Source organism: Mastigoproctus giganteus, chromosome 7 (assembly GCF_048544385.1).
Source record: "Mastigoproctus giganteus isolate SK-2022 chromosome 7, ASM4854438v1, whole genome shotgun sequence".
In the NCBI taxonomy this organism is placed as follows: Eukaryota; Metazoa; Arthropoda; class Arachnida; order Uropygi; family Thelyphonidae; genus Mastigoproctus; species Mastigoproctus giganteus.
This window is the reverse complement of record NC_143581.1, coordinates 106,775,194-107,063,551: the sequence shown is the minus strand read 5'-3', so window position 1 is coordinate 107,063,551 and position 288,358 is coordinate 106,775,194. Positions and strand designations below refer to the sequence as shown.

At 38.2% G+C, this 288,358-nt stretch overlaps 1 protein-coding gene across 2 annotated transcripts; it reads left to right on the top strand.

The window, feature by feature from the left end:
- Positions 1-148,148: 148,148 nt before the first annotated feature.
- On the top strand, positions 148,149-270,892 carry LOC150083135 (uncharacterized). Of its 2 annotated transcripts, XM_090377067.1 has the most exons (7): positions 148,149-148,237; positions 154,442-154,538; positions 166,424-166,632; positions 196,517-197,297; positions 222,898-223,103; positions 243,397-243,646; positions 270,360-270,892. In XM_090377067.1, exons 2-7 carry the CDS (start codon positions 154,530-154,532, stop codon positions 270,840-270,842), a joined length of 1,938 nt encoding a protein of 645 aa, XP_090233193.1. In that variant the 5' UTR covers positions 148,149-148,237; positions 154,442-154,529; the 3' UTR covers positions 270,843-270,892. The 2 variants fall into 2 exon arrangements, with proteins under 2 accessions (XP_090233193.1, XP_090233194.1); XM_090377068.1 differs by lacking the exon at positions 154,442-154,538.
- The last annotated feature ends 17,466 nt before the right edge of the window (positions 270,893-288,358 follow it).

Below are 288,358 nucleotides of genomic sequence, written 5' to 3'. Positions count from 1 at the left end.
ATAAGGCAGGCTGCCGTTTTTGTTGTACGCACGGTTTTTTTAAAAAGTACCGTACATTGTATTTAATTTTTTGTGGCAGGAGGATCTCATGTGTGAATTTATTACCAACCATCAAGGTCACAGCCGAGATAACCGACATCATATATCGGAGATTTGTTATTAATAAAACTTGCACCAGTCACATGACTTTTATGTATAGGTCTCAAGATTGTCGTGCGGGGGCAGTTCCAGGTAGGGTGCTGAAGAGACTATAACCCTCCTTATGATCAAAATAATGTGCATATTTTAACAGCTCCATGATGATTAAAGCTTAATGATTCCACGAAATTCTGCGTTAGCCCACTTCAGAAAATCTGGGATCGCCCCTGGCGTCATGTGATCGATAAGCTTTAATTACGTCATTTTTTGTGTGTTACCATAGCGGCCAGTAAGAGTGCTATGCATGCTTCCTCGAGTCCATAGAAATATGGTGGTTTCAGTTGTTTTCGTAAGGCGCGGTGTTGTTTTATACAAAGCAACCTTGGTGGGCAGCGGGCTAACAATGGCTTACATCGTGAATTAGATATTTCAGAGTTTGCGTAAAGTTCGATGCTTAGAGAACTAAATACGACAGAATGTGAGGGCACAGAAACCACCCGCACAATTCTTCGCTTTCTTCTAACGACAAACTTTTCCGCGTAGGGAAATGCTGGTGTCGTGTAACGTTAAACCAATCAAAAACCGAGACTAACAGTTCTGCTCTACTTGCCATCTCGTGTTTCCGCTTTGCCGTTTCCTCGTGCCTGTTCACCACGTTGCACCCGTTGCGTCTCTCTCTCATGTGTCGTATCGATGACCCTCGCGGAGGATTGTTTTTGTTTCTTTTGGCGTTGGCAGAATGTTGTTAGAAGCGAAGAGTTTTCCTAGATGGAGAAAGGTGTCTTTAGCAGAGGTTTTGTTTGTTTAGATCACGTGTATGTAATTTTTATAAGTAGAATTCCTTGAGCAGTGCTGTTAGATGTCCTGACGCACAGTGGGTGAAATTTTATTAAGTGTCGAGGATACTTGGATTCGATCCCTTTTGCATCCCAATCCCAATAATCTGGAGTACTTTTTTTAGGAAACTATTCTCTTTAGTCTGAGGTGGTTCTTAACGACTTCCAACGTTTGTTGAATTTTAAACTCATTGCTTAGACGGTGCCTAGCAGAGGCCGTCTGGCAGTGTCCAGAAGCAGAGAAGTGTTGGAAGTGAGCAATAGAAAGACCCAGAGATATTATTGCATTACCACAATTGAGACTAACAGTTATAATTAGAGTAACAACATTTATGGAAGCGTATGTCTCACATCCCAAGTGGCTGAATCATTATGGAGGTTATCAGGCTCGGTCCTAAGGGCGAGGGAAGTCTGCAACGGGCATGAACCATCCGGCCACCGGATGCTCCATACCTAAATCCCAACCTGAGGGGGATAAATCCTGGCAAGGAGAACTCCTTCCTTGCTGCTCCCCCCACCATTAAATCTCACATCCTGGCTCTCTGGGCGCCTCCGTAGCCAGGTGGGCAGGAGCAGCAGTGCGTAGCACACGCTTCTTGATTAGACCGTGGTTCGAGCCGGTGACCACCAAATATGGATGATGCGGAAAGGTCAGGGAATGACCACCGCATATCCCCGGAGCAATATGGCCTTAGTTGCTAATGCTCCTAAAAACCAAATAATAAACAACATAAACCTGGCTCTCCCAACAGTAGGACTGGTCCTAAGTCATGCATCCTTAAATCAAATTTTTATTCTTTATTCTTATTCTGGCTTGGATATCGCATTTTATTACAATTAACGTAGTACAAATTACGAATGAGTTTATTCACAGAAACTTGCTCTTTAAGTCGATCGTTCTGTAACGATCAAAATATAACTCGTTTTCCCATATAAACATTCTAAATAGTGGTTAGGATTTTTGTGAGTTACTCTGAGATTCCTCAAACTCACAAAGTCCTGTGCTTATAGCTTATAAGTTGTTTCAGGTAAGCGTGTTTATAGCTATATCCATGATATGATTGGGCAAAATTCTGGGGCCTCCTGGTTGCTAGAATATATTTAGTAAATTGTAATATAAACTTTTAAGTCCCCAATTCCTCCCTCTTAAATGGATCCTGGCTAAACCACTACATATGGGTAATTAAAAAAGTGGAATTCAATATAATTGCAATTAACAAACAAAACTCATATAAATGGGGGAAAAACTGAAAGTTAAGTGAATGATGAAAGAAAGTAATCCTTGAATGTGGTGCCCTCGCACCACATTCAAGGATTTCATTTATTTCATCTCAGAGCCATTCAAGTTCTTAGCGCTTGGCTGCAGTAAATTGCTGCGATTTAATTATTCTACATAGTTCAAGTATTTTTCATCGGAAAAAAAAAGTGTACTAGACAGATCTTTGGGCTCTGAATCCAAATCTATTTCCAGTCTTCTTCATGCAGTTTTTGTGATGTTTTTGAGATCGACTAAAGATGTGAATGATTATACCAATCACATACCAATTCAGCCAACTTACATGAATATAATTATTATTGTTTATACATTCCTATTTATGTAATTTTTTATCTATATCATTGTTATTTCATTATTTTATTATGAGGTAAGACCAGATGAATTACTTAAACACATTCATCGTCATGTCTCGAAAGTATAAAAATCACCACAACAAATTCTGCTGTGTCCTGTGTGCGGCTCTTTCCTAACTAAATCACGATAGATATTCAGAAATTTTACCAGTTAAATTATACTATGGCTGACATTTAGGTGATCAGGATAAGGTGTGATCACGAAATGCTATTTGTACTGCTTATTTGAAAGCGTTATGTCACTGGTTGAACAAAAAAGAAAAAGTCGGGGCTATTTGTGGTACCCATGATGTGGAGGGAGCCGAAAGACCATGATGATGATCTCTACTTTTGTTGTTGTTACTTTGGTTTTTAGGAGCATTAGCAACTAAGGCCATATTGCTCCGGGATATGCGGTGGTCATTCCTTGACCTTTCCGCATCCTCCGTATTTGGTGGTGACGGGCTCGAACCCCGGTCTAATCAAGAAGCGTGTGCTGCGCACTGCTGCTCCTTCCCACCTGGCTACGGAGGCGCCTTTACTTTTGTAATGTGAATGTAACTGGAACAAGATTGTTTATCCTCACCTGGATTCAGCAATGAGGCCAATCTTCGGGATAACAGAATGCAATTTGGTATCTGCAGAGTATGGACTAGATTCTTTAGAAGACAAAATGGAATGCGATGAAGGTGCAATTGGCAGAAGCCTGAAAACTTCAGCGACCCCCTGAGTACATACCCGAAGAAGAGAAATCGGAGCTGGAGCTGTTTACACAAGATGAGTGGAATGACCTCATTAAAAATCTAGCCCTCTTCAAAGATAAATCTGAACATCTCGCCTCGAAACTAAAGCAGAAACGCTTGGGTAATACTGTCAGTGTCTCACTATCGAAAAAGAAACCAATTTTTTTGGCGACATTCTCTACAGTAAACGGTCTTCTCCGCTATTGACAGGATATCAATGGAATTTTAGGGAACCATCGCAAGAACACATTACATATGAATGACGCCTCTTCAATTCCCCACAGCGAAGTCTGAAAGCTATTCTGCTGCATAATGCGAACTTAAATGGCAAATACTATAGCCTAACATGAAGACGCTACTCGAAGCAACTGCTTTCTGGGCTATCCGCCAGGAGCTCGCAGGCTGTTACAACACCAAACAGATCGGACAATACATTAATAGATGTCTCACACCTATACCACTATATGCCTAAGAAATCTGGTCCTCTGCATCTACCTCTCGATGTAACAAATTTCTGTCAATGGAATATTGGATTCTGCGGTGGCTGAACCGTCTGGGAGGGAACCCGTTCACCATCTCAAAATCCATTCTCCTAGTCAACGTTGGCATGACCTCCTGGAAGCTCACTGTCCTCAAAAAAAATCTGTCAACACTCACCAAGTTGCTAACTCGCCAGATTGATGCCCCATCAATAGAAGATATCATCGCACTAAACAAGAGGAAGAAATAGAAGCCATCACCCACTTAGGATAAAGCTATCAAACTTGGACTCCCTAAAAGGGATGTTCCCATGTAACATCATTGAACACTTCAACACCTTCTCCATTGATCCGTAAAGTTTGAAGTCAATAAAACCTACAGAAGCCAAATTATAGACCAAATCTGGACTAAATCACCAGGATTTCTGTGAAAATTGAGCAGTGTTTATCAGAAATTTGTATGATATGAACAATTAAATTCAATAATATAATGAAAATAAATAAATCTGTTATGTTAGCTGCTGATAAAGAAGTCAACCTGTGTATTTAACTCTTCAACGATTAAGATCTATGTTATTTCATAGTGAATACAATTAAGTAAATGTATATATCTATTTTATAATTATTACTATACAATAATTATATTGTAAAGATCTGAAAATTTGTATAAAAGTGTATCAAAATTTCTATATCGAAATTTATATATCAAATTTCTGTACACCCTCCTAGCCCACTAGCTGTATAGGGGATGAACCTTGCGTTAATAAAATGATAATAATAATTATAAATAATACAGCATTCATCAATTAAAGCTTTGCGGTAACGTCAAAGTCTGGGGTAAGGAGGGTAGAACAGCCGTTCTATCGCAGATTATGATTTTTCTCAGATAAGCACATATGAACCAGGAATGAGCAGGGTGCAGTGTTCCATTATTTACCGGAGTGAAGACATTCCTTCCATATTAAACATGGCCTAATGAAGAATTTTGCAAAAAAACAATGGGCAAGATGAATTCGAGAGGATAAGTGAGAATTTCTGAAAGATCGGTAATAGCACGAAAGTGAAAAATGGCTCAATATATTAGAACTAAAAGCATAGCAGGCTTTCAAATGGGTTTGTGGAAACATTTTGGGTAACCGCAGTTCTCCAGAATACAAAGATGGAGTTCATCGATGCATGTAAAGAAATGGGATGTTGCCCGTAGCTGAAACTTCATTTCTTGCATTTGGACTTCTTTCTCGAAAACCTTGGCACGGTATTTGACGAGCAGGTGAATCACCATCCCAAGATATTAAATCGATGGGAAATCTCTACCAAGGTCTTTTGGAACGAACGCCCGTTAGCAGACTACCTCTGAATGCTGTTCCATGATATTTCGTCAAAGGGACCAAAGGAAATCACCCACGCAACATTTTTAAATTTCTTAATTTGTGCATATATATCTTACAATGTCTTGGATACAGTCTCATGCAATATTGGCCAACTATATCCTACAATATGTCACATTATGTTGGAAATGTGTCGTGTACCACTTAGTGGCGTAGCCAGAAGATCACCAAGGCAAATCGAAAAAAAGAAGCCGCAGACATTTAAGCTACGCGCTTCAAATAAAATAAAAATGAAAGAAAAAAAATTTCACTTTTATAAAATACAGTTAATAATTTAATATAGGTTGAAGAACAAATGTTCGCCCTTACAGAACTGATGTCATGAAGAGCTGACGCTCGCCACGAGCTATCTGCGCTTACAGGTCGTGAAAAAAATAATTCACATGTTTTTTTTTTTAAGGGGAAGTATGAGCATTTATCATTTTCAAAGTTCTGAGGTTTTCTAGATGATAGGAATAGATTCAAACAAATATTGCAATTTGGTTACCAAATTTTTAAATACTGCACTCTGAAAGGAGCTCAAATAGCAGTGGAAATTAAAAAAAAAAAACCGCTCTTTATATCCGATTGTCGTTAAAGAATAAAAAGTACACAAATGCTGAAAAAAACACAAGAAATGAGAATTTGTTTCACCTCCATTCATTTCTCATCTCCACCCATCGTATTATTCTTCCGTGCATTCACAAAAACTATTCTGCACATGAGAATTTCATCTGCTCCTCTCAGACTAACCTTTTTACTGTGAAATGCCTTCATCCTGTTGGTCCCGTTTATTTCGCAACAAATGTTACAAAGTATACAATCGCTGGACGTCGATATTAGAAAATTTATCAAGGGTTGGATCTATAGAAATTGTATTCTGCGGCAACATTTTTTGGTGCCACTTCCCGCCCCCAAATGGAAATCTTCTGTTTAATCAGTACTCCTAATCTTCAAGTAACCCCAGTCATTACTATGCAATGTCAGAGGCAACAACTGAGCTACTTCGTCACCATCGTAAAAGTGAGCTAGAAGACGCCGCAGTGCCTCAAGGAGTGACTTTGCAAACTATCTGTCTCAATTGATGAAAAGTGAGCGTTTAGATCACGTGTACCTAACTTTATAAGTAGAATTTCTAAATTTCTTACTTGTCCTAGTTGTGTTCCAATCTCAACAGCAGTGGAACGGTTAATGCGAGATACTTTGCCTTTACTGGTGTATAACTCGTTATATAATGACGGATAAAATAGCGTGCAAATTCACCCTGCGACCGATCACCTTGCAGTCTGATACGCGTTAAGAGCTTTCGTGCTATCAATCACATATAGTCGCGTAAATTTCCGAAAGCTGTCTTCATTTGGATAAAAACGAAAGGTTCTGTGATAAGCCTGACCATGAACTTCGTTAAACTCCGTAATCACAGGCGATTGGCTTCTGCCTTCCTGTGGATGCGCGATCTTCAGATGGTCCTGTTGGACTGGTCAGTAAATGCGCATTTGCAGCCCGCTTTCTCATGGCATGGGCAGGTGCTAGGAACCAGCTTTCCTCGTGATTTCTGCTTCCTGGTAGCAATCACCAGGAAGCATTGCTGCTTCCTGGAAGCCCTATACAAACCTAACACTACACTCATTTCTGGCCATATTACATAGTTCTGTATTCGTCACAGATTATTATGGCGGAGTTGAGCTAGCGTTCAGGAGCCGCTCTACCTAAAACACAACACAACACATGCTCACACACGTCCATGAACTTTGAAACGTGACATGAAATTATGACAGGTTTAACAGCCATTTTTATGGCACTGTTATAAGTTCTGATGTTTTTCTGTAATGTGGAGAGCTTGGATTTCATACTAGTTCACGAAGAAAGTCTGGGAATGCCCTTCTGAATTTAAATTGCTTTCGTGGCAGCAACAGTTGAATTTTTGTCTTTAGGTCTGTCTTTGAGAAAATTTTTCTTAGTTTCACAAATCGCAAATCGTTCTTGAAGCACATCATTGTTCGGTAGTTGGTTCTGCAGAATGTTTTAGCTTCTTGTCTCAATCTCTGTTTGTTTAACTATACTTGATTGGAATATCTGACTACATCCACTTCTGTTCTTACACTGGACTGTTCGGAAATCTCATCCTGAATTGCACTTGCACGTACAGCATTATCGTCTGTTCTTCTGAATTTAGTTTTCTCAATGGTTTCATTTTGCTCTTACAGTAGCGATTCGTTCTGCATTTGAAGTTGATGTTCTTGTTTATACTCCGGCACTGCCACCTGGTCAGTGGAGTTTACAATTAATACAAATGTTAATCGTATTTAGCAGTCACGGGCTTGAGTCCCGGTCCACTCAAAGAGCGTGTGCTGCTGCACTCGCACTCCTGACCACTCCTGGCTACGTCAAGTTCTTATCCGTTTCTGATTTTCTGGATTTAAACGCTGTAACTAATAGTAACTAAAATCTCAGAGAACGCGTCACTCCCTCTATATCATTAATTGATATACGTATTAATTTATGCTTTGAAATAAATTATAGTGAAAGGGAAAAAAATATAAAAAAACTGCTGAAAGGTGCTGAAGAATTCCTGAATATGAACAGTAAAACGCTGATAAAATTCGTATAATCCCCACTACTTTGAAATAATTATAATAAAAAAAATAAATAAAAAAACCACTATTCGCAACAAAATGTATATTTGAACATTGTATAGATTAATGTTGCATGCCTCTCGTATAAATATTTCTCGCACAGCCAGAAACTCTTCGAACATTGCATAAAATGGTGTCACAGACAGCGTTACCTCACTTTTACAATGTGACATCTGAATGTGAGAACGTTCAGCTAAGTTCCTACTGTTGCAAACAGTTGGCAAAATGCCAAGCGAAAATGTATGCTTTTCCAATCATAAATTCACTTTTGTGTTGCTTTATTTATTATTAGTTATCTCATTATTTGGCTTAATTGATAACGCTGATATTATTACTTTTCATTCTACAAGTATTGCATGTTAACTCCATCTTGAAACTTTCCTGTGAGACCACGGACTCGCAACCATGACGCAGGTACATTGCTTCGTGTACGTTTGTCTCATAAGCAATAAAGATTCTCTCTCTCTGAAGATTGCATCGCCATTGATTAATTGTTTGTTGGTACGACCCAGGAAAGTGGTTGAACTACAGATAACGAACAACAATAGAAAGGTCACTGCTGTTGACGATGAGAAAGAGAAGAAAGAAGAGATACCATCCCGCCCTATACAAAATTAATGTAAACTCTTGTAACAATTTTTCTTAGCCATAGAAGCATCAATCGAAGACATGACCGATACGACCAGCAATGATGGAATCCTAAAATATAATTTATCCAAAGATGCCCATAACAATTGTTACGGGTGTGTCCAGTTCACGTTGTTAATGCAAGCTTAATAAAATACACACTAAAATATAAAATGAGGGATAATTAACAGAAAATAGTTTTAATATCAATCCATAGAAGTTCATTGTGTGAAAAACTGGATTCTGTTTAACGAGGTACGACAATACATTATCTCTTTGCACAATGACACACGTATTAACAGTGAAATGGCATGTGTCTCTGATATTGATTGACGATGTATTAGGCAATAACCAATCAATTCAATAAGGAAAGAAGATAAGAACTATCGGAAGATTCCAGAAGTCTTTAGCATTCTACTAGGAAATACCCACATAAAGAGGTGGCGCGTAATCAGCTTCTGTGGTAACTGAAACAGAACTAGAACAGAATATTGACTGTAACGATGTTGGAGAAGTCCCCCCCCCCCCCCCAAGATGAAAAAAAAAATCATCGGAAATAACCGGTTACTAAGGGCACTGACCGGAACCTACCTGCGTGATTTCTGTGGGGCAAAACTGACGGAGTGCTTGACAAGCTTCACTCACGAATAGAAAGTTGAGTTGATGAGGAGAAAGCACTTGGTGGAATTAAATCATTGCATCACCAATAATCATTTATAATGATTATTGGTGATCGTGTCTCTATTAATTTTGATGCTGCAGAAGGAATTCGACTATAAACAGCCCTGCCGGAAGTTTAATTAAGAGAAATTCAAATACAAAGATTGTACTGAAGCTCTTAAAATCTATTTTATTATAATTATTTATTTAGTTTGCTTTTTTAAAAATATATGAGGGTGCCAAGTAACTGTAATAACATCGCTGGTTTTGAGGGATAACCATTACATATAGAAGGCAACAACAGTTCAGCCATACTATTATTATTATTAAAACTTCATTGCGTGTTTCTATCTTTATATACACTGTGCAGTAGTACCGATCACAGCTCCTGGCTGTGATGGGCACTATTGTGGCCACGGCTTAACACAAATAATTAAACAACGCATAACAAAATGTGACATTAAGGGCAAGTTGGATAAAGGGATGGTTGAGTGGGAGAGTGTTTATCAATGGGCACTGGTCTTCGTAGACTTAGGTTATTAGTGGAGTTTTCCCCAGGTTCAGTGCTCGGTCTATTGTTGTTTTCAATATTTATTAATGATATTGATGAATTCATATCAGGCTTAATGTTTGCAGATAATATAAAGGTGGGCAGGGTGGTTAATGACAGTAATCAAGGTAAGCTATTGCAATTATGGTCTAGAAAAATTAGACAGATGGGCTGGAAAATGGCAGTTGAAGTTTAACATTGACAAATGCGAGATATTAAGGGCAAGTTACTGATCTGAATAAAGGAATGATTGAGTTGGTGAAGACAGAAAGCAATCTCAGACTAGCACATCAGCTGTGTTGTACTACATTCAACGTAATGGAAAAAGAAAAAGACCTGGGGGTAATTGTGCAGGGAGATACACCACTTAGAGAACTTCAGTGAACTGAAGTTCTCTGAGCAGTGCAGACAGGCAGCCAGGACAGCTAATAGGGTTTTATCAATAATATACAGGAACTTTGCTAGCAGGGATAAGGAGGTGATTATCCCTTTATACAGGGCCATGGTTAGGTCGCACTAGAGTATTGGTATTGTAATAGGTCTGGAGGCCTCACTTTAGGAAAAATATAGACCTGCTGGAACGGGTGCAGAGAAGGGCAACCAGATTGGTGAAGGGAACAAAAGGCTTCAGTTCTGCAAATTTCAGCTTTTGAGGACTAGGCACCTGTGGAGTGATTGGATTCAGTATGCCGTGATTGGATTCAGTATGCTAAATGTTAATGGCATTGTTCCTCTTGCTGAGACTACACACACATGAGAGGACATAAATTCAAGTTGAGGAAGGATGGTTGCAGGATAGATTTGCGGAAGTTTGCCTTCAGCCAGCGGGTAGTTGATTGTTGGAACAGGCTTCCATCTGTTGTTGTAGAAGTGGATGGTTTGAATAAATTCAATGAAGAACTAGATAAGTTCTTGGAGGATATGGATGGGTGAAGTTTTTTTTTTTTTTAGCTGATGCAACATAAGCTTGCTTTTTTTGCGTCATTTGCCACTACTAAGTAGTGGAAAGCTTTCAAGCCTCGAAAATATGGCCACCGAACCTCATGCGTGGACCAATATCGTTTGTGAATTCTCGGTTTCAGAGATTCATCTTTATTGAATTTCTTACAGAGTGGAAGGCTGTTAATGCGAATTACTATTTCAAGTTATTGAAGGATAAGGTAAAGTCGGAAATATTGTCAAAATGTAGAAATAAACAGTCCAAACGCACCTCTTTCCATCAAGGCAGTGTCAGACTTCGCACAACTACAGTGAGGAATCTAAAATCGAAGGGGCTTCCTCATTTCTCATCCACCATAGTCTTGATTTTGTGCCTACTGATTATCATTTGTTTATACCATTAAAAATGTTTCGAGCAGTAAGTCATTTCTATTTAACAAAGAATTCTAGAAGCCGTGCATTTCTGCTTACGACAAGCCACATAATTTCTTTGCCTCAGAATTTAGTCGAAAGTTGGCAGAAGCTGGCGACCATCTCCAGAAGTAACAATGTTTGTGCTTCTCGAGATAGCCAATAAAATGCTAAAAAAAAAAAAAAAAAAAAAACCCGGATATCGAACCATCCTTGTAGTTTTGATTTGCTAGGCTCGCATAGCATTTAGTAATTAAAGTGAACTAGATTCTATTCATGAAATTCATATCGCCAAATGATATTAAACTTACTATAAATTAAAATAAAATATTTATTAAACGTATAAACCATACACATAAAACTCAAAAAAAAAAAAAAAAAGTAAAAAACATTAGTTAAGAACTGATAACACATGAAGGTTAAAAGCATTCTTAGTCGATCTTTTCTTGGAGAAGACAGGTGATCTTTCCGATTTTCAGAAAGGTATTATTGTTGAAACGTGTAACAGGAGCCACAAAGAAAATTTCCTTCGTTTTCTCAAAAACGAAGGAAATCACTAGTGTGTCAAAAGCAACCATCCCAAAAAGCATATAGAGAGTAGAAGACGAAAAGAGAATGCATCTCCAAAGAGAAATTAAATCCCTTAAACATTTCATTATATGTAAACTTTAAGGGATTTATTCTAGAGGCCACAAACACATTCGTTCCAGTTGAGAAGTACCGCAAAAGAAAGATGTCAAAATGGATGACAGAAGAGCTGAAAGAAATGGGACTATCCAGGCTATCAAAAAATATATTTAATCTCTGTATGGGAGATGCCAAAGAAATGTTGGAAAATTATAGATAGACCAGTGACTTTGACTTTTGTGGTTGGTAAGATTATGTAATCTGTGGTTAAAGAGGAAATAATTGACCATCTCGACAAGGATAGTGCTTGACAAATCTGGTAAATTACTATGAAGAGGTTATAAAAAGTTGAAAGGAACAACTTTGATATTACATATCTGGATTTTAGTAAGGCTTTTGATACGGTTCCTCATGAGATTTTATTGTATAAATTTGAGCAGGTCGGAATAACTGGGAAGATCCATCAGTGGATTAGGGCTTGGCTGGACGACGAGACAGAGGGTTATCGTAAATGGGCATTCTTCAGAGTGGACTGGAGTATCAAGTGAAGTTCCTTAGGATCAGTGCTTGGACCTCTGACGCTTCTAAATAATATTGATGAGGGAATATAGGGGAAGCTGTTAAATACCGTGGTCTAAGTTTACCTTCTGTCGACAGCATGTGGTCGAGCACTGGAATAAGTTTCCTGCAAGGATGGCGGAGGCAGAAAGAATGGCAAAATTCAAGAAAGAATTGAATAGCCACGGAATAAGTTCACTTTCTTGCATCATTTTGCCATGTTAAAGTTATTTTAACGCTTTTAACTTTTATATTTTCTCAACTGATTTGATTTTTATTGTCTTATTTGAGTTCATGCATTATACTTTTATTAAATATTTTATTTTGCTATCGGTCGACAAGAATTTTATGTATAATGGTTTCTGACGCTCAAGGTCTTTTTTCTAAAACCAGGTGCTTTTAGGAACAAAAAGAGATTGACCACTTTGAGCAGTAAAATGTATTTCGTGACAGAGTATGATTACTCCCCCTGCTTCACTTAACACTTTTTTTTTTTTTTGCAAGGAATGAAGCTTTTTGTGATTTAATATTCTCGAATTATGATTATCGTCTATTATCCATTCAGTTTACAACACTTCTCTCTCTCCCACACACACACACACAGCATAGCTGAATCAGTTGCTGAAAACCCTACATTAGCATTCTTTCTAACTTCCAACGGAAGGGGAATCAGCCAGCATTGCCGGTTTTAACACTTCTGTCAGTAAGCAACTGATCACATATCATCTACTGAATATCTGTCCATCTACTCAACCGGAATTAGTAATAAAAAAAACCTATAACTTTGTTTAATCAAAAAAAAAAAAAACTATTCTCTGTAGATGGTAATGTTTAATATCAATCACGAAATATCCCTGCCTCATTTTTTAATAGATATTTATTTAAATCAGTTTTTATTTTGAACGTTAAGCTAAGTTTTCCCGTATTAGGAAATATCACTGGTACTAATAATAATAGTAATGCTATTCCTAAAGAGATTTTTGCCCTCTCTAAGGCCACATTATTACTTTCTTCATAAGATTTTTCCTCTCAGAATTGTTTATCATTCGTTTTCCAAGCCCTCTCTCTCTCTCTCTCTCCCCCCTCCCCTTCTCGCCCCCATCCACCAGCTGCCTGCCACTTTTAACCCGCCAGATTAAACAGTTCTTGCAGGCAGTTGCGACGCAAAACATAATCCCACTTTCCTAACTCCTGCGTGCCGTATTCTTTGTTTCCGGATCAATTTTCCTTCTCCCCACTGGAGAGCATTTGCCTTTCGGGCCCCAATCATGGGTTTCGATTCTCTCCCGGTTGCATCGCTGCTCATTTACTTGCCGAGCCGCCCACGTCGACAGCATTTCCAGAATATCCCGCGATTCTCATTAATGCTTACATCCGGTAATTATCGACATTGCCACGGAAAGCGGAGTTCACCCTAAAAAGCAGGAATCCTCATATTTATTGTTTGTTACGAGTTCTATCGGTGTTGGAAAGATCTATGGGAAATTGAAGTGCAGAAGGATCCCCGAAAAGATCTGAACCATTATTTTTCAAGCAGCATTAAATCATACTGCGCAATTAGAAATTATTACCTTTTGCCAACTGGAATAAAACTGTATTCCATTATTTTCCGCTGCAAGGGGGTTGTGTTCCTGAAGTTTACTTAAACGTCTTAAACATGAGTAAACATTCAAAGGCGTTCAAATTAATTTTGATTAACTTCGGGGTTACTTTTACTTCAAAAACTAGTGACACCTACGTCAAAATATAAAAAAATGGAAATTAAATTTTTTTTTCTTAAGTTTAAGAATGGCTAAATGACGCAAGAAAGTCTTTTCTCTGCATCCACAAAAAAAAGAGAAAAAGAAATTTCTCTAATCACTTATTCTTTCCCCCATCACCAAAAAGTGATTATCCGGTGCCGCCGCTTTGAACTTAACCAAACTCTTCTTCCCACCCACCTTGGCAGGTCATTTATTCCAGAAATTTACAACACACTGCCTACAGGTAAACTTCTTGATGTTCGGCCTCCTTTACATATTTGTATTTACAAATATAAATCTTAGAGTTAGTCCCTAAGATTTATTCGCTCCCTACTTTTTGTTTCTCCTGTCATTGAAGCTATACAAAGAAATTCGTGACTCAAGTTCCTTTGACCACGAATTTATTTGGACGCTCATTTCATGAAATTGTGGTTATTATCCGCTGTTATTTCTGGCTTTGTTAAATTTCATTTGACAATGCAGGAAAATGGTATAGTTTTGGGAAGATCATGCGAGGATATTAGAGGCTCGTGTACTTTCAAAATCTGCCATCTTGGAATAAATAACACTCATTCATATGGTTCCTGAAACAATTTGCATATGGCCAGTCCAATAAAAAGTGGGAATTCTCATATTGTCACTCTGTCAGAGGTAGACTGAAGTCGCGCTCTGGAGAAAGTCTCACTTTTTGCTCATTCCAGTTCCCTAAAGAGATTTTTGTCATACTCCTCGGAACCGGATTTCCTTGTGGCATCCTCCCCCCCCCCATCATCTTTACAGCAGGTCATCTCACATTACAGAGATTCAAAGTCTATTTGAACTTAACTGATTCCGCGAACATTCTCGTGACTTTCAGAGAGTCTTTGACAAATAAACATGATTTACCTCCCACCGACCTTGCCTATCTTTCCTAAACACGCTGTATTCATCATAATGAAATTCTCCATCCTTTATCTCTGTGTGGCCCTATGTCTCCGTTAATCATAATAATAACAGAATTGGTTTGACTTAATTAAAAGCTCAAATTCATTAATTTAATTCATTTACAATACCTATGGCATAACTATATGTAGTACCATTAATATTGTATAATCGGCACGCGGAAATGATTTTTTGGCTAAGCCTTCACGAGTAGGTTATAATCGCCTTCCTCCAACACCGAGTGGAAAATGTCTAAGCTCAATAGAACTTAGACCTTTCCAAAGACCATCTTGACACGTCTTAGGCTTGGGGTTTGCATGGTTTTCCCTTCTGGAACTCCGGTTTTTTGTTAGAAAATAGACAGAAGAATACACGCAACTACAGGCACCATATATCGATGCCTCATAGTCTTAGTTGTTTTTTCGGTTTGATGCTTATTTTAAATATTCGCAAAGACTGATGACATCATCAGAGTAATTGCGTTTATAATGCGACGGGAGTCCATAATAACGAAAAACGAAGACAAGGATGTTCGTGGACACGAGCTCGAGAACAACAAGTGAAAGTAACAGTTTACTTCATTACGTTTCATGGGCGATAGTACAATGGATATTCATCTGCCGAAGAGGAAAGCTTCTCCTACAGAAGCTCGTTAAAACATCCTCCATGAATGTCATAGGAAGCAACAAGATGGAGCAACGTAAACTGCCATGCACACGTTATAACCAAACTATCGGACTTCCACAGCTTATCCATCTGTCAGCGAACGCAATATTGTGACTATGGCCCACAGTAGCTCTAAAATGCGCGAGGTTCCATCGCGATGGAACAACATCGTACAGCCTCTCCCCAAGGACATGTCACCTTTATGTCCCCATAGAACAGTAGATAAAATTGAGACATAATGCTTCTCAGTCAGACGATTGGGGGTAGATAGGAACCAATGATTTTGTCCACCAAGGGTACCACCCACTCGTCCTCTTGGTATAGAGGTTTCATGACTTGTCACTCATTTGGAGAGTGTCTCGGTTTGAGTGCCATCATAAATTGAAGAAATTTCTCAAAGCCTCTCCAATAGAGGCTATAGTTAGCCGATCTCAACTGATGGAATAGGACCTAAGCAACTGATGCACAAAAAAAAAAAAAAAAAAAAGCGCCCATACAGTGATGTCTCACAGAAGCTGAAACTGCTATGAAGTGGCAACATGCGGATTTAATCCGGCCAGTATTGCGACAGTTTCAAGTGCACTTTCTTGTGAAGCGCGCCTCATCAGCCCAGAGGATGCGCTCGCAAACCTGTTCCTCGGTGACCTGTTGTTGCAGAATCCACTCGCATTAGGACACGTGGCGTTCATAATCTGCAGACAAGGCGTCTCAAACGGGGCTAAAAGTGATACGAATGCAAACCATTTCTACTCGTAAAGCGGGATCGTTTTCTCGTAACCATCAAATTAGCTCTCGAGTGCTTTCATCAGACCAGATATCCCTGCTTCGAGAACTGCTTCTTCCACGTCAGGCATTCGCGTTGAATGTGGCCTACCCCAGTCTGCATCAATTTTGGGCACGATGCTGCGACCGCTCTTAGGCGCTCGTCAATCGCGTGATCACGTTAGCATCGTGATGCCGTCGGCGGGTACTGGTGTGCGTGTGCGCGGTGTTCCATCTCGTCGGCGTCTTCCGTGGTTTATACTTCCGTTTTCTTCACGAGTTGGAATGGATTTCTTTTAAATCCTCCACACCTGACGTCTTCTGCGGTCTCATCATCGTTATAGCTGCTGTGAATACGGTTCGCGTATTGTGAAACGTCTGTGCGTGCGTAATTTTCATGGGAACGCTCTTTCGAACTGCATTTTCAGCACACATCGCTCAACCCGGAAGTGACGTAATCAATCTTTATTTGCAAATATCTCGTTAAATAAGCGTCAGATCGAAAAAACCGCTCGGAGCGTTTTCTGTTTATTTTTGGCCCGAGGAATAATTTTCCGTGCCGATAATCGGAATTAACAGTACATAGAGGAATTAAAAGTTCTGTTTTATATCGCTCTTACAAGGGCAATTGGGTTGTTAGAAACGATACACGCCACTTCAAAATTGAGCCAGCAGTGTTTTTTTTTTTCTAATCGAAATAGTTAATAATGTCAACCACAGAAAACTGCAGATTTTTCCAGCCTGAGCTTTAAAAAAAAAAAAAAAAAAAACATCCGTTTGTACTCCAGGAATGCCATATAGGGTCAAAGATAGAAAACGCAAGAAGCCGAAAAGCTCAAATTTGTTTAATTTATTTACAATCGTTTGGGCTCGAATCACGTGATTGTTTACAAGCTTGAGTTGATCTAGTTCCAGCCCTTGTGATCGTTCAATTATCACGAGGGCTGGAACCTTGTAATCTTCTTGTATTCTTTATCGCGTAAATTCGTCTGACCTCAATGTGGCCATCCCGCTTAAAATCGGGAAATTTTATTTTAACCCGAAACAGACCTCAACAGAAACTTTGCAATTACTCTGACCCAAGGCCAACTAGCTTAGAATTGAGGGCCGAAAACGCGATTTTATTCTAGAATTGTAAACCTAATTAACGAAAACTCCAAATATAGGAATTTTAAAATCCAGAATTTATAAAACACTTGTATGTGTTGGGGAAGGGAGGCTAAAACAGAACTGTTTTATTAACTGGAATGATTTTTTGTACGGACTTGATTTAGCGAAAATCTCGCTTTGGGTTTGTCCACTACATGTTCTACAAGCTTCTAGCGAAACAGAGGAAAACAAGTGTTGTTATTCAGTCTGAGTACTTAAAACTACACTTTATCATGCAGGCTGAAAAAAAAAATAATAAAAAATAAAATAAAAATACTTTAGCAGAAAAATCGAAGCTTTTCGAAGAGTTCTCATTTTCTGGGTGGAGAGTAAAATAAATAGATGACGCACTCTGTTCTGAGGCTGCTAGTTAATTGCTGTTTAATTACATTAAACAGTAATTAACTAGCAGCCTGAGAACAGAGCACGTGCATCAACGGGAGAGAGAGAGAGAAGACAGTCGCCTGTGGTTCAGCTGAAGAACTGCAGCCGGTGTTTCTTCATGCAGTTTGTCTACAAACTGCATGAAGTTTTAGAATTCATGCATGCGGGCTGTTACTGTATTGGCTGATGCCAGTGGCAGTGCTCGGAGACCCATTGCGTTGAAATTTCATACACGCGGGGTATGGGCACCCCACGTGCGTGAAAGAAGCCTCCACAAGTGCCGTACCGCAACCTTTTCGATTCGGCTGCACCCTAAATTTGTCACACTTAGGGGCTCGCAATAGGGGGAGGTGGATGTAATAAATTAGGAAGAAGGATCGCGGACACGAATAATTTCGTTAAGATTTGACCGAATTCATTAAAATCTTTTATACGTGATTTGCTACAAATCTCCTGTAATTGCGCAGTAGACTTTGACAATTAATGATGATTGCTTGTATTAACGCCGTTATCCAATTTCTACAATTTAATGCGGTGTTTGATCTTTATTTAAAGCATCACGGCATTCTAGTTTCAGAGCACTCATCTGGATAGAACATTGCTGCATATTGCGGGCCTTTGTTGTACAAAACACACGAGTATTCATCAGTAACGCGAATTTAAATATTTTCATACACTTCGGTACAAATTATACAGCATTTTGGGTGTATTTGTAATGCCCCACTGTTGCCTAGCAGGCAGGGTATAAGTTCTGGATTGCATTCTTCAAAATCTGGCTGATATCACAAAATACGGAACTGTTCTCGCGGTCTTTATCGTGTAATCAACTCTGACAATATGCACGAGCGACCTGTCCCGGAGTAGAAAGAGAAAAAAATTATTCTTTTTTATTTAATTCTCGCAACGTGAAGTTGGAAATATTGGCGCCGACAGTCGCTTTTTAAAATACCGTACTATCCGCTTTTTCAAAGCGCTCCGTTGTTGAACGGCGAAGTGCCATTCCATTTTTACTGTCCGACGCGGTTAAACGAATTAAAATTTACCGTGGAACACATATGCACTATGGAGACGGTTGTTTATCGTCGAAGAACTTGTACGAGTGGCGTGAACTGTTCTGGAATGGGCGCTCAAATGAACGCTGCCTTGACAGACCGGTCGGAGCAGCAACTGCTCGACGTGCTGATCAATTTATTCAAGACCGACCAACATTCGTTTGGATGAAATTTGCGATGAAGGCGACGTCAGCCAGCAGTTAGGTCGAAGAGGTGTGGTTCCCCAACAACATAATTTGACCTGAAACGGAGCGACGATCGCCCATTTTGCAGATCATTGTGATGCATCCAGCACATTGAATTTTAGACGTTACCACATCTGCCAAAGAGTCTGTTATTGCGATTTCTGATTTCACTTATTTTAAAACTGTACTTTTGGGGGGGGGAGGCTTAATAAAGCTTCAAATATTATGCAGACGTTCAACGACCACCGTAGACGAGTAATCGAACGGGTATCGTGGATCCTGCAGTACAGGGGTTCGAGTTAACCGTGGTCTAGCTCACCTGACTGCTAAATAAGGTGATGTACTTGCATGCTCTCTATCTTGTAAACTCCTCCGGCCCTACGTGTATGCTCCGAAGTATAAGCAAAAAACTGAGTGCAGCAGTGCATAATTACGTACACTATTTAACGAACACTTTCATCATGTGGATATGTGTTTTTGTAAGGGGCGACTCCTAGAATGTTGTTCAACTCCATCTCGAATCTCTGTAAAGAACAGTATCACTACAAATGGGCCAGATATGTGTGTGTGTTCTGTTATGTTCTGGCTTCTTGGCTACCCAGAAGCATCAGTCACCTGGACAGATGATTCTGGGTACTCGTCCACACCACGGGAGGGTGGGCCAGTCCCAGTAAAACATGTACCATCTCGAACATTTTCATCAGGGAAGGATTCTTTCACAGCCGCGTAGGCTGCCCCCACCCCCCATAAAGCGGTCTTCTCTTGGAAAATGTCTGTACTTTTGCCTGCCCGCCAACTTTAGAATCCGATGGACTCAACAGCTCCTTGTGGAACAAACCGTTCTGAAACTATCCTTTGAAAAGTTGCAAATGTGATGTAAGAAAGATAAACTAAATATCAAAATTTACTGCTGGAAGAAAACTATGGGCGCTAATAATCAAAAAGAATGCTTTTTCCAGGAAAATCGAGAAAAAGAAATGTGTTATAGAACTGATCCTAAGAAAAATTATCTTTTATAAAAAGTTTCAGAAAAGTACATAGCATAGATAGAAGCATCAGCATGAAAGTTGCGACAGTATTTTTATTTATTTCGATTTATAAGTATGAAGCCCTTGGAGAGGATAACGCAGCATACATAGAGGTATATACAAGAGAAGAGACTACAGTTAAGTCCATTATATTTGCATATACCATAAAACAGCATAAATCTTTGTAACCACATTGTCTTCCTTTTCTGATGAATGAACTTCCCTCTTCTGTTTTATCACAAAGAAAAAAGTACGCCTGGAATGAGAATTAAGTTAAGGTGGAAACAAGCAAAGAGGAAATGCAAAGATAAATTATTTCTGTCGCTTTGAGGATTGATAGAAATTATAGCTTTGTCTCTCCATTATTTAAAGATTACAAAACCAGCTGAAAATGCCTACCAAAGTGCCCGCTTTAGCGTGCTGTTCACCTCCGTCTGAGCCTTAATGTGCAGTGCAGTGGCACGCAAACTGTGGTCCGCGGACTGTTCTCCGTAGCAGCTTTGTCGGCACGTTACATCGTCGTCTTCTACTCGTTTAAAGGGGTCAGGGTTCGATTCCCTGTCGACGGCTGAAGGAATTTCTAAAATCTCGTCTATCGAGGCTGTAATTAGCTGATCTCAGGCGAAGTCGGTAGATTTTTTTTTCCCCCTTGAGTTATTCCGTTTTTCAGCCTGCACAACATACAATATCGATCCTTGAACACAAATTCCTAATATAAAATACAAGCAATTTGAATCTGTGGTTCGCGAGGAGGTGACACTTTCTGTGCGCCACGATTGAGTTGCGTTGCAAAAAAAGATACAATCGCACCCGTCACATTAATTCGGAGAAGTAAGCTGCTGAGCTCCCTCCCCCGCCCCCTCTAGTATTTCTGGAGGCCAAGATATAAACGCTTACGTATAGAACGTGCTTTATATAGACACACAGTTTTAATTTTTTTTTTTTAAATCTTGGTACTTTGAAATGGGAAGGCCAAATTTGTGATTTGTCGATCACAATGTCTTATTATTGAGAATAATTTTTAAAAAATGCTATTTTAATTTGGAAGATCCATCTGCAATGTCAGAAGTCAAAAGGCCGTCAAAGTTTCCGGGTCTAGTGACTGCTGTAGTACCGCTTAGTTAGCACTTTTCAAATCCTCAGATTTTATGTGCAAATTCCAAATATCTCATGGAAACTGATCTTCGTGCTTTGAAACATGCAAATTAGCGAATCCTATGAAAGGAGGAGCTACACCAGCCCACGCTATTTCGGGGCTATTACTAAGAGCGCCATTCCGCGATATCACTTGCAAATGGCAAGCCGTCACCGTCTAGGAGAGCGACTCTCAACGGGTGTGCCGCGAAGAACTAGAGATGCCTTGCCGGAATTTTAGTGGGTAATACTTCAAACAGCTGCATCGCAGACACGTCTTAACACTCACGCTGGAGCCGCGTTTTCACTGACGAGTCAACCAAGGACGGGTGTTTTGAGGGTTCATATATGTGACACAGCTCGATTTATTAAAAATAATATGTATCGATATTAAATTACACTGATTGGACAGATGGCGAGACATCCGTGATGTTCTAATTGAATGTTTTTTGTTGGATCACGGATACCTCCATTTTGTGTTGTATTTGCTTCCATACGTGTTGTAACCTGTTTGATTATTATCTTCAAGCTATATTATAAACTACTTCATTATTTTATTAGTTGACTATCAGATAGGCAGATTGCAGTACATGGTTTTTTGCGCACGAGAGACTGGTTCGTTGCATGTATGGCGGCGGAAAACAGGTTGGGAACTGCTGGTCTACAAGGTCCTCTACGATGGAGGGCTGTAGAAAGACTTAAAACGAAACATACATATATTAACAACTTCATCCCTCGATGAAGTTGATAATTTCATCGAGGGATGAAGGACTTGAATCGAAACAACCACTGAATACATTCAGACATGGCAAGCAGTTGAATATTTCGAGCAATTTGATTCCAACACCTAATACAAATTCACGATACTGCGCCAAGTGCTAAAAGACCAGGATAAGGATGTTCCATAGGCCGTATAAATTCTAAGTTGTTAACGTTTCACGCTGCGGAATAATTCAACTGACTCGTGGAGTTCACCCACAAGCAGCTTCTTGCCGAACATGGAATAAGATTCCTCCCACCGTGGTGGAGGCAGAGAATCTAAGTTTAAACCAGAATTGGACGATTACCTTATGGGAATAGGATATTCTGCTTTATTCCAATTTTAATTTTTGTCTGATGCAGACAAAATTCGCTTCCTTTGCGCCATTCCACCTTACTAATCCAACAATCATACTAGGTTACTTCAATTAGAGCAGCTGCGCGGTAGAAGATGCATATTAACATTTCATTGCTCAGGGAAACTTGAAAACACTCCAGAAAGCTTTCTATCTCGCAAAACTTACTTCCAAGACCACCAGTTACAAACAATTAAGGTTAAGCTCGCTCCTCGACACAGGACTATATACGATTTTCTCTTCAGACACACGCGCACATCGACATCTCACCCGGATGCCCAGCGAGTAAATCCCCGATTTCAGCAGCAGCAGCAGCCGAATTTACCGACTTCACTTACTCGGGAAGGCTCCCTCCCATCAATTACCCTGATAGCGCTGTTTGCTCAGTGGGATAATGAATCGTTCTAAACAGATGGAAAGATTTGCGATCTGCACTTGGCACCACGCGAAATTGGAATGCATCGGTGTCCCGTCATAACAAAAAAAAAAAAAATCACGCGCACACGATGAAATCGGAAATAACCCCGCGTCGAGTTGCATTCTCGGAAGTTCTGAATCCGAGATGACGAACAAAATCAACGTTATCCCACGAGAAATAAAAATGCACGAGTAATGATTTCGATCGAAGTATTAGTCTTTGCAGCAGCAGCAGCACCACCTGTGTTAGTCCGTGCGCTTGTAAATCAATGTTTAATTCAACTACGAACGCTTTGTTTGCAGCTGTGGATATTCGCCGAACCAGATTTCTTTAATCCACTACAATTTCGCTTTACCGCTAGCAGCGCGGATGATCGGGCCACGAGACGCACGCCTAATCGCCCTTTCCATATTCTCGATTAAAAAGAGAATCCAACGTTGGGATTGTTTTTAAAAAAAAGGGGAAAGGAAGGAAGGAATTGCTTTTAGAATTAACTCGTGGAATCATGAGATTACCGAAGCCGACAACACACGCTTGTCTCCAAAAGCATTTTTCATTTTCTTTTGTTCTACCGTATCTTCCGCCTCTAATAGAGCGACTCGGGTGTATCGCTCCGTTATTCGGCGTGTACGAGAGGAGTCGAACGTATATTAAAATAATCGGTCGGCCGAAACACTGTTGATCGCTTTTACTGCGCGAGCAGCGCGCTCTATCGGACCACACCTAACGTATAAAAGAGTGACTCGAGTACGCATTTCGTGGAACCGTGTAGGTGTTTCCGTCTCTAACAGCGCGTTGGCGGCGCTTATAAATCAATGTTTAATTCCGCTACGAACGCTCTATCTGGCACGCGTAGTAGCGGCGCAAAGTTTTCTATTGAACTTGGAATTTATCTCGTGTCGCGTTTAATGCATCGCGCAGTCCGATAGGCAACGGCGGCGGTAACCTTACGCTGGTGTTGACAGACAGACGGTTTCCGTACTCTCTTTTACTTCTCCTTCCCCTTTCTCGCAGCGTTTCGAGTTAAAAGCACAAATCGAGAACTAAGCAGAAAGAATGAACGAGGTAGTGTGACAAGTATCTAGCCGAGCGTCACGGATGTTGGACAAATCACATTCATAGCAACGGAAGCCGGTCTGGAACATCCTCCGCTAATTACTCTTCCTTTTACTCCCGTTCTTGTCGTCGTCGGTAAAAAGGACTAGCAAGCAGCACGTGGCATTACCGGCATTCAATTAACCACCACCGCAGGGTTTGGGAGAACTGGTTGCTTAGCAACACACGTTCACAACTAGTGTTTGCGGCGAAGCTCCAGCGGCTCGTGTTCCGAAGCTCCCGACCTTTGTTCGAGTTGGCTATACGGCCGACCAATAGTGGGAGACGTCACAGTCGCTCCATCTAGTGTCAGTATTTGCAAAGTGCGAGCAGACGAAACAATTAATTGCGCGGATGGCCATCTCACAGATGAATACTCGGCGACTTAATTCCATTTCACGGTGTCTTCGAGGAGGGGAACGGACTTTTTAAGAAGGCTTCGCTGTCCACGATGCACATAAATTAGAGAGCATCGTCGCAGCAACTGGTTCTTTCGCCATTTCGCGGCAGGTTTTGTCGAATTCCATAAACGAACAGAATATTTCTCATTCTGTTAATTTAAACGTAAAATTTTTAAAAAACAGAAAGAAAAGAAAAATTCAGGATTTAAGATTAGGTCCAGTAGATACTAAAAGGGAAAAAATAATAAATAAGCAATAATGGCATAACGTAAATTTTTATGGTAATCTCAAACGTGCGAGTTGTTGAATCAGTAATGCAGTTAAAAGGCTGAAAAATTGTAACAGCAGATTTCACTTTCGCTCTGGACGGAAAAATTCCGCTCACTAATCACTTGGGGGGAGCTTTACAGTATTGGAAGTGGAGGGTACAAATGACTAAGAAAAGCCAAATACTGTACTTGACTTTAGCGTTAAACTTTGAATCGTTGAGACCAGGGGCGTTCCTAGGGTATGTGGCGCCCGGATGCCAATTGAAATTTGACGCCCCTTTAAAATTTTCTTCATATGTATGTAAGTTTCAGGCGCCCCTTGAACGTTGACGCCCTGGTGCAGTGTTTCTCTACCCTACTGGAAAGAGCAGTTGGCTTAATTAATCACCCGTGTCTCACTAATTCACTCCACTCCTTATCGGACTGTCAGAATCTTTTGCGTGGCTTTTCTAGACCGATGTTTCATGGACTCGCTGGTTTTGAATTAACATCAGAGAACCCCACCAATTGTTTTCAGACCTCCCTGTGTGTAGAAGAAAAGCTTTTTAATGATGAAAAAGCTATAGGTGTGTGTGAGAGAGAGAGAGACCTTATTGCAACATATAGATAAATGAAATACAAAGCAAACATGTTGCACTTCAGCTAACATTAAATATCCCTGAACAAAAAGTATACTAAAAATTAAATAAAGCGAATGAGAGATAGAGGAAAATAATATACTGGAGGAAGAGGTTAAATGACAATTGTCACAGCTGAGTGGTTCAGATTAGCTCCGGATTCATATTGGTCATGGGTTATGACTGTGGAAGTCTCGGCCGACGATCAAACTACTCCTCATCTGTATATTTGATCCCGACCAAACTCCTTAGTGACGACATCTAGATTTTGGACTCGCGATAGCATTGGACAGGTGAGGGGACGGGCTTGAAGACGGAAAAATAGATGTGAAGTGAGTTGAACTGTGGTGAGAAGCTCTGGAAGATTAAATTTAAGGTTGTTCCAAGAAGAGAAATCTTATTTCTCAGTATTTCGGATAATAAGATAGCTACGCTACTCAAATATCTACCTTCACCACTGGTTGATGGAGTGGAATGGAGGGCTAGTTAAATAAAAGGAATGATTATCCCTAGCAGAACCAAGACAGGATTTATATTCGGTGGAAGAGCAAGTGAAAGTACAGAAATCTTCAGAAACTCCAGAATCAAATTTTAGCACAAAGAGCAAAACTGGATATAGGTTTCGTGGAATCCTAGAAAGAGATGATATTCGGGCTGGAGGGGGCCCTTTGAAATATTAAAAATTTAGAAACATAATAAACTTTATTACTTTACTGGCCTAACCATTGTTTGTTACAGTGCTGCACAACCTTTTCCGTTGGCCGGGAACCTTTGATACATTTTAAAAAATTTGAAGAGCGCCACAAAAAATAAAATATTTACGAAATATATGCACATGCTACATTGCTTCTTACATTATTTTCCATTTTATATAACCATCAAAGATTAGTCATTAGCAAAATATTTGCAGTTTTCCAATCAAAAATTTAACCTTGAAGAAATGAATTTCATCTGGCTACTTCTTAATAAGTATATTTTAGAGCAAACAAGGAAAGGTTAAAGTTTAATTTATCTGAATGCTTAACTCATTTAATTTTATTTCAGACCAATTAATTTCTCACGGTGACATCCCAGAATTTCCTCCAATTCTCGGAAAAGGTAGTTGTCGGTTTTTGAGCCCCGTTTGACCTTACCGGGCGTTCGTGGCTCCCGTACTGGACACCCCTGGTCCCGTATATCGGCCCAACTCAGACGCGTTTGTTAAAGCTTTTTTTCTTTTATAAACAGAACCTTTGTAGTTTAGTTCAGATCATTTTGTTGAAATCAATTTTTGTTTAAATTTTATTTAAAAACAAGTACTTTTTATTCGGGTATTCAGTTATTTGAGCAAAAATAGTACTAGGACAAACATCATAAAATTTTGAACACAAATATAAAAAGGCAGATTGATATTCCCTCCTAACCACATTTACCACGAATAATTCAACTCGCGTAGCTCCAACTGGTGACAGTGTCATCGCCAACAGTCTAACCCAACTGTCTACAATAAATTAATTAATCCCCCCACCCTCCAAAATAAAATGTATAATACAGAAACAAATCAATCTCGCTATATTAAATGCGGTCCTATTCGTAATCATCGACAGTGGACCGTTGTGATGAATAACACTAGAAAAGTCGGTGACCTTGTAGAGGTTGTCAGTACTTGTCAGAAACGACCCGTATCGAAAGTTATGAATATAGCTCTGTGTATATAAAGTGCTTAGCATCATAATACACAGCCATTTCTGTATAAACAGAAAATTTTTAAGGTGGCATCGTTTTAGGTTATATCTCATATTGTGAATACCTTCACAACGAGTTGCCATGATATTGCACTACTTCGAATAAGTAACGCTTCACCTAAGGAGAAGACTAGTGTTACTTATTCTCAGATAGGTACCACCACCCAGACAGCACTGTTTCAGGGCTATTTGGCCCTTCGTCAGTGAGTGGGTAGGTACCCAAGTGATGCAATGATGGCAAAAACAGTTATGAAGTATAATAGCCCTGAAACAGTGCTGTCTGGGTGGTGGTACCTATCTGAGAATAAGTAACACTAGTCTTCTCCTTAGGTGAAGCGTTACTTATTCGAAATAGTGCAATATCATGGCAACTCGTTGTGAAGGCATTCACAATATGAGATATAACCTAAAACGATGCCACCTTAAAAATTTTCTGTTTATACAGAAATGGCTGTGTATTATGATGCTAAGCACTTTATATACATAGTCTAAATTTGTTCGCAGCTTGAGGCTCTAGCCCTAAATGCGCCTTAGTGAATATAGCTCTGGTATTATCTTGAGTACTTAATACTTTATTAAGAATGCCAGAGTATACTTTATTATTTTGACTTCATAGACTTAAAAAAAAAAAAGAGTTAAAAAATTTCACTCTTCAGATGATTGTATATCGATAATCTCACTAAAGACCGAATGTGAATCTTGAAACGGCGCTGGATCTTTAAACACTGGGCCGACGCGGTTTCGACCCCACTTTTCTCAATGATAAGTCTCTTGAGAATTGAGTCTGTCTCATTATTTCTTATGGAAGCCTAGTTAAACTTTAAGGCGTCCAAAGCAACAGATCGAATTGGCTTATCACTCGTTGAGAGACATTCAGTTGCTAAGTGACACGCAATTATGATTTGTGGGGGGCGGAAGACAGATAATGAAAATTCTGCTGCTAACATTGAATTGGTGAGACGATAGAGAAGTAACCTGTTTTTACTCTCGAGAGAATTAAAATGAAAGTGAGGCAAAGGTGCACCTGTTGCCAAAAACTTCAAATTATAAGAATAATTCAAAACTAGATATTAAAAAGAAATTCATAACTGAAATGCCTACTTTATTTACCATTTGCTATTTATTTATATAAAGTGCGACATTAAGTTGCTTACCAAGGGGAGATTTTTTAAATTTTGGAATCGTTCTCCTATCGTAAACTTATTAAAAGTTCTAGGGCATCTATGTATTAAGTATAAGTTTTAAACTAATGCGATATTATTGAAATCTGTGAGATTAAACGAACTGTTCAGTTGCGTTGCAGACTGATTACTTTTCTATGGTGCTGAGTAACGCTAGGTGTGCTTTACTGCTACTGTTATTTATAACACAGTAGCAGTATATTTGCAATGTTTAATCTAATACTAACAACTAATATTAATACGAGAGGCGTTCGTGACTCGAATATGAAAGGGTTCTTGTTGTTGTTGGGTTTTAGGAGCATCAGTAACTAAGGCCATATTGCTCCGTATATAGTCTTTAAACTGCGTGTATTTCGTAGTCAATTTTCTGTTTACTGGACGAAAAACCCGAGTTTCCGGGAGAAAAACCACGCCACCCTCGTTTGAGATCGACCAACTCAACCACGTTGTGAAAAAGTCCCGTAAAATTCCTCGGGTCTTTCCCACCCGCCAGGACGGCAGTTCTACTAACTGCGCTGTCCATGAGGACGAAAGGGTAGTAGTACAGTGCTAAGAATTTCTGTACTTAATGTATAACACTTCATACAGTAACCCACCAAGTTTCATGCAGTTTCAATAGACCTTTTTTTAATTATTATTATTATTACAGGTCCTGAAATCAGCAAATGAGAAAAGATAGGCAAAAATCCAGTATTTTGGAAAAAAGGGACTAACGCCAAAGGCAACTGAGGATATGGTTACAACAATGGGGGAGAATGCGCATTCCTCTTCCATGGTTAAGAAATGGGCAGCAGAATTTAAACGAGGGAGGGAGAGCCTGGATGATGACCCACGCTGTGGAAGACCAGCAACGACCATCACTCCACAAGTTGTTGACAATGTGCATGATCTGGTGATGAATGATCGAGGAGTGACAGTTCCATATGTTGCCAGCGTCTTGGGCATCTCATCTTAACCTGTGTTATTACGTGTGTACTACAGAATAACACAGGTTCTCATTAAGAAAAATATTCATAGTGAGAAATGTTCTCGCGATCGACCTCAAAGTTGTTGAAGCATTCCGAAAACGACAACGCAACATAAAAGTTAAGTCACGTGTTAAGACAAATAATTGGACTACTTATTTACAGCTCTTCTTCCCTTCCAAAGAAAGCCAAGTCGATTTCTTCTGCTGAGAAGGTGACAGCATCGGTTTTTTTAGAAGCTGATGGAGTATTGCAAGGAATTACCTTCAGAAAGGATAGACGACCACAGGAGCATATTACGCAGACCTTGTTGAGGCGTTTTCACTTGTGGGTACGTTGTCCTTGTTCCACCAGGACAACGTGCATGCACACGAGTCTAGTGTTGTCACAGATTCAGTGAATGAATGGGGCTTTGAAATCATAAACTGTTCCCCATATTCACGAGATCTAGCACCATCGGATTTTCATCTATTTCCTAATTTGAAAAAAAAAAAATTTCCTGGCTGGCTTCCACTTTCCCACTGACAGTGACCTCATTGCGCAGTGGATGTATTCCTGGAGGCCTAAGAAAAACCTTTCTTAGCTGCTGAAATCAACGCAATGCAATATGGGTAGAAAAAGTGTATTGATTCCAAAGGGGACTATGTTGAAAAATAACACGTTAGCTGACTCCTTAAATAAATCCTTCATACCGCTATTCAACCATATGGACTCCTCAGATGGTTTGAGTGGAGAAACAACGAAACGAATGATTCATGCATACCCGTCTGTTGTCCCAATAACAGTTTACCAATTACAATATATTTTAGCGATGTGTTAATAACGTCCTTATTTATTTATTTTTTTATAATCTGAAATTAGCTTCCCAAAGTTAATATAGATTAAATTTATCGTTAAACGAGAAAACAGCAAAATGGGACTGGAAGCCAATGCCCTTCGGGTATGAATCAGATAAAACAATACTTATTCTTTCTAATCTAAGATCGAATGGGTCACATTTAATGACCAATCGTAATTAAAATACCACTAATTAAATACAAAAAGAACACATAAAAATACCACTAATTCAGTTTGAAAAAATAAAGAATTGCTGTGTACAGGAAAAGGACGTATACCCTTTAACAGCTAACGAATGTCCAGCAAGATAATCTATAATGCATATACACATCCTCCCAACCAAATGAAATTTCATTTCAACTTATAATGAACACAGGAAACAACTTATTGTGTTAGATGTAGATATTATCCTCTGTTCATTAAAAGTTAAAATTTCATTTCGGTGGGGGGAGAACAATATATTACAGATTATCTTGGGTGTGCAAGCCCATACTTACCATTTGTCTACCAATCAGTGGAAATGCTTTACCATCGCAAAGAATCATATCAAGTAGACTATACGCTCACTATGCATACAACATTAGTTATTCGGAAGTCTCGACTACCATATGATATTCACACGGCAGTGACATTAGTTAGGGCGATTTAAAATAACTTCCTCTAAGCTCTCCAAGTACTCGTTGAAAAGAGTAGAAATTTCAGAATATCCTTATTTTACTTTTGCTGTATCATGTGTAAATTACTTGTCAATTTACCTGTTAGGTAGATGAAAACCCCGAGTTTCCAGACGGAAGAGAAATCATTTAACCTTCGTCCGAGGTGTACTATTTTGGCCGCAGTATAAAAGAATTCCATCAAACATCAGAAGCAACACACCTCCCAAGCGAAATTGCTTTCATCCATTATTTCATCGATGATCAGCTGTATGGTGTTAGTCTAACAAAGAGTAATCTGACCACACATACGCAATTTACGGATATGGTTACTAAATCTAATGTCAGATATTTCGAAATTTTAACTCTTTCCAACAAGCACTTTGAGAGATATAAGGCCACAAACCCTGGAAGTTATTTTGTAATCAGCCAGTATGATCATATCAGTGGGTCTTGCATGATTAAATTGCGGCAGGATGGAGTATCTATTCTAGTTTTCGGGGAAGGTGTAGTTGGGATAACACTCTGCGGAAGGTGGAGAGCAATAACTCTAAAATGTATGAGCTGAGCAATTTGATAATGAACTGTGGGACCTCGTCTATGCTGTTCGTTGCCGTTGGAAGGAACGCCCACATTGCTTCAGTAAGTGGCTGCCCGATTATTCTGATCATTGGCCAATTTTGGTATGATTCCTACTTCTCAACTCTTTATTCTGTATCTCGGAAAATACCGAATACGGAAAGGTCAGTGGCCATAATAATCTTCATTCTGGTTACCACACAGACGTGCTTTAAAACATTATGAAATGAGCGTTGTACGAAACTTAATTTTGTTCCGCGGAAATGACATCGCTGATAACTGTTACAATGATAGTAATTCGTGGCAATTAAACAACTAGCAATGCATCTCTCTGAATAATCTATGCCATCGTTTTTGGCTTGTCCGCCATGTGACCGATTGGCAATACCACTGATCGATTATTTACAGTTTTCATTAAAGCTGAAAAACTATAAGTCGTGACCTTTGGCGAAATGCCAACTGTCCCACCATCAGTTCCACTAAGGCGTGTGGGGACTAGAATAGTCAGTGTCCAAAGGGCCATTGATTTTTAAGGTTCTTAAAGAGTACGGTAGGAGGGAAGGGGCTATTATACTTTTGTTACTGTGATGACGATCATCAATAATCACGACACCCTCAGCACGAAGCAACACTCGATTTCCGTTTGCTGTCTTTACCTATCGGTTTGCATTTAATGGATCTAAAACCTGAAAAAGTTCTGGGAGAAACTCCACATCCTCCCTCACTCCTGCCCAAACAGATTAACTCAATCCCAAGTGAAAAGCCGTCTTCAGTTATTTTGCACCGTGAGGGAAATCGAACCCAGACCTCAAGTGGAAACCGCATAACGACCATGCTGACCGGAGGACTGCGTTCGCTTAATATCGTGTAATTCCTGACAGCTATTATTTCAGACTCGTATTAATAATGATTATATTAATGATTATTCGAACTGAGATTAATCCTTAGCTGCAATTTCTGTCTATCTGAAGCAAAGTTTAAATTTCAATAATTTTCATGATAGGCCGTAGGCGTATTACAGTTTATTAATTTTATATTTAATTATACGTAGTAACTAAGCAAGAACATTTAAGTAGACAAACTTATAAGGAAGAAACTAGTTTGTCTAAACATAGACTATGAGCACAAAAGGTAGAGCATAAAGGTATACATAATGGTAGAGCCCCAAGGTTCAAGGACCATATAAATTAACAGATCACATTCCCAGATCATGGATACATACACCAATGCAAGGTAGTAGACAGCAAAAGGGCCAGTTATCATAATTGTTAACAGGATTCAGTATCATCCCAGAAGGACATTATAAGATTTGTTGGCCTCAGTGTAGTTTATACATTAAACTCTTAATATACAGCTACATAAATATTGTCCTTGTACCAGTGGAACAAAACATGTCCCACAGGCTTACATCTCATAAAAGTCCTCAGAATTTTGGACGACGTGCTATTAAACCATTATTGAACAAAACAAAACACGTATATCACATATAATACATATACAAGACTAAGTATATACACAGTAGTACGTGTAAATATATACAAAAGAGGGGAACAACATGTGAGTAGCGGCCACAGGATACTTTATACACTGTACTCTAAATAGATCACTGAGTCTATATAGATACATAAATGTTTCTCTGTAGCCGAACTGAGTGTCTCTCTTGACAGCGTATTTTGTGGTAGGAAATAATCCCTCCGCAGAAGACAGGGAAGATGGTACAGAAGAACCATACCGAGTGTAGTTGTTGTTGCAGCCCGAGTTTACACAGTTTAAGGTAATGCGCTGATTTCTGATGATGAAGTAGATGCAGCAGTGGTCGATGAATCCATAGTTGTTGTAGGAACAGTTGAAGCTGTAATTGTTGAAGTGTCCACGGGAACAGAAGTTGCACTATTTATATCAGAATTTAGAGATAGTCTTCTAGCAAAGACATCATGAGCAAAAACAGTTGAAGCGCATGAAAAGCGTTAACCTTTTGAACTAAGAGAGACTTTTGACCCGGAGAAAAAATTTAAATTGATTTACATAAACCATCTCTTATGTCGTTGTACAGTTGGCACTCATAGAGGACGTGTTTCCAATTTTCAACCCTACTGCAAGCACAGAAATCAGTTTGGGATAACCTAAATTTGTATAATTTCTCATTTAGAGATCCATGTCCTGTTAATAAATAAGAAGTGCGCAGATCCACAGAGAACCAGGTTTTAATTTTCTTGCTTGACATGAAGGTAACTAGAGAAAAAAATGCTTTAGTGACAATACCCAGAGATGTGGTGTCCCATCGTCTTTCCCATATATTTAAAAGTTCATTCCAACACTTAGCTCTTTCACGCTTAACTTCTGTTTGAGGATTGATGGTGATATTGAAAAATTCAGTTGGAATCTGTCTCTTAATGCGAAAGCAGATACTTCTGTATATTAGATCCAAGGGCAACGTGCCAGCGATAACTTGTAACGCCGGTGTAGATACAGTTCTGCATACTTTTAGCATACTAAGGAGCATAGTTCTCTGTAAACTGGCTAGTTTTGATTGACATTTAAATATTTTTGCTCTGTGGAACCATGCGCCAGCGGTATAAGTTGCCATAGGGAGGAAGACGGCATTGTAGTAAACTTCCATGGTCCGACGCGAGAGACCCCAATCAGTTCTGGAGATCTTCACAATAGCACTAATAAATTTTCTAATTTTTGCAGTTACATGATTAAGGTGTGAAAAAAAATTTTATCTACAGTCCACAACCACACCCGAATTGGTTTCCGTGACAATTGGGAGTCGAATGTTGTTAACTTTGACTTGGGGTGGGCGCTGAATGTTTAATTTGGAGCCAAAAATCATCATTTTAGTCTTCGAAGCACTGATGGATAGTTTGTTGTCTTGAGTCCAACCATAAAGATTTGCAAGAATAGCGTTAGCAGAGACTTCGATAGCTGCACGAGAGTGACCACTGATCAAAATGATTACATCATCGGCATAGGGCAATTATTTTGATGTTGTCAAAAGATCTGGAAATCTACTCCTGAAGGACAGTGTTCCAGATGAGGGGGCCCCTGGGGACAACTTCGATACACCTGCCTGGAGACCTGACAGAATTTTGATATTACGAGCACATACAGGTTGTTGAAATAACTTCTGGACAGAAAATAAAGTTGTTGAGGACAGTGGCTGGTGCTGAGACGTTCGAGAGCGCTTTTCCACCAGAGGGAATTATTGAATTGTGACTTCGTCACAATTCAATAATTTGGAATACTGTTCTCTGGCTGCATTTATAGCGTATTTCCGTGTGTCGTTTCTGTTTGCTTCCATTTGATGTATTTCTGGGAGATCTGAGCTTGTAGGAATCTACTATTTTGTAGGGATTTACCCATTTTTAATCAATGGAAAATCGGACGCACTGTGACCCTGACCCTAAAGAGTGTGATGTTGATGACCTAGTGCAAAGCTTCCAGAACTCTAGAGATGTAATAAGTCCGTTACGAATTGGTTGCTACTGTTACGCTCATGTTTGCCATAAAAGTCGGGAGCGGTGACATTTCTCTTTGGTGGACCATTGCATTATATGCAATTGTGGTGGAAGCTGATGTTTGTAGCCAGTCCTCTAGAGAAGACTCTTCTCTGTGAAAATGGCTGATGCCTATATTTAATAATATGGTAATAATAATATTGGTAGATGCTGTTTCCCAGATACCACCTTAAGTTTACATCGATCAAATGGAGCAGATTATGCTTTGCGTGCCATCTCATAATCCTCAACCTTTCTACTAAAATTTCAATTATGCTTATCGAAACGAAGCTTGAAATCAAAGGTTACTCCGTGATCCTTGTGGGTATTAACGGCCGAAATCATGATCCAGTTATATGTCAACAAGGTTCTAGCTTGTTCCGGTTTCAATGAGTTTTTCATTGATTCTGATCTATTAGGATTTGTTTCTAAGCCGAAATTATTTAAATACCCTATTGGCTCCCGTATTTTCTTATTTAGACAGATAGATGTAAGGGGGAGGGTGATTCTTGTCAATATCTTTGTCATCCGAAAAAGTAAGTGCATCTTTTCTTCTGTGAATAAATGGGATTAGCGTTGGCGTGTTGCCGTGAACAACAGACCCGATAATACTCCGTCTTGCGGCACGCCTCCATTGGTCTACGTAGTGTGTAATTCCATCTGTTATGTGATAATAGTTCCTGCAAGTATAGCATTGATGTGCCTACTGTGAAATGCAGCTTGCAGGTTTCTGCCAAGCTGCGTTTCAAATTCTGCCCTTTGACTGTACTGAACCAAAGTATAGTTAGTCATAGCGGGTAAATGTGTTACTGTAACAACTTTTTTTTGACTTGGCATAGTGGTACCGTTGCAGCTGCTGAAGGATTGATTGGTTTGAATTAGCAAAAAATTTGATTTCTTCAAGACTATGAAGAGGAATGAGTCTAGTCTAAAATGCGTTTATTGCTTTGAGTTTTAGGCCGAAGCTTAATTGTGTAGTTTGTCCAGTCACCTGGGAACACTCGCTGAGTAGAAATTTCATTAGAATTTGATTGGCGCAAGTAGGTCCACAATGTTAGGACTTTTTCATATGAAACATTTTCATTTGAAATGAGGGATCCGTTCCTAGCAGACAGCTGCTATGCGTTTTAAAAAGTTTATAACAGATTTGAGTCTTCTTTACTTGAATTCTGTAAAGACGAGGAAGGTGTCATAGCTATTTGGGGAAGGCTCAAGTCGCCCATCGCCTGTTGTCTGCTTGAAAATCCATGCAGTCTTTTGTTTTAAACCTCATCATTTGTGTGCGCCGAGCGGGTTCTTGGGGGAGGGGGGTCGTTGTGGATGCAGTACACCTGAGCTCTCCCATTAAACAAGGTCCCGAGTCTATATAAGGGGCTCCTCAATCTCAGCAAAGTGGACCAGTATCCTTGCCTCCGTTCCCCTGAACTGTACCGGAGGCAAGAACCGATCCTGCTTGCGTGTCCATCCTATCAGCACAAGGATTTTTGAAATTATTCCATGATTTCTTATTCGTGATTATTTTCTGTTAATATGCGGTCGCACAGATCTTCGTTGTGAAAATAAGTCCATAAAAATTCTGCATGTCATTTACGGAATTCGAACCCAGGCCTTTTCCAGCGGACCGAACTTCCCCCATAAATGCTTTGAGGAATTTTGAACTTTTTCACAACGTGGCTGAGTCAATCGGAGAGAGAGAGGATTCCACGCCTCCTCCTCCTCCCCCTCCTCTCTCCAGATAACTTAAGTTTTTCTTAAAGTAAACAGGTCGAAGAATGTACATAAAGAACTCGTGCTTGATCATACTTGCTTTGGTCTTAACACACATACCTGAATGACTCTGAAGCTGCCCTTTTTTCAACAGAATTGACATTTTTGTCGTCCACCACACCTTTGAACAGGACATGATTTTACTCTTCTTGTGTGCAGCGTATGTTGTCATTGATTTGCACCATCTTGTCAAGATGTCAACCACAAACTAAAAGTGTCATTTGGCTATAATATTCCATGATATGCATTTCTCAGCATCTAGAAAAGTTAGTGAGATGAGCATCTTTTTTTTTTTGTCTCCTAAGTAACCAGATATAAACACATACAAATATCTTGCATGAAACAAGGATAGTCCAAATAATAGCATGTAGTAAAATACAAATACACGCATAGTTTATGTAGTTCGAGGAGTATTTATATATTAATGGAAAGGTTTTAACTAAGGGTGACAAAAATATAATTTTTTGTCACCCTTAGTTAAAACAATATTTTGTGTGAGAGAAGTAAGGAATTACTTCCAGTGGGGTAGTTTCCCTTGAAAATTCAATACACTCAAAAACGGGTGTATTGAATTTTAACTAAGGGAAGGTGTCTGCAGCCGTGTGTGTTCTTTGGGTGAGGGATTCCCCCTCGTGTCCATGGCTTGAGACCGACTAACTCAGCACGGATGGAGGAGAGCAGGAAAAACTTCCGAAATGCTACTTGTTGGATTCGAAGCCAGATCCTATCATTCCGTGAGCAAGCACGTAACGCCCGAGCTGCCTGGATAACGTATCGCTGTACTCTAGTCGGGTTATATTTTGACGCTTCGTGACAGTTCGCAGCAGCGAAAAATAAAACGATTGAAATGTGATGCAATAAAGGCCACTGCACTGAATATCTAGCAGTGACTGTCTAAAACCCTGTCAATGTTTATAATAAGAATGTTAAGTAATATGTGATGAATTTTCATGTTTAATTAAACTGTAAATATAAACGTTGATAACAAAAATTTATTTCTTTTTCGAAAATGCATAATTAATGATAAGGTACTGTTCTTGCGGATCACGACCTTTAACATTTTATCTGTTTTGGTCCCCTAGCCAAAAAAGATACGGTGCCTCTGCTTTAGCATGTCTGTCCACGTGTAACAACTGTAGTCCCACTGAATAGACTTTCGTCGTGAAATTTTATATTTGGCTCCTTTAGAAACTCCTTTATATGAAACTTCAAGTATTTACAACTTTGTTTCACAAGGCGGACTATTTCTTGAGCCTACGATCCCAAGACTCGGCAAGTGTTCACGACACTCGCTGAAACGGGTTCTTCTCTAGATGAGGTGGGACTGATACAAATTATCGGTCTTCTTGTACACAGACCTCTCTCCTCGCGCAATCTCAGGATATAGTTCGGCATAAGATATTCTCTTTATGTCGATGTGTGCAGAATTTCGGTTCAATGTACAAAAATATGCGGGAAGGGGATTGGACCTAACTTTTGTCCACCAGTGCATTAAGATGTTTGTTACTGTAGCTCAAAATAACCCCCCCCCCCTTTTTTTTTTCTTCTCTCTTTAGCAATGAAATTACGCATGTTCCAATAGTAAATAGTGAATCTTACAGGGACTATGCAATTAAATTTTATTCGATGCGTCACAGTTTTGAGCAGCAATTACACCCTCATGTGAGCAGGGTAGGGAAAACGGACGTCTTATTTCATAACAAGACCGTTTGCTGTTTGTTACGGTTGTGTGTGTATTATTTTTTAATATAACATTCTGAATAGATGGCGCTTCCAAAAACGATCATTTCAAGTGATTCAGTTTCAACTGCTGACGGATTAGAAATTAAAGAAATCCATAATGGAATATTGGCTCTGTATGATGAAGATTGCTACTGAGAAACACCTCAAGAAACAGCTGAAGCATCCTCACTCTCTAAGGGCGAAAAAAATCTCGATCTTTTCTGAAGAAAATATAGTAATCATTTTCTTTGACCACTGCGGTCTTTTGCCGTTAGGCTTCGTTGTGCACACAACCAGATGGAGTGAGCAATAGACGCCCATCACAGCTTACAAAGCTAGGGGTTTCACAAGTTGAATATACAGCAACACACAATTAGAGAATCGCATGTTGCTATAAAGAAAATTAATAGGTTATGTTAACAGTAGCCATAATGGAAAGTTAAGTGTAGTATAAAATAGGTTAAAAATTTTAAAAAAAGTGAGGGTAAATTACAGTTAAAGAGCAAATTATGCGATACTTACATATACAAAAGTACTTATAAAAATATACACAAAAATCAATTCCCGTTGACGCAACTGCCAAAGCGTGCAATTGTAGTGATCACAAACTTGGGTATTCAGTTACACATCGTAGCCGAGATTTTCCATCTAAAATGCAAACTAAATCTCGCGGTCACTGTTAGTTTTTCAGGTTACAGCTTTTACCAGACCCAATTAGATAGTTTACCAATTTAGACTGAAGAAGCACGGACACTCATTACGAGGGCAACAGCTTTAGGCTTTATCATTAGGACCCGAAGGCTCGAGTGTCACCAAATGCACATGAGCCGTTTACAAACTGAGTAAAGCGGGAACTGCTGTGCGATTCGGTGTCTATATACGAATTGGATTGCAAATTTATATCAATATCCACTCCACCTGATTCCAATATTTGAATGACTGATAGCGAGTACGCAGGTGCGAATCTATCGCTCAGTGAGTTAACGTCACTTTGGCAGCAGCGTTGGGGTTGACCCTAAGGATTGTGCGGGGGTGCATCGGGTACAGAGGTCCAAGAAAATTTGTGGATGAAATGACACCATTTAGCAGTTTGGTAGAAGTTTTGAACCTTCTGCTGTTTATTGGGGTTGGTAGCCTTGGCAGCTCTGTATGTCTCGCCATTTTGAGTTGTCCTTACCTGTGGAGGAATGTAATGTTTATGAAGGACCCACTTAAGTAGCCAGTACTTTTCGGCATGTATCGATAGTGACACAGTAGAACGCTTGTCTAAATACTAAAGGTGATGTTAAAAACAAAAATTAACGCCTTAAACGTATTTTAATTGGACAGAACTTATATCCTCTTTCAATATTGCTTCCAGATGGCAGATTGAAATAAAGACATTCCGTCAGGGTTGTCCAGGATTCTTGCCATACGTGTGTACTGTATTTTGTTTGGATCGAACTGTAAACAATATTTTCAAAAGAGTGGTACCATCTAGTTTCAAAGTTGGCTAAATCAGAAATAAAAGCAAACATCCTCAAGAACTTCTTCAAATGTGATGTAAATAGAACAAGAACTGATAGACGATCTAATAAATAGCACACACGTTTAAAGTAGGTAAGCTAATCGTAAAAGCAAATTTGCGAACCACTTTCTGCATTTTCTCTTGAGTTTAATTATTATGAAGTTGTAGTACCATATAATGAATGACATATTAAGCCCCTTAAAGTATCTATTAAGAGTGTTTACTGTAACGGTATTTTTTTCTTACAGAAAGTGCAAATATTCGTTCATCTCTTCTAAGGAAGTCAACAGATTGACCATTGTTTTCCACTACTGCAAAACATCACATAGACTGTTCTCAATGCAACTAGTGGCGTGCAATTTTATAAGCATTTGCCACATTGGACAGATGTTAACATTGGATATTTGAATTTCCTTATACAGTATTAAGAAAACTAAGTATTGAAAATATCTTGGCCATATTTAAGGCTACCCAAAAACTAATTCATCTGCCCATAAATTGCGCGCGTTCTCTAGTCGATTTTCCTGTTTTGCTGTTCGAAGAAGTCTAGTTGGGACGAAACAACCTTGCTGTCCAGCCAGAGACCGACTAAATCAGCCACGGAGTGGGAACAAAAAAAAAAAAAAAAAAAAAAAAAAACCTATAAAAGTTCCCTGTGTCATTGATTAGCTTCGAACAGGACCTTTTCCACCCGGTGTAGGGAGAGCGATGATTATAACCACTGTGCTGGCCGCGCTGATTCATGGCCTTTTATAGATGACACAATGATTCTGCGACTAAAGCTATCCCCTCCCCATTCGGGGCAATGATCGGATTGCTCATATATTCCATGGTAACCGTTTCCCAATGTGTATGCATACCAAGGCAAGGTACTTCGGGTTCGAATCCAGGCGAAAACTATTCCTCTGTATAATTATTTACGCTTTTATTACATTCATTTCATGAGTTAGTCTGTCTCAGGCCGTAGATCCAATATTTTTTGGCGGGCATCCGATTTTCTCTCAAAAACAGGCAATCCGACCACATTTTCGAAATTCAGTTTTTGGGTGTTTGCATTTTTAAGAATTCCTAAGAGAAATATCCCAGTAGCGGAGTGTAGTTCTCTTACTTTCCTTAAATAACTTATCATAATATTAACACACAGGCTATACAGATATCTTAGGTTACTAAAACGCTGATCAAAGACCCTGAGAAATAATTAAAAGGTCATCTGTAAATTAGAGCACTGCAGCAAGCGAGAAAGGTAAATGCGGAAATTAAAAATATAATCTATTATTTATCTTTTTCATTTTAATAGAGCATACAATATGGATCAAAATTTAACTTTAATTTTGCGAGCTATTACGTATATTTAATAACAAAACAAAAATTCGCTGAAGAATACTTTCTTCAGCCGCTACCTTAAATTTATTGCCACAATCGGAGTAGTTGTTGCGCTCAGTGTCCTTGGCATAGGAAAAAATGTTCTTATTTTGTGGTCATGCCTCTTTATCACGATTTTTCTATACGGAAATAATAATTGAAAGCATTTTGTTTTTTCACCGCCTACGTCCTCCGTGACAAGATAGTGGTTTTGTCACTTCTGACTCATTTGGAGTGTTACGGGTACAAATCTATTGAAAATCAGCAAAGAAAAAGTCGTGCATGCTCATCAGCTTTCGAAGTAATTATACATTTCCGTTTAGGCATAATATTGGAAGTTCTTTGAGATACACGCACTGCTTCGAAGAATTTTCTAGAGTATAAGTACTTGAAAATTGAAAGGAATAGACTAAACGTCTCTCAGTTGTACAGCTACAACTAAAATAAATAAATAAATAATAATGTGTTTCTTACCCACTAGATGGCAGGACATTTCTGACATCGTTATTTTTCGAAAAAGCGGTGAAAATTTTACCAGCTTCTGCAAGACATGAAGAGGCTGACACGGATCAAATTGCCAAAACAGTTTCAGACAGAAATAAATGGCATCGTGGTAAAGTCCACTAAATATGAGAAGAAAAGGCTTCAGTTGTATTACAATCTGAGACGAATTTAGCATTTTTGAATATCGGTTACGAAAGCACCAACAGTATTTCATCTTAAGGTTACAAACTTGGCAATAAATGCGTCTGAGGAAGAGAATATATCCCTGGGGTTTATGTGAGTGAATTCAGATTGTTTTGGGTATTGAGAGATAATTGCGAAAAGAAAGAATTGAGAAATAATTTATACAATTTAAATCTTAAAGTCAATTTCAAGTCCATTTATTTTATTTATTAATATATAAATGAGCTGTTCAATTTTTATTCATTTATCTTTTTTTTTTTTGGAAATTTACTTCTCGACAAATATATTCATTCTGTGTTTTGAACAGCAAATTATTAGCCATATGGTGTCAGGAAGCCTGAGGCTTATGCTGCACCAGACAAAAAAAAGAAAAATCATATAATTCATCATGGGAGCGCATATTCTCTCTCTCACTTGATGGACATACTTTTAATTATCAGTCTCATTATATAGATTAGTAGTTTTTACGTATTCCGGATTAGGCATGGCTTTTTGGCATTTGAGTTTAATAATGAAACGTTAGTTAGTATTCGTGAAATGCGCAATGAGCTCGTGGTTAATTTGAACGTAATGGAAAATACCTGTTGTTTCAATACTTGGTGATCCTCATAAAGGGCAAAGGAAATACAGGGATAAATACATTGAATTTGGCTTCATCCTCTGGTGTGACCTTAGAAGATATCATCTAGATCAGTGATGGGCAACCTTTTTTGGCACTAGCGCAATTCGGGAATCAAAAAATGTTTACGGACTGCATTACTAACGATATTTATATTTTTTATTTGTCGTCAACATCAATGCAGTCAAATTAGATAAGTGCCTTTAGGCGGTCACGTTATTACAGTATGAAGTAAGGTTTATGAAAATGTTAAATGTGATTATATTTATACGTCGCCCTTTCGTTGTTGTCCGGAACCTAAACCAAATACCGCGATGTTATTTTTATGAGAGATGACAGTTTTTGTTTGATTTATATTAAATTAAACGAAGTAAGAAATCTTTATTGCAATAATAATGCAATCTCCCATGACATTGTCAAAAACACTGATACTGCATAAGCGTTCACTTGGTAAGCCAGAACAGATCCTGAGGGGTATGCATCGTGTGCAAAGAACCTGGGCTCCAGATTAAAAAGGACCACAAATTCCAAAAAAGGCGGGGATCCGCTCAATCTAAGCAAGGAGGATTCCACCTTTTCCTCCTACATTGGGTACAAGATTAGGTGCCCATGAACTTCAGGGTCGATCCTATGAAGAAGAAATCAAAAAGATTAGGCCATATCGTCTATCTCTTATTTGTTTTAATTGAAGCGTATGTCACTTGCCATTCCTGGTGAGGGAATTTCTACATTAGTGCAAGATTTTAATATATCAGACGATAAATATATCTTCATTCTTTTCATTATTTGGAAGTGGTTCAGGAACCAAAATTTATAAGATTTCTTGCCAACTTAGATTTTGGTTTGACTGCCCAGCTCCCAACTGTGATGATTACTATTATATAAGTTTATACAATAAAATATCATTTATTTAATGCTATCCAGTTAAGATAGAAAGAGATGAAACATGTACGAAATAGCACTCTTCTCTTTCGCAATCCCGAACCGCCTTGTAAGAAACAATTTGTCAAGTGGGTCCGAGAATCGCCGTATTGTAATTTGACCATCAGAGTTGTCGTGTATTGCCATGTGAGTATCAGATTTGTGAAGGAATCGGAATGCATTCCGGTTCACGGTCCAGTTAACAGTTGCACTTGAACTCGTGAATGAAATATTGGCTTATTACCCCTTCACCGGTGCAGGATTCCTCCTGTGTGTGTGTTATTTTTTTTATGACACAAACCGAACAGACAAATAATTTGACCACAGAAGTCCCGAAATTTACAAACACAAGAGTACCTAACTCAATCATATGCAAAAGAAAACGTAATAAATAAACATATTTAAAAAGTACGGTTTGACTATTAGAATAACAACGGAAAACGATGGAAGGAAACGAAATTATTCTACATTAGCCAGAAAAAAATACCCCAATCAGTATTATGCCATATTGCCAAAAGTAAGCGGACATCTGCATATTTCAAAGAACCCTATATTGATACAGTATTTAATAACGTCTCGATACACTTTTTACATAGTGAATCCTCGTCATAGACACGAAACAAAATTTTAATAATATAAACGCAGTGTTTTGGATTATTCTTCTATCACAGCCATCGATTCAGCTATATATTGCTAGCTTGTTGAGCTGGCATAAAGCCAACAGTGCAAGCCGATGACGATTTTGTATGCCCAGGTTATTACACTAAAACAAAGAAGGACCTTCCTTATACTGCTTCCACATGTAGGAAGAGCGGAACTGCCCAAATTGTCAATGTAACGCATGGCATTCATTGTTACAGCAACAATGATCAGTGGTCCAAGCCAAACCACGAGAAAAACAACTGCAGTTAGTGACAGCACCTCCGCCAAACTTCACAGTTTGGAATGACAGACTGTGGCAAATAGGCGCCTCCGTAGCCAGGTGGGAAGGAGCAGCAGTGCGTAGCACACGCTTCTTGATTAGACCGGGGTTCGAGCCCGTAACCACCAAATATGGAGGATGCGGAAAGGTCAGTGAATGACCACCGCATATCCCGGAGCAATATGGCCTTAGTTGCTAATGCTCCTAAAAACCAAACAACAAAACAAACAAACAAACTGTGGCAAATAACGTTCTCTAACATCCACCTGAGCCGAACATGGTCGTAAGATCGTTAAATCGGGTATAATGATTCACCACCCAATAACAGTTTCCAACGTTCCAAGGACCAATTACGATGGGTTTTGCATCAGGAAAGTAAACACAGTGCTTTGGGCGCTGCAGCTCTTCCTTAAAATGCAATGCTTTATGGCTCCCTACGTGTTATAATTGTACAGTGATGGAACCAGGTAGCGGTGACGTCCTAAGACACACACACTACAAGAGGGAATCTGCGATGCGAACCTAAAAATATGGAAGTAATTCCATTGTGCTGGAATTATTATTTTTTATGAAGACTCCCAAATACGAGAGGCATTAGAACCTATAGTACTTAGTACCGTGCATTGAAGGTTGAGAAGATGAAAGAAGACACTTGTTGACATTAGACTTGAATTTCTGTAGGTTGCAACTTTCAGGAAATATATATGAAGGGAGGTTGTTCCAGAAAACATAAATTGAAGGAACAAATGAGGAAAAAGAAAGGTTGGGCAGTAAAAGAATGCTGATTAGTTGCGGCACGTGTTCTGGCTGGTTTGGAAGAGTGAGCAGGAATTAAAGAAGCCAATTCAGAAAAACAGTGCCTATATGGAAGTATTTGTAGAAGAGACAAAGGAAGTATCAATAGAATAGGTGTTTTAGCAGAGTGAGGTTAACTATTATATGAAGAGTAATAACGCATTTGTGGAACAGTATTCCGCAAGTGTTTAAATCTATTAGGAGTGGTACATCCCCAAATCAACTTGTTAATTCACTATTTTGGATGGCTGTTCTTTGTTCCTGTAAAACTTCTATTTATTAGACTGGGCCCGTGTAAGTAGTTTTGGATTTGGGGAAGCAGCTATGGAACTTCTTGTACAGGTTGTTATAGGTAATTGATGGCTTTACTCTCTTGTAAAGATTCAATGAGCCATATATCCAAAGTAGACAAGGGCAATACTGCAATCATTGTACATCAATTACTATTGCCTAGGAGATCAAGATATCTACAAGCCCATTAACAAAAATTCCACAGGCAACTTTAGAGATGAAGATCTCTAAGGACTTTCATCAGAAATTTATATTCTGGAATCTGCGTATTGCTTCTGTTGAGCGAGAGGGTGTTCCTGAGAAGTATGTTGGAGAGCAGTTTGGATAGCTAGACAGATGTTATTTTAATAGGGTTTCAGGAGCATCAGCGACTAAGACCATATTGCTCCGTGTATACTGTCCGTAAATTGCGTGTGTTCTGAGGCGGTTTTCTGGACGAAAAACCCGGAAACTCGGGTTTTTCTTCCAGAAAACATGCTATCCTCGCCTAAGACCAATAACTCAGCCACGTTGGGAAAAAGGCCCATAAAAATTCCTCACATCATCTACGGGACTCGAACTCAGGTCTTTTCCATCCGGTGTGGGGAGGACGGCGATCCGGTACTGAGTCCAGATACAATACACGGCCTTAGTCTCTGTTGAAGATACATAAACATAAATATACAACATATAAAAGTGCATACAGATATAACAGAGCGTGGATACCGCGGCATCTCAGAGAGTCCACCTAGAGCATGACAAGGGCATACATGTCTGCAAGAATGGAAGATCTGTAGGTTCTGTCCTTGCAGAGCTTTTTAACGTCTATGGCTAATCTATTCAATATTTGGAAGGAGTTATGGAAACATGTTGTCCAGGGAAGACATGCTACGCAGCTTTGATCTGTATGGGGATGTGTCGGTCTGGAGATGATATCCCATATATCAGGTGAGCTCAGTTTTCCGGATAGAAGCTGAGAGAGGGTAAGAAGGTTCCTAGAGATGATGTGATACCTCCAAGGAAGCGTATTAAGATTGGTGACCAGAACAGATTTTGAGATTGTAGTTGTTAGCCCGGCAACCCTATTTAGCTAGTTCAAAATCCAGTATTCCAGGGAAAGGAACCTGGCTTGGTATGATGAGGGTGCTGAAGACCATATAGTCGAGGCATACAAAGGAATTGGGATTATGCATCGAAGAAGGTATTTGATGATAAGGTCGGGGTTATGGAAGTTGGAGATCTCTTGTATAACGGCCCATAAAGCCGAATATGTCTTTATTCCAGTGGTATTAAAGTGAGGCAAGAAAGTGAGGTTTTTGTCCCAGGTGACACCCAAATCCTTATGTTGGGTGACTTTTTTAACTGGGGAGTTCGCTATTATGATGTTCACATATTGATCTGCTGTGTGCTCATGGACTTTCTAGCAGCAATCTTCTTGATTTACAATGATTGTGGCATTGTCTGTGTCTGCTTTGGACGTATGTATCATCGAATCTTCCTTGAGGACTTTGATTTCTGCTGTTTTTGGAGATATCATATATATATATATATATATGGATGTCTTTATATTTAAAATTCCTAAGGAGATTGATGGTGGTTAAGTTGTGGTCTCTTGCTTATCATTTGTCTTTCGGAAGGGCATAGTATAGTGCAGTGTTTCCCAAGTGTATACGTACCCAAGGGGTACACGGCAAGATTTATTTTACTTTATCATAGATTTTTCAGCCGCAGAAAACAATTCAATAAAATTTAGTACAGCGGGTTGTTCCGCTTATAGGAATCACTGGTTATTTGAATCAAAACTTGAAAAGCAGACCCATTATACATTGCAGCGTGTTAAGCTTTTAGCCGAGTGGGTAAAGTACCTGCCCGGCAACCCAAAGGTCGCGGGTTCGATTCTCGCCTCGGGCTTGGATCAAAGTACTGCAAAAACCTTGGGAGGTGCAATATGGCCACAGAAGCCGATGCGCCAACAACTACCAAATCAAATAAACCTTTATCTTATTAGAATCACAGTTTCAGTTTATTGAATCAAAAGATGATATAATCTGTGATTTTTCGGTTTTATTTTTTTTTTTACTTTTCATTTCATTTTATTGAACTATACTCAAGTGATCCGGTATTAGCTCATTGTGTTTGTATTGTTTACATGTAGTGTTCCAAGCAACTTTTTACCGGACATCCGTGGGAAGTAATCACGCTGTTTGTTCCCTGCTTGTTGTCTTCTCTTTCTGCGAATAAACGCTACTGTGTTGTATGTATGTAGAGTAACTGGGTTAATTTTAGGATGCCAGTGACATAGTATTTTTAAAAAAAAAGTGCTTTGTTAAATTTTGACTAATCCTTTAATTACTCAGTGAATGTTTTTTATGTCGTGTAAAACAGAAAAAAACACTGCTTGGTATGTAAAAATTTTAACTTTATTTAAATTTATACATTTCATTATCAAAACAGTAAGTATTAAAAATGTACTTTCTTTACTCGCTAACAATGCGTACTTTAATTTCTGACTGCTACGAATCCACCATATATATCTACACTGTCCTGTCAAAATGTTTGTTGATTTTTTCATTTTTCAATTATTATTTTTATATACAGTACACACGTATAACTATATATTAATTCTATGTATTGTACTGAATTTGTGTAGTCCTGATAAAATAGCATTATTAATTTAATGTAGCCCAAATTACCTTCGCCCGAGAAGGGGTGATGATAATTTTAGATACATTTAGACAATTAAGACTAAACTCTCAAAAGGGATACGCGATTACTGTAAGTTTGAGAAACTCTGGTATAGTGGTTTCGCCATTTGTCACTATTTCTCTGTTTTTGAATCCTGTCGATGACTGGAGGGATTTCTAAAATTCCTCTTGAATCAAGGCTGTAAGTTAGCCTATCTCAGGCAGAAATATCTCTTTGAGAAAAGCGGAGTCTACATACAACTCTCTTGAGCTCCTTCTTGTCACTGTCGTTAATCTCAGCGGTCTGCCCAAATGATTCCCGACTGTAGTAACACCATGACGTTTTCATTTGGTGAATATGTTAGCCACTGTTGATCTGGGTGTTGCAGTCTTGCTACAGTGATACGAACAGAATGATTACTAATATGACATCTTATGATGACTTCTAGTTCAAAATCATTAAATTCAACGCCTTGATTCATCTACTGTATTTCGTTGATCTGCTTACTTCCAGCTGAATATAATTGCTTTTATACCTATTCAAGCATACGAGTGGCGAGGATGGTTCATTTTTCTGAAGTCCCACAGTAATCGGGTATATCCCGGTGTCAGAACAAGCAATGCAGTTCCACCTTGAATATTGCCAAACTATTTTCTTCAACGGCATTGAAAAGTAATTTATTCCAGTCATCTGCAGCAAGCTTCACGAGATCCTTTCATTTGCTGATATTAATAATTCTATAGTTATGTCCCCTACCAGTAAGAAGATAATTTTACTGATTCCCTTTAGGGCCTTATTTGCCTCAGTCAAATCTCCCACCCTCAGATAACACTTAGTTACAATTACAGTCTACGCTGTATTCGAATCCCGTTGAAAACCGGTGAACGAATTAGTCTGTATAAGACGACCGTTACACACTCCCGTCCGGAAACTTTGCGTTGACACAAAAACAAAAACAGATCCTCCTCCTTCCCCAAAGACACCAAGCTTTGCAGTCTACTCCTTTTAAACTGTTCTTCCTATGGATGCCGTTAGGTAGGTACGTTTTACCAATGATATCATTATTCTTCTATATAAGACGATGGTGACACCACTCTTGCAGTGTATTCAGTTCGGGAGGCTGCATCTAAAAGCAGATACCGAATTTCTAGAGATGGGTCAATGTACCTGGTCTGATAAATTATCCATAGGAAATTTTCCTGTAAGGAAGATTGTATCTTCCTTACTGGAAAATTTCATGTCTGGTTGTATTGTAACTCTGAAGTTCTTTTCCTCCTTCACTAATTTTAACTCTTCAGAACCAACCGACCAAAGTCCTTAGGCCACTACTGAGTGAAAGACCTTACATTTAGCAGCATCTTAGCAATCTTAGATGGAATTTTCCAAACTATACTTGTAACTAGTCCTGGTCATGACAGCGAAGCAGAACCATAGCGTGTTTTGGACAGCAACCGAAGCACGCTATGCTACATACACTTTTTTTTTTTTTTATGAAAACCCCAAACACGAGATGTATTAGAACCTATAGTACTTAGTACCGTGCTTGGGTTGGACGTTGAGAAAACAAGAGAAGATATTTTTTGACATTGGACTTGAACTTCTGTAGACTGTAATTTTCAGAAAAGATATGAAGGAAGGTTGCTCCAGAAAACGGCAGTTGAATTAATAAACGAAATATGAAGATGAAAAGTTGGTTCTGTGAGTTTGAAGTTGGACAGTAAATGGACGATGCCTGGTAGCGGCACGTGTTCGGACTGTTTTGAAAGAGAGAGCGGGAATTATAGAGGCCAATTCAGAAGAACAGTGCCCATGAAAGTATCTGTAGAAGAGGCATTCAGCAAAAACAGTGCGTCTATGAGACAGCGAGTGGAGAGACTCTGTTAGAGAGGAGTCATTAATTACCATAACTGCCCTCTTCTGAACGGAATCAAGAAGCCTGAGAGAGGTTTTGGGGGCACCACTCCAGATGTGGGAACAATATTCCATGGCAGAGCGGATTTGCGATTTATACAGAGTGAACAGCTGTTTGTGAGAAAAGTAACGCCGAGAGCGAAAGAGAAAACCAAGTTTTTTAGATGCACAGGAAGCAATTTTTGTAATGTGCTTGTGCCAAGAGAGATTACAATTCAGGATAATCCCCAAAATAGATATATCATTTTGCCTAGAAATCGAAGTGTCAACAAAGATAAGCATAGGAGCAGAATAATCCTTATTGCGAGATATAAGAAAAGACTGAGTTTTAGAAGGATTGAAATCAACTAAGTTGTACAGGTAATTCTCCCCATTGGAGAATTACCTGGAGATCGGCATTTAATGAATTAGTAGCGGATATTCGAGAAGTTGAAGCTGATTGAGCAGGACAAGGTTTCTCAAAATGGAAAGTTCAATGAAATGTGCTATCATCGGCAAAACTATGGATATTCAATCAATGGAAGAAGGTGATTAATATACAAGAGGAAAAGAACTGAACCTTGGGGGTCACCAGCATTAGTGGAGAAGTTAGAAGACAGAAAGCCGTCACCCTCAGTGGGCGATCAGAGAGAAAACTGGATAACCAATTATAAAAATCAGTTGGCAAACCGTAAGACGGAAGCTTGTTTAGAAGACCTTTAGGCCAAACACGATTTATGTCTAGAGCAACTACTTTTGTGTTTCACCGAACCTTTCCATTGAATTTGTCTATAAATGGGTAACCTGAGCCAGAATATCACCAGTGAATCGGCACTGACGGCATCCATACTGGAGATCGTTGATCAGACGGAAGGTTTCTAGGTAGTTTAAGAGTTGGCCGTTAATTGATTTCACCATTACTTTAGAAAGAGTAGAAGTAATTGAAATGGGAAGATAATTGGATGGGAGGGAATTTGTTACCCTTTTTAGGAACTGGCTGGATATGAGCAAATTTCCAAGCACAAGGAAAAACAGCTTTGGAATAAGAAAGTGAAAAAAGGCGGCAAAGAACAGGAGTAAGTTCAGGAGCACAGATTTTGAGAACATGTGGAAAAATACCATCAGGACCTGGAGCTTTCTTAGCATTAAGTTTCGTCAAAATTCTTCTGACATCCTTTTGGCGGAAGACCACAGGGGGCATTGAATGGAGCGTGTTGGGATTGGTGGAAGGTGTTTTACCAAGATCACTAATACATGAAAAATTAATACTTAAAACATTAATATTTGAAACATTCGGGTTAGGGTTAGGGTTGGAAAAAATTCGAGTTAGGGTTGAACGTGAAAGTGTCTGAAATTCTGCCCAGACACGATAGGAGGGAATATATGATGATAGCCTTGTCGATCAATTCGGCCCTGGAGAAATTGTGCAAGGCTCAAAGGTAGAATTTTTTTCAGCCTGGTCTCTGCTTGTTGACAGGAGAGAATACTCCTACAGGGATGGGATACACATAAATAGAAAGGGTGCAAGAATATTTGCTGATGCTATCGAGGCAGAGTTAGGTGGGTCGGAAAACTTCTAGCTTGGAGGATACACAGAATAAAAGGTTAACGGTGGCCGCAGGCAGAGGCAAAAGTGATTCTTCCACTGCTTCTATTAGGATGAGCAGCAGCCTGGAAAGCAAGGTAGTGGCGATTTCCGGGACTGCTGGAAATCATAGTGGAACAAGTAAATACATGGGCTGTGTTAGGGTAACTAAAAGCAGGAACAGGTGCATGTACGCCAATGTTAGGAGTATAGTTATTAAATTTGATGAGCTTGAAGTGCTAGTCAAGACATCAAAGGCAGATATTGTTGGGATTTCAGAGACGTCGTGTCATACAGATATAAGTGCTGAATTGGAATTTGGGGAGTACAATGTGTACAGGAAAGATAGACAGGACAGGAAGCGAGGAGGGGTTATGCTGTTAGTTAAGAAACACAAAATCTAAGGAAGTGCACCCAATTGATGTGGTGGACAATGCAATGTTGAGTCTGTTTGGCATGAAATAAGAACTGGCAAAGGAAAAATGAGAGCAGCTGTGTATTATAGGCCTAATGAATCTGATGAGTATAATGAGCAATTGCGCAGAGATACAGTGGGCCAGTAAATCAGAATGTCTTATAATGGAGGATTTTAACTTTTGAGATATTGACTGGAACTTGTTGATTGGTCACTCGCACACTGGCAAGACTTTTGCGGATTTATTGAATGACTGTTTTCTACAGCAACATGCTCGAGTGGCAACCAGAGGGAGTAATACTCTTGATCTGATTATCAGAAGTGATTATGCATGCATTAAGAATTTGCAGATAAAGGAATCACTCGGTGACAGTGATCACAATGTACTGATGTGGGAATTATTTTACGAAAGCAAAAGGGCTTTTGCTTTCGTAAAGGTGACTACAATGGTCTTAGACAATTTTTAAATTCTGTACAGTGGGGATCAACTGATGACGTTACCAATGTTGAATTCTAAATGGGAAGCCTTCAGGGACTTAATTTTGGAGGCTACTTTGCATTCTAACTAAGAAATACTGTTCAAGGTTTAGGTCTAAATGGATGTCAAATGAATTAATGAGGCTTGTGGCAGAGAAGTAGAATGTATGGGATGCATGTAAAGTATCAGGTGACACAGAAGCCTGTGGCAGGTATAACCTAGTCTGTAATCAAGTCACAAAGGAGGTTAGGCAGGCTAAGGCAGATTACGAGAAATCTTTGGCAAAGGATGCAAAGAAAAACAGCAAAGAGTTCTTTACTTATGTAAACTCTAGAAAGAAGGGAATGAATCAGATTGGTCTACTAGATATTGATGGTTCAACTGTTGATGATCCTGCTCAGGTAGCTAACAAACTAAATGAGTATTTTGCATCTACATTCACACATGAGAAGTCATTCAATGAGGGGAATACCAGAAGTTTATCAAACGCTAACAGGGAGCTAAGTGATTTTGTAATAACTGAGAGCAAAGTGTAGGAGAAATTGTTGAAGTTAAACATAAGAAAGGCACCTGGGGTGGACGGGATCTCTCCAGTTATCTTAAAGGAGGCAGCAAAGGAAGTAAGCAAACCCTTAGCCATAATTATGAGAGCTTCCTTGGACTCAGGGGAGATCCCCATGGACTATAGGTGTGCAAATGTATCACCAATTCACAAATGGGGTTCAAAAGGTGACAAGTAACTATAGACCTGTTGGTTTAACTTGTGTTCCCGGAAAAATAATAGAATCTCTGGTTAATGAAGCATTGCAGAATCATTGCAGAATCATCTAGACAAGACTGCAGTAATCGTTAAGACACAGCATGAGTTTGTTAAAGGGAGGTTTTGTCTGGCCAATTTGATTGGGTACTATGATGTGGTCACAAAGGAACTGAATGCCAAAAATAATTTTGATATTATATACTCTGATTTCAGGAAAGCTTTTGATACTGTTTCACATGGAAGTCGCTGTGCAAATTGGAGAGATATGGCATTAAGGGTAAGTTGCTACAATGGATAAAAGGATGGTTGAGTGGGAGACGAAAGAGTGTGGTAATCAATGGACACTGCTCTTCGTGGACAAATGTTATTAGTGGAGTTCCCCAGGTTTCGGTGTTGGGCCCATTGCCGTTTTGTATATTTATCAATGATATTGATGAAGGTATATCATGTTTAATGTCTAATTTTGCAGATGATACAAAAGTTGGCAGGGTTGTTAACGACAGTAATGGGCTGAGAAATGGCAACTGAAGTTTAACATTAACAAATGCAAATGCATACGGGTAGCAATAACCGAAGAGAAACGTACCAACTGTGTGGTACTACACTCAAGGAAGTGGAAAGTGAAAAAGACCTGGGGGATAATTGTGCAGTCGAATATGAAGTTCGCTGAGCAGTGCAGACGGGCTGCCAGGGCAGGTCACGGAGACGGAGTCTTGTCAATGATATATAGGAATTTTGCTAGCAGGGACAGGGATGTGATTATCCCGTTATACAAGGCTGTTGTTATTTGGTTTTCAGGAGAATTAGCAACTAAGACCATATTGCTCCGGGGATATACGGTGGTCATTTCTTGACCTTCCTCATCCTCCGTATTTGGTGGTCACGGGCTCGAACCCCTTTCTAATCAAGAAGCGTGTGCTACGCACTGCTGCTCCTGCCCACCTGGCTACGAAGGCGCCGAATATACAAGACAATGGTCAGGCCACACCTAGAGTACTGTGTACAGGTCTGGAGGCCTCATTTTAGGAAGGATGTAGAGTTGCTAGAACGAGTACAAAGAAGGGCAACAAGATTGGTGAGGGGAACAAAGGGGTGCTCTTACCAAGAAAGGCTTAAGTTCTGCAAATTGCAGTGCTGCAAACCAGGCACCTGCAAGGTGATCTGATTGAGGTCTATAAGGCCTTGAATGGGTTGAGCATGCTGAATGCTGATGGGATTCTTCCTCTTGCTGAGACTAAGAACCTGAGGGAGCACGGTTTCAAATTGAAGAAAGATAGTTGTAGAGTTCATGTGTGGAAATTTGCCTTTAGCCAGTGGGTAGTTGATTGGTGGAACAGGCTTCAATCTTTTATTGTGTGGAAGCTAATAGCCTAAATAAATTTAAGGCTGAGCTGGACAGGCATTTGGAACGAATGGAAGGAATGAAATGGATGCGTTTTTGTGTTTTTGTTTTTTTTTGGCTGATGCTGCATAAGCTTGCTTTCTTGCATCGTATGCATCTACTAATGCTAATGAGTAGGAAGAAAAATGGGATGCTAGCAGGTCAGCTTTATCTTTGGCTGAAGTGACAACAGAACCATCTGGTTTTAACAGCGGTGGGAGCAGAGATGGACAAAAGTTGCGGCCAGTAGTTTTGGCAAGAGACCAGATTGTTTGGCTACCATTAGGACAAGAGGCAAGTTTTCTACTCTTAGCCTGTTCAAAATCTAGTTTTGACCGATCAATAACTGCTTTACAATTGTTGCGAGCTTTGGTGTAGGCAGAAAATGAAACTGAGAATTGGAAACAAGCCAATTACGATATGCAACATTTTTCTCCTGAACGGCCTTAGCTCATTTATTGGAAAACCAAGATTTAGATAAAGGACGAGGTTTTAAAGTGTAGTGTTGAGATAATGGATTCCATTCCTACAAGAATAATAATTTCACTGACAGGATCTGAGCAAAACATCAGAAGTTTTGAAACAGTAGTCGAAGGAAAAGAAGAAAAGAAATCTCGCAGATCATCCCATTTTGCATTCTTGTAATGCCAAACAACACGAGGTTGTGAATAGTCATAAAATAAAGCCGCCATTGTAGAAGAGACAATCACCGCGTTGTGATCTGAAGTGCTTAAAGGACCTGTCACTTCGACCGTGTACTTAGAAAGGTTGTTTGTGAGAAAGAGATCAAGCGTGTTGGCTGTATGGTTAGGATTGTTCGGTATTCTTGTAGGTAAATTAACAATCTGTGCAAGGTCATTAGTAATCGCAAAAGCCTCAGCATCTCGACCAGCTGGGTCGATGTGATTAGAAAACGGAATCCAGCTAGAGTTGTGAACATTAAAATCACCAAGGAAAATGACCTCACTGTTAGGAAAGTTGGATTGGAGAAAGTCAAGTTGCAAAGAGAGGAAGTGAAAGAGCTCCAAGTGATTAGTGGAGTTGGGAGAACGGTAGAGACAACAGATGAATTTGACACAATGAGGTAGAGAGATTTTAAGCCAGTGAAGATCGAAAAGAGGAGATTCCAAATTACCAAGTCTCTGACAAGGAATATTGGGACGGATATATGCACAAGTACCACATTTGAGGCAAAAGGAATCGTACAGCGAATAATTTGGGCAACTGAGATGAACAGTAGTTGAATCAACCGATAACTGAGATTCTGTCAGAAAAAGTACATGGGGTTTGGCAGACTGCAAGTGGAAATGGACATCGTTGAGATTAGAATATTTGTGAAACGAACTAGGAAGTGTTTGGGAGATTTAGTTCTTTTCGCAGATAAGCTTACTTTATTAGTTTGACAATTCATGATGTATTCAATAGTAAGAAAAAGTTTTGGGGGAGGGACATGCTATGTGATTAGTGCAGCAAGATTATACACTAGCTGATCCGGAAGCCTCCTAAAGAGTTACCAATAGGTGCAAAGTGGAAAGTGTGTTACGTGTCTAACGGCACCAGGGGTTTCCCCCATCTCCGCGTTGCTTTCATTGTGAGTGTACCAGTTCACTGGGAAGGCCAGAGATTTAAAGTGTGTGGATCATGTGAGTGTGTTATGTTATGCACCGTTGTTCTTCTGGCCATTTAGCCGCTGGACCCCCAGCTGAAGCCCAACGTTGCCCGCACTTCGCCTCGTGGAGGCAGACCAGGTAACAACTAGTTTAAATTTTCACTCTGGCAGGTCCTGCCACCTAGTTTCCTGAGATTTCAGTGGCTAGGACATAAAAAAAAAAAAAAAAATTTGTACCGGGATATTGCACTAGAATTGGAAAACCCAAAATGGTGGGCGAACAGCGTAATTTAGATACGGTTATTTTTGACGTGTGGGCATTCCCTTGCATACAGATAGAGTTGGGTAGGGAGAATGAAGATTGGGAGGATAAAGACAGAAGAATGAGGTCAATAGGGAAGACGACCCCAGATGGAATCAGTGGGGCATGCCCATTCCCCACCAGAGGGAAGAGTGGGGTCAGCGAGGAGGGGAGGAAACAGAAAAGCCGTCACCTCCACCCCGCCGGGGTGAGGGAGAAGAAAGGGCCGAACAAGAGAGCCGGCTCAGACGCCAGCATGGCGTGTATGCAGCAAAGCTGTGGTTTCGTCAGGTCCGCGACAGTATCCCATCCAATAGTTGGTCAGTGTTGGATAGGATCTCGTCCACTGCTGGTCTAATAATCAGGATGTCAGTGTGGGATGGTGTCACTAATGGGACCTAGATCTCATCCAGTAAAGTCCTAGTCATTGTTGTCAGAGTTCCAGTGTCGAGTCTAGGGAAGTTGTGATAGTGTTCGTAGTCTGCTGAACGGTTCGTGCGCAAATTGCGAGAGGGCTCTGTAGTACTCCTCCTCCCCCAATAGGTTCGGTCCGGTGTACTAACCGACGGCCGGCCTGCGCGAACACCGTTTTAGAGCTGTACCCTCGAAATGTAAGGAAGATTGGATCTCGCCATGATGTCCATCGTAACCTCAAAGTCAGTAGTCATACTGCATGATGGAAGCGATAGGGAGAGGTTGACCGGAACTTAGCTCTGGAGACTAAGCATGGGTTCTGCCACTTCAAGCCTGCTATAAGCACAGTGGTGGTATTTTACCGGTTGATAAAAGTCATCTACCACCTAGTATTGCATTGTAATGCAGAGGGGCGGCATTCCTCCATGTGGTGTGGGCACCACACCTCGACCCCTTCTTATGTTGGTTCACACCTGGGTGGTCACCCACAGTGTGCTTATGCATGGGGATTATACCTAGGATTACGAAACGCCCCACCATCGTGAAGGTGCAAGCAGAGGATTTGGCTGTCACAGACCGTCCAGACTTAGCCGAAATTGGGTCCACTTGACTTGTCACCCGAATATCAGTCCCATCAGCGTTTTAGACTCCCAGGTAGCAAATACAGCTTGTTGGCATATCTGAGAGAATGCTTTGACAACCTCTATGATCTTCTTTAACCTTCAAATCATCAGAAAATCTTGAAACCGAGTGTGTCAAATAGAGAATGTCATTAAGAGAGAAGTAAGAGAGATACATGCTTTCACTGATCCCTAAGGAATCCCACTTGCTTACACTATTCTCTCTGAAGTATGATCATTTATGATTACCCTCTGTCATCTCTCCTTCAACCCCTCACGATCCAATAAAGGATCTTCCTTATAATCCAAGTTTTATAATAACGTATCGTGCACAACGGCACCAAATGCTTCATTAAAATCAGGGTATATTATGTCAACTTGTTTTATTTTATTTTTTTTTTTGCATTCAAAAGCCGGTTAACACATTAAATATCGTATGAATAAAAGGTTCTTTGAAACATGCAAGTGGCCATTTACTTTTGGCAGTAAATGCATTATTGAAGTCTGAACATTAACATCAGAACTGTCAACAGTCTTCTATATGACTACAACATTTCCCACTGAACATGAAAGAAAAACACCGCTGCTCTTCTTTGATACACTACAATATAAAAATGTGAGTTTTCATGTGGCGATCTCCATACACCGCTGGGTCTTCTGTACTGGGCTGAGACACGTCTGTTTCTACTTTCAGTGGTTCTTACTGGCATCCATAGAGAGTAACTGTGGGTGCCGAGTGGTGTTGAACGGAGAGAGTAGATAGTGGGAGAAAGTTTGGGTTGGGAAAGAATAGAGTCAGAGAGGGGATGAAAGTAAGAGGCATCCCCTGGAACAGGAAGAGAAAAATTGTGAAAGCCAGACAAAATAAGATTCGAGAAGGACAGTGTGATGATCTCACCCCGAAAAGGGGTCAGCAGGTACACCTCATGGTGGATACCAGGAGGGAGATGAAATCCTACCCTCAACGGGTTAGCAAGTGGCTTCCTGGCAGGGAGCCTACTAAGCCGAGGCCTGATTCCCACTAAGTTGACTCAGCCCCATCGTTTGGTGAGCAGTCATGATTTGGAGTGTATTCCGAGTTCGGTTGTCATTATCTGTGGATTCATTCTGTTTAGAATTACGCTGAGATATAGGTGGAGCACGCAGGTAGGATGTGTCCGGGTACGCCATCAGGCGTCGTCGTCGCTTAAAAAGACTTCCCACGAAGTCGTTGAAAGCTACAAAGTTTTCTTTTGTTTGTATGAGCAGTGGTGCCTGTTCCAGGGTATGTCTGCCGGGAGCAACTATTAATGATGTCACCAACAGATTGTCAGATTTTAAGGGGGGTAAAGTGAATATTATTATTCATGTGGGAACTAATGATAATGGCATTAAACGTACACGACCTGACGATTTGTTGGAAAAATACAGGACCATGCTGAAGAAATGCCGCGAGCTAGGCCACAATGTCTATGTGTCTGAAATTCTGCCCAGACACGATAGGGGGGGATTATATGTTAAAAGCCATGTGGATTAACTCAAGACTTGAAGGACACTGCAAGGCTTTAGGGGGAAAATTTCTATCAGCATGGCCCACACCTGTAGGTAGAAGGAATTTGTTTTGTAGAGACGGGATACACTTAAACAAAGGTGGTGCAAAAGTTTTTGCCAGTATTATTGAGGATACCTTAAAGGTTCAGGGAAACTGCTAGTTTGGGGGAGGGGATGTGGGTAATACTGACACGTGTTTATCTGATAATATTGGCCAAAGTAACTCTTGCACATACCTCAAGAATTCTTATCTGTTACCCCAACTGCACATATTGTCTAGATGTTCTGGGGGCAGAAACGTTTCAAGTGAGCGGGTAGCTAATGCCAGGGAAGAGAGCCTAAAAAACTTCAAGAGTTGTGTTAGGGTTGTTAAATATACAAGTACAGTAAGTCTTAATTGTTTATACAGTAATGTTAGAAGCGTCGTCAATAAAATGAGCGAATTCGAACTGCTGGTTAAAACAAGTAACGCGGACATAATAGGGCTTACGGAGACGTGGTGCCACCCGGAAATAGGGGATGATGAGTTTCAGTACGGCTTGTATAATGTATTTAGGAAGGATAGGGTAGATACAAGGGATGGTGGAGTAATGCTTCTTATCAGAAGCAGCCTGAGTGCGACGATAGCTTTCGCGGATTCACACGTTTCACGTGCTAGTACAGAATCTGTATGTGAGATAGTTGGAAACAAAGGTATAATGCGAGTAGGAGTAATCTACAGACAAGGTTATTGTGAACATTATGACCAAACCCTCTACATGCAAATGGAATGGGCAAGTAAGCGTCAATGTCTTATTATGGGTGATTTCAATTTGCCTCTAACTGATTGGGGTAAATGGGAAGGAAACTCGACATGGGGAACAACATTTTTAAATCACCGAGATGACTGTTCTTTGTATCAACATGTAAGGGAAAGTAATAGAGAAAAGAATATTCTAGACCTCATCATCACACATGAATCAGATGACATAACAGGGCTGGCAGCAGAGGAACCAGTAGCAGGAAGTGATCACGGAGTTCTACGGTGGATGATGATGAGAGAGGGAGCAGCAGCAAACGGCAAAGGAATGGGTTTTAATTTCAGAAAAGGAAATTACGATGCCTTAAGGTACTACATGGCCTCTATTAACTGAGTATATATCGTGCAGAAAATGAATACATTTGAACTGTGGTATGCTTTTAAAACATTAATCACAGATGCCTTGAATGCGTATTTACCATTAAAAAATACTCCACGAGGAGGGTTCCAAGTTGGATGAATAGTGAAGTTGCCACATTACTTGAGCAGAAAAAGGTGGCATGGAAAGGTTACAGAGCAATAAAAAGGACTGAAGCCTATAACAGCTACAAGATGATCTGTAATAGAGCCACAGAAAAGGTTCCACAGGCAAAGGCAGTTTATGAGAAAGCACTAGCAAACAGAGCAAAGAGGGGGGGGATAAGAAATTCTTCACATATATAAATGCCAAGAAGAGCAGGACAAACCAGATCGGACCCTTTATGTAAGGGAAAGGGGATAGTATTAAATACACCAGCTGTCGTTGCAGATGAACTCAACAGTTATTTTGCACCGATATTTAAAAATGAAAAACCTTTTGTGTCAATGGGAAATTGTGGGAGCGAAGTTGAAAAATGTGTAATTAATGATATTGAAATTTCGCAAGATTATTTAATGAAAAAACTTTCGAGCATACAGGCCAGTAAGGCTCCTGGAGTTGATGGAATATACCCTATAATCTTAAGGGAGGCGGCAAGTGAGTGCATTGAACCATTGAGGCTAATTATGGGAGCATAACTAGACTCTGGAGAGATTCCCTTGGATTGGAAAAGTGGCAATGTATCTCCCATACATAAGGGTGGCTCTAAGAGTGAAGTAGGAAATTATCGACCTGCCAGTCTGACTTCAGTGGTAAGGAAAATCATGGAGGCAATGATCAAGGGTGGAATTCAGGATCATTTGAATCGAATTGAAATTCTGAAGGATACTCAGCATGGTTTTGTAAAGGGAAAATAATGTTTAACAAATCTGGTTCGCTATTTTGACAGGGTCACTCACGAGCTGGATTTAGGGAATAATTTCGACATTGTTTATTTAGATTTCAGCTTTGCTGAAATCTAAATAAAATAAAAGATTTGATTGTGGTGATTAAACTCAGTCCCACATGAGCGGTTGCTTTATAAGCTGAAACGGGTTGGAATCATTGGGAAAATCCTTGATGGATAGCAGGATGGCTTCAGGGCAGGAGGCAGAGGGTTGTCATAAATGGCTATTCCTCAGATTGGTTGATATAAGAAGTGGGGTTCCCCAAGGATCAGTATTAGGACCTCTGTTGTTTTTAATTTTCATAAATGACATCGGTGAAGGGATAGAGGGCGTAATGTCTAAATTTGCAGATGATGTTAAAATTGGTAGAGTAATTAATGATCACTCAAGCTGAGCTTCTTCAGAGAGAGACCTAGATAGACTTCAGGAATGGTCAGAAAAATGGCAGCTATGCTTTAATCCAACAAAGTGTAAGGTATTACACCTGGGAAACAGTAATCCCAAAATAATTTATTCACTTGGTGTAGTTCAACTAAACCCAGTACGGGAGGAAAGGGACTTGGGTCTTACGATACGGTCAGACATTAAATTCTCTGAGCATTGTAAACAGGTTGCAAGGAAGGCCCATGGTGTCCTATCGATGATCTATCGAACTTTTGCAAGTAGAGATAGGGACGTGATTTGTTAGACCACACTTGGAATACTGTGTTCAAGTATGGAGACCGCACCTAAAGAAAGACATCGAGCTTCTTGAAAGGGTGCAAAGACGGGTAACTCGCCTGGTGAGATCGGCAAAAGTGCGCCCTTATGAAGAAAGACTTCGAATATGTGGGTTGCAGAGTTTGGAAACTAGACACCTTAGAGGAGATTTGATTGAGGTGTTTAAGGCTCTGAGAGGCATCAGTAAAATGAATGAGGACGGAATTTTCAAGATTATAAATGATGCTAGAACTAGGGGACATAAATTCAAGTTACGGGGGGGGATGTTTAGATTGGACTGCAGGAAGTTTTATTTTAGCCAGCGAGTTGTAAATTACTGGAATAGGTTGCCTGCATGGGTGTTAGAGGCTGACAGTTTGGGGAAATTCAAAGGTCATTTGGACAGTACCTTCGGGTGAGCGAAGCGCATAGGATGATAGGTTTAATTTCCTTTTCTTTTATTAATTATTATTATTTATTTTATTTTATTTTTTTTTTCATTGTTTTATTCGGGATTTTTTTTTTTTTTTTGGCTGGTGCAGCATAGGCCATAGGCTTTCTTGCACCATGTGTCCATTACTAATACTAATACTAATATACATCGGTGAGAATTTGAATAGGAGTTCGCAGGTCCTGGTAAATTGGACATGTAAAAGTAATGTGGTGGGCTGTCTCCGGCATTCCACAGGTGCAGTCAGGGGTTTGTGCTAGCCCCAACGCGTGGAGTTTGGCGTTCAGGCTTCCGTGTCCGGTTAGTAAGAAAGTCGAAAATAGCCTTGGTATGAACTATTTGTTAAGCTGTTTGTAGTGTTCCTCTACTGTAGGCATATAATTATGGGTGGTTTTCCCCAGGCAGTCTACCAGATGGTGATCAGTTCACCTCTGATTCTTTTCTTCTCTTCTTGGACAGTATTCTTCAAGTCCAGAATTATGTTGTTACTGCTGTATGGGAATTTCCGTCTTTTGTGGTATGCCACCTCTAGGTGAAGTGGTAATTTACCAGATAGGACCTGCAGCGCAGGAGTAGAAAGTGTTCTGGAAGTCATAAGGAGAATTGTGCGTTGTGCTTGGTCTAGTTGTCATTTTATTGCTGTGCAGTTATCTCTATGGCCCCAGACACCAGCCACGTAGGTGGCTATTGGGAGGAATCTACACTCATAGTAGAACTTTAAGGTTCTCCCCTTCAAGCCTCAGTTCTTCCTGGTGACCCCCAGGAGCCTGCCGGCGTACTCCTTGATCTTCTCCTTGATGTAGTTCTCATGTTCTCTGATGGATAGCTTCTCATCCAACAGAACTCCAATATATTTGTAAGCAGAGACGAGTTTTATAGGTTTATTTTATTTTATTTTTTATTTTATTTTATTAATAAAAAGATACACAACAGGTAGCCATTAACAGTGTATCTGAGATCAGATCAATAAACATAATAACAATAATGTGAAATCCTACAGGACGATAAACATTGATATAGATTCAAACAATAAAAGCATATGTACAAAAGAGGATTGTATTAAGTTAAGTTACCGGTAAAACAAGTAATAATTAATCTGTTAGAGAATAGAAAAATAATATAACAAATAATAATAAACTACAATAATTAGATGTGAGCTAGTCACTTTGCAGTTTAAGTGAAGAGGCAAACTTGTGGATGGAGTTCATCAGTGATTGGGAGTTGTCAAAGAAGTCAATGCGAGAGTCATTTGCTGATTTGCTGATTCTGTTCAGTGGACTGAACTTCATTAAGTCCGTGTTGGCAGAGTCAAGGCGAAACGGTGTAAGGTTCCTGACTTGTCTACAGGGAGCATTGAAGTTTATTTTACTCAGGATATCAGATGCTTCATAAATTCCAGTGATTACTTTGGCTACGAGGGCGATGTCAGCAGTAACTCTTCTAGTGCACAGAGGCCTTAGATGAAAGTAATCACACAGCGATTCATAATACACTGAGTGATAGAATAGAGGATTGCGGTACGTAAGGTAACGGATAAAGTTTTTTTGGACTGCTTCAATTTTGTTAGTTAAAGTCTTTGTGTGAGGATTCCAGATGGGTGAACTGAATTCAAGGATTGGCAGAACAATAGTTTTATAAAGGATAACCGCATATCTGTAGTTTTTGAACTTGTATGTGTTCCGTTTGATGAATCCCAGTGTTTTGAATGCTTTGCTGGTGATTTTAAGGACATGGGCATCGAATTTAGCACTGCTGGAAAAGAGAATCCCTAAGTCGTTAACTTGGTCACACCTTTCGATGATCACAGAGTTAATACTATACTCCGTATTCATTAGTTGTGGAGATCTGCAAGATGAGAAAGAGATAACTTTGCACTTCGAGGGGTTAGCAGACAAGCCATTCAGAGACAGCCACAGAGAGAATTTATTGAGAGCACATTGAAGTTGTTGAGAATCGGTAGTCTCCTTCACTGCTGAGTAGATCTTAAGATCATCTGCATAGAGAGCAACTTGAACATTGGAGGTGTAGATGAAAGAAGGAAGATCATTTACGAAAACAATGAAGAGAAGAGGACCTAAGGGAGAGCCTTGTGGTACTCCGCTTAGTGATATAAAACAGTCTGAGTTCACTTGATCGATGATAACGCTCAAGGAACGATGCGTAATATAGCTGCGTAGCCATGAGAGCAAAGGGTCACGGATGCCATATAGCTTAAGTTTTTCCAGAAGTTGTTCGTGCGGGACTTTATCAAATGCCTTAGATATGTCTGTGTAGACTGCATCAACTTGCAGGTGGTTATCAAGAGCTTCAGAGGTGTATTGCCAGAAAGGAAGTAAATTTGTGACTACTGACTTGCCACTGCAGAAACCATGTTGATTCTGATCGATAAAAGGCTTGAAGAATTCGAATTGAAGAATTCGGTTGCCGATATTTAATCTGGGGAGACCTGGTTGGGTTCAGGTGTCTTTCCAGGAGCATCTGTCGAGTTTTTATAGCTGAAACCGTGCGCTTGTAGTTTTCTGAGAGATCTTCTAGAACGTTGTTGGCCGCTTATTTCAGTTGTTGCCTGGAATCCCCTTGCAGGACCATGTCCAAATCATCGGACCTTTGTGCTGTAAGGGTTTATGTTTTTGGTTCACATGAAAATTCCATGAGATCAGTATTAATTAAAATAACGATTACAACGCACTTCGATTCTCATCGCCATTTAACCTCCCGAAGTTTTCTAACAACAGATACAGAAATGCTTGTATCTTGAGGCCACCATTTCAATAGTAAGATGTTTGTGTATCGAGGCATCGCATCGATGACTGGTGATCTTGTAGCTGCCCAAAGAATTTCTGATTCATATGTGTTACCCATAATTTACGTGCGCTATAATTAAGGTCTTCTTGATACTTACTTCATTCACGTGATCACGTCGATGACTTGGAATTTAACTGTATTTCCCTTTGTTCTTATCACTAAAGAATGCTGTTATTTTTACGGACTTTCTGAACTATGCGGACTTTCTGAACTATGCGGACGTGGATACTCATGCCGATACATATACAATATGGAAGTAGTAATGTTGCATAAAACACGTATTATTATTATTATTATTGGCTTTTGTGAGATATAGTAGAATCTCTTTAATACAAATTTCAAGGGACATAAATTTTCACGTTTTGTAATAAGTTCGCCAAATGTGTCAAAATTAAATTATCGTTTTTTGGGGGTGAGGGGGTACGTATATCTAAGAATAATAAGAAATAATAACAGCAAAAGTAAATAAAATAATAATAACACAACCCTTGTCTAACAGCAATAGAACAACAGGCATTTTGATCCAATTTTCTTTTGTAGTAAAATAAAGTAAGAGAAAAGAAGCAATATAATTGAAACGAAAGTATAGTATACATATATGTAATTATTATCACAAATTAGTAAAAGAATAATTATAATCTTAATATAAAAAGAGACATGCAAATCAATTTAAATTAATCGGACTTAATGAAGGAATCCAATATCGTTCGCACAGTTTTGTTTTATGTGCATCGTTAACTACAGCACAGACATAATCAAATGAAACACTGGGTCAACACATAAAATGTTACGAAAACGAAGATACCCAATATTGACTAATTTTATGCTGCTGAACCTGAACATCACATTAAAATTTGTCGATTGGCTCTTGTTTCGAATTGCAGTTGGGATCTCATATTAGCGAGTTACTCAACATTATCAAGGTATGTTCGTGTCAGACGGCACCTGGGATTTCTCCCATCTCCGCTCACTCAACATTATCAACTACGACTCTCGGCAAAACGCGTGGCAACACCGCAGTTGCCATGCGTTTACCACAACACTCTTATCACATGATCGGCAAATATCGCCTCTCTCTGCATCATGTGATAAGTTGTTGTCGCCCTCAAATGCGTCCAACTCTGTTGCAGTAATCCTGGAATACGGCTACATACTGAGTGATTTGTTCTCAGTTAACGGTTGTTCTCTGTGAGATTCCTACTTTTTTGCACAGTATTTGTGTCGTGTAATAGCATTTTGCACAGTATTTATGCCCCGTAATAGCATGAATAGTCCGGATGACTTCTGTTAAGTATGTGGAGAAGTCATGTTATGTGGAGAAGTCGAGTTAAGGGACGCTTTCTGGAAGTCAACTTCCAGAAAGCGTCCCTTAACTCGAGTTATAACAAATGCCTATTTCTTGTACTGTAGGTATAAAGTAGGCGAACAGGATAAGAACTGCGCTTCACACATGTGCTGCACTACCTGTTCATAAAAATTCAATACGTGGGTGAATCGAAAGGGACGTTTTATGCCCTTCCAGTGCTCATGATGTGGAGGAGTCAACAAATCGCGTCACAGACTATTACTTCTTTATGGTGCCTCCTTTTAGAAAAGGGTAAAGTACCTTCCCGGCAACCCAAAGGTCGCGGGTTCGATTCCCGCCTCGGGCTTGGATCAAAGTACTGCAAAAACCTTGGGAGGTGCAATATGGCCACAGAAGCCGATGCGCCAACAACTACCAAATCAAAAAAAAAAATTTAGAAAAGGGATAACAATGAAGAAAAAGTGGACAAAAAAAAAAAAAAAAAAAAGACAGTGAAGTACCCATATCTACCGTCTGCAATTCGTCCCGTGCCTCACAGTGAAGTACTACTCATTATACACTAAGAAGTGCAGTAGCCATCTGCGTCAAGGGATCCACCATTTTGTCCAAACCTTTATCCTTCTGAACCACATAAGATCACGGAAAGTGAGCTTAATGACCTCATCAGGGATCTCGAACTGCCGAAGAGTAAGGCAGAACTGTTGGCCTTGAGGGTACAAGAGTGGAATCTTCTAGATCATGCTGTAAAAGTGACAACATTTTGAAATAAAGACTACAATAAATTCCATCAACAGAAGGTGAACTCACCGTTTGTAAGGATGTTGATAGTCCAGTGGCAATGGACATGAGGCACTTTCCCCAAGAATGGCGACAATTTATATACGCTTCTAAGATTAGCCTTAAGGCTGTGTTATTACACAATGGAAATATGCCGCCTTCAATACCCCTTGCGAATACCGTCCACAAAAAAGAAACATGTAGAACATCCTGTTAGGTGTACACTATCAGAAGTATGAGTGGCAGATATGTGGTGATTTAACGGTAATTACCATTTTATTAGGACTACAAAAGGGTTACACTAAGCATTGTTGCTTTCTCTTGAGTGGGATAGTCGTGCCAAGAATATTCACTACGAGAAGAGGGGTTGGTCTCAACGAAAATCATTAACACCTGGAATGAAGAACGTAGCATTTGAACCTCTGGTAGATCCAAATAAAGTTTTGCTTCCATCACTCCACATCAGCTCCTGAAAAATTTCGTGAAGGCTTTGGAAGTGAACGGTCCTGCATTCACATACTTGCAAAAGAAATTCCCAAGACAGTACGAAGAAGAAGATTAAGGCGGGCGTTTTCATTTGTCCACAAATAAGGCAAACTTTTCAAAGACGAACAGTTCAAATGTCCATAGTGATAGCGAGAAATCAGCGTGGAAAGCCTTTCAAAATGTTAAAGCCGGCAACTACAGGCAGCTTGTGGAAGATCTCTTACTTCCTACGAAAAACTGGGGTGCAACATGTCATTGAAGATGCATTTCTGGCACTCACACCTGGATTTCTTCCGCCAAACTGTGGTGGTGAGCCACAGACCATGGTGAGCGCTTCCATCAAGACATCGCAGATGGAACAAAGATATAAAAGCAAATGGAGTGTCACCATGTAAGCCGATTATCGTTGGATGATGAAAAGGGATGCTCCCGAAGCTGGATACCGGCGAAAAGATCCCGTGTTTGATACAGGCATGTTCGTAACTACATCTTACTGCCATATAAATAAAAAATACCTTGTATAAATATAAAAAAAAAATACTTTTTTCGAAAACAAGAGCCAATCTGCCATTTTAAGCACAATTTCCGTGTTTAGAACCCCAAAATTTATAAAGTAAACTTACTTTCATGCCCTTAACAAGATATGACCCAAAATTTGTTGTTCGGTGTTATCATTGGCGTCTAAGTGTTTTATTCTCCTAATAAACACCGAATTAAAATATAATGTTTTCATGCAACAAATTTCTCGTTCGTTGATGGCGTTTCATAAGTGGTATGCTGCCCCACTGCGATAGAGGCTCTTGCCAGTGTCGCAGTATTATGTATTTAGCCACAATGAGCATAATTTTTGGAAAGCAGCGCTTCATGGCATATGTAGTTTCGTCATGTCATTGGGCGCTCGGTAATGCTGATGGCGTTTTTGAAACACATGGCTCCGAGACACAAGGCAAAGATGAACTTACCCTTGATGAGGTAATGCCATTTAGCAGAACTAAGCATATAACGATTACGTAAATTAGTACAGGAAGGAAAATAAGGAACAGATGCGCATTCTCTTTGGGACTGCATACAGTACAACAGAATATCTTTGTTATAAAGCTGTTCTCCTATATAAACGTGTAAAAAAATAGTTCAATTTTAGTATTGCGAAATTCCAAGTCTTTCATCCAAGCTTGGCAGAATGTTTTTCTTCCCGTAAGACAGCTACAAAAGGCCCAAGAAAGTTCCATTATATTAATACTGTAACCTAGAGTCGTGCGCGGGTCCACTGCATTAGACCATCAACCCACAAAAATTAAAATTAAAAAAATAATGACGTGTAAGAAAATTTGTATTAAATTTTTGACACGTCAGTAATAGCGCGATAGTTAATTTAAATTAGAATATATCAATCAGTGCTATCAATATTTTATTATATTGTATATAATACATAAAAATGACAAAAAATATATAAATTTTAAAAAATAATGAAACATATTCGTAATATAATTTGAAATTTTTAGTAAGTTGCTGTGGAAACAGGCCATCAGCAGGTACAGCTGTGCAGTTCTTCCTTTGATAAGAAATCCAGATGCGGAAAACTCTCTTACTGCACTGGCACCTTTCGCAAGAATTAAATCCGGACAATAAAATATGAACATGCAAACGATTTTGTATGTATGACAAAAAGCTACTTAAATTATACAGTAATTTTGAATTTACCGCAATGAATGCAATCTTAAGTTACTGTTCTTTATGTCTGCAATTTTTTGGGAAACTGTTGACGATGTTCTTTGAGTTTTGTGTTGACAGATTTCATTTTTTCAAATACCTATTCAGTTTGTCAGCAACCTGACAAGGATCATCAACTGCACCAATGTGATTCAACCCTTTCTTTCTACTGCTAATAAGTAAAGAAGCTTTTGATGCTTTTCTTGGTATTCTTTGCCAGAGACATCTCGTAATCTGCCTTAGCTTGCCTAACATTCTTTGTGACTTCATTGCAGACTAATTTATATCTACCGTAGTCCTCTATATCACTTGGTAATTTATATGCATTCACATGCACTTTTCATCTCTACCCCAAATCTCATCAGTTCATCTGACATCCATTTAGGTCCAAGCTTCGAACGATATTTCTTAATTGATAAGAAAAGCGTAGTATCTTTTACGATTACTTCTCTGAATGCTTCCTATTTAGACTTTGCTGTTGTAAAATCATCAGACGGTCCACTGTACAGAATTTAAAAACTATCTGAGGCCTCTGTAGTCACCCTTACAAGCAAAATCCCATCCCTTTACTCTTGACAGTAGTTATGTAGCTATCAGTAGTTATGTCTTCAAGTAAATCCCACATCAACACATTGTCGTCACTGCCACCCAACGAATCTTTTACATGCAGGTTATTAATGCCTGAAGAATCTGTGCTGATATCACATCAAGCGTATTGCTTCCTGTTATTTCCTCTCTAACAGTCTGATGTAGAAAACAATCCTCCAATAAATCCACAAAAGTCTTGCTAGTGTGTGAGTGACCAACCCATAAATCCCAGTCAATATGTGTAAAGTTAAAATCTCCCATTATAGGACATTCTGATATTTTAGCCCACTCTATTTCTCTACAGAGCTGTTTGTTACACTCATCAGAGGCCTTAGACCTATAACGCACTCCTACTCCCAATTTTGTTTTCGAAGTGTTATCACACCAAACTGACCCCACATTGCACTGGTCAGCATGTTGACTCGATGTTCTGCCTTAGATTTAATATGCTTCTTAACTTGAGGACAGATAGCAAAGGAGGGGAGCATAACTTCCCTCCTTTGCTATCTGTCCTTTCTGTACACATTATATTCTCCATATTCAAATTCTGCTTCTCTTATATCTGAGTAACACCACGTCTCTGATATCCTCACAATGTCTGCATTTGATGAATTAATCAGTACTTCAAATAAATCAAATTTACTTACTATGCTCCTAACATTAGAGTACATACAAGTATATATTTGACGTATACAAGCATATATACATCCGTTTTTACTCTTAGTTACCCTAACAAACCCATGATGACCCACAGCAGGACTTGAAATCCACACCTTTCTTTCCGGGATGTTGCATGTTTCAATAGAAACAGTACAAGAATCACTTTCACCTGTCTCTGCGGCTCTAGTTAATCTATCAGTCTGTGTATCCCCCCCTCCCAAGCTAGCAATTTTCTGACCCAACTAGCACTGCCCGACAGCATCAGCGAATATTCTTGCACCACTTCTATTTAGGTGTATCCCATCCTTGTAAAAATATTCTCTTCTCTTAACGAGCATGCTGAGAAAAATTCTACCCCATGAGCCTTGCACAGTTTCTTCAGGGCCGAATTTATTTTTTTTCACCATAATTCCAAGGATAATAATTTCATCCTTCTAAAGCATATACAAATAAATTCATATCCAATACTCACTAATCATAACCTGGATTTTGAACTGTGAGTTTCCTAAATATATCTATTTTTGCTTCATCTTATAGGATCTTTCAAACACTGTAACAGGGAAAAAAAACAGGGGAGGAGTATAGGTGGTAATCTCGGCCAAAATTCCTTCAAGCTCCGACTGTCATCACATCAAAAATAAACTTGTGGGTGGCTCTGTTTTGTAGAAAACGAGAAACCGTCCCATTTATTTTGTCACATTTTATGCATCTTCCTTCCAAATCTCTTCCTCTTTTGCACTTTCCATAATGTATGCCAAGCCTTTACTCCCATTATTTAAATTGAATTATTTATCTTAGCGGCATATTCTAAACCTCTTTGCATAATTACCAGATAAACTGGACACTTACCAGAAGCCACCCGCAAGGAATCATTAGAGATTCCTCGCATCTTTTACCTACCTTTTTCTCAACACGGTGGAACTTGGACCGTACTGTCATTTTCCTATTATAGGAATAGTCTTATAATTTTATATAAATTCTTTGGGCAATTCATTTTCCTCAGTCGTTCCACCGCATTCAATCACAATTTTGGCCACAGTGCGAATGAAGTCCATAAGAAATAGAGGTAACAAACATTCAAGATGAATGCTGTTTTGTTTTGTTTCATCAGTTATCATCCGTCTGTAATGTGATAGTTGTTTTCATTCAAAAAATGGCTAAACGTATAATAGTGCAATTTAGGCTTGATAAGGTTCTCTTAATATCCTTGATTCTTATTAATAATACACATATATACTGCTTACACATATACTCTGAATAAGTACAGAGATAACTCGAAATTTTATGAAAATGAAATTCGCCAAATTTCTGTTATACATCTCTGTCCGATTTTAATGAAATTTGGGATGTCTCAAAATATCTTTTAGACAAAATATAAAATTTCATCAAAATCTGTTCACTGGGTGCTGAGCTGCTACATGTGAACGGACAAGGTCAAGACAAGTAAAAGTTTTTCGTACACTCGATTGCACCTAAAAAAAAAAGTTAGCATTGTGTAACATTTTCAAGCGCGTTAGATTACCAAATAATGTACTTCAGAGCTTAAAATTTTCTGTAATATTATTATTCTACTAAGGAAGTTTTTATCGGAACCTCACAACGTAATGAGTAGTTGTGAGAGATTTGTATAGCAGTTTTTTTTTTTAAGAAGGGAAGGGGGGAAACGATGCACTGGGGATATGGGTTGATATATTTGGTACAAAGATCCTGAGGAATATTCTAAATAGGCTCTGAAAAATTAAGCTGCTGTACAAGATTTCTCGCAACGTTTTGTGGGAGGATATTAAATCAGAACTGGAACTAAAATCTCCACAGGGACCAACAAATCATGCGATGAAAATTTAGTCTGCTGAACTTTACTCTCGAAGAAAATGTCCAAAATACTTTCATTTTATATAGATTTCTTTTTTTTGAGCCGGAATGTTTCAGATGTTTGACTGTTATTCGATAAGACAATGTCAGTCTGACATTTTCTTATTGAGTAACAGTCCAAAATCTGAAACATTCTTCCATTTATGTATAGAGATAAGTTGGAATTTTACGGGAGAAAAAAAAAAGGCAAATTTCAGTTAGCCCGATTTTAACGAAAAATGGGATGGCTCGACAAATCTTTTGAAAAATCAAAATATAAAATTTCATCGAAATCAGTTCTTTGGAGTTGAGTTGTTATACGCGGACGGACAGACATGGTGAAGACAATAGGCCAGTGGTTCTCAACCTTTTTTACTCAAAGAAGTTCGGCAAGGTCCTCAGGTAGCCCCTAAGATTATCGAAGACACAGAACCCTAAGAAAGGGGCGTTGTTCGTTTTTTTTTTTTTTTTTTTTTTTTTTTGTGTCCTGTATTATTGTGGAACCGAAAAATAATCGCTACTCTTAAAATTTTAAACCAAAAAAAAAGTATGATTAAGACTCGAAATTTTTAAAAAATAATAAAAAAATAGGCTTATTCAGTGAATCAAATGAGAAACCTTCTGCGACAGATTTTCAGCGATTTTGATGAAATTAGGTGTCAAAACGGATAATTGACAGGAATGTCTTTTGAAAGAGATAAAAGTGTAGTCTGTTTCTTTTTTTGATTTTGTGTCAAAATTTTTGGCAAACGCACGTTCACAAATGATAAAAGTATTTACGAACTGCTTTGGCTGCTATATTAGGGAGAGTCCAACAAATGTTTTTGTGTTCCTCTGTCTTCCCAGAACGAAGACATTGGAACAGTAAAATACTTTTCTTGAAGTGACGTGTCACAAGAGATATCAGTCAGTTCTTTTTCTTCTTTTATGGATACAATAAAGAAGTTTCTGTTTTTCAAGAAAGGATTGTCTATCCACTTGTAATTTTCAGTTTCAGTATTGACAGGAAAATATTCTTCAAAAGAGATCGACAGCTGTGTGAGGTGGTCAATTATTGCTTTCTGTAAACCTGACTCTGCGGAGATATTTTTTCACAAGACATGTAGTAAAAGTATCGTGTTTTTACCTTGCAGTGGTAGATTCAGTGCATTCAGTTCGTCAAACATATCGCCAAGGTATGAACGCCCTTGTGAATTATAATTACTAGACGATGATTCTCAGCAGTTTATCTCGAGTTGTTTTTCTTGTGGCTTTACGATCAGTAAGAAACATTACAATTTTAGAGCGTAATTCAGAGAATCTCATCAGCACTTTACTTCGATTCAGTGTAAAAAAGTAAGCAGACGTAGTCGCTGCCCATATTCCGTCGCAAATCTGCCCGAAAGCCTTGTATTGAAGCCACTAGATTTCACATAATTGACGATTCCTATTAGTGGCTTAAAAATATCTTTTAGTTTTGCAGGAATGTTTTTCACAACTAAATTTTTCCTTGTTGAAGTACACAGTAACCACTTGAACAGAAAGGCTGTTCTACTCAGGTCTGTAGTGGAGGGTATACGCCGTATATCCTCTGGATTCTTTTAGGTGAATAGCGTATACCTTCTGGTTTTTGAAAGACTTGAAAAAACAAATATTATTAAAATATTTACTGAAAATTAAAAAATAAATTTATTGGAATTTGATTCATAGGCAATACTTATAGTTTTATTGTTTTTAATAGTACTAGAAAAATAGACGCACCAGGCGTAATAAACTACGAATTTGAAATTCACTACACAACTGTCAGTGTATACGTATACATTAACAATGAATATGAATTATAATGATCAAAAATATATACTGCAGAACATCACATTTGGCTCTCGGATGCAGTTACTGGGTTGCAGGCAGGCAGCTGTTTTTATTTCTCGTCATTTGATTGGAAATGAGACTCCTGTAGGCTTCAGAGTTGAGCAACCTCTTGCAATCAACGTTGTGATAATTTATGAGGTGAAGGGATGCATTGGGGAACATCCTGTCCATTTGTTTGAGCCTGGAGAGGGTGGATTTGAATTGTTGTTGGTTTCTTGAATTTTTTCTGTTGGTGGGAGCTATTATATTGGCTAAGTTTGGTGAATCGGTTGCAGAGATAATTAACTTTGCAAGAAGCATGATTCCAGACTCGCTGATCATCTGTTGCAAAGGCTTTGTTTTTAAATTTTTATAAAGCTGTTGCCTGGATACTGTATGGGGAAAACGAAGTTTACTGTTCAGCCATCTAAGAACCCAGTACTCTAGGTCAAGGAATTTCTTGACGGTAACTTGAAGAGCACCAGATCAGATTTCGGAGGTATAAGACAGAATGGGAAATATGCATCTCTGAACATTTTCATGACTTTTTCTGAACATTTGAGCATCTCTGAGCATTTTCATGAAACAGTTCATGACTGTTTTTCTATCTTGAATCGCTGCTGTTTCTTGTTTGATTAGCCATTTTGCTTTTTGAACTTTTTTAGCAACATATACATAGTGAGAATTAAAGGAAAGATTTTTGTCAAAAACAACTCTTAGGTCTTTGTGAGCATATACGTTTGGGATTGAAACATCTGCAATTTTAATTTCTATGTAGTTTGATTGTTTCTGTAAGGAATAAGTCAATATGAGCAGATTTGTTTGCATTTATAGTCAGATTGAGATTCTTTAGATATTTGATGATTCCTCACATCTGTAAATTCGTATCATGGTTAACCTTGGAAATGTCATCACAGGATTTGGAAATAATAAACAACTTTAAATCATCGGCATAAGCCTGCAGATTTGGATTTTCATGTAGAGATGTTGAAAAAATAGTACTGGAGAGAACACCTCCTTGAGGAATGCCTGTTGTGGTAGTGACGAGAATATTACCGGTATTAGTGGAGAAGAGGAGATTTCTGTGATTTAGGCTGTAGGTACGATCTAACCATTGTGTCAATGAGGAAATTACTTTTCAGTGTTTCAATGGCTTTCTTGTGATCAATGTTGTCGAAAGCACCTTTGAAGTCTATGTAAAAGACATCGCATTGTGCTTTATCCTGAAACTCAGTTTGGATGCGCACAATGTCAGCTGGGCTTGTTGTGGAGCGCCCTCTAGGACCAAAATGCATGTTGACAGGTGCATTAGCAAAGATCGCATCCTGAAGATATGGCAACATAATCTTAGCGATTATTGACGATACAGCAACTGGACAATAGCTTATATGGTTATTACTATAGCCTGTTTTGGAATCAGGGTAATTCTAAAAGTTTTCCATAGTCTTGGAAAGAATGGCTGGGAAATGCACCTGGAAATAATATGAACTAAAGAATCAATGATGAATGCACTGGACATTTTAATAAATAAAACTAGGGATACCGTCAGGGCCTTCACTGCTGTCAGTTCGTATAAGGTATATTCGGGTCAAACGGCACCTGGGGTTTCTCCCATCTCCGCGCATGCACATTGTATCGGAAACAGAACACTGTAAAGCCAAAGATTTAAAAGTGTGTGGGTCGTGTAAGATGTTGTGCCCATTGTTCCTCTGGCTTATTGGCTGCTGGGCCCCTATTTGGGAACCGACGTTGCTCATACCCCGCCACGTAATTTCGTAATTGGTTAATAATTTTCTAAACTGCATTCTTGTTTACAAGTTGGTTGATTAGCAAGGCTTGACTAGGAAGCATTTTATGTTGCACGCTATATGTGTGTTTATAAGAATTGAATTCTTTAAATCTGTTTTGCATATCTTAAGTGCCCAATGTCAAAACTGCATGTTTCCACATTGAATTTTATCCATTCCAAAGCCTGATCATGCTGCAAGGTAGCTCTTGTTTCTGAAGAAAGTGCTCTTTTATTATGCTTGAGCCTGAACATTAAATAATTTTTGTACACCTGAATTTTTTTGAGCTGAAACAATGCTCTGCTCTTTTTATACTTTATGTATGATGAAGAAATGCCGTACTTCTTCCACTGCCTGTGGCATTTTTGTTTCCTTTTAAAGTATGGTTTTAGATGGGATTTGAACCACAGTTTGGATTGAAAAGAAAGTCTTACGAGTTTGGATGCCGATTCTGTTTTTAATTGATTCAAACATTTTATTAGTAGAAACGTGGCTTCCTGAATAGGTATATTTTTTGAGAGAATCCCACGGGTAATATTTCAAGAGCTGTAAAAATTTTTCTTTCTGAAGGAATTTAATTTATGATATTCTTCTGGTGATTTCCCGGGGTGGGGGGGGTGAAGTTCCCACAACAAATTGCTGCTTGCAGTTCTATACTTTTGTGGTCAGATCTAAATGTAATGGTACTGCTAAGTTTTTCTTGAACTTGAAGTAAACAAGATCAAGCGCTTGATTACCTCTTGTAACAGGGACGTTGATTTTTTTTAGCTCCTAGAACTAATGAGGAGTCGGACAGCAACTTCATTTGTAAATTATATTTGGGCAGGGGGAGATTAAAGTCGCCCATTATAATTATGTTAGATTGAGACTTATGAACAGTGGTGATCCAGGTTATTACTTCATTAATAATATCATCAGTAGGTCCAGGCGGAATATAAATATTATATATTTGAAGCAGTGAATCTTTAACTTGGATCAGAAGAGAAATTCCTTCAAAGTTGTAGGAACAGGAGTTGTAGGTGTTAATAACTTTAAAGTTGGATTTTAAAATAATTGCTGACCCTCCACCTCCCTCTTCGATTAATCCTAGATGTCATGTAGGTGCGTAGTTGAGATGTTTCGGCAGTTGGAAAACATCCTGAAGAGGTTCCTGCAACCACGTTTCAACTAAACAAATTATGTTATGAGATTCTTCAACCAAAAGTGCTATAAGCGTAGACAGTTTATTTTTTACACTTCTTACATTCTGAAGAAAAATGCTGAGATGAACGTAGGTGTTAGAAGGATGTTTGCAAGTATTAGGAGGAAGGATAAATGATGGACTATGATGCGAACCCGGGCTGGTATTCTCTAGCTACGCAGACAGTTCAACAGATTGAGAACTGGACGTTAACTTCTCACTAGAGTTGTTGACAGAACCTAGAATAGTTCCATAAAATCAGGATTTAGATACTTTTGAAGGTCACAATCCTTTAGTTCAATTCTGAAGGATGCATAGGTCTAATATTTGGTTTTTATCTTGAAAGCACTACCCGGAATTTCTAGCTCTAATAGTAGCTGATCCACCTGCTGGGAGGTAGTATTGGGATCTAGTCTGCTAACAAAAATATTATTACCTCTAAACATTCTTGTTCCTATTATGCTACCATATCTGTTTTTTTCCGCTTGGAACCCTTTAAACTTGAGGAGTTTGAAGGCAAGCTATTATGGGTAGGCACTTCAGGATTAGGATTAGATGGATAATTTTGACAATGCACATACATACTACCAGGTTTTTGCTAATTGTGGTGGGTTTCAGTTGTATGCCTGTGTCAACAATACGTTGCGAGGGTACACAATTCTGCTCTCAGAGAGAATGAGAGATAGAACTAGAATTTATAGATGGCGCTGATGTTCTTTCTGGAACAAATTCTTCAGCATCTGGACTGAGGACTGGGTCGGCAGCAACCTGATGAACATAAGAAGGGCGAGGTATTGGAGGGCTCTCAACCATTGCCTTTAGGTCAAGAAGCATGTGGTAGAATTTACATTGTTGATCTTCTATTCGAAAAAGATGCTGTTTAATATCATCATTTTCTCTAAATTGTTTCCTCAGCATTTGTTCCAGAGTAACGAATGAGATATCGTTGTTCGGGGATTTGTAGGCAGGGGGGATGGGTAGAAAATGTCCTCGGTTTGTGTGGAAGCATCTAAGGTTGACTTCCTTGTATGATGTGAGGGATTATGAGATGGTAATACTGTAAATTGATAGAAGGATATGAAAGATTGTCAGAGTTGCATGGGAGATCAGCATCTGTTGGGGTATTCTGACAGTTTAGCTTATGTTGACTAGAAGGAGACTGTAAATTCGAACTTCCATTGTTAGCTTTCTTACAGGAAGGACATCTGTAATTATTTTTTAATACACTTGATGATTTTGAAAAATTTTTAATCAATGAACGTAAATCACAGTAAATCATACTGCAACTTTTGAAGATAACCCAATTACGAACTGTTTTTAGACATACATTGCATGAAACTGCTTCTTTAGGTACCATGCTGAAGATTTAAAAATACTTTGAATACCAGTAAACAGAATATACAAACAAGCAGGTGGTCCGTTATCGACACAGCAGGGTACCGTTGCGAAGAGTTAGAATGTCCGAGAAGCTAGACGATAGGTCGGATCGGACGTAGGTGTGGCTAACGGAAAAATTGCTGGAGGGCTACAGGACTTGACCAAAAGCAGGACTACCTCGAATAAGTAACGCTTCACCAATGGAGAAGACTGTTATTACTTATTCTCGGAGGATACCACACCCAGACGACACTATTTCAAGGCTTGTTTGTCTATGTGTAGAACAATAACTATTATTCACATGTCCCTATTAGACTTAGAAATGCAAAAGCAGAGGGAAAGTAATACTATGAGCGGAAGAAGAAAAGGAACGGTGTCGAAGAATGAAAGGGACAGTAACTCCTTCGACTCACACCACTCATGAACTCCTCGAATAGGCAACGCTTCCCCAGTAGAGAAGATTGTTGTTACCTATTCTTGGAAACTCCGGGCATCATCAGGTTTTCCCCTGGTGACCGTTTCAAGGCTTGTTGGCCTATCGTCGGTGGTCGGGTAGGTAGCAGGTGTTGCAATCATGCCAAACCAGTTGTGAATTATAATTTCATAATATGAGAGACTCAAAATGGCACACATAGTAATGGTACTAGGAAAAATAAACACACAAAGAGTAATAAACTTCAGAGAGTATATATATATATATATATATACACACACACACACACGAGTATATCCTCTAGAATTCGAATAATAAATAAAAAATTTCCATCTCTGGGGGAGGACTCCATCTCTCAGGATGTTTTGGAAAATGTGCAACAGCACATCAAGAATATAGGCACTGCATATTTTTAAAATAAAGATAGGAAACCCGTCAGGGCCGATCGTAGATTTGGTAGGCAAGGAATTTATGGCATTGATGAGATCTTCTCTAGAAATAGTAACTGTGGATAAAGCATTCTCGCAAACGCCTCCTCTCGGTAAAATATGTTGTGCCATATTCTCCATGCTTTCCTTGGACATTTTTCGCTTTACCTTCAACTGGCAGCCTTTCGAAGCACTTCTTAGCCCAGTGTCCGAATGTGGTGTCTTCCATTTCAAATTTAGCGGCCTTTTTGCTCACAATTCTTTTCCAATGTCGAAGCTTCTTAATAACCTCTTCGTAGCGTGAATGTTGTTTCTTTTTCAAGAAAATGGCTCTTTTTTCCTTGTGGTCCGTGAAGTCTTCATTCAATCCTGATTTTTTTCCATCTCCTATAAGCCTTTTGCTTGGCCACAAACGCCTGTTTTAAATACTCGTTGAACCACTGTTTAGTTTTGTGGGTGACCCTTAACTCTTTTGAGGCACCCAGGTCAGCAACAAATAGGAGCTCTTTCTCTATCAAGTTGGCAGCTTCTTCCACCGGTTTATTGTATAGAGCATTCCAGTTGTAGGTCTTGAGATGTTTTAAAATAACCTCAGGTCTAATGAACTTAAGAGAGTATATCTTCTTGGTTTGACGAGTTTGCTCATCGATGCGTTGCTCACCTGCACTATTGGATAGGGAAATTTCACAACATATTGGGTTGTGATCCGACTAGAATTTAGTTTGAGGGGGTGACAGTTTTTATGTTTATCAGATTATGATATAATAAATGCAAATGCTGCTCTCCCCTAGTCGGAAGCGTATCAAGTAGGGTCAGTCCTAAGGTTTGGAGGGTTGCATCAAGGTATTCTTTAGCTTGTGTCTTGGGCTAGGCATATTAAAGTCGCCAGTTACAATCATGGGAATATCTGTGCCAAGATTCTCTGAAATCCACACAAGAAGCTCAGTCCTGGTGTCAGCACTGTGTTCCGGCGGAAGATAGATAAAGCAGAAGTGGATTTCTTGAGCCTTCTTCCTGAAAGATGCGGATATGGCTTCAAAGATTTCTGACTGACTTGGTTTAATTTTTGTAGAATGCGAACTTTCATGATAAAGGATTGCAACTCCTCCACCTCGCTTATCTATTCTGCTGTTCCCAATAAATGTGTAACTGGAGGATTGTACCAACAGATCCAGTTGCCTGGTATAATTTAGCCAAGTCTCCACTATACACATAAAGTCATATTCTTCAAAGGCAAGTCTGCAATGTGTGCAGTTTGTTAACAACACTTCTAACGTTCTGAATACAAAAGCAAATGATCTCGCATTCTCCAGAAGGGACATTCCGTTGCTTTAGTGGCTATGTAGGTTGATGCGTACTACTGGTTCTCTGCACGTATGCGGTGTTCTTTTCTCGATATCGTTTAACTAGTGCACCCACTGGCCAGTTGTCTTCAAGGATTAGATTTAGGTCATCAGGGGAGCATGTGAGCAAAAATGACGCATAAGAAGGATGCCTTGTTTTCAACTGTCTTACTTCTGTGTGGACTCCGAATCCTCGAGCAAACATGGCCTTTATGTCATTCTGCATGCTCGGGGAAAGCCTAGTAACAAAGTCTTTCTCTCGGGTTCTGACGGCTGTAATATTGAACCACCATGCCAATTGGCCATCTGTTGGGAGGTTTGTACGCGCTGTATCTACATTAAAATCGTAGTTCGGAGATTGTGTAGAGGGATAAGAGTTATTATTCTGGATCTGGCTATTATGTACATTTGTTATGGAAGTTGCTCTTCGGTTGGCAGCCTTCGACATACTCTGATTCTGCTCTCTCCAATAAGTCTTCTAAGATAAGGTTTTCCTTGTATTCCCGTTTGATGTTATTTCCGCATATGTCAGCTTGGGATACTTTTCAGGGCACACTCTATCAGCCTCACATATGGCCAGAGAATAAGAGCTAGATAGGTCCTATGGTAAGGGAGATGGGGGGGGGCCTCGGGTAGGTGCCTTAGATCCTTGTTGCATATATTCTACTTGGGGCTGTTGCTCATGATTATCTGAACCTGAATTAAGGCTCGGACAAAATGCTATTCCAGTAGTGTCAGACACAAAATTCTTGGGACTTGTGTTTGATAATAAGTTGACCTTTTTAGAACATATTCGTCAACTTCGTACAAAGTGCACGAGGGGACTAAATATTCTTCGCTCTCTCTCCTCTACGTGTTGGGGAGCAGACAGGTGCACCCTACTACGTATTTATCGTGCACTTGTACGATTCAAATTAGACTTCGGGGCCCAGGTATACTCCTCAGCCAGAGACTGTCCTTCGATGGCTGGACCCTGTCCACCATCAGGCTATCCATATCGCTACTGGAGCATTTCGAACATCTCCTGTCCAGAGCTTATACGTCGAAGCAAACGAACCACCGTTATCCCTTCGACGCAAGCAGTTGTCTTTAAACTATGCTTTAAAGTTGAAATCCCTGCCAGACCATCCTACGTGGACATCCGTTTTTGAGGCACGTTGGGAAAACTTGTACAATATCCGTCAGACTGCCATCCAACCTTTTGGTATTCGTGTCCAAGAACTACTCAGAGAGTTTAACATCATGATAGACAAGGTTGCACAAACACCAAAAGAAACTCTTCCACCCTGGCATGCTCATACCCCATCGTACGACTTTTCCCTTAAGAAATGGGTAAAGCCTCAGACTCCATCATCTGTCTACCAGCAGCTCTATTCTGCACATCGAGCTGAGCACTCTGACTTTCTGCCAGTTTACACAGACGGCTCGAAGTCTGAATCGTGCGTAGGATCTGCTGTTGCGTTTCCGGACACTATAATATCTCAGCAGATTCTTCCTGAATCCAGCATATACACTGCAGAGCTGCATGCTATAGAGTTAGCCTTGGATCACATTCGAACTTGTCAATGCCAAAGGTCAATAATATATTCTGGTTCTTTGAGTGTATTACAGGCTTTATTATCTTTGAGACACAACTCTCATCGAGTTCTCTGTCGGGTTCAGTAGATGATACATTCTCTTCACGAATACAAGTTTGATATCCGCTTCTGCTGGATTCCTAGCCACATTGGGATAAGGGTAAATGATTTGGCCGACACTGCAGCCAAATCAGCAACACCCACTAATAATCGTTGCCTGTCAGTCCCCTATACAGACTACAGGCAAATAATACGCAACAAGATATATTCCCAATGGCAAGAACTATGGCATAGAGAGGGAACAAATAAATTATACCAGATAAAGCCTGTAATAGAAACAGGGCAGTCCAGTCTGCGCAGGAATCGGAGCGAGGAAGTTGTTCTTGCTCGACTCCGCATAGGACACAGTCATCTGACACATTCGTTTCTGCTGAGGGCAGATGACCCTTTTATGTGCGAGTCTTGCACATAGGAGGGTTATCAATATTTTATCAATAAAGCATATTTTAATAGATTGCGTTAATTTTACCCATGTTTGCATTATATATCTTACCGGTTTTACTCATCCGACTGGGCCTTATACACTCAGTCAGATTTTATCAGACAACGACCACGTGTCCGCAGTTTTCAAGTTTTTACCAGCTATTAATATATATACACCTATATAAACTGCATAATTTACTTTTAAACTTATACTGCCTTATATATAGATATAAATAACAATTTGAGGAGATAACCTTTTTAAAGGTTACCAGAATTTATCTTTGTTGATATTTTAATCTTTTCTTGGCGCAGTATAACCGTAGTCGTTTTTGCGCCAATAAAATCAATCAATCATGATTATCTATCACCAGTGGTTGATCGATAAGTCCTCTAGTTTCTCTGTTTCGCCGATAGGGAGTGACGGGAGGGATATTTAATATGGCATCTTTTGGTCTATGTCCCACTAATGGTTCAGCATTAATAGCCGAGAAGGGGGCATGAGCTTGGGCATCCTGTCCGCTTCTATGGAGTATAGCGCAATGCTCTTCGCGTTCAGGCTCCGAGGTTTGAGGCACTCGCGGTATTGTTTGGTAATCTGGCTTACCCCATAGCATCATACAGCTTTTCAGGTCAGTGATCTGGCCTCTTAGTGAGCAAATTTCCTGTTTTATTTCTTCGTTCTGTGCGCGGCGTTCTTGGTTGATAATGAGAAGGGTGGACAAGCACTCGAAAATTCGGGTAAATTTTTCTTCTAGATTATGCATGTCTTCTTCGGCCTGGATCCCAACAGGTTTAAGAAATTCCCCAAATACGCTTCATCTGTTACGCTTTTGAGCACATGTTTCGTGCCATTGAAAAAGGCAGTGTTCGTCCGATTAGCCATAGGTGGGTTTGCATATGGGCTGATAGGGGGGTTTGCATGAAGACAGTCCTCGGGACATGTATCACAACCAAGGACGTTTAAAATGTCAGAATCGAGTTCTCTGCTGGTGTGTTTCCCATTAACATCCTTCAGACAGTCATTTGTTCGTTCATGGCCATAATTTTCGTGATCTTTTTCGTCTTCTTTATTATTTTCTAAATTATTACTTCTTCCATTGTTTCCCGAGTCACTGTGTTGTGCATCAGCGGTGGAGTGAGAGGTCAGCGTAGTCACTTCCTCCGATGTGTTGCATTCTTCGGTCGGCACATTTCTTTCTCCCTGCCGGGGGGGGGGGGGAATCAGGCTTCTGATTGGAGGTTCTTGCAGCTCCTGTCTGTTTACTATTTAAGCAGCATTTTCCCATGAACCCTTTCCTCTTGTTGAGCGATAAGCGCTAGAGGCTCGAGTATCCTGAGCATAACCGGCATATTCTATGCTTTGACTTATTGCAAAGTAGCGTTTCATCTGCGGAATTATTGCAGAGATCACATATGCCGGGAGTTACTGCGGTTGTCATGTTTAAGAACTGGTCCTGTGGTTAAAGTTGCAGCGAGGTAAGAAAGCAGGGAACCGTTTCTTATTTCCGCTCCAAATTTAAATTTATACACACGATCCAAATTAATGCACACTAAAACTGTCAAAACAGAAGGAACTGGAAAGTTGCTGGAGAGGCCTTCATCCTGCAGTGGATTGAAAATGGCTGACGATGATATATGGAGAGGAATACGGCTGCCACTCGTCAATTGCAATACATTTGTTACAAAGTAAATTTTTTGTGAACAGCACATGACATCCTTTTTTTTTAGATAGACCTAGGAGCACTTCTCCGCATGGTTAAAGGGGCATATGCCCCTCTGCCTCCCCCTGAATGCTTCCGTGCTAAGGACTAAACTAGAGAAATATACACATGAAGTGAAATCACATGACTTCGCTTCGGCACAATGATAGGCCAGACAGTTTGGTTTTTTTGATTAGTTTCCCAAAACACAACAAATTCTAAAGCATCAGAAATAAATACAAGGTGAAATCAGTAAAAATTCGGAATTAGCTGATAAATATTTTAATAAAAACTAAGCACATGAAAATTCGTCATTTTCGATGCAACTCCCGAGGTGCGGGGTTACCTCTGGAGTTCGTAAATCGCCTATTGCCGAGAACCTATGGCAATAGGCGATTCACGAACGCGTCTAATAACAAAAAGAACTAGCGGATGCGCCAAAGAATGTCAGGAAACTGATGTTAACCAGTTTTTCCACGTGTATTTCGCTAAATAAACCGTCTCCTTTAAATTTTGAGGATTTTATGCCTGAATATTTAATCCTCCATTAAAAATATGTTATCTTTTATATCCATTATTTGAAAATGTTTAAAATATTCTAAATATTAAAATGCAGTGCTCTAAACTGTTTTACTATAAGAGTCACTAGGACGCCAATTTATAACCACCATCATAACGCATTTTATGATATAGACGGCTGCTGACAGATGAAGCACTAAATTTTTCCACAGCTTATTCTGTTTATTATCGCGGTTTATATTTGTAGTAAATTAGTGCTTGAATTACAGGATGCAGAATGTGTATATCCTGTATAGTTCAGGGCTGGCGAACCTTTCCGCCGTTGCTGCCAAATTAAGGAATGCTTTTACTTACCAGTGCGAAGTGGTGCCGACCAGTGGCGTGTCTAGAAATTTTATTGTAGGACGCGCGCATATTTTCAAACAAGCGTACTGTACTTCATTGCACAAGTGTTCTTTGAGTCACGCACATAAAGAACAATGTCTTCGACAGGTTATGCCTTCGAATACTGTAGTATTCATTTCATGATTCATTCATTCATTTCATTCATTTCATGAAAACCGCAATATTTCCCAGGGATAGCATGCAAGCCAGAGGGTGCTAAAACTATATTCGCATGGTATTTGTGTACGCAACTTTGCATTAGGATTGTTGCAATAAAACTGGTAATGCTCTTTTACACAGCAGAAATAGATGCTAGGAAATCTAAGAAGAGAACGCCTTCTTTTGAAGTGTCTAGGTCTCAAAATCAGAGAAGGAACCCCTGATTTATATTCTGGCTGGAGGGCTAAATTTTATTGGTGCGGAATCAACCACAGCCACAATGTGCGATTATTATAAGAATTTCAACAGCGTTCTCTGATAATATTCTGTGTAGGAAGTCGAGCTTGTTAAGTTTGAATCCTAGAAGACCAGCGGCCACCTTGACCTATTATTAGAAATATGCACCATGCTAGTATATTTGTTGTATCTATTATCTGGCCTTGGGCTCTTGGTGTGTTTTCCGTATCTGTTTTACAGGTTTTCAAACTGGGTTCTGAGAGATTACATTACCTGACAAAAATTTTTTTTCGTCATACCTCTGGAACGAAAGTTGGGTTATTCTGAACAAAATCAATGTCCTGATTATGAAAATATCAATCTTTTACTTCTGTCACATCTATATCAAAAGATATAGGTATTTTTTAAATTCCTTGTTTTTATACAATATCAGCATACCTGGTTGTAATTATTATAAACAATATATGTTACTTAGACATGTTTCCCACTCAATGATTTCCTTTTATACTCCAGATTGCTTTCCCGTTTAAGGCACCAACAGTAACCTCTCATATGGCAGAATCCCAGAGACTTGGTATCGTTTTTCCATTGCAGATGCGTCCTGGTTGAAGCGCTCTCCTTGTTCATCACTGATATCTGCTAAGTTTTCAGGAAAGAAATCCAGATGGGAATGAAGGAAATGCATTTTCAATGATATTCGGTACCCCATGTTCTTGTAATATTTCAGCAAGTTTGTCACCAGTTGCTCATAGTTCTCTTCTTTTCTCTTTCCGAGGAATCGGTGTACCACAGCTTTGAAAAATCTCCATGCAGCCATTTCAACATCATTCAGATTTATTTGAAATTCTTCATCTTTTAGGAGCTTTCCTATTTGAGGACCTATGAAAATTCGTTCCTTTAGCTTTGAATGGGATAAATTTCGAAACATTTTCAGTAAATATGCGAATCCTCTGCTTTCTTTATCCAGTGCCTTAGTGAAATTCTTAATCAGTCCAAGCTTGATGTGTAAAGGGAGAAGAAAAACCTTTTGTGGATCAACCAATGGAACATACTTTACATTGCTTTTGCCGGAAATATATTCATATCTCTTGTCCCAGTGTTGTACGACGTAGTGTTTGGCTGTTGCACGACTGTCCCACAAACACAGGAAACAACAGTATTTAGTGAAACCACCTTGCAACCCAACAAGCAGTCCAATCACTAAGAGATCACAACAAATATTCCAACCATAGTCATTGTAACGTATAGCAGCAAGAATCTGGGACATACTATTGTAAGTTTCTTTCAGGCCAACAGTATGAACAAGAGGAACTGATGGTAAAGTATTTCCATTATGAAGCAATACTGCTTTCAAATTTAGCTTTGACGCATCAATGAACAAACGCCATTCAAAGCTTAAATTTGTTTAGGCTATCAACTTCAACAACAAGTGATGGAAGTCGGTTCCACCAACCAACCTCCCGCTGGCCAAAGGCAAATTTCCGCACATCTATCCGACATCCGTCCTTCCTCAATTTGAATTTATGCCCTCTGAGGTGATTATTCTGAGCAAGATGAAGAATCCCATTGGCATTGAGCATGCTCAAACCATTCAAAGCCTTATACACCTCTATCAGATCACCTCGCCGGTGCCTAGTCTCCAGACTCTGTAATTTGAAAAACTTAAGCCTTTCTTCGTAAGAGCAACCCTTTGTTCCATTCACTAATCTTGTTGCCCTTCTCTGTACCCATTCCAGCAGCTCTACATCCTTCTTGAAATGAGGCCTCCAGACCTGTATACAGTACTCAAGATGTGGCCTAACCATTGCCTTATACAAGGGAATAATCACCTCCTTATCCCTGCTAGAAAAATTCCTGTATATCATTGACAAGACACCGTGAGCTACTCTTGCAGCTGGTCTGCACTGCTCAGAGAACTTCATATCTGCCTGCACAATTACCCCCAGGTCCTTTTCATTCTCCACCACTGTCAGTGTAGTACCGCAGAGTTGATACGTTGCTCTGGGGTTACTGTTTCCCATATGTAGTACTTTACGTTTGTCAATGTTAAACTTCATTTGCCACCTCTCAGCCCATCTGTTCAACCTTTCCAGATCCTGTTGCAGCAGCATAGCGTCAGTAGTGTCCTTAACAACCCTGCCAACCTTTGTATCATCTGCAAACTTGGACATTAAACTTGATATCCCATCATCAATATCATTCATAAACACCGAAAACAACAACGGACCCAACACTGAACCCTGAGGAACTCCACTAATAACATTAGTCCACGTTGAGCAGTGTCAATTGATTACCACTCTCTGTCTTCTGCCACTCAACCATCCCCTTATCCATAGCAGCAATTTGCCTCCAATGCCACACTGCTCCAATTTGTGCAGCAGTCTTCCATGTGCAACAGTATCAAAAGCCTTTCTAAGATCCAAATATATAATATCAAAGTTATTCCCTGCATCCAATTCTTTTGTGACTGCATCATAGTATCCAATCAAATTGGTCAGGCAAGACCTGCCCTTAACAAAACCATGCTGTGTCTGAGCTATAACTGAATTCTTGTCTAGACGATCCTGCAGTGCTTCTTTAACCAGTGCCTCCATTAATTTACCTGCAACAGAAGTTAAACTAACAGGTCTATAATTACTTGTGTCAGCCTTTGATCCTCCTTTGTGAATTGGGGTCACATTTGCACAACTCCAGTCTATGGGTACCTCCCCTGAGTCCAAGGAAGCTCTCATAATTATGGCTAAGGGTTTACTTACTTCCTTTGCTGCCTCCTTTAATATAACTGGATAGATCCCATCCACCCCAGGTGCCTTTTTTATGTTTATCCTCAACAATCTCTCCTCCACTTTCCTCTCAGTTATTACAAAATCATCCAGCTCACTGCCAATGTTTACTTTACCTACATCATTCTCCTTCCTGAATAACTCCTCATGCGTGAATGTAGATGCAAAATACTCGTTTAGATTGTTAGCCACCTGAGCAGGATCCTCAACTGTTCAACCATCAATATCCAGTGGACCAATCTGATTCATCCCTTTCCTTCTTGGGTTTAAATATGTAAAGAACTCTTTTCTGTTTTTCTTTGCATCCTTTGCTAAGGATTTTTCGTAGTCTGCCTTTGCCTGCCTAATCTCCTTTGTGACTTGGTTACAGACCAACTTATATCTATCATAGGCTTCAATGTCACCCATTAATTTGTATGTATCCCATGCATTTTTCTTCTCTGCCACATGTCTCATTAGTTCATCTGACAACCATTTAGGCCTAAACCTTGAACAATATTTCTTAGTTGGTATGTAAAGCCTGGTAGCCTCCAAGATTAGTTCCTTGAATGCTTCCCATTTTGAGTTTGCTGTTGGTAACATCATCAGTTGGTCCCACTGTATAGAATTTAAATACTGTCTCAGACCATCATAGTGGCCTTTACGAAAACAAAAACCCTTCCCTTTACCTCTGATGGTAGTTACCTCCTTGAGTAAATCCCACTTCAACACACTGTGATCACTGCCACCTAGTGGTTCATTTATCTTATTTCAAACAGAACGTCAGTATAAAACGAAGGTTTTACCTTTATCATCGCTACTGTCACACTCGTCATTTCTGATGGGACGGCTACCGGGACGTATCGGCCATGCTCTCTAGCCCATGCTAAAGATAACATCTCCGCGTGCGCCTAGTCTTTGGTCCATAAGATGCAGAGGAATTTTCGGCAACACTTTCCAGCCCGGTAAAAAACGTCTTATGGTCAGGAAAATTCTGTACTTTTGTTTTTGTTTAAATGAAAGAGGAGCCAATAACATAAATAAAGGTTTTTTGAGATGCCCAGACAATATTTTAATAATTATTAATGGATCAGTGATTTTCAAAGTTTGTTTCGCGGAACTCTAAGGTTTTGCAAGTGTTCCGTTATTTTATTTATTTAATATGTAAACAGGTGTATTACTGTTTTTAAAGGTATGAGTTTTGCATTCAGAAAACATTTTGAAAGGTCCTGAACAATATCTATGAGAAGTTCTGTTAGGATGATTATGCTCTACAGCTTCAAGTAGAGAATGGAGTTTAACACATCCCTATAGAATGTGAGGAGTTTTTCCAAGGAATTTGTTCATCCATCTTATTCCTTAATATTTCGTAAGGGACATGTTTTGGGAATATAAGAGAAGCGTCAGGTGTGAATTTCCGATGCACCTATGAATGTAATTCTTTGCAAGTTTTATGCCGTGCATTCCTGCTTTACAATCCGCAGGGCTTCGAGTTGTGGGGGTTCAAGGGAAGTGTTATTATTATTTGGCTTTTTTTTTTTTTTTGAGTTTTGACTTCCACCCTACTGAAGTCACAAGACGCGAAACGTAAATCTAACTGCAATTCACAGAAAATTCTAGTTTCTAGGGTGTGTAAAGTGGGTGTTAGCAGAACATTAAGGACACACATTTTTTCAATAAAAATCTCAAACCTTTAATGAACATTATATACAGCATTTGCATAAAGAAACAAATAATTACATACATGCATACCAATTTCTATATATATAAACCATACTATAGTACAATACACTGTCTCTCCCTCAGGACTAATGCTCGAGGTCGTTCCTTTCCGTTACAAATTATCCACTTTACTTTGTATCTACATATTATGAATCCTCAATGAATATCCACTCGTTCTCATCTATTACTATTTTTTTAGATCTCTTAGCTTTTCACACACGAAATGTATTAAAACTGTTTATACTCTTCCATCAGTAATATTCACTACAGATCACTCATTCTACCTTAGTTACTCCTTTTATTCAAGAGGTTTCTCAATAAATAAAATTTCTTTCTCTACAAACCGTATCTGTCAAGTTATCATTTGTCGACACCTTGTATAAATTAATGATACATGTTAACATATCCTCGACTTACTACCCCTATGATTATATTTTCTTTATTAATTCCTTTATACTATTCTCTCTTTTTACTACCCCTGTACCACCCTTACGTTATTTCATAATCATTAACATTCACAACAAATTATCTCAACCTTAGTAACTAACTTGCCTAGTTCAAATTGAATTTTCTTTAGAAAGCACTATCAATCAATTTCTTACAGAGTTTAGATTATGAATTCATGAGTTCGGGGTTCACAAAAAAAAAAAAAAAAAAAAAAAAAAACAGCAACAGACTTACGTTCCGAAATAGCCGCTACTTCAAATTCCCTTTCGCTCAGGCTTAAGTTCATTTCTTGGACACTCCAATTTTTTTCTTTCCTTTCTTGGCTCACATATCTGCACAACTGGCCATTTCTCAACAGGCCGGACCCTAGACACACAAGTGTAAGCTCTTATACGACAAAACTTCAGGTACAACTTGCGATTACGTTGCCAGGGATGCCGATACTCTTCCATACCTCCAAAAAACATAATCGCTTTCAGTCCGCACGTACTCGCTTCCTCTACGCCTCACTACCCCTTTCTTTCACCCATTTTTTTTTTATTCGTCTTCTTGCTACCACGAGATGTGAACACCGACCACCAAAAAATCTACTTCCACTTCAACCCGCAAACTCATGACTTTCTCCCCTTTACACCACAGAGAAGTCAGACACAGAGTGGACACTTGCTCAATTACTTTCCCCTCAATTTTGGAACGCCTCCCCCAAGGACTCGCAACCAATCCCCATACTCTGTTGTTTCATTTTTCATTCCTTCCTATTTGCTGAAATATCGTACCACAGCCTTCTCCGTATCTTACCAGCCCTTCTCTAGAAATTTCTTATTTTTTTACATGGCCCTTTAATGTTTGCCGGTCACCTCCAAAACACTCAGTTTCGTGTTCACACCTTCTCTGCTAAATACATGGAACTTCCTCAAATATCAGTCACCCTGACGCCGTTTTCTTTTGACATGAACACTGGACGTCCACTAATTTCCTAACGGTGGCTTAGATCAAAAGAGATGCTTCATAATCCAGTTTCACCGTCCTGTTGTTCTTGGCCTCAGCAACCCTTTCTCGTCTGTTCGCAAAATGGCACCAACTCCTCTAGTGCTAACCGCTGTCCTGTTTGATCTCTTATTTTACTCGAAATTACTTGTTTCCATTTAGCCGCTATTTAACACATAGGTCTATAACTTTCCCATCCTCAAATCCAGTGTTTCTTCAAACTTTAACCTTATTTACATAAAAACTAAATATCCAATCTTAATACTTACTATTTTTAAACTTAATACTCCCTTTCCATCGCCCTTCCTGGATTTATTTTAGCAAGACAAATATTTCTATTATATTTGTAAGATCTAAGCCTTACAGAGTGATGCTCTTTGCAAAGGAGAGCCTTTCATCCCACAACCTCAAAATCTCTCTGTTGATGAGGGATATCCACTATGTTTTCCTTTTCTTTTTAGTGAATTTAATTTTCAAGCATTGAGACTTGGGCGATTGAAGATGTCAGTAATTTGTCATTGTGCAGTTTCTACCCGATGAGACCATCAGTTTATTGTTAAATTAGACGGACATTTTCACATCGTCAGCGTCAAAAAAAATTTATTATACGCACATTACTAAGTATAAGTGCGTCGTCATCTTGTCACACAGCCAAGAAGTGCACAATGAACAATGAATTAACCGAGCATAGACATCATCATAAACAGTTAGCTGCTGTCTATTTCAAAAAAAAAAAAAAAAAAAAAAAAAAAAACAGCCATAAAATCGTAAAAATACAGAAATAAATGTAGCATTTTCAATCAAGTACTAAACAGATAATGAAGAGTATGAATGTGGGAAAAGAAATTTCTCATCCTCCAAATTTGAAAGACTTTGTGTCCCTTTGTATTGCGGAAGAGATGAGAGAGCTGCAACGCTAATGCCCTAAATGTATCTTTCATTTCAGAATAGGCGCCTCCGTAGCCTGGTGGGAAGGAGCAGCAGTGCGTAGCACACGCTTCTTGATTAGACCGGGGTTCGAGCCCGTCACCACCAAATATGGAGGATGTGGAAAGGTCAGGGAATGACCAGCGCATATCCTGGAGCAATGTGGCCTTAGTTGCTAATGCTCGTAAAAACCAAATAACAAACAAACATACATTTCAGAATTGCGTGGTATTCGCGTTTTAATTCGAACATTGTGACGAACACGACCACATAATAAGGGTGTATTCTGTAAGCATTTCACAGACAGCTGAACTGATTTATTTTCCGACTTGGAAACTGGAATTTATGGAGTTTCTGTTCGATATTCAAATAATTGTGATTGTTATTATTATTATTATTATTTTAATAATAATAAACTGCAAATTAGTATGTAGTGTATTTGAATTTCACATGCAAACCTACGAATAGAAGTTCTCTTAAAAGAAATTCTATTCATAGTTTATACCCACGACTTTCTTTCAATAATAAAGACGATCGTTGACATAAAGGAGAGGAGACAAGTGAGAGGGCAGAATAAAGAAAAGTGTTAAAGAAAGTGAAGAGGTTGGCATCTCTCTATTACTTTAGAAAGAATCGAAATAAGGACAGCGGGCAATAATTTGATAGCAAAGATTTGGATTACTTCTTATAAGTCATTGGGTATGGGCACATTTCCATATCGATAGTGGGGGAAAAGGTTTTAAAGTCTGTGAAGGGTTTCATAAAAAGTTAAATAAATATATATACACTGCCCTACTATTAATATCCGTACATGCGCATATCTGCAAAAATCTTTGTTTACAGGAAAACTAAAAGTGTACAGTATTTAGCCTTTATTACAGCTTCTATTCTCAGCTGAACACTCTCCACCAATTGTTTGGGAATATCCTCCTATATTTTCTGCCATACGGCAACCAGTTCAGCTTTTTTTTTGGGGGGGCAGTCTCTCCTTACACACCCGACGATTCAATTCATCCTAGAGGTTATCTATAGAATTGAGGTCAGAGCTCTTAGCTCTTAGTCGGCCAGTCCAACTTTGCGAAGCTCATGTCCTCAAACCAGAAAGCGAGCAGTATGACACAGACTGTTGTCCTGCTGATACAGGTATGGGCCATTCCCTTCGTGCTGCCACAACTTAGGTAAGCATTACTGTTCAAGACGTCCAGACAGACTTCGGCATTAATGGTTTTGTCCAAAACAACAATTGATCACAGGCTAAACTATGAAAAACAGTCCCAGAACCTCACGCTACCTCCGGCAAAGCTCATTGTCGGGACGATACAGCCCGGCAGGCAGCTTGCATTGGGCACCCAGGCTCGATCATCAGACTAGTAGACCATGTACCGTGACTTCTCACTGCTGAGCAGCTTTTCATTGGTCTACGGTCCAATAACGTCGAGCCTTACACCAAGCTAGATGTCGTCTGGAAATAGTCGGGGTAATTAGTGGCTTGCGGATGGCTGCACGACTTGGTAACTCATATCATGCAGCGCACTGTACTGGTGGGAATGTGTACTAATCGTCTCACTGGGGGCCTGTGTAATTCTTCATGATAACGTTGACCTGCGTTCTGAGCGGACGATCCTTTGCAAGGCTCCCCTGACACGTTTCGTCAGGTTCAGAGGTTGTCCGGGTTATTTGGTGACGATTTCAGCACTAGTTCATTTCCATTTGCTGATCACATCACCATCGTTCATCTAGGGATCTTCAGTGCAGTTGAAACGTGACGTATACAGTAGATCGATTGTTTATGTGGCACCGTATTATCATTCTGCCCTGGAATTTTGTTAACTCTGTCGATCGTGGCGTCTTGCATTCTCAATCTTACTACTATCTCTTCGGAGGCCTACGAGCATATTTATAGTTGTGCTGACATGTGGTGCAGAAGTAGGGCTTACCAAACGATCAATGGAGGATGTTCGGATATTAATGCTACGGCAATGATCTGATACTTTGCTAATGTTTGATGGGATATTTCAGTTGATCAGTTTAATAAGCTTTAACTATAAACATTCGATGATTACATAATTTAAGGGTCCAAGATATCTCGGTCCTCTTCGTCCCTATAACTGATCGGCCCTATGAACCGAAGTAGTCTGTTCATGCATGATTATTTTGTATTATAACATTAACATTACTTCAATATTTATAAAAGCTGTAGTTCCTGATTATAAAAATAAATTAAAGAATCAGCATCTTTTTTTGTTTTGTTTTTTCAAACGAAACAGTCGGCTAGCTCCTGTCTTTTGACATATTAAGTTATACAGAAATAGCTGGATGGATTTGTTAAAGAGAGATTCTGTCTGAACAATATGGTTTCCACAAATATGGATTGCGTTCCATTTTCTGAGCGGTGCTATTCTTGATTATGGGTACATCAGCTGCATATATTGTTGTGGTTACAAAGTCCTTGACTTATCCTGATTGTGATTTTATGTAGTGGATTAAACAGTTAAATATTTCCTCATGAGAAAGACTTATCTTCTAATCAAGATCGGCAGACTCATGATCAGCTTTAGTGCGAAATAACTGATTCATTGATATATGAACTAATGAACTGACATACCCCCCAAATTGGGAGTATTATATTGATGGTGTGTATAATGTTATCGGTACGCTGGCAGATGATTCGATATCATCCGTATGCTGGCAGACAATCCCTGGCTGTCTCAGTGTGCCAGGAATGATAACCAACCAGTGGTAGTACAGTATACGTTATGTTAGAAATTACCTGTATAGTATTGCAATAGATGGTTGCCAGGAAAGCTGGCTGGGACAGCCTTCTTTAATAAATAAATAAATAAAAATACTATAAGATGGTAGCAAAGAAACTAGATGTGAAGTATAATTTTGAAATTACATACTTAAATTTCAGCAAAGTTTTTTTTTTTTCTTGATACTGTTCCATGAAAGACTGCTGTATAAATTGGCGCAAGCTACTATTATAATAGTGGTCAATAATAACCAACGTTATCGGAGCCTCTTATTGTTTTCAGTATTTGTTATCGATATAGGGATGTCAAATTTATATCAGCAAAAGTGGGCAAGAAGGTTAATGACAGTAATCAGGATATACTTCGACAAGATCTAGATAAATGGGCTGGAATAAATAGCAATTGAGGTTTAAGATTGATAAATGCAAAGTACTGGATTCGAGTAGTACCTTGAGGTATTTGACAATGAATAAAGGCTTAGGTAATTGTACAGTCCGACATGAAACTAGGAAGACTATAAAATATAAATAAATTTTCTGTTTATACTCCGGGACGACCAAACGGTCAGAGGAGTTCACAAGATAGACAGAATATAAGAAACAGCACCGTATTCAGCAGTCACGGGCTTGAACCCCGGTCAATCAAGGCACGTGTACTTACGCACCCGTGTGCATGACCACTCCGCTATGGCGGCCTTTACGGTATAAATCCACGGTATAAACCAATGGTGGTGTCTCACCTGAGTACTACACACAAAAGTTTGGATGCCTTATTTTAGGAAACATCATTTGAAACGATTTGAGAGAAGAGCGACAAGATTAGTCAGGAGCACAAATGGATACTCTCACCAAAAAAGACGGGTTCTGTAAATTACAGTCCTCAAAACTAGGCATCTGCGTGGAGCCTCGATTAGAGTGTTTAAGACTCAAGATTGAATAAACTGAATGATGATGATGGCGGCGTTCTTAATTTTTCTCGTTCTATACACACCGAGGGTACATAATTTTAATTGTAGACCAGATGGGAAGAAATTTGTTTCGGCAAAAGAATAATTTATTGTCGAAATAAATTTCCACCTGGTATTGTGGAAGTAGGTAGTTTGAATGAATTTAAAGGACTGGACAAGTTATTAGAAAGGATGGACAAACGAAGAAGGTAGTTAAAAAAAAAAAAAAAACTCATGCTTTATAAGCTTGCTTCCTTGCATCATTTTGCTCGATTCAGGGAAGGTGTACGCGAGACGTACCAAACGTTCGTTGAGAGTAACGGATAGAAAGAGCCACTACGCTAAATACCAAAGTGAGGTTAACAATTACCTGTATAATAATCATATTTGCATTTCACACTTCTCAAATGGTTAAACCATTACTATGCGTCGTACATCCCAATACATGGGGAACAGTAACCCCAAAATCACTTATACACATGGTGGAATTGAATTAAAGTGTGCTTGTTGTTGTTCAGTTGATGTAGAGTTAGTGGTGCAGTTATATCTTGCGAGGATGTAGTTTCCTTCATTAGTTTTAATTCCATCTTTCAATATTGACGGTCTTGTACAAATCGTTGCCGATCTATATCAAGTTTGAGTGTACTTTCTCATCCGGAATGGTGAAACTTTCTCTGAGATGGATTCAAAAGCTTTTATAGATGAGGGCAATCTTACCGAAAAGTATAAGGATCCAGCAGTAGAAACTCTCCCAAAATTATTCTGTACAGATGCGTTCACGGACTGATTTGCACGTTGTCCAAGCTGAAAAACCTGGAATTAGAATGTGGGAAACCCGAATCCCTTTGCCTGAGATCCTCTAATCTGAGCTCAGTTAAAGAAGCTTTAAGAATTCCTTCAGTCTGCGAGGCGATTTAACCCGAACGAGTGGCAAGTACACTGGGTGTTCTGCTAATACAAAGAATCTAACACGCATATTGTTTTCAGTTATGCATAAAAGATGTGACGTTCTGTATTCTGCTAACACTGAGTTAGTAGAACACAGAATGTCACATCTTACACATAGTTAAAATCGTTTTATAATTTCTTGACTTGGTCGAACTGCACTCAGAATAAGCACCGTCCACAAAGTAATTCATATACAGGGACAGCGTATCACTCGTTAAGGGTAGTATTTGTTGAACTGCATCTGAAGGAATTTGAAAGTTATCGGATTGATAACAGTCGTATACCGAACGTGTGTGTGTACATAATTACTTCGAAAACAGAATTATTAGTGAATGTTCTGATTTAGCCATTACAGATGTTTTTCTGATAATTTTTCTCCCCTGAAATTAGTCTGCATTGTGGTACAAGGCTTTGAGAGGGGAAAGTAAATTGAGTGAGAGCAAAAGTTTTACGATTATATATGATACTAGAACTTCTTTTTCTGACGTTAAAACCCAGGGTGAGTCATAGCCTTCTCGACGATATTCCACCAATCAGCCTTCCTAGAAGTCAGACTTCTCCAACTTCTTATTCTCGTGGTCTTTAAGTCTTTTTTCCACGTCATCCATCCATATTTTTAGTGGTCTTCCTCTCACCCACATCTCTGTAGGTTTCCATTTCATTATAATCTTAGATGTTCTTTTATCATCCATTCTCATAATTTATATTCGCATGCAAAAAGAAAACTTCCTAAACTAGTCTGTACCTCTTTTCGTCCTAATTTGAATTTATGTCTCCTAGTTCTAGTGTAATTTTACCGACCTAGGTTCGCAGATAAAGCTATTACTAATGATATTAAGTCCCGTATCCTGAGTGGAAACAGATGTTTCTATGCACATGAAAAGCTTTTGAAGTCCAGAGTACTGAACAAAAATTTAAAGTTGAGAATATACAAAAAGCCTCATTAGACCAGTTGTGACAATATGGTCGTGAAGCTTAGATATTAACGAGTAAAGATGAGTAGTTGATGAGAGCGTTCGAAAGTAGAATGCCTCGGCCAGGCAAGTCTCTGGCTCTTCACAAATCTGACAATGTCCGCACTCTGAATAAGATGGTCAAGTTCATGGTTCATTGCCCGTAAAAAATGTTGATGGATCCTGGAGGATCCATCAACATTTTTTACGGGCCCGAAAAGTTTTCGTAAAATTCTACGTTTGAATGCTCTCATCAACTACTCATCTTTACTCGTTAATATCTAAGCTTCACAACCATATTGTCACATCTGGTCTAATGAGGCTTTTGTATATTCTCAACTTTAAATTTTTGTTCAGTACTCTGGACTTCAAAAGCTTTTCATGTGCATAGAAACATCTGTTTCTACTCAGGATACGGGACTCAATATCATTAGTAATAGATTTATCTGCGAACCTAGGTCGGTAAAATTACACTAGAACTAGGAGACATAAATTCAAATTAGGACGAAAAGAGGTACAGACTAGATATAGGAAGTTTTCTTTTAGCATGCGAATATAAATTACCTCCATGAATATGTAGCTGACAGCTTGAGGAAATTGAAAGGTCACCTGGATCAGCACCTGCGTAAGGAGCGGAACAAATAATATAGTTTTTTTTTTTATTTTATTTATTTATTTATTTTTTGTCGGTGCAACAAACGTCATATTGGTAAATACTAATTAGTATTCCATTCCAGAACAAAGAAAGAGTGTAAGTGTATTCAAAACTTCGCGCAATAATCCACTTAAGATGAAAATGAGGTTTCAGTGGTAATTCAACGCAACCCACTGAAGAATATTTCACTATATTCAATGATATTTCTGTGGAGGTTCTTGAAGACTGGAAGATCAGATTTCATTTTAGTATCCACTTCAACTACCACTGTTATTCTCCAATTTTTATCTCGTTGCACCTATTTAACTCGAAATCAACAGTCACTGGGTAAAAATACATTAATTAATTAAAGAAAAACTCATTTGGCGCAATCGTGTCATTCATTAATCCCATACCACAAATGCATCTCTTTCTCTCGCTCTCTCTCTCTCTCTCTCTCTCAATAAGAACGAAAGTTTATCTAGCTAATACATGCCTCATGTGCTCAGATCACGAGCATGCGCAAGTGCACAAAGTTTAAGTATGTGAAACCCTACTTTCTGATCCCAGGTCCAATAAATCATTCAAAGTATCCCAAGTTAACTACCATAAAATTAAACGAGTTCGAAGTCTTTGGAGCAAGTTTATGTTTCCATTGGATACCACTTTGGCGTCTTAGGTTTGCTTTTCAGGCATATAGTGTTTCTCATTAGTATTGTGTCGCACTCCTACATATTCTTAACTTTAAAGGTTAGAATGAATAAGAAAAACAATGATTTACTGCCCTCTTATACTGAATGTAAATAAGAAACTAACTTTAAAAAATAAACCAATAAAATCGTTTTCACTCGCCCAATTTTCTCATTTATAATTATTCCTGTCCTCGCGGCTAGCAAGGTGGCTGCGATCTTTCTTTTTTAATGGAACATAAAATGACATCAGTAGCCCTTAAAATTCAAAACTCATATATGTGCTGGGGAAACAGATGCATTATTTTCTCTACGTCATCAGTCAAGCACATACACGTATTTGCTTCAGGGCACTGGACCAATAATAGCTGCGTTGGTTCAGTCCCCCCCCCAAACCTTATTTATAGGGCTTCTGAATATGTGTGCACTAAGACCCAGACCACAGCGCAAAATCACTGGTATCACCTGGATTGTAGCTCGCCACGTGAGTAAATCTGAACTTGCACTGACGACAACCTTCTACAGCAGTGCTTTCATTTCTCAAAGTTATTTCAGTACAAATCTACAGTAAGAACCAAAAGTCCAACAACATATAAATTATGAACGATGTGAACATATAAAGAACGAAAAAAAAAAAAAAACCACTAAATAAGTAGCGGAAGACTTACGAACAACATTTAGAGAACTAGGAAGCTGTTAAAAGAAACTCTTCGATGAGTCTATGGCCTATTGCTTCACTTGTCCTGGCTTTTGATTCATACAGTATAACGTAGAAATTTGTGCAAGAATCGTGTAAACAGTGTAAATGATGCATGTATTTTTTGATTCATGTTTATGTACTCAATTTCACGTCATAATGAAATCCTAATTCTTACCACAGATACAGTACGTATTAGTGCACCAGAGATGACTTACCGAATAGCTACAAAATGCACGCATGCTATCTACTGGTTAGTAGTTCGTCTGTCCATATTATTATTGCTGCACCAGACAAAAAAAAAAAAATTCTGAGTTACCCTGACAGAGAAAGAGAGAAAACAAGAGTCAGAAGTAAAAGGGAATCACCAAGAAAGAGAAGAATGATGATATCCAACTCGCGACCATGGGTATGCCAAGCCCATACTCACTAGATGTGAGCATCTGGGGTTATAGCAGACAGTTGCCCTCGTGGGTAAGTGCAGTTGGTAGAATCGCCGTCCTCCCCAAACCAGGTGGAAAAGACCTGAGTTCGAGGCCCGTCGATGACGTGGGGAATTTTTATGGGCATTTTTCAAAACGTGGCCAAGTTAGGTCTCAAGCGAAGGTAGCATGGTTCTTTCTCCCGAAAAGTGTTTTTCATCCACCAAACAGAAAATCGATCACAGAACACACGAAATTTACAGAGTTTAAAAATTTAGTTAGTTGCTGATGCTCCTAAATCCATACTATAACAACAACAACAACAATAGCAGACAGTTTATTATTGGTCCCAGTGGGGAGAGATCAGAGTGCTTTTCAATGACATGACACTTCCTTGCCGCCCGTTTACACTGCTTGGAGAACTTCATGTCAGACCGTTCGTAATTCTCAAATACCTTTCTTTCCATACTATTTTTAATTCAACCCAACCAAATGTATAAGTTATTTTGAGGTTGCTATACCCCAAGTTTAAGATCTTACGTTTCGTTGTTTAAAACAGCTGCTGCCTTTCTGATCATCCTTAAAGCCAGTTCAATTCGTCCTGAAGGAGTTGTTATTGTTTTAGTAGGGATTTAGGAGCATCAGCGACTAAGGTATATTGCTCCGTGTATATATTGTCAATAAACGGCGTGTATTCTATGGTCGAAAAACCCGAGTTTACGGAATTAAAAAGTATGCTACCCTCGCCTGAGATGAAGGAGCGTTGCTTGGCACTAATCAAGAAACATTGTCCCAGACTTTACATCATACCTTCAATCCCTTCGTGATATTTAAGGTAATCAAAAACTGATCTTGGGGAAACCTTACTTCTAACTTTAGACCATTTAAAAGAGTAACCATTAATCACAACCCAGTTCCTCCTGCCCTTCGCTCGATCTTAGAATCCTACCTGTAATCCCAACCTGTTCCAGCTTATACAGTAGCATCTCATGACTGAGTGAGTCAAATACTACGTTAAAACCAAAATAAACCATGTCGAAATTATTTCCTACATTCACCTTATTAGTGATTGTATTACGATAGCTAACCAGGTTAGTTAAACGTGATTTTCCCTTAACAAAACTGTTCTCTATCCTGCAGAATTCCATTTCTACTAAACATCACCATATTTCACTGTTTATCATTACCTCCGTGATTTTCCCTTCAACTAAAGTTATATTGATCAGTCTGTAGACCTCCATTTCGCTCTTAGAATTGCTTCAATGTATTGGCGATGCATTGGCCTTTCTACTGTGTTTAATAATGTCTTCATAATTAACCTTAAAGGTTTGTTGTTGGTGACATGAGTACCTGGATCATGTTGAAAAAGTTCTTCAAAATATTAGTATTAGTCATATACAATAGTACAAGGAACCAGGTATCCCATGAATTCTATCTTTTTAAGTGTAGCACAAGGAACCCACAGACTTTTGCTGAACGAGCTCTGTAATCCATGTAATTCTAAATATTTTCTCAATACAGCACCCTTTTTTGCAAATCACAGGCGAATTGCTCTTCTTTGGACTCTTTCAAAATGATCAGTTTTTTTTTAGGTGCAGTCTCTATACTTGGACACAATATTCCAAGTGCGGGCATATATAATGTTCAGTGTAAGGTGCCACTGGTGGTTTCCCACAACTGCACCGTTAGTACTGTTCAGAGGCAAACAGTACTCTGTAAATTCTAGAAGTGGTGTAGTATTTAATTTATGTAGGGCTGTGTCTTGTTCTGTTCTGGCTACATTGCCCACGTTGCCCGTACTCACCACTAGGAGATGAGCCACGCAGTGGAGATTGCTTTTCTGGATGGTCTCCTGATCGCCTGAGCTTTCTGAACGGAGACCAAGTAAGTGGAAAAACAGTACAAGAAAGTGTGGGTAAAAGAAAGAGTAAATGGAAGATGTAGAGGAAGGTATCCTCCAGTTACCAGTGGAGGCACGAACGTTCTAGAAGTGGTATGCACTATGCCTATTGAGGCAAGTTTGTCATTGATTCAACCATGGCCCGTAATAAGGAATGTAGCGCGCAGACCCGGACTCTATCCCAAGTCTCCTCCTCCATGGAGCAGGCTTGGAATAGAGATGAGCAACGTTTGGTAATGTGGCCTGTGGTTGTCTTTGTCCATCTGTTTTGCCATATTTGGATTAGTTGTTTTCCTATTCTTTTTCATTCCTGTTTGATGTTATTATCAGGGTCAATGGCGATGTCCGAGATGGATGAAGAGAGGCGGTAATGTAGCCTTCCATCTAATGACCTCCAGATCCAAAAGGAGAACACCCACCCGGACCTGAAGGGCAGGATTGCTAGTCGTGCGGCAAGCACATGGAGCAATGGAAGATACTGCAATCATAGGAAGATACTGCGCTGTATGGTGATGAATTTCATTCATTCTTTGGCAGAGTGGTTCGCGAATACCAGAATCCAGCGCAGTATGTTATGTGGGAAGAAAAATGGCCTTATATAATACTGCAAGAGAGGTCGTTTTAAGTCCCATTCTCGTCTGCTAATAATTACTACCATGACTGTGTACTTCCTCACTCTCTGATGGAGATATGCTAGAAGGGGAAAGAACATGAACTTGTAATCTAGGATAGAAGGGGAAAGAACTGTAGCTTGTAATCTAAGATAACTCCTAGGTACCTGATTTCGTTTGCAGTTTGATCGTTCTGTCTGTTATCTTAACTTTTGGAGGCCTGGTAGTTTTAAGTATTCCCTTGAGGAGGATGGAAGTTCTTTCCGGAGGACCATCTTGATCACCGTGTCAACCATCGACATGGTGCTAAAGATCCTCCATAAGAACCTAGCAGCAATAGACCTCCCAGATAACGCTTACGTGGAACTCCAGAAAGCCGCTATCCTGAACACCTATAGTATAAGAAGTAGAAATATTGTTCTCCACCGTTCCTCCGGAGAACAATATTTATACTTCTTATACCATGGATTCCTTTTTACTAATACCATAAAGGAGGCTTTGAAGGTTCAAATAAACTGCCAATTGAGGAGGAAGGAGATGGAAATAATGTCTCTGGTAAAGGGTATCGACCAAAGTTGAATTTGCGTCCTTCTCGGGAGTAATTGTGGGACATTCGTATTTCCATATACGTTGAAATACCCGATGAATTTGACAAAACGATCTTCATAGATACATGTAACAGAGAGAGACTTAACTAAAAAACTATAACGAATGTATTAGAGTAATAAAAAGTAAAAAATACAAAACTTAATCTGCCATTATAGTAATGGCACAAGTATTTTTAATAAAATGAGGACTTGAGCTTCTGGTCAGATCAACTGAGGCTGATATTGTAGGAATAACTGTGATGATGCCATCCCCAGGTAGGAAATGACAAATTTCATTATAATGAGTACAGTGTGTTCAAAAGGGATAAGCAGGAGCCTGTGGGTATGGGAAGATATACACCAAAAGCTTCTTGAAAGCAACAAGAAGGTTCGCAGAAGAACTAGATCAAGTCCAGACAAATATTGAATCCGAGTGGTGTGATGCAGGCCAAATGTCTTTTTAGGCAAGTTGTAAATTTAATTATGGATGAATTTAATTTCTTCTCTTATAGAATGGAAATCGTGGATATGCAGTACACACTCTCACGAGTAGCACATTTTATATAATCACCGGCCTCCCCACACCAGATGGAACATTTCAGGTTTCGAATCCAGTCAGAAGAACTTTTTTGGACCTTTTCACAGCGTGGCTGAGTTAGTCGCACGGGTAAGAGTTGCATGATTTTTTCCTCCAAGAAACTAGGTTTTTTCATCAAGCAACAGGTAAATCGACCAGAGGATTTACAGACAAAATAAACTGTCGCCTCATACCCTTAGTTTCTTGGCGCTTAATCCATACACACTCAGTGCACATTATAGGAAGGAAGGAGGATTAAAAAGTGGAATCGATTTTTCTTGAGATATATTTAAAAAGTGCATATTATAGTATGCTGTTTGATACGAATGCATTATTGGAAGTGTTTAAGGGATTTATCTTAGAGGCCACAAACACCCTGATTCTAGTTGAGAAGAACTGCAAAAAAAAAAAAAAAACAATTACGTTAGAGTCAGCCCGAAAGTTAATTCATATACCAATACATGTATATGTATTGTGTCTGTAAATTGCGTGTGTTCTCTGGTCGATTTACCTGTTTTGCTGAAAGAAAAAAACCTTGCTATTTACGCCTGAGATCAACTAATTTAGCCACGGAGTGAAAAAAGCCCATAAAAGTTCCTCGCCTCATTCACAGAATTCGAACCCGGGCCTTTTCCACCTGGTGTGGGGAGTACAGTCACCATACCACTGTGCTACGCGTGCGCACTGGGAAGTACTGCAGAAGGAAGATGCCACAATGAAGGAGTGCTGAAAGGCTTAATTGAGGAAAATAAAAAAATATATATATACGGGACACTTACAGGCTATCGCAGGACACTGATTCATACGATAACTAAGCAGATACGTAAGAAAACCACTTTATAAGGGGGGCCGCAAAAGAATAAGACCTGCAAAAGCCGATATGAATGCAAAAAAAGCAGAAAGCAAATTCAAAGGCCCTTGAAATATTAAAATATTGTAAAAAATCGAGTGAAATTGTTGCCGAGTTGAATCTTTTAAAACAAATTACATAATGCTATCAACTACTGAGGCTGTAAACAGGCAGCCTTGCATCTTCCCTGTGCCACTCATTGCGGTTTCATGAGAATCACTGGCACCACGCTACAAAACATACTTCAGGGTTCAGAGAAACTGATAGTAAAGGAAAAGAAGTGTAATATAGTTCCACGTTTATATGGTGATATGGGTCAAAGTAATACACTGGTGTGCAAAATTTAAGGACCAGTCAGGTTTTCGTCTGTAGCTTCTCATCAGAGTTGCCTGGATATGGGAAAAGCATACCAAAGGAATCTCGTGAGGTACAGAAATGATGATGATGAAGGAAACAATACCGACACAACAACGGAAACAAAACAGTACAGAGGGACTTTATTCAAAAATGGCAACATAGCACTGGCTGTCATGATACAGAATCATAACTGCCAAAGATGGAAGAAAAGGGAAGAGGTGGTCCTTGGTAGGAGATATGGCCACCCCTAATGTCGATGCAGGCTTTGCACCGCATATCCATACTTAGAACAATGTTGTTGATAAGTTCTTGCGCTAACATCGTCCATTCCTCTGTCAGCGCCCTCTTCAGCTGGTGAACATTTTCTGGTGGGTGTGGACGTGCCGCTAGGCGTCTCCCCAGAGCGTCCCATATTTCTTCGATGGGATTCAGATCGGTGAACGGGCAGGCCAGTCCATACGAACAATGTCTTCACTTTCCAAAAGCATATCACACTCACAGCTGCAGTGCGATGGGGGTGTGGCGTTATCATCCATAAACACGAACTCGGGGCCAATGGCATCTCGGAACAGATGCACATGGGGAAGGATTACCTCAGTACAGTAGCGTGCACCGGTTACAGTACCGCCTTCCAGTATCTGGCGTTTTGTACGTCCATCCAAGATAATGCCTCCCCAGACGAGAACACCTCGACCGTCATATCGATCTCTTTCAGTGATGTTTGCGGGGTGATACCGTGTGCCAACCTCTCGCCAGATTAGCTAATGTCCAGAATCGCTGCTGAGAATGAATCTACTCTCATCAGTAAAGAGTACCTTAAATAATGATTTTGAGGTTGTAACCTTTAGAAATAGTGTTGATCCTTAAGTTTTGCACACCAGTGTATTTGCACTCACCCTAAAAATTCTTGTTTGTTTCTGCAACAGCCGATGTTGGCAAGATGTTCTGATGGTAGCAACGTTTCAAATAAGCGGGAAGACAAAGTTAGGGAAACAAACCTAAATAACTTGAAGGTATAATCATCGTTCTCCCCACACCGGGTGGGGAGAACGATGATTATACCTACTGTGTTACCCACTACGGCCTTAACAAAGAGGAGGATGCGGAGATGGACGAATACTAATCTGGCCATTCTAATAGAGCAGAAAAAGATACCACGAGAAAGTTACAGAGCAATGAAAAATACAAAAGCCGACAACAGCTACAAGTCGATCTCTAATAGTACCACAGATAAGGTTAGGGACGTCAAGTGTATGTATGAGAAAGCCCTGGCTAGGAGAGCAAAGAATGGGCATAAGGAGTTCTTCATGTGTGCTAATAGAAAGAAGAAAAAAACTAATCAGATTGGACCGTTTTGTACTGGATGTGAGAAAGTTTTAGATAATCCGTATATATTGCTCATGAATTGAATAAATATTTCGCATCGGTCTTTACTGACAAAGGACCTTTCATGCTGAGGAGAGGATGTGTGAGTGAGGCTAAGAATTATGAAATTGGTGTGGTTTCAAAATTACATAAAGGTGTTTTTTAGAAAAACTTTCGAGCCTATAGGCAAGTAAAGCTCCTAGAGTTGATGGCATATACCTAGAAATTTCGAGGGAAACAGCCAAATGTGCGTATGTATATACGTCATAGGTTTGGCGGCACCAGGAAAGTTTGTTAAATCATACAGAACACTCTAAATTTATAATCTAGAAGAGGCAAAACCAAAAAGCCTCCGCAGCAGTGGAGGGAGGCCTCAACAACCTGCCCTGTTGTTCCTCAGAAAAAGACAGATAATCCACACCAAGGTGAAAACTGAAACCCAGTGAGGCGGAGATCCCGCACTCAGGAGAAGAAGAAAGCGTAAAAAAACACCCTGTGCACCATCAAAAAAAAAAACAAAAAAAAAAAAAAAACGGGAGATCAGAATCCTCTGAAGATTATATGACCCAAACAGAGCAAAGAAATGTGAACAAACAAACCGAGTCATTCAATAACAGTTAAAATAAACTAAAAATATTAAACTAAAACTAAACGAATATGGTTACATCAGTAAATAGAACATAATAAAGCCGATTGTTTTATGCTGAGTGTAAATATGTCCTGTTTACTGATGTAATCATATTAGTTTAGTTTTATGTGCCGATATGGTTTTGAGTACATAATACAAAAATCAGTATATAATTCAAAAAGTGCAGAGGTGAGAAAAAAATCAGATTGAAGCAGTTGGTGTTTATTCAACGTTTTTAAAAAAAAACAAGAGAAGCAAAGTTCTGGAAGGTGAAGTAAATTTCTTTGTTTTTCACAAGAGATATTCCGGTCCAGAGCGAAAATCTCTAACGCAATTTTTTAAGGGAATTCCCAAAGTCCTCATAAATATCACAGTCAAATAAAACACGTGCCATTCTTCACGTTGTCCGCAAAAACAGAGGTTAGTACAATATGATGACGTCCGAATGTGTACAATATATCGTATAGCCAACTTAATTTGTGATGCGATCTACCATCTCAAGAATTTCATTGCACGTGGTTAAAAAGTTAATCGACACATTTTGAAAAATGTTGCTTATAAATTTTAAAAATAATACAATTCAGAATTCTTATTTTAAATTCATAACGTATCTAAATTTTTAATTTATGTCAAGTTTTCAAAATGGGGGCTATACTGTGAAAAGGCCAACCGTAAAGAATCTTCTGTATGCAAGTCCGTAAGAATAGAGCGATTCTTCGTCTTTGTTCGTCTAAAATACAAAAAGGCGGATTCACATAGATATGTGGAACCAAAACAGGAATTTAAAAGTTCACTGCATTTTTTTACATTTGGTTACTTTTCTCGAAAAATTTTTTTCCAAAACTCTTTTTCTGGTGATCTGGCTTTTAGGAAGGAAAAACACCCAAAAAAACAAACCGTTTCGCAATATAATAATTTCATTTTCAAGTAATATTTTCTCCGTGTGAAAAATCTCAGCGATTTTTTCTGCAATTTGTTTCGTATCTAAGTCGAAATTAAATGGATAAGAAATATATTGAAAAATGTCTTCAATTGTTCTAAAATCACTGAATCTGGTTTAAAATCGTCCACAACTTTCTCAATTTCAGAAACATATTTTTCACTATTAAATTCAAAAACAGGATAGTTTTGCAAATGATCGATTTTTTTTTTCTTTGAGATCCTTAGCCATTGCTAAAATTTAATATTTATGTGCAGAAATACTACCAATCATGTCACCCACATTTTTATTTTTTATTTGTAATTCCATATTCAGATTACTGGTAAAATCGGCCAAAAAAAAAAGGCCACATCACACAATCACTCCGTATCTTGTAGCTGCTGATAATCATCTCCCCTTTGATCAAAAATTTTTTTAATTTCATTCAGCAAATTTAGAAATCTATATAGAAACTTACCCAGACTCAGTCACCTCACATCTGAGTGTAATATTAGATTTGGTTCTTTTTCATCGAATTGCATTTTGAAAAGTCTCCTTTGAAGAGATTGTCCTCTGATGGAATTCACGATTTTGAAAGCTATGTCCATAACACTTTTAGTATTTAATCTTTTGCTGGCGGATGATACAGTGGTAACTATATCATCTTAACACTTGCTGGTGGATGATACAGTGGTAACTCAAAAAAATGTAGGAATTCATCATCCCTTTGGCACAATGCGATGAATCCGTTAAGATGCCCCGTCATTGCTTTATTACCATCTGTTGTTATTGATACGAGCTTAAATAGTGGTAATTTATTTTTTCAATAAAATTCTTGAATGCTTTAAATATATCAAGACCCCTAGTACTTTCTTTTAACGAAACCATACCCAGCAGTTCTTCTCTAGTGGCAGAATCATCGAAAACCATACGAACAACCTCAGGGGCTTGCATCCGGTGAGTATCGGCTTGGCACACCCAGGGACCTGAGCTGGATATCATCATTCTTCTTTTTCTTGGTGATTCTCTCTCTCTCTCTCTCTCTCTCTCTCTCTCTCTCTCTCTCTCTCTCAGGGTAGCTCGGGAAATTTTTTCGGCTGGTGCAGCATAATCCTCAGACTTCCTTGCACCATATGGCTAATAATAATAACAATCTTACTTAAAATAGTCACGTGCAACGGATTTGTAATAAGCGTATGCAGTGGGGCGCATAATAATAATATTTAGATTTTGACTAATCTGTTTTTTATATACATACAGTATACAGTATTTAAAATTCGTCGTGATCGACCGAAATTAATGCCGCGATGGACTCGTTGGCCAATCCTGGTTTAGTGATCCGTGTCCAGTGATGAGATATGACGTCGCGTGGATATAGAGAACCATTTTCTTCTTCCTTTATCCATTAGATAAGTAACCTCTAGGGAAAAAAACCTTCTAGTAACTTTTCCGGTCAGCGACGTGTCCCATCGTGTCTGCCATATGTTAAGAAGTTCGTCTTCTCACTCTTGATGTTATGATTATTCAAATTGATTCTAATATCGCCCCAGTCAGTGTAGGTAAAAAGTAGTCCCTGGCACACTTCCTTGTGGCTAAGGTTTGGAATCAGGGGACACCTAGTCCCCTGCTCGCGAAGTCGTCAGGTACCGGCACTCAACACAACAACACGCATATTTACACACCTACATACACACACTTGCCGGCCTTGGCCTTTTGCCTTTTCAGATGCTACAGCGGCATATAGGAGAAACGCTGGAGACCGCAATTAAAAAAAAAAAAAAAACACACCTTGACCTTGATATCAAAGAACTCGGTTGGAATTCCTTTTTTCGGTCTATAACACAACCCTCTGTAAGCTACATGTAGATCTAGTGGAATAGATCCTGCAAAAACTTGACGAGAAGCTGACGAGACTGTACGACAGGCACGCACCAAGGCAAGTAGTATGCTCCTTTGTATAGAAATTAATTTATTTGAAATTTTTTATTCTGTAACCTGTGAAACCAGGCTCCGGCGCTGAAGTTTATGATAGGGATGAATGCCGCTGAGTAATAAAGACTCAAGAGTTTTCCTCGAAAGTCTCCAGTGCTGTTGAGTAATAGGTATGAGAGCTCTGGAGAAATTTTCAACTCTAGTCGTCAGATGAGAAAGATGGGCATTGAAATTTAATTTTCATCCAGTATTAATCCCAAATATTTCGTTATGTTATTAAGGAAGTTGTAGATTTGTGGAGGCTTGTTGTGATCTAATTTACCTTTCATCAGAAGCATTTTAGTTTTAAGTGGATTAATATTTAACTTGTTCGTTTTGGCCCAATTTGTAAGGTTATGCAGAACAGATCTGGCGTTGGTTTCAAGTATGACTCTTTAATCTTCCCCTTATAATAACAGTAACACCGTCTGCATACGCAATGATACTCGTATGTGTGTTTGAAAAATTTTTCCTTAGCCAGTCGTTTTAATACCATATTCCATATCAGAGGTCCCAGAATGAACCCTGGAGGCACCCTCTGTAAACAGCTCTAGTGATAGATTGATGTTTAGATTTTATTAGAACTTGTCTATCCTGGAATTGTTTCGAACTAAAGAGAAGAGTTGGGAGCTACAGTTTGCTGTACTCAGTCGTTAGATGGCACTCACCCACCAAAGGGAATCAAATGCGCCCTCGAAGTCAATAAAAATGCTCAACTCGTATTTGGCTGTTGAAGAGTTGATATGTTGAATTAAGTCCACTACGGAATCTCCACACGAGCGTCCCGGCATAATCCGTATTGTTTGTTTAATAACAGCTGTTTTTCTGGATTCTGAGAGTTATTACTCATTCAGAGCAATTTCCCCATGTCGGCAAGTAATGCCAATATCGGTCTGTACGCTTTTGGGTAAGAGAACGGTTTTACAGGTTTGTGGATTATACGTAACAAAGCTATTTTCCACGGTATAGGGAAAATTTCCTCCGAGAGACATTTATTAACATTAGCAAAATACTGTTAGGAAATGTTTTGAAAAGTCTGATGAAAATATTTTCAATGAGGTCACTACCAGGACATTTAGAAACATTGACCTTTTTAATGGCTTGTAATTCTTCCAGTGAGAACGGAGGGTAGCCTCCTAGGGATTGTACATATAATTTTACAATCTAATTAAAGCATGAAGATCATCATCTAGGATAGGGTTGTTGGAGGAAAGAACCTGTCTAGAACCAGTATTAATCGTGTCAGGCCAGTTTTAGCCAAAAGTGTATAGAACCATTGAGATTAATTATGAGGGCATAATTGGACTCGAGAAAGATTCATTGGGATTGAAAATTGTCAGCGTATCGCCAATACATAAAGGCGGTTCGCAGAGTGAAGTCGGTAACTACAGACCGATTAGTTTGATTTCAGTGACAGGGTAAATCTTTGTGGCACTCATTACGAGGACAATCCAGAGATATTTAGTTAGAAATGGCATTCTGAAAGACAATCACACGGTTTTTTACTAGAAAATAATGTTTAAATACCCTTATAACTAAGCTACTTTTACACAGTTGTTCATGAGCTGGATGCAGAGAACAATTTCGACACACTTTATTTGGCTTTTAGCAAAGCATTAGACTCAGTCCCCTCATAAGAGGTTTCTGTGTAATCTGGAACTGATCATACGATGTTTGAATTACTGGAAAGACACTAAGATGGATCGCAGGATAGCTGCAGGGCAAAAGTCAGAAGATTGTGATTAATGGATATTCTGCAGATTGGTGTAACGTCAGAAGTGGTGTCCTCCAAAAATCGGTTCTTGAATCACTGTTCTTTCTGATTTACATTAACGACATCGACGAAGGGCGTGAGGTCAAAATTTGCAGACGACGTAAAGATTGGGAGAGTCTTTAATGATCAGTCCCTTCAGCATGACTTACATTAAAACACAGCTGCCACTCTGACCAAGAATGATCAGAAAAGTGGCAGCTGTGTTGTAATGCAGCAAAATGCAAGGTCTTATGCTTGGGAAATAGTAACCTCAATATAACTTATATACTTGGTGAGGTCGAATTAAAACGGTAGAGGAAGATATGAAATTCTCTGAGCAATGTAAACAGGCGGCCGGAGATATCGCACAATATTCTGTAAAGATAGGAGGTCATAATTCGGTTATATAAAGCAATTGTAAGACCGCATTTATAGTACTGTGCACTAGTATGGAGACCTCATCTGAAAACAAATGACATTGAACGTCTTGATGGTCCAAAGTCGGGCATGGTGAGATCGCCAAAAGGGCGACCGTACAAGGAAAGACTTCGATTATATGGACTGCAGAACTTGGCAACCACGCACCTTAGAGGGAGACCTGACTGAGTTTTTAAAGGCTCAGAGAGGAGTTAGTAAAATGAATAAAGGCGGAATTTTCACTGCTATAAAGAATTCCAGAACGAGAGGCATAAATTCGTATTCGGGGAGAGGAAAGAAAACTCCCTAGATTGTAGGTAGTTTTCTTTTAGCCAACCAGTTAGAACAAGTTGTTCCAGTAACTTGTTTCAGTTGTCGATTATTGGAACAAGTTGCCTCGCCAAGGGTAGTTGACAGTTGGAAGAAATTCAGCGGTCAACTGGAGGAGGGAAGCGCATAATTTGATTTTATCTACTTGTTGCATTTTTTTTGGTTCGTGCTGAAAAAGTTTCTGACTCCTTTGCATTATATGGCTGATACTAATATCCTTGCCCTACTTCACTTCTCTCTTTGATAATTGCATACTTTTTGGTGCAGCAGCTACCGAGGCCATGATGTAACAGTTCATCTTCTTATGTCTCTAAAAGTGTGTGTGTGTCACAGGTCAATATGTATGCATACGTACTCGTATATTCTCCTTCTGTTCTAAATGAAATGAACACCTAGAGAATGATAAGATTTGAATGGACATGTTGAAAGAGTGGGAGAAAGTAACTTGACACGGAATGTTACAAAATACGAGAGGAAAAGGTGAAGTTGAGTTACATCTCCATTTACTCGTTATAGAGTATTTGACAGATTTGAGTGAGGTCAGAATAAACGTCAAATTGTGCGTGATATGAGGATGTCCGTTGGGTAAATGAAAAATATTATGAAGAAGACAATAACAGGTAGTCTAATACAGTGGTCTCCAAACTTTTTTGGTCGCTCACCCTTATTTTACTTAAAAGGACTAGTGCGCACCCCGGAATAAAAAATTAAATATATAAGTTTAATATTTTTTTTATTTATAAATCATTTACATAGAAGTCATTATATTTAAAATCACATATAATTTTAAAAGATCACAAATACAAAATTAAACCGAAGTTCAAGTACAAAATGCATGTATTTAAACGTGCACGATCAAATAAAGCCGCATATTGAAGTATTAAAAAAACATTTATTTATAATTTTTGTTTTCAATTACGTTTCGAAAAACTAAAGTTTCATAATTAATAAATATTGATTTATTGCGGATTATCTCGTGCATCACTAGGGGCGTGCGCACCTAACTTTGGAGACCACTGGTCTAATATACAAAACACGATATTTCTTTGTACGTTAGTTATCAATCATAATTTCTCTCAATTCTCGAACGATTCCATCAATATCAATACCTACTCATATTACATTTCTATTCGTCTATAAAATATTCGTAGGTGTGCTTAATTACTCGTTTTCCGCACTTGGTGAAATATTACAGTATTTGCTATACCACAACATCTTTATTGTCATCAACGCTTGAAGAAAAGGTGCTTCCAGGTTAACTCTATCAAGGATCTTTTAACCATCTTTTGGTTTTTTTTTTTTTTAATGGACTAAGGAAAACAGAATACAACTACACAGAACGGATGTAGTTGCCGCTGTTAGTAAACAATGATAAAATTTTCAGCATCTTATCAAATCAAGGGCCTGGCACACTTTTGTTGGTTGATAACACTATGAAAACAAAAATACTTTCTTGTGTATTTTGTGTTTCTCTAATGTCAATATTTTGGTGGAAATTGAAGGCTTTATGTTATTATAAGAGCCTATAATTGTAATATATTTTTTCAGTTTGCTATATCTACCAAACGAAGGTTTAAGTTATCTTCCGACCCGTTCTGCTATATTTGGGTATTATTATATAAGTTCGAAGCAGGTAAAGCTTAGCATCACTGGTAATAATAAGAATCTTTATTAACATAAATTTTATACAATAGTGATTCGTTACACAGAAAGCCAGAGGAATCTTACAATCTGTTGTTTATACAAGTGCTTTTGTTTTATAAAAAAAAATAATAATTAATAGATCAAAGCAAAGATGATAATCAAAATGTAAAATTGAAGTAGTAATTACAGCTAAAAAGGACTACAAGGTGAGCAGAACATTAAATGACATCCGCTAACTAAGATTGGCACTTACATAAATGTCTTTTACAAACAGCAAGATGGAACAAGATGCCATCGCAATATGCCTTGTCTATAGTCCACAGATCGATGTCGAACGAGTTGAGAGTGTCCAGAGTCACATTTGGGAAGTGTCTCTTGAAATTCTGTAACCGCTGGAGCCTTGAGCACAAGGAGGGGGTACTACGGAGATGTCTGCCTGCAAATGCCAACCAACCGTTTTCCAGATGTTGATGTGATCCTGCTTAGCTGAGCATAGATGAAGGAATGACTTTATTTTTAGCACATGGGCTCTGTGGACTATGGGCGTATATTGCAGGTTACGGCAGAGAGTAGATTTAGATGTTGCGTAGATCTGGTGCGACCACAAGCTGGGCCACTTCAGCACCCAGAATTCGAGGCCCCTTAGTTTCCTGAAGCTGGTGGGTGGTGTCGCCGCCCAAACTTCCACGGCATAAGTTGCAAGGTATTTCTTGATTATTTGCTTAGTGTGCGTTTTGAACAGATCAATTTTCATTCCTCAGAACGCTCTCGGGGCTTTGGAGTACTGAGCTTGGATTTGTTTTTTATAGGTGAGGTTGGCATCAAGGATTACTCCTAGGAATTTGACAATGTTCTGACTCCCACAGACAGAACTGTGGGAGTCAGAACATTGTCTGTGGGAGTCAGAACATTTCCTGCCAATTCCGGAAGTAGAGAAGCTGCAGTATCAGTAGAAGTCATCCGACTTGGCGTAAAGATGAGATAGTTTGACTTCTCTGGATTGACTGAAAGGCCAAAAAATTTAGCACACTTACAGAATGTATTTAGGTAGCTGTTTACAGATTCAGAGGCGGTTTGTCTTTCTTGTGAATCACCAACATGGCATTTGCATGGCAAGTAGCAAACAATATCATCAGCATACGATAGGAAAGCTGGAATTTGATCCATTAGTGGAACACACCAAGTTTTGCGGTGCATATGAAACCCATTTTGGAAGGCCTGTGGTCATCAAGACACGTTATGGTCACCTCATTTCTGCTGTGGTAGTTGCATATATCAACATTAGAAGGATGGTTTGTAGTCCTAAATACAGGATTCTTAAAATTAAAGTATTCCAATGTAGAGGACCCTGGAGGAGTTCTAAGGCTCCTACTGAAGAGAAATTTGGACAACAGGTACAATAAAGATGCGCTCGCCATTTATTGGGGGAAAAAATTAGTTACGAAATTTGTCACTGTATGGCGTGTACAGTGTTTGACATCTTGGCCACCACGATCACCGGACCTCACCCCATGCGACTTCTGGTTGTGGGGTTTTTGAAGAACAGGTGCATCGGGAAGGATGTAAAACTCTGGCATATCTGAAGGACAGCATTAGACGTCATGTGCTGGCTATTCCAGTTGACAAGTTACGTTCTGCTGGAGAAAATGCAGTTCTTCGAATATAAACTGTTGTTAACCAAAATGGAGGACACATTGAACAATTGTAGCGCTGTTCAAGTGATTTGTATTGCCACAGCGCCATTTAGTGACCATTTTTTTTTTTTTCCAATAAATGGCGAGTGCATTCTTTATTGTACCTGTTGTTCAAATTTCTCTTCAGTATGAGCCTTAGAACTCGCTCCAGAGCATTCTACGATGGGCATACTTTAATTTTAACAACCCTATAGAAGGCCTCCGTAGCCGAGTGGTCAGGAGTGGGAGTGCAGTGACACACGCTCTTTGAGTAGACCGGGGTTCAAGCCCCTGATTGCTAAATATGGTCGATCTGCCAACCCACACTGGACTAGCGTAGCAGATTATGGTCCATTTCCCTCAGCATGAATTGTTGAGGAGGCTTCCATCCTGCAGTGGGTTGATAATGGCTGCAATTTACTTTTTTTTTTATATGCCTTTTTCTATACTTCAATTAAGAAGAGAGCTATAAATCATCGTGGCGACTGCTACTTTTGTGAGGTTAATAAATCAAACTTTAAAAAGTCTTGCACTGAATCTCAACAGACCTTCCTCTATTGCTCCGGAATCACACAATGAACCTCTGCCAATTTCTCACCTTCCATGTGGAGGAACAGGATAATTGCGATTGAACTTCAGAAGCCTGTTCAAGTAAAGAGGCACATTTACCTAATCACTGTGAGGAAAGAAGAGGTCCTGAAATCTATTGTATTTCAGCTCCAACACTTTCACATACAAAAAAGATACGTTACTTATGCACTTTTCTGCACTGTTTTTTTGAGTTGGTGAATCTTTATGAAGAAATTGGTTTTGATCACAAATTCAGACGAGTCGCGGCTTTTCATAGCCATGGTCCTTGAGGTTGTCACAGACATTCTCTCAGATATGGCAGACAAGCTGTACTTGCTACCTGGAAGTCTAAAACGCTGATGGAACTGATTTTCGATTAACACTCAAGTCAAGTGGACCCAGTTTCAGCGAAGTCCGGACGGTCTATGACAGCCAAATCCTTTGCTTCACTTTCACGATGGTGGGACGTTTAGTAATCCTGGGTATAACCTCCATGAACAAGCACATGGTGGGTGACCACCCAGGTGTGAACCAACGTAAGCAGGGGTCGAGGTGTGGCGCCCCCACCACATGGAGGAATACCACCCCTCTGTGTTACCAAGCAGTACTAGGTGGTAGATGACTCTCATCAACCGGTGAAATACCACCACTTTGCTTATTGGAGGCTTGAAGTGATGAAACCCATGTTCCAGTCAACCCTTCCCCATTTCTTCCATCATGCAGTATGACTGATGAATTTTGAGATTATGATGAACATCATGGCGAGATCCAATCTTCCTTACATTCGAGGGTTTAGCTCTAAAACGGTTTTTGCAGGCCTGCCGCTAGTTAGTACACCGGACCGAACTTATCTTGCTACCTCTACTCTGTCAGATAGCGACTGGAGATAGTCCAAGTAGTGTGTATGCGGGGAGCATTGTCGAGCCCACGTTATGTCAAGTATCTGGGTATATTCTTACCATCCAAAATTTCATTATTTCATACAGCATGTCCCAACCACTTTTTCCTACTATTGAATACACCATGAATTGTCAAACTAATTGAGTAAGCGTATCCACGAAAAGATCTAAACTTCCCAAACACTTCCTAATTCATTTCACAAATATACGTGGTCTCAATTCTAAACTCAACGATGTCCATTTCCACTTGCAGTCTGCCAAACCCCATGTACTTTTTCTGACAGAATCTCAGTTATCAGTTGATTCAACTACTGCTCATCTCAGTTGCCCAAATTATTCGCTGTATGATTCCTTTCGCCTCAAAGGTGTACTTGTGCATAAGTCCGTTCCGATATTCCTTGTCAGAGACTTGATAATTTGAAATCTCCTCTTTTCGATCTTCTCTAGCTTAAAATCTCTCTGCCTGATTGTCACAAATTCATCTGTTGTCTCTACCGTTCTCCCAACTCCACTAATCACTTGGAGCTCTTTGACTTCCTCTTTTGCAATTTGACTTTCTCCAATCCAACTTTCCTAACAGCGAGGTAATTTTACTTGGCGATTTTAATCTTCAAAACTCCAGCTGCCTTCCGTTTTCTAGTCACACCGACCAGCTGGTCGAGATGCTGAGGCTTTTGCAATTACTAACGACCTTGCACAGAGTGTTCATATACCTACCAGAACACCGGACAATCCTAACCATACAGCCAACATGCTTGATCTTTTGCTAACAAACAACCCTTATAAGTACACGGTCGAAGTGAGTGGTCCTTTAGGCACTTCAGATCACAACTTGGTGATTGTATCTTCTCCAAGAGAGCCTTTATTTCATGACAGTTCCCAAACTCGTATTGTTTCGCATTACAAGAATGCAAAATGGGCTAACCTGCGAGATTTATTTTCTTCTTTTCCTTGGTCTGATTATTGTTTCAAAACTTCTGGTGTCAACGTTTGCTCAGATCGTGTCAGTGAAATTATTCTTGCAGGAATATTTTCACCTTTATCCCACACTCCACTTTAAAATCTCGTCCTTTATCTAAACCTTGGTTTTCCAATAAATATGCCAAGGCTGTTCAAGAGAAGAACGTTGCATATCGCAATTTGCTTATTTCTAATTCTTCACTTTCATTTTCTGCCTACACCAAAGCTCGCAACAATTGTACAGCAGTTATTGATCATTCCAAACTAGAGTTTGTACAGGCTAAGAGTAGAAAACTTGCTTCTTGCCCTAATGGTAGCGGAGCATTCTGGTCTCTTGCCAAAGCTATTGGCTGCAACTTTTGCCCATCTCTGCTCCCATCTCTGTCAAACCAGATGGTTCTGTTGTCACTTCAGGCAAGGATAAAAGTGACCTGCTAGCATCCCATTTTTCTTCCAACTCATGTATTAACGATCTTGGTAAAACATGTCCTACCATTCCCAACACGCTCCATTCAATAGCTCCTGTCAGAAAGGTTGTCAGAAGGATTTGAACGAATCTCGATGCAAGGAAAGCTTCAGGTCCCGATGGGATTTCTCCATTTGTTCTCAAACCCTGTGCTCCTGAACTTACTCCTGTTCTTTGCCGCCTTTTTTCACTTTCTTATTCCAAAGGTGTTTTTTCTTCTGCTTGGAAATTTGCTCATATCTAGCCAGTTCTTAAAAAGGGCGACAAATCCATTCCATCCAATTATCGTCCCATTGCAATTACTTCTACTCTTTCTAAAGTAATTCAGAAATCAATTAACTGCCAACTCTTAAACTTCCTAGAAACCTTCCGTCTGATCAACAATCACCAGTATGGATTCCGTCAGTGTCGATCCACTGGTGATATTCTGGCTTATGTTACCCATTTATGGACTAATTCAATGGAAAAGTTCGGTGAAACGCACGTTGTTGCTCTTGACATCTCAAAGGCTTTCGATCGTGTTTGGCATAATTGTCTTCTAAACAAGCTTCCATCTTATAGTTTGCCAACTGTTTTTTTTTTTAATTGGTTATACAGTTTTCTCTCTGATCGCTCACTGAGGGTGATGGTAGATGGCTCTCGATCTTCTAACTTCTCCACTAATGTCGGTGTCCCCCAAGGTTCAGTTCTTTCCACCACTCTTTTCCTCTTATATATTAATGACCTTCTTCCATTGACTGGAAATCCTATCCATAGTTTTGCTGATGATAGCACATTGCATTCCACTTTCCATTTTGAGAAACCTTGCCTTGCTCAATCAGCTTCAACTTCTCGAAAATCCGCTACCAATTCCTTAAATGCCGATCTCCAGGTAGTTCTCCAATGGGGTAAAGACAACTTAATTGATTTAAACCCTTCTAAAACTCAGTCTTGTCTTATATCTCGCAAAAAGGATTCTTCTGCTCCTATGCTTATCTTTGGTGACATTCCGATTTCTAGGCAAGTTGATATATCTCTTTTGGGATTACCCTGACTTTTAATCTCTTTTGGCACAAGCACATTACAAATATTGCTTCCTCTGCATCTAAAAAACTTGCGTTTCTCTTTCGCTCTCGGCGTTACTTTTCTTCTAAACAGCTGTTCACTCTGTACAAATCTCAAATCCGCCCTACCATGGAATATTGTTCTCACAACTGGGGTGGTGCACCCAAAATCTCTCTCAGGCTTCTTGATTCCATTCAGAAGAGGGCAGTTAGGTTAATTAATGATTCATCTCTAACAGTCTCTCCACTCGCTGTCTCATAGACGTTTTTTGCTGCATGTCTCTTCTACAGATATTGTCATGGGCACTTTTCTTCTATAATTCCCGCTCTCTTTTTCAAAACAGTTCGAACACGTGCCGTCACCAGCCAACATCCATTTACTGTCCATCTTCAAACCCAAAGAACCAACTTTTCATCTTCCTCATTTATTCATTCAACTGCCGTTTTCTGGAACAACCTTCCTTCATACGTATTTCCTGAAAATTACAGTCTACAGAAGAAGTCCAATGTTAACAAATATCTTCTTTCGTCTTCTCAATCTCCAACCCAAGCACGGTACTAAGTACTGTAGGTTCTAATACCTCTCGTGTTTGGGGTTTACATAAAATAAAAAAAATCTCACGTTAAAATTTGAAAACTGAAATGCTTCCGATGCTATTATTCACTCATTCTATTCCTGTTATATGTTTTGTTCATATCAAAAGAGAGCACGAAAATGTAAAGCATGTATTAGGAAAGATTAGATCAAATGTGACATTCCATAAACGGAATGTCTGTGGGAACTTCAAGATGGGAACACACAATGAGCATGCACACAATGGAATAAACATTCTCTTCGTTCCACAATCGCTTCTCAGGCTGACACTGCTGAAAGAATTTGTTTAAGCATTGGATCCTGAAGGGGATATATTTATGTTTCCAAAATCATCTGATGCAAAAATGAAAGGCGTCATATTTATTGGTTAAACAGATGTTGACTTCAAAAGAATTGGAAGACAAAATGAATAGTGCGAGCGAGATATTTAACAGTCGCCTCGCCTTGTAGTGAATGGCTTTCTTAGTAACATTAAGAGTGAAAATTATGGAAAAATGAGGCTCAGAATGCCAGGCAAGATCCATTACTTGCACTCTCATCTTGCACACTTTTTTCATGCAAAATCTGTACGATGTTATCTCTCTCTCTCTCTCTCTCTCTCTCTCAATGCGAGAGAGAGATTTCACCAGTACATACAATCAGTGAAGAGGAGATTCCAAGAAAGGTGGGATGAGGACATTGATAAGCGATTATACCTGGTGGCTCTTCGTTTGGGTTAATGACACTGACTACAAAAAGACAAAGACATTAAAATGTATGTTTTTGAGGAAAATATTTTTATTAACCCTTTTTAATTGTTGTTTACTTGTAACAAAGATTAATGCGCTATTTCGCGCAGAAGTTAAAAATTGCCAATAAATCTGATTTTATCATTAGCATATCCCCTTCCCCTCTGCGCAATACTTTTATCATTATTGTGCAGAGAGGGTTATTAGAGAAGACATCTCCCAGGCGACAAAGAAAGGAGAAGAGTCTTAATCAAGGTTCATGGGTACAAGGGTACACCATTAAATATACTCTTATTATCTAGAAGTTAGTAGCTTGTTCTTTTGTGTGTGTGTGTGTGTGAGAGAGAGAGAGAGAGAGAGAGAGAGAGAGAGAGAGAGAGAGAGACGCTGGCACCGAAGAGCGGAGATGCCTCTCCTGGAGAAGTTGTAGGATCCAGCACTGAGAGGAGGAATTTCAGCGTCAGAAGCGAAAGGATAACACTGTAGGTGATGTGTGTACACCGATGAGCCAAAACATTATGATCAGCGAGTCGTTATGCAAATCGAAGCAACTGCAGGTGAACTCCGGCGCATACGCGAGTCGGGACACCGTATAAAAAAGCACCTAATACTCAGCTCCGTTAATCAGTGTTACTCTTGTTCTTCAGAGGGGAAAGGCAGCGGACTTCAGTGAGTTTGACAAAGCCAAATTGTAATGGCCAGACGACTGGGTCAGAGCATATCCGAAACGGCACGGCTGTTGGGATGCTCACGGTCAGCCGTGGTTAGTACCTACCAAAAGTGGTCCGAGGAGGGAAAACCCACGAACCGCCAGCGAGGTGTTGGACGACCACGGCTCATCGATATTCGAAGTGAGCAAAGGCTCTGCCCGATGGTATGTGGCAACAGAAGAGCGACTGTGGCTCAACTCGCAGGTAATTGGAATGCTGGTGACGGGAGTAATGTGTCACAACACACAATACATTGGACCCTTCTGAAAATGGGGCTGCGTAGCCGCAGGCCGCTCCGAGTGACCATGCTAACTACGGTTAACTGGCGAAAGCGCCTACAATGGGCACGCGAGCATCTAAACTGGACCTTGAGTGATTGGAAAGTCATCTCCAATGAAACACGTTTCCTGTTGCACCATGTGGACGGCCGGGTATGTGTGCGTCGTTTACCTGGGTAAGTGATGGCGCCTGAATGCACCGTGGAATGAAAACAAGCCAGTAGCAGCGGTGTCATGCTTTGGGAGATGTTTTGCTGGGATACCCTGGGTCCACAGCGGATGTAAACGCCAAGTCTAAGTTTTGGTTTAGTGCACACTCTGATGCTCGAGGTCAGTTAATGGAAAATTTATTATTAATAATAACATGAAGATTTTTAGCAGACATCAACAGTGTAGTACGTTCTCTAGTGAATCAAACATTGATAACACTTTCTCAAATTCCTTCTGTAATCTAGCTATCAACGATTGAACTGTACAGCCTAACTGGACAACTAATGACCATAGGGCAATTTCTTTCGGGGTCTCCATACATTCTCGTCCCTCAGTTTCCAGTATCTGTGTGCCTGAATTCGTTCGCTTCTCAATTAATAAAATTAATTAGGACATATTTGAATACTCTGTAAATGCTGATTTCTCCAAACTGACTAACTCTCATTTTGACGCTATGTCTGTGACTGAACCTGCGACACAGATTCAAAAAATTCTGATGAAAGCATCAAAGAAAAACGTATCAATTCCAGAATTTGTTCCTGGTGGTCGTCAGAATTATCTTCGCTTCGGAAACAGGTCCACCATGCTCGGCGCACCTATCAGCGTAATCGTCATTTGTCTCAGGCTGATTCGCACCTTTTATAATTGTTACATTGGTCTCAAGAAACGATATGCAAAGGCGATTACTACCAGAAAGAAGGAAACATGGACAGAATTTGTGCACAACTCTGGTAATGCAGACCTGTGGGGCTACTTTATAAAATTATAAGAAAAAAAATTATTTACACAAGAAGTGTATGTACTGTGTATCGATCTTATACAATGGTTTGGAGACCACTAACTGGACGGATTCTGTAAAAATTATTCTAGATAATCTTTTTCTACAGGACGATGTGTACTCTGATTCTGATTTTCGCACTAATATTCGTTCCGCCAATACTCTGTACGTGTCTCCAAGTAAGACTGAGCTTTTTAGTGCCATCGAGCTGGACACAGCGGTCAAACAAGTGAAAGTTAAGAAATGCCCAGGAATGGACATGCTGGAGAGTACCTTTATTGTGCGTTTCGCCAAGATTAAGCTCAGTATACTTTTACAACTTTTCAATAAATGTTTAGAAGCTGGAACTTTCCCGGATATGTGGAAGACTGTCCTTATCAAGCTGATTAGGAAACCAGACAAGCCCCCTCAGGAACCAAGATCTTATCGGCCTATAGCCTTATTAGCCAAACTTGGTAAGCTATTAGAACCGTTTAATTGCCCTGCCGTTAAACAACTTGTTATTGGAACGGGGACTAATTGTGCCTAATCAATATGGATGCACTCTTGAAAGGTCCTGCGATGAAGCCCTTGTTGACTTCATTTCTTCTGTTGAACACTCTAGTTTCAAGTAAACTCTTGCTATCTTTATTGACTAAGAGGGTGCTTTTGATTCCCTTTGGTGGGAAAGTGCCCTCGCAAGTTTGCTTCATGCCGAATATTCCCAGCAACTTTATCTTCTAATTAAGAGCTATTTTTCTAACAGATTTATCACCGTCAGATCTAAGTACAGACAAATTTTGCGCCAGATCTTTCGAGGGTGTTCTCAAAGCTCCATTCTGGGACCACTTTTCTGGAACTTTGTTTTGCAGTGTTGGATTAGCCGAACCTTTGACAACGTGAAATTCATCTTGAAGACAACGTGAAGGACTGTCAAATTTGACAGTCCTTGTTAGTGGCGATTCAAGGTCTTCTATTGAAATATCCGCTGAGAAAGTTCTATCTGATCTTCAACAATGAACAGTTGAAAATAAGTTAAAAATTAGTTCTACCAAGACGAAAATTATGATTCTTTGCTCTAAATTGGACGTTCGTTGACCACCAAGATTTAAAATAAACAATACACAAATACCTCTAGTAACGGAAATTAAACTGTTGGGAATAACTATTGACAGCAGGTTAAATTTTCTCCCTCATTTATCCAATCTGCGAATTAAGATCAGAAATTTCACCGGCGCTCTTGTCAGAGTTTCTAGATCTTTAAGAATCTACTATAACTCTGTGTTTCTCTCTACGGTTGCCTATGCTGCTGGCGCTTGGTTCCATAGGGTGCGGACTGTGCAATTTCAATCAAAATTTGTGTCAATCCAGCGTACAATGTTACTTTGTATTTTGAAGATTTGTCGAACAGTTTTTTCAACACCTTCTTTGCAGGTTTTAGCAGGGACGTTACCACTCGATCTCTATGTAATTTTCAGAGGCTTATGGTATCCCTTTAAACGTCAGATTCCCACTCAGATCCTTGGAATTTCTATTAACATTCAAGTCGATGTTAAAGCTGAACAACAAAGAATTTGGCAAGAGTTGATCAATTTGTGGCAGAGTAGGTGGGATAGCACAACACTGGGCAGTGTAACACGTAATCTTTTTTTCCTGAAGTTAACACTCTTATGGATAAAAAATTTAGTCTGGTTTAGTCTTGACTTGTTTACCTCCTATTTGTTATCAGGACATGGATCATTAAATCAGAAACTGTTTAAATTTCTCTTGTCTCTTACGAAACTGTCATTTTGGCGGTGTGGAAGATTGGCAACACGTGTTGTACTCTTGTCCCTTATACAATGAATTTCGAGTAACTCTGTAGAATGCAATTTGCAACTTTTAATCAAACTTATTTATTTATTATTATTTTTTTAAATGTTCCTGCCACGGAAATCTCAGGAAATTAGGTGGCAGGACCTGCCAGAGTAAATGCAAACTATTAGTTACCTGGTCTGCCTCCACGGGGAAAAGTGCGGGCAACGTCGACCCTCCTCGGTAGAGGTCTGGCGGCTAAATGGCCAGAAGAACAACAGTACATGACACCACACATTCCAAGATCCACACACTTTTATATCTCTGGCCTTTACAGCGAACTGTATCACACCACAATGTAAACTACGGGGAGATGGGGGAAACACCTGGTGCCGTCTGACCCTAAATACACTTTACACTTTTCATCAAACTTGAGAATGCCACCGCAAATCAAGATATCGGAGAAAACAATAAAACTGTCAAATCAGATTAAATACCTTGGAATCATCCTTGGTCGAAATTTATCCTTCAAGCCACACCTTATGTACCTAAAAGATAAACTCAGAAAATATGCGGCATTGGTGGCCAGAGTTACACGCAGGGATTGGGGACTAAACAGGATGACCCTTTTCCCTGTACTATAAAGCAATCTTTATCCCGGTTATCACTTACGGGTTTCCCGTATGGTATGTGAAAGCGGGTACTGCTGTGAATGGCGCCTCCGTAGCCAGGTGGGAAGGAGCAGCAGTGCGTAGCACACGCTTCTTGATTAAACCGGGGTTCGAGCCCGTCACCACCAAATACGGAGGATGCGGAAAGGTCAGGGAATGACCACCGCATATCCCGGAGCAATATGGCTTTAGTTGCTAATGCTCCTAAGAACAAAACAAACTGCAGTGAATGGAAGTTTAATGGAGACAATTCAACGAAATATTCTTCTCACAATAACAAGGGCGTGTCGTACAGTGAGCACAAGTGCACTGCAGGTCCTGGCAGGGGTCCTACCTCTGGACCTGGAAATGACCCGCTGCGAGCTTATATATCATCTATCCAAGGGAACGCCGACCACGATAAATGACTTTACCATCGACATCATCAACAATCGGAAGAGAGAAAAACAAAGAATAGTAGATCACTTGACACAGATATAGCGAAACGAGCAAGGGAGCGATAACACGAAATTCATCCCGTACGTCACCAAACTATACCCAAATACCCGGAATTAAACACAACCTTCCTAGCCATGGGCCATTCAAAGCCAAACAACTGAATGCACTGGCCATCACAGAAGACTCTGGCTGTACCTGTGGAGAACAGGAAACATGGCAGCATTATGCACGAGTGTGAATTGTATGAGGGCCTTAGAAGCCGCCTAATCACAAGGATCCAATACGTACCGAACGATGAGGAACAGCACCTACTAGACACGCCCGAGGAGTTCACAGCCCTCAGCCGCTATGCACAAGAACTCTTCTCCAGAAGGAAGACATTAATAGCCACCTACCAAGATGGACCAAACTGAAAAACCCAGGCTAAAACGACAGATAGCGGAGACATATCCAGCCAACATGAAAACTCAATGACCAAAGATGGGACAAACCCCCACAAGAAAGGGACACCGGACTGACACCATAAAGTCACGTTACGTTCGTTTTGTTGTTGTTTTCGTTTTTTTTTAGGAGCATTAGCAACTAAGGTCATATTGCTCTGGGAATATGCGGTGGTCATTCCCTGACCTTTCCGTATTTGGTGGTGACGGGCTCGAACCCCGGTCTAATCAAGAAGCGTGTGCTACGCACTGTTGCTCCTTCCCACCTGGCTACGGAGGCGGCGCCACGTTACGAAGGAAGAAGAGGCAAACCACACTTGGAGGGGGAACTGAACCTGTGCGTGTTGTGGTAAGCCAACAAGTCAGCAGAGACACTGCCGTTACGTAACAAGACTTGTCACACCAACTGGACTGAGCTCTATTCTAGGAATGAAGCCATCAAGAAATAGACAACTACACCGGACTGGACAAATGCAGCGACGCTGCAAAGGCACCATATGACGACCTGTAGCACACCCTGGTGCGGTGCCTTTCCCTTCACACTCCCTGGCGGGGGGAGGGAAAGACATCCGCGCCTCCTTTCCCTCTGGTTGGGCACAGGCATGCCTGTGCCTGTGCCTCTGGTTGGGCACAGGCATGCCCCACTACAGAGCATGCACGGGTATGCCCCTCTGGGTCGCCTTCCTTATTAATCCCATATTTCTGTCTTTTCCCCCCCAGCCTTCCGTCTCCCTCCCCTACTCTGCCTGAACAGCATACGCCCCACACAGCTATCAAAATTCATAAATACAAATCTAACTGCGTTTAAATTAACCTCTCGGCTTCCATTTAATCCAGCGATTGCCTAAATTTTTTTTTTTTTTTTTTTTTTTTTTTTTGAGGTCCTAGCCACTGAAATCTCAGGAAATTAGGTGGCAGGACCTGACAGAGTGAAAGTAAAACTACTATGTTCCTAGTCTGCCTCCACGGGGAGAAAGGTGGGGAAACGTTGGACAACAGCAGGGGTCCAGCGGCTAAACGACCAGATGAACAACGGTACACGACACGACACATACAATATCCATACACTTTAAATCTCTGGCATTTCCAGCGAACTGGTTCACCTACAATGCAAACTACGCGGAGATAGGTGAAACCCCTGGTGCCGTCGGATCCTAAATACACCTTACACCTTTTTCATCAGGATTGAAACCTAATTTTCTATCAAATGCCACCAGTTACCGCGCCGTTCATGATTTTGCTAAGGCAGCCTTCAATAAAAGGCTTGCAATTCTTTCTGCAATGACTGCACTTGCGAATGTTTCAAAATCAGCACAAGACTCTTCACCTTCACTACAGTGACGTCCATTTTCTCAACAAGATCTACAATTTTGGACATGTGCTGTCATTTTTTTTTTTTTTTTTTTTTGCAACTCTACAAGTGGCCTACAACTCCAACTCAATTTAACGATGAAAACTCCTGAAATTTCTCGGCTGGCTGTTAACTTGACTGTGACTTTGTTATTGGTGATTGACTGGCTGTGACTTTGCTACTGATGACGGCAGGACTTACTGGATGTCATATTTAACCTAAGCTGTTTATAAGGTGTGCCTACTTCTGGTCCAAAATGCTTGTGTAAAGTTTTGTCGGTTGAATAGTACTGGTCTAGGAATTTTTTTTTTTTTTTTTTTGTTGGGGATTATTATCCTAATTATTTTCTTTAACCTTGTATATTGTGTACGGCGTGTGTGTTTTGTATGCAATAAAGAGTTCTTCTTCTTACCTTTAATTTTTGATATTTATGTTAATTTTTAAAATTTAACGAGATTACTTGCTCTGTTTACTTTGAAACCTCAAAATATCATCTGTTTACCTCAATCTGTTGAGGTTATCTTGTGTACAGTGTTTAAATTTGTCAAGTTGTTAAGATACCCTTTTTTTTAACAATTTTTGGTTAGAGTTTTTGGCTCGAACTTTGTTGGGCTCTTGGCGTCCCTCTCTTCTGATGCCGCCGGTTGTTAGCCCCTGGTCTACTTTCCTGTGGTGGTGGTGGTTGCACATTTCCGACCTGCTGATTCCGTGTAGCCAAACAGCCAGTTCATTTCTGGCCATTTCTACAGAGTCCTGTATCTTAAAAGTGAAAACGAGGCAGAGATGAACAAACGTTCCAGGTGCCGCCCTACACACCTAAACATCATTGCTGACCACGTACACCCTTTCATAGATTTCTAAATGTGTCTTGTGGTATCTGGTACCAACACGTAACCAGCAGATCTTTTAGCTCCTGTAAGGTCCGTAGTTGAGACACCGCAGATCGGAGTTGCTGTTCCAACACAAACCACAGATACTCGATGGGATTGATGTCTGGGTAATTTGGAGGCCAGGGCAATACCTGGAAGTCTTCCTCATGTTCTGCGAACCAGTCTTGAACAATCCGGGCAGTGTGGCATGGCGCATTATCCTGCTGAAAGACGGCGCGGCCAAAGGAGAAGACCGTTGCCATGAAAGGGTGTACCTAGTCAGCAATGATGTTTAGGTAGGTGGTAGACATAAGAGTGCCCGACACGTGGATGACTGGACCCAGAGTATCCCAGCAGAACATCGCCCAAAGCATGACACCAGCGCTACCGCTTGTTTTCGTCCCACGGTGCATTCAAGCACCATCACTTACGAGGCGCCTCCGTAGCCAGGTGGGAAGGAGCAGCAGTGCATAGCACACTCTTCTTGATTAGACCGGGGTTCGAGCCCGTCACCACCAAATATGGAGGATGCGGAAAGGCCAGGGAATGACCACCGCATATCCCGGAGCAATATGGCCTTAGTTGCTAATGCTCCTAAAAACCAAATAACAAACAATAACAAACAACCATCACTTACCCAGGTAAACGTTGCACACGTGCCCGGCCGTCCACATGGTGCAACAGGAAACGTGATTCATCAGACCAGACCACCTTCTTCCAATCATTCAAGGTCCAGTTTCGATGCTCGCGTGCCCATTGTAGGCGCTGTCACCGGTGAACCGTGGTTAGCATGGACATTCGGCGCGGCCTGCGGCTACAAAGCTCCAAGTGACACATTACTTCTGTCACCAGCATTCCAATTACCGGCGAGTTGCGCCACAGTCGCCCTTCTGTTGCCAAGTACCATCGGGCAGAGCCTTATCTCACCTTGAGCGTCGATGAGCCGTGGTCGTTCAACACCTCTCCAGCAGTTCGTGGGTTTTCCCTCCTGGGACCACTTTCGGTAGGTACCAACCACGGCTGACAGTAAGCATCCCACCCTCCGTGACGTTTCGGACATGCTCTGACCAGTCGGTCTCAGGCATAGATAGTAAGGTTTTTCGTCCAGCAAAACAGATAAATGGACCATAGAACACACGCAATTAACAGACATCAGACACACACACAGCACGGCAGATGAATTTATTATTCGGGTGGCCTAAAAATAATCGTGTTTTTTTTTTGGATATGCTCTGACCCAGTCGTCTAGCCATTACAATTTGGCCTCTGCCAATCTCGCTTAAGTCCGCTGCCTTTCCAATCTGAAGAACAAGAGTAACACTGACTAACGGAGTTCAATATCAGGTGTTTTTTATACCTAGTCCCGACCGGCGCACGCGCCGTAATTCACCTGCAGTTACTTCGATTTGCATAACGATTCGCTGGTCATAATATTTTGACTCACCGGTGTATAACGCGATGTGCAGAAGCACTGTGAGTCTATGTGCCGCTATTAGGCGAAATAAAATCTGCCATCCTAAATATTGAATACTGATAAATGTTAATCCATCAAAAAACAATGTCAAAAAGAAATTTTGAGAGCGTTGCTCATTGGCAACGTTTACCCACTTTCGAAGCCTTGGAGATGTGATAAGGTAATTATTCTGCAAAAACTTTCCAGAAATAATACAGGTTGGTCCATAAGTAAAGAAACATGTTTGTCTATGAATAAACAGCACTATTTTAAACATATATTTTAATTAATGGTAGCAAAATAGGAAGGGCATACAACACACTCAATTTACAGACAGTATATACGGAATAATATGACTTTAGTTGCCGAGGCTCCTAAAATCGTGTTACGACGACACTAAGTAATCCTTTATGATTCTATTTAAGTTTGTTTTAGTTCCAAACTGCTATTTCTTTGAGATTTTTTTCAAAATCTTCGCTTGCAAGTTGAATTGGCATATTTCTTTGAGATACAAGGTCAGTTAGCTTTTAGTAGATCATGCACTTTCCTACTTCATCAAATTTCTCCACAGTTTACATTATGGTCTTTATTGGTTGTTTTTTTTTTTTTTTTGGATAGGCTCTGACCTACTCGTCTGGCCATTACAATTTGGCCAGATTGTTTTATGTTTAAAGAATTATGTTTTATCTATGTTTAATGCCAGATTTATGTTTAAAAATTCTTATAACGTACAACTTCTGTAGAATTTTCATATTTCGTAGGTCACTTTACAATTTCAATCCTCTCCTTAATTACAAGGCTTATGTTATTTTTCATGTGTTGAAATTATTCTGAAACAATTAAAAAATTATTTTTTTCAAATAATTTATACATATTTATACCAGTAGTTATTCAAAATAGCTTCCTTGGACCACCCTGTATATTGACTTAGATGAAGCTGTTGTAGAGTTTTAGGAGCATCAACGACTAAGATCATTTTTTCCTTGCATATTGTCTGAAAATTGAATATGTTCTGCAGTGATTTTCTGTTGCTGGACGAAAAATTCGAGTATCCGGGAAAAAAAATTCCATGCTGCCCTCGCCTAGGACCGACTACCTCAGCTACGTTGGGAAAAAGTAAAAATTGCTCACGTCATCGACGTGACTCGAGCTCAGGTCTTTTCCATTCGGTGTTCAAATCTGAATGATTTTAGAAAATCCTGAAAACAAATGAACTTAGAAGCTGAAGAATTGGAACAAAGATGAGGCATAGACAGTGTTCAAACTTCCTTTCGATGAACTGTGTTCAGGTTTTTGATATTACAGCAGAGAACAATTAACGTGTTCTATTAAGTGGTCTGCATTTTCAGAAAAATTCTCTGATGTTTTAGTGCTAATAAGAAATGTGAACTATACACTTTTTTTAATGAAAATTTTGAAATTTTCGTTAAGAAAGTGTATCATTAAAAAAAAAATTTCTCTATCACGTCAGAATTTTTTACAAATAAAAAAATGAATTTGTGGAGGTGCTTCTCGAAAATTTTGTATTTTTTTTTTTTTTTTTTCAGATTTTAAAAATAGGCTATTTTATATAAAGGGGTGTGTGCCTGGGCCAGCAGTAAAAGTGGGTTAGGAGCCCAATTTGCAGTTTCATGACTGGAAGTGTTTTGTGCTGGATATCAGTTGCTGTGTGGAGGAGGCTGTCCAGAAATAGTGTTAGGAAGTTACAGGTGATACCAGTGTCGACGAAAGAGCTCGTTGGCATAACTGGTCAGTGCACGGAAGGTATCATTAGACTCCAGTAACTTGGTTTGTGGCCGAAGTGATGTAGTGTGGAGGTCTAGTAGTAGTTGGGTTCTTAGATCTAAGTATACGTTGCATGAGTGTATCACATGGTCCGAGTCTTCGCAGGTACAGAGGGCATCCTCGACTTGACCGAACTCTAGACGGCGTCTCTTGGAGGACTCGTCGCCAGTTAATAGGAAGGAAGCATAAAAGTTAGGAAAGAATCAAGTGGAATGTTGTTGATGTACGTTATCTCAGGGAGGAAAAGTTTAGTAGCTGCACCAGTTGGGTAGTTATTCCAGCAGGTTTGCCATAAGTTTATCAGTTCTAACCACACACGTTTGTTTTACTATTGGTATCGGTATGGGTTTGAATAGCGAGGAATTCTGCTTCCTTATTCTTCTTAATGGCATGCGCGAGTCCGATAAAAGCAACGTGGAGGTCCAGGGGGGAAAAGCCTGTTAGTACCTGTAGGTCTGTCTGCGCGTGTATCACAGTGGTACCGTCACCGTCCTCCCCACACCAGGTGGAAAAGGCCCGGGCTCGAATCCATCGATGACGCGAGGAACTTTTTATTATTATTATTAGCCATATGGTGCAAGGAAGCCTGAGGCTTATGTTGCACCAGCCAAAAAAAAAATGTCTCAACTACCCCGAGAGAGAGAGAGAGAGGAATCACCAAGGAAGAGAAGAATGATGATATCCAGCTCAGGACCCTGGGTGTGCCAAGCCCATACTCACCAGATGTGAGCCCCTGGGGTGACTTTAATAGGCTTTTTTTACTTCTGAGACGGACTAACTCCGTGCCTGAGTTAGTCCGTCTCAGGCGTAGATAGCAAGGTTTTTCCGTCCAGAAAAACGATCAGAGAACACACGCAATGTACAGACACAAACACGGATTGATGTAATCAATTACGGATAACCCTAATATAATAATTTAATTTAAAAGTACTTGTGGGTCTGCAGGGTAGCACAGTGGTATAGTTACCGTCATCCCCACGCCGGATGGAAAAGGAATCGAGTTCCGTCGATGACGCGAGGAACTTTAATGGGATTTTTTCACTCCGTGGCTGAGTTAGTCGGTCTCAGGCGTAGATAGCAAGGTTTTTTCGTCCAGCAAAACAGGCAAATCGATCAGAGAGCACACGCAATTTACAGACAAAATATATATATGGATATATATTATAAATAATGGGTGGCCCTAATATAATAGTTTGAGTACCCGTAGGGCGGTAGTTGATATCGTTCTACACTCGCGGGTAGTTTGTAGTAGTCGTTGAATTTGCTGAAATTTATGTTTTGCATGCACTATAGTCATTCGGTATTACTATACAGCAGCTCCATATGTGACAATTGTTATAAATTCTGCTGAGGCACAGAGGCGGTCCTTTAAGACCCCTTTACCTGTAAAGGTAAAGCGTGCAAGCATAGTGATGTAATTTTTTATCATTTCTTTGGTAGCTTGGATATGGGAGATGAAGATTCTCCGGTTTGTCCAAAATTACACCTGGTACTTCACCGATTGGTAATTTTTCACTGGGCGTCCATTAAAACGCATGATAGGCATTCTGGAGAAGGCCAGTTTGCCTTTCAATAGGAGGCTTCTGCTCTTCTCGGTGGAGACTAAGTTTTTTTTTCCATGGCCCATGCAGACAGAGGGTAGAGAGAGAGAACAACTGCAGCCTGGGTTTCTAATTTGGCGCGGGGGGACACTCGACGATGATACACATGTCGTTGGCATAAGAAAGCTGAGTAGTGTGTGAGTGGTCCCCCAGGAGCCAGTCGTCGCGTATCATATTCCAAACAGTTGGCCCCAGAATGGAGCCCTGGGGACAGTCAGGTGATGCAGCGATATTTTGTTTTGATGCTGACCTTGCGGTTAGAGAAGTAGCTTTTGAAGCAGTGGTAGAAATTTCAGGTACAGTTAGAGATTCTGGCCCTCTTGAGAACGCTCGGCCATTATACTGTGTCAAAAGCTCCTTTGAAATCAATGAAGGTTGCCAGTACATAAGTTACATTCAACTGTTCTGCCACTTTGAGGGTTTTAGATAGGGCATAAATTGTGGAGCACCCTGGTTTGAATCCAAATTGAAGAGGGGATGCCAAACCATTGGATTCATATCGGGGTTAGAAGCAGGAGATCAGCAGTCTCAAAAACCTTGCCAAGAATGGGAAACAGCGCAATGGGGCAGTATGCCTTGGAAGTACCCTTGGGATCCTTAGGTAAGAGCCTCAAGTTAGCATGCTTCCAACATTTAACCCCAGGGGCACATCTGATGAGTTGACACACCCAGGGTCTGAGCTGGATATCATTATTATTCTCTTTCTTAGTGATTCCATTTTGAATCTCTCTTAGAGTAACTCGGGAATTTTTTTTTTTTTTTTTGCTGGTGCACTATAAGTCTCAGGCTTCCTTGCGCCATATAGCTAATAATAATAATGATGGAAAGTTGCCCTCACTCAGACAGGTGTTGAAGAGCTGAAGAAGTATCATTGAAGCTATGGCCCAGAAACGTTGCATAGTCTCACCCTCAATAAAATCCAGACCAAGAGCTTTACCTTTTTTGATTTTGTTAATTTGCCACATTCACTTCCTCCTCTGTGAATTGTTCCTCTATAGTGTCTGGCTGGAAGCTGGGATCTTACTGTGGAGCCAGTGTCAGAATTGGTGAATTGGATTGCATCTTCGCACTGTGTAGTCTCAGATGAGTCATCAGATCCGAAAGATTTTATGGCATCCGTGGATCCAGCTTATTCCTCACGAGTTTGTGGACTAAACCCCACGCATTCCGGTTCTCCTCAGTTTCAACAAGGGAACGCCAGGAACTCTGCTTGGTATGGTAAATTTTGTTAGTATATTCACGGCGGGCTGCTTTGAATTTGTTTCTGTACCCTTCTACGATGTGAGCAGTTTCAGTCCTTCGCTTGTGTTAGTACTCTTTGCGAGCGTGCTTCAGAGAATTGCACAGATCAATGAGCTCCTGGTACGGATTGAAATCCAACGTTTCCACATTTTGTCCCGTGGAGGCAGGCGTGGTATTTTCATATTTACCAGTATTTTTATATTTACTCTGGCAGGTCCTGCCGCCTAGTTTCCTGAGATTTCAATGGCTAGGGCCTATAAAAAAAAAGGGGGTTTAAGCGCTGGGAATAGAAAGCCGAAAGACATTGTTTTTAGACTCTGGCAAGGTTTATTAACTCTGTCTTGGCAGGTTCTCGGCGACCCTGGCCCTAGACATGGTGTGTGAGGCGCCTCCGTAGCCAGGTGGGAAGGAGCAGCAGTGCGTAGCACACACTTCTTGATTAGACTGGGGTTCGAGCCCGTCACTACCAAATACGGAGGGTGCGGAAAGCTCAGGGAATGACCACCGCATATCCCGGAGCAATATGGCCTTAGTTGCTAATGCTCCTAAAAACCAAACAATAACAATAACGTGGAGTGTGTGTATGTGTGTTTAGGGTATAACGGTACCAGGGGTTCCCCCATCTCCGCTTCCCCCCCATAAACGTGGTGTAAGGTGTAAGGCGTGTTGGGGGTCTAACGGCTCCTGGGGTTTCCCCCATCTCCGCGTATTTTCTATCTTTCGGGCAAGCCTGAGATTTTTTTTTAAAAATATATATGGTTCATGTGCTATGTGGTGTGTTGTGCCCTTTGTTCATCTGGCCTATTAGCTAGCCACCAGGCACCTAGTGGGACCTGACGTTTCCACACCCTGCTACGGGGAGACTGGCCGGGTGTACCCAATGAGGCTATTTTACTCTGGCAGGTTCTGCCAATTACTTTCCTGAGATTTCAGTGGCTAGGACCTAAAATATATATATATATATATACACAGTATATACAGGGTGATTCACTACCAGTGCGACAAACTTGCAGGAGGTGTAGGGAACACAAAGACGAATCGGAATCACATAGCATTGCAGGGTCCGAAATGCCTTCATCATGCGGTAGAGGACGTTGAACGGGAGGTCGCGTGAACAGCAATCCCGCTTGAAGTCAGCATTTGCGAACCTGTTCCCGAGGCAGTAGGATGGAGGAGTATTCAAACGTTGAACTGGCCGACATGCACCTCGCGTATGGAGCTGCGGACTGTAACGGGCGCGCCGCTGTGCGCTTGAACTAGGAACGTTTCCCGCGCAGGAGTGCTCCTCGTCATACGATTTTCGCACGTGTGCACAGAAGGTTACGTGAGACTGGTTGTTTCACGAGAGGTACCATGAATCGTGAGCGAACGACGAGGACACCAGACAATGAGGAGAATATCCTTCGTCTTGCAGACTACAATCCGAGTACGAGTACTCGAGCGTTAGGCCAACGATTGAGTATTTCCCAATCCACTGTATGGAGGATACTGTCAACAAACCAAATGAGTTCATACCATCTGCAACGCGTCCAATCATTGGAGCCTGCGGGTTATCCACTCCGGAGGACTTTTTCTACTTGGTTTCTTCAACAGAAAAGCTAAGAACCCGTCCAGAATCATGTTCCACAGGAGTGGCCCCAAAACAGAACCCTGGGGGAAGCTCCTACGGATATCACTATTCACTCTACCATAAGTTGCTTCCACGATGATGCGTCTCTCGGAGAGATATGACCTAATTATGGAGTATAAGTTGATCGGCACGTGTGCCTGCCTTAGTCTTGCCAGAACGCTCGGCCACCAAATGGTGTCGAACGCCCCAGCGAAGTCAACGGGGATGACTAGTAGATATTTATTTTTGCAGTTTGCTGCTGATTCCGATAGGCTACGCAAGGCCTCCGCAGTAGACGAACCTCGCTTGAATCCGTATTGCGATGTCTCTGTGAGTTTCGCTGTCTGGTAATGCTGATTTATCCTTGTGTAGAGTAGTCTTCCTAGCAGTTTGCTTGCAACCGGCAGTAGGGCTATTGGCTGATTGGAGTTTGGCAGGTGGGGTGGTTGGTTGGAATTTTTGGGGATTAATTTTACCTTTGCTGTCTTCCATTTTTTGGGGAAGATGCCCTTAGCCAAGCAGCTGTTATATAGGTGTAAGAGTAGGTCTGGAACGATCTCCACAGTCTTCTTAATAATTTCGAGTTCTAAGTAGTCCAGGCCTGGACATTTATTGTTTCTTATCTGGGTTGCCATTTGTTGTAGTTCATCCTGTGTGAAGGGTGGCTCCTGAGTGTCTGTTGAGTAAGCGTCATTATCTTGACAGATGATAAGTTGCTCTGGCAGTGTTAGCTCTATTGGTTCCTGGAAGATGGCATCCATTTCCCCTAGGGAGACGATTGTGGCCGGCTGTTTGTATGATGTGCTCCATAAACTTTTCTTGATTTGTGTGTTTTTTTAATTAAAGTATTAAGTTCCTATTAGTGTCTCCGCATAAAGATAGGCCCTTGGATTGCCAGGTGCAAGTACTTTATTATTTGAGCAGACAACAGATAAGTATTAAATGAATTTCTGCATGTTCATCCTGCTACTCTATACAACCGCTTTCAGCCATTATCTTGTAGTTCAACTTATATATGTGTCCAACAGACACTTGACCTTGACCAGGCATTAGAGTTTCGCATAGCCGCTCTGCTCTCCCCTCCTTACTTAGACCCCTGCTACCTGTGGATTTCACTGCGGGACAACTAAGGCGACCGGCTGGTCACAGTGCCAATTGCTTGCAAAACCATAACTGGTGGAGATATTAAATTGTCTAGTAACACTACAGTAACTGAATTCAATATGACAAATACTACCTTCTGTCAAAATTCTAGCGTCTGCACCATCTGTGGGACCATCTCTGACCCCATTGTCCAATGTATTGAGTGTAAGCAATTAATATGCAATGACTGTACCCACTCTGACCTGAAAAAATTAAATAAAAGTCTTCCGAAATCATTCTGTTGTGATAGATGTCGACTCAGAAAAGCCCTATAACTGTTGCAACGCAAAACAGCTCGGAACCTGAGACACTTTCCTCCTCTTCCGCTAGCAAAGTTTAAATGCCTTACTCTAGTTCACTTGAGACAAATATCATGCCAATAACTAGAAATACTGACTCTGAATCGTACGTGGATGAAGCCTCTAATCCTTCTTTGTTGTCTTCGGGGTCGCATCAACTCAAACACATATATCTGTGCTGTCAGAAGATCTCAGCGCTAACTCCTTCCCTACTGAAACTCTGAATCCAACCTTTTGTATTCTGCAATCAACTGAATTCCAGCAACTACTCTTTAATACTATGCAGAAAATCCTCATTCAAACTCAGCTAATCAGCGTACCTCATACTGCAAAATCTGATATTCCCCTGGATTCGAATACACTCAATGAAGGAAACTGCGAGTTATCCACGGAGATTCGTGGCATAAAAACAATATTAACTAATCAACAGGCTGAAATTTCCGACATTAACGCCCAAATTAAAAATCTCAAGTCAACTATGTCTTGCCACTTAAGGGAAACTAGGAAGAATTCTGAACCTTCTCTTGAAACTAATGGGCTCAAAGTGAATAGGAATTCTCCATTACCTGACGATGCCCTCAGTATTGAGACCAGATCTTCATCTTCCACCGGCCTCAATACTCCTACTGCTGCAAATATTAATTTGCCAAAGCCTGCTAACATTCATGATTCAAGTCATTCAACAGAGCAATTTATTACCAAACAGACTATGTCAGATGATTCTTTTGATGTAAATCGAACCACTCCTACCACCTGCTCTCCTCTGCGGAACAGTTCTGTCTATACCTCTATTTTACAAGCTCAGAGCCACCAAGTGGAATCCTCTTCAACATCAGTTAAGGCAACATATGCAAAAATAACTGCTGTCTCATCTAATGAGGTCTGCAGACCTGTCTGTAGGGCTGCCGCCACAGTGAGTAAACCTGTTTCTGATTGCCAGTCTCAAATATCACACCAAAGATAAAAATAGAACAAACCTTCAGAAAATGTTAAAGCCTCTATATCTCAAGATACTTCCTCCAAGCTTCCAGCCAAAATTCATCAAACACAGAATGTAACTACTGCAGAAAAATCTCAGTTACTCAAACATAAGTACAATATCACACTTATTCCCACAAAAGACCGAATTTTTGTTTCTAGGCTTGGACTCGCCACTAAATCTGAAGATCTTATCAACTTAATTAAAGAAGAATATGGTTTTGGTGTAGATGTCGGTTCTCTGAAGACACGGTGTCCCGCCTACTCATCTTTTATTATAACATGCCTGCCATCACAAACAGAAAAAGTGCTGAATCTAAGATCCAACTTATCAGGGGCTCTAGTAAAACGCTTCACGGACAGACCATCAAGGGAGTCTAAAATCTCTTCCCCACAGGCATAGCAATCAGAAACTCTGCTATCTACACATACTACGCTCTCCTCTGGTCATAGAATCCCCAGATCCCAACTGTTCAGTGTTTACCTTCAGAATTGCAAGAGTATAATTAGCAATCTAAACCACTCTAAAGCAATCCAAGGCTCACGTATTTATGACATTTACCTGCTCACTGAAACCTGGCTCTCCATAGATATTGATGATCATTAGATTATAGATGGGCAATATACAATCCATAGAAAGGACAGAGGATCTCGTGGAGGCGGAGTAGCTATTATACATTCTAACAATATACTCTGCCAAATTTCATCAAATTTCACAAATATTGAATCACTATACTGCCTTCTTCATTTTGGCAAGTTAAAAGTTTTAATCGTATTGCTTTATTTTCCACCTCCCATAACTAATATCGACCTTCAATACTTAGAAAGCTCGCTGGAATCTATCTTCCACTAATTCAATCTGCCGACATAGCAATGGTTTTGGGTGACTTTAACTATCAACTGGCCAATTTAGCATCTTCTTCTCCATCACTGCAGACTAGGGCTCTCTTCAATATGCTTCACAGCTGTGGTCTTGAAAAAATTGTCAATTTTCCAACCAGAGAAAATGCCTACCTTGACCTAATATTCTCCTCTACTCATATAGATGTTCACGTTCACAATGACACCCTATATTTCACTTGGATCATTCGCCAATTACGTTTGACATCACTGTGACTTCTCATAACTTCAAATGCAGCTCCCGTTCTCCACGATTCAATTTCAGAATGGCTGACTGGCCTCTGCTCAACCTAGCTCTCAGCAACGTAGACAAGCAGCTCCCTGACCCTATGGATGACATCGATGTGCTCACCAGCAACCTGATCAACTGTGTCCACTCAGTTATATCTGATATTGTTCCACAATCCCATCTGACCGCACTCTCTACCTACCCGCACTGGTAAAACAGCGAACTAATACATAAAATTAAATCCAAAGAATTCTATAGAAACAAGTATAAGCAATCAGGTGATAGTCAATACCACGAAATATTCAGCCAACTCCGCAAAGAAGTGAAAACGCTCATATTAAACTCTTACAATATGTATACAGAGTCAGTTCAGGATAGTCTGGTTACTCACAGCGATATCAAACCATTCTGGAATTACATGAAGCACAAGAATATAACCAGTAGAACTTACAACTCCATAACGCAGATGGAATTCTCTTATCGGACGAATTTAATATTGCTCAAGAGTTTGCCAAACATTTTTCCAGAATTCGAACAAATGATACATTGAAACCTGCCTCATTTCCTGACTTCACACCTGTTAAAGATGATATCCTCATTAACCTCTTTATCACTGATGAAGATTTAAATTCGGCATTAAAAAGCATGAGAAATGACTTTACTAGAGGCCCAGATGACATTCCAGGCTTATTTTAGAAAATGACTGTCACTACCTTAAAACCCCTCATACTGCGGATCTTCAACTTGTCTCGCAGGCTGGGGAAGTATCCTAAGCACTTTAAGTAGGTAAATATAGTTCCTATTTTCAAAAAGGTGATAAAAATGATGTAACTGATTACAGACCTATAACCTTGCAAAACAGCCTGGCTAAACTCTTCGACACAGCAGAACATCTCTTCGAATTCTTCAGGCCTTTCATTGATCAGAATCAACATGGTTTCTGCAGTGGAAAGTCAGTAGTCACAAATTTACTTCCTTTCTGGCAATACACCTCTGAAGCTCTTGATAACCACCTTCAAGTTGATGCAGTCTACACAGACATATCTAAGGCATTTGATAAAGTCCCGCACGAACAACGTCTGGAAAAACTTAAGCTATATGGTATCCGTGACCCTTTGCTCTCATGGCTACGCAGCTATATTACGCATCGTTCCTTGAGCGTTATCATCAATCAAGTGAACTCAGACTGTTTTATACCACTAAGTGGAGTACCACAAGGCTCCCCCTTAGGTCCCCTTCTTTCCATTGTTTTCGTAAATGATCTTCCTTCATTCATCTGCACCTCCAATGTTCAAGTTGCTCTCTATGCAGTTGATTTTAAGATCTACTCAGCAGTGAAGGAGATTACCGATTCTCAACAGCTTCAATGTGCTCTCAATAAATTCTCTCTGCGGCTATCTCTGAATGGCTTGTTTGCTGACCCCTAGAAGTGCAAAGTAATCTCTTTCTCATCCGGCAGATCTCCACAACTAATAAATACGGAGTACAGTATTAACTCTGTGATCATCGAAAGGTGTGACCAAGTTAACGACTTGGGGATTCTCTTCTCCAGCAGTACTAAATTCGATGCTCATGTCCTTAAAATCACCGGCAAAGCATTCAAAACAGTGGGATTCATCAAACGGAATACATACAAGTTCAAAAACTACAGTTCTCCCAATCCTTGAATTCAGTTCATCCATCTGGAATCTTCACACAAAGACTTTAACCAACAAAATTGAAGCAGTCAAAAAAAATTTTGTCCATGACCTTACGTACCGCAATCCTCTATTCTATCACTCAGTGTATTATGAATCGCTGTGTGATTACTTTCACCTGAGGCCTCTGTGCACCAGAAGAGTTACTGCTGACATCACCCTTCTAGCCAAAGTAATCACTGGAACTTATGAAGCATCTGATATCCTGAGTAAAATAAACTTCAATGCTCCTTGTAGACAAGTCAGGAATCTTACACCGTTTTGCCTTGACTCTGCGACCACGGACTTTATGAAGTTCAGTCCACTGAACAGAATCAGCAAATCAGCAAATGATTCTCTTATTGACAACTCCCAGTCACTGATGAACTCCATCCACAAGTTTGCCTCTTCACTTCAAATGCCAAATGACTAGCTCTCATTTAATTATTGTAGTTTATTATTATTATGTGTTTTATTATTTTTCTATTCTCTAACTGATTAATTATTACTTGTTTTACCGGTAACTTAACTTAACGCAATCCTCTTTTGTACATATGATTTTAATGTTTGAATCTATATCAATGTCTATCTTCCTGTTGGATTTCATATTATTGTTATTATTATTATTATTATTATTAGTTTATTTAACAAACACTCCTGTACAGAAATTATGTTTATTGTTCTGATCTCAGATACACTGTTAATGGTTACCTGTTGTGTATCTTGTTATAAATAAAATAAAAATAAAATATATTGCTTATAAATTGTTGCCACGTGGTGGTATAATCACCTTGTGGTGTCTGGGTGGTTGAAATGACTTCCCCCTAGGACGTTTATTTGTGACTATCTTGTATACCACTCCCCAGGGTTCGGTGTTCCCTGTTGTGCTAACAAAAGTCTTCCAGGCCCTGCGTTTGCTCTTAACGATCGCATTTGTGTAGCTGTTTCTGGCTTCTCTATATCTTTCCCTTAAAGCTTGGTTACTTTAGTTTGGGTTTTATTGTGTTCCTCGAGCTGATTTGTCTCAGTTAGGTGTTGGGCCGTTGCTGGTATTAGGATTTCCTTAAAATGTTCCCAATTTGCTTTGCGAATGGCATAGCGGCTTTGTATTTGCTTGGATAATGGGCCTCTGTCAAGTGACCTTGCTATCTGATAGGTAACCACTCTGTGATCGGATGTTGTCCACGAATCCCGAACAAGCCAGTCCTTTATATAGCCTGCGACGTTTCTAGTGGACAGCGTGACATCGATCGTGGCTTCCCACAGTGTGTTACAGAACGTGGGCAGTTAGTGCGGCCTATTTAGCACCACGATCGGGGAGTTGGAAAGGTATTCGTCTAGTATTTGCCCGTTCCGAGTTCCGCTTCTGTCCGGAGTCAAGCTGTGCCGAGTGGGAGATCGACAATTGACATCTTCCCCTATGATTATTTTCTGGTTCGAGAGCATGTCCACCAAAGCTTGAAGGTATTGTGTAGCTGGAGTGATGTCCTCCCCCGGTCTACAGTACAGTGCTACTATGTAGAACTGGCCTAGCGGCGTCAATACGTGGGCACAAGCTGCCCATGACGAGCATAGTTGTTTAACTTTCGTGACTGTGTAGTCTGGGTTGCGTACCACTACCGCCGCCCAAGGGGTATCTTCCTTTTCGTGTACTATCTTATTTGTGGTTGGATATCCACACACCCGTTTAGAGTGGGTGTACGGCTCCTGGAGTATGAGAATGTCTGCAGTGATTTCGTCAGCTTTTATCCTTAGCTGTTGTGCCACTGCTCTGGCTCTTTGCGCGTTTTGTTGGATGATCTCTATTTTGGATTATTAATTATATTTCTTATTGTTTGTGTCCATAGTCGGTTCTCTTTTGGTATTGACCCTTTGCTTTGATATAGACCGGGCAGTTTGGATCTCTCATCGAATGTGTGTATTCCATTTTGGCTGCTTTACAATTGGCACAGGTTGGATTCTGTTCCCTGTTGGGGCAAGTTTTGTACTCATGGCCCTTGCCAGAGCAGTGGCTGCAGGTAGGCGTTGTCTGAGTACAGGTGTGGGTTGCGTGTCCGAACTGGCAGCACCGGAAGTATTTCGGCACTGCTGCATGCTCCCGGAACCGGTGGGATCCCCATTCTATATATATTCTGTTACAGTTTTTCAGCTGTTGCCATGCAGATGGGGCTAGTACAACTACCCAGTTCCTATTGGTTCTCGATCTGGTACCGGTTGAATACCTTGGTGTTACCGTGCATTTTTCTTGTGCTTCCTGGGGCTCACATCTGGTGAGTATGGGCTTGGCAAACCCAGGGTCCTGAGCTGCATATCATCATTCTTCTCTTTCTTGGTGATTCCCTTCTACTTTTTCTCCCTCCCCTCTCTCTCTGAGTAATGCGGATTTTTTTTTTTTTTTTTTTTGGCTGGTGCAGCATAAGCCTCAGGCTTCCTTGCACCATATGGCTAATAATAATAATAATAAATTCCTTAGATTTCTGGTGACAACTTCAGTTGCTAGTTGTTCAGGCGTTACGTCTTTGTCTACATTAAATATTATAATTGAAGGTCCACGCTTTTTTGGCGGCTCCGCTGTTAGCCCTAACTTAGCAAGTTTTGGGTTTTCCATTATTGTCTGTATATATCTTCCTTATTTTCTGTTTCTATTATTAGTCCTGTGCTTCTTGTTTTTCTTACTGCTTTAATTCTGGTAGTCCTCAAGTCATCTGTCATCTCTTTCATAAATTTAGCCTTTAGTTCTTCGCTGGATTGGACATTTTCAGTGTTTTCCAGGGCTGTCAGTCCGAGAACTACCAAGTTTCGTGTTTTCAAGAGTGATGGCCTTTTTTCTTGTTGCCCTTCTTGGTTTAGTTGTAACTGTTTTTAGCCATTCCTCAGTGCCTGGGCATAGGTGGGGGCGCTCTGTTGCATTTGATTTGCCCCACATTGTTCGTAGAGTTGTATCTTAACGTTTGCCTTTTCAATTTTTAGGAAGGTCTCTATCAGCATGGCTTCCATCTTACTGAAAATGTTTGCAATCTGCGATCTAATACCTGTTGTAATTCTGTTTGATGGTTCTTTGAAAATATTCTGTAATGCCGTCTTCAAGGCTATAGATTTTTCATACACTGTGCCTTCAGGCAAGGTAGGATCCAGGGGAACCTCTGGTGGCTTCTCTTCTCCGGTGTCCTTTGTAGATGGCATACTCTCTGGTTGGTCCCTTGCTTCAGTTTGGGAACGTGTTTCCCGCTCTATTTTTGTACCATTCGACTTTTTATTTTTTTTCCCTCCATTCTCTTTAGATTTCGGATAAACGGCGTTTACGGTTAATCGGGAGTATGTTATTTTTGGTCAGCTTGTGGCTGTTAAGAGCAGCAAAACGATACCCGCTACAAGTCCGTAGCCTTTTTGGTTCTGTCTACATTACCTGTTTGTGCTTTCTGCACAAACAGGTTGTCCATTGGCAGTGGTGCAATACCAATGGACAAAATTTCTCAGGCTGCCCAACCTGAGGGAAAAAAAAAAAAAAAAAAAAAAATCAATTACATATATAGACTAAACTTAAGCCACAAAAAAATCTAAATCTTAGACAACCTGAAGGTCTAAACATAAATTTTAAGATTGCTATCACCACTCCTCACAAGAAGAAGTGAAGAATAGGCATTGCAATTTACATATATACACAATTAACAACTAAGCAACTTGACTTAATTAAATATTAATATGGTCCTAATAATATTGGGTCTTATTTTCACAAAGTGTCACATTTATACAATCACCTATTTACAGTACTGAAGAAGGTGAGTCTTCTCTTAAAAACTTTGTCTGAAATGCTGAAAAGTTTTTGGCATCCTGGATCAAAATACTTAGACTTGTCATCCCTTATTGGTTGGTACATTAAGGGATGACAATCTATGTATTTTGATCTAGGATGACTTTTGAGGTCTGCCAGTAGCTCTTAGGAGAGCACATGCATCATCCTGCTATGTTGCCGTTTTTCCCGGACAGAAAAGGGATCTTCCAAGAAGATAATGCGCCGTGTCATCGGACCCGTACTGTGCACGGATGGTTCGAGAAACGCAGTGAAGATATCGTCCATTTTGATTGGCCTCCAAATTCGCTTGACTTCAACCAATTGTGGGATGTTTTGGACCAAGAAATGAGGCCTATGGACATGCAACCATTGTGGAAAGCCTTGGGGCAGAATGGCTGCAAATCCCTACGGATGTCTTCAGACCATATTAGTGCAGTCAATGCCTAGTATAGGGGCTGTTGTCAGTGAGAACGGTGGCCCATCACGGTATTAGATAGGTGGTCATAATTCAGTCATCATTCCGTGAAAGTGATATTCAATTTCCCAATCAGTTTTTAAAATCTTAACCGAAAACATTTCGATTAAGCAATTTGCAGAATTATTTCAAAAGTAAAAATTTGACTTTTAAGAATTGAAATGTTTCTTACATTTTCGGTAACTAGTGTTGAAAATCATTTAGTAAACTAAAAATAATGGAATACTACAAAATAAATAAAACTGGAAAGATCAGATTTAATGATCTAGCTGTACTACCTAAGTGTTGAGCATATACAAACATAAACACAAATAAACGCTGAAATGCTATATTGTGGTATATGTAGACAGTGGCGTATCCAGGTATCATTGTAAGGGGAAGCATGGCGTCCAGGTAACAGCGTAAGGGCTCACATTTGGTGAGTATGGGCTTGGCACACCCAGGGTTCGGAGCTGGATATCATCATTCTTCTCTTTCTTGGTGACTCCTTTCTATTTCTGTGTCTCTCTCTCAGGGTAATTTGGGAATTTTTTTGGCTGGTGCAGCATAAGCCTCAGGCTTCCTTGCACAATATGGCTAAAAATAATAATAATGGCGCCCAGGCTTTTGAGTTTTTTTTTTTTTTTTGGAATGCCTCCTGCGTTCTGTTTCTTTAATTTCAAGTTTTTTGGTTTGGAGGGGGGGGGGGCATATGCCCTTTCTGCCCACGCCCATGTATGTAGATTGCGGTATAGGGAAAGGAGATGGTCAAATGAAACCGGAAGTCCAAAATATGGAAAAAAAATGCAAGGTACCGACTTCCGGTTTCGTTTGACCATCTCCTTTCCCCTACATTCCTTTATAGGAATGTAGGGGAATGAGACCTGAGCAGTAGCTCAGGTCTAATTCGATTACTATTACATTATATATATATATATATATATATATATATATACACACACCTTACACGTAAAAATAATATTTTTACGAATAAAAACATTTGTGTTTCATTTTAACTAAAAAAAAGAGGATCCGATTCAGTGGCGGATTACCCATTAAGGCAATAAGGCACGTGCCTAGGGGAGCCCCCAAGCCAAGACATTTTCCTATAGTGTTCTAAAATAGATTAATGTTTTCAGTAAACATCATAAAAATCTTGATTATTTTAAGCGAAAATTTTTTCAAAACAATTATTACGTTTTAATACGTATTTTGAACAGCGCGGACTATCTACGCTTTAAATAATGCCGCAATACCAATGGCTGTAATGAGCCAAGAGCGATTAAATGCCTTATTCCTAATTTCCATTGAACACGAGTTTGCCGAAAAAATAAACTTTGAAGACATAATCAATAAATTCGCGAAGTAAATTTGTAAAAACGACATAAAAAATTATTCATTAAACTAAAAAGTTTTATTATTTATCATCCTTTAACAGGCAGAAAAATCTAGAAGTTCAAAAAATTCAAAAGTACAAAATTTCATTTATTTGCCACCTAACTTTTATTTTTTTATTATTATTATTTTTTGGGGGGGGCCCAAATATAATTTGCCTAGGGGCCCCAACTGTCCTTAATCCGCCACTGATCCGATTCCTTCCATTGTCTTTTCATAGGGGCCAAAAATTCTAGCTAAGCCATAGGTAATTCTTTCACTATAATGCCGTTTAACTTCTGGCATTCATGTGATATTTTTATCACGATATCGAGAGGTGCAAATAGGAGTGTGACAGAAACCGAAGCTTCTTACGATATCGTTATCGTACCATAGCCATGTGGGTAAAAAAAGCCTTCATTCCTGGCTCATAACAAGTAGTTTGTGCACAGCGGGACCAAATAAAACTTTTTTTTTCCAAATTAAATACCTAAAAATTACAAAATGACGGTGTTAGAAAACCGAATATAAGGGAAAAGCATTGACATCCCCTTAATATTTTTCAGTAATTATTTAGTTCTTAGAAAATGTTTAAGCCGAACGTTTCTAAGCCCTTTTACTTTTTTCGGTTACCGTCGATTACACAATCCAATCTGAGATAAAAGAGGGCGTGCGTTGTAGATACTTAGCTTTGATGCATGTGAGGGAAATGCTGAAGATGTATGGAGGATGTTTAAATACTGGTGCGTCGGAATCTTTTTACTTAGGCATGCGATGCGACAGCAGGTTATGAACACTTTCCTAAGGTGTTCTTCACTGAGCTAACTCACTAGTTGCGTTCATGTAAGTTTGAATTTTTTTTCTTATATTTTGTTTAGAAATATTAAGTTCCCTGAACTTAATCTTGATCATTTATGAACTATGTGTTATATAATTTATAAATGATTTTGGTATGTGATGCCAGACAGTTTAAGGCATGAAAAAGCTTCGTGGCAAAATTAAGTATACGTCAGCGGGATGGTGATTCTTTGCCTTTTACCAAGCTAATATCAGGGTCGGCGAAACTACACATCAGGGGTGCTTACCTCTCATGACCTTCCATTGTGTAGAGTAAATTTCCGTTATAACGCGCTTTTCTTCTAGACCTACGATCATGCCTTAATACAGATTGGGAGTTTAACTGATTTTATAATAACAGAAAGGAAGATGGAAGAGAAATTGCTGCACATATAATTACTTCTCCGACCATTTACCATTTTGGTACTTACATGTTTTTTAAAAGTAAAATATTTCTGGGGCCATTATGTGTAAACCTTTGTGAAAATACCAGAAGTACACCCAAATCTAGTTGGGAGTTTAATGATTTTATTATAACTGGAAGAGAAATTCTTGAAGCTAAAAGTAAATAAGGCTTCTGGTGTTATTCTAATTATATTAAAGGAGCAGTGAAAGAGGTAAGCAAACCCTTAGCAATAATTAAGAGAGCATCCTTAGATTCAGTGTCTCTACAGATGGAGATGTGCAAATATCTCTCTCTCTCTGTACTATTCACAAAAGGAGGGTGAAGTGTGTAATTACCAACCTGTAAGTTTGACTTTGGTTCCAGGAAAAATAATGGAGTCGGCCAGTAGTTAAAAGAAGTAATGCAGAATGACAATTACAGCATGGATTTGTCAAGGAACAGATCTTAGCTGACCGATCTAATTAGGTTCCTTACAACTTCATATCACCTGATTAAGTACTGAAAAAAAAAAAAAAAGAAAAAAAAAGGTTGTCGTGAAGGAACTAGTTATAAAAAAATAATTTTGACATCATATATTTATATTTCAGTAATGCTTTCTATACTGTTCCACATGAATGACTGCTGTAAAAATTAAGAGTATTGTGGGCAAATTATTGCTGTAGATAAAAAATTGTTGAGTGTCAGGAGATAGTGGTTATTGATGGCCAAGACAGAGAAGATTCTGTTATTTATGTAATGTACTAACAAAAATGCTGTTTGGAATTCAGTTAATCAGTTTGTAGAAAGGAGGATACTTTCTTAATCAGGAGAATAGATACTTTGTGCTCATTCTGACTTAGACCTGCTTTGTGATGGCTATTGTAAACTTTCCTTAGGATGCCTCAGTAACATTTGTCTGGTTTCATCCACTCTGAAAGAACATGTTAGCATGTCATTCTTGCTGATTCAAAATGGATTCAGTCTCTTCTAACTGATTAACTAAATGCCAAACAGCATTTTTTGTTAGCATACATTATATAAACCAAAGTCTCTACAGATGTATTACTTTTTCAAAATAAAAACTTTCAACTACCATAGTATAAAGAAGCAGACATGAAATCTCCCCACTTTGTGACACAAACAGACTATTCCCAAGTGCATGATAGATATACCATGTACTACAGAAAACACTGAAAACAAAACGTTACCTTTTGTTGGACTCCTGGACATACAGGAATGAAAGAAATTGAACAAGCTAACCATGCAGCAAAAATGGCAACAGACATCATACCATTAACCACCAAAGTACCATTTACAGACTACAGATGTAGCATCAAAGTGAATAGCAAGGAACAGTGGCAAAAAATATGGAACGAACAAACCTATAATAAACTTTTTCAAATTAAACTAGTTTTAAAACAGTGGAAAACCAGTGAAACACAGGACTGAAAATAATCAGTAACTCTTGCCAGGTTGAGGATAGGATACACATATCTTACTCATTCCTATCAACTTAGAGCCAAAGAACCACCTCAGTGTAATCGGTGCCATGTACAACAAACAGTTAATCATTTACTAATAGATTGTCCAGCCTTAATAAACCAAAGAAAAATAGCCTTTAAGTCTGAAACTAATATTCAAGATGATTTTGTTTTGGAAAACATTTTAAGTGAAGAAAGTAATATACAAGAAATCTTTCACTACCTAAGATTAATAAGCTTGTATAATCAGATAAAAAAAAAATGAATACAGTTGAACTTTATCTCCTAATAAAGCCAGGCTTTAATTTGAACTACTATTGTAAGAGACCAGACTTGAAAATGCAAAACTATGAGAGGTGCATTATGGCCACATGTACTACAAACTACTGAACTTAAAAATGACTGAATATTTAAGGTATTACATTAGCATCAGTAAAGGCACATGATGCAAGAAAGCAAGCTTACACGGCATCAGCCAGAAAAAAAAAAAAATCCCTTCCCATTTCACCCATCCTTCGCTCCAGATGTTTGTATAATTCTGCCTTGAATTTATTTAAGCTGTCAACATCTACAATGACAGATGGAAGTTTGTTCCTGCAATCAACCGCTCACTGGCTAAAGGCAAATTTCCGCACATCTATTCTACAACGGTCTTTCCTCAATTTGAATTTATGTCCTCTCAGGCAATTAATCTGGGCAAGAGGAAGAATCCCATCATCATTGAGCTTGCTCAAACCATTCAAGGTTTGAGCAAGCTCAATCCTGATCACTTCACGGTTGCCCAGTCTCCGCACACTGTAATTTGCAACACTTATGCTTTTCTTCATAAGAGCAACTCTTTATTCCATTCACTAATCTTGTTGCCCTTCTCTGTACTCATTCCAGCAGCTCTACATCCTTCCTAAAATGAGGCCTCAGACCTGTATACAGTACTCAAGGTGTGGCCTGACCGTTGCCTTATACAAGGGGATAATCACCTCCTTATTGCTGCTAGAAAAATTCCAGTATATCATTGACAAGACACAATGAGCTATTCTTGCAGACTGTCTGCACTGCTCAGAAAACTTCATATCTGACTGCACAATTACCACCAGGTCCTTTTCAATTTCTACCACCCTGAGTGTAGTACCACACAGTTTATATGTTACTCTGGGGTTACTGCTACCCATTGCAGTACTTTACATTTGTTAATGTTAAACTTCAGTTGCCACCTCTCAGCCCATCTGCTCAACTTTTCCAGATCCTGTTTCAGTAGTGTACTGTCATTAGTTTCATTAACAGCCCTGCCAACCTTCGTATTAGCTGCAAACTTAGATATTAAGCCTGATATACCTTCATCAATAGCATTTAATAAAAACAGAAAACAGCAATGGACCCAACACTGAACCCTGGGGGACTCCACTAATAACATTAGTCCACAAAGAGCAGTGTCCATTGATTATGACTCTGTCTTCTCCCACTCAACCATTCCTTTATCCATAGCAACAACTTGCCCTTAATGCCACGCTGCTCCAATCTGTATAGCAGAATTCCATGTGCAGCAGTATCAAAGCTTTTCTGAAATCCAAGTATATGATATCAAAATTATTCTTTGCATCCAGTTCCTTTGTGACTACATCATAGTATCCAGTTAAATTGGTCAGACAAGCCTGCCCCTTAACAAACCCATGCTATGTACAAACTATAACTGAAGTCTCGTCTAGATGATCCTGCAGTGCTTCTTTAACCAGTGCCTCCATTAATTTCTCCGGAACCGAAGTTAAACTAACAGGTCTGTAATTACTTGTGTCACCCTTTGATTTTCTTTAGTAAATTTTCACATCTCCAGTCTATGGGTACCTCTGCTGAGTCCAAAGAAGCTCTCATAATTATGGCTAAGGATTTGCTTACTTCCTTTGCTGCCTACTTTAATATAACTGGATAGATCCCATCCACCCGAGGTGCCTTTCTGATGTTTATTTTCAACAATTTCTGCTCCACTTTGCTCTCAATTATTACAAAATCGTTTAGCTCACTTCCAGAGTTTAATACACCTACTCATATCAACTACTCACGTGTAAATGTTGATACAAAATGCTCATTGTTTGTTAGCTACCTGAGCAGGATCATTAGCAGTTGAACCATCGATATCAAGTGAACCAATCTGATTCATCCCCTTCCTTCTAGAGTTGACATAAATAAAGAACTCTTTGCATCCTTTTGCCTGTGTAACCTCCTTTGTGACTTGATTACAGACCAGTTTATATTTACCATATGCTTTTGTGTCACCTGTTAATTTTTATGCATCCCATGCATTTTTCTTCTCAGCTATATGTCATATTAATTCATCTGACATCCATTTAGGCCTAAACCTTGAACAATATTTCTTAGTTGGTATGAAAAGCCTACTAGCTAACATACGAACGTGTTAGAAAATTTCCTTCTTTTCCTATGTGGATAGACCATCTTTAAAATTTTGAAATATTCCTGTTGTTGGTATCAACAAGAATATTTATGGTACTTTAATTCCTACCTTTAAAAAAAGTCTATTATAGTTTAGAATTTTAGGCTTTACATCTTTCAGCTGTTTGTGACACTGATGGAGAACTGCTGTTATGAAGTATAAAGAAGGCATTCATTGCTTGCCTTAAGAACTACAAAACAAAAAAAAAGATTAAAATGATGCCTTTACACTATGTACGTCGTTTAATTTTATGGGTTAACTATCGTGTATCTACACCAATATATAGTTATATAATATTGGTGTAGATACATATAGTTATATAATATCTTTAAATACAGTAGTCTAAGGAAGAATGCCATCAGTATTGAATTTCTTAATCCATTCTCAAAGCCTTAAACACTACAACCAGATCACCTCAGTGTCTAGTCTCCAGACACTGCAGTTTGCACAACTGAAGCCATTGGTAAGACCCTCCCTTTGTTCCCTTCACCAATCTCATTGACCTGCTATGCACCTGTTCTAACAGATCTCCATCCTTCCTAACATGGGGCCTTTAGACCTTTACTCAAGCAGTACTCAAGATGCAGCTTGATCATTGCATTGTATAATGGGATAATGCAACAAAATCCAAGTTCTTACACTTGGAAAATAGCAAAACCACAAAATAAAGAATATATAGTTGGTAGGGTTTAAAAAAAAAGTGGGGGGGGGGTAAATGAAGAAAAGGATTGAGGGTTACAATATGGTGGACACAAAGCCATCTATGCAGTTCAGACAGATGGCATGTAGTGCACATCATGTGAGTGATCATTAAACATTTTTTTTTTGGAGAGAGAGAGGAGGTCATAATTCCACTTTATAAAGCAGTTGTGAGACTGCACTTTGAATACTGTGTCTAAGTTTACTGACCACTTTAAAGTGATGTCGAGCTTCTTCAGAAGGTCCAATAACCAGCAATGATATGAGGTAAGACTGTTAGGTATATGTGGGCATATACCTCACAGTCTTACCTAAAATGAATGAGGGCAGAATTTCACTGTTATAAATTATTTCAGAACTAGTAATCATAAGTTCAAATTATAGAGAAATAGGTTTAGACTGTATTGTAGGAAGTTTCCTTTTAGGCAGCAAGTTGTTACTGTAGTAAGTTAGGGCTGACAGCTTGGGGGAAACACAAAGCAGGTACATGAAGGCATTACATCAGGGGTGTTCCTAGGGTATGTAGTGCCCTGGTGCCAATTGCAATTTGGCACCCCCTTTAAAATTTTCTTTATGTGTATGTAAGTTTCAGGTGCCCCTTGAACATTGCCACCCAGGTGCAGTGCACCCTTGCTCTCTCGGGACGGCCCGCACCTGTACTTTTTTTTTGTACCATACAATAAAAATAAATATATAGATAATATTGATACCATTTTTACAGTCCAAATAATAATGTAGTTTTTTCCTTGCATAATGCTCTGCCTATTATCTGGAACCTCATGGCAAATAAAGATGAATTTAATGGACAATTTTAGGTTTACCTTTTGACAATAAATGATTATTTGTTATTACCATGTAAGTTGCACATTATGACCAAAATATAGTCCATTCATCAAAAATCTTCAAGCAACAAACTTTTTTGTTGTTATGTAGAGGGCACAGCAGTAAATATTATTTTGTAAACCAGTAACCATAAGTGTTATAGCTGCCCTGATTCTCCCATTTTAAGAGCTAAAATGTGTGTAGTTTTATTATTATTATTATTTTCATGGGGCTGATGTAGTTGAGTGGTTAGTGTTGGGGTTCAGTAGCTCATGTGACTGTTAAATATGGTTACTGATCGTATTCTTGTCAAAATTGTTAGTTGTAGTTGTGCTAATTATAAAAACAGAACTTTTTTTTTTTTTTTTTCCCTTTTTTAGTCACTTTCAGATCACTTGTTTCAATGTCACAAAAGGCCAAGTAAAACATAACTGCAAAATTGGACAACAATATAGAATAATACATCAGATGGGATTTGTATGTACTTTTCTTTGTTATTGCACTAGTATTTTTTTATTTTAATTTTAAGCTGATTGGTTTGTAATCAACTTTGAGAAATTTATAACACGGCTGCATATGAATATTTATTGATGAAATTTTTTTTTTCCCTGTACATTAGGAATAGTGCACTTGTCAGTACACTGTTCATACTGTAAACATGAATTAATAATAACACAGTGTATATACTTCATAGCACTATGTACACAGTAAAAATAAACTTAATTTCACAGTGAAAGTAGCTCTTTTTATTTCTTATCCTAAGCCATTGTTTTTGATTACAGAGCTCCATTTCTAAAAAATTTATTTAAGGACATCAATTGGTTTTTTAATAAGTAGATCTTCCTCTGCTTAAATCCCCACACCACCTCAAAACATTTGTTTTATATTATACAGGGTGTCTCAAAAATACACGGCATAACTTCTGGAATGAGTTCCTCGTATGTAGACAATAAAAATATTTTATATCAACATAATTCGGAAATGCTTGCTTGGTTTTCGAAGGTCTGTCTATGACACTTAACTGTTCACATCACCTTATAGTAATTGTTCAAAATGTCCACCTTTTGCCTGAATACAGGCCTTACGTTGACATCTCATGGACTCACGAAGACTATGGCAAATTCCTGGCATTTTTCGTATCGTCTCACAACCTGCCACAATTCGATTGCGGAGAGTTTCCACATCAGCTACTGGAGTCGGATATACCAGTGACTTTAAATAGCCCCACAAGAAGAAATCTAGTGGGTTTAAATCAGGTAATCTGCTGGCGACAAGGCCTGTACCCATTGCAGATTATAAGGATACAGTTGGTGTTCTCGCAACAACTCTCCAAATATTTGAACGTTGAACAGCCAGTTGCATTGCTATTCTGCGTGTGCTGATTCCAGGAGTGGCATGCACAACATCCAAAATCTCCTCTACTTCAGGAGTTGTAGATCTTGGTCGTCCTCTGTCGGCAGCACAAGGTGTAAAGGTCCCATGTTCACAAAGGCGGCGATGGATACCTTCAAGCGTTTTCCTGTTCTGGACATCATCGTTCTGGGAACCTTTCGTGGTACAAACAATGAGCCTCCAGAGCATTGCCATCCGCCAAACTGTACATAAAGTGCACATCCGCTTGCTCCTGATTTGAGTACATGGTTGGAATGGAAAACCACCAGATTCCGTCAGTACCTTGTGATGAAGGAAGTCACCTGTGGGAGATAAGACATTCCGGTTAATAACTCGTGAATCAAGCATTTCTGGAGCTATGTTGATATAAAATATTTTTATTGTCTACATATAACAGGAGAGATTGCTTCTACAGGGATGGGATACACTTAAATAGAAAGGGTGCAAGAATATTTGCTGATGCTATCGAGGCAGTGTTAGGTGGGTCGGAAAACTGCTAGCTTGGGGGGAGACAAAGACCAATAGATTGACAGTAGCCACTGGCAGAGGTGAAAGAGATTCTTGCACTGCTTCTATTAGAATGAGCAGAAGCCTGAAAAACAAGATGCATGGTATTTCAGAGACTGCTGGGAGCCATTGCGGTACAAGTAAACACATGGGTTGTGTTAGGGTAGCTAAGAATAGAAACAGGTGCAGGTATACTTGCGTGTACACCAATGCTAGGAGTTTAGTAAATAAATTTGATGAATTTGAGGTATTGCTCAAAACATCAAAGGCAGATATTGTTGGGATATCAGAGACGTGGTGTCACACAGATATAAGGGATGCAGAAATGCAATTTGGGGAGTACAACGTCTACAGAAAGGATAGACAGGATAGGAAGAGGGGAGGGGTTATGCTATTAGTTAAGAAACACATAAAAACCAAGGAAGTGAAGCCAGTCGACATCGCTGGACAGTGCAGTGTTGAGTCAGTTTGGTGTGACATAAGCATTGGGAGATCAAAATTGAGAGTAGGAGTGTGCTATAGGCCTAATGACTCTGATGAGTATAATAAGGAACTGTACAAGGAAATAGAGTGGGCCAGTAAATCAGAGAGTCTTATAATGGGAGATTTTAATTTCCCAGATATTGACTGGAATTTGGGGGCTGGTTACTCACACACTAGCAGGGCTTTTGTGGATTTATTGGATGATTGTTTTCTACATCAGCATGTTCGGGAGGCAACTAGAGGGAGTAATACTCTTGATTTGATTATCAGCAGTGATTCTTCATGCATTAAGAATCTGCAGATAAATGAACCACTAGGTGGCAGTGATCACAGTGTGCTGAAGTGGGATTTACTGAAAGAGGTAACTACCATTAGGGGTAAAGGGAAGGGTTATTGTTTCCGTAAAGGCGACTACGATGGACTGAGACAGTATTTAAATTCTATACAGTGGGACCAACTGATGATGTTACCAACAGCAAATTCAAAATGGGAAGCATTCAAAGAACTTATCTTGGAAGCTACTAGGCTTTACATACCAACTAAGAAATATTGTTCAAGGTTTAGGCCAAAATGGATGTCAGATGAACTAATGAGGCATATGGCAGAGAAGAAAAATGCATGGGATACTTACAAATTAACACATGACACAGAAGCCTATGATAGATACAAGTTGATATGCAACCAAGTTACAAAGGAGGTTAGGCAGGTGAAGGCAGATTACGAGAAATCCTTGGCAAGGGTGCAAAGAAAAACAGCAAAGAGTTCTTTACTTATGTAAACTCTAGAAGGAAGGGGATGAATCAGATTGGTCCACTTGATATTGATGGGTCAACTGTTGATGATCCTGCTCAGGTAGCTAACAAACTAAATGAATATTTTGCATCGACATTCACACATGAGGAGTTATTCAGCAAGGGGAATGCCAGAGGTGTATTCAACTCTAGCAGTAAGCTACAGAATCTTGAAATAACTGGGAGTAAAGTGGAGGAGAAACTGTTGAAGATAAATACAAGAAAGGCACCCGGGGTGGATGGGATCTATCCAGTTATATTAAAGGAGGCAGCAAAGGAAGTAAGCAAACCCTTAGCCATAATTATGAGAGCTTCCTTGGACTCAGGGGAGGTACCCATAGACTGGAAATGTGCAAATGTGACCCCAATTCACAAAGGAGGATCAAAGGCTGACACAAGTAATTATAGACCTGTGAGCTTAACATCTGTTCCAGGAAAATTAATGGAGGCACTGGTTAAAGAAGCACTGCAGGATTATTTAGACAAGACTTCAGTTATAGCTCAGACACAGCATGGTTTTGTTAAGGGGAAGTCTTGCCTGACCAACTTGATTGGATACTATGATGCAGTCACAAAAGAACTGGATGCAGGGAATAACTTTGATATTATATACTTGGATCTTAGAAAGGCTTTTGATACTGTTGCACATGGAAGACTGCTACACAAATTGGAGCAGTGTGACATTGGAGGCAAATTGCTGCTATGGATAAAGGGGTGGTTGAGGGGGAGAAGACAGAGAGTGGTAATCAATGGACACTGCTCATCGTGGACTAATGTTATTAGTGGAGTCCCTCAGGGCTCAGTGTTGGGTCCATTATTGTTTTCTGTATTTATAAATGATATTGATGATGGTATATCAAGCTTAATGTCCAAGTTTGCAGATGATACAAAGGTTGGCAGGGTTGTCAAGGACACTACTGACACTATGCTGCTGCAACAGGATCTGGAAAGGTTGAGCAGATGGGCTGAGAGGTGGCAAATGAAGTTTAACATTGACAAATGTAAAGTACTACACATGGGAAAAAGCAACCCCAGAGCAACGTATCAACTCTGTGGTACTACACTGACAGTGGTAGAGAATGAAAGGGACTTGGGGGTGATTGTGCAGGCAGATATGAAGTTCTCTGAGCAGTGCAGACGGGCTGCAAGAGTAGCTCATGGAGTATTGTCAATGATATACAGGAATTTTTCCAGCAGGGATAAGGAGGTGATTATTCCATTGTATAAGGCAATGGTCAGGCCACACCTAGAGTACTGTATACAGGTCTGGAGGCCTCATTTCAAGAAGGATGTAGAGCTGCTGGAACGAGTACAGAGAAGGGCAACAAGAGTAGTGAATGGAACAAAGGGGTGCTCTTACGAAGAAAGGCTTAAGTTTTGCAAATTACAGTGTCTGGAGACTAGGCACCAGCGAGGTGATCTGATAGAGGTGTATAAAGCCTTGAATGGTTTAAGCATGCTCAATGCTGATGGGATTCTTCCTCTAGCTCAGAAAAATCACCTGAGAGGGCATAAATTCAAATTGAGGAAAGACAGATGTAGGATAGACGTGCGGAAATTTGCCTTTAGCCAGCGGGTGGTTGGTTGGTGGAACAGACTGCCATCCCTTGTGGTGGAGGTTGATAGCCTAAATAAGTTTAAGGCTCAGCTGGACAGGTATTTTGAACGAACAGAGGGGTGAAGTGGAAATGGGTTTTTTTTTTTTTTGGCTGATGCTGCATAAGCTTGCTTTCTTGCATCAAATGCCTCTACTAATGCTAATGCTAAATGCTAATATAAGGAACTTATTCCAGAAGTTATGCTGTGTATTTTTGAGACACCCTGTATAACTGTACTGTCATGTATTGATGCTTTTAACAACCGATGTGAAGCAGATGATCTTCCCAATTCCCCATCAATATTTTTGGGTGCTTCATTGGAGGCTTGTATTTTACAAACTTTATCTAATTTTGGAAACGAACATGGATTTATATATTTGTGATTATTGACAGAGGATATAAGTAAACCCTCGATTTAACAGACTAAGAGGGGAGAAGGGGGAAAAAAAGCTTTAATACAATATACAGTACTGACAGTATAAAATTATGTTGCAATTTGGCCTTTGATTTACGGATATTAGAAGCCATTTGTTTTTTTACGCCGTAAATTTCATAAACGTGCTACTGAGATGCCTTGTTCTAATTTTTGTGCCACATTTAAGTTCACACGCTTTATTTTAACTCCTCTATCACTTGATGCCATTTTAAATTGTAAGGATTGAAAAATTATTCAATAAATAAAGTCACAATTCAGAAATCACAGAAACACTCTGTATGCAACCTGACCGCACGATAGGTTGAGACAGACTGACCAAAACAAAGCGAGTCGTTAGACCTGCAGTTTAGTGTCCCAAGTCACGTTCAGCTTGCAAGTCACTGCCTTCTGTAATCTGGGAAAACAGCTATTTGAACATGTTTTCAGAAAGAATAAAAAACAATTTCCTGTCTACAAATTCCTGAATTTGATTATAAAAATAAAAGTAGGTAATTATCAAAACAATAATGGAAATAGGTAATTATTATTAATTTTTAATTAATAATAACACTGAAGTTTTGTATAACCTAAAAAAAATAATATGGTTGAGATTAATATATACATTACTGTATTATTATTTGTCCGGTCCATTAAATCCGAAATGCGTTATATTGGGGTCTGTTAAATCAAGGATTTACTGTGTATGCTCTGCGTTATTTAAACTCTAGCGCTGTGTATATGCAATTTACATTAGAGGCTAAGAGAGTTTGTTCCCTACTATTTTTGGATGAATTGAGAATGAGGGAGAGTGGGTGATATATAACTGAAGTTTATCATAATGTGATATGCATCACACCATTCACAGAGCATAGGTAACACATGCCCCTTGATCTGCACTGGTGGTGGTGTAGCTATTGTTAATGAGGGCATGGTCTGCAAATTGACATGAAGTTTAACATGGTAATCTTGATGTGGTTTTCTCTAGGTAGTCATTAGCTACCACAAAACAGGAATTATTGTAGATCATTTTGAATGATGAGAGCCCCCTCCACAGATCTATTTATATTCACTTTTATGCAGGAATCTCTGCAAGTACCAGTAGGATACTGCACTCAGAATATCATGTGTGCCTCCTGAGAGGCAGGGCCATCTTTTAGTGTTCATAGGCTCAAGGTACTCTTAATTCTGAGACCTCACTACCTTATATCAAACATATTAAAATGCCCCTGCATTAAATAGTAGTAGTAGTAGTAGTGGCATGTGATGCAAGAAAGCAAGTGTATGAGCTTATGCAGCATCAGCCAAAAAAAAAAAAAAAAAAAATCACACCATTCCCTCCAAATGCCTGTCCAGTTCTTCCTTAAATTTATTCAACCTATCAACTTCCACAACGACAGATGGAAGTTTGTTCCAGCAATTAACCACCCGCTGGCTAAAGGCAAATTTCCGCACATCTATTCTACATCTGTCCTTTCTTAATTTGAATTTATGCCCCCTTAGGTTCGTAATCTGAACAAGTGGAAGGATCCCATCAGAATTCAGCATGCTGAACCCATTCAAGGCCTTATACACCTCAATCAGATCACCGCGCAGGTGCTTAGTCTCCAGCCACTGCAATTTGCAGAACTTAAGCCTCTCTTGATAAGAGGATCCCTTCATTCCCCTCACCAATCTTGTTGCCCTTCTCTGTACACGCTCAAGTAAATCTACATTCTTCCTAAAATGAGGCCTCCAGACCTGTACACAGTACTCAAGGCGTGGCCTGACCATTGCCTTATACAGAGGGATAATCACCTCCTTTTCCCTGCTAGCAAAATTCCTATATATCATTGACAAAACCCCATGACCTGCCCTGGCAGCCTGTCTGCATTGCTCAGAAAACTTCATATCTGCCTGCACAATTACTCCCAGGTCTTTTTAATTTTCTACCACCTTAAGTGTAGTACCACACAGTTGGTACGTTTCTCTGGGATTACTTCTACCCATATGCAGTACTTTGCATTTGTCAAGGTTAAACTTCAGTTGCCACTTCTTAGCCCATCTGCCCAAATTATCCAGATCCTGTTGCAGTAGCACACTGCCATTACTGTCATTAACAACCCTGCCAACCTTTGTATCATCTGCAAACTTCGGCATTAAGCCTGATATACCTTCATCAATATCATTGATAAATATACAAAACAACAGTGGACCTAACACCGAACCCTGTGGGACACCACTAATAACATTAGTCCAAGAAGAGCAGCACCCATTGATTACCACCCTCTGTCTTCTCCCACTTAACCATCCTTTTATCCATTGTAGCAACTTACCCTTAATACCATTCTGCTCCAATTTGTACAATAGTCTTCCATGCGCAACAGTGTCAAAAGCTTTCCTGAAATCCAAATATATGATATCAAAATTATTTTTTGCATCCAGTTCCTTTGTAACCACATCATAATATCCTATCAAATTTGTCAGACAAGACTTTCCCTTAACAAACCCATGCTGTGTCTGAATTATTGCTGCAGTCTTGTCTAGATGATCTTTAACCAGTGACTCCATTATTTTACCAGGAACAGAAGTTAAATTAAGTGGTCTGTAATTACTTGTGTCACCCTTCGATCCCCCTTTGTGAATTGGGGATACATTTGCACATCTCCAGTCCGTGGGAACCTCCCCTGAGTCCAAGGACACTCTCATAATTATGACTAAGGGTTTGCTTAGTTGCTTTGCCGCCTCCTTTAATATAACTGGATAGATCCCATCCACCCCAGGTGCTTTTCTTACGTTTAACTTCAACAATTTTTCTTCCACTTTGCTCTCAGTTATTCCAAAATCATTAAGTATCCTGCTACAATTTGATAACCTTCTGCCATTTTCAAACCTTAATAATTCCTCATGTGTGAATGTAGATGCAAAATAATCATTGTTTGTTTGCTATCTGAGCAGGATCATCAACAGTCGAACCATCGATGTCAAGTGGACCAATCTGATTCATCCCCTTCCTTTTAGAGTTTATATAAGTAAAGAAATCCTTGCCGTTTTTCTTAGCATCTTTTGCCAAGGATTTCTCGTAATGTTTTGTTTTGTTTTTAAAACAAAAACAAAACAAAACAAATATTTTGTTTTTAAAGAAATTTGAAAAGTGTTTCTGTAAACTTGATATATTGAATTTATTTTTCACAAACTTATTCCAGCAATAACTTACTTGCAGTAAACTTTTATGATGTTAAGGATTTTGCTAATAGAAAAAGCTGAAGAAAGAATTTAACTTAGAAATTTGTATTTTAGGATTAGCTTTTAAAATTTTATTTTTGGAATAAAATCATCGAATTCTATTTTTTTCATAAGCTCTAGGCACGGTGCTGAACAGAAAAGATGGCCCTGCTGACAGGAAATTAATAGCAGTTTTAGAGAATGTGAAATCTCTCATAATCCTTTACGAGGATTATGAGAGACTTTTAGGGTTTGAAGAACAGGTTATAGAAAGCACCAGCCAGACATGAAATTAACTAATTGGGATATTCCTGCATTGACCATATGTGTTAGGCATTTCATATTGAAGGAGAATATATAAGCTGTAGAAGTGGGGGGTATACATATTCATTTCACCTTTGAGAGGTGAAATGAATATAATGAATAATACCTCTGGAATAATAAATAATACCTCTGAAATAGCTCTAGTCAGGCCAGATTCATTTTTCCAGTAAAGAACACCCTTAACCTATCACTGCTAGAGCATGTTCATGTTGGGTCATAACACATTATTCTGTATTTAGCTGATAAACCTGAATTGCTAAATTGAGAAAGCAGTGCGAGAAATTCCACTCACTTTCATAATTTTAGAAAATATTCACCCTATTTTATTATTTAAAAGTTCATATCAATTTTCATCCTATTATTTCCACATGACAAGCCCCAGGGGCTCACATGTGGTGAGTGTGGGCTTGGCACACCCAGGGTCCTGAGCTGGATATCATCATCATTCTTCTCTTTCTTGGTGGTTTCTTTACACTTCCCTCCCTCTCTCTCTTTGGCCAGTGCAGCATAAGCCTCAGGCTTCCTTGCACCTTATGGCTAATAATAATAATTAAAGAATTGCTGATTAAGATTGAGCAGAGCTGTTCAAAAACCATTATTATCTGTTTTTTAATTAGTTCTTCTAGATATGATTTATTTATTTGCTTTTGACATTATTTTACTTTTATTCCATCAGCTTTTTTTTTTTTTTAGTTAATTATCCAATGTGTAGTCAGGATAATGTGACTGAATGACCCAGCTTCATCGCCCTATAAAATTAAGCATTTTGGGATTACTGTTGTCGACACCATTCTGTCACATTTGCTTAACATGTAAAATTCTGAAAATTGCCCATGCTAATTTTTATCATTGCCACAGGGAATACCCTCCATATATAGGATTATAATATATATATTACAGAATTGCTGTAGTAATATCAATAAACACAATGGATCCTCCCGTAGGGCACTGCTAGAACTGGAAAAGTTCTATGGAATGAGAGGGTATATTTATACAAATATGAAAAATTGTAGGGAGGTAAAAAAAAAACATTATCCTTTGTAGCATTTAGCAGAAAATTGCACAATTTTTCATTAAAACAGCAGTATGTATATGGTGCATCTGTATAATTTATTAAAATTTGTATAATTGATTGATTCTGTATAATTTATATAATTGATTCTGTATAATTTATTAAAATTTATTAAAATTATACAGATGCATAATGTTAATATATTATTAACAGATTGCATGTACTATTAATTTTTTTAATGCCTGGTCCTCTTATTTTAATGTTTAGAAAAGTTCAATAGGAATAGTTTCTAACAAAATTTTTATTGCAATTTAGAAATTTGTTACGTAGGAGTTCAACTCTATTTTCACTGTGTGATAATGTTGTCTTTGGCGATACATTTTAATTATTTCTAACAATGAAATAGCTCTGGATATCTTTCAAAATTTAGTTGATTTGTGGTCTTTCACAAGCACATTACCATACTTCTCTCTGGTGTATGAAGATTCATTAGCCATTGCTTTATGGATATAACACTTTTAATAGAAGAAAAATCAGCATTAGAGAACTTTAAAATGTACACACACATGCATAACAAAAACTAAAGTTATCAGTATGTCAACACGCACTACAAAATTTGGGGGGGGGGGGTGAGCGAAGCTGAACTTTCTGCACACTGTATAATGTCAAAAAATGCAAAAAAGTAATTTTTACTTGCTTTTTTTTTTTCTCTCATTGTAAATGGATAATTGTAATATTTGATAAATAAAATTTTTTTACCTTCTAGCATGAATATTAAGATATATGAAATGTTTGATTTGAACAATGCACTCTGTCTATTCTTAAAATAATAATTTGTCTTTATTCGGTCGATATAAACATACAGGTAACCCTCGTATAACACGGTAGTTAGGTTCCTATAAAATCTCGTGTAATGTGAAACTGTGATATACAGGACTAAGAACCAGTACAAAAAAGGGGGGTTATGTTCCAAAAGCTAAAAAAAATACACCATTTTTTTATATCTATCGGAAAGTTAATTTTTATTAAAAATAGTAATAACTGAACAAACTATGATACATATATGCCAGATAATGTACATTCATTTAATTTTCTTCCTCTTTATCGCTGCTAAGCACAATCAAATGAGAACATTTTCTCTGTTGTAGAATATCTTCTGCGTATCTTCTGCTCTCTCTCTCTCTCTCTCTAAAAAATCAGTAAGCTGGGTTTGTTTTCTTTTGCTTGATAGATCTTGTAAATTTCATGGCTTGAAGCTCACTTTTGAACTTTGTGCTCCTTTTAGTCGAAGCATCTGCATTCAAAAAATAAGATTCTAATTGCTCGGCTAATTTTTTGCCTTCCCACATACCTTTTACTGTAAAATTTGGAACTTCAGAATTTTCATCTGCACTATCATCCTCTCAATTGTGATTTGGTTTACCTCCGATGCCATTGCTACGAAATTTGCTTCGCTGGATTTCTTTTTCTTTTCACCTCTTTTTCTACCAGTAATTCTTGAATATCTTCAGTAGTCATATCATTCCCCTCCTACTAACTTAGCAAGTCTACCGTCACACTGATTCCGTTTTCTTCCAGTTTGACCATACAGTATTTTCAGAATGAACTGACTCTGGCCATACTTTTTTCCAACATGCAGTTAACGTTGACAGTTGGTTATACTTCTTTGAGCAATAAAGCTATGATTCTGATACAGTTTACAACTGAAAAATGTTTCCATGCCTCCAACACTTCAATAGATTCGGAAACACATTTTTCCAAAATCTATTGTAACAATTTTATCATGTAATGAGTTTTAAAGATAGATATAATGCCTTGATCTAATGGCTGAATTAAAGAAGTTGTATTAGGTGGTAGGAACATTACTTCAATGTTTGTATGACTTAAATCTTTTGAATGGCCTGGCATGTTATCCAATAGTAATAAAACTTTGAAATCTAGATTTTTTTTTTTTTTTTCCCTTAAGTTCAATAGCACAGAACCTAACATGGGGGTTTTCCCAATAATTTTTTTTGTATAATGACTAGCTAGCCAAAAGGTGAATTTACAAAAAAAGAATGGAAATGTTGAAAATTACATCCAACATAATAGCAGAGTTTTCTTCCCCTGCACAAAAGTTCAAAAATACTGTGTTATATGAGGTTTGCCACAATTCTCTAACTGTATTAGAGCAAAACCATGTTATTTAGTACAGTACTGTGTTGTGCGAGGATTGCTGAAATTTATCAATCATGTTAGAGCAAAACCGTGTTGTAGAAGTACCGTGTTATACGGGGGATTGCCTGTACACTATTGTCAGTCTTAATTTTCTAGTTTTTAACTTGTATTATAAGTTACAAACTAGAAAATTTAAGTCTGAAAACTAGAATAGATGCCATTTTTTAAAATTGAGGTTATATGTTGTCATAATTCATTTGATGAAAACAACTAAAACACTAACTTGATATAATTGTGTATCAGAAACTTTTGGAGTTCTAGTTCCTTTTAGTTAGTTGTTTAAAATATTCTTATACATAAATTACCCTATTAACATCCCCTTCTTTCTGTGTTATTATTTAATCTTCATTTTTGTTTGTTTTTCTCTTTAGTCATAAAAAATATCTGTATTATTAATGCTACATTTTACATAACCTTTTTAGGAAAAAAAAGCATTCATGATGAGGCTGGTGAGACTGCGCATCCTTTTTCTGATAACATCATTTGGAATACTAATTCTGGGTTTTCATATATGGGGTCCAGAGTGGAATAGCAGTTCACAGAATCTAATAGAAGAAATAAGGAAAGACGATACATTAGACCTCTCATGCCGGCATCCTGATCTCGATCCCTTTAATCCAGATATTTCTAAGTAAGTAGTAACAAGTTGTATTACTATTTCTTTTGGGAGAAATGTATACATCGGATGCTCAGTTATCGTATGCTAACAGAACATTAATTTTCCATATAAACTCATATGCCTTGCTGATATAATTCCCAAAGATTTACAAATAATTTGATTTTTTTTATGCATACATTTTTTATCAGTCCATATTTGCAAAATTCTTTCCATTTCTCCCATTATGCTAGTACACACATGAGTGGAAGTAATTCACTGAATGCTCAAACCTATTTTTGCATGTTTCGTAAATCGCTCTTTATCCTTCACTATTGTATTTATTGTTGGACAAGCTACATTGCATGGTCATTAGATGCAATGCCTTCACCACTTTCAGCTCTTCTTATTATTTTCATTTCCTCCTCGAAAGTAATGGTGCGCCTCCGTAGCCAGGTGGGAAGGAGCAACAGTGCGTAGCATACGCTTCTTGATTAGACCGGAGTTCGAGCCCGTCACCACCAAATACGGAGGATGCGGAAAGGTCAGGGAATGACCACCGCATATTCCCGGAGCAATATGGCCTTAGTTGCTAATGCTCCTAAAAACCAAATTACAAACAAACAAACATCCTCAAAAGTAATGCATGTCTTTTTTCTATTTACCTGCCTGTTTGAAAAGTTCCAAATATTTCAACAATTTACTTTTAGGCTAAAACTATGAAAACTGAGAATGCATAACCACAACATCAATTCTTGAGACTGCCATACAAAACCAAAACATTTTGTTTCACTTTTGTATTTGTAAAGCACATTAGTTTCTAATCCCATAAATAAATAAATTTTCTGTTTATACTCTGAGACAATCAGAGAAGTGTACAATTGCAATAGTTGTTTCACAGATAACATTACATCTTCAGTGCACTGAAGATGTAATGTTAATGATATGCACATATATCAGACAGAGGGTTTCAATGTGGAATGTATATATCATCAGATGTACCTTAACTGAGAATTAGATGTATATGTATGTAATTGATTATGGCTACAATCATTACACCATGAAAGAAAAAATAAAATAAAGAAATGGTAATCCAACTGCTCCCTACCCCTTTTTTTACGCTCGTGTAAAGAAAATAATAATGTGTGTGTGGTACTTACTAACTGTAATGGGGACATAATACATCAGCAGATTTATATTTATAAGGGTATTCAACTAATATATGTACTTTTGGAGTAAACAATTTAGTTAGATGTGAAATGCTAACTGAACATTAATTTTTAATGTTTAAAACCACTGCCACCTTGCTGTATTCATAACGCATGAGATAATAATGACACCTTCTGGGACTGATGCTGGTTTGTAAGTATAGCCAGAGGCATAACTATGGTATGTGAAATGTAGCCTTGACCACAGGCACCAAACGGAGCTTCTATACTCGGAGTATAGGGTCTGTGCACCCTGTGGGTGAAAAGTTAAGTAAATTCAAGGTTGGGAAAATAAAAGCCATAAAATAAATTATATAGTTGGAGGGGTTGAATTAAAAATCTCAAAGGAAGAAAGGGATTTTGGGATTATAATTCAATTGCAAGACTTCCACTTGGACTACTACATCCAGGTGGATGTAGTAGTTGAAGTGGATTTAACCTGCGGTGGCCACGTGAAAAAAAAACTAGCTTTGTGAAAAGGTCCAAAGACGAGAAACATGATTAATGAAATTGGCAATCTCACCAGATGGGTAGGCTACAAAATTTTATAGCAAGATACCTTTAGAGTAAATGTGACTGAATTATATAAGGCTGTGAATAGAATAGTAAAATGAATGAAGGCAAAATGTTCACGTATGACACTTTAACCAAGAGGCATAAATTCAAACTGAGGGGTAAGACAGCATTGTAGTATGGTTTGCTTTAGACAGCAATTCATTAGTCATTGGAATAAGTTGTCTCCATGGGTATTTGATGTCAACAGCTTGAGCTAATTCAAAGGCTAATTTAAATTCTTCTTCTTTCGGTACCTACTGGGGGAAGGAACCACAAGGATTGCGTTTTTTTTGGCCAGTCCAGCAAACGATCAGCTTCCTTGCACAGTAAGCTAATCTTCTAATTAATTAAATTCATTAAAATGTATTATTTACTGCTGAATCCATTTACTCTCAAGGTTAAGTTAAAGGCTTAACGTGTTGCAGTTCCCCAAAGGGAAAAAAAATTCCGACTGCTGCTCCTGTTCTCTCTATTAAACTTTTATTTCCTCTTTACCGCTGTAATCAGGTACTGGCTTTCTCAATTTATCTTCTGCTATGTTACACAGTTAAGTTGGGAACAAATGGGAATGAGAGTAGCTCTGTGCGGGCGAAGTTTTTACAGCTCCAGCTAATAGGAAGTTTTTCTTAAATTTTTGCCATTTTATTGACTTAAGTTGGCATATTAAAAATATGTTTTCTAGAAGTAGCTTTATATTCCTAGTTACGATACTTAGTTTATTTTTAACATAGATAGAACTTTTGTAGGTTATTACTTAGTACAGTCAGTTCTGCTATAACGCGATACATGTGTTCCTAAAATTTTGGGCATTAAAAAAAAATAACAGGGTTTATGGAAAAATGGCGATAGGGACAGAGTACTCAAAAAAAAAAAAAAAAAAAAAATTCAGTGTAAGTAAGTAAAACACTAAAAAAAGGTAGAAACCAAATAAAATTGCTCACACAGTTTTAAACATATTAAATTTCTAATAAATAAATAAATCTACAGTAAATATAGCACTGTAATATACAGGGTGTCTCAAAAATATTGATACAAATGTTTAGGGGAGGTAAGTAACATCTAAAGGAATGTGAATCGCATAGGAACCCATAACCAGAAACGTCACCGTAAGTCGGTAGACAGCACTGTTCATCAGTTCGTGAGAGGCAAAATTTCTGGTTTACTCATTCAAGCAGTAGTCACCGCACGAAGAGCATGCATCGATATACGAACTGTGAGACATGCACCTTGTGTATAGATTAGCAGAGGGCAGTGGACGAGCCGATCAACGAATTTATGGAGAATGCTTCCCAGACAGACAGACATGTACCGGACCACCGTTTGTTTGCACGTGTGCATCAAAATTTGTGGTATTATGGGTCATTTAGAGGTAACAGGAATATTGCGGGCAGACCACGTTCGACGTAAACTCCCGCCATGGAAGAAAGCGTGTTGAATGCCGTCCAGAATAATCCTGCTACTAGCACACATGGCGTTGTCTCTGCCTTAGGAGTGTCTCGTTGCAGTGTACAGTGTGCAATGAGATTCCTCATGATGATTCCTTACACCCCTTTCATCTCCAAAGGGTTCAGTTACTGCTCCCCCAAGATCATCCTGCACGCATGGCTTTTGTGCAGTGGTTTCTCCAAGAAAGTGTTCAAGACTTGAATTTTCCCGGCCTATGTTTTGTTCACGGATGAGGCTTATTTCACTCGGGAAAGCTTATTCAATCAGCACAATGCTCATGTGTGGGCTCACGACAACCCACATGGTGTGCGCCCCCATGTGGCACAACATTGTTTCGCAATAAATGTTTGGGCAGGTATGGTCGGTGACTGCTTAGTCTGCCCATACCTGTTACAATCCCACATGAACTCTGCTAAATATCGGATCTTTCTTGAACAAGTTCTACCAGGGTTACTTGATGATGTTCCAGCAAATGTAAGAAGCAACATTTGGTTTCAACATGACGATGCGCCTGCCCATTATGGAAGGTGTGTTCGTGACCATTTGAACAGGCGTTTTGGGCATCCATGGATTGGCCGTGGTGGACCCTTTGCCTGGCCCCCATGCTCACCTGATTTATCGAGCCTTGATTTCTTTCTGTGGGGGGCCCTGAAATCCATGGTGTATGAATCGCCTGTGGAGACAGAAATGAATCTCGTGGCGAGACTTGTCTGCGCTACTGCTACTGTCAAAGAAACTCCAGGTGTGTTCTACCATGTCTGCCAATCCATGCTGTGTCAGATGCATCGCATCTCATGGTGGAACCTTCGAGCATCTGTTGTAACATCGTGAAATGCATCCATCTCGTACTCCATTGTTAATATTATGTCAAATAAATGTTTGCCACTAATTACTGTCTCGTGTCATTTATGCTTCTTGTGCCTCTGCTACTACCTTCCTGTGACGTTTCCGGTTATGGGTTCCTATGCGATTCACATTCCTTTAGATGTTACCTACCTCCCCTAAACGTTTGTACCGATATTTTTGAGACACCCTGTATACATACATACCAATGGCTATTTCTGTTCATTGACTTTTTTTTTTTTTTTTTTTTATTGTAAAATTTAAAACAGTAAAAAAGATAAGCAGTCAATCAATAATGATGAACATGGCAAGCATAAATTGCACAAGTGCGATACGCAGTAAGAATTTCCCACATTAAAAATAGGAATGAAGAGAAGATTCTGAAAATTTATTCATTTTTTTTATATGATTGAAGATTTCATGGAAGGGGAAACACATTTCACCATAATAACATAAAAAAACTCACAGAATTCCAGCTATCGGTATTATCGCAAATGCAGATGTAATTAGATTGCACTAACAAAAAAAGCCCAGTAAACCGGGAACTGCAAATTGTTTTATGGTAGTGACCTCCAGCAATGTATCCTCTGTTCACGCTATCACGCCTCACAAAATTTCTGTTCGAACTGAAAAATGTGAGCTCCTGAAAACAGGAGTTTGACTACGATATCTTGTGAATGCAATGAATGACAACAGTATGTCTCCGACCAATTCAACTACAGTAAATGGGAAATAGCTCTCGCACATTTGACACTTTGTAAGCTTCGTGAACTTGTATGTATTGCTGCGCAGGTCACTATTTTCAGCTTGGTGCCGAGTTTTGCATTCACCTGATGTTACTCGAAGACAAAATCCCGTATGAGCCAATGCAAAAATCATGTTATACCTGCATTGTTCCCTGATATATATCAGTCGCGTTGTGAAGTGACTGTATCGGTAAGGGTATCCATGTGTTCGACAAGATTTTGCAGCTCCGGTGAACGCTAAGTTTTTAATTATATTTAGTTGTTTTATTGACTTAATTGTTGCATTAAACTATTTTCTATAAGTAGCTTATAGTTCTATATATTTAAGCTCCTTGGTTTATTTTAAATTTAGATAGCGATTTTTAAAGTTAATACTTAATGTCCGTAGATTATACCATTCGTAACTTCCGCCGTTGTTATACAATACAACATATATCCCGAACTAGGTAGCGAAACACATAGCACTGCATTAGAAATCTGTTAGCTTAGTATAGTATTATCAATTAATCAGTAAAATTTATTAATCTTATTAAATTTGGTTGTTAATTAAATTGTACTTAAACGGAATCATGACCCAGACTAGAGCAGCAAAGCAATGATCACAGATTAGGCATAGTGCTGTGACTTGGGAAGAACCGAAGGGGCAATTCTCCAACTCATCTCAGTCTAAAAAAATGCGTGAAATGTGAAATGTTTGCAGACCTGTCTAGAACAGGACATGATCTAGCCAAGGAGGATATTTTTGTGTGTGAGGATATTAGGTGCCAACTCAGCATTCTGATGGGCATCTATGAGAGTTTGGGGTGTAGGGTAGATGCCCTCGAGGAATTTAATGAGGGGGCCCATCAAGCTCTCGGCTGTCCAACCCAACAGCAGAGCTCACTACTGGACATCAGGCAACATAGCAGCAATCTCCAAGGCAGAATGTGCTGGTCCCACAGGAGCCAAGGAGATGGGGAATATATTATGCAAAAAGGATAGGTGGAACAGGACCAACCAGGGTATGTCTGCCAGGAGGCAAAAGTTGATGATGTTCTAGAGCAGATATCATTTTTTAAGGGTACAAAAGGTGGTATTATTGTACACGTTAGGATTAATGACATTCAGAGTAAGAGATCTGCAGATGTAATTAACAAGTACAGGTCAATGTAGAAAAAAAGTCGCAAGCTAGGGTTGAATTTGAAAATGTCTGCAATTCTGCCCAGACATGATAGGAGGGAGTATATGATGAGAGCCTTGTCAATGAATTCGACCCTGCAGAGATTATGCAAGGCTCATGGGGTAGAATTTTTGGCGAAGGTAAAGAAAGCCAACACGAGAATGACGAGAAATGTCGGATAACTTACGTGGAAAATTAGTTTCCCCGATACAGCACTCTAACGCTGCTCACTCGGTAAACAGACGGTAGAAGTTATCAGTCTGGAGCAAAGTTGAGAATGATATATTGATTGACAGGTAGGCGTGGAAAAATGTGCTGATTGATGCACGAACACAACACACAATAACATTGGTTTAGTATCACTTTAGTAGCACTCAGAAGCACTAATGGTAACTTGCCCTAATTCCACATACCCTAATGAACGCTTTCCATAATGGTCAAAAAAAGTCAGGTTACCTCCACTTGAATCCCTCCCGAAGTGGAGGGGGTAACCTAACCTTTTTTCTTTAGAATCACAGTCATATTTAGAAATACATTCATGAAAAAATAAATTTTTTTATGACTATTTTTATTTTCTTGTTCAATAATATGCCTTAATGGTGAAAAAAGGTCAGGTTATCTCCACTTGAATCCCATGGGAGCTTGAACCTCTCCCGAAATGTAGGGGATAACCTAACCTTTTTTCTTTAGAATCATGGGTGGACTAGTGCATAAATTGTTTATTAACAAAATATTAATTTTTTATTACTGTACATTTATTTTTAAAGATGCTCGTGCGGATACACACTTATCATAACGTCAATCAACACCTCAATAGCTATTCACTATATATATATAAAGAATCTTTCTTTCTTTTCCTATTATTTCCTAACCAATGTTTAAGGTTAGGTCACGAAATATAAGGAAACCTTATTTCCTCTGTTATTTCCTAACCTACATTTAAGGTCAGTTTACGAAATATAACGAAAAATAAAGAAACCTTTTCCTTTTTTCGTAACCAAAGCTAAATCAACAATATAGTAAAAACACTCAAGAACTCCAAAAATCTGCTTTTAACAATGAGAAAAAAACATAATGAAGAACATAAAAATGAATGGAACGAAACTTTTATTAATTTAGTTTTCATCAAAAAATCAACCAACATTTTATTTTCCTTACAAATTTCTTCCATCTTTAAAAGATTCATTGCTGCTATTACCTGTTTACCGTTCATCACAAAACTATTATGGACATTTCTTTACTCATTAATACACATTATAATGCCAACCAATGACTACACAGTAGCTTGTCGTCTGTCGCGCCCACCACCAATCATTTTGTTTGCCACGCCTGCCTGTCAATCAATATATCCTTCTCGATTTCGGCTCCTTACTTAAAGATGTAACTACCATCAAGGGTAAATGGAAGGGATTTTCTTTTCGTAAAGAAGACTATAGTGGTCTCAGGCAGTTTTTGAATTCTTCAGTGGGATCAACTGATGATGTTAAAAACATTGAATTCTAAATGGGAGGCCTTCAGAGAATTAATCTTGGAAGCTACTAGACTTTTCATACCAACTAAGAAAATACCGTTCAAGATTTAGGCCCAAATGGATGTCAGACGAACTAATGAGACATATGGCAGAGAAGAAAAATGCATGGGATACATATAAATTAACACGTGACAGAGAAGCCTATGATAGATATAAGTTGATCTGTAACCAAGTTACAAAGGAGGTTAGGCAGGTGAAGGCAGATTATGAGAAATCTTTGGCAAAGGATGCAAAGAAAAACAGCAAAGAGTTCTTTCTGTTTTTCTTTGCATCCTTTGCCATCTATGTAAACTCTAGAAGGAATTATGTCAATTATGTAAACTCTAGAAGGAAGAGGATGAATCAGATTGGTCCACTTGATATCGATGGTTCAACTATTGATGATCCTGCTCAGCTAGCTAACAAACTAAATGAATATTTTGCATCAACATTCACACATGAGGAGTTAATCAGTGAGGGGAATGCCAGAGTTGTATTCAACTCTGGCAGTAGGCTAGATAATCTTGTAATAACTGAGAGTAAAGTGGAGGAGAAATTGTTGAAGATAAACACAAGAAAGGCACCTGGGGTGGATGGGATCTATCCAGTTATATTAAAGGAGGCAGTAAAGGAAATAAGCAAACCCTTAGCCATAATTATGAGAGCTTTCTTGGACTCGGGGGAGGTACCCATAGACTGGAGATGTGCAAATGTGATCCCAATTCACAAAGGAGGATCAAAGGCTGACACAAGTAATTACAGACCTGTGAGTTTAACTTCTGTTCCAGGAAAATTAATGGAGGCACTGGTTAAAGAAGCACTGCAGGATCATCTAGACAAGACTTCAGTTATAGCTCGAACACAGCATGGTTTTGTTAAAGGAAAGTCTTGCCTGACCAATTTGATTGGATACTATGATGCAGTCATAAAAGAACTGGATGCAGGGAATAACTTTGATATTATATACTTGGATCTTAAAAAGGGTTTTGATACTGTTGCACATGGAAAACTGCTGCACAAATTGGAGCAGTGTGGCATTGGAGGCAAATTGCCGCTATGGATAAAGGGGTGGTTGAGGGGGAGAAGGCAGAGAGTGGTAATCAATGGACACTGCTCATCATTGAGTAATGTTATTAGTGGAGTCCTTCAGGGTTCAGTGTTGGGTCCATTATTGTTTTCTGTATTTATAAATAATATTGGTATATCAAGCTTAATGTCCAAATTTTCAGATAATACAAAGGTTGGCAGGGTTGTTAAGGACACTACTGACGCTATGCTGCTGCAACAGGATCTGGAAAGATTGAGCAGATGGGCTGAGAGGTGGCAAATGAAGTTTAATATTGACAAATGTAAAGTACTACATATGGGAAACAGCAACCCCAGAGCAGTGTACCAACTCTGTGGTACTACACTGAAGTGGTAGAGAATGAAAAGGGACCTAGGGTAATTGTGCAGGTAGATATGAAGTTCTCTGAGTAGTGCAGACGGGCTGCAAGAGTAGCTCATGGTGTCTTATCAATGATATACAGAAATTTTTCTAGCAGGGATAAGGAGGTGATTATTCCCTTGTATAGGGCAATGGTCAGGCCACACCTTGAGTACTGTATCCAGGTCTGGAGGCCTCAATTCAAGAAGGATATAGAGCTGCTGGAATGAGTACAGAGAAGGGCAACAAGATTAGTGAATGGAACAAAGGGTAGCTCTTATGAAGAACGGCTTAAGTTTTGCAAATTACAGTGTCTGGAAACTAGGCACCAGCGAGGTGATCTGATAGAGGTTTATAAAGCCTTGAATGGTTTGAGCATGCTCAATGCTGATGTATTTCTGCCTCTTGCTCAGAATAATCACCTGAGAGTGCATAAATTGAGAAAAGACAGATATAGGATAGATGTGTGGAAATTTGCCTTTAGCCAGCGGGTAGTTAGTTGGTGGAACAGACTTCCATCCGTTGTTGCGGAAGTTGATAGCCTAAATAGATTTAAGGCTCAGCTGGACAGGTATTTTAAAGAACAGAGGGGTGAAGTGAAGTGGAAGTTTTTTTGTTTTTTTTTGGCTGAAGCTGCATAAGCTTGCTTTCTTGCATCATATGCCTCTACTAATGCTAACATCTTTTAGTTTAAATTTCATTGGGAATAGAAAGCTGCTTATGGTTGAAATGGAGTGTTTACTTCTACTTTGGATTGAAGACTGTAATCAATAAAAAATCCCAATCAGTTTGGCTAGCATTCAGGCCAAAGCGTTGAAGTTGGTTGCCACATTGAAAGAAAATGGTAATTACACAGAGACTTTTACTGCCAATAAAGGCTGGTTTCATCATTTCAGAAGTTGGCATGAACTGATTAATTTTAAGCTATCTGGTGAAGCTGCTAGTGCAGATAAGGATACTGCTGTGAAATTTGCACCCAGATTCCAAGGATTAGTTAAAGCAGGTGGTTATGATGATCATCAAATATTTAATGTTGATGAGACAGGTCTTTTTTGGAAGGCAACCCCATCAAGAACTTATGCGACGAAAGACAGGATCGCAAAGTGGCTATAAAGGAATTAAAGATAGATTAACTCTTTTATTAGGAGGCAACACAGAGGAGAATCCCAGAGCATTAAAAAATCGTAGCAGAGCATCTCTACCCATCATTTGGCGTGCAAATAAAAGGTCATGGGTTAATAACATTGTTTCAAGACTGGTTTCAATCTTATTTTTGTCCAGCGGTAGAGAGATACTGTAGGCAAAATAATTTAACTTTTAAAGCATTACTACTGTTGGATAATGTTCCAGGTCACCCTGGTTCTCTTGGGGACTTGAATGAAAATGTGAAAATTTGCTTTTTACCACCAAACACAACTTCATTAATCCAGCCAATGGACCAAGGAGTTATTTCAACTTTTAAAGCATATTTGACGGAATTTCGGACAGGCTATTGACACTACAACTGGAGATCGTGCAATTTCTCAAGCTGAGTTTTGGAAGAAATTACATAACGCATGCAATTGAAAACATGAAGCATCATGGCAGGAAATAACAGCAGTAATATTCATGCAGTATGGCAGAAACTTTTATGCACTGTGCAAATAACTTCGCAGGATTTAAATTGAACGTAAATGAAGTTATAGAAGAAATAACTGACCGTGAGAATGTTGGCACTGCCGCCGTTCGAGAGACTAGATATGCAGCCAGAGGAAATTAATGAAGGCGAAGTTATTGACATAAATGAGGAAAATGGTTGTGATGAAAAGGATGAAGATATTCCAGAGGAAGTGACGCCAGCAAAAAACTTCACATTAAAGCAACTCTCTGAGATATTTCACGACATTGAAAGTACAAAGGATAAAATGTTGGAAGCTGATCCAAACTTAGAAAGGAGTATGACAATTCACCAAGGCATAGAAAAGATGCTCACTCCGTATCATAAGTTATACAGTGAGAAGGCAAGCACTGCTCAAACTACTCTTGATAAGTTTTTTTACAAAGAAATAAAACACTTTAATTCTGAATTTTTCTAATGTTTTAAATTACAGTGTAATAAATAAATATTAGTTTTACTCCTTTTTTCATTTCCTTTTTCATATTTTCATAATTTTATAATTGACAGTAAGAGTTTTTAATGTTTTGACAAAAAAATTTGAAGGTCACAGAACAATCGTAATTTTTTCACATTGATTATTAAGATTGCTTTGCACAGTCATTTTTATGGTTCCACACTACTGTGCAAAGCAAGGACTGCCTGTACCTGTAGTTTGGAATTGCTGACTCAACTTAACAAATGGCTCTTCTGAAAATGACTTAAAGATTAAGAGTATCCATTGAATAATGAACGTTGATGCTAACTTGATGGCTAGATCTGCCAGAGACTTACTAGTTTATATTTTGTGAGATGCTGGATTTTAGGAATGGTCATGTCTCTTTAGATTTTTTTCTTGAGAACAGCAACTGTCCCATGGTAAATAAAACACACAACCTTGCTTTGTGGCATAAAAGTTGCTAGCTTACATAAAAAAAAGTTTAGCACGCACTTTTTTTGGCTTGATTGAATATTATCATATTTACTTGTTAAAAAAAAAAAAAAAAAAATATATATATATATATATACAGGTTGATTCACTACCAGTGCGACAAACTTGCAGGAGGTGTAGGGGGCACAAAGACGAATCGGGATCACATAGCATTGCAGGGTCCGAAATGCCTTCGTCATGCGGGAGGTCGCGTGAACAAAGAAGCAAAGAAAAAGAACAGAAATTCGTTAGTGAAACAGAAATCATTTTAATGACAAGTTTTACATTGGCAAAAACCATGCTACAGAAGGTGTTCGAAAGTTCGACCAGAAGCAGTCACACAGGCTTCACAGCACCGCCGCATGGAATTCCTAATGTTCTGGAAGATTCCTGGCGTGTCTCGAATCTCCCCGGCAGCTACAGAGATGCGAGCGACGAGGTCTTCAACTGAATCAACGGGGTCTGCATTTGACCCCAGCAGAAGTCCAGGCATGATGGGTCCGGCGATCTAGCAGGCCAATGAACCGGACCACCACGACCTATCCAATGCTGTCCAAATGTAACGTTTAGGTGTTGGCAGACGTCATTGGTGTAATGTGGGGGAACCTCATCATGCTGGATCCACATTGAGCGGCGCAATGACTGAGAAACATGTGCCTCTTCAGTAAGTTCGGGCAGGACTTGCTGTAGAAAGATCAAGTATGCCGTACCGTCCAGACGAGGGGGCAGAAGGTACGGTCCAATGAGGTGGTCTCCAACAATGCCAGTCCAAATATTGACAGAGAAACAGCGTTGATTTGCATGTGTTCGCGTACCATGGGGGTTCTCCAAAGCCCACAAATGGGCGTTATGTTGATTGAAGGTTCTCTCTCTTGTGAAACTTGCCTCATCCGTGAACAATATGGACGCAGCAAATGCGCTGTCTGCCGCACTCTGTTGAAGAAACCAAGTAGCAAAAGTCCTCCGGAGTGGATAATCCGCAGGCTCCAATGATTGGACGCGTTGCGGATGGTATGAACTCATTTGGTTTGTTGACAGTATCCTCCATACAGTGGATTGGGAAATACCCAATCGTTGGCCTATCGCTTGAGTACTCAGATTGCCTTCTGCAAGATGTAGGACATTCTCCTCATTGTCTGGCGTCCTCGTCATTCGCTCTTGATTCATGGTACCTCTCGTGAAACAACCAGTCTCACGTAACCTTCTGTGCACACATGCAAAAATCGTATGAGGAGGAGCACGCCTGTGTGGGAAATGTTCCTGGTACAAGCGCAGAGCGGCATTCCCGTTACAGTCCACAGCTCCATACACGAGGTGCATGTCGGCCAGTTCAACGTTTGAATACTCGTCCATCCTACTGCCTCGGGAACTGGTTGGCAAATGCTGACTTCCAGCGGGATCGCTGTTCACACGACCTCCCGTTCAACGTCCTCTACCGCATGACGAAGGCATTTCGGACCCTGCAATGCTATGTGATTCCGATTCGTCTTTGTGCCCTCTACACCTCCTGCAAGTTTGTCGCACTGGTAGTGAATCACCCTGTATATATATATATATACAGTTGTGTTCCCGTACCCGCTGATTCAGTTATCCGTGGTTAACCACGGGGAAAAAAAATACTAGAGGAATATATTATACATACCCATTTCTGTAATCTCTATACCAGTTTTGCTAGGTCTTCAAAAAGGCCTATGGGGCTGGGTAATTCCATATTGAAATAATTACACTCAAACACCAGCGAAGCAGTTAAAATTTTACTATAAAATAAAATAAATATAATACAAATATCGGTTAAACTAGACTATTACAATAAATACAATAAAATAGGTTAAAACAATTAAAAACAATGCTAAAATCGTTAGTATATTTTAACGATTTTAGCATTGTTTTTAATTGTTTTAACCTATTTTATTGTATTTATTGTAATAGTCTAGTTTAACCGATATTTGTATTATATTTATTTTATTTTATTTTATAGTAAAATTTTAACTGCTTCGCTGGTGTTTGAGTGTAATTATTTCAATACAGTTTTGCTAGGTTAACTTTAGGTTATTACTTGGTGAATAATTTGAAATAATGAGAGTAATTTTTTCATTATCTCATTTATTTTCATTTTCTCATTATTCCAAATGAGAGTAATTTTTTGAATATATGTACTTAATTTTAAATAAACAGGGTGGTTTACATTTACTTATATGACAGCGAACTGTGATAGGAGATCCAAAGCCCTGTGGGTATGTATCAGATTAAAATATTATTGTTCCTCACATCCATATCCTGTGGTGGTCAGTCTGAAAATGTTCAATTTTTTTCACCCTCTTTAGGTATTATGTGTGTAGTACTATTTATTGCGCACACGTACCAGGTTTTATCCGTGGTGTGATGCTCTGCATTCCTGAGCGTAGGCTGGATGTTAAATTAAAGCTTGGGAAAATTGTATATTTTTGCATGTATTATTGTAGGAAGCAGGTACAATATGATATCAATTTTTATATTTATGTTTAATGCATTAAATTAAGCTAAAAATGAGAACTAATAGAAATATATGGAAGTAAATTGACATGATAGATATTAAAATTTTTTTATATATATATACATACATACATAAAGGCAGTCTCGCTTTACAAGTTTTTGCTTTAAGAGTTTTTTTTCCCAAGTATCAAGTATCAACACAGTTGAAAATATGAACATTAATTACAAAAAAGTGAATATTAAACATTTTTTATATTCACTTTTTTGGAATGCGGTATTTATGAATTAATAACTATTCATAAATACCGCATTCCAAACCACGTGCATAGCTATACAATACAGTGCGCGGGCGTCCACAGAGGGGGGCAAACGGGGCACTTGTCCCTCCCTGGGATCGAGTAAAAAATTCCACAAATTATAATTGTAAAAGTGATTGAGATATGTAACCTTACACCCTTGACCATGGTACGCTTTGTCTGCCTTAAAATTTTATTACGGGTTGGCCGGTTTTGGCCCTCGGCAGGGTAACCATAGAACACGTGTTTCATCTATTGCAACAATAAAACAGAGTTCCTGTTTTTGGTTCATTAACTGATATTCCCCAAACTTTACCAGAAGTTTTGGAACATTGCGACTATTTCACTTCTATTAATTTGGCAATAACTATTGGTATGACATTACCTGTTACGACCTGTACCATTGAAAGAAGTTTCAGCACTTTGAGACGTGTGAAAACATGGTTAAGGTGTCCACTATCTCAGAAACTCGCCTATAAGGTTTATGTATGATTAGTGTGCACAGGAAGAAACTAGAAGAGGAAGCGGTAAAGAAGAAATTTATTGAAAATGTCATCAATAGGTTTGCAAGCGATTGATGGAGAATTCAATTCTTATACGATACGTGATTATTGAAATTATTATTATCTATATATATATGAAGTTATGTAAAAGAATATAAGAAATAGAAAAGGAGAAAGAGTGACAGAACAGATTAATGCCATAAAATTTATGATTGTACATTACATCTATCTTTATATAACAATTTTTTAGTTAATTGGAATACCAACTAGATAAATTGGAGAATTTAGCATAAATGTATTAGGGGTGCAAACTATGCTCATTAGTTCAAAGGGCCAAGTTTAGGTAACCTAAGTTGGACTTCTTTGTTGTAACCTATAAATAAACACATAAAATAAAATGATATAAAATAGTAAAATTAAAATGATAATATAGCTAATTATAGATATATGGATACATTGAATGGAACATTAAGGCTAGTTCCACTCAATATATCCCATCAATAATTAGCTGAAGTTTGCCAGATGGCAAATGGCAAACAGAAATGAGTATAGTTTGCATCCCTAATACTTTTATGCTAAATTCTCCAATTTATCTAGTTGTGGTATCATAATTAACTAAAAAAAACTGTTTTTTATATATATATATATATATAACAGTTCTATATTTAACAGGTAATATTTTATGTTTTTTTATTTTAACATTTTAAACGACGTATTATTATGATTCTATATATATATATATATATTAATTCTTGTTTCCTTTATATTGTAAATTTATATACATTATGTATATGTTTTTGTATTGATGCAATACTGTATTCTATAATCTACTTGTTTAATTAAATAATTATTTAAAAAATTAAATAAAAATTTATTGATGTAATTATTTGTCTCCAAGCTTTGCCCCCCCCTGGAAAATTCTCTGTGGACGCCCATGATACAGTGTATCCGCTTTACGATATTAATCAGTTCCAGAGACACCATTGTATCGTTAAAATATCGTAACGTGAACCCAATAACACATTGTTTTTTGGTAATTCGTTTCAAGATCTCGGAAGTTGAAATTTTCGCTGTATAACTAAGCTATTTATCTCTCTAAAATGTCATTTTTAAGGTCACGAGCATGACCTGAAGGCCATATAAAAGGTCGTGAGCATGGTTTGTAAATTGTATTAGTTACCAATTCAAATCATTAAAATGCACTATACTTTCATCGTTGTCGTATGTTCCGTTATAAGAATCAATTTTAAACGCTTTTGTGATATTTTTCTAAAGCACATTTCTCAAAGTCACGACCATAAAACAATTTGCATTTTCCAGTTTATTGGGCTTTTCTGCTACTGCAAGCAATTATAAACAATTTGTAATTGCTTGCAGTTTTAAATGGGTAGTAAACTCGATCTTCTTGCATTTGCAAAAATACCAATAGCTGGAATTGTGTAGATTTTATGTTATTATGGTGAAATGTGTTTCCCCTTTACTGAAATCTTCAATCGTATAAAAAACATAAATAAATTTTCAGAATCTTCACTTTATTCCTTTCATTTTAAGCTTCGTAAACTTGTTACTCCATGCGAATCGTGTTAGTTGTAATTTGTGTGTGCCGAAAATGCTTGTGCATGCAATCGTGAAATTTATAATTAAAAGAGAAGATTATCTTGGAAACAAACCCCCTTTGAAACATTTCTGAAGAAGACAACTCCTTGTGCAACAAACCAACTAGTGCCATGTCAATAATGAGTGATCAACGAGTGTGCATTTAGTCGATGATAATGAAGAATTAACATTCTTTAACATTTGTAAGTCGTAAATAATTTCTGCATTATTATAATTTGCTTGGTTTTACAGGCTACGTTTTCATTTCTTTCGATAAATCAATCATTGTTTAAACATAAACTAATTTCATTGTTGAGAACGTAACCTCTATTTTTAACTTTGTCTGTGGGAAATAAATTCCTGCTTTACGAGTTTTCACTTTACAAGCTTGTGCTAAGAACGAATTAACTCGCAAAGTCAAGAACTACCTGTATATATGAAATCCAGAAATACTTGTAAGAGTGAGATTACCTTTCTCCCCCTCTTACACTTAACGTGGGAGGTTTTTCAAGAAATTATTTGACAGGATTTCAGTACAAGTAATACCTCATATAACACGAGGTTAGTTAGGTTCCTTTAAAATCTCGTGTAGTTCGAAACCGTGTCATACAGGACTTAGAACCAGTATAAAAAGGGGGGTTATGTTCCAAGCACTAGCAAAAATACACCATTTTTTATAACTATCAGAAACTTAATTTTTATTAAAAATAGTAATAACTGAACAAACCTTTTGCATACCATGATACGTATATATCAGATAATGTATGTCGATTTAATTTTCTTCCTCTTCATCGTTGCCAAACACAATCAAACAAGAACATTTTCTCTATTGCAGAATATCTTCAACTTCTGAACTTTCTTCTGCAGCATCTAGATTTCGTTTATCTTCTGCTCTCTTTAAAAAATCATTAATCTGGATTTATTTGCTTTTGCTTAATAGACCTTTGTAAATTTCATGATATGGAGCTAAGCATTTTTGAAGCTCCCTTTTAAACTTTATGCTCTTTTTAGTCGAAGGATCTGCATTCAAAAAATAAAATTCTAATTGCTCGGCTAAGTTTATGCCTCTCTGTATGCTTTTTAGTGTAAAATTTGGTAATTTTCATCTGCACTATCATGCTCTGAATTAATTCGGTTTTTCTCCAATGCCATTTTTACCAAATCCACTTCACCAGCTTTTTTTTTTTCTACCGGTAATTCTTGAACGTCTTCAGTAGTCATATTATCAAAACCTTCCCTTCCCACTAACTTAGCAAGTTCTACTATCGCACCGATTCTGTTTTCTGGCAGTTTGACCATATTTCCTGAATGAACTGACTGGCCATACATTTTTCCAACACATACGAGCAATAAAACTGCGATTCCGATACAGTCCACAATTTAAAAATGTTTCCATGCCTCCATCACTTCAATAGATTCGGAATCAATTTTTTTTCCAAAATCCATTGTAATGATTTTCTGATGTAATGAGTTTTAAAGATAAAATAAAGAAGTTGTATTAGGTGGCAGGAAGATTACTTCAATTTTTGGATGACTTAAATCTTTTGGATGACCTGGTGCATTATTCAATAGTAATAAAACTTTGAAATATAATTTTTTTTCTACAAGTTCAATAGCACAGAACTTAACATGCGGATTTCCCAACAAAATAAAATACGGGGATTTCTCAATATTTTTTTTTTTTTTGCGTAAAGACTTTGCATAGCAAGCCAAAAGTGGGAATTCACAAAAAATAATGGAAATGTTGAAAAATGACATCCAACATAATAGCAGTTTTTTCCCTGCACTAAAGCTCAAAAATACCTAATTATGCGAGTTTTGCCGCAATTATCTAACCATGTTATATAAGTACCGTGTTGTGCGAGGATTGCTGCAATTTATCAATCATGTTAGAGCGAAACCATGTAGAAGTACCGTGTTATATGGGCGCTGCCTGCATTTGGAGTTTAGATCTCACTTGATAAAGGATACTACAGTTCACATCAAAAATCTCTTAGATTTTAATGCTTATAAGACTGATTATTGAGACTCCCTGTTGCTTCGTGGGAAAAGAGACCTGAAACTGTCCAGAGCACAACGGATGAACTGTAGATTTCATTAGATACATTCAAACTGCAACTTTATGCAGGCCTGATATATTCCTTTGGTGCTTATTCTGAGTAGTACTGCTCTGTATGATAACTTCAATTATGAAAGGGTATTGGAACTATAGTACTCCAGTAATGTGAGTAAGGGCAGAAGGGAAATTGGATAACTGTACTTAAAAACACTACAGGTGCTGAATATATGCATTATGTTCCATTAATAATTTCCAGTTTTTTTCTGATTGCATATTTCCTACACCACATGTTGTTATTGTGTATTTGCAACATATAAAATCATTAATTTTGCAAGACATTCAATACTAGTTCACGGTATAGTACAGTCAGTCCTCGTATAACTCGTGTTTACACTACACGAATTCAATCATACACAATTTATAAATAGGGGAACAATAGCATATATACCACAAACCGAATTTGCTTATGCACTATTCACCTTTGTGTTTACAAGAAATGGCAATCGAATGCGGAATCGCCCCAACCGAACGCAACACAAAAGGAATGAAGAGAAGATTCTGAAAATGTATTTATGTTTTTTATAACAGTGAAGGGGAAACACATCTCACCATAATAACGTAAAAACCCACACAATTCCAGCTATCGATATTATCGCAAATGCAATTAGATCGAGTTTACCAGTTTATAACAGATTCCACTAGCAGAATGCAACTAGAAATTGTTTTATGGTAGTAACCCCTAGAAATGTGCTTCAGTAAAATGTGAGCTAGTGAGGTGTTCATAGTGTGTCTCTGCCTTTACGGTGTTGTTTATTTAGTTGCTACACATGCGCAGCTTTGTTTATGTGTGTCAAGCGTGCCTCCTCATTTTGTAATTGTGCTTTATTCCCTAAAAATGAGAAAAATACTTAAAAGGTGTGAAAAGGAAGCGTCCTGGTGAAGACACTACAGATTCAGAGAGAAAAAGAAAAGCAATATTGATAAATAAAGGTGGACTGAGTCAAAAATTCTTACCCGGGAAAATTTATAGTGGCTTCATACTAGCATTTATGGCCAAAATCACACTGGCCTCCGGTCTACCGGGCCTGTCGATAGAGAAAAAAATATGAAATTGTGAAATTCTTTGAGCGAAATGAAAGACCATGTGATATTGCATGTGCTACAGGCCTAAATGAGGCAACGCCGAGAATTACAAAGAATGCAGAGAAAATAAAAACAACTTTCATAGCAGGAACAACTCAAAGTGTAATTAAAATCCATTAGATTAAGACACAAAGAATTGGAAGAGATGGAATGACTGTCATCTGTTTGGATAGAAAATCAAACAAAAACCAAGTTTGCTTATGATAGAAGCAAAAGCATTAGCAATATTTTATTACGTAATAGTCGTAATAAAATACATAAGTATTTTATTACGATAATTTATTGTGTTTGGTTACAAATGTGTGTTCGATCTTGGGTGGTCGGCGCCTAACCCTATTTTTCCCATAGGGCCTGTTGTTTATATTACACGAGGGTTTCTAGGAACACAACTATCGTGCTATACGAGGACTGACTGTACTTAGTAGTAGAGTGTTATTTGTTTAGTTTTTAAAGCGATTTGATTGCTGAAATCATGTCACACTAATACCTTATATTAAAAAATACTGGAGGTAGCATTCAAACTTGTGACATTTATTTCTTAGGCAAGTACACTCACAGGAATAATCCAGCAGTACAGATTAACATTTTGGCTTATGCTGGTCACTGTTGTTCTTTGGCAATTATAGGGATTATAGCCGTATTGTCTAACAAGAATAACAAATTACTCCTGAATACTTATTCCTGAATACTCTAGATTTTCCAGGATAGATGGTAAAAAACAAATCGCGGATAATCGATTTCCCAGTTAATCCAAAAATACAGAAGTCCACGACATACGTAAGCTAAGACGTAACTTCCTACTTCATCGAGTTTTACGTAACTCGGGAATGACTAATAACGAATTGCTACTATATTATGATTGACAAATCTGAATTCAGCGCATTACTTTGTCAGTCTTTCACCATTTTCATACATTCTTATTAGTTTAATTTTCTAATCCAAATCGGTAATTTTCCTTTTCTTGGTAGATTTACTAGTACCACTGTTACTTATTCTCTTAGTCGGCACCATGATAACTATCAAAATGAAATTTTCTGTAAAGAACTTCACAGGGTTAAGGCGAAATCTCACTATTATCACCCCGCACAAGCTCATTTTACTAAAGCACATTTCTGGAGGTCACTACTATAAAACAATAAAAACAAATTGCATTTTCTATGTTATTTGGGCTTTTCTCTTCATGCATCTAATTATAAACGGATAGTAAACTTACTAAATTTACGAAAATAATGATAGCTGGAATTATGTGGGTTTTTACGTTATTATGGTGAAATGTGTGTCCCCTTCACTGAAATCTTCAATCATATGAAAAAAAAAAACCATAAATAAATTATAAGAATCTTCTCTTCTTTCCTATTTTTTGCTTGTTACGCTGTGCCTCATTTGTGCGTGCCGTGATCATCGTTATTGATTGTTTATTATTATTTTTTTTTTAAATTTTACATCCTAAAAAAAAATAGTGAAAAAAAATTTATGTAGTTGCGTGCGTAAGTTGGGGACTTACTGTAACGAAAAATGTTTGGCAATCTACGTAAAAAATATGCGATAGATAAAAAACGAAAAAATTTACAACGTACCACTCACGTGTCCAATACAATGCTGCATATGGTTTGGTCACCAACATTATAATACTTCGTTCAAGATTTTAACAGATGCACCGTTTTCAAACTTTTGAACAATTTCAAGTTTTTGTTTAACTGAAAGCGTATAACTCTCACGTTTACCCATCATTTTTGCGATTTCTAAAACGAAAAAAAAAAAATTTCAACTTCCCTAACATAACGAGACAAAATTTGTCTTTTTGCGGTGCAAAAAGACAACAATCGACACAATGCACTAAAACAAACTAAACATTTGTTCTCTTTTTTTAAATTTTTATTTTTGAGTGGTGGGTGTGAAGACAGCGGGGTTGCAAGATAATGTGGGTTACACTAAGATCCCAATGACGACTTATAATGCTGCTTCTTGTCGCATATTTACGCCTTGCAAAACATCTGTTTATAAATACTGTATTCTAGTCATTACTTGAATTTTATGATATTTTTTATTTTTTATTTGGAGTCTTGAAGTGTCCCAGTTAATCGAGAGTCTGCTGTATATATATATACGTATATCATATTAATATATTGTGAAGAAGGTTATGGTATTATAATTGTATTACCATATATATACTTAGACGGATCTATGGAAAATGCATAGTGTATATATATATATATATATATATACACAGAAGGAAAATATGTCTTATTGTTGCATAGCCACAATTCAGGTGACTTCATCTGGGGTCAACCATCCAAATTGAAAGTAAAATGACGATAATGGGTTCTCTGTTTCTGTGATGATTAACTTACACCATACCACAAATTTAAACAGATACACCAACCGTTTAAAACTGATTTAATAATAAAATAAAATGATACAAAAGTCTGTAAAATAATATTTACAAAAATTGATTATTTACAAAAAACTAGTTTAAGACAAAAATAAAATAAGTAAATACGTTCAAATGCATTAAAGTATAAATTTAAAAGCAATTAAAACACTATTGAAGCTTTCGGAGGTGTCTGCCTCCTTCCTAAGCAATAATGAAACTTAAGCGACACATCCTTAAATACCAGGTTCACGGCATACGTGGATGACCAGGCACATACTCGGTATTCCTTTCACGTGTACCAGAACTGGAAGTGGCCTGGGGGCATGGAAAACTAAAACTGGCAAAAACTCTGGCAAAAAGGGGTTTATCTCTGTCAAAAACCACCACCTCAAAAAGGGGGTGAAGTCGTACTCCCTTATCTATTCATGCTATTGTTGCCAGAGGATCCAATCCACAGACTTTCCAGCCACTTGCAGTCCCAGAATCTATGCGCCCGGTCAAGGATGACAGCGTTGTCGGGGGAGACCCGGTGTTATTTTTCCCAATAGTGCTCGGCAATGGCGGATTTATTGAGCTCTGCAGTCTGTATCGCTCTTGAATGTTCCCCCAGACGGTCCTTAAGACGCTGTCCTGTCTCCCCCACGTAACATTCCCCACAATCCGGGCATGTGATCTCATATACGACCCCACTACTAGAATCCCTAGCAATGGGGGTCTTTGACCTGGGGCACTACTGTGTGCAACCTCCGGCCCGGGAGCTGCACACAGCGTGTCTGAAAGTCGCGAAGCATCCTCACAATGCGATCTGACAGGCCCGGATAGTAGGGAACATACACTGTGGTAAGTGGTACAGGTGGAACTACCCGATTGGACTCTTCCTCTCTATTGTATTTATCAATGACCCTCTGGGGGTAACCGCACCTCATAAGATCCGTCGTAATTTGCCTAATTTCCTTCTCCCCCTCCTCAGAGGTGCTGCAATGTGTCCTCACCCTACCCAGAAGTGCTCTGGCCACACTATTTTTATGTTGGGCAGTCTGTGCCGACCTATAATGTGTATACTGGCCCCTACACATTGGTTTCCTATAAACCTTGGTTCTAAGTCTGGGGCCTTCCCTATACACCATTATATCCAGAAATGGGAGGGTTGTCATCTGTTTCTACCTCAGAGGTAAATTTTATAAAGGGGGGGAAAAACCATTGAGAAACGAGACCACATCTTCCTCTCTCCCCTTCTTTACAATAGTGAACGTTTCATCAACATATCGTTTCCATTTACGCATAGGGGAACTCCAATCTCGCAAAAACCCTATTCTCTAATTCCTCCATAGCCAGATTTGCAACAATGGCACTGATTGGAGAACCCATGGCTGTGCCATGAACCTGTTTATACATCACTCCTTGGAAAACCAAGGTTGTACTAGAAAGACATAATTCAACAGCACAACATATATCATCTATGTTTAGGTGGGATCTAGCACTTAAGGTATCATCCTTCTGTAAAGCCAATTTCACACATTCTACCCCATGTGCTATGGGGATACATGTGAATAATGATACCACATCCAATGACATCATCATCTCGTCCACCTCTATATCTTGACTCCTTACAAAGTTCACAAATTCCACACTATTTCCAATGATCAACATGGACCGACCCACAACAGGAGATATCAGCTGCGCCAGATATTTAGATAGAGCATACGTAGGGCTACCAATGAAGGAAACTATGGGCCATAATGGAACATTCTCCTTGTGCATCTTGGGTAACCCATAAAATCTGGGCAGCCGACACCCTGTTGCATGCATGGACCAATACTGGTCCTTTGAAATCTTTTCCATTTTTAGCTAGGAAAGTAGCATCTTATTTACACACTGTTCTAAGCCAAACAAGGGGTTTCTATGGATATCTTGTAAGTACCTATCACCTAATACGTCTAACACTTTCTTGTGCTAATCTTCCTTGCTTAATACCACCGTTGATCTGCCTTTGTCTGCTGGTAGGATTATAATGTCTTCGTCCCATTTAAGTTCTTCTAGCGCTTTCTTCTGTTTCAGGGTAAGATTTGGAGCAACCATTTTTGCCTGGCCCAGTATGGAAACAGCTTTAACACGAATTTGATTGGCAATATGGTCAGGTAATTTGCTAATTGCCCTCTCAATGCCCATGGATCTTTCGGTAATTGGAGGTTTGGGGACCAGATTTTATTTTATTCTGTTCTGCTTTATGTTGACTATCAATAATCATCTTATAATTTAAAAGAGCAGTATGACTTATCAATTAAAAAAAAAAACACATCTCTTTTTTAACAGCAAATTACTTTAGACTTTTTTGTTGTGAATTGGTTACTCAGTCTTCTTTAAACTTTTCTTGGCTAAGGTAAAGAAAGCCAACACAAGAACGACGAGAAACGTCGGATAATTAGTTTCCCAATACCGGACACTAGCGCTGCTCACTCGGTAAACAGGTGGTAGGTGTTATCGGTCTGGAGCCGAAATCGAGAAGGATATATTGATAGACAGGTAGGTGTGGCAAACGATGAAATGATTGGTGGTGGGCTTGACAGAGGACAAGCTACTGTGTAGTCATTGGTTGGCATTATAATGTTTATTTATGAGTAAAGAACGGTGCATAATAGTTTTGTAATGAATGGTAAACAAGTAATAGTAGCGATGAATCTTTTAAATACGGAAGAAATTTGTAAGGAAAATAAAACATTGGTTGATTTTTTGATGAAAACTAAATTAATAAAAGTTTCATTATGTTCATTTTTATATTCTTCGTTATGTTTTTTTCTCATTATTAAAAGCAGATTTTTGGAGTTCATGAGCGTTTTTACTATACTGTTGATTTAGGTTTGGTTACTAAAAAAAAGGAAAAGGTTTCCTTATATTTAATGACCTAACCTTAAACATTAGGTTAGGAAATAATATAAGAAAAGAAAGAAAGACTCTCTCTCTCTCTCTCTATATATATATATATATATATATATATATACTAAATAGATACGTTATAGTGTAAAGTTAATATCTTTAAAGTTTGAAAATCCATATAGCCATAGTCCTGCCATATCTCCAGTATACATGAAAACCAAAATATAAATCATATTAAGTAAATTAATAAAATAATAAAATAATAAGCCCAACACAGGAAAATTATTTTGCAAGGAACTTTGTCGAGGGCTAAACCCTTACAAAATAACCAACCCATGCTAGACTTATTATTTTATTATTATTTTATTTTATTATTTTATTATTTTATTATTTTATTATTTTATTAATTTACTTAATATGATTTATATTTTGGTTTTCATGTATACTGGAGATATGGCAGGACTATGGCTATATGGATTTTCAAACTTTAAAGATATTAACTTTACACTATAACGTATCTATTTAGTATATACATAACGTCCGATGTAATGTTCGATCGTTTGATGGCATTAATTGGGTGTTCTATATATTACACTTTAACTATATTACACTTTAACTATAATTTTACATCTTTACAACCTAAACTCAGTAATTTTATGGATGCTTTATTAATTAGGAGTTTGCCTTTGTATTGACTGGTCTGCAAGGATTATCGTTATCGTTATCTAATTAAATTTCTACATGCTTATTTTGTAAGGGTTTAGCCCTCGACAAAGTTCCTTGCAAAATAATTTTCCTGTGTTGGGCTTATTATTTTATTATTTTATTAATTTACTTAATATGATTTATATTTTGGTTTTCATGTATACTGGAGATATGGCAGGACTATGGCTATATGGATTTTCAAACTTTAAAGATATTAACTTTACACTATAACGTATCTATTTAGTATATACATAACGTCCGATGTAATGTTCGATCGTTTGATGGCATTAATTGGGTGTTCTATATATTACACTTTAACTATATTACACTTTAACTATAATTTTACATCTTTACAACCTAAACTCAGTAATTTTATGGATGCTTTATATATATATATATATATAGTGAATAGCTATTGAGGTGTTGATTGACATAATGATACTTGTGTATCCGCACAAGTGTCTGTAAAAATAAAAGTACAGTAATAAAAAAATATTTTGTTAATAAACAATTTATGCGCTAGTCATCCAAGAAAAAAAGGTTAGGTCACGCCCTCCATTTCGGGAGGGGTACAAGCTTCCATGGGATTCAAGTGGAGGTAACCTGACCTTTTTTCACCATTATGGAAAGCGTTCATTAGGACAAGTTACCATTAGTGCTTCTGAGTGCTACTAAAATGATACTAACCTGATGTTGTTGTGTGTTGTGTTCGTGCACCAATCAGCACATCGTTTGCCACACCTACTGTCAATCAATATATAGTTCTCGACTTTGCTCCAGACTGATAACACCTACCGTCTGTTTACCGGGCGAGCAGCGCTAGAGTGGCGTATGGGAAACTAATTTTCCGTGTAAGTTATCCGAGGTTTCTCGTCTTTCTCGTGTTGGCTTTCTTTACCTTCGCCCTTTTCTTTCTTTTTTTTTTTTTTTTTTTTTTCCTTTTTGAACTTGTTTTGCTTGACCATTTTGATGTACTTAAAAAAAAATGAGCTTCAGAAACTTCCATCAATAACAAAGAGTTTATATGCAGCATTATTGGTGGAAGTAATTCTTTAGGAAAGATATCATTATTTTTTCTATTTCTGATAATGCTTGCCATTACAGAATTAAAGATTTCCTACCTTGGTTTTACTTCCTTTTAAAGTATTCCATATATGCCTGTTATCTATATATTAATACAGAAGCTGTTTTCTTGAGGCGGCCATTGTTAGCAATAGGCCTAACTGATCGGGCCAAAAGTGGTCTCAAATTGAAGATATTTCTACCTAGTTGTGCAGAAAAATGGGAAAATATAAAAATTGTGAATAGTTTTATTTTGCGGAACAGGCCAGAAACTCCGTAAAATACAATAATTTTGCAATAATTAATCATTCTCTCTTACAGATCGAATTGCAAATATAATTTAAATATTAAAAAAATTGCATTAGTGGTGAATAAAAAGAAAAAAATATCCTATATTATATGTAGAACCATTTCATTAGCTATGCAGCAGTGATAGTCGTGCTCATTAGGGTGAGTGAGTAGCACACTTATTTGGCTCTCTAAGCGCCAAATAAGTGTCTGTAAAAATATTACAGACACTTATATGTAATATTTAATGTGTATATAATTTAATATGTATATAATTGCATTGCACTATGGGTTAGCTGATTCCTGCCACTTTCTGAAATTGGGATAGATGGAGCGTGGAGTTTTTGTTAGTAGAGGGTTGCATTTGTGCTTCCCTTTTTTTAATAATCAAAAAATAGGCTGTTGTTGGAAGGTGGGGCATAAAAGGGGAGAAGACAGAAAAATTGAAAAAAGTGTAAAGACCCTCAGGGTCTACCACACTGGGGGTTTCCCCAACTTACTGTTTATGTCATTGTGGTGTTTATCAGATTCTGTAAAGGCCAGATGTGAAAACTGGACAGTTATCTATATATTAACATGGAAACCATTTTCTTGAGACGTGAACGATAAGCCTAACCGATCGGGCTGAAAGTGGTCACAAATTGAAGATATTTCTTCTTAGGTGTGCATTCGATGCGTACTGGCTTACCAGCACATGACAAAACACAGATTACATTTCTTTTGGAAGCTAGAGAAAAACTCTTCTACCAATTGCCATGTCCCTACCCTCATGGACAGGATTCAGGCTGGCAGTAGTATAGTTACGGTTTTCGGGGTTTGCACATCCAGGGTCCTGAGCTGGATATCATCATTCTTCTCTTTCTTGGTGATTCCCTACTTTTGACTCTCTCTCTCTCTCTCAGGGTAACTCGGGGAATTTTTTTTTTTTTTGGCTGGTGCAGCATAAGCCTTAGGCTTCCTTGCACCATATGGCTAATAATAATAATTGCAAAATTTTTGCAGCAGGTACTAGTTTATCTTTATTGGGATTCTTTAATCAATAGCAGTATTCTTCTCTTTAGCCTATGAGATATTGTTCTATTTTCAGCTGATGATCCTTTAAATCAGCGGTTCCCAACCTTTTTTGACTCGCAAACCCCTTTCAACATAATATTTTTATGTGAACTGCTAAGCCTATATTCTCTGAAATCATATAATATTAATGAATTTTTATTATAAAATATTTCCAGTACTACGTTTTTATAAGCAACATGCATAATAATAAAAATTATTATTAAGTATTATTTATATTGTACTTTGTAAAGTAGTTATTAATCAGTCCAAACAGGTTTTGAACAGGCTAAGAGTAGAAAAATTGCTTCTTGTCCAAATGGTAGCTGAGCATTCTGGTCTCTTGCCAAAGCTACTGGCACAATTTTTGCCCATCTCTGTTCCCACTCTGACAAAACCAGATGGTTTTGTTGCCACATCAGCCAAAGATAAAGCTGACCTGCTAGCATCCTATTTTTATTCCAACTTGTGTATTGGTGATCTTGGTAAATCACCTCAAACCATTCCCAGTACATTCAATTCAATGCCTCCTGTGGTCTTCAGTCAAAAAGGATGTCAGAAGGATTTTGATGAATCTGAGGCTAAGAAAGCTCCAGGTCCTGGTGGTATTTCTCCGCTTGTTCTCAAAACCTGTTCCCCTGAATTTACTCCTATTTTGTGTCATCTTTTTTCACTTTCTTATTCCAAAGGTGTTTTTCCTTCTGCTTGGAAATTTGCTCATATCCAATATCTTCTTTCATTTTTTCAACCTTCAACCCATGCACGGTACTAAGTACTACAGGTTCTATAAAAAGAAAAAAAGTACCTATACATAACAATGATCCTTGAGAATGAAAAAAAAATCTAGCATGAAAACAGATTTATTTAACATGATATACTGTAAGATAGTAAATTAATTATAAGGAATTGTGGGATATGTTGCTTCTTTCTTTGGCAATTCTTTACTTTACTTTATTGTTTATTATTAGTTATATTTTCTAGTTTACAATAATGTACCTATGAAAATCTAAGCAGATGCCATTACAGAATTTTTAGTGCAAACCCCCAGGGGTTCGCAAACCACTGGCTGGGAACCGCTGTTTTAAATCATGCAGATTCATATTAAAAATTTCCCACAATATGTAAGTTAGCATATTGTATTCACTTCTTTAATTTTTGCTATCTTTAACTAATGCAGAGTCACTTTACTTTTGAATCTAGTTATCAAAGTACTCAACTTAGTAACTTAAATTTGGCAAGGTTACTTTTTGCTATTTTTTACATTGGAGCACCAACTTCATAAGCTACAAGCATTCTCTCCCAGCAACTGGTAACCAAGTGAAGCACACATTCGCTACTGCATGTGTCATCATTAACATTGTGTGGCACAAATTGTAATCTAGTTCTTTAACATTACAATTAAAGTTTTCTGTACATAATGGTGAATATATTACATGGATTTAGATTAAAGAATAACATTGCAACAATATATATATATATATATATATATATATATATATTGATTTAACAAAGTAACATAAAGAAAACATTCTTACCCCCCCCCTTTTGTTGCTTTCTTTTTTATAACATAGAAAGCTTAAAAAATAAATAAAAATAGTAATGAGAGAATATATTTCAGTTCAATATATAAGAAATGTTTTAGGAGTTTCTGTGGTATACTGCCCTTCCTTAGGCATGTATTACTCATAACCCAAAGACATGAGTAAAGTGTATTTCACATTTTATTTCAAATTTTAATGTGGAAAGAATAAAAAATAAATAAAATAAAGTTTGGTTTTAGGTTCCAGTTATCAGCAGACCTTATAGAGCATCCTGGTAATGAACTTTTTACTTTCTGAAAGTGTAGAATACAAGGAGAAATACTGTTTGCACCTAAAATAAATCATTTCCATCTGTATCTGAGTACTTTCCCTGCTCTTAATCTGAAATTATTAGCTCTTGTTTTTTTATGATATTCTTTAATACATTTTCATCTTATGGAAATTATTATTATGAAATGTGTATGTATTATATTATATATATTTATTTATTTCTCTTTTAGATATTTAAAAAATTTGGGCGAACTGAAATGTAAAACTGAAGAGAATTGGGTTAATCTTGGTCATGGATTCTTGAGTATGAACAATGATTCTGTAGCAAAACATGGGCCAATATCTTGTAGTCTCGTATACCTACAAAGAATTGATGATTTCAGTGTAGAAAAAAGTAATCCTGTTTTATTTACTTCAGAAATGCAGAAACATAAATTACAAGGAGATTTTTTCGAAATTGAATGTACGGGAAAAGATGGTGAAATATGGACCAGTGTCATGGCTGGTATTCAACGTAACGAATCTGTTATCCATAAACTAGAAGGTTCAGAATTGCCTAGCAATTCAATGCTATTAAATGTGCTAATCTTTGGATTGGATTCCATGTCCCGTCTACATTATATAAGAAAACTTCCAAAGACATATAATTACCTGACAGCAGTATTGAATGCTACTGTATTACAAGGCTATAATATTGTTGGTGATGGAACCCCACAAGCTCTTATTCCTATGCTTACAGGATTTACGGAACGAGAACTTCCAGAAACTAGAAAAAGAATGAAAAATGCAAATTATGTCAACATTTACCCATTTGCTTGGAAGAACTTTTCTTCTAGAGGCTATGTGACTGCCTTTGCAGAGGATTTGCCATCCACAGGAATTTTCACATATAGATTAAAAGGTTTTGATGAACAGCCGACTGATCATTACATGCGAACATTTTATATGCAAGCTACGAAAATCTTTGCTGATCAGCCAAAATTATGTCTTGGTAATGTGCCACGACACCAGGTGAGTTTTAGACAATGAGATTTTTGCATTTACATATATATATAAAATTTTATATACAGCAACTCCTGTTATAATGCTCCTCTCTTCTGGCCCCCAAAGTCAATCCCATGAAGTACCATGCATTTTTTAACATCTATAGTGCTTCCATTTAAAATGCTTGTGTTTTAAAAATGTTTTTGATTTGCATATCAACCATTGCAACAAATACTGAAAATTCAATATTATCTACCTGTATGTTGAAAAAATATGAAAAATTGCCTCCAAAAGGGCAATTCTGCTTTCCTGGTTATAATGCGCTTTAGTCCCTTCAAAAGCAGCACTATAAAAGGAGTTTACTGTATTAAAGTAATACAGTAAAATCTCGTTAATACAAACTCGGTTTATACAAAGTACTCGTTTATATGAAGCTCATACCATTTCCCTGCAAAAGGATAGGCTTTTCTATGTAAATATATTCGTTTATTACAAAATTCAGTTAATATATATTACAAAGTTCTTTTTCACCCTGTGAAAAATAAATATTGTCATTTTGTATGTTTAATACAAATCTTGGAGAGCGATCCGATTATTGCCCCCAGCCACCCTACTTTCCGAAGGATGGCATTGACTTGTTAGAAATTTAGTTTTGTGTAAACAAAAGCAGTTTTATGGTAGCTACATCAAGTGCATTCTGAAAAACATCTTTCTGAAGGATGAGTTGTTAAATTAACAAAAGAATAAAAAGTTTTTCTAAGTTGTTTACAATCCCTCGCTCCCCATGGGAATAAGGTCAGTTGCAATTGTTACCCCAGTTCAAAGAGTCTTTTGCTATCGTATACAGCAATCTATTTTTGGGCTATTTTATCTGAGCTGATGTCTTTTTTGAAACTGGTGTCTTTAAATTCATTTTAAATTTGTTTTTATTAAATCTTATCTAGCAGTGCTAAGCCGACAAAATGTAAACGGACGGAATTAAGCTTGGAAATTAAGCTAAAAATTATACAAGAGGCTGATAGGATGGAAAGAAGCAAAATGGATATTGCAAAGGAATATAACATCCCTTTACCTATTTTATCTACAATACTGAAAAACCAAAAAAGACTTGAAGAAGTGGGTGACACTGGAGCAGCAATGAAAAACAGGAAACAAATTTGTGGTGCAAAATGTGAGGAGCTTGAAACAAAACTTTTCGAGTGGTACCAACAAATGCGTGCATCTAATTTGCCAATATCAGGTCTGATTTTGCAAGAAAAGGCAAATTATCTAGCTCAGCAACATGGGATTAGCGACTTCAAATGCAGCAGCGGCTGGCTCCAAAGATTTAAAGACAGGAATGAGTCTGGATTAGTAGACAAAGAAAAGGCTACAGACTGGTTGTGTTCTGTACAGTCCATTCTTGAAAAATATGTGGCAAAGGATATTTTTAATCTTGACAAGACAGGTTTATTTTATAATTTGCTGCCGAATAAAACATTTGCTGTTCGAGAAGAGTCTTATTGTGGTGGAAAATTTAGTAAACAAAGACTCGCTGTTTTGTTATGCTGCAATTCAGATGGCAGTACAAAACTACGCCCACTTGTGATTGGTAAGTTTTCCAAGCCAAGATATTTTAAAGCAGTTAACCAACTTCCCTGTGATTATGAGGTCAATAGAAGTGCTTGGCTTACGGTCAATTTTTCAGTCTTGGTTATCAAAATTGGACAGAAGAATGGCTTCAGAAAAAAAGGAATATTTTTATGATTCTGGATTGTTGTACAGCACATTCTGCTGAGACACTTAAGTTGACAAATATATGGCTGTTGTTTTTACCCCCCCCAATACCAACAGTTTAATGCATCTACTGGATAAAGGCATTATTTATAACCTCAATAGAGCATATAGAGCTTGCCTGATAAGGTACTTGATCCGCAACATAGAAGGAGGGAACAATTTGCAGACAAATTGGAATGTCTTCAATGCTATCCGTAATCTTGTTATTGCTTGGGAAAGTATTACATCAAGTGTAATAATCAACTGTTTCAGAAAGAGTGGCTTTGGAGAGAACATCATTGAAAAACATGGTCCAGCAGACGAATGTGATAGCAACATTGAGGAATGGAGGAATTTGAAGGAGCATATGGATTTTGTTGGCGAATTTGAAGAGTTTGTGAAGGTGGGTGATGAAGTTGCTACAACTGCAATGCCAACACCAGAAGAGCTGCTGGGTACCAAACAAAATGATGGTGTTGGTGTTTTTGTTAAATAATATAAGATCTTTAAAAAATATGTTATTCCTATTACTGTATTGTTAGACAAGGCTTTCATTTTATTTTATTAATTTATTTTCGATATTATTATTATTATTATTATTAGATATACAGTATGTGCCAAAAAAAAAAACGGTAAAATTTTGATACTTTTGGGCGACTTGAACTTTGTATTAACAAGATTCCACTGTACACTGAATTTTGCACTAACCTACACTGCAAAATTATATATAGGGTTATCTATTTATTATGCAGCCTAACTATTGGCAGTGTAGCACATGATGTCACTAGATATGGAGTAAGATATTTTTTAGAAAAGTGATAGTTTCATTGTAATAGTATGGTATTTAAGAGCAGTACAGTATTTATTAGATCAGTGCATAACATGGATTTTTCCCAAGAAGAGTAGAATGCGTTTGTTTTAGAATATCACCTTGCAACCAAATTGTTTTTTGCAATGAATATCCAAAACAGGTATGTACAAAATAAGACAATCCATGAACATATTTTTTGTAGAGTTTACAGGTAACACTTTTTTCATATTCTGTACTAGTAAATTAAATTCTGCACAGGCCTGTACCACATAATATAGATAATGTTTGTGCCATTAATGAACATATTCTTCAGAAACTTACTTAACATACTAAACAAAAGTGAATGCCTGTTTATATGAGGCAGGTGGGCACTTTCATTACATTCTGAAACAGTTTTAAATAAATTCTGCATTCATTGTTAATAACAATTTTGTTGTATTGCAAGATTGGGTTTCATTTTATTTGGATAACTCTGTATATTTAATTACAATTTAAAATTATAGTAATCTTATGCAGGGCCGATGCTAGTGTTTGTGGTGCCTGAGGCAAAACATAACAACTGCTAATTCATATTGTATCTTAACATGCATATATATATGTGCAGTGCGGCACAGCACCTATTTTAGATGGCGCCTGTGGCAAGTGCCTCACTTGCACACCCCTAGCACCGCCCCTGGTCATATGTTTAGTCCATTATTGTATGTGAAGTGAAGTTACAGAAGATAGTATTCTGCCAGTCAGTTAAAGTGAGCTTTATGCAGTGGGTAGCCTACATACACTCAGTGATCACTGAATTGTGATCACCCAGCCCTAATATGCCACATAGCTCGCAGTATAAAAAGGCAAACAGCTTTGTATTCTAGAGCAGTAATAATTTGCATCTGCTCATGCATGTCAGAGTGATAAAGTGGTAGTTAGGGGAAGTAGTAAAGGTATCATGGATTTTGAAAAGGGCATGATTGTAGGAGCTCATGTGTCCAGTGCTTCTATATTAGAAATGGCTCATCTTGTCAGTTGCTCATGGTCCACCAAGGTTAAGGTGTACAAAGAATGGTGTGGAACAGGTCAAACCATCTTCCACCGACAGAACTATAAAGGATTACACAAGGTGGACGTTAGTGGTGAGTGAAGGGTGTAGCGCGTCGTACAGGTTGAACAGCAGGTCACAGTGTAACAGTTGATATCGCAGTACAGTATGGGAAAAGCAAGAGCAATATCTCAAATGAAGATGCACCACACACTCAGATATATGGAATTCCACAGCAGCACCCAAGAAATGCCCTCCCCTCACCGTTGATCATCGTCAATGGTAAATGCTTCGGTGTTAACAACACACTGGTTGGACATTGGAAGACTGGAAATGAATGTGCGCTCATCAGTTGATTCCAAATACCTGGTGAACACACCGATGGATGCCTTCATGTGTCGTGCAAGCAACAAATTGCTTATTGGAGGCTTGAAGAGGTGAAACCCATGTTTAGTCTCTAGAGCAAAGTTTCCGGCATCCCCCTCCCCCCATACTTCTCCTTCAACCCATGCACGGTACTAAGTACTATAGGTTTTGATACCTTTCGTGTTTGGGCTTTTCATAAAAAAAAAAAAAAAAAAAAAGTCCACGAACCCATTATGCATGGTACTCACTATTCAGGCAGGTGTTGGTGGTTGATTAATATGGGGCATGTTTTTCTGGCAAGAACTAGGACCCCTGTTGTGTGTGGGCCAACAAGGTCTACTGGCAGCTCATAGGAGACCATGTGCACCCTTTGCATTTTTTTACAGAGGCAGAAATGGATCTTCCAAGATATATTTCTGTCCGGGAAAAAATGTGCCATGCCATGTCATTAGGCTGCACTGTGCATGAGTGGTTCAAGGAACACAGTGAAGATATCACCTATCTTGATTGGCCTCCAAATTTGCCTGATCTCACCCCAGTTGAACACCCTTGTGGGATGTTTTGGAACAAGAAGTGAGGTTTATGGGCATGCAACCGTAATCTGTTCTGACACAAGTAGGGATCTGCAGCATGGCTGCAGATCCCTATTGGTGTCTTCAGGTGCCTAGTGGAGTCAGTGCCTAGGCGAATAGAGGCTGTTATCTATGCAAACAGTGGCCCAACATGTTATTAGGTAGGTGATCACAATTCAGTAATCATTGAGTGTATGTCATTATGGGCTTGCTGGTTGTGACTACTGGCTTAACGTAATAACGATTCAAGAATGGTCTCAGCTAGTGAGCCTGTTGTTAAAAATAGCTAATTATCTTAAAGATCTTTTTAATCCATAGACCATAGCATATACAGATTTTATTAGCATACTATCAGCAATAGAATTATAATTTTCAGTCCATTTCTTACAACACACCTGATCATCTCTGTTAATTCTGTTGGAAAAGATCAGTTGAACTGTTTGCTTTTTCTGAATTCCACGCACATACCAGAATTCCAGGTAATGAAACATCCTCCAAACTTTCATTACTCAACATTTCAGGTCCCTTATATGGATTACAAAAATACATCGGATACAAATATGGAATGCCCAAGTAGATAATAAATTGTTCGAGAGCAATGAAACTCCAGCTAGATAGAGCAGTATGAAGAGGTTATCCTCATCAGACCATGAATTGGACATCTCCAATTAATATATTTATTCACAAGTGACATTTACCATTAGCATTAGTAGAAGCATATGATGCAAGAAAGCAAGCTTATGCAGCATCAGCCAAAAAAAAAAAAAAAAAACCCACTTCCATTTCATGTCCAGCTGAGCCTTAAATTTATTTAGGCTATCAACTTCCACAATAAGGGATGGAAGTCTGTTCCACCAACCAACTACCTGCTGGCTAAAGGCAAATTTCCGTACATCTGTCCTACATTTGTCTTTCCTCAATCTGAATTTATGCCCTCTCAGGTGATTATTCTGAGCAAGAGGGAGAATCCCATCGTCATTGAGAATGCTCAAACCATTCAAGGCTTTTTACACCTCAATCAGATCACGTCGCCGGTGCCTAGTCTCCAGACACTGTAATTTGCAAAACTTAAGCCTTTCTTCGTAAGAGCAACCCTTTGTTCCATTCACTAATCTTGTTGCCCTTCTCTGTACTCGTTCCAGCAGCTCTACATCCTTCTTGAAATGAGGCCTCCTGACCTGTATACAGTACTCAAGGTGTGGCCTGACCATTGTCTTATACAAGGGAATAATCACCTCCTTATCCCTGCTAGAAATATTTCTGTATATCATTGACAAGACACCATGAGCTACTCTTGCAGCCCATCTCCACTGCTCAGAGAACTTCATATCTACCTGCACAATTACCCCCGGGTCCTTTTCATTCTCTACCACTGTCAGTGTAATACCACAGAGTTGGTACGCTGCTCTGGGGTTGCTGTTTCCCATATGTAGTACTTTACATTTGTCAATGTTAAACTTCATTTGCCACCTCTCATCCCATCTGCTCAACCTTTCCAGATCCTGTTGCAGCAGCATAGTTTCAGTAGTCTCCTTAACAACCCTGCCAACCTTTGTATAGTCTGCAAACTTGGACATTAAGCTTGATATACCATCATCAATATCATTTATAAATACAGAAAACAACAATGGACCCAACACTGAACCCTGAGGGACTCCACTAATAACATTAGTCCACGATGAGCAGTGTCCATTGATTACCACTCTCTGTCTTCTCCCACTCAACCATCCCTTTATCAAAAGCAGCAATTTGCCTCCAATGCCACACTGCTCCAATTTGTGCAACAGTATCAAAAGCCTTTCTAAGATCCAAATATATTATATCAAAGTTATTGCCTGCATCCAGTTCTTTTGTGACTGCATCATAGTATCCAATCAAATTGGTCAGGCAAGACTTTCCCTTAACAAAACCGTGCTGTGTCAGAGCTATAACTGAAGTCTTGTCTAGATGATCCTGCAGTGCTTCTTTAACCAGTGCCTCCATTAATTTTCCTGGAACAAAGTTAAACTCAAAGGTATATATTTACTTGTGTCAGCCTTTGATCCTCCTTTGTGAATTGGGGTCACATTTGCACATCTCCAGTATAGGGGTACCTCACCTGAGTCCAAGGAAGCTCCCATAATTATGGCTAAAGGTTTGCTTACTTCCTTTGCTGCCTCATTTAATATACCTGGATAGATCCCATCCACCCCAGGTGCCTTTCTTGTGTTTATCTTCAACAACGTCTCCTCCACTTTACCCTTAGTTATTACAAGATTATCTAGCTTACTGCCAGAGTTGATTACACCTCTGGCGTTCCCCTCACTGAATAACTCCTCATGTGTGAATGTCGATGCAAAATATTCATTTAGTTTGTTAGCTACCTGAGCAGGATCATCAACAGTTGAACCATCGATATCAAGTGGACCAATCTGATTCATCCCCTTCCTTCTAGAGTTTACATAAGTAAAGAACTCTTTGCTGTTTTTCTTTGCATCCTTTGCCAAAGATTTCTTGTAATCTGCCTTTGCCTGCCTAACCTACTTTGTAACTTGGTTACAGATCAGCTTATATCTACCATAGGCTTCTGTGTCACATGTTAATTTATATGTATCCCATACATATTTCTTATCTGCCATATGTCTCATTAGCTCATCTGACATCCATTTCTGCCTAAACCTTGAACAATATTTCTTAGTTGGTATGTAATGCCTAGTAGCTTCCAAGATAAGTTCTTTGAATGCTTCCCATTTTGAATTTGCTGTTGGTAACATCATCAGTTGGTCCCACTGTATAGAATATAAATACTGTCTCAGACCATCGTAGTCGCCTTTATGAAAGCAAAAACCCTTCCCTTTACCCCTGATAGTAGTTACCTCTTTGAGTAAATCCCACTTCAGCACACTGTGATCCCTGCCACCTAGTGGTACCTTTATCTGCAGATTCTTAATGCATGAAGAATCACTACTGATAATCAGATCAAGAGTATTACTCCCTCTAGTTGCCTCCCGAACACACTGATGTAGAAAACGATCATCCAATAAATCCACAAAAGCTGTGCTAGTGTGTGTGAGTGACCAACCCACGAATTCCAGTCAATGTCTGGGAAATTAAAATCGCTCATTATAAGACTCTCTGATTTACTGGCCCACTCTATTTCCCCGTACAGTTTCTTATTATACTCATCAGAGTCATTAGGCCTATAGCACACTCCTACTCTCAATTTTGATCTCCCAATGCTTATGTCACACCAAACTGACTCGACACTGCACTGTCCAGCGATGTCGACTGGCTTCACTTCCATGGATTTTATGTGTTTCTTAACTAATAGCATAACCCTTCCACCCTTCGTATCCTTTCTGTACACATTGTACACCCTAAATTCCAGTTCTGCATTCCATATATCTGTGTGACACTACGTCTCTGATATCCCAACAATATCAGCCTTTGATGTTTTGAGCAATACCTCAAATTCATCAAATTTATTTACCAAACTCCTAGCATTGGTGTACACGCAAGTATACATGCACCTGTTCCTATTCTTAGCTACCCTAACACAACCCATGTGTTTACTTGTACCGCAATGACTCCCAGCAGTCTCTGAAATATCCTGCATCTTGTTTTCCAGGCTGCTGCTCATTTCAATAGAAGCAGTGCAAGAATCACTTTCACCTCTGCCAGTGGCTACTGTTAATCTATTAATCCTTGTATCCCCCCAAGCTAGCAGTTTTCTCACCCATCTAACATATGCCTCGATAGCATCAGCAAATATTCTTGCACCTTTTCTATTTAAGTGTATCCCATCCCTGTAGAAGCAGTCTCTCCTGTTAACAAGTACAGACCAGACTGAAAAAAATTCTACCCCTTGAGCCTTGCACAGTCTTTCCAGGGCCAAATTGATCGACAAGACTCTCATCATATACTCCCTCCTCTCGTGTCTGGGCAGAATTGCAGACACTTTCAAATTCAACCCTAATTCACGGCTTTTTTTCAACAGTGACCTGTACTTGTTAAGTAATTCTGCCGGTCTCCTACTCTTAATATCATTAGTGCCAATGTGTACAACTATATCACCTTTTGTGCCCTTAAAAGATGATATCCACTCTACAATGTCATCAACCTTTGCCCCTGGCAGACATACCCTGGTCCTGTTCCACCTATCCTTTTTACCAAGCATGTTCCCCGTTTCCCTGACAATAGTCACCAACAACTACTAGTTCCTGTGGGACCAGCGCATTCTGCCTTGGGCGTTGCCGCTGTGTTGCACGATGACCAGGTGCAAGCTCTGGCATTGATGTGGGCAGCTGTGAGCTTGATGGGCCCCTCAATTTAGATCTTTCGAGGGCATCCACCCTGTCCTTCAAGCTCTCATATAGGCCCATAACAACGCTGAGTTGTCGCCTGATTTCGTTACACTTCTTGCATCGCACGCACACACACAAAGACATCCCCCATGGCAATATCATGTCCCGCACCCGATTCCTCCACAAACATCATGCAAGCAGTGTATTTTAAAAGGCTGTGATTCAGAGGGCAACTGCCCCCCTCAGTTCTCCCCTGAATTACAGTACTCCCATGAGCTTGAGCCTTTTGCTTTGCTGCTCTGGTCTGAGTCATGATTTCAATTTAATTTCAATAAAATTTCAATTATAACCCTAAACTTGTATCCCAACACAGTTATAATGCTATATATTTTTTTCAGTGTCGAGTATTATCTACGAATTCCGTTTATATAACTTCCATATCAAGTTATGTGTTAATTAATTATGTTACATTTGTAATCTAAATCATTATATGTATTTAGTTAATAGTACAATTTAAATGACAACGAAGTTTAACAAAATTAATAGACTTTACTGATTAATTGACAATTTAACAATTACTGTACTACTAAACTTACGCAATCTAGTTCGGGATATAACGTTCTGTCGTATAACAATGGCGGCAAGTTAAGAACTGTAAATCTACGGATACCAAGTATTAATTAACTTCCAAATCTCGCTGTCTTAATTCAGAATAAACTAAGGATCCTGACTAGGTCTATAAGCCACTTATAGAAAATAATTTGATGTAACAATTGGTCAATAAAGCGGCTAAATATGGCTAAAAAACTTCTCGTTCAGCTGAGCTGGAATGTAATACATGGATTTGATACCCTTACCAATACTTTTATGCAATTACAAGGTCGAGTAAAGTAAATACACTAGATTAATCAGAAAATCACAAAATAATGCTATACTACTAAATTTAAATCAAAAGTTTTTTAGAAAAACGATCATTTCAAATCAGTAAATAAGAAAATCCACTTAGCGGCTTTGAACACTTCTGACTCCCAGTACCTTCTGGGAGACTTCTGACTCCCATTTCCCTCACTGTGTACATTTTCAATCCCTGCGAAGCATATCCTTGTTGAATGTAACCACTATGCAGATAGATCTGCATGTATTTAAATATACTTAAGAGGAGAAGAAACTTCTGGAATTAAATTACATCCTAAGAAATGATACAGATCTGACTGAATTCCTTGCTTATTTGAAAAAGACTAATTTTATATGCTTGTTTTTAAATTTCTTAATTTCTTTGTAAAATAATAAGAGGAGTTTAACCCAATATAGTACGTAGAACACTTCCGTATTATACTCTCTAGAAATTAAAACGAAAAAATCGAAAACTTACACTAGAGTAAAAAATAAATATTTAAAAACCAATTTAACACAATTAAAAATTAAAAAGAATCTAAGAAAAATATTCAAAACTATTTTCTTTCCTGAAGCTGACAACACTTTTCGACCATATATCGTGATCACTGTAATGAAAATTACCGAATAGTGTTGAACCTGAAACTTACATAGTGATTATTTGTCTTCGTGCATGCGTGTAAAGGTCCACCCATCAGAGATCAAATATGGCCGGCGAACATTAACAAAATTCTCGTGTAATTTAATTTCTACGGTTTCTGCAATTAATAGTTGCATATAATTACGTTGAACATTAAGTATTTTGGCCTCGTTAAATAAAAAAGTATGTTTTTCGTTAATGGCATGAAAGGCTAATTCTGACTCGGCTGAACGAGAAGAGGAACTGAGGCTTCATGTTGATTTCACGAATATTCCGAGAAAATCGCGTCAAACCTTGGTGAGACGAGTCGCAATCACCGCAAGAAATGTTGTATACCAGATCATTAATTTGTGTTGCGAACATGGAGAGAACCGAGCGATTGTTCAGTATAGCGTGTAATTTCAGTATTGGCCTGGCCACAATTTTTAATTCGGTATCTCTAAAGAATCTATTAAGCTGTTTGTGCCACTGTTCAACATATGGAACAGAAATAAAGTATTTTTTGATATTACTATTGTTGGTTGGTGTAGTATTTTATACCCTCTCCTTAACCTGTATCCTAATTCAGTTTATTGTGGCAAGGGAATAACCCCTGTTTAAGAACCTGCTAGTTAATATTTGTATTTCTGAGCCCAAAGCAGATTCCGTCGTTGAATATTTATAGGCATTTAGAAATTGATTAAAGATAATTGATCTTTTGTAGGTGAACGGATGATAGTTATTATAATGTTGAAGCATATCGTTCTACATTATAATGTAGAAGCATACCATGCCACTGTTCAACATATGGGACAGAAATAAAGTATTTTTTGATATTACTATTGTTGGTTGGTGTAGTATTTTATACCCTATCCTTAACCTGTACCCTAATTCAGTTTATTGTGGCAAAGGGATAACCCCTGTTTTAAGAACCTGCTAGTTAATATTTGTATTTCTGAGCCCAAAGCAGATTCCGTCGTTGAATATTTATAGGCATTTAGAAATTGATTAAAGATAATTAATCTTTTGTAGGTGAACGGATGATAGCTATTATAATGTAGAAGCATACCGGTGTTTGTAGGTTTTCGATAGATGCTAAATTGGATTTTATTCGAGTGCCGAGCAAGCGTGAAATTTAGAAAGTTTAATGACTTTGTATCCATATCCTCCCTTTCTAATGTAAATTTGAGTCTAGAATGAATATTATTAAACAATTGTAAAATGTCTTGGATAGTACTACTCTCAGTGATAACTGAGAGTAGTACTATCCAAATACCTCTCAGAATATGTGATACGGGTTCGAAAAGGTGTCAAATGTATATGCTCAATCGTTGAGAGATAGATCTCTGACATTAAGCCACTCAGGCTCAAATCCATTGGAAATCCAAAAATTTGTTTGTACACCTTTTCTCGAAAGGTGATATAGTTGGCCTCAACTAACAGTTTAATTAAGTGAAAAATTTCCTTAATAGGTAGCTTCATATATATATATATATATATATATATATTTTTTTTTTTTTTTTATGTGAACCCCAAACACGGGAGGTATTAGAACCTATAGTACTTAGTACCCGGGCTTGGGTTGGAGGTTGGGAAGACGAAAGAACATATTTGTTGACATTGGACTTGAACTTCTGTAGATTGTAATTTTCAGGAAATACGTATGAAGGAAGGTTGTTCCAGAAAACAGCAGTTGAATAAATAAATGAGGAAAATGAAAAGTTGGTTCTGTGGGTTTGAAGTTAGACAGTAAATGGATGTTGGCTGGTGGCGGCACGTGTTCGGACTGTTTTGAAAGAGAGAGCGGAAAACATAGAAGCCAATTCAGTAGAACAGTGCCCATGGAAGTATCTGTAGAAGAGGCATGCAGCAGAAACAGTACATCTATGAGAAAGCGCGTGGAGAGACTGTTAGAGGTGAATCATTAATTAACCCAACTGCCCTCTTCTGAATGGAATCAATAAGCCTGAGAGAGGTTTTGGGGGCACCACCCCAGATGTGGGAACAATATTCCATGGCAGGGCAGATTTGCGATTTATACAGAGTGAGCAGCTGTTTGGAAGAAAAGTAACGCCGAGAGCGAAAGAGAAACGCAAGTTTTTTAGATGCAGAGGAAGCAATATTTGTAATGTGCTTGTGCCAAGAGAGATTAGAAGTCAGGGTAATCCCAAAAAGAGATATATCATTTTGCCTAGAAATCGGAGTGTCAGAAGAATCCTTTTTGCGAGATATAAGACAAGACTGAGTTTTAGAAGGATTGAAAACAACTAAGTTGTCTTTGCCCCACTGGAGAATTACCTGAAGATTGGCATTTAAGGAATTGGAAGCAGATTTTCAAGAAATAGAAGCTAATTGAGGAGGACAAGGTTTCTCAAAATGGAAAGTGGAATGTAGTGTGCTATCATCGGCAAAACTATGGATAGGATATCCAGTCAATGGAAGAAGGTCATTAATATACAAGAGGAAAAGAGTGGGGGAAAGAACTGAACCTTGGAGGACACCGGCATTAGTGGAGAAGTTAGAAGACAGAGAGTCATCTACCATCACCCTCAGTGAGCGATCAGAGAGAAAACTGGATAACCAATTACTAAAAACAGTTGGCAAACCATAAGATGGAAGTTTGTTTAAAAGACCTTTATGCCAAACACAATCAAACGCCTTTGAGATGTCAAGAGCAACTACTTGTGTTTCACCGAACCTTTCCATTGAATTAGTCCATAAATGGGTAACATAAGCCAGAACATTACCAGTGGATCAACAGTGACGGAATCCATACTGGCGATCGTTGATCAGACGGAAGGTTTCTAGGTAGTTTAAGAGTTGGCGGTTAATTGGAGTAGAAGTAATTGCAATGGGATGATAATTGGATGGGAGGGATTTGTCACCCTTTTTAGGAACTGGCTGGATATGAGCAAATTTCCAAGCAGAAGGAAAAACACCTTTGGAATAAGAAAGTGAAAAAAGGCTGCAAAGAATAGGAGTAAGTTCAGGAGCACAGATTATGAGAAGAAGTGGAGAAATACCATCAGGACCTGGAGCTTTCTTAGCATCGAGATTTGTCAAAATCCTTCTGATATCCTTTTGGCAGAAGACCACAGGAGGCATTGAATGGAGCGTGTTGGGAATGGTGGGAGGTGTTTTACCAAGATCATTAATACATGAGCTGGAAGAAAAATGGGATGCAAGCAGGTCAGCTTTATCCTTGGCTGAAGTGACAACAGAACCATCTGGTTTGGACAGAGGTGGGAGCAGAGATGGACAAAAGTTGTGGCCAATAGCTTTGGCAAGAGACCAGAATGCTCGGCTACCATTAAGGCAAGAAGCAAGTTTTCTACTCTTAGCCTGTTCATACTCTAGTTTGGACTGATTAATAACTGCTTTACAATTGTTACGAGCTTTGGTGTAGGCAGAAAATGAAACTGGAGAATTAGAAACAAGCCAATTACGATATGCAACATTCTTCTCTTGAACAGCTTTAGCACATTTATTGGAAAACCAAGGTTTAGATAAAGGACGAGATTTTAAAGTGGAGTGTGGGATAAAGGATTCCATTCCTGCAAGAATAATTTCACTGACACGATCTGAGCAAACATTGACATCAGAAGTTTTGAAACAGTAATCTGACCATGGAAAAGAAGAAAAGAAGTCTCGCAGGTCATCCCATTTTTCAATCTTGTAATGCCAAACAACACGAGGTTGGGAATAGCCATGAGATAAAGGTTCCATTGGAGAAGAGACAATCACCAAGTTGTGATCTGAAGTGCCTAAAGGACCTCTCACTTCGACCGTGAACTTAGAAGGGTTGTTTCTGAGAAAAAGATCAAGCGTATTGGCTGTATGATTAGGATTGTCCTGTATTCTTTTAGGTAAATGAACAATCTGTGCTAGGTCATTAGTAATTGCAAAAGTCTCAACATCTCGACCTGCTTGGTCGGTGTGACTAGAAAACGGAAGTCAGCTGGAGTTGTGAACATTAAAATCACCAAGGAAAATTACCTTACTGTTAGGAAAGTTAGACTGGAGAAAGTCAAGTTGCAAAGAGAGGAAGTCAAAGAACTCCAAATGATTAATGGAGTTGGGAGAACAGTGGAGACAACAGATGAATTTCACACAATGAGGTAGAGAGATTTTAAGCCAGAGAAGATTCCAAATTGGCAAGTCTCTGACAGGGAACATCGGAACGGACATATGCACAAGTACCACCTTTGAGGCGAAAGGAATCATACAGCGAATAATTTGGGCATCTGAGATGAGCAGTAGTTGAATCAACCGATAACTGAGATTCTGTCAGAAAAAGTACATGGGGTTTGGCAGACTGCAAGTGGAAATGGACATCGTTGAGATTAGAATTGAGACCACGTATATTTGTGAAATGAATTAGGAAGTGTTTGGGAGGTTTAGATCTTTTCGCAGATAAGCTTGCTCTATTAGTTTGACAATTCATGGTGTATTCAATAGTAAGAAAAGGTGGGTGGGACATGCTGTATGAAGTAATGAAATTTTTGGATATGGCGTACACGTGGTAAGAATATACCCAGATCCTTGACATAACGTGGCCTCGACAATGCTCCCCGCATACACACTACTCGGGCTCCCTCCAGTCACTATCTGGCAGAGTAGAGGTAGCAAGATTATACACTAGCTGATCCGGAAGCCTCCTAGAGAGATACCAACAGGTTCGATCCGGTGTACTAACTAGCGGCCGGCCTGTGAACACCGTTTTAGAGCTGTACCCTCAAAATGTAAGGAATATAATCGAACTCGCCACGATGTTCATCATAACCTCAAAAGTCATCAATCATACTGCATGATGGAAGAGATGGGGAAGGGTTGACCGGAACTTAGCTCCAAAGACTAAACATGGGTTCCACCACTTCAAGCCTCCAATAAGCAAAGTAGTCGTATTTCTCCGGTTGATGGGAGTTATCTACTACCTAGTACTGCCTGGTAACATAGAGGGACGGCGTTCCTCCATGTGGTGTGGGCACCACACCTCGACCCCTGCTTACTTTGGTTCACACCTGGGTGGTCACCCACCATGTACTTGTGCATGGAGGTTATACCCAGGATTACTAACAGTCCCACCATCGTGAAGGTGCAAGCAGAGGATATGGCTGTCACAGACCGTCCGGACTTTGCCGAAATTGGGTCCACTTGACTTGAGTGTCACCCAAATATCAGTTCCATCAGTGTTTTAGACTCCCAGGTAGGAAGTACAGCTTGTCTGGCTCTGAGAGAATGTCTGTGACAACCTCAAGGACCAATTAATCAGTATTGAGTGTTTATTTAACATATCCCAAATAATATCTAATGTGTATTCAACATTTACATTCGTATATAATGAGGTAACATATAGTGAGAATAAATTGTCGTTGTTGCTAAGTCTACCGTCTTTAAGATTATTAAATAATATATCATAGTTCTTAATCCCAAATTGTATTACCTATCTAAAGGGTTTTTTATAATGCTATATACATGTGTGGCTAAGTATGAAAATGCAGAGTTCCTGTAGGAAACAATAGGTCAAATAGGAAATCCACTCTTGTGTAATTTTACCTGACCGAAAAGTGCAGGAATATTGTACGTTCTGGTTTTCAATTCCTTTAACTGGGCCATAGTAATGTAGTCATTTTTTCGATACGTGGTTAACGTTTTATTGTATTGATTGACCAAAGTAGTAAACAGTACCGGGTCTACTTCAAGATAAGTGGAGGTATCCGAAACAACTGAATCAAGCTTATTAATATAATCAGGTTTACTTAATGTTCAACGTAATTATACACAACTATTAATTGCAGAAACCATAGAAATTAAATTACATGAGAATTCTGTTAATGTTCGGTGGCCATATTTGGTCTCCAATGCATGGACCTGCATGCGCGAAGACAAATAATCACTATGTAAGTTTCAGGTTCAACCCTATTCGGTAATTTTCATTCCTGTGATCACTACATACGGTCAAAAAGCATTGTCAGCTTCATGAAGGAAAATCGTTTTGAATATTTTTGTTAGATTCTTTTTAATTTTTAATTGTGTCAGATTGATTTGAATTGTGTTAAATTGGTTTTTAATTATTTATTTTTTACTCTAATGTAAGTTTTCGATTTTTTTCGTTTTAATTTCTGGAGAGTATCATATGGAAGTGTTCTACATACTATATTTAGATAAACTCCTCTTATTATTTTAAAAATATTAATATCAACGTAGAACATATTGAGTAATACAGCTCTGATTCACGCTATCTAATTCATTTTTTAAACTCTTATTGACTATTTCATTCACTTCCCATCTCTCCAGGTGTAATCTATTGATATACACAATTATGGGGGATTTTTTGAATGGCTTGGTGCAAAATTACATTAAATCAACGCTAAGATACTCTGCCCAAAGTTACCATATTTCTTTTCTAAAATATTGCCTTCGAAACAACATCGTTCCGAAGTTTGCCAGGGTTAATTTAAATCAAAAAATTGCAGGCATAAAACAACTAACACTGGCCACATCGCATAATATTGTGAAACTTGCTTTAAAATCTCGATATTCGAATAAAAAAGATACCTTTCCCAGGTTAGGAAGCTTCGCGATAAAGTAAAAATTATATACATCTGAACGATTGGTCTGTATTGAAGACCTCCATAGATTTGCGACGCAAAGCACAGGCCTCAGAAATAAAAAAAACAGACACGTTAATAAATTGCAAACATTACCAGATAGGTCAAGACACGTTCATGCAAATTGTAACACATTGTCGCGGGCTTGCGACCAAGTACATACAAGTTGGGTGACAACCCCCCCCCACAGGCACACAAACGTACTACCACAGAATATGTCAGCTAGGTCACGAACACCCCCTCACCCAGTATTCAACGAACCGACATATCAACAGGTTACAAATCTTTCCTCGTGTACGCTATCACAGGACCAGATTTCACTTTTATCCAAAGGACTAAATTATAATTTACCACCTCGAAAACTACCTAAAAAACAATGCGTAACTGATATTGAATTTGGACTTCGTAATGTTCCACAAAAAAGATTTATTTATTAAACAAGTTAACCAAGTAGTGAATAACAAAAAGAAACGCGACTTCCTAAATTGAATATACATGATAGTTCAGCTTTACGAGAACTTCGAGGAAATAAGGACATTATTATACAGAGGGCAGATAAAGGAGATACAGTGGTAATACCAGATAAACCTGATTATATTAATAAGTTAGATTCAGTTGTTTCAGATACTTCCACTTATCTTTAAGTAGACCCGGCACTGTTTACCAATTTGGTCAATCAATACAATAAAACATTAACCATGTATCGAAAAAAACACCTACATTACTATGACCCAATTAAAGGAATTGAAGGCCAGAACATACAATATTCCTGCACTTTTCAGTCAGGTAAAATTACACAAGGCTGGATTTCCTATCGATCTGTTGTTTCCTACAGGAACTCTGCATTTTATCCTTAGCCACACATGTATATAGCATTATAAAACCCTTTAGACAGGTAATACAATTTGGGATTAAGAACTACGATACATTATTTGATAATCTTAAAGACGGCAGGACTTGGCAACAATGATAATTTATTCTCACTAGATGTTACCTCGTTATATACGAATGTAAATGTTGAATACACATTAGATATTATTTGGGATATGTTAAATAAAAACTCGATACCGATTAATTATATGAAGCTACCTATTAAGGAAATTTTTCACTTAATTAAACTGTTAGTTGAGGCCAACTATCTCACCTTTCTAGACAAGGGTTGCCAATGGGTTTGAGCCTGAGCGGCTTAATGTCAGAGATCTATCTCTCAACGATTGGCGCCTCCGTAGCCAGGTGGGAAGGAGCAGCAGTGCGTAGCACATGCTTCTTGATTAGACCAGGGTTCGAGCCCGTCACCACCAAATACGGAGGATGCGGAAAGGTCAGGGAATGATCACCGCATATCCCAGAGCAATATGGCCTTAGTTGCTAATGCTCCTAAAAAAAACCAAATAAAAATAACAAATTCTCAACGATTGAGCATATACATTTGACACCTTTTCGACTCCATATAACATACTATGGGAGGTATTTAGATGATGTTCTAGTTATCACTGATAGTAGTACTATCCAAGACATTTTACGTTCGTTTAATAATATTCATTCTAGACTCAAATTTACGTTGGAAAGGGAAGATACGGATACAAAGTCATTAAACTTTCTAAATTTCATGCTTACTTGGGACTCAAATAAAATCCAATTTAGCATCTATCGAAAACCTATGCTTCTACATTATAATAGCTATCACCCTTTCACCTACTAAAAGATCGATTATCTTTAATCAATTTCTACATGCCTATAAATATTCAACGGCGGAATCTGCTTTGCGCTCAGAAATAAAAATATTAACTAGCAGGTTCTTAAACAGGGGTTATCCCCTTGCCACAATAAACCAAATTAGGGTACAGGCTAAGGATAGGATACAAAATACTACACCAGCCAACAATAGTAATATCAAAAAATACTTTATTTCTGTCCCATATGTTGAACGGTGACACAAACAGCTTAATAGATTCTTTAAAGATACTGAATTTAAAATTATGGCCAGGCCAATACGGAAATTACACACTATACTGAACAATCGCTTAGGTCTTTCTGTGTTCGCAACACAAATTAATGATCTGGTATACAACATTTCTTGCGTTAATTGCGACTCGTCTTACCAAGGTTCGACACGATTTTTCTCTGAATATTTGTGTAAATCAACATGAAGCCTCAGTTCGTGCTTCTCGTTCAGCAGAGTCAGAATTAGCCTTTCATGCCATTAACGAAAAACATACTTTTTTATTTAACAAGGCCAAAATACTTAATGTTCAACGTAATTATACGCGACTGTTAATTGCAGAAACCGTAGAAATTAAATTACGCAAGAATTCTGTTAATGTTCGGCGGCCATATTTGATCTCCGATGCGTGGACCTTTACGCGCATGCACGAAGACAAATAATCACTATGTAAGTTTCAGGTTCAGCCCTATTCGGTAATTTTCATTCCTGTGATCACTACATACAGTCGAAAAGCACTGTCAGCTTCAGGAAGGAAAATCGTTTTGAATATTTTCATTAGATTCTTTTTAATTTTTAATTGCATTAAATTTATTTTTAATTGTGTTAAATTGATTTGAATTCTGTTAAATTGGTTTTTAATTATTTATTTTTTAATCTAATGTAAGTTTTCGATTTTTTCGTTTCTGGAGAGTATCATACGGAAGTGTTCTACGTACTATATTGAGATAAACTCCTCTTATTATTTTACAAATATTAATATCAACGTAGAACATATTGAGTATTACAGCTCTCATTCACACTATTTGATTTTTTGGTACTTGCCCCAGCTTCTTACACAAGTTAAAAGGCACAATTTGACCATTGCAGCCCTTGTGCTAATAAAGACCATTCCAGCAACAGAGATCCTAAATGAACCATAGTATGGTCCACAATAATGCTGGTAATTGGAAAATTGGACAAGTTTGTGAACTTTCCTCACTTTGCTTAGGCTTTCAGTGCCAATAGTTTCCCTTTTCTACAGAAATATATTTTTAATTTGTTCTAGTACCTCCATCTTAATTTTATTCACTGTCATAGACACAGAGATGGTCACCACGTGCAGTAACTTTGACTCTACCAAAATATTTTTGCTTTTCATATTTCATTTTATTGCTAATATCATTAGTTTTCAAAAATATTTTATTAGCAAAGTGAACTTGAAGTTAATTTTACAGTATCATCTAAAATATCAAAAAATATTTTAGAAAATTTACTGCTACCTATATTTACCCTCGTAAATATAGGTTCACTGTGACGTTATTTTCAGAATGTTGAGGAGTAACTCCTTTTAATACCCACCTAAAAATAAATAATGGTTGAATTCATAGCTAAAAACAAACACTTACTTTTGGCCAAGCTGTAAATCAGAACAAACCTCAAAATTTTATTCCACATACATAAACTAACCTCAACACAAGCAGAGGACAAATAAAACTGTGTACCAAGTCTATAAACGAAAACGAAGTATTGCCACAAATAGCATGGAGTTCAATCAATGTGCTAATGTTGAGAAAATGTTAGTTTCATGTGCCATATACATGGTGAGTAAGCAGCACATGTATACGGCACATTATTGGGTGCCATTTCATGCTTGTATCAGAGGCAGCAAATGTGTTAAACATGGCAAGCCATTTTGGCTGGATAATAATTTTTTCTTAAGTTGTATTTAATTGAATATTGGGAGGGTAACCAAATAATAATGAATAATGATGCCTTATATTTGAAACTGATCTATAGAAAGCATCTGTAGTGGAACTTGAGATTCCAAATTGCAGTGTTTTGAAATTTTACTGAATCGGTGCATGGTCTGGTCGCCCAGTGTTCTCAAACATGCAAGGAAGGCTGAGTGTACTCAAGAACTGTACTCTTGTCTTGTCAGCTATTTCCCTAATAGAAAGATGTTAATCACCACTGAATTTCACAGTATCTCACATGAATGCCACAGGGCTCTATTCTTGTACCCATGGTGTGGAATGTGGTGCTTGATGAGTGGTTGCTTTCTACTTTTCACCACACCCCTTCATTTTTACGTTGATAATCTTGTTGTTATTATTGAGGGGCCCACAAGATTGGCCTTGGAACATTGTGTCTGTGAGCTTTTATCTGCCTTATTTATTGTCTTTGTTCAAGACCCACAATAAAGTCAAGCACTCTGCTGATCTGTGGAACCCTATCTGTCAGTCACCCTCCCATTATCCACTTTGATGCATGCCGAATACATAGCAAATGAGCAGTCAGCTACTTAGAAGTAGTGATGGATAATAGATGATCATAACTTTGTGTATTCTACACATCAAAACCAAGACCTAAAGGGCTGCACCCTTCAACTGATTTCTAATGGTATTCATCCCTATAGTGTGCATAGTATTAGGGTCAGGCGCCACCTGTGGTTTCCCACATCTGCACCATATGTTCGCTGTGAAGGAATACAGTACTACTGTAAATGCCAGAAAAGTGTTGTGTGTTGTATATGACATATTGCGTTAGGTTCTGTTGTGTGTCCTGGCATTTGGCCGCAGGGCCCCTAGTGGGACTCAACGTTGCCCGCACACACACGGGCAACGTTGAGTCCCACTAGGAGGTAGCCAGTCTGCCCATTATTCTCTGGCTTGTCTCTGCCAGGGTCGCCAGAGCTTCCTGGACGGAGACAAAAAAAAAAAAAAAAAAAAAGTAGAGTCGGGGAAGTACAGAGTGTACGCAAGAAAGGAGGGTATAGCTAGAAATATGGAGGATGTAGGCGAAGGTATCCTCCTGGTTATCAATGGAGCAATAAGCGCCATCAGTTGAAAGGGGAACCCGGGAAGGACGATAAATATTCATCCCTGTAGTGGAGTGAGCCTGTGGTTCCAAAGAACTAGTGTCCTAATGTTCTCTAACCACCTGGAGCAGATTCAGTGACAAATATTACCACGGCAGCCCTTCAAACCAAAACTGGAAACATACCACTTGACTCTCCAGGTATTTCACAAGTTGAAAGAAATATAAAAAAAAGAAAAACTCCCCCTCTGAACCCACTGCAGCCTCTTCATCCACCATCGGGGCAGTTTATAGGTTACACTTAGTCTTGCCTATGAACTGTGAATGCTAAGTGATAAGGTACTCCTAACTTAAGAAAAATTAGCAATTATTGCATTGCAGAATCTCAAGAAATCAACTTTAACATTTCAAGGTTACTTATTATTATTATTATTATTAATATCCATATGATGCAAGGAAGCCTGAGGCTTATGCTGCACCAGGAAAAAAAAAAAAAAAAAGTTCCCGAGTAACCCTGAGAGAGAGAGAGAGAGAGAGAGAGAGAGAGAGAGAGAGAGAGAGAGAGAGAGAGAGAGTGTCAAAAGTAGAAGGGAATCACCAAGAAAGAGAAGAATGATGATATCCAGCTCAGGACCCTGGGTGTGCCAAGCCCATACTCACCAGATGTGAGCCCCCGGGGATAATTGATTGGTAGTTGGCTCTCTGTCTTCAAACTTCTCCAGTAATGCTAGTGTTCCCGAGGTTCAGTCTTCCTCTCACTCTTTTCCTCTTGTATATTAATGACCTTCTTCCATTGACTAAAAATCCTCTCCATAGTTTTGCTAATTACAAAACCTTGCATTCCACCTCCAGTTTGAGAAACCTTGCTTTACACAATCAGTTTCAACTTCTCAAATATCCACTACCAATTCCTTAAATACTAATTTCCAGGTAATTTTCCAATCAGGCAGAGATAACTTAATTAATTTCAATCCTCTCTTATGTCTCAGAAAATGGATTCTTTTGCTCTTATGCTTATCTTGATGATCCTGCTCAGATAGCAAACAAACTCAATGAGTATTTTGCATCTACATTCACGCATGAGGAGTTATTAAGGATTGAAAATGCTTGGAGGTTATCAAATTGTAGCAGGGAGCTTAATAATTTTGTAATAATTGAGAGCAGAGTGGAGGAGAAATTGTTGAAGTTATACATAAGAAAAGCACCTGGGGTGGATGGGATCTATCCAGTTATATTAAAGGAGGCGGCAAAGGAAGTAAGCAAACCCTTAGCCATAATTATGAGGGCATCCTTGACTCGGGTGAGGTCCCCACGGACTGGAGATGTGCAAATGTATCCCCAATTCACAAAGTGGAATCAAAGGGTGACACGAGTAATTACAGACAAGTTAGTTTAACTTCTGTTCTGGGTAAAATAATGGAGTCACTGGTTAAAGATGCATTGCAGGATCATCTAGACAAAACTGCAGCAACAATTCAGACACAGCATGGGCTTGTTAAGAGAAAGTCTTGTCTGACAAATTTGATTGGATATTATAATGTGGTTACGAAGGAACTGGATGCAAAAAATTATTTTGATGTCATATACTTGGATTTCAGGAAAGCTTTTGACACTGTTGCATATGGAAGCCTACTGTACAAATTGGAGCAGAATGGTATTAAGGGTAAGTTGCAACAATGGATAAAAGGACGGTTGAGTGGAAGAAGACAGAGGGTGGTAATCAATGGGCACTGCTCTTCGTGGACTAATGTTATTAGTGGAGTCCCACAGGGTTCGGTGTTTGGTCCACTGTTGTTTTGTATATTTATCAATGATATTTATGAAGGTATATCAGGCTTAGTGACAAAGTTTGCAGATGTTGGCAGGGTTGTTAATGACAGTAATTGCAGTGTGCTACTGCAACAGGATCCAGAAAATTTGGGAAGTGGGCTGAGAAGTGGCAACTGAAGTTTAACATTGACAAATGCAAAGTACTGCATATGGGTAGAAGTAACCCCAGAGGAACGTACCAGCTGTGTGGTACTACACTTAGGGTGGTAGAAAATAAAAAAGACCTGGGGGTGATTGTGCAGTCAGATACAAAGTTTTCTGAGCAATGCAGACAGGCTGCCAAAGCAGGTCATGGGGTTTTGTCAATGATATACAGGAATTTTGCTAGCAGGGAAAAGGAGGTGATTGTCCCTCTGTATAAGGCAATGGTCAGGGCACGCCTTCAGTACTGCGTACAGGTCTGGAGGCCTCATTTTAGGAAGGATGTAGATTTGCTTGAGTGTGTACAGAGAAGGGCAACAAGATTGGTGAGGAGAATGAAGGGATCCTCTTACCAAGAGAGGCTTAAGTTCTGCAAATTGCAGCAGCTGGAGAATAAGCACCTGCAAGGTGATCTGATTGAGGTGTATGTGCTCAACCCTTGAATGGGTTGAGCATGCTGAATTCTGATGGGATTCTTCCACTTGTTCAGATTACGAACCTAAGGGGACATAAATTCAAATTGAGGAAAGTCAGCTGTGAATAGATGTGCGGAAATTTGCCTCTAGCCAGCGAGTGGTTAATTGCCGGAACAAACTTCCATCTGTCATTGTGGAAGTTGATAGGTTAAATAAATTTAAGGAGGAACTGGACAAACATTTAGAGGGAATGGTTTTGTGAATTTTTTTATTTATTTGACTGATGCTACATAAGCTAATACACTTGCTTTCTTGCATCACATGCCATGATTACTATTACTACTATCTTTGATGATTTATAGACAAGATCACATATCTCTGTTATGGATTACCCAGACTCTTAATATCTCTGTCTCTCTCTCGTTCTTGGAGTTATTTTTCTTCTACACAGCTACTCTGTACAAATCTACCATACCATTGAATATTGTTCCCATATTTGGGATGGTGCCCCCATAACCTCTCTCTCTCAGGCTTCTAAACTCCATTCAAAAGCAGGCAATTAGATTAATTAATGACCCAACAAACGGAGCAATATGGCCTTAGTTGCTAATGCTCCTAAAAACCAAAATAACGACAACAACAACGACCCAACAAAGTCTCTCCATTCTGTCTCTTAAATGCAGTTTTCTACTGCCTGCCTTTTCTATAGATACTTCCATAGTCACTGTTTTTCTGAATTGGCTTGTATAATTCCTCTACTCTCTTCCAAACCAGTCTGAACATGTCACAAGCAAACAACATCCACCTACTGGCTAATTTCGAACTCACAGAACCAACTTTTCTTCTTCCTCAGTTATCCCTTCAACTTCTGTTTTCTCGAACAACCTCCTTCAGACGTATTTCTTGAAAATTACAATCTACAGAAATTCAAGTCTAATGTCAACAAATACCTTCTTGATCCATGTACCAACTACTGTAAGTTCTAATACCTTTTGCGTGTGGGGTTTCATAAAAAAAGAAAAAAATTTAGTTTAGCTTTAAAAAAAAAAAAAAAACAGCTATCCATTCAGAATGGCCTGCCACATTTAAACAAGATGTTTTACGCCCTTCTTTCACTCTTGTACTCGGAGGTAAATGTGTTTCCCCATCCCGCCCACATATTGCAACTCTTATACATATAACCCATTTCTTCTAATAATTTATTTAATCCCTCTTTAAATAAACTTCTCTATTTCCTGAATAGCAATCCTGCCTGCAGCCAAGATTGCTATTCTATCAAGCAGTTAATTTTAGTTTCTTTATAACAATGACAACACTTCGTCTATTTCTTGCCATTACAAATCGTTGTGCTTCTAGGAATTCTGGGTTGGGTTCATAAGAGTCAGTTTTTCTTAATACATATACAATATATATTTTTTTAATATAAGTTATTTTAACTTTAATTATGTAATTAAGTCATTCTTTTCATACACAGAGAATGTTTCTAGTTTATTTATGATCTTATATACATCTTTCATGAATTTTAAAAACTCTAACTTAGCTTGCACATATTTTTTAATAGGTAATGCTTCACTGGTTGCGACAGTTTTTTGATGTTTACTATGATATTCCTAAATTTGCATTTGGTTTTCATGGTGAGTTAAGCCATGATGATTATAACTTAGTTGGTTATGCAGACACAGACATATATAATTTTCTGATGCAGTTACATCAAGATGGCATTTTAAATTCTACTTTGCTCATACTGATGAGTGACCATGGACACAGGTAAGTGCATTAATTATTTTATTTACAATGTTTCATTAACTCAGTCAACATTCGTTAACGAAAATCAACAACAGTAATTGTGGAGATTTATCTTAAAAAGAATCAGAGTCATACCAAAATATCTTATTATTAATTGAATGGAAAAAAACTTTTTTTTTTTTTTTCTGTTACCAAGGTACGTCATCTAAACTTGTTTCACCCAGTGTGTGTACAGGTTACTGTGGTAATATAAATCAGTCCTAAACTATCAGCATTCCATGCCATCCTAGGTCCTGTTACATTTTTTAGCCTTAGCCAAAAATACAAGCTTTCCTCTATTCTTGCCCTCTTGACACTATTGGTCTGCTTTCCTCGTGGTCTTTGGGCTTGTTACCATTCATTTTTGCTTAAAATAGCAGTGTAGAAAATTTCCCTTCTCCTATTCCTTCTTCTTCATGCTTTTTCTCCATTGCGATATGGAGAAAAAGGCATTAAAATTTGTTTTAAAGGCATTAAAATCTTATTTAATTATAGCCCCCTGTAAGGTGGGGGCTATATATAATTAAGGGGATTATCCCAAAAGTAATTCACAAAAGTGGTTAATTTAAAATGAATTTATTTTATAATATAATTCATATTAAAAGCCTTTGCTGTAGTCCCCTTCTCACCTTATGACTGCTACCCAACACATTTTAAATGACATTCAAAAATTCTGGTAATTTTTGAATGCCATTTAACTGTCTTCTGAAGTTAAGCTGTGTGATGCATTGGATCGTGGTTGCACTCAGTGCTTCTAAAGACAGAAATCTTTGTCCATGCAGCAATGGTTCCTTGAGCTTGGGTTACAGATAGTAATCACAAGGACTAGTATTAGAACTATATAAGGGTAGTGAGGTAGTTCTTCTTACTTGTAATAAGTGAAAACAAGTGAATACAAATGTGTAATATGAGGCCTTCTGTTGTCATAAAGTACAAGCACACCAGTTTACATCTGTGGCTGCTTCCAATGAATTTTCAAAGAAATGTTGCATAGTAGTCTCCAGATTACTGATTTTCCAAGTGGCACATGATCAGCAGTAGTAATGCCCTTCATAGGCATGATGAGCATGGATGCTTCCACTGAGCTCATTGTGTCTTTGGTTCAGGTTTAAAGTTGTGTCCATGTCTCATCAATGATAACATCAATGAATGTGAATTTTAAAAACTATTTTTTCACTCTTGCCAGTAACATATGAGTAACTGTGTTGCAGTTTCTTTATGCTTTATTCATGAACAAGTAAAATATAAAGTACAGCAAATGTGGGACCCATCAAGCAGTGACCTTTCATCTTTGTAACATCCCAGTTAAAATTCAGTGAACAGATGATTTTGGTATTCCAGATTTGTTGACGGTTTCTTCACAAATCATGTCTTATTTTTCCCCAAAATGGTGGTACTAATAACTGCCAATGTGTTGTCTGTAGACATTCTCAGTCTACCTGAGCATTTGCTTGTCTTCAATGCTGGTCTGACCTTTGATAAAACCTTTAAGACCAATGTGAAATCATTCTACAATCTACTGTTGATCCATTCTAAATTTGTGTTTGCATTCAACCATGTCAAATGTCCATTTTGATAAAAGATTTTTGATCTGAAAGTGTAATCTCAAGCAGTACCACCATCCATTTTTAAAAGCTTCTATACAGGCATTCAGTGTAGGAAGGAACTCTGTTTTAAACACACTAATGCTGAGGTTAAACTTCAGATTTCTGATAAAAGTCAGTCATGCAGGTATATGGAGTTAGGAGAAAGTATGTAGTGCATATTATTTTTTGGATAAACTCATATTATGCACCCATTCATTGTAATAATGTGTCTAATACAGTGCAACCTCTATATAATACACATCTTCATACCATGGTTTTGGATATACTGTGCGTATAATCATTTCCCCCAAATTAATTACGAAAAAAAGTAGTGTATTCAAAGAAGGAGCAATAGGGCAAATTAGCTAAAAATTGGCTGTATATTCACTTCAATGTATTCAGTTGCAGAGTAATTTTTATAAACCCATCAAAGACTAATAACTGTGGATACCCAGCTTTTCCCCTCAGCTAGATATGCAATAAAAGAATATATCAGTGGAACACTAATTACAAACATCTACCTCTGGAGGGGAATGTAGTTACCATTCGTCAAGTGGGTTACATTAGTTAAAAAGTAAATTTTTATCGTTAGTATAAAACAGAGCTACGATGTTCAATACATTTTTTTTTTTTTTTAAATTTTAATGTAAATTTAGAAAAACAACTTTCCTTTCTGAAGCTGACAGGGCTTGATCACAGAATAGAAATAACATGGAGTATGTGTGAGCCCGAATCTTAAATAGAGATATTATTTGTCTTCATGCATGCATGCTTGTTAAAGACCACGAATTGGAGATTAGATATGGATGGCAAATGTTAATAGAATTCTCATGTAATTTTTTTCGATGGTTTCTGCAATTAATAGTCTAGTATAATTAAGTTGAACATTAAGTATTTTGGCCTCGTTGAATAAAAATGTAATGTTTTCGTTAACGGCATGAAAGGCCAATTCTGATGTCTTGTAATAGAAATATAGCAAGGTCAGAATCACATTTCTGCCAAGGAACACAGCTGCACTATTCAAGTCTTCAACACTTACTATTGTGGTGAAAAGACATTGCATACAATTTTGGATTAGCATGGGAGAAAGAAAGTTCAATGAAAATTGAAAACTTCTGGAAAAAAATGTATTGGAAATGATGAGATCACTAATAATAACCTTGAATTAGCAGAATTTTCAGAACAAGAAGCAAAGGCTGCTTGAAACAAATGACCTGGCTGCTTGGATTGAGATGGATGCAGAAGCTCCAGTTGCATATTACCTGAGCAAGGAAGAAATCACAGCCTCAGCGAACATTGGGAAGACAATTGACAAACAGAAGGCCAGTGATGTAGGAATGACTCAGAAGATAATGTGGAATGACTTATGTAATAGTATTTACAATATAGTGCAAGGAAGCCACAGGCTTTTGCTGCACTAACAAAAAAAAAAAAAAAAAAACAAGTAGATAACACATTTTGCTTCCCTCCTGACACAGGTAAGTATCCAGTTGACCTTTGAATTTATTCTAACTGTCAGCCTCAACTACCTGTGAGAGCAACTTGTTCCAGCTATCAAAAACTCGCTGGTTAAAAGATAACTTCCTACAATCTAATCTAAACCTCAAACCCTGTAATTTGAATTTATGGCACCTAGTTCGGGAATTCTTTAGAACAGTGAGAATTTCGCCTTCATTCATTTTACTAATCCTTCTCAGATCCTTATAAACCTTAATCAGGTCATCTACCAACTACCCAGCGGGTAGTTGTAGTTGGGTAGTTGGTTGGTGGAACAGACTTCCATCCTTTGTTGTAGAAGTTGATAGCCTAAATAAATTTAAGGCTGAGCTGGACAGGTATTTGGAATGAATGGAGGGGTGAAATGGAAGCATTTATTTTTATTTATTTATTATTATTTTTTTTGGCTGATGCTACATAAGCTTGCTTTCTTGCATCATATTCCTCTGCTAATGCTAATCTCTGAGGTGCCTGGTTACCAAGATTATGTAGCACACATAATCGGAGACTTTCCTGATGTGGCGACTATGGCCACAGATGCTGATGCGCCAAATAAATCCTCAATCAACCAATCTTTCCTCATGCTGTCATCCTTCTGCCGATCTCACCATTAGAGTTGCCTGTCTTTGGACCATTTCAAGAAGCTTTGTCTGTTTACAGATGGGGTTCTCCATACTTGAACACAATATTCCAAATGTGGTCTTACAGTGGGATTATGCCCGCCCTATCTCTACAGGATAGCATTCGATAAATCATTGATAGGATACCATGGACTTTCCTGGCTGCCTGTTTACACTGTTGAGTAAACTTCATATCTGCCCATATTGTAACTCACAGATACCTTTCCTCCTCCACTATTTTTAATTCAGTGTGAGGAAAAAGCACCAGAAATTAACTAAGTGCTTGAAAACATTAATGTGATGATGGTGTGTATGTTAGAACATTTAATTTATTGCATATGACCACTAGTAAGAATTATATACTGAAACAATGCTGTCATCAATTCCAACAAACTAAATTACATGACTATTTCAGAATGGAAGTGTAAAATGTAAGTCCATAACACTTGTGTATTAGTGGAATGTAAAGAGAATGATTTAACCTTTAATTCTTTGTCATTTAGTCTGTATACTTATAAAATAAAACATTACTTATTTACTAAGTACTTTATTTACTGTATGAGAGGGGGGGGTATCAAAAAGTTTGTACCCTGACCTATATAAAACATCAGTAGTAAGATGCCATTTTTAATATAAGTCGTCTACATATTCAATAACTAACATGTGAAATTTCATTCCCATAGGTGATCGTACACCAGAGGTGGAGCCCAGAATCTGAGGAAGGACGCTTTGATTGACAAAGTGGAGTTTCGAGCAGTGATCAAGTTCCTGCATTTGCAGGGCAAGAAAGCTCAGGAAATTGACGAAGAAATGAAAGCTGTGTATGGGCAGAATTGTCCATCCTATGGCACTGTAAAAAAGTGGAAATGGGAGTTCAAGTGTGGTCGTACAAGAGACTTTGACGAGCCAAGAGAAGGAAGGCCATCCACGGACAGTGAGACGGTTGAAAAAGTTGAGCAGCTGGTGTGTGTGACAATTCATTTCATCGCAAATGCAGTGGGAATTAGTTATAGGTCTGCCCACAGCATTTTACATGACCATCTGCACACGTCTAAAATCTCTGCACGATGGGTTCCAAGATTGCTGATGCCTTTGCAGAAGCAATGTCGAATGCAATGTTTTCATAAACTGTTGGATTTGTGTTACTGCAGCACCCATCTTGTTTTGAGAAATGAAGAAACCATTACATGGATGCCACTTTGATTCGTCTCAGGAAGTCATCAGTGAAGTGGAATTGTGGTTTCAGGCAAAAAGTGCAGACTTCTATGATCAAGGCATTAGACAACTGATCCATAGATGGGAGAAATGTGTTACTATACATGGAGAGTACATAGAAAAGGATTAAAGTTCGTGTGAAGTTTCACCTTTCTAGGACTTATTTCTAGGTAGGGGTACAAACTTTTTGATACCCCCTCGTATTTTTATTAAAAATATTTAGGGGATGGAAAGGTATTTTTTTTTTTTGCTTATAATGTGGGTATTAAAGTTGCAGGGCCGCCTTAAGGGCATATGGTGTTCCCTGGCCAAATTGACTGTGGCACCTGCCAATGCGAAGTTTTCATTTTTAAGAATGATTAATTTTACATTTTATTTACTTAGAAAAAGTGAATTATATGCAATGTAACACTAAATTTAAAATAAAAAATAAAACTCCTCATAAAAACTTTTAATTCAAAAGGAAAAAAAATCAAACTCTCAAGCATACAGTATACAAAACAAATAATGTCTACATGTTAAAGAACTTTTCGACAGTTAACAAAATTTATTAAAACTTGATAATTAGACATTTAAAGCAAAACTTTTTTAGCTTTTATGGCTGCAAAGTTTATTGTCATATCTTCCAAATCAAACCCTTTCAATTGATTATTTCAAAATCCATTCAATTGATAGCATTGATAATCCATTAAATCTTTTCTGAGTTATTGTTGTCCTTAAATGCATTTTTATTAATTTTAACCTTGAAAAATTCCTTTCCCTGCTGGCCACAGAAACAGGTAGTGCCAGCAAAATACATAGAGCTACGAACAAGTTAGGTAGCAAAGACAAAATTTATTTCACAAAGAAATTAAGGATTTTCATGAGTGCTATTTCTTCATAAGGATAAGAATATTGTAAGTATCTTATTTCATGAACTAAGTCACGTCAAGATATATCTTTTTTGTTTTCATCTGTTAGAAGCATTTCCAAGCTCCATGCAATTTTTTAAAAGTTCATTGTTATCCATCTTCTTGCATTTATTTATATTACATAATATATTGCAATTATCATTGTTTTGTCATTAAATCAAAATGATCCTTTAAAGCATTTATTGCATTGTCTAGAATGTTATAAAAGAAATTAATTTTCTTTTTCATCAGGTATAGTTTCATCATTACTGTCATATGTAAGCATTGCCTTTCATCTTCAAGTTCTGGTTTTTTCAAAACATTTTTCAATATCATGACATTTTCAAACTTGTCGTCACTTCTGTAATCACTTCTGAAGATGCTTCAACAAGTTAGTAATGGGAAAATTTGTTTGTCAAATCTAAACTGATTTCTTGTAAAACTTTACTTGTTATATTCACGTTGCCTACCAAATAATTAATGAACAAATAGATTTAAAATTTGCAATATTCTTTAATAAAGCGCTTGCTTCAGATTTATTTTTTGCACATTCAAAAAAAACTTTCTAAAGCTTCAATTATTTCTTTCAGTTGGTATCTAAATGGTTTTAGTGCTTCCAGACAACTGGCCCATCTGCTATCATCACTAAGTGCTTTTCAGGTTAACCCTTTAACATATTGCTTTAAAACATTCCACCTTTGTGAAGATGACGAGAAAAAAAGTGTGAAGATGCTGTACAATATCAAAAAACAATGGATTTAACACAACTTGCTGCATCATTTATTGCTAAATTCAAGGAATGCAAAGAGCATGGTACAAAGAATGCTCTTGGGTATAAGGACAGTGTGTGACTCTGTACGCCATTATGCTTTCCACTCATGTTTGAGCCGTTGTCAAGCAAGTGCAATAACATTATTTGGGTAAAAATATTCAAAATGAAATTATAGATCTCTTAAACATTGCTATTAAGGAAAGTATTGTAAAAAAGTTTAAAAAATGCAAATATTATTCTATAATTGTTGACTGCACGCCCGATCCTTGACCCCTTGAATCACTCAGTGAAAGATCATACTTTTGTAAAACTTCAACTATTTTGTCTGTCATTCCTTTACCAGTGCTATTGTTAATATTTATGAATCCTTAAAAATGCTTAAAGATCTCTACATAACTTCCCTCATGATTTACAAAGTGCACTACTATTGTCATTTGCTTGGTGTGCAAAAGATCGGCGTGCAGTCAACAATTATAGAAGAATATTTGCATTTTTTTCAACTTTTTTACAATACTTTCCTTAATAGCAACGTTTAAGAGATCTATAATTTCATTTTGAATGTTTTTACCCAAATAATGTTATTAAGTTTCTTTACTTATAATCCTTCTTAAGTGTTCTTTCGTCACTGGGTCATATTCCACTAATAATTTGACAATCTTGAAAAAACTTCTATTATTATCTTCATACATTTATTGGATGTTCCACTTAATGCTAAATTTTGTGTTCTTTGTAATTTTATGATTGAAATAATCTTTTTCTGCAGAATGCTATCAATTTTTTTTTTATCAACTCTTTCCAGGTGATATAAGCACTCAAGTGTTCTTTATTAGTTTCATGTGCGTTTAACCTTTAGTTTATATTTCTCCAGTCATTCAGATCTTCATATGTTAGTGCAAATTTTATTTCAGAAAACAATTTGCAATAAAAAGCAATTTTTATTGCAATAAACTGCATCCTTAGATTGTGGAATATACCAACCACGATGATATTTTCCACCATTGGGCAGCGTTTGATAGTAGTAAGTTGGATTGAAATTTCTGTTTTTGTCATTTTTGACTTTTACGGAAAAACTATAATCTCTATTTTTCTTTTTATTTATTTATTTTTATTTATTTTTTTTTTTTCAGGTCAATTCTGATTATGGATTTTGTATTTTGGATCATCATGGATTTTGTATTTTCAGGCCATTTTCCAACTTCTTTGTAATCCTGTGAAGCTTGCTGAATAAAATTTTGTTAAAATTTATGTGCACTTTCAGTATTTGAACTTGGACCTATTTAGTAACTCTCACTACTTTCATTTGTTTTTTCACTTTCTAGATTTTCAATTTCTACAGAATCTTTATGATGCTCGTTAACTTCAGAAACTGCAACATAGTGGTTGAGTTCTGCTTGATTTATTGACAGCTCGCATTCACCATCACTTGATATTTTTAAAAACTGAGATTGCCTTTGTATTTATCCAAATATGCATCTTTTTCTGCTTTTCTCTTCCAATTTTCTTCTCCAGTTGAGTTTCTTTTTTCAAAACATTTTTTTTTTTTTTTGGGTAATTAATCAACACTAGAAAAAAATAAAATCAGTGATAATACTCTTTTTGAATGTTGAGTTCAAATCACTTCCAATAATATATTTTTAATATTGTTAATTTTTATATGAACTAAAAATTAAATGAAAACAAAAAAAATCAATAAAGGAAATGAGAAATATTAAATAAATTTATTAAAAATTTATAAATATTTAAATAATTTTAGATTTTTAGGGTTAATGCTTTTTACAAATTTAAGAATCTACTCGAACAGATGAAGCTTACCAAGTTGCTCATTTTTTCAACATTCCGTTTTGAAATATTGTTTAAAACTATGCAAAACTAATTTCTAAAAGTTTTAATATTGTTTGTTTTCCAAGGAAGGATGTCACATGGACCACTCGTATACCACATGAAATTAATAATATAGTTTATTAAACTAATTGCCTAAATCACCATACAATTCATATTATAATATCTTTCTCTGATCTGTAAATGATCCTTAACAAATTTACTGATACCAGAGTAATAAAATTACAAATTGTAACAAAATGCAAAGAATAGTAAAAAAAATATAAATAAATAAATAAAAAAACCTACAGCAATGAGTAACATATATTAGTATCAAAACTGGACAAAGTTTGGTGATCGCTGACATTATGGATCATTCATAATTTGTGAATGGTCCATCATGTAAACTAATGAAAACTGGAATAATAAATTTACTTACATCTTCAGCCTATTACAGGTTGGTGCACTATGGCCATAGACGCCCATGTGCCTAAAAAAATTCCCAAACAAACAAAAACTATCACAGGTTAGAAAAGAATTGTGGTAATGGGTAAATTTTTTTTTCATGCTCTGAGAGCAATTCTGTGTAGAATCACAGAATAGTACATGATGCATGATAAAAACTGCAGAACATTCTTTCTTTCTCTGTCAATTAAAGTAAATGAAAATCTCTGTGATTGGCTGAATTTTGTTGTTTTGTTTCCCAAGTTACTCCTTCAAGTAACTTTGCAAAAAATTTTCCTGCCACAAATGAAACCAGAACAGATACATATAAAAGCATTATAAAATGTATTATTCATGGCCAGCAACAAAGTCTGGGGCCTGTTGGCTGTATGGAAACAAAGCAATAGACAAGGGTAGAATGTTGTTGTGAAAATGGCAAATGAGCCTTAAAACCATAAATTTAATGAAACTTAGTGCTTTGGAGTGACTGAAGTAGGCATAGTAATTAACATGGGATAAATGTTAATTACAGGAAGGGTTCCTCCCAGTGCATTGGTCAGTTTCAGAATGTTATACACGAGGAATAAAGGATCTGCAATTTAGATGTGTCTCTTGTTAGCATAGTAATAACTCATTCCTAGTCCTTGTAGTTTTTTGTTTCAAATAAACAAAAGAAAGCCAAATCTAGCACGAAAGGTGCTAAAACAACAAAACTAGACTTATGTGACAAATCTGTGTATTGTAAAATAAAACACATACATACATACAAAAAATGTAAAATAAATTCAGCAACACTAAAATAAAACAAGACTGATGTATACCTATATTTGACACTAGTTTTGCTGAATATTTCACGACTATCTATTTACTAATATTTCTATAAGTGTGTCATCAGTCTAAACAATACTTGGGCAGCCAGTTGCCGGGTTGATAAGAATGTGTTAAATTTAATTTTAAAAAATTGCTTGTTTATTAAATTTATATTAAATTAAATTTAATAAAAAAATTAAAAAACAAGCAATTTAATAAACAAACAACTCCTCTCCTCCCCAAAAGGGAGGAGAGGAGGCAGCATTGGTGCCCCTAGGAGTACCTACTCAGCCTTTAAAGGGGTTTACCCTGGATGGAATACACTTAAATAGAAGGGATGCAAGAATATTTGCTGATGCTATTGAGGCAGTGATAGGTGGGTCAGAAAATTTCTAGCTTGGGGTGATACACAGACTAATTGATTAACTGGAGCTGCAGGCAGAGGTGAAAGTGATTCTTGCACTGCTTCTATTGGAACATGTAACAGCCTGGAAAGCAAGGTGTTCAGGATTTCAAGCCCTACTATGGTCCATTATGGATAATGAATGGGATGTGTTAGGATAACTAAGAGTAAGAACATGTGCATGTATGCTAAAGCTAGGAGCATTGTAAATAAATTTGATTAATTTGAAGTACTGATCAAGTCATCAAATGCAGACATTGTAGGGATAGCAGAGATGCGGTTTGCTCAGACCTAAGAATGCTGAGTTGAGAGTACAATTTTTACAGGAAGTATGTAAAAACATGTCAAAAGTGTCATATATTCTTGTTTGTGGTCTCCAAGGTTCCCCCATTCACTGCTGTAGCTTCCATACTTGACATAAAGCGAATGCCAGCCATGTGGGTGAAGTGTAGGTTTGTGACAATGTGATGTATGCTTATGTTGGTCTGTTGTTGGCCAGCTTCTGGCATTTTGCAGCCAGGGGACTATGAGCATCTTGCTAGTAGCCCCCGACTTCCATCCTTAGTTGTGGGGCCATGCCATGTTCTGTACCACTTTGTACACCCTGCTGTAACTATTTACAGCAGTGCCCAGAAGCGAGGAGGAAGGATTTTGGGTGAAGAATTGGGCTTAGGTGTGGTTAGGTGCTAGAATAGAATAGTTGGAATAAAAGTAGAAGGTATACCAAGGAAATTTAGAAGATAGAAGAGCAGAAAAAGGGAAAAGTGCAAATGACAGTGAAGTCCAAATCCTACCCCACAAAGGGGTCAGAAGAAGAAGAACATCCTACTGTAAATGGAGTTAAAAAAATCCCAGTCCAACAATGCAGCCAGCGCCGACCGGGCTAGCCGAGTGGGTAAAGTACCTGCCCGGCAACCCAAAGGTCGCGGGTTCGATTCCCGCCTCGGGCTTGGATCAAAGTACTGCAAAAACCTTGGGAGGTGCAATATGGCCACAGAAGCCGATGCGCCAACAACTACCAAATCAAAAAAAAAAAAAAAAAATGCAGCCAGCATGATTTATGCTAGGCGTATCGCAGCATAAGATGGTTCACCAGTCCCTCCAGGAAGGATGGCGTGTTCAAGAAACCGGAGAAGACCCCACTCCAGCAAGAGACAAATTTTAGTTCAGCAGTGGGAATTTATGAGAGTCCCATCCAGTGTTGGGATCAGTGTTGTGAGTCCAGTTCCTGAGTCACAGGTAGGTTGGCTGTTACATTCTTTGAAAAAGAATCTTGGGGTGACTATTGCCTGTAGTTTGATAAGGATCAAGGAGAGGTCTCTTAAAGTTGCATCCATGTTGGTGAACCTGCAGTGTTGTTAGGTCATTAACATATAGAATTTAGAGCTTCTGACAACATATTACACATATTGCTCAAAACATCAAAGGCAGATATTGTTGGGATATCAGAGACTTGGTGTCACACAGATATAAGGAATGCAGAACTGGAATTTGGGGAGTACAACGTCTACAGACTGGATAGGAAGGGAGGAGGGGTTATGCTATTAGTTAAGAAATACATAAAATCCAAGGAAGTGAAGCCAGTGGACATCGCAGGACAGTGCAGTGTCGAGTCAGTTTGGTGTGACATAAGCATTGGGAGATCAAAATTGAGAGTAGGAGTGTGCTATAGGCCTGATGAGTATAATAAGAAACTGTATAGAGAAATAGAGTGGGCCAGTAAATCAGAGAGTCTTATAATGGGGGATTTTAATTTCCCAGATATTGACTGTAGTTTGGGGGCTGGTCACTCACACACTAGCAAGGCTTTTGTGGATTTATTGGATGATTGTTTTCTACATCAGCATGTTCGGGAGGCAACTAGAGGGAGGAATACTTTTGATTTGATTATCAGCAGTGACTCTTCATGCATTAAGAATCTGCAGATAAAGGAACCACTAGGTGGCAGTGATCACAGTGTGCTGAAGTGGGATTTAATCAAAGAGGTAACTACCATTAGGGGTAAAAGGAAGGGTTATTGCTTTCGTAAAGGCGACTACGATGGACTGAGACAGTATTTAAATTCTATACAGTGGGACCAACTGATGATGTTACCAACAGCAAATGCAAAATGGGAAGTATTCAAAGAACTTATCTTGGAAGCTACTAGGCTTTACATACCAACTAAGAAATATTGTTCAGGGTTTAGGCCTAAATGGATGTCAGATGAACTGATGAGGCAATGGCAGAGAAGAAACATGCATGGGATACATACAAATTAACACATGACACAGAAGTGTATGATAGATACAAGTTGATCTGTAACCAAGTTACAAAGGAGGTTAGGCAGGCGAAGGCAGAGTACGAGAAATCTTTGGCAAGGGATGCAAAGAAAAACAGCAAAGAGTTCTTTACTTATGTAAACTCTAGAAGGAGGGGGATGAATCAGATTGGTTCACTTGATATCGATGGGTCAACTGTTGATGATCCTGCTCAGGTAGCTAACAAACTAAATGAATATTTTGCATCGACATTCACACATGAGGAGTTATTTAGCGAGGGGAAAGCCAGGGGTGTATTCAACTCTAGCAGTAAGCTAGAGAATCTTGTAATAACTGAAAGTAAAGTGGAAGAGAAACTATTGAAGATAAACACAAGAAAGGCACCTGGGGTGGATGGGATCTATCCAGTTATATTAAAGGAGGCAGCAGAGGAAGTAAGTAAACCCTTAGCCATAATTATGAGTGCTTCCTTGGACTCAGGGGAGGTACCTGCAGACTGGAGATGTGCAAATGTGACCCCAATTCACAAAGGAGGATCAAAGGCTGACACAAGCAATTATAGACCTGTGAGTTTAACTTCTGTTCCAGGAAAATTAATGGAGGCACTAGTTAAAGAGGCACTGCAGGATCATTTAGACAAGACTTCAGTTATAGCTCGGACACAGCATGGTTTTGTTAAGGGGAAGTCTTGCCTGACCAATTTGATTGGATACTATGATGCGGTCACAAAGGAACTGGATGCAGGGAATAACTTTGATATTATATACTTGGATCTTAAAAAGGCTTTTGATACTGTTGCACATGGAAGACTGCTGCACAAATTGGAGCAGTGTGACATTGGAGGCAAAATGCTGCTATGGATAAAGGGATGGCTGAGGGGGAGAAGACAGAGAGTGGTAATCAATGGACACTGCTCATCGTGGACTAATGTTATTAGTGGAGTCCCTCAGGGCTCAGTGTTGGGTCCATTATTGTTTTCTGTATTCATAAATGATATTGATGGTATATCAAGCTTAATGTCGAAGTTTGCAGACGATACAAAGGTAGGCAGGGTTGTCAAGGACACTACTGACACTATGCTGCTGCAACAGGATCTGGAAAGGTTGAGCAGATGGGCTGAGAGGTGGCAAATGAAGTTTAACATTGACAAATGTAAAGTACTACACATGGGAAACAGCAACCCCAGAGCAACGTATCAACTCTGTGGTACTACACTGACAGTGGTAGAGAATGAAAGGGACCTGGGGGTGGTTGTGCAGGCAGATATGAAGTTCTCTGAGCAGTGCAGATGGGCTGCAAGAGTAGCTCATGGTGTATTGTCAATGATATATAGGAATTTTTCTAGCAGGGATAAGGAGGTGATTATTCCCTTGTATAAGGCAATGGTCAGGCCACACCTAGAGTACTGTATACAGGTCTGGAGGCCTCATTTCAAGAAGGATGTAGAGCTGCTGGAACAAGTACAGAGAAGGGCAACAAGATTAGTGAATGGAACAAAGGGGTGCTCTTACGAAGAAAGGCTTAAGTTTTGCAAATTACAGTGTCTGGAGACTAGGCACCAGCGAGGTGATCTGATAGAGGTGTATAAAGCATTGAATGGTTTGAGCATGCTCAATGCTGATGGGATTCTTTCTCTCGCTCAGAATAATCACCTGAGAGGGCATAAATTCAAATTGAGGAAAGACAGATGTAGGATAGACGTGCGAAAATTTGCCTTTAGCCAGCGAGTGGTTGGTTGGTGGAACAGACTTCCATACCTTGTCGTGGGAGTTGATAGCCTAAATAAGTTTAAGGCTCAGCTGGACAGGTATTTTGAATGAACAGAGGGGTGAAGTGGAAGTGGTTTTTTTTTTTTTTTTTTTTTGGCTGATGCTGCGTAAGCTTGCTTTCTTGCATCAAATGCCTCTACTAATGCTAATGCTAATTGTGCATTTATTTTTCTTTGGAAAGCTTTGTTTGCAAACGTGGAAAAGGCAGTGAATTTTTTTTTAGCATTAGTAGAGGCATACAATGCAAGAAAGCCGACCGGGCTAGCCGGGTGGGTAAAGTGCCTGCCTGGCAACCCAAAGGTTGCAGGGCTTGGATCAAAGTACTGCAAAAACCTTGGGGGGTGCATTATGGCCACAGAAGCCTATGCGCCAACAACTACCAAAAAAAAAAAAAAAAAAAAAACAATGCAAGAAAGCAAGCTTATGCAGCATCAGATGCATATTCCAAATGCCTGTCCAGCTCAGCCTTAAATTTTAGGCTATCAACTTCCACAACAAAGGAGGGAAGTCTGTTCCACCAATCAACAACTATCCACTGGCTAAAGGCAAATTTCCGCACATCTATTCTACAACTGTCTTTCCTCTATTTGAATCTATGCCCCCTCAGGTTCTGAATCTGAGCAAGAGGAAGAATCCCATCAGCTTTCAGCTTGCTCAACCCATTCAAGACCTTATACACCTCAATCAGATCACCTCGCAGGTGCCTACACTCCAGGTACTGCAATTTGCAGAATTTAAGCCTTTCTTGGTAAGAGCACCCCTTTGTTCCCCTCACCAATCTTGTTGCCCTTCTTTGTACTTGTTCTAGCAACTCTACATCCTTCTAAAATGAGACCTCCAGACCTATACACAGTACTCTAGGTGTGGCCTGACCATTGCCTTGTATAACGGGATAATCACCTCCCTGTCCCTGCTAGCAAAATTCCTATATATCATTGACAAGACTCCATGACCTGCCCTGGCAGCCTGTCTACACTCTTAAGCAAACTTAGCATTTATCCAGTATTTGGAGCTTGTTGATGTCACACCAGCTGATGAGATCCTCCAAGGTGACATTTGGGCAGGAGCGGCAGTGCGTAGCACACGCTTCTTGCTTTGTGCCCCTGGAGAATGCTTTGCCACCAAAGGTGCCAAAGGCCCCCTTTGTTTGTTTGTTTGTTATTTGGTTTTTAGGAGCATTAGCAACTAAGGCCATATTGCTCCGGGGATATGCGGTAGTCATTCCCTGACCTTTCCGCATTCTTCATATTTGGTGGGCACAGGCTCAAACCCTGGTCTAATCAAGAAGCGTGTGCTATGCACTGCCGCTCCTGCCCACCTGGCTACGGAGGTGCCAAGGCCCCCTTTGAAATCCACAAAGAGACTGAGAGCATACCTATTGTTCAAGCATCAATTATGGCCTTGACTGCATAATCTGTACTGTTCTACTTCCTGTACCCAAACTGTCTATCATAGGCTCCTGTTCTGGTAAGCAGTATCAAATCTTGATGCAATGAGCTTCTCTAAGATTTTCCCAAGGACTGAGAACAGTGCAATTGGCCTTTGGGATTTCAGATTGTCTTGTGTTTTGTTGCAATTCTTGAGAAAAATCTTCAGATTTGCCACCTTCCAGTCTGAGGGACACACTTCATCTCTTCAGATTTGCCTCCCATACATGCACCCAGGTCACTGCTACCTGTGGCCACTGCTCAGAAAAAGGGCATGAATATAACAACTGTCAGAACAGGGCTAAACCTCCGACCTGCGTAAACTGCAAAGGACATCAAGCTGGAGCATAACCACTCAATCAGAGATCCCCAAGTGCCCTACCTACCCTCAAAACAGAGTCTTTTCCAACAAAGAATCAATTGTGGGGACTAGGCCTAAACACTACAATTCAGCCCTGCTAAAAATCATGCAATTCAATGCACAACGAGCTCGAGCAGTGGTTGAGCAACTTCGAAAGAAAGCCGACGAGGAAAATACAGACATACTGATCCTTCAGGAACCATACACACGCGTTAAAAAAGTACAAGGTTATCAAGCCAATTACAAGATCATGCAAACTGATGAAGACGTGGCCATCATAATCCAAAACCCAACTATGCACGGCCTGGGCTGCTTGTGCCCATATTATCTCCCCATTGGGCACCTTCTTTGTGGTGTCCCTGTATTGCAGGCCAGGGAAGGATATAATGCTTGCAACTAGATACTCCACACCCTCTTGGACACAAGATGATGATTGCCTAATCAGAGAATCATCATAGGGGCAGATGTAAACTGCTGCTCCCCGGCCTGGCACAGCATGACCCCGGATAGGAGAGCCATGAGAAATGGCCAGATTCTGGAAGACCACTTGGCAAACACTATGCTTAAGATCCTCAACCTGCCACACCAACTGCCAACTTTCTGTAACACTCTGTGGGAGATCACAATAGATGTATCACTCACAACTGTGAACGTCACCCAATGCATTAAACAATGGACTGTCCAAGACTCCTGGACCACATCCAACCACGGAGTAATTACATACCAGATACAGAACCAACTCAGTAGAACCCCAATGATAAAAACATCACTATGCTTCACAGTTAATAAGGCAAATTGGGAAACTTTCAAGGAAAAACTCACTGCTGAGGTTGGGGAACACTCCCAGACTGTGAGCCGACCCAGAGAGGCAAATGACCTGCAAAGAAAAGTTACTGAAATCATCACAAGAGTTAGTGAACGGGCTATGAAAAGGAAAACCCCCAAAGCCAGGCGTCATGCCCCTGTGGACCCCCAACATTCAAAATCTAAGAAGATAAGTAATGAGACAACGAAAGGACTTCCAACGGGCCCGGCGATCTTGGCCAGCCGCTGAGGTCGCGGCCATGAGGGGGGGACAAGTATAAAGATGCAAGGAATCGATACACCAAACTAATAAAGGACATCAAGCACAAAACTTGTGGAAAATCTTGTTTCCACAGCAGATAACGCTGACCCCTTTGGAGTGGTTTATAGAGTAGCCACTAACAGACACCCCAGAGGAGAAGTTGCAGAAGCAACAATGACCCCACTGGGTTCCCTGACCACTACGTGGGATGACTCTGTGACCAATATCCTAAACACCATCTTCCTGGAACAGGTAACTCCTACCCTCCTGGAACAACTGTGGATGAGTTGCAGGCAGCCGCCATGCAAATCAGAAGCAAAAAATGCCCTGGCCCGGACCTAATTGAACCGGAAATTGTGAAAAAAATGGTGGAATATACCCTGGATCTGTTACTCACGTTATATAACACCTGCCTCCAAGTAGGAAATTTTCCTAATGACTGGAAAATTGCCAACATCAAACTTATATTGAAAAATCCATAAAAATGGCCAGGAAAACCAGAGTAGTCTTGCCATCCTATTGCCTTAGTCCCAGTTGTAAGCAAACTATCCAAGAGAATGCTGCACAAAAGGCTCCTCCACTATTACAAAGGGGCAAACCTAACAAACACAGTGCAATTTGGATTCAAACATGGCCTATCCACAATCGAAGCTCTCAAGACACTACTGGATAAAGTAGAAGCTGGTACTACCAAATATTTTCTTGTTATCTGTGTTGACTTTGCGGGGCCGTTTGAAGCTATCTGGTAGTGAGCGTTCTCACGAGACTTAGGCAGGCTGGGGTGCCTCTGAGCCTGTATAACACAATCAGGAATTACCTAGCTCAGAGAATGATAGAAGTACATGCACTGTATAGGAAGCTAACCAGACAAATCCACAGAGGGGTGACCACAGGGCTCCATCCTAGGACCGCTGTTCTGGAATATGATTTAAATGAATTCCTGGCCCTTTATATTGGCGTGGTCGGCACCCAGGCCTTCGCCGATGATTTGATACTAACTGTTGCTGCTGACTCACGAGCGCAGATCGAAGAAAAAGCCAACCATACAATAGGAGGACAAATGGGCCTGTTGTACTGGGATCCATGGTAAATGATGATTAAGTGTTAGCCAGTAAAATAATTTAATTACAAATAGATACTGAATATCTTTGATTACAAATAGATACTGCAGCTTTCGAGACAAATCGTGCCTCTCTCTCTTTCAACAGAAAAATTTAAACTTAATTATTCTAACGGACACAGTTATGTGTGCAGTGAGGCGTGCGAAGGCACGAGGTAGGTGAATGATATTCAGTATCTATTTGTAATTAAATTATTTTACTGGCTAACACTTAATCATCACATACAATAGGAATTTTGCAAAACTGGGCTATAATCTATTGCCTGTGGATTTTGCCAAATAAGACTTGCTCAGTACTCCTGAAGGGCAGACTCTACCTTGCCAGACCACTGCAAGTGAAAATCCAAGGCACCACAATAAAACTTGCTACAGAAATCAAATATCTTGGAATCATCACAGACAAAAATCTGTCTTTCCAGCCCCATCTAAAGTACATTAAATAAAAGATACGGAAATATTCCGCATTGGTCACAAAGAGTGACCAGGAGGAACTAGAGGCTAAACAGGTGGACCCTGTCCTTCTACTACAAATCTACATTCATCCCAGTCATTACATATGCTTCACCAGTTTGGTACAAAAAGGTAACCACAGTGGCAAATAGAAGAAACTTGGACAGCGTCCAGTGGTCAATAATTCTGACAATCACATGAGCTGTCTCAACGGTCAGCATGCTCTTAGTGGACTAATTACTAGTGGAGTCCCACAGGGTTCACTTTTGGGCCCATTGTTGTTTTGTATATTTATCAATGATATTGGTGAAGGTATATATATCAGGCTTAATGTCCAAGTTTGCAGATGATACAAAGGTTTGCAGGATTATTAATGACAGTATGCTACAGCAACAGGATCTAGTCAAGTTTGGCAGATGGTAGGTGGTGGTAGCATGAAAACAATGTAAAAATGCATTGCACTGGTAATTTGCAACAAACCTTAAGAACAACTAAACTCTCCTCCAGATTATTCATAAACTCTCTTTGCCATTCCTAGACACAGTTTCTTCAGAAGAGAAGTTTTGTAGCACACTATACCAGGGTTTCCTAAACTTTTTTTAAGTGCGGACCGGTGTTTGCAGATTTTTTTTTTCGCGGCCCACCTATAGCTATAAATTAATGTATTTTCAATAATTATACTTGTAGATTCAGGAAATAATGACACTACCATTAGGTCGTTTAACATACCAGTAATAATGCAATTAGGTATTCATTAACATCAGTAAATATAAAAAAAAATAAGTAATTCATTTCTTTGTTTATTATCAAAAGTTTACATAAAATTGACATTTTAGGAAAGGAAATAAGAAAATTTTCTTATTGTTTTATGTGGGTATATTTCAAATGAAACCACTGATCAGGCCCTGATCAGTGGTTTCATTTGAAGATCTCTGGCTCCACTCAGCCAGAGACTTCAAATGATGGAGAAATGATCATTGCCCCCCCCCCAAAAAAAAAGACTGCCCTTATCTGGGCGAAAGGTGGGCCTACCCATTACTAGGTAGGTATCCCGTGATTTCTGTCCATTCAGTGTACATTTTCTTAATGGTAGCTAGTCAGGTGCTGGATTAGTTCAGAAGTAAAGGAGGTGATATATACTTGCATCTTTAAAATGAATAAAGAATTTTTTCATCAGTGTATCTCTATCTTAACTAAAATATGTTGGTTGCAGAATTATAATTCTTTACAAAGAAATGGATTGCTTCAATGGGGATTATCCAGAAAGGCTATTGTAACTTCTGCCTCAAGTTGATTCAAGAATAGTATATATATTTTTTAAGACATTTCATGGAGAACATAGATATTTCAGGTTATAGTCAGATGAAAATCCCAGTTTTTATTTAAAGCTGGTAGGAAGCCAGGAGTGTTACGGGAGTTCAAATCGAGGGTTTATGTTTCTGATAGATGGTATTGCCCTCAGGGTTTCAGGCAGAGATGAGCTCATCTCTCAATTCCTGGGGACTGTCATATTTAAATTTACAGTAGTGACTGTTGTGGCATGTTTAATATGCAAAGCTAACCATGGGAGTAGTTGTGTTCTGGAGATTATATTATATCCCTGGTGTTTCTTATTCCACAGACAAACCAGAATTTGAATATAGAATTGAGAGACACCACATAATAATGTTCCACAGCCAGTGTTGTCTTGGTGTTATTCCAAAAAAATATATATATATATCATCGTTATAAGAATTATTAATACTTCTATTTTTTTTATAACATAGGTTTGCAAGTATTAGAGAAACTCAGCAAGGAAAGCAAGAAGAGCGACTACCATTTTTCTCCCTTGTGTTACCACTTTGGGTTGAATCCCGCTATCCCGAGCTAATGCATAATCTTCGTGGGAACATTAACAAATTGACTACGCCTTTTGACATCTACTCCACTCTTATGACCATATTGGACACCCATATACCACTTATGGGAAATATTGATAATCGCAGTAACAGCTTGTTTTCACTGATACCTGATCAGGTAAGTGTAGTCATTGTTTTTTTTTTTTTTCTCTCTCTCTCTCTTGTGTAATTGGAAATAAAGATAGCTTGCACTGAAATTAAGGGTAATTTTGTTTTTATAAATTACCTTTGTAACTGATGTGGCAGATTAAGTTTATAAAACTCTCTGTATATAGAGCATGGCCTCCAAAGCAACTAATAAAATCATTGCCCTAAATTCACTGATAAGAAACTTAGTTTTTAAAGATTAAGCATGATTTCTATCATTCTTTGACTAGCTTTATTACTATTACATTTTACTGCATCAACCCCTGAAAATGTTGATATTGTTAAAATATAAAAGGAAATTTACATATTTTAATATATGATATTGTTCATTGCCTTTGCATGATTATTACATAGTTGAATTTTAAAACAAATTTCAGCTATGTAGTAATGATGTTTTCTAAGTTGAATTTTAGACAAGCTTCAGTTTGCCTTAAAATTTAACTTAGAAAACATCATTATCATAACATCTCATTCTGAGATCACAAGTTGCCTTCCCCCTTATGCTACAAATAAGTAACATTTCCCTATTAGAAAAATCTGCTGTTATTTATTCTCAGTTGACCCGGACAGCACCATTTTGAAATTATGAGCATCTCATTAGCATATGATGCAAGAAAGCAAGCTTATACAGCATCTGCCAAAAAAAAAAAAAACCTTCCCATTTCACCCATTCGGTCACTCCAAATGTTTGTCTAGTTCAGCCTTCAATTTATTTAAGCTATCAACTACCACAACAAAGATGGAAGTCTGTTCTAGCAATCAAATACCTGCTGGCTAAAGGCAAGCTTCTGCACATCTATAATTCTACAACTGTCTTTCCTCGATTTGAATCTATGCCTCCTCAGGTTCTTAATCTGAGCAAGCGGAAGTATCCCGTTAGCATTGAGTCTGCTCAAACCATTCAAGGCCTTATACACCTCGATGAGATCACCTCGCAGGTGCCTAGCCTCCAGATGCTGCAGCTTGCAGAACTTAAGCCTTTCATTGTAAGCGCACCTCTTTGTTCCTCCCACAGTCTTTTTGCCCTTCTCTGTACTCGTTCTAGCAACTCTACACCCATCCTAAAATGAGGTCCCCAGACCTGTATACAGTACTCAAGGTGTGGCCTGACCATTGCCTTATACAAGGGGATAATCACTTCCTTATCTCTGCGTGGCGCCTCCGTAGCCAGGTGGGAAGGAGCAGCAGTGCATAGCACACGCTTCTTGATTAGACCGGGGTTCGAGCCCGTCACCACCAAATATGGAGGATGCGGAAAGGTCAGGGAATGACCACCGCATATCCCGGAGCAATGTGGCCTTAGTTGCTAATGCTCCTAAAAACCAAACAACAACATCCTTATCTCTGCTAGCAAAATTTCTATACATACGGTGCTGTTTTTTGTATTCAATCTATCTTGGAAACTCCTCTGACTGTTTGGTCGTCCTGGAGTATAAACAGAAAATTTATTTATTTTATATATCATTGATAAAACTCCATGACCTGCTTTGGCAGCCCATCTGCATTTCTCAGAGAACTTCATATCTGACTGCAAAATTACCCCCAGGTCTTTTTCATTCTCCACATCCCTGAGTGTAGTACCACACAGTTGGTATGTTTCTCTTTTGTTACTGCTACCCATATGGAGTACTTTGCATTTGTCAATGTTAAACTTCAGTTGCCGCTTTTCAGCCCATCTGCCTAACTTTTCTAGACCTTGTTGCAGAGAGGGACACCTCCGTAACCACATGGGAAGGAGCAGCAGTGCGTAGCACATGCTTCTTGATTAGACTGAGGTTCGAGCCCGTCACCACCAAATACGGAGGATGCAGAAAGGTCAGGGAATGACCACCACATATCCCGGAGCAATATGGCCTTAGTTGCTAATGCTCCCAAATAACAAACAAACAATCCTGTTGCAGTAGCATACTGTCTTTACTGTCATTAACAACCCTGCCAACCTTTGTATCATCTGCAAACTTGGACATTAAGCCTGATATACCTTCATCAATATCATTGATAAATACACAAAACAACAATGGGCCCAGCACCAAACCCTGGGGACTCCACTAATAGCATTAGTCCACGTAGAGCAGTGTCCATTTATTACCACTATCTGCCATCTCCCATTCAACTATCCCTTTATCCATTGCAGTAACTTGCCCTTAATGCCATACCTCTCCAATTTGAACGGCAGTCTTCCATGTGCAACAGTATCAAAAGCTTTCCTGAAATCCAAGTATAGATATCAAAATTATTTTTTGCATCCAGTTCCTTTGTGACCACATCATAATATCCAATCAAATTGATCAGACAAGACTTCCCCTTAATAAACCCATGCTGTGTCTGAACTATTACTGCTGTCTTGTCTAGGTGATCCTGTATCACCTCTTTAACCAGTGACTCCAAAATTTTCCCTGGAACTGAAGTTAAACTAACAAGTCTATAATTATTTGTCACCCTTTGAACCACCTTTGTGATTTGCGGATACATTTGCACATCTCCAGTCCATGGGGACCTCCCCCGACTCTAAGGATGCTCTCATAATTATGGCTAAGGGTTTGTTTACTTACCTTGCTGCGTCCTTTATTATAACTGGATAGATTCCATCTGCTCTAGGTGCCTTTTTATGTTTAACTTCAACAATTTCTCTTCCAATTTGCTCTCAGTTCTTACAAAATCACTTATCTCCCTGTTAGGTTTTATAAACTTTTGGCATTCCCCTTCTTGAATAACTCTTCATGTGTGAATGTAGATGCGAAGTACTTATTCAGTTTAGCAGCTACTTGAGCAGGATTTTTCCAAAGATTTCTCATAATCTACCTTCACCTGCCTAACTTCCTTTGTGACTTGATTACAGACTAGCTGATATCTGCCATAGACTTCTGTGTCGCCTGATAATTTATATGCATGCCATGCATTTTTCTTTTCTGCCACGAGCCTCATTAATTCATCGGACATCCATTTAGGCCTAAACCTCTAACAGTATTTCTTAGGTAGTCGGAAAAGCCTAGTAGCCTCCAAGATTAAGTCCCTGAAGGCTTCTCATTTAGAATTCACCATTGGTAACATCATCAGTTGATCCCACTGTGTAGAATTTAAAAACTGTCTGAGATCACTTAATGCAGTATGATTGATGACTTTTGAGGTTATGATGAACGTCGTGGCGAGATCCAGTATTCCTTACATTTCGAGGGTACAGCTCTAAAACGGTGTTCGCAGGCCAGCCGCTAGTTAGTACACCGGACCGAACCTATTGGTAACTCTCTAGAAGGCTTCCGGATCAGCTAGTGTATAATCTTGCTACCTCTATTCTGCCAGATAGTGACTGGAGGGAGTCCGAGTAGTGTGTATGCGGGGAGCATTGTCGAGGCCACGTTATGTCAAGGATCTGGGTATATTCTTACCACGTGTATGCCATATCCAAAAATTTCATTTCTTCATACAGCATGTCCCACCTACTTTTTCTTACCATTGAATACACCATGAATTATAAAACTAATAGAGCAAGCTTATCTGCAAAAAGATCTAAACCTCCCAAGCACTTCCTAATTCATTTCACAAATATACGTGGTCTCAATTCTAATCTCAACTATGTCCATTTCCACTTGCAGTCTGCCAAACCCCATGTACTTTTTCTGACAATCTCAGTTATCGGTTGATTCAACTACTGCTCATCTCAGATGCCCAAATTATTCGCTGTATGATTCCTTTCGCCTCAAATGTGGTACTTGTGCATATGTCCGTTCTGGTATTCCCTGTCAGAGACTTGGCAATTTGGAATTTCCTCTCTTTGATCTTATCTGGCTTAAAATCTCTCTACCTCATTGTGTCAAATTCATCTGTTGTCTCTACCGTTCTCCCAACTCCACTAATCACTTGGAGCTCTTTGACTTCCTCTCTTTGCAACTTGACTTTCTCCAGTCCAACTTTCCTAACAGTGAGGTAATTTTCCTTGGTGATTTTAATGTTCACAACTCCAGCTGGCTTCCATTTTCTAGTCACACCGACCCAGCAGATCAAGATGCTGAGGCTTTTGCAATTACTAATGACCTAGCACAGATTGTTCATTTACCTACAAGAATACCGGACAATCCTAATCATACAGCCAATACACTTGATCTTTTTCTCACAAACAACCCTTCTAAGTACACGGTTGAAGTGAGAGCTCCCTTAGGCACATCAGATCACAACCTGGTCTCTTCTCCAATGGAACCTTTATCTCATGGCTATTCCCAACCTCGTGTTGTTTGGCATTACAAGAATGCAAAATGGGATGACCTGCCAGACTTCTTTTCTTCTTTTCCTTAGTCAGATTACTGTTTCAAAACTTCTGATGTCAACGTTTGCTCAGATTGTGTCGGTGAAATTATTCTTGCAGGAATGGAATCCTTTATCCCACACTCCACTTTAAAATCTCGTCCTTTATCTAAACCTTAGTTTTCCCATAAATGTGCTAAGGCTGTTCAAGAGAAGAATGTTGCATATCGTAATTGGCTTGTTTCTAATTCTTCAGTGTCATTTTCTGTCTACACGAAAGCTCGCAACAATTGTAAAGCAGTTATTAATCAGTCCAAACTAGAGTTTGAACAGGCTAAGAGTATAAAACTTGCTTCTTCCCCTAATGGTAGCCGAGCATTCTGGTCTCTTGCCAAAGCTATTGGCCACAACTTTTGCCCATCTCTGCTTCCACCTCTGTCCAAACCATCTGGTTTGGACAGAGGTGGAAGCAGAGATGGGCTGTTGTCACTTCAGCCAAGGATAAAGCTGACCTGCTTGCATCCCATTTTTCTTCCAGCTCATGTATTAATGATCTTGGTAAAACACATCCCACCATTCCCAACACGCTCCATTCAATGCCTCCTGTGGTCTTCCGTCAAAAGGATTTTGATGAATCTTGATGCTAAGAAAGCTTCAGGTCCTGATGGTATTTCTCCACTTACTCTCAATACCTGTGCTCCTGAACTTACTCCTATTCTTTGCCGCCTTTTTTTCACTTTCTTATTCCAAAAGTGTTTTTCCTTCTGCTTGGAAATTTGCTCATATCCAGCCAGTTCCTAAAAAGGGTGACAAATCCCTCCCATCAAATTATCGTCCCATTGCAATTACTTCTACTCTTTCTAAAGTAATGGAGAAATCAATTAACCGCCAACTCTTAAACTACCTAGAAACCTTCTGTCTGATCAACGATCGCCAGTATGGATTCCATCAGTGTTGATCCACTGATGATATTCTGGCTTATGTTACCCATTTATGGACAAATTCAATGGAAAAGTTCTGTGAAACACAAGTAATTGCTCTTGACATCTCAAAGGCTTTTTGATCGTGTTTGGCATAAAGGTCTTCTAAACAAGCTCCCATCTTATGGTTTTCCAACTGTTTTTAGTAATTGGTTATCCAGTTTTCTCTCTATTCACTCACTGAGGGTGATGGTAGATGGCTCTCTGCCTTCTAACTTCTCCACTAATGCCGGTGTCCCCCAAAGTTCAGTTCTTTCCCCCACTCTTTTCCTCTTGTATATTAATGACCTTCTTCCATTGACTGGAAATCCTATCCATAGTTTTTGCGATGATAGCATCGCATTCCACTTTCCATTTTGAGAAACCTTGTCCTGCTCAATCAGCTTCAACTTCTCGAAAATCTGCTACCAATTCCTTAAATGCTGATCTTCAGGTAATTCTCCAGTGGGGCAAAGACAACTTAGTTGATTTCAACCCTTCTAAAACTGTCTTGTCTTATATCTCGCAAAAAGGATTCTTCTGCTCCTATGCTTATCTTTATTGACACTCCGATTTCTAGGCAAAATGATATATCTCTTTTGGAGATTACCCTGACTTCTAATCTCTCTTGGCACAAGCACATTACAAATATTGCTTCCTCTGCATCTAAAAAACTTGGTTTTCTCTTTCGCTCTCGGCGTTATTTTTCTTCCAAACAGCTGCTCACTCTGTATAAATCGCAAATCCGCCCTGCCATGGAATATTGTTCCCACATTTGGGGTGGTGCCCCCAAAACCTCCCTCAGGTTTCTTGATTCCATTCAGAAGAGGACAGTTAGGTTAATTAATGATTCATCTCTAACAGAGTCTCTCCACTCGCTTTCTCATAGACGTACTGTTTCTGCTGCATGCCTCTTCTACAGATACTTCCATGGGCACTGTTCCTCTGAATTGGCTTCTATAATTCCCGCTCTCTCTTTCAAAACAGTCCGAACACATGCCACCACCAGCCAACATCCATTTACTGTCTAACTTCAAACCCACAGAACCAACTTTTCATTTTCCTCATTTATTCATTCAACTGCTGTTTTCTGGAACAACCTTCCTTCATACGTATTTCCTGAAAATTACAATCTACAGAAGTTCAAGTCCAATGTCAACAAATATGTTCTTTCGTCTTCTCAATCTCCAACCCAAGCACATTTTGAGTACTATAGGTTCTAATACCTCTCGTGTTTGGGGTTTACATAAAATAAAAAAAATCAATAAAAAAAGTCACCTTTACGTAAACCAAAACTCTTCCCTTTACCCTTGATAGTTGTTACATCTTTAAGTAAATCCCACACCAGTACACTGTGATCACTGTCACCTAGTGGTTCCTTTACCTGCAAATTCTTAATGCATGAATAATCACTGTTGATAATCAGATCGAGGGTATTACTCCCTCTGGGTTACCCCTCTAACATATTGCTGTAGAAAACAATCCTCCAATAAATCCACAAAAGTCTTGCTAGCGTGTGAGTGACCAACCCACAAGTTCCAGTCAATATCTTGAAAGTTAAAATCTCCCATTATAAGACATTCTGATTTACTGACCCATTCTATTTCTCTGCACAACTGTTCATTGTACTCATCAGAGCTATTAGGCCTATAACATACTCCTACTCACATTTTCCCTTTCCCAGTGTTTACGTCACACGAAACAGACTCAGCATTACACTGTCGACTCATGTCAACTGGATGCACTTTCTTAGATTTTATGTGTTCCTTAACAGCATATAACCCCTCCTCTCTTCGTACCCTGTTTGTCCTTTCTGTACACACTACTCCCCAAATTCCAATTCTGCACTGCTTATATCCTTGTGACACCATGTCTCTGATATCCTAACAATATCTGCCTGCATAATTACCCCCAGGTCTTTTTCATTCTCCGACTCCCTCGGTGTAGTACCACACAGCTGGTACCGTTTCTCTTGGGTTACTGTTACCCATATGGAGTATGATATTGTTCATTGCCTTTGCATGATTATTACATAGTTGAATTTTAAAGCAAACTTCAACTATGTAGTAGTGATGTTTTCTAAGTGGAATTTAAAATAAACTTCAGTTTGTTTTAAAATTCAACTTAGAAAACATCATTATTATTACATCTCATTCTGAGATCACAAGTTGCCTTCCCCCTTAGAAATCCAGGTGTGAATAAGTAACATTTCCCTATTAGAAAAACCTGCTGTTATTTATTCTCAGCTGACCCAGACAGCACCATTTTGAAGTTATGTGCATCTCATTAGTGGGTGTATATGTATCCAAAGGTATAAGTGCTGACCACCACAGTTGTGAATTATTTACACAATGTCAGAGATGCTAATGAAATGTTATAATAATGATTCCAAACGTACAAACTACAATTTGTCTTAAAATTGAACTATGAAGTAATGCTGCAATTTGCACTAAATGATAGTGTAGTTTGAAGATTTCTGCCATAAAATTTTATTAATATATTTTTAGTTTCTGTAGGTTATTTCATCACTGATCTTTCTGCATTTCAAATGAATATGCAAATAAAAATAATTATTTTATTTATTTTATTTTTGAGATGGTACTGAATACACTGAACAACAAATTTTGGGTCATAATTTGTTATGGGCATGAAAGTAAGTTTACTTTATAGATTTTGGGTGCTAAACATAGAAATAGTGCTTAAAATGGCAGATTGACTCTTGTTTTCGAAAAAAGTAGTTTTTTATTATATGGCACTAAGATACCTGTATCAGACATGGGACCTTTTCACCTTTCACTTGTATTCAGCTTTGGGAACATTCCTTCTCACCATCCAACAATAATCAGCTAACAGGACAGCACTCCATTTGCTTTCGTCTTTGTTCCATCGCTGTGATGTCTTGATGGAAGCATTCGCCGTGTTCATCGCTGACGACACCACAGTTTGGCGGGAAGAAATCCAGGTGTGAGTGCAAGAAATGCATCTTCAATGACATGTTGCACCCCAGGTTTTTGTAAGAAGTAATGAGATCTTCCACAAGCTGCCTGTAGTTGATGGCTTAACATTTCCTATAAAACTAGTCGAAACATTCCGAAAGGCTTTCCACGCTGATTTCTCGCTATCACTAAGGACAAGTTCGAACTGTTCATCTTTGAAAAGTTGCCTTATTTGTGGACCAGTGATAATGCCTGCCTTACTCTTCTCTGTAACTAAGCCTTGGGAATTTCTCTTGCAGGTATGTGAATGCAGGACCGTTCACTTCCAAAGCCTTCACGAAATTTTTCACTAGCCCCAGTTTGATGCGGAGTGGTGGAAGCAAAACTTTATTTGGATCTACCAGAGGTTCAAATGCTACATTCTTCATTCCAGGTGTTAATGATGTTTTTGTTGAGGCCATCTCCTCTTCTTCTATTGCATATCCTTAGTATGACTATCCCATTCGCAGAGAAAACAACAATACTTATTGTAACCATTTTGTAGTCCTAATAAAATGGTGATTACCTTTAAATCACCACAAATCTGGTACTCATACTTCTGATAATGTATGCCTAAGAGGATGTTCTCCATGTTTGTATATGTTTCTTTTTTTGTGGATGGCATACGCAAGAGGTATTGAAGGCAGCATATTTCCATTGTGTAATAACACAGCCTTAAGATTAACCTTAGAAGCGTCTAGAAATAGTTGCTATTCTTTGGGAATGTGCCTGATATTGATTGCTGCCATTAGACCATCAAAAATATCCTTACAAACAGTCAGTTCACCTTCTGTTCGATAAAATTTATCATAGTCTTTATTTTGAGTACTAAAACTTGTCACTTACACAGAATGGGCTAGAAGATTCCACTGTTGTAGCCTTGATGCCAAAAGCTCTGTCTTATTCTTCGGCAGTTCAAAATGTACACAGTGGAATATTTTACATCTGTGATGAAATATAGCTGATGTAAAATTAAAACCCAAGTCAACCAACATCTATGTCTTGGAAATTATGTTCAGATAACTAAGCCCTCACTTATTTTTTCCAGAAGACTTTTTTTTTTTAATTTAAAACTAGTGATCACTGTGTCTCCCTGTATCATTGGGAAGTGAATTGATGGGAGAAGCTTAAAAGTAAAGTATAAAATTAGCTAAATACAGTATATCCTTGTTAATTCAATATCAGATTATATGCAGTGCATTTCAAAGTATCATCCATTCCGTGACTAACAATATAGCATTATGTCATTTTAGTATGGATAATTATTCCTTAAAATGATTGTCGCAAAGGCCATGAATACATATATATCGTTAAGAAAATATATGCAGGAAGAATGCTGAAATGGATAGATATGGAGCTGGCCAGTCTAATAGAGCAGAAAATGATTATATAAGACAGTTATATAGTGATGAAAAATACTGCAGCCTATAACAGCTAAAGTTCATCTGTATTAGTACCAAAGAAAGAGTGAGGTTGCAAAGGCCGAGTATGAGAAAGCACTGCCTAAGAAGGCAAAGAACAAGCACGAGCAGTTTTTATTTAAGTAAATACAAAGAAGAAAGAGAAAACAAATCAGGTTAGACCCTTGTGAAATGTGTGTAGAAAAGTCTTAGTTAACCCAGCTGATGAATTGAACAGGCACTCTGAATCAGTATTTAGAGATAAAAGAACCTCACAGTGAGGAGAGGCTATGCAGTATGAAATTAGCGATATTGAAATTCCAGATGATCAGAAAAGCTTTCAGGCCCAAAGGCAAGGCTCCTGGAGTTGATGGCATATATCCAGTAATCTTGAAGGAGGCAGTGAGATAGAAATTAAATTCCTTCAGAATTCCATTTCTGTATAAATGTCCCCTACTGCACAGCACTGTTGTATTAAGAGAAAATTGTGTTTAACTAACTTGGTTAGCTATTTTGACACAGTTTCTCGGAAATAATTTCAACATTGTTTGTTTGGATTTTAGCAAAACATTTGACTAAAGTCCCTTGCAAAAGTTACTGTATAAGTTGGAACATACTGGAACCGTGGATCATATTCTAAGATGGATTTCAAGGCAGGAAGCAGAGGGCTGTGATTAATGGTTACTTTGCAGATTGGTCTAATGTTAGAAGTTGACCCCACCACTATCACCAAGGATTAGCTCTGGTACCACTGCTTGTTTCTGATTTTCAAAAATGATATCAACAAAGGGATAGAGGGCATGGTGTCAAAATTTGGAGATGATGTGAAGATTGATTGAGTGGTTAATGATCGATACTCCTTCAGAATGACGTGGATAGTCTTCAAGGATGGTCAGAAAAAATGGTGGTTATGTTTTAATGCAGTGCAAGGTATTATACTTTGGGAAATAGCAACCCCAAAATAACTTATACAACTTAGGTGGGTTGAATTGAAAACAGTAGAGGAAGAAGGGGACTTGGGAATTAAGGTACAGTCAAATACAAAGTTTTCTGAGCAGTATAGATTTTTTTTTTTTTTTTTTTTTTTTTGATTTGGTAGTTGTTGGCGCATCGGCTTCTGTGGCCATATTGCACCTCCCAAGGTTTTGGCAGTACTTTGATCCAAGCCCGAGGCGGGAATCGAACCCGCGACCTTTGGGTTGCCCGGGCAGGTACTTTACCCACTCGGCTAGCCCGGTCGGCTGAGCAGTATAGACAGGAGGAAGGAAACCTTATGGTGTTCTATTGCTGATTTATCAAATGTATGCTTGTAGAGATAGGGAAATCATAATCCCACTGTATAAGCAATTATAACTGCACTTGGACTACTGTATCCAAGTAAGGAGACCACACCCAAAAAAAGACATGAAGCTTTTGGAAAGAGCCCAAAGACTGGCAGTTGCTTGGTAATATCTGCAAAACTGGCACCTATATCAGGAAAGACTTTTTGAATATGTGGGATACACTATTTGGCAACCAGGCACTTTAGAGGCAACTTCATTGAGGTCTATTAAGGCTCTGAGAGGACACATTAAAAAGGAATGAAGGCAGAATTTTCACTGTTTTAAATTGTTTCAGAACCAGTAGCCAGTGTAATTTCAAATTATGGAAAAAGAAGATTGTAAGTAGTTTTCTTTTGGCCAGCGAATTGTTAATTACTGGACTGAGTTACCTCCATAGCTAGTTGAGGCTGAGCTTAGGAAAATTCAGAAGTCAGCTGTAGTTATGTACAAGAGGAGGGAAACACATAGTTTGTTATTTTCTTTTGTTAAGTTATTTTATTATTATTATTATTACTGCATGGAATGCTAGAGGGCTAAGAGTAAGCATGTCTACTGTATCAACGCTCTTAAAGAAAATCGGAAATATTTGCCATTTGTAAGTTGTCTAATCCTTTATTTTGCTGTTTATTTAGTGCAAGTGCATTAGCTAAAGCGTCTTGTGTTGACTACTCCAAAGATTTACAATTATGAATAAAAATATATACAAAAAGTGCAATTTACCGCTACACGTGGTAGACGTGGTATGTCATGGCTGCAACAATGGATATCATTTTCGATGCTCATTGAAAGAAGCAACCTATAAAGGGATGGCGAAGCAGAAGAAACAGCAGTGGAGGTGTATATTGTGCAGGAAAGAAGTGAAATTTCCTATTCGGTGGAAGATTTTCATGAATTGCTGAATTCAACAACAGGCGTAAACGAAGACTTAGAGGTTATACAAATGCAGGTGAACACACTAAATTTAGAAGATGTACTAAGGAAACTATACACTAAAATACATTTACTGGATTTACTAACAGAAATTGTACCAATAAGAAAGAAAATTGAAGACCTCAAGGCAGAAGTAGATGATATCAAAAAATCATCTTTTGTCTCAGATTCCTTCAATAAAATACAAAATAGCATAAGCAAGCTGCAGGACTCCAACGCTGCTATCAATAAAAGACTTGTGGATCTGGAAGCTTCTTTCAAGAAAAATGAGGAGAATTCTATTCTACTTAACTCACGGATTGACTCAATAGAACAATAGTTATTAGAAAATAATGTAGAAATAGTAGGATTAGCGGGCCAAGACCTAGAGCATGTTATTCAGCAGCTGGGGCTTGCATTAAAGCTACAGCACAATAACAAAGTGGAACAATACTACATACCTAACAACAAAAAAATAAATGACAAGCCTACACTAATTGTGAAATTTTCAAATCATGTGGTAAAGGAAAAATGGATGAGAAAGGCAAAGGAAATTCAACTCACAGCAAATGATGTATTTCAGAACAACAGCAGTGCTCCAATCTACATAAATGACCACTTAACAACACACCTCAGGCAATTATTTTGGGAAACAAAACAATTAGTAAAAACTGAGTTTCAAATTTTTATGGTTAAAACATGGAAGGATTTACGTGAAGAAGAATGACTCTTCAAGAGCCATAAGAATCTTGAATTCAAAGGACCTGCAGTATATAAAATAGACTCCTTCATTGTGAATAATTGTAATTTCTTGAAATCTAGGCCTAAGGTAATATTAAGACATCAGGTATGCTTTTTGAGGAATCACAAACTCAATTCGCCTGTACATTTTTTAAAAAATCCAAATATCCAAGCTCTTTTAATTGATAAAAAACAGTTTTTTCTGGTAGCTCTAAACATCAGGTCATTAAGAAAAAATTGGTTTAACTTTTTGCAATATATAAATGCAATGAAAAAATATATTTCTTGTATAGTTTTAACAGAGGTTAACATAAAAAGTGATGAAATTGCCAACTATAACATACTAGGATATGACAAAGTCTATAAGTTGAGAGAGTTGAGAAGGGGTGGTGGAATAATAATATACTATAGAACATGCTATAAGGCAATACAGGTTTACCACGAGACTCAGTCTTGCAGAAACTGCTGTCTCAAATTATTAGGAGAAGATCCACAGAATACATTCATGACTTGTGCTTTTTATAGGCCACCGTCAGATTCTATAAACACTTTTCTAATAGAATTAGATAACATAATTCTGCAATGGGAAGACATAAAAGCTGATAAGACCATACTAGTGGGAGACTTCAATATCAATTTACTAAACAATGAAACAGAAAATGTAATACTCAAATACTCTGCAATCTTAAATAATTATGGATTTGAACATACCTTATTTGGAACAACAAGGCAACAAATGATGGAGGGAGATAGAACAGTAAGCTCCTGCTTAGGTCATCTTATAACAAATATAAAGTTGAAGTATGCAAATTCCTACATACTACTAAATCAACTTTCAGATCATAGAACATACATACTAATAATAGATATGTACTCAAAACAACACCCATGTGAACATAAAAAATTAACAAATGTTGCGAAGAACAAATATTTATCAACAGGCAAGCTGAAACACAACACAGAAAACATGTTAAGACAAGAGCAAGCATCTTACACAACTAATGAAATTTCTTTTCGAGGATTAATACGGAGAGAAAAATAAATCTCTCAGCTTGCAACACAAATTCTAGGAGTATCAGGATTAAACATAAGAAACCTTGGATGACAAGAGAAATAGAAGAATTAATGGTACAAAGAGATAAATACTTCAGGCAGTATAGAAATTGTCCATCGAAGATAGAACATTATCACAATTATAAAACAATACTGTTACAGACCAATAATAATAGTCAGTTATAAATAAGATAATAGAAAATTATATATTTACCCATATAAGTAAATATCTACATCAATATGGACTGTTAAATAACTCTCTATTCTCATATCAGAAGGGTAAGAGCACACAGACATTATTAGAGAGTTTAGTAGACTCTTTTAACTTACATTTGAACAACAATAACTTCATAATGATCTTATTTATAGATTTGACCGAAGCATATGACTTAATTGATATCTCAGTCCTGAAACAGAAATTACTGAAATATGGTATAAGGGGAACAGTCAATCAACTCTTAACATCTTATTTAACCAAAAGAAAAATCACAGTTGAAGTAGAGAATACAAAGGGAAAATCATACAATATAAAGAGAGGAGTACCACAGGACACCCATGCAGGGCCAATCATGTTCAACATCTATATAAATGACATATTTGAAGTAATTAAGAACTCCTTTTTAAAAATTTATGCAGATGATTTAATCTTATATACAATTGGAAAGAACCTTACAAAAATGACATTAGATTTACAGCAGGATGTAATACATTTACAAAATTGGTTGCATGACAATAAATTAGCACTCAGTTTTGAAAAAACCAAATTCTTGGTAATTAGATCCCCTCATCAAACCCTGGACATTCATCCCTCTATTAAATTACATAAACATGAATGCCTACATGAACAGAACTTCCAGAATTGCAATTGTCTAACAGTTGAAGATGTTTCAAATCACTGTTACCTTGTGTTATGGATAGACTATAATCTAAGTTGGGCAATGCAAATAACAAATTTGTACAAAAAAATGAGATTTTATGTGTACTTCTTTTATTATATTAAAAATAAATTAAATCAAAGAACAAAAGTCACCTTATATTTATGCATTAGTGGACTCCCAACTCAATTATTTAGTAAATGTATGGGCAAGAACAAATATAACTGAAATAAGGGTTATAAACAATTTACTAAACAGGATTCTGAAACTGTTAATGGGGACAAACTCTTGGAATGATCTGAATAAAAGAAGGCAATTTTTGTTAAAATACAAAATACTATATCCAATTCAAAAGCTGAAGTTAAATTTATTCTTGAAAAATCTTAACACTATTTATGAAGAGTTGAATCTTCATAACTGCTTTTGGATTCACCTGCTTTTGCAAAACAACTGCTTTTGGATTCCTTAAGTTGTGTTTTTCACACAACTTAAGGAATCCAAAAGCAGTTGTTTTGCCTCACCCTAGGGTACTAAATAGATTTGGAGATATTCATACAATGAACATATTAAATAACTTGTTGGCAAGCGTTGATTTCAGGCTCAGGAGAGGTTATTCAATCTCCAAATTAAAATTCCTAGTAAGAAAATTTTTGATACTCAGTGATACAGTAGAATAGATTTTCAATGTGGATCAATCACTACCTCTGTTTACAGAGTGGAATGTATTATGTGTAATGACTTCATTGTCTTTTCTGTTAGCTAACAATTTTGTATGCAAAAACTGATTAAACAGATGAATTGCAACTTGTTGTCAAGATATTTACTTTTCTTAACGAGTTCTTGTATTGTAAACAAATTCAAATGATAAATAAATTTGTATTGTATTGTATTGTATTATTATTATATATAGCCAGTGCAGCAAAAGTCTGTGGTGTTATATGGCTAATACTAATTCAGAATATGACAAGTGAAACAAAGCTAGTTGAGGCTGACAGCTTAGGGAAATTCAGAAGTCAGGTATAGTTATGTACAAGAGGAGAGAAATGCATAGGTAGGTTGTGTATTTTCTTTTTATTAAGTTATTTTATTATTATATATATATTTTTTAGCCAGTGCTGCAAATGTTTTTGGTGATATATGGCTAATACCAGGGGCTCACATCTGGTGAGTATGGGCTTGGCACACCCAGGGTCCTGAGCTGGATATCATCATTCTTCTCTTTCTTGGCGATTCCCTTCTAGTTTTGACTCTCTCTCAGGGTAACTCAGGAATTTTTTTTGTCTGGTGCAGCATAAGCCTCAGGCTTCCTTGCACCATATAGCTAATAATAATACTAATTCAGAATATGACAAGTGAAATTCAAAGTCTGAATTGGATCTCATGAGTTGTGAATAGCTCATCTAATTCAAATATTCATTTGCCGCCCATCTGCTCAACCTTTCCAGATCCTGTTGTAGCAGCATAGCGTCAGTAGTGACCTTAACAACCCTGCCAACCTTTGTATCGTCTGCAAACTTGCATATTAAGCTTGATATACCATCATTAATATTATTTATAAATACAGAAAATAATAATGGACCCAACATTGAACCCTGAGGGACTCCACTAATAAAATTAATCCACGATGAGCAGTGCCCATTGATTACCACTCTCTGTCTTCTCCCCCTCAACCACCCCTTTATCCATAGCAGCAGTTTGCCTCCAATGCCACTCTGCTCCAATTTGTGCAGCAGTCTTCCATGTGCAACAGTATCAAAAGCCTTTCTAAAATCCAAGTATATAATATCAAAGTTATTCCCTGCATCCAATTCTTTTGTGACTGCATCCTAGTATCCAAACAAATTGGTCAGGCAAGACTTCCCCTTAACAAAACCATGCTGTATCCGAGCTATAACTGAAGTCTTGTCTAGATGATCCTGCAGTGCTTTTTTAACCAGTGCTTTCATTAATTTTCCTGGAACAGAAGTTAAACTCACAGGTCTATAATTACTTGTGTCAGCCTTTGATCCTCCTTTGTGAATTGGGGTCACATTTGCACATCTCCAGTCTATGGGTACCTCCCGCGAGTCCAATTAAGCTCTCATAATTATGGCTAAGGGTTTGCTTACTTCCTTTGCTGCCTCCTTTAATATAACTGGATAGATCCCATCCACCCCAGGTGCCTTTCTTGTGTTTATCTTCAACAATTTCTCTTCCACTTTACTCTCAGTTATTACAAGATTATCTAGCGTACTGCCAGAGTTGAATATACCTCTGGCGTTCCCCTCACCGAATAACTCCTCATGTGTGAATGTCGATGCAAAATATTCATTTAATTTGTTAGCTACCTGAGCAGGATCATCAACAGTTGAACCTTCGATATCAAGTGGACCAATCTGATTCATCCCCTTCCTTCTAAAGTTTACATAAGTAAAGAACTCTTTGCTGTTTTTCTTTGCATCCCTTGCCAAAGATTTCTCGTAATCTGCCTTCGCCTGCCTAACCTCCTTTGTAACTTGGTTACAGATCAACTTATATCTATCATAGGCTTCTGTGTCACGTGTTAATTTATATGTATCCCATGCATTTTTCTTCTCTGCCATATGTCACATCAGTTCATCTGACATCTATTTAGGCCTAAACCTTGAACAATATTTCTCAGTTGGTATGTGAAGCCTAGTAGCTTCCAAGATAAGTTCTTTGAATGCTTCCCATTTTGAATTTGCTGTTGGTAACATCATCAGTTGGTCCCACTGTATAGAATTTAAATACTGTCTCAGACCATCGCAGTCGCCTTTACAAAAGCAATAACCCTTCTCTTTACCCCTGATGGTAGTTACCTCTTTGAGTAAATCCCACTTCAGCACACTGTGATCACTGCCACTTAGTGATTCCTCTATCTGCAGATTCTTAATGCATGAAGAATCACTACTGATAATCAAATCAAGAGTATTACTCCCTCTAGTTGCCTTCTGAACATGCTGATGTAGAAAACAATCATCCAATAAATCCACAAAAATCTTGCTAGTGTGTGAGTGACCAACCCACAAATTCCAGTCAATATCTGGGAAATTAAAATCCCCCATTATAAGATTCTCTAATTTACTGATCCACTCTATTTCCCTATACAGTTTCTTATTATACTCATCAGAGTCATTAGGCCTATAGCACCTTCCTACTCTCAATTTTGATCTCCAAATGCCTATGTCACACCAAATTGACTCGATACTGCACTGTCCAGCGATGTCGACTGGCTTCACTCCTTGGATTTTATGTGTTTCTTAACTAATAGCATAACCCCTCCTCCCTTCCTATCCTGTCTATCCTTTCTGTAGACGTTGTACTCCCCAAATTCCAGTTCTGCATTCCTTATATCTGTGTGACACCACGTCTCTGATATCCCAACAATATCCGCCTTTGATGCTTTGAGCAATACCTCATATTCATCAAATTTATTTACCAAACTCCTAGCATTGGTGTACATGCAAGTATACATGCACCTGTTCTTTTTCTTAGCTACCGTAACACAACCCATGTGTTTACTTGTACCGCAATGACTCCCAGCAGTCTCTGAAATATACTGCATCTTGTTTTCCAGGCTTCTGCTCATTCCAGTAGAAGCAGTGCAAGAATCACTTTCACCTCTGCCAGTGGCTACTGTTAATCTATTAGTCCTTGTTTCCCCCCAAGCTAACAGTTTTCCGACCCACCTAACACTGCCTCGATAGCATCAGCAAATATTCTTGCACCCTTTCTATTTAAGTGTATCCCATCCCTGTAGAAGCAGTCCTTTCTGTTAATAAGTACGGATTGGCTGAAAAAATTCTACCCCTTGAGCCTTGCACAATCCTTCCAGGGCCGAATTGATCGACAAGGCTCTCATCATATACTCCCTCCTGTCGTGTTTTGGCAGAATTGCAGACACTTTCAAATTCAACTCTAATTCACAGATTTTTTTCAACAGTGAACTGTACTGGTTAAGTAATTCTGCTGGTCTCCAACTAAGGTTAAGCAATATGGCCTTAGTTGCTAATGCGCCTAAAAACCAAATAACAACACATACATTTTTTGCCATGTGTCTCAACAGTTCATCTGACATCCATTTATGTCTAAGCCTTGAACAGTATTTCTAAGCCTTGTATAGTATTTCTTTGTTGGTATGAAAAGCCTACTAGGTCCTTTGATAACTTCCCATTTAGAATTTTCTGTTGATAATGTTTGCAAGCTTCTCAACCCATCTGCCTAATATCTAAGTTTTGTTGCAGTAGCATACAGTATTTTCTGTCATTAACCAGGCAAAGTTTTTACGGCTCCGGCAAATAGAGAAGTTTTTTTTATATTTTTGCTGTTTTATTGACTTAAATTGGCATACTAATTTATTTTCTAGAAGTAGCTTTTCATTCCTAGTACGATACTTAGTTTAATTTTTAACTTCGATAGAGATTTTTTAAGGTTATTACTTAGTATCCGTAAGAGTGTCCAATCCACATGTTTTACAAGTTTTTGCAGTGCCGGCAAACGTGAAGTGTTTAGCAATATTTAGCAGCTTTATTGACTTAATTGTTATATTAAATTATTTTCTATAAGTAGCTTATAGAACTAGCCAAGAGCCTTGGTTTATTCTAAACTTAGATAGCGAGAGTTTGGAACTTAATTAATACTTAAGGGTCCGCAGATTTACCGTTCATAACTTGCCAACATTGTTATACAATACAACGTTGTATCCCGTACTAGGTAGCGTTAGCTTAGTATAGTATAATCGATTAATCAGTAAAATTTATTAATCTTGTTATCATTATCAATTAATTGTGCTTTTTTAACTAAATACATATAACGACTTAGAATTTACAAATGTAACATTATTAATTAATACATAACTTGATACGGAAGTTATATAATGAAACTCGGAGATAATACTCTATACTAAAAAAAAAAAACATATAGTGTTATAACTGCATTGGGATATACGTTTATGGTTATAATTTTGTACTGAAATTGAATTTGAATCGAAATCATGACTCAGTCCAGAGCACCAAAGCAAAAGGCTCAAGCTAATGGAAGTGGTGTGGCTCAGGGAAGAAGGGGGGGGGAGTTGCCCTCTGAATCACAGCCTTTTAAAATGCACTGCTTCCTTGATTTTTGTGGAGCAATCAGGTAGAGGACATGATATTGCCAAGGGAAATGTCTTTGTGTGTGCGCACAGTGTGAGGAAATCAGGTGACAACTCAGCGTTGTTATGGGCCTATATGAGAGCTTGAAGGACAGGGCGGATGCCCTCAGAGGATCTAAATTGAGGGGCCCATCAAGCTCTCAGCTACCCACATCCATGCCAGAGCTTGCACTTGAACATCATGCAACACAGTGGCAACCCCAAGGCAAAATGCGCTGTTCCCACAGGAACTAGTATTTGTCGGTGACTCTATTGTCAGGGAAACGGGGAACATATTGTGTAAAAAGGATAGGTGGAACAGGACCAGGGTATGTGCCAGAGGTAAAGGTTAATGACGTTGTAGAGCAGATGTCATCTTTTAAGGGCACAAAAGGTCATATTGTTGTACACGTTGGCACTAACGATATTAAGAGCAGGAGACCGGCAGAATTAATTAACAAGTACAAATCACTGTTGAAAAAAAGCCGTGAATTAGGGTTGAATTTTAAAGTGTCTGCAATTCTGCTCATACATGATAGGAGGGAGTATATGATGAGAGCTTTGTCAATCACTTCGGCTGTGGAGAGATTGTGCAAGGCTCATGGGATAGAATTTTTCTCAGCCTAGTCTGTTCTTGTTAACAGGAGAGACTGCTTCTACAGGGATGGGATACACTTAAATAGAAAGGGTGCAAGAATGTTTGCTGATGCTATCAAGGCAGTGTTAGGTGGGTCGGAATACTGCTAGCTTGGAGGGATACACAAACTAATAGATTAACAGTAGCCGCCGGTAGAGGTGAAAGTGATTCTTGCACTGCTTCTATTGGGATGAGCAGCAGCCTGGAAAACAAGATGCAGGGGATTTCAATGACTGCTGGGAGTCATTGTGGTACAAGGAAACGTGGGTTGTGTTAGGATAAATAAGAGTAGAAACAGGTGCATGTATACTTGCATGTACACCAATGCTAGGAGTATAGTTAATAAATTTGATGAGCTTGAAGTGCTACTCAAGACATCAAAGGCAGATATTGTTGCGATATCAGAGACGTGGTGTCATCAAAGACATAAGCAATGCAATGGAATTTGGGGAACACAATGTTTACAGGAAGGATAGACAGAATAGGAAGGGAGGAGGGGTTATGCTACTAGTTAAGAAACACATAAAATCCAAGAACGTGCAGCCAGTCGACATCGCTGGACAGTGCAGTATCGAGTCAGTTTGGTGTGACATAAGCACTGAGAAATCAAAAGTGAGAGTAGGAGTGCTATAGGCTAATGATGCTGATGAGTATAATAAGAAACTGTACAGGGAAATAGAGTGGGCCAGTAAATCAGAGTCTTATAATGGGGGATTTTAATTTCCCGGATATTGACTGGAATTTGTGGGTTGGTCACTCACACACTAGCAAGACTTTTGTGGATTTATTGGATGATTGTTTTCTACATCAGCATGTTCGGGAGGCAACTAGAGGGAGTAATACTCTTGATTTGATTATCAGTAGTGAGTCTTCATGCATTAAGAATCTGCAGATAGAGGAATCACTAAGTGGCAGTGATCACAGTGTGCTGAAGTGGGATTTACTCAAAGAGGTAACTACCATCAGGGGTAAAGAGTAGGGTTATTGCTTTTGTAAAGGCGACTACGATGGTCTGAGACAGTGAATGGCACCTAGGGTGGATGGGATCTATCCAGTTATTAAAGGAAGTAAGCAAACCTTTAGTCATAATCGTGAGAGCTTCCTTGGACTCAGGGGAGGTACCCATGGACTGGAGATGTGCAAATGTGACCCCAATTCACAAAGGAGGATCAAAGAGCCACACAAGTAATTATAGACATGTTAGTTTAACTTCTGTTCCAGAGAAATCAATGGAGGCACTGATTACAGAAGCACTGCAGGATCATCTAAACAAGACTTCAGTTATAGCTTGGAAACAGCATGGGTTTGTTTAGGGGAAGTCTTGTCTGACAAATTTGATTGGATACTATGATGTGGTCACAAAGCAACTGGATGCAAGGAATAACTTTTATATCATATATTTGGATCTTAGAAAGGCTTTTGATACTGTTGCACAAATTGGAGCTGTGTGGCATTGGAGGCAAATTGCTGCTATGGATAAAGGGATGGTTGAGTGGGAGAAGACAGAGAGTGGTAATCAATGGACACTACTCTTCATGGAGTCCCTCAGGGTTCAGTGTTGGGTCCATTGTTGTTTTCTGTATTTATAAATGATATTGATGAAGGTATATCAGGCTTAATGTCCAAGTTTGCAGATGATACGAAGGTTGGCAGGGTTGTTAATGACACTAATGACAGTAAACTGCTGCAACAGGATCTAGAAAAGTTGAGCAGATGGGCTGACAGGTGGCAAATGAAGTTTAACATTGACAAATGTAAAGTACTACGTATGGGAAGCAGTAATCCCAGAGTAACGTATCAACTCTGTGGTACCACACTGACAGGGGTAGAGAATGAAAAGGACCTGGGGATACTTGTTCAGGCAGATATGAATTTTTCTGAGCAGTGCAGACGGTTTGCAGAGTAGCTCATGGTGTCTTGTCAATGATATACAGGAATTTTTTTAGCAGGGATAAGGAGGTGATTATCCCTTGTATAAGGCGATGGTCAGGCCACACCTTGAGTACTGTATACAGGTCTGGAGGCCTCATTTTAAGAAGTATGTAGAGCTGTTGGAACGAGTATAGAGAAGGGCAACAAGATTAGTGAATGGACCAAACGGTTCATTATGAACCGTTTGGTCCATTGAACTTAAGCCTTATGAAGAAAGGCTTAAGTTTTTCAAATTAGTATCTGGACACTAGGCATCTGCGAGGTGATCTGATTGAGGTGTATAAAGCCTTGAATGGTTTGAGCATGCCCAGTGCTGATGGGATTCTTCCTGTTGCTCAGAATAATCACCTTAGAGGGCATAAATTCAAATTGAGGAAAGACGGTTGTAGGGTAGATGTGCGGAAGTTTGCCTTTAGCCAGCGTTTTTTTTTTTTTTTTTTTTGGCTGATGCTATATAAGCTTGCTTTCTTGCATCATGTGCCCTTGCTAATCTAATAAAATCATTTTCTAATATGTACAACTACATCATAAACATTATTCTCTGTATAATATCCATGTAGATACACCATATCTAGTGATCCTTCACGAGTTTCCAGTGTATTGCACTACCTCAAATAAGTAACTCTTCACCTGCAATACCAGGGTACCTGCCCATCCACCGATGAAAAGCAAACTAGTTTCATACTGTTCATATTTTCATCATTATCGGCTGTTTTCAATCCACTGCAGGATGAAGACCTCTCAAGCAACTTTTCAGTTTCTTGTTTTGTACAATGGCCATCTATTTACTGCCCACAAACTCGTGAATTTGATCAGTCCATTTCCATTGTCTTCCGGGTTTTCTTTTAGCTCCTCTTGGGTACCATTCTGTTATTTTCTTAGCCCATCTGGCATCGTGTCTTTGAGCCTTTATTTGTGGCTGCCTAATCCATGTGTTTCTCTTATCTAACTGTGCGATTACTAATATAATTTGCTGCATTCTTCGATGTGTAGTTTTCAGCTTCTCTTCCATTCTTTTGGTGAGTGCCCAAGTTTCACTACCATAAGTCATGGTGGGGAGTATACATTGGTTCATTATTTTATGTTTTAGACAAATTGGGATATTGCTCCTCAGTATGTGACTATATTTCCTGAATGCTATCCATCTGAAATTTATTCTTCTCTTGACTTCCAGCCATTTATCATTATTACAGCTAATGACCTGTCCTAGATAAGTATACGAATCCGCCTTCTCAATTACTGCTCCTTCAATCTTCTCTTTCTTGGTGATTCCCTTCTAATTTTGATTCTCTCTCTCAGGATTTTTTTTTGGCTGGTGCAGCATAAGCCTCAGGCTTCCTTGCACCATGTAGCTAATAATAATAATATCCCTTTCTGTGGCATACTTGTTCATCATTACTTTTGTTTTAGTCATATTCATCTTTAGTCTGAAATCCTTACTAACTCTGCATAACTAAGATTTTCCTCTAATTCTTTGGGATCACAATGTCATCTGCAAATCATAAACGGTTTAGATACTCTCCTATTTGTGACTAGTCTAATCTGAAAGCTTCCTCAAGGCAGCAGTAAACAACTTTGGAGATATTGTGTCTCCTTGTCAAACTCCTTTCTCAATTTTAAATTTGCTGCTGTTCTTGTCTAGTATAATAAAGGAGGTAGCATTTTCATATACAGGGGATCCTCATTATCCGAGGATAATTGGTTCCAGAAAATTCCACTTAAAATGGGGACAAAACTAAATGCAATAAGGCATAATATTTTAATATTCTATATCTATATAATTTCGGTGTAGATACACCATAGACAACTCTTTAAAGAAATATTACCGTAGTGTGAAAGGCATCATTTCACGTGTACTGTATCTTATATTGTGCTCATCCTTCACAACGAGTTGCCCATGTATTGCACTAGCTCAAATAAGTAATGCTTCATTAATATCGAAGACTATTGTTACTTATTATCAGGGGCACCAACCACCACCCAGATGGCACTGTTTCAGTGCTAGTTGGCTCTTCATCGGTGGGTGAAAAGCCAACTAGCTTTGAAATGGTGCCATCTGGGTGGTGGTTGGTGCCCACCGAGAATAAGTAACAATAGCCTTCTCTATTAGTGAAGCATTACTTATTCAAGGTAGTGCAATACAAGGGCAACTCATTGTGAAGGATGAGTACAGTATGAGATACAGATGAAATGATGCCTTTGAATATCTGGTGACGATGTATAGACGATGGAATATCTACACTGATATTCCATCGTCTATGGAATATCTACACTGATATATAGTAATGTTTATTATGTACTTTTACGTAGTAAAAAATCAATGAAGGAACTGAAAAATGAGAAAATTATTTTGTATGTTGCACAATATAAGGTTAAGTAAAGTTTCTTGTAGTTACACGAATAAAGAATGAATCCAGAGTTGTTCATGTTTTTTTTTGCCGTATTTTTCAGATAAAATTGTGACATCATAACATTGTCTTTAACTTCGCGCTTAACTTTTGTTGTGTGATCATGAAGAAGATAGTTCTTACAAAAAATATTCAAGTGCTTGGTAAATTTCCTCAAGGGGAAAAAGCTTTAATTTTCAAATCCTTGTAACTGCTGGCACTCAGATACCAGAGACCCCCCCCCCTGTATTTTTTCTTCAAAATCATAATGTATGGGGTATGCCTTGTCTTTCCAGTGCCCGAAACATTGCCTTATGCTGTATGGAGTCATATGCCTTTTCATAATCCACAAATGCCAGGCATAATAGTGTTTTATATTTATTTGCTTTCTCCATTAGCTGCAATATTATGTGAAGGTGATCCATGAAAATCCTGTCCTATAGCCAACGTGCTCCTTCGGTTGATTCTCATCAGGTATTCTTTCCAATCTGTTAGTGATGACCCTTGTGAACAACTTGTAGATGTGGAGCAACATGCTAATGGTCTATAATTTCTGATTTATCTCTTTTCTTATGCAGCAAAGAAATTTAATTGCTGGAGACTATTGTTACTTATTATCAGGGGCACCAACCACCACCCAGATGGCACTGTACCATATTTCCATTTCATTTTTAGAATAAAAATGAAATGGAAATATGGTACTACCCAACCATGGTGAAATTCTCATTTTCCCCGTTGTGGACATCACTATCTGTCCACCCCGTTGCAATAATTTTAATGTATATGCCTGTTTTTAGGTTGCCAGTAAGCTTAATTCTACAGGGTGATTGCATGTCTTTAAAAAATCTATAGAATTTTCACAGTAAATGTTGAATGTATCTTCCCCAAGTGTAAGCACAAGCTCTCTTTACAATGCTTGAAATTTCTTATTCAGTATTGACTTTTAATTCTTCCAATATGTGAAAGTTGTTAGTATTTGTAAAAAAATAATAAGAGAAGTTTACCTCAATATAATACGTAGAACATTTCCGTATGATACTCTCCAGCAATTAAATTTAAAAAATCTCAAATCTTACATTACAGTAAAAAATAATTAAAACTCAATTGAACACAATTAAAAGAAATTTAATGAAAAAATTGCAAAAACAATTTTCCTTCCTGAAGCTGACAACACTTTTCGACCGTATGTCATGATCACAGGAACGAAAATTACTGAATAGGGGTGAGCATGAAACTTAAATAGGGATCATTTGTCTTCGCACATGCACTTTAGCCCACAAATCGGAGATTAGAAATGGCCGGCAAACATTAACAGAATTCTCATGTAATTTAATTTCGACAGTTTCTGCAATTAATAGTCTGGTATAATTACATTGGACACTTAAGTATTTTGGCCTCATTAAATAAAAAAGTATGTTTTTCCTTAACGGCATGAAAGGCTAATTCTGACACTGCTGAACAAGAAGCATGAACTGAAGCAGTGTGTTGATTTACACAAAAACTCAGAGCAAAATGCGTAGAAACTTGATATGAAGAGTTGCAATCCCCGCAAGAAACTTCTCTTATTATTTTATCAATATTGATATCAACGTAGAACATATTAACCATTACAGCTCTGGTTCATACTATCAAATATAAGAAAGTTGTTAGTGTATACCACTCCTTTTAAGAAGTCCAAAAGATAAAAATCCAGGGATCTTGCTGTTCAATTGTGAACATGCACTGCCCTCATTGTAAACAAAATGCTACTAGTTATCATATGACAATTGTGGATGATCGTTACATGCTGCTGCTGTAGTAGTTAGTAGAATGAGTAAGTTTTCAGTGATAAATTAACACATTACAATTTGAGTTGTATGAATTTAGAATCACCCTGTATACCCTATATTGTGGTACCTGACCACCGGGCTGCTATTATGATTTGAGCTAGTTTTCAATGATTAATTAACATTTACAGTGAGTTGTATGAACTTAATTCTGACATCTGACCCTTGGGCCTTTATTATGATTTGAGCTATTCATGTCAGTGACTATCAATTTGAGTGTTAAAAGCTATGTGATAACCTAAAAGATGCATTTCATTATTGGTATCTTCTTACATGTATTTTTTTTTTCCCCACCAACCAGAGAACCTGTAAACATGCTGCAGTTGAATCACATTGGTGTACATGTTTATCATGGGAAGAGGTGTCACCAAGTAACTCATTGGCCCTTGAAGCTGCTCAAGCAGTAATTGAATTTATTAATGAAATTACAAAATCACAGAGTGCCCAGTGTGTTCGTTTGGTGCTAGATAAGGTAACAAGAGCTGAAAAGTTGCTTCCAAATAAGGATCTCTTGAAGTACAAAAAAAATGCTGATAAAGATGGATTTATTGGAGATTTCAGTGATGATACCCACATTTCTGAAATCATTTATCAAGTACAGTTTTATGCATTTCCTAGTGGTGCCATCTATGAAGCTTCTGTTAAATATAATAACATCAAGGGTACATTTCAGGTAAGAGAACCAGAAATAAGCCGTGTTAATATGTATGGTAGCCAGCCTCATTGTATATATAAAACATATCCCCATCTTCGCAAATATTGTTATTGTAAAGTACAAGTGTGAGTATTTGCCTACCTTGGTATGTTAAGTCAGCTGATCCCATCTCACTGTAACATAAGAAATTTGTTCACCTGATATGAAGTAGTAGTATAGTATTTAAGAGTTCTTACTAGTCATGCAATTTTTGTGAAGTGTTTTTTTTTTTCATTTATTTTTGATATAGTATATAAGGTTGCAATGTAGATTTTGCTAATAGCTTTTCTTGATGTATAGAATTTATGTAAATTTGAAATTTCAATTCCTATTTTTTTTTTATCGTTTTAATGAAATTCAGCCAAAGAACACTAAACAGCTTTTGCTCATGTATCATATTTTGTAAATCGTTATTTAGAATAAGTGTTAAATGTATATGTTATATACAAGTATGTTGGTATATGTGATAACTTTTTTAGTGTTTTTAAGGGAATTTCTTTGTTATATATTAACAGAATAAGGTTTGAACAATTATCATTGTTTGTGGACTCAAGCACTAGATATGTGCGTTATAAATAATCCTTGTATACATTCTGGAAATAGTGAATGTTGCCTGTGTTTGTCAAGTCATTTGTTACTGGTTAACAGAAACTTTGATAATTGTAGAGAAGTAAAGCCTCTATCTAGGATGAAATCTCGGAGACTCATGATGTTTCAAACATAAGAGTGACAGGTTGGGAAAAGGCCTGTGAACTGTTCACTAAACTAGATTGTAGTATTTAGTGCCATAGACGCCATAATTTTGAGAGCACAAAAAGAAGAAACAATTTAATTAAAAATCTTGGATATGCAGGTCATGTTTCTACATAGGCAATTAGAAGAAACATACTTTGACATTTAACAGCATAAAAATGTAATGCACTGTATACATTATATATAAATAATTATTTTCACTTCACATACCTCAATGTAAAATATTCACTCTTATTTTGTAATACTTTATAACCACCACTGCATGAAATGCATCATGTATTCCAGGCTCTGTGATTCTATAAATTAGACAACTGTAGTATAATCAGTGCATTTCATAATGCAGTGACACTGTACTACAGTTGTTTACTTATTTCTCCCGGATTTTAATAACAATTGAAAAATATAATACAATAAGTAAACTAATAACAAAAAAAAAAAAAAAAAAAAAAGCAGAAACTAGTGACTTATGTGCAAACTGAGCACATTTCATTTCATGAAGAGCTAGGTATGGGGGAACAGAATTTCTGTTTAACAAAATTTGGGGTGGCTCAACAGATCTTTCTAAAACAGCCAAATATAAAATTCCATCTACTAGAAGTTGAATTATTACATACAGATGGATGGACGTGGTGAAGACAATAAGGCTCGTTACCCATTTATGCTAACACACCTAAAAAAAAAACCCATTGAATATATACTAGTTACTAGTCATCCTCCACCCCTGCTTGGAGACCTTTGTCATGACGATTAAAAAGAAAAAAAAAAACACTAATTTTCCTTTTAATTTAAGGTCAACATAAGAGCTGGCTTCTTATTGGACGAAGGTTGCCTGGTAACTCTAAAGTTGTCTAGTACTGATGTGCCAACATATGGAAGTTGCTGGCGAGGATGACTTTCCTTTATTAGATCAATCAACAACACAACAGCATCACTTGGTGCTGTGTTCTCCAGTAGCTAGGAATTGACCTTCCCATAAGTCTGTTATTGTTCTAACCACTGATACTGAGGAGGTAGTGGTTGGGCACTCTAAGAATTTGCTTGAATTCTGTTGACAATAGGTGGAATCAGGTGTTAGCAACTCCTTTTTGCTTGGTGGGGGGAAGGAATCAGCAACCCTAGCTGTTTCTTTTAAGAAAACTGGGAGAGGAAAATTATTAGTAATGGCCACATGGTGCAAGGAAGCCTATGGCTTATGCTGCACCAGCACAAAAAAAAAAAAAAATAAGGAAATAGACTACCTATGTGTTTCCCTCCTCCCTTAAGTAATTATCCAGCTAACCTTTGAATTTCCCCAAACTGTCAGCCTCTACCACCTAGGTAATTTATTCCAGTAATTTATAACTTGCTGGCTAAAATAAAACTTCCTGCAATCCAGTCTAAAATCCCCCCCCTTACTTGAAATTATGGCCCCTTGTTATAGAATCCTTGTTATATAACCATGACCTTTTCGTCCTCATTCATTTTACTTATGCCTCTCAGAGCCTTAAACACCTCAATGAAGTCTCCTCTAAGGTGCCTAGTTTCTTCCAATCTCTGAAATTCACATATTCAAAGTCTTTCCTCATACCAATCTCACCAAGCAAGTTACCCGGCTTTGGACCCTTTCAAGAAGCGCAATGTCTTTCTTTAGGTGTGGTCTAACACTATATAATAGCCTTATATAATGGGATTATGACGTCCTTATCTATACTAGCAATTGTTTGATAAATCATTGATAGGACACCATGGGCCTTCCCTGCAACCAGTCTGCAATGCTTGGAGAACTTCATGTTTGACTGTATTGTAATACCCAAGTCTCTTTCCTCCACTACCAGCTTTAGTTCAACTCTGCCAAGTGTATATAAGTTATTTTGGGGTTACTGTTCCCCAGGTGCAATACCTTACACTATTGCCTAAAAGAATACTGATGATAGTGAGCTCAACATAAAACTCTCCACATTCCCAGATTTAATAACCATAGATGATATTTCTAGTAAAAAAATGTGTCACACCTTCATTGCATCTGCAAGTCTCCTGCAGCCCTATGATACTACTGTAGAATGACAAACAATAGTCAGTTATGCATGCCTTTTTATTATAAACCCTTACTGCATCAGTATGAACATATGGTATTATTGCATTTACACACATTGCTAGGAATAATGCAGGTTTGCCCTTTGAACAAGCCATGACTGCCTTTCTATTCCCCAACTTGCTTGTGCATGGTCATGTTACAGGAATTGTAATTGATACTGCATGCATCCAAGATGCACTAGAGTGTAGCTGTTGAACAGTTTGTAGGTATTTTCCATATCATCGATTTCTGAGATTTCCTCCTAAATAATTTAACCAGTCTGGGTATTAAATGTTTGTAAAAGAAGGACTGCCCTGTAAAATTAAGCACATATCAAAAAAAAAAAAAAAAATGTATGATCTTGTCATTTAAAGTCAAACTTTTAATATTACATTTTAGAAATTCTGTAGTATTCTTTTGGTTTCAGTTATGAATTGCTGTTCACATTTGTGATTAAAAATAACTTGGGTAGAACTTTTTTAAAATACAGTGCATGTTCATTAAGGGTGAGGACACTTGCACCATTTACCTTGAACAAGTGACTTGTGTCTAATGAAATATTTGCCTGACTTTCACACTGAAAGGAATACCAGTAATCACATGTATTAAAAAAAAAAAAAAATTGTGCTTAGGTATAAATGTATTTTACCTTAAGTAGAATAGTTGTAACAAAACATTTATTAAACTGCAATAATTATCTGTTCCAAGCTATTATGGAATTCGTGTTGAGTTCTATTTTCTCATGATATTTAATGAAGGTGGTTTTGTACTGTTTCTCATTTTCATTATATTCCATTTCAAGGATTTCACTACATACGTAAAGGACAATCCTGACATAATTTATTATGAATTAGTGGTTCCACCTTAGTTGTTGTGATGTCCTTTCCTTTTCCATGGCATTCTTCTATTCTATAAGATAGTCATAAAATTTGAATAATTTTTCAATAAGATGTCATCTATCATTGACCTTGTGTAACCACAAATAAACTAATACAGAGCACATTCAGATGTGCAGTCTTATTTCATCTATAAAGCCTAACTGAAGTGGAAATTGCATTCAGCAATATTATATATTTCTTACTGGGAAGAAGAGTATAAACAACTGGTATGATAGCTTTCGCTTTTCGAGGTATCATCCAAGAAGAAAAGATGGAATTATTTTGTTGTTAACCATCAGTGGGAAAATTTATTTTTCTGCCATTACTGTATTTTTGGGTTTTCTTACACCTTAGAAAAGAAGTGTGAATTTCAGTTTCCAGCACTATTCCTTGGACATAGATGCAAAGACAAATAATCATCTTTTTTTCCTGTCAATTTTGGCAGTGGCTGTAGTTTTATAGATATTGCTGAAAGAAGACAGTATGCTACAGAGGCAACTTGTGAAGTATATCATCCTTAGTTGCTTTGGCATTAAACCAGCACTGTTCCATGTGAGAAATAAATAGCATTACACTTCTCCAATCAAACAGTGCAATACTAAGGTGACTGGTCATTATTTGCTTTACAACATGAGATTGCATTTTGTAACAAACATTGTGTGCTCAATATTAGAATGTAAAAACTATTTAATTGGCAGTATATATGTAGGCAAGGGGAAAATTCATGTTATTTAACTAATTATGTTTTTGACCAAAAAATGCAAGTTAGGATCAGCCAAAAAAGCCTATACATATTATCAACCTTAACCACCCAGGAAATCTGTTTATTGCACTAGCTGACAGCACCCAATCAAATATAAATTCCCAGATCATAATCACATTTAAAGATTATTTTCCTTTAGTGATATTCTAACTGTCTGGCTTATGGGGAGAGTCACAGCACAAGTGTACCATCTTAATAAAAATTTTGTGGTGCAAATGTCCTCACAAGGTTTACATTATGCATATCATGGAATTGTTATGTTAATTCTTCAACATACTAGAAAGTTTACAGGATTATTTATAAAAAAATTTTCCATAGAGAAAAGATAAGATGTATGTATTGGCAATTAGAAATATCTATTTACTGTATATAAGTTTTCTATTTGTATATAATATTTTAGACTTTTATTTTTGCTCAACTATTTTGAGGCTTTTATTCCTTTACAGTGTGCAAACAGCAAATGCCATTTAACCTTTGTGTCACATTTTTTAACAACTTTTATGTTTAATGATGGTAGAATGGTCTTTACTACACTGACATTTATTAGTAGTTTTTTAATGTACATATTTTGAAGGAAATTATACAGTGCACACTGGGCTGTAGTTCCTTCAGCAGAAAATAATTCATGCATACAAAAAAGATTAATTAGCTGATTTGGGGGGGAGATTAATTAATTCTAATAAGTTGAACAGTGCACCCACAAATTTTTTTTATAGGTAAAAAGTCATCATGTATATTGAAGAAAGCTAGAAAGAAAATGTTCCAATAACTTAACCATTTAAAAATCCTTGTCAAGTCTAGAGAAAAGAAAGAATAAGGTGATTGTAAGAACTAGTTATGTAAAAACAGTGCTTTATTTTTAAATTAAATTGATATAATTTCTTTCATCCTTTTCTTTCCTTTCTCTAGACTTAACAATAATATCCATAATGATTTTGAAACGTAATCAAAATTGGTTGGGTAATGTTTTCTGTAAAGCTTTCTTTCCAGCTTGTTTCAATATACACCATTTCTTGTCTAACATATTATTAGAATTCATTTCTAATAGAAATTTTTGTTTGATCAATCAAAAAAAAAAAAAAAATGGCTACACCAACTATTCCAAGAAAGTTCTAAATATTTAAATTTTTATGACTAACCTCTCAAATTAGAGTTTATGAATACTGGCCCAGATAATGCAGTGAAAGTAAATTATTTATTTCAGAATTGGGACATGAAAGCAATGGTCTCTTAGCAAGAGTGCAATGCACATGCTATTTGAGTGGGCCGGACTGTGGTTCAAGCCCATGACTGCTAAATACAACTAATGATTTATTGTAAACTCCTCTGACCACCTGCTGGTCATGTTGAGTATAAACCAGTGTTAATATCGGTACCTGAATAAATAATCACATCAGTGATTTATTATAGTCTTAATCATCTAACTTTTTTTTTTTTTTAAATATACATTTTACTTCCACAGGAATTTATTAATAACAAGTAGCCAAAATAAATACAGCTTTCAGTCAGTGGAAACACACATAGAAGAAATGTGAAAATTAATTCATCACTTGAAAGTTCTAAAGTGATGGCACCTCCGTAGCCAGGTGGACAGGAGCAGCAGTGCGTAGCACACGCTTCCTGATTAGACCAGGGTTCGAGCCTGTGACCACCAAATACAGAGGATGTGGAAAGGTCAGGGAATGACCACCGCATATCCCCAGCCCGGATAAAGGGTAAGGGTTGGCATCAGGAAGGGCATCTGGCCGTAAAAAGATTTCATGCCAAAACAGTAAAAACGCTGACCTCATATATAATGGGAAAAAGGAGAGGACAAAAAAAAAAAAAAAAACTTGAATGAACTATAAATATTTGTTGTCTCACTATCTTTTACCCTTTCATTACTGTATTTTTCCATGGAGAAGTCATTCTTCCTTTTTTATGTAGTGCACTTCACTTCAGGCCCTTTTTACATTTATTACTGGAAGAAAGCACAATAAAATTGTCCTAATAACAATTAGACAACAACCCAGTTTATCTTGGCATGTAATAAATATCTTAAAAGTTCTATTATAGCATGAACAATTTTAAATTGTCTTTCTCCCTTCTTAATCATTATTATTGTTGTTAATAGGTAGAAGGGAGGGAAAATATTCAGTTAATGCAAATGATATGAAACTTACAAATACTAGAGTAAGAATAACAAATGATACAGAATTAAGATTGCAGTAGTTGCTTTTGTCCATCCTTTCAATTTTTGCATTGTTTCCCATTAAACATTAGCTTCTTCCTGTGCTGTGATAAGAATAGAAATAAAATGCCTTTGGGGATAGCATATTCAGTCTTATTTGAAATTAGCATATGATGCAAGAAAGCAAGCTTATGCAGCATCAGCCAAAAAAAAAAAAAAAAAAAAAAAAAACACTTCCATTTCACCCCTCCGTTCGTTCGAAATACCTGTCCAGCTGAGCCTTAAATTTATTTAGGCTATCAACTTCCATCCCTTATTGTGGAAGTTGATAGCCTAAATAAATTTAAGGCTCAGCTGGACAGGTATTTCGAACGAACGGAGGGGTGAAATGGAAGTGTATTTTTTTTTCTAGATCTTATCAGTAGATGATCAAATTTGGACCCGTTACAATGTCCTGTTCTGAATTTCATCAACAATGAAAGGAACTCTGAGCCTTTTGAAGTGAAGATAAAGTTTTTCCCCAGGTTTTTTATCCTGCAAAACAGTCTGGGAACATGCATAGTATACAGACACCTTTGTAGCATGAATTATATGATCCTGTGAAAGTGGTTACATATATTAGCACTGCAAGGATGTAGATGTTTATGTGTATTTTCTTACCCTTTCAGAAGTGAGTTACTTGAATATGTAGGCTCAGGGTAGTTTCCCCCCCCTTGAATTTTTAAAGTACAGTTTTTGAAACTCGATTTATTTATGAGTTAACATAAGCTCAGCTTCTACACACGTACTAAGGCAGTGGAAGTAAGAAGACTGGTAGTATTGTCAGGGGAACTAGTCACTGTGCGTTCTTAGATGAAACATATTATTGCAGCAAATAATTATAGACCATTAAAATGCAAGTAGAGGAATTGACAATGAAACTTGAAAGGAACGTGGAGGACACGTATATAAAAATTGTTGGGTTAATTATCGTTTACTCACAAGTTCCTTCTACTCCAGCCATGTGTTCAGTTTCTGCAGATATTCCCACAGAGTTTTCTTTCTGTCAGTCTCTTCCTGATTTATTGCTTCTACTTGTTTCCTTGGGAACCACCCTCTGTCCTTTATCTGCTGCCAAAAGAAATCTAGAAGCACCTTTTAAAGTTAATGTAAGATATCTTCCTAGGGACTCAAAATCAGAAAAATCACACATCTGCTAATTTTGACTACTGGTGAAATGTTTACCCCCCACCCACAGAAATATCCTTGGGCTGTTATTTACCCTTTTGTTTAAATTTTAGCAGGGGCAACCTAGAGACTAACTTGACAGCCTGCTTTTCTACACAGTAATTCACAGAGGAATTAACTCAGACAAGTAACTTTCTGCTTAGCCAAAAATAGCCTGCAGTATACCCTGTATATAGCTTTTACATTTAGCACAGTATCTCCTTGTGCTTTTGGTTAAAAGTTTCCAGGCATTATATGCTTCTACTTCTCACTAAATCAGAGTGGAGTTATATAAAAATTGTGCTTATTCATATAGCATGGACATTCAGTATCAAATAGCTTCCATTGCATTATATGGCAAAGTGATTAACTGACTACTGAAGGTGGCATAATTTTGTCCACAGCAGAAACCTTTTGACCTCCATTTTCTGGATGACAAGTCATGGACAATAAAAAGCACTCTTAAGTTTTCCATTTAAACTATTCTGAGGCCAGGTTATTGTTCCTATATGCAGATTGCAAAAATCTTGTTATAATGATTTAACAAATATTGGTATTAACATTTTTTCTCTTTTAATCAATTAAATTAGGACAGTTCAAGAGCATACAGATTAAGTAAACACCGAATATACTGGATGGACTATACACATTTGTGATTTATATAAAAAAGTTTCCTTCAAACTACTACGACGACTTTGTTCATTTAGAGTGACAATGGTTTAAAATTAGATGTGTCCTTATCTATAGTTAGGCTTAAAATAATTTCATATTTTAATTTGGGCGACAGCTTAAAAACCTTGGGAGGAATGTATACCAGTGTTGATATACATCACAGTGAAACAGTTTGTAAATAGGAATATTACTGTACACACAATGTAGAATAATCATCTAACACTGCATAGTGGAGATCCATTTCTATATAACTTCAATTTTTGAGTGGCTCTTCCACTTTAATGTAAAGAATTTTTTTTTTTTTAATTCTTAACTTAATCAACTTTCTTTGGAACAAGCAAAAACTATGTGAAATGTTATTATTATTATTAGCCATATGGTGCACCAGCCAAAAAAAAAAAAAAAAAATTTAGTACCCTGAGAAAGAAAAATGATATCCAGCTCAGGACCCTAGATGTGAGCCCCTGGGATTGTGCTGTAACATGTACTGGAAATTATGCAGCCACCCAGCAACTTGATAAATTTGTAATTCTGTGAGCCAGTTTTTTTAAAGACAGTGATACACTCTTCAAACAGGCCTCTGAGGTTGGGTATATTCATACTGTGAATTTTAGTGTTTTGCACCAACCTTGTGTGGAAATAAAAACAAAGGAAACTGGACTTTTAATAACTGAGTTTATAATAAATTATAATAACCTGTATTTACAATAACTTTACGATAAACTATACATATAAAATATTAAAATCTGCTACATTATGAACGATAAAATGCATTAAAATATACTAAGTTAAAAGCGATAAAAAACCATAGCTTTCAAAGGCTCCAGCCTTCTTCTACCGCTGAAGAAGAAGGCTGGAGCCTTTGAAAGCTATGGTTTTTTATCGCTTTTAACTTAGTATATTTTAATGCATTTTATCGTTCATAATGTAGCAGATTTTAATATTTTATATGTATAGTTTATCGTAAAGTTAAATTTATTGTAAATACAGGTTATTATAATTTATTATAAACTCAGTTATTAAAAGTCCAGTTTCCTTTGTTTTTATTTCCACGCAAGGTTGGTGCAAAACACTAAAATTCACAGTGATACACTATTTTATATGGGAATTTTCGTGCAAGCAGACACCCAATATATACTAAGAAGGGTTCATTTTGTCTATTTAAATTCTGTATTTGTTCACTTTAACTAATATACTTAAAGGATATTACTGAAATTCCCAAATCTTTTCTTACACTAAACATACTATAAAATCTGTAACTTTAGTTCTTTTATCACCCTCCAGATGATAACACATGACTGTCTGTAATATAGGGATAAAATTCTTAGTTTTGCATTGTCACCCACCACTCTTTTCTGGCACACTATAGTGAATACATATTTATGGAGTTTCTTTTATTTTTAATAATAAAGTAGTTGATTACAAGAGGAATGCACAATGGTGTCATTTAATTTACATTTTGTGAGGGGAAAAAAAAATTTAAGGAGATAGTTTGCCTTATCACCACTTAAATCTTACTCCCTGTGGCATTATTTCATGTATAATAACTAAGAATCTAACATTTAAAAATAGTTATGCAGTGATTAATTTTCAATATCTCCTAATCACAAGCATGTTTCATACTTTATCTTGCTTGCATTTTTGTGCAACAGCATTTAACTACAACTATTGATCAAGAGCTAAGCAAACCTTCACTGTTTTTTCAGAGGTTTCTGAAAAAATAGTGAAATAGTTGTCATTTAAGAAATACTCCATCCTCGGGAAGTTTAAATAAATTGGAATGACATGAATGTGCATGTCCCTTATTAAATGCAAAATATGTTACAAAAATAATGTATATGAATTTTGATTTACCATGTAGTAAGAACATTAATGCACTAAAAAAAAAAAAAATGTGAATTCAGTGGGCAGCTGAATTTTATAAGTAGAATGGCTTTCATTATGAATAACTGCAGTTGAGACAAAGTGATTATAGAGCAAATCATCAAAAAGAGATGAATATATAAAACAGAAGTGGACAAGCTTAGTAAATTCATGGAAATATGGGAGGGAAAAATACCAGTTTTTTAAAGAGGTAATGGGTATATAGTACTGCTTTGATAAATTTGTTAATATAAAATCCACCACATACGAGCTTAAATTTATATTAACTATTCATAATTCACCTCACACAAAAATTTGCAAGCATTGCATATTGATGATAATAACAATGTAAACGGCCACAATATGGATAGGCTGAAATAATATAAGGAACCTGTAATGTTCATCTGGGAAGTAAGCTTTTTATGCATATAGTAAATCTTAAGATACACAATTGTATAAAAAAAAATCTTACTACCCCAATGAACATTACAGGTTCCATTGTATCATTTCATCCTGTCTTGATCAAAAAATCTTTAGTTCATTTTATATCAGAATAGTAAACGATTTCAAATATTGCATTATAGTTATAGCTTTATTAGCTCTCTCACGTTTTTAAATGTTTATATACTAACTCGCTGTTACATCACACAATACATTTTAAGAGAAGTGTAGTTTTTGATTTTTCTATTAAGAATTAGCAGATTTTCAGTCTTGAAATAATGCTTGCTGTTGTGATAGTCAATGTTATTTATGCAATAATTATGCTCTTTAAAAGTTTATAGCCAGCCCAATATCGTAACTTGAAAATATATATCAAGTACGCTGCCACCTGAGCCATTTGCAAAAACACACACACACCCCCCCCTGCTGGAAGTATTTAACCTACTGACATTCATAAATCCGTCCTACTCCCTATCTATAGATTTTATTAGTCAGTTTAATAAATTCATTGTGTAATACACATTTTAACTGTTCAAGGACTGCTAATAGTAATTAAACCTTTTATGAATAGTAGGATGTGAAAATGATTATTTTATGACATTTTTATATCACAGCCTTATTACCTGAAAAGTTACTCTGTTCTTTACTTTAAAGTAATTAGTGTTTTTTAAGTGAATTTTATGTAAATGGAATGTTTAATTTCACAAACTGTAAAACAACCATGTTCATGATTTTACTAGGAATTATTATGTGAAACAGTTTGTAAGTCTCAGTATTAATGTAGCTGCTCTTCTAATAAAATTATTATATTAATAATTTCAACTAGAACAAACTTATTATGCTGTCTCTTTCAAATTGAGAAATTAAAAAACAAAAAATCCATCACTGTAAAAATATTGTTAGCAATATTCTTAAAACAGTACCACTTAATAATGAGTAGTTACAGCAGTAACACACAGATTCAGCGAATAAAATTAAAACAACAGATTTACTTAACAGTGTATCCCTATTTTAAACAGGAAAAGCTAAACTTTTCAAGTAATGCTGTCTGCATTAAGGACATTACCAGGTAGTCAAAAGTTTCAAGATGGAGCAGCTGTACTTTGAGTTTACTTAATGCTTCTTCACTTGTTAATTCTCAGTGTTCCAGTTATGCCTCTTGTGTAAAGAGTTGGCATTACCTTATTCTTTTTAATAGTACATGTATGCATTCATGCCACTATAAACTTATTTGAGGTCTTTAAAAAGAAAAAAAAAAAGTCCTAATTCTGAATGGTCCCCTCTCACTATAAAAACCAATATCAGAGGTGTGCCCTTAATTTTCCCAAGAATTAATTTATCTGAAGCAAAAATTTTTATTATTTAAAATTTATCAAACTGCCTAATTTTACTTATTGTACAGCATATTGTAAAATTTTACAATATGCTAAATTCCCAGAAAAGCAGCTGAAGTTTTATCTCTTTCCCCCTATCCATTTAAAAAAAAAAAAAAAAAATTTGCAGGCCTCGAAGCTTAAAAATTTGGCATGTATTTTATCATCATTAGGTGGAAGTATATATTTAAAATACTTCCACTCAAATCTGTTTAAATGATTGACATGTAGAGTAATACAGATCTAAAAATATAGTATTAAAAAGTATTCAGTTTTACAGATGTAACTTATTTTTGTGTGTGGACCTACTGAAGTCATAATTGATGTAAATTAAATATTGAATTAGTATCTCAGATCAATTATTAGAGAGGATGGCCAAATGAAGTAGGTAAAAGAGTTTTTTTTTCCTGCTTGCTTTCTTGTATCATTTTGCTAATACTGTATTAACAGGAACAAGATAAAAAATGTTCTTGGTTGCTTTAATTTTAATCCATTACTGAAAGACAAGCTGCTGTAAAAAAAATACACCAGCTTGTCTTTCAATAATATCATCCAAATGACCAGCCCCTTCTCACTGCATTTTCCATGACATTTCTCAGAGTTTCAGGATATATTGAAGCTATATCATGCTGGATGTTCTCTTTTAGGGCATCTATAAATACACAATTTGGCAGTATTTGTAGATCAGATGGGATATCTAAAATTTCTTTATAGAAATAAGACTCCATTCAAAAGACTTTCTTTCATTTTTTCAATATACAACTCAACTCTGCTTTCTCAGCAAGAGTTAATTTTTTCCAAATATAGAATACATACAATATACTGATACTTCATGATCTTATAAAAGATTCTAAACAATCCAATCTAACAAGAGAAAGATTTTATTACTTTAAAGGTGTCACCATCCTGCCTACAGCTTTAATGGCAAGTAGAAAACAGTTGTACAATACTGGAGCAAGTTCTGTACATAAGGAATACGACTGTCTCAAAAGGGATTTTGTCAGTGCAAATTGAGACTACTAAAAGGGACAATTGCCCCTCTATTTTGAAGTACAACTTTTTTTTTAAAGATTTTTTGTGGATGCCATTTGGTTAGGTATGCTTAGTCAATAGAAACAGCCTGTCACCAGAAAGTTGTGGTGTTAGATATATCAAAAAATTGTTTTTCTCTTTAGTCTATAGAAACAACTGTAACTTAGATTAAAAGAAAAAACTATTTTGATATACAGGGTGGCGCAAAATAAGCTGAACAATTTTTCTCTGTAACTTTAAAACGAAATGTAATAAATGAACTATCTAAACAGTGAATGACAGCTTTTCTTGGAAATTTTTTACATCATATGTGAAAAATAATATCGGCCAAATGACGAGCCCCCTTCTCATTGCATTTTCCATGACATTTCTCAGAGTTTCAGGATATATTGCAGCTATCTCATTGAATGTTCTCTTTTAGGGCATCTATGGTTTGCGGGTTATTGGCATACACTTTATCCTTGAGATAGGCCCCAAAGAAAAAGTGTCTAGGGCAACCAAATCCGGTCAGTGTGGTGGCCATCTTAAATCACCATTTTTTAAAATAATGCAATTGGGAAAATGCTGCCTTAGGCAATCCATTGTGGCTTGAGCAATGTGAGCCATAGTGCCATCTTGTTGGAACTACATATTGTGTCTTCTGGTAGCTGTGGCATCAAAACATTTTCAGCCCTTGTCCTATAGCACTCTCCATTGACCGTATGAACAACACAACACCATCATCCTCGAAGAAATAAGGTCCAATGATGCGTTCGACTGTTACGGCACACCAAACCGTTACCTTAGCTGGATGCAGTAGTCTCTGATGAGTTATTCTTGGGTTCATACTGCTCCAAAATCAACAGTTTTGTTTATTAACAAAGCCACTTAACAGAAAATGTGCTTCGTCGCTCATCATCAAATCTGAAATGAAATTATCATCATTTTTTTGCAAGGTTTATGAAAGCACAGGTGTATTCCAGACTTGCTCGCTTCTCTTCAGGAAGAAGGACTCAGACTAATTGAATCTTGTACAGAAAGGGATGCAAGTCCTTACGCAAAATTCACTGCAGCAAATTCACGACAATAGACTGTCAACTAGTTGATGGTTGGGGTTGATCTGCAACACTCTCCCATACACGTGCAATGTTTTCCATTGATTGACCACTACAAGGTTTTCCAGTGTGTCTGGCATCAGCAACAGTTCCCCTTTCTTCAAAATTTCGAACTGCAGTATAAATTGTGTTCTTACTTGGAGCCTTGCGACCGTTATAAAATTATATGCTCATTGCGTTAGAACTACTGACCGATTGTTCCAATAATGTGACTATTTTGGTCCGCTAAGCAATTGTGTACCTCTCCATAATTAAATTCTTCAAGGGTTACCTGTAAGATAAAAAAAATTACAAACCTCAAAAGAACTAAAAAAGTTATGATTTTTTTTAAAATGGACAGCACACAAAAGGCCTGATTAATTTGGCATAAGGAGCATGTCAAATTGACCCTCGAGCAGTGGGAGTCAGTTATTTTCTCGGATGAGAAGACAAATGATTCACCATAGACGTGAAGAATACCATCCAGACTGTATGGTGTCTACAATGAAATTCCCTACCACCCAAATGATTTGGGGGTGCATTTTGTATCACAAAGTAGGTCACCTGCAGTTTATAAAAGGTTCCATAAATGCCAGTGGATACCTGGCTATATTGGAAGACAAATTGCTGCCAAGTAACCATCTTTCAGAATGACTCTACTCCTTGTCATCAGACGAAAAGTGTAAGTAGGCACTTCTGTAGTTACTTTAGCTTCATTTCTGCATTAGAGGTTTGACAGTAATGTGTTTACTTGTTACAGGTGAAAAAATGGTCCATTACTACTGTTAGCTGGCCAGGAAACAGCCCGGCCTGAATCCTATAGAGAACTGTTGGCATTGTATGGAATCTGCAGTTCCCAGAAAGAAACCAAAGACCTTTTGTTAACTTGGAGCCATAATTCGTGTTTGGAACCATGAACTATCAGTTGATTATCTTTAGAAATTGATCTTGTCAATGCCTCGACAGTGTCATCAAGGTCAGAGGTGGTTCAACTAAATATTAGTTTGCACCTGGTGAACTTTTCATTTTGTTTTCCATTTAAAATGATAAACTAAAGCAAACGGAGCTTCTGATAACATTTCAGCATTAATTGTTGCATAAAAGTTGCAAATGCTCATTTCAGAATATTTTGAGAGCAGCTATCAAATATTACTTAGCCTTGCTTTAACTATTAATAAATATCTTTTGTTTATATTTCTATTTGTGGTGCTAATCATTAATGTAACATACCATTGCAAAAAAGGGTCAGTTAGTACTTACAAAGTATTTTGTAAAAATTTTTCTTACTAAATAAATGTCAAATTAATAATAATAAGAAAAAACTTTAAGAATACCATCAAAGTGTCAAACCTTGACCGTTTTTGAGATTAAAATGTCGCAAAATACATAATTTTTCTCTAATCACTAACAAAAGAAAGGATTTTCTAGCGAAGATTGGCATGGATTTTTGTAGAATATCGCAGAAAGTTGAAAAATAGAAAGCGCCTTTTTTTAAATACAAAGTTTTATATATAAATGTTTTAGCTTAAGCAAAGGTGCTCGCAAGCACCCATTTTAAGATCGGTTGTGAGCAAAATTTATTTTTTAAAGATCATAATGGTGCTCGTGGACACCAGGTTAAGAACCTCTGGTATAAAGGATAAGGAAAACATGAAATTCAACATGTAGGTAACATGGTTCTAGCTATGATTTATCAAAATTCTGTAAGTAGAGAGAGAAAAGCAGGAAATTATCTCTCTCTATAAGACATACCCAGAATATTATATCCAAGTCTAGAGGCCATATATAAATGGAAAAAAATAGAAAACTTCTAGAGAAGAGTGACTAGTCGGTGAACAATGCTAAGCATTATTCCCATGAGGGATAGCCTAGTCAGCAGATCTTAGAAACTAGACGTAAATGAGTGAGGGAATCTGACTGAAGTAGATAAGGCCCTGAGAGAGGAATAGATCAAGGGTGGCCAAGGCAAAGAGTTTGGAGCAGGCACTTTTTGATGGTGGGAATAACATGAGAGAGGAATTTTATTTTTGCAGAAGAAATTAGCCACGCCATTATAATACTATAAACACTACACAGCTAACATGATGGTAGTTCAGAGCATATCAAAGACTATTTTTGCAAGGATCCCTCAAACATATTTGGTGGACAAAACAGGATAATAAGTGACAGTACCAAGTTATTTTTTTCACTTTGACTATAGCAGCATGAATTAATGCAAAGAATACATTGTACTGCTGTTGGGATCCATATGTACCTAATCCTACAAGATAAAGTTTGTTTGTTTGGGGATTTTTTTGGCACATGGGCGTCTATGGCCATAGTGCGCCACAAGATAAAGTGGATGACTTTGAATGGCTCAAGGCAAATGAGATAGCACTATTCTTTCTTTGAACAAATATGTTCTGCTGAAATGTCATAATTTGAAGTTAACTGTTTTTTGCACAATGCAGTGTGTAACTAACAGAAAACAGTTTTAAATCTGCAGATTACAAGCTAGGACCCTCAATGGACCTGGAAATGCCTGTCAATAAAGCATAATCTGTTACATTATGTTACATTTGACACTGCAGGCATGAAATGATTCTATTAATGAACATCGTTAGTGCTAAATGTGCAAATCATCAATATTTGCTTTAGGAGCTTTTTCTATCTAAAATCAAAATCTGCAGATTCAATGCTGGAAAGTTATGAAAATTGGTCCAAGGAATAACTGTTTTGTTTAAGGCTTTTGTCATCTTATCCATTGGAAAATTTTGTACCTTAAGAAAAATTAAATGATTTGAAAAGAACTCTCCAGATAGTGTCAATATAAGCATATCTTATTTTTTTTCCAACCCACACAGTATACGAGTGTCTTAAGATACATATATTAATGAATATTAAACATGTATAAAATATATTAATACAATATAAAAATATCTTGCAAACTGATATTGTTCCCCCCCCCCCCCAATTCACAAATATCTCCAAGAATGTAACCTTCGATATTTTAGGCCAGCAACCATTTCTTTACGATATCAACTATAATTCTTTCTCAGTCAGTTACTTTGTAATTTTCATAAACTGACAACTCTACATCTTTAGTTTTATTTTGGTAAGTGCAACTATACGTCAGCACAGTAATGAATTACTAGCCCTCTGGGATTGGAATCCTAAGAACAAAAACTTGACTTCTTTCCTTGTGAAAAAAAATATAGTGTACTCATCAATTCATCTCCACAAGAAATGTACAAACAGTACTGAAAACAGAGCTGAAACTGTCTGCCAGTTAGTTAGTTATTTGATTTTTAGGAGCATTAGCAACTAAGGTCATATTGCTCCGGGATATG

Excerpts from the sequence above, each read along its gene's own strand:
- LOC150083135 (XM_090377067.1), top strand. Across the intron at positions 197,298-222,897 it reads GTAATGTGCCACGACACCAG|GTAATGCTTCACTGGTTGCG; the intron begins GTGAGTTTTAGA and ends ATTTTTTAATAG. Across the intron at positions 243,647-270,359 it reads TTTCACTGATACCTGATCAG|AGAACCTGTAAACATGCTGC; the intron begins GTAAGTGTAGTC and ends CCCACCAACCAG.